We start from the raw sequence: 288,358 nt of genomic DNA, 5'->3' as shown, positions 1-288,358 counted from the left end.
AACACAACATTGCAAATCAACTATATTTTAATAAATTTTTTTTTAAAAGAAGGCAAATGAGAGGGTGGGTCGCAGCCTCATGCCCCACCTTGAGCAAGCTTCACCTGGGGTCAGCAGAGGTGACAAGCTTTTCCTGAGCTCTCAGTGGATAGGCCTCAGGTCATGGTACATACATGTACCCTCACACACACACATATCCACACTCACTCTCACACTCACACACGGGATTCTTGAGAAGCACCAGGTGAACTTTCTTTTCTCATTTTAAGTACAAACAAGTTTGCTGACGGAACAGTATCCTTCTCCTGAGTAGGAGAAAATACTGGAACACTTGGGTCTGCTAGTTCCAGACCCTAGCACTGGCTGAGGAACAGGAAAAGAGCTGGGATTCATCAGAACAGGGGTGGATCCCTTAATCATAGACGCTGCTTTCATGATGATAAGAAAACATTCCAGGAAGTTTCAAGGGAGAGAAAAGGAGTAGAAACTCTCCCCTCTCTCTCCTCTGAAAGAAGCAGCCGCGGCTCCTTGCAGAACGACAACCCTGAGGATACGGCAGTTGTCTTCAAATCTGTGACCATAAAAAATCATTATCTCTGTGAAATACAGCAATTTGGGAGATAATCAAACGGTGACCAGGGGGCAGAGCTGCCAATCTGAAGGATTATGCTCCCTCGCGCCCGCCTGCGCCTGACCTTCCTGGGAGCCAGCTGTCGGCGGCGAAGACGCCCAGCCACTCCGGGCACATTCATTAGGCTGCCTTCGGTGCAGAAGCATTTGCATAACACCCCGGCTTTCTTAATTAGTACTTCATTTCTCCCTTGACTTATTTTGTAGCTAAGTTCACGGTCTCCCCTCCTGGATTTTCTTCCCTCGCCGAGATATACCAGGAGTAAGAGCAGGTGGGCCAGGAGCAGAAGAAGGAGAATAGGACTTGCAAATGAAGAGGCTGGTAATTAGAAATTAATATTTTCAGATCCGTGTCAAGTTTCTTCGTGGAAAAACTAGGAAAGGAGATTGCTTGAGGAGAAATTTATCCTGGCAACTTCTGATTCCACTCGACACCCATGGGCTATGGAAGGGATACCCTGGGCACATTCGCTGGCCTCCTCTGCCCCCTGACTTAGAACACATCCTCTTAGGGGTAATAGTCTTTGGTATTAGATTTCCAGAATTAACATGCATTCCATCAGAGGGAGGGATCATGTCTATCCACTAATCAGCTGAGCTGGTCTCAAATTCTGATGAGCGCTTGGGTGAATCATTTCCTAGCAGCTCTCCACATTTCCAATTTCTTACTCCAACCTCTCTCTGGCTGGATTATTCTATACAGGTGAAATGAAAATAGCAGCAAATATATTTAATATACGACTATCACAATTCTCCAATATGGAGAATTCCGGTCCAAACAAAAAAAAGCTACTCTTCTGAAGCTAGGATTTATTTTACCTGATCTGAGGAGTAGAAATGCCTCAGCTTTCCCACTTGGTGGCTGTGGCCTGGGAGAATAACGGATCTTGAATTCTGCTCATGAAGAGAAGGCAAACTCTGTAACAAGCCCAGGAGACACCTGATGGCTTCCTAGAAGAAAATAGATAGTAATCATTATTAAAAGCCATGATAGGTGATAATGAACTTAGTTCTGAGATGTACAAATCACATCACTAAATATCAATAATTATTTCTAAAAAGACTCACTTATTTCAGCATCCAGTGTATTCCTTTCATTTCTTTAAAGTAAATGATTTACTCTATAAAGTAAATCATTCTATGTGCATTACAATACTCACAGGAATTTCTTTCGACCAAATATCTAATAAAACTTGATCCTTATGGAAAGCAGAATGTTGGACAGAGTGAACTAGGGTGGTAATAAAAAATCTTTGATATACACATGAACCCAAACTACTATCAGTAGTCATTAGAGAATTTACCTGATGTTTCTCAATACCAATAAAAAGATTAATTGATGAATGACACATATATAAAATAACCCAAATTTTATACTTTATTTCCATGGCTAAGAAGTCTCTAAATGAAAAGACAAAACCTAAACACCAGAGTCTTTAAGTGTGGCTGCTTAAGGGAAAAAAGTCTATCTTTAAGGCAGACTTTTTTAGTTGTTTCAGCCATTAAAAAAAATAGTAACAACCAATTGCATTTTGATTGCATTTGTGCTGAACATATTAATTTAAGTCATGACCACTTTGAAAGTTAACCCATTTTCTTTAAATATGACTTGAGTTTCCTCCTTGAGTGAATTCTGTAACTAAGCCAACATAAAGTTTATAGCTTCATTGCAAACAGTATCTTGACATTACAGAGGGAGGAACTTTAAAAAACATCTCTTGTAACCCCACATCAGCTGAATATATTTTGCAATAACTATTAAGGCACATACACACATACATACAAATAAAAATAAATTAAGTAAAAAGAAACTTTGAACATTAATTCAAGAAAGGAAACATTTCAACTCCAAACCATTATTTTGGAGAATGTTGTAAGCAGTCAAAGGACATATCTTGAAAAAAAAAAAAAACCTTATATCTCTTAAAAAATGCGATACACATTCAGAATCTTCCTGTCCAGACCACTTTTCTTAAAATGTAAAATTTATAAAGTTATAATTATGTGGATTTTTTGATTGTATATACATATATACTTGTATTTAGAATAAATGAATTTATATATAGTACAATATGCGAATGATAATTTTTATGACTAACAGATTCTCTTTAATATGTAATCATGCACACATGCATAATTTATAAGTAACATATACCTAACCACATTTTCAAATGCATTTCCGTTTTACTGGTCTTCTTTTTTTTCTTTATTTTAAACTAAAAGCAAGCCATTTTTTCACCAGGTACTTTTTCCTTTTTCTTAAAAAAAGTGAATGCAGTTACTGAACTACAATTAAAACTCTGTAAGAATTCCACTGGATAAGTTAAAAACACACAGGGCAAAGGAGAGGCCAAGAAGTTATGTTGGCAGCAATAGATATTACTCAAGAGCAATAAGAGGGGGTAAAATAGTATGTGAGGCGAACATTTGAAATGTTAAGCTTTGAAATATTTGCCCATAATGTTATTTTAACATAGTTGGTTGCACTGAATGGATGTGGGTCTCTGTCCCAAGTGATACTTCTGTGAGCATAAAGTGTCTGCAGGTGTTTGCCTCCAGGTAGGTCACTGAAAGACAATGCAAATGAGGACAATTTCCCCAGTAGCAGCAACCGTAGAAATTAACAAGCAGAAACCTGGTAGACACCGGCATGCTTCTCTATAGAAAGATAAGTTTCAGGGCATTTTAGAATTTGCCCTCCATTAACTCCTGGATTACCCCATTCCTCATGTGTGCCACCAGGTCATAAGCATAGAAACCGAATATAAGAAATTCTCAATTATCCACTTACAGATTATGCACTTTGTATTTTATTCAGGGTATATCTGACATCCCACACTGGTGGCCAGCTGCCATCACTCGTGTGTTTGCCTCTGCAGCACACTCCTCCTTGTCAACTGGCCAGCACGGAGGCACATAATTTTAATACAAGCTTCAAGTAGGCAAACCTATACCCCTCCCCCATAAATGTCATATAATACATTCCTAGTTAAAAAAAAAAAAGTTTTCTAAATTTTGTTTTAAATTATTACTACAAATAGTAGTTCACTTTGAATACATTGTCAGTACAGACAATAGAGAGGAGGTAAAAAGGAGAAAGAAAATAATTTACGTGATGAGTCAAGCTTTTTTATTTGCGTTACTCTTTTTAATTCAAGATTCCATAAGATAGGTATTAATGTCCCCATTTCACAGATTAAGAGACTAACACATTCATGGATTGAATAAGTCCCTGAAAAATCACAGAGCTGGAAAACAATGATGTCAGTACTTGATGTCAGATCTCTCTGACTCTAAAGCAATTTGATTTTTTTTCCCCACAATTAAATGTTGCCTCGGCCCTGTATGCATATGCAAAGTTTGCAAATAGTTTGGGTGATTGCAAAATGAAAGGCATCTACAAAAAGGAAGTATTCCTAATGCAGTGGAACTCATCTAATGAAATAGCTCACAGATGTAGATAATTAACACAACATATATAATAAAATCATTCAAATTTAAAAACTACCTAGAATGATATGACATGTTCACCTATAGCATGCCTGCTAGTCGAGTCCAAGCAATGCAGAGAGGAATAGAGGAGCCCTCCTGATCGTGTTTCTAGCATTCTGACCATGCTTTTCATGCAAGTTTTTCTCATAACATATACCATCGCTGGTAATAAAGTAAGAACTTGAATTCTACAACACTGATGCAAAGAAATGTCCTGCTACAGGACTGCATAGCAACCAGATGTCCACGGTGGAAGGTCTGTGAAAGACAATTAAATACAGTACTTTCCCTCCAGGGCAATATTGATCAAAGGAGTAACACATATACATGCTTCATCATTCAAATGCTAATGAATCTATAAACCTCATTATTTCTTATCTATCTTTGGGTTTCCATAGAGGTTTTTGGTGACATACCGTATTTATGCCAGTAATGTTTGCACTTTTTATATGCATCTTCTGAGCCCAGTAACAGACAGGAAATCATGAATCTAGGAAAAAATGCTATATGAATATGATCTCAGAGAATGCATTATTTGCAGGTTATGAATGGATACAAACTTTCCAACTCTCTGAAGTTTAATTTGTGTCAAACAGGATTATTACTAGCTAAAACAACAACAGACATTCACTAAGGAAATATTTATTCTGTGAATTTTGAAAATCTCAGAAGACAGATGCTCTGAAAAAGATATTATGTGTTTCATACATAGTACACAGATCTACAAACAAGGGCAACGGATCAGAGGGCTTAGGAAGAGCAGCTAATCAGCTGAGATAACAATGCAGATACAAAATAATTTCTCTGTGTCCTATTGGATATCCTTCTTTCTTCATTACACTTTTTAATGTACTTTTTTGTTGTCACTGTCATTGCTTGTTTTTAGAGAGGAAGTGTGATATGTTGGAAACACTGGAACATTTGCAATCAGAAAGATCTGGGTTCAAATCCATACTACTGCTTATTTGCAAGGTGATCTTAAACAAGTTATTAATAGTTAATCTCTGAGCTTTGGTGATTTTACCTATAAAATGGGGATAATACTTATTGTTACCAGCTATGTGATTTAATATGACTGACTCATCATTTCTGAGCTGTGGGTTTCCTCCACACAAAATGAAATTCATGACTACTTTATAGTATGTGCCAAGGATTGAATGTGATAATAGTTACACACACCTAGCACAGTACACAGTTTCCACCAGGTTCTGAGTAAATTGGCTGTCAGTACTTTATGCTAGAAATACATGCTCAGGGAGGAATACTTGTAAAACAAAAAAAAGCCCAATAATCAAAGATAATCTTTGTGTATTTTGGTGTACCACCTTCTAGCCTTTTTTCTACGTGTAGACATTTTTTGTAATTTTTAAATTTTATTACATTTCTTTTTAAAGATTTTACTTATTTATTATTTTTATTTATTTTTGGCTGTGCTGGGTCTTCATTCATGTGCGGGCTTTTTCCAGATGTAGCAAGCAAGGGCTACTCTCCAGTTGTACTGTCTGGGCTTCTCATCGCAGGGGGCTTCTCTTGGCGCAGAGCATGGGCTCCAGGACACATAGCCTCAGTAGCTGCGGTGCGTGGGCTCAGCGGTTGCTGTTTCCAGGCTCTAGAGTACAGGCTCAATGGTTGTGGTGCAAGGGTTTAGTTGCTCCAAGGCATGTGGGATCTTCCCAGATCAAGGCTCGAACTCATGTCCCTTCCATTAGCAGGTGGATTCTTTACCACTGAGCTGCCAGGGAAGCCCTATGTATACACATTTGAATGCAGTTGAGATTAGGTGCTGGCAACCCACCCCAGTATTTTTGCCAGGAAAATCCCATGGACAGAAGAGCCTGGTGGGCTACAGTGCATAGGGTCGCAAAGAGTTATGCACGACTGAAGCAATTTAGCACAAGGACAAGATCATACTATCCATAGTATTGTAGCTGCTCTGAAAACTTGTTATATAATAAATTTTTCTTCTCTCATTAATAAATTGCTTGCAGTCATCATTTTAATAGCAGTGAAATAGCATTTTGGGGTATAATACAATTTGCTTCAGTCTAGTTCCTGAGTTCATGCCTCAGAGAGGGCAGTTTGTCTTTATTTTTGGGCTTCCCTGGTGGCTCAGTTGGTAAAGAATCTATCTGCAATGCAGGAGACCTGGGTTCCATCCCTGGGTCAAGAAGATCCCCTGGAGAGGGAAATGGCAACCCACTCTAGTACTCTTGCCTGGAAAAATCCAATGACAGAGGAGCCTGGCGGGCTATAGTCCATGGGGTCACAAGAGTCAGACACAACTTAGTGACTAAACCACCGTCACAATTTGTTTAATTAAATTATGATGTTGCTGTTATAAATACTATACTATCTCATTAGCCACATAGCTGAATATTTTGTTTAATTCTATTATCTAAAGTGCTTACAGGTAGCCCTGTGCCAAGAGATACATGAAGTTGAGGGAATTGGGAAAAGAAATATAAAGAAGGATCATTTTCCCCAGCAGCAATGAAAGAAAATCAAAGGAAGACTATATTTTTACAATGAAGAGTGAAAGAAATGGGAATGCAAATGGAAAAATGCAATACAGATTTTGAGAGTTTGACAGATTTATCATTCTAAAAAGTATTAACTATAGAAACTCTGATGTCCCATGGAACCTCTACATAGTAAGATTCCTGAGGATAGATCTTCAAGTCATCATATTAGTAGCTCAAATGCTGTGATACTGCACATATTGAAGGAGAGTCTAGAGAATATTAGAAGTTTATAGACCTGAAAACTCTGCAAGGCCCTATCGTCCTTCAGAAACCCAGGACAGACCTTGCGTTGATGACCTTTCATCTTCTTTTTTTAAAATTCTACTGTAAAACCACTAATAAGCTTTCCTTGAAGAACTAGTTTAAAAATCGCAAAGAGTATTTTTTTCTGATACTGATGTAAATTAGCTAGATTCCTCTGTACAAATACCTATATTTGTTAAAATGCAAAACAAAACAGCACTGAAATTACATTTAGGTAGAAAATGTGAATGAAACAGCAAACCACCCCTTTTCATAAAATGGACCTCTTTTTTCTAAACACATATTGAACTAAACCGCTCAAAAATAAAATTTTAAAAAATTAGGAAAAGGAAAAGGAAATGGGATGCAGAGGCCAGTGAGCTTGGATCACAAGTGGGAACCTCTTATTTAAATCATCCTCTGAGCAGAACTGGGCTTCCCTAGTGGCTCAGACAGTAAAGAATCCACCTGCAATGCAGGAGACCTGGGTTTGACCCTGGGTCAGAAAGATCCACTGGAGAAGGGCATGGCAACCCACTCCAGTATTCTTGCCTGGAGAATCCCATGGACAGGGGAGCCTGGTGGGCTGGCCCATAGGGTCACAAAGTCCAACGTGACTAACAGTTTCACTTTTCTTTTTTTTTTTAACCTTTACTGAGCAGAACCGCATTTCCACTGAAGTGACAATGATGGAATGGACCATGTTCAGGATTAAATAATTCACTGCATCCATTTTTTTTTTTTAGATATTACAGGAGGATAGCATTTGACAAACCTGTGTATGTGAAAAGAAACACAAGATATCTCTTTCTCTTTCCTTCCTACTTAGTCTACAAAAGATGCTTAGAAGAGCTTTTCTGTGTCCAACAAGTTTATGGGTTTTGTCATTATGAGAAACCAGGAAAAATTTCCTTCTTTTCCAGTCTTTCCTTCCCATACATATATCCCTCCTTACTAGCCCTGGGGTTTCGTCAAAACAAAATTACCATGGAGCCTGGAGTAGGACTCAATTTTTTATTCTATTGATCTTTATATCTGGTAGTTGCAGTTGTAGCAGTAAATTTCTATTTATTGGAAGTCCCCTGGGCTTGTGGCTTGATACCAGACACCTGCGGAGGAGAGCGGGGAGACATCTCCTACTTGGAACACGTGCTTTCAGAGCTTCCAGTCTGGCAGAGATCAAAGTACAACAGGATACCCAATGGAAAGAACAAAACAAAAGAATAGAAATGTTTCATTTCTGTCTACATCTGTGGAGATATCTACAGCTTTAATGATATGATTATAATGTACATAGCATATGTGTTACAACAAGAATGACACAATATGACCCAAGGCAAATAAATCCATGTGAAACTTTATATTACAAAACTATTTTCTTTTCTGATTATAAACAGCTTACCCTTACCTATCCAAAACCCTAGACTTACAGAATGTAAGGATGGCACATAGTCAGAAGTTATTACAAATGCTAGCTTAAGTAGGCAATTATCTCACAAGTTCTGGATTTGGGCTATATTTTAACAAGCCCTCAATTTTCCAATTCTAGATATCTTGGCAACTGTGCCTTCAGTTGTCAATTGCCTGATGATTGTTTCTGTCAATTCAGAAACTTGCAGTTCAGAAACACAATTTTAAGTTCTATCACCAAACTTGAAAGTCTCACTGATACAGGAAAATTAACTTACAATTGAAAATATGTTTGATACTTACCTAAATTAAGTCTAGTTGCTTCATACATTAAATTCCCCTAGAATGAAGCACCTGTTGTATCTTTTGGCAGAATATCCCTCCTTTTCTCTCTATACACCCTCTGCCTTTGCGTCATTTTGGTGTTTTCCAGGCACTCCCACTCATTAAATCCTCTCCGTCTTTGATTACTAATGTGACTCTCAAGAGCTATTTTTATTATATGTTATTTTCTGAAACTACACTGGGGCAACCAATCTCATTTTCAGCAAAATACCTCAGACTGGGCAGAGTAAAGTCCCATAAGTGAAATAATAGGGCTTTATTTACTCTCATGTAGAGTCTTCAGATTTAACTGGCATTGAAATAACATCTGGGCAAGATTAGGTGCATGCGTGCTAAATTGCTTCAGTTGTGTCCAACTCTTTTTGACCCCATGAACTGTAGCCCACCTGGCTCCTCTGTCCATGAGATTCTCCAGGCAAGAATACTGGGGTGGGTTGCCATCCCCTACTTCAGGGGATCTCCCTGACCCAGGGATCGAACCCTCATCTCTTCTGTCTCCTACATTGGCAGGCAGGTTCTTTACCACTAGCACCACTTGGTAAGATCTTGTGCAAGATTACATCTGTTGAAAGACTCACAATTAAATAGCGATATTAATACATTCATTGATACAAATGGACACTGGGCCCATTAATACCACTGATTTCTACAATTAAGAGGAGAGTTGAGATAAAATACCTTTTTTGTAAGAGGAAGAAGAAAAATTCCTCAGAATGTATACAATTGTGGTCATAAAGCAGAAGAATTGTTCATTGTTTAGATATACATGTCTGCTCACATTTTGAGACTTGAATGAATGAGAGAGAAGGAGGAGCAGGAGGAGAGAGAGAAGCAGAGAAAGTTAGGGAGACTGAGCATTTTTTTGTTTTTTTTTTCAAATATGGGGGACTTTTTGTTATGTGATATATCTCAGAGGTTAGCATTAAACTTAGTGGTCAGTTTTCAAGACAAGCACACTTGAAGAATAACTGTGGATTAGTATGTTGAGATATATTGTTCTAAGTTTGGTCCCTCCACTAGTGAGGCTGTTTCCTTCCATCATGTCACCTGTCTGCCATGGCCTAGGAAGAGACACTCCACACTGAGTCTCATCTAGAGGACCAATTGACTCTATGACCTTCACTTCAATAAGTCACTCATTCATTGGGTCTCTCTATGCAGCCATATCCTGTTACACATTTACTATGAGAACATCCTAAAATGATTTTAGACTTGGTGGTTGTGGTTTAGTTGCTAAGTTGTATCTGACTCTTTGCAACCCTGTGGACTGTAGCCTGCCAGGCTCCTCTGTCCAGGGGATTTCCCAGGAAAGAATATAGGAGTTGGTTGCCATTTCCTTCTCCAAGCAATCTTCTCGACCTAGGATTGAACCCACATCTCCTGCTTGGCAGGTGGCTTCTTCAGCACTGAGCCACCTGGCAAGCCCTATTTTAGACTTACTAGCTTCTATAAAATAAAATAGTTTCTCTCCAAAATTTGAAATCATCCTTCATTTTAAAGAAACTGTTAATCATCAAATCAAGCCAGAATAGATATTACAAAGCAAAGAAAGCTCACATGTGGGCATTCACCAATGATTTCCTGAATACAAATAACATGCAAGATATAGTTTATAGTACTAAGCCACTTTTATCCAAATTTATCATATTCATTTTAATAACTTCCACTGCCTTACTTCCACCATTTACATCTAAATGCAAATCTTATTTTGTGATTCTGCTAAAGATCTTTTATAGAACCAAGGAAAATTACTATACAAATGCCATTACCTGGAAGTTTGAAAATCTGAGACTACAAAAGGGTTAATTAATTACATTATCTGTAGCATTACCCAAGCTACATTCTGCCTGGAAGGCATATGGATCCACTCAGCTGCTGAATTTGAAAGAGCTGTGTCCTTTTCATGCAGAAGAAAAATCATCACCAGAACCCTCTTCCACCCCCACTGTAAGCACTACATGTTTCTTTTTCACCTGATTATTGTGTTTCTAGTAAAATAATTCAAAAGAACCAACATTAAATTTCCAATCATCCTTGAAAAATCTGAGTACTGCATCATGTTTTTCAATCAATGTCTACTTACTAAGCTTCTATTATGTCCTAGACAAAGTGCTAGGCTGGCGAGATTCTCAGATGAATGAGATCTGATGCTTACACACCATATCAGATTAGGTTTATAAAAAGTTAGGCAAAAAAGAATATTGAAAAAGCATTTCAGATTTGATTTGCTAAGAATGCAGTAGAAAGTGAAAGTCACTCAGCTGTGTCCATCTGACAGGCTCCTCTATCCATGGAATTTTCCAGGCAATAATAATAGAGTGGGTAACCATTCCCTTCTCCAAGGGATCTTCCCAACCCAGGGATCACACCCGGGTGTCTCACACTGTAGGCAGATTCTTTACTGTCTGAGCAGGGAAGAATGTAGTAGAGGTGTGTAAACCATTCTCTTAGCAACTTATGCAGTCCAAATTAATTGTACAATTGTTCAGCTCATTTTAGACTTTCTTTTCTCTTCTTTCTTCCCTCTTCTAATTTCCTTCCTTCTGTAGTTCCTCTAGTTCTTTTATTTTGCCTTGTTTTTCAAAAAGACCAAGGTGTCTAAAAAGTGTGCATGGTATCATAGGAGAAAATATATGCCAACAGATAAAGAGAAATTTAGGGCAGACAATAAATTGAAATGGGCTAAAATTAGTATATCAAGTGTACACCTCAAACTCCTGTATATAAGTATGGATGGCAAGTGAGTTCTGAGTTCCCTAGTGGCCAAAGACAAAAGAAGCATAATTCAATGTTTCAGAACTATTGGCAGCATAAATTTCTCCCATTGTTAAGCTGGGGAGAACATTCTTCTTGAATCTACAAGAAGAGGACATTTGTGGAGTAATAGACAGCATTATCCACAATATCCAGCTACCTGCCAGAGTGCATTTTGTTTGGTATGAAATGCCAGAGCTTGGTTAGTCTCATATGGTTACAGAAGGACTGAAAACTCTGAAGTCTGAATCATGGACATCATAAAATTCAACCCCCTCATCTTTCCCTTTCTTTGTTTCTCTCTCTCTATGTGTATAACATCTAAGTCTCATGGTAGCCACAAAGTAAAAACCTATAGTAAACACATAAAAGATAGAGAAAGGAATTTAAGCATACCACTAAAAGTTATCAAACCACAAAGGAAGAGAACAAGAGAAGAAGAAAGGAACAAAGAGAAAGCACAAAAACAGCTAGAAAAAATTTAACAATATGGTAATAAGCACAGGCATGCCTGCTAAGTTGCTTTAATCGTGTCTGACTCTTTGTGACTCTGTGGATTGTAACTGGCCAGGCTTCTCTGTCCATAGGGCTCTCCAGGCATGATTATGGAGCGTGCTGCCATGCCCTCTTCCACAGGATCTGAACGACCTGGGATCGAACCTGTGTCTCTTATGTCTCTGCATTGGCAAACCGATTCTTTACCAGTAGTGCCACCAAGGGAGCCCCAGTAATACACACATACTTATTAATAATTACTTTAAGTGTAAATGGACTAAATTCTCCAGCTAAGACATAGAGTGGTTGAACAGATAAAAAAGTAAGACTCATCTATATGTTGTCTACAAGACACATAGACTTTAGACATAAGGCTACACACAGATTGACAGTGAACAGATGAAAAAGATATTCCAAACAAACAGAAAGCAGAAGAAAGCTGGAGTAGCTATAGTTATATCTATAACAGGTAAAATCAATTTAAATCAAAGACTGCAATAAGACACAAAGAATGGTGTTATGGAATAATAAAGGGGTCAGTCCAACAAGAGAATATAACATTTGTAAATATTTATGCACCCATTATAGGAGCACCTAACTATACAAAGCAAATATTGACAGTGCTAAGAGGAGAAATAGGCAGAAATACATTAATAGCATGGGACTTTAATGCACTACTTATATCAATGGATAGATTATCCAGACAGAAAATCAATTATAAACATCAGCCTTAAACAATATGTTAGAACAGATGAACTTAACAGGTATTTACAGAAAATTCCATCCAAAAGGAACAGAATACACATTATTTGCAAGTGCATTGCCCAACATAGATCATATATTAGGCCACAAAACAAGTCTTAATAAGTTTAAGAGGTCTAAAATCTTTGTCAAATGTCTTTTCTGACCACATGGTATGAAACTAATATCTAATCACACACACACAAAAAAACTAGAAATTCACAAGTATGTGGAAATTAAACAACATGCTATTGAACAAACAATGGGTCATAGAAGAAACAGAACTCAATAAATACCTTGATACAATCAAAATTGGAAATGTAACACACCAAAATTTATGAGATGCAGTAAAAATAGTTCTAAAGAGAAGGTCATAGCAATAAGTGCCTCCACATCAGGAAACAAGAAAAGTGTCAAATAAACAATCCAATTTTATGCCTCAAGGAACTAACAAAAGAAGCCCAAATGAAGCCCAAAGTTAATAGAAGGCACAAAATAACAAATATTAGAAAAAGAATAAATGAACTAGAGAGAAAAAAAGACAACAGTAAAAGATCAATAAAATAAAGAGCTTGTTTTCTGAAAAGACAAACAAAATTGACAAACCTTCAGTTAGACTCACCAAGAAAAAACGTAGGGGATTCAAATAAATAAAATCAGAAATGAAAGGGGAGAAATATCAAGTGATACCACAGAAACACATAGAATCATAAGAGACTTCTACTAATATTTATATGCCAATAAATTGGACAGCCTAGAAGAAATGGATAAATTCCTAGGAACACATAACCTACTGAGACTGAATCATGATGAAATAAAAATCTGAACAGATTAAATACTATCAAGGAGTTTGAATCAATAATCAAAAACCTCCCAACATACAAAAATCCAGGACCCAGTTGCTTCACTAGTGAGTTATACTAAACATTCAAAGAAGAATTGGTACCAATTTTTCCCATATTCTTCCAAAAACACAGAAGGAAAAAATTCTTCCAAGCACTTTTTATGAGACCTGTATTACCTTGACACCAAAACCAGACAAGGACACCACAAAAAGAAGAAAATTACAGGTCAGTGTCCTGAATGAATATAGATGCAAAAATCCTCAACAAAATATTAGCAAACTGAAATCAGTAATACATTAAAAGGATCACATATTAATATTATGATCAAGTGAAGTTTATTCCAGGGATGCAAGCATGGTTCAACGTTCACAAATCATTCAATGTTTATCATATATGACAAGCCTACAATTAACATCATACTCAATGGTGAAAAGGTTCAAGTTTTTCCTGTAAGATCAGGAACAAGACAAGGATGTCCACCTTTGCCACTCTTATTCAACATAGTATTGGAAACTGTACCCAGAGCAATTAGGTAAGAATATGAAATACAATGCATCTAAATTGGAAAGGAAGAATTAAAATTGTCACTATTTGCAGATGACACGATACTATACATAAAATCCTAAGGACTCCATCAAAAAACTCTAAGAACTAATAAAAAAGACAATAAAGCTTCTTGATATGAAAAACAATTCATAAAAATGTTGTGTTTCTTTATGCTAAAAACAAACCTATCATAAGGAAGAATTAAGAAACCAATCCCATTTAAAATCACATCAAAAAGAATAAAATACTTAGGAATATATTTAACTAAAGAGGTAAAAGATCTGTATATTGAAAATATGAGACATTAATTAAAGAAACTGAAGAAGACATACTAAAAATGGAAAGACATACCATGGTCATGGATTGGAAGAATTAATATTTTTGAAATGTCCATACCCCCAAAGCGATATACAAACTCAATAAAATTCCTATCAAAATTCTAATGGTATTTTTCACAAAAATAATACAAACAAATATATATGGGATCACAAAGACCCCACATAGCCAAAGCAATTCTGAGAAAGAAAAAAGCTAGAGGCATCACATTCCCTGATTTCAAACTATATTACAAAGGTATAGTATGAAAATAGTTTGACATTGGCGTAAAAGCAAACACATAGATTGATGGAACAGGATAAAGACCCTAGAAATAAACCCATGCATGTATGGTCAATTAATTTGTAGCAAAGGAACCAAGAATATACAATAAAATAGAACAATCTCTTCAATAAATGGTCTTGGTAAAATTGGACAGTCATACTCCAAAAGAATGAAACTGGATCAGTATCGTATACCATACACAAAAATTAACTAAAAACGGGATCAAAGACTTGAATGTAAGTCTTGAAACCATTAAACTCCTAGAATAAAACACAGGCACAAGCTACCCGGTGTTTGTCTTGGAGATGATTATTTGAATCTCAAACCACAAACAAAAGCAACAAAAGTGAAAATAGACAAATAGGGCTATATCAAAATAAAAAGCTTCTGCACAGCAAAGGAAACCACCAAAAAATGAAAAGAGAATCTACTGAACGGGAGAAAATAATTGCAAATCATGTATTTGATAAGAGGCTAATATCCAAAATATATAAAGAAGTTATACAACTCAAAAGAAAAAAAAGACAAGCATTCCAATTAATAAATAAGCAGAAAACCTGAACAGACATTATTCCAAGGAAGGCATACAGCTGGCCAACAGGTACATGAAAATATGTTTGACATCATCAATCATCAGGAAAATGCAAATCAAAACCACAATGAGATATCATTTCACATCTGTCAGAATGGCTATCATTAAAGATAATGATAACAAATAACAAATGTTGGGGTGGAATGGAGAAAAGGGAACCCTCATACATTGTTGGTGGCAATGTAAATTGGTGTATCCACTACGTAAAACAGTATCAGTTCAGTTCAGTTCAGTCACTCAGTCGTGTCCGACTCTTTGCGACCCCATGAACCACAGCATGCCAGGCCTCCCTGTCCATCACCAACTCCCTGAGTCCACCCAAACCCATGTCCATTGAGTCGGTGATGCCATCTGACCATCTCATCCTCTGTCATCCCCTCCTCCTCCTGCCCTCAATCTTTCCCAGCATCAGGGTCTTTTCCAATGAGTGAGCTCTTCGCATCAGGTGGCCAAAGTATAGGAGTTTCAGCTTCAACATCAGTCCTTCCAATGAACACCCAGGACTGAACTCCTTTAGGATGGACTGGTTGGATCTCCTTGCAGTCCAAGGGACTCTCAAGAGTCTTCTCCAACACCACAGTTCAAAAGTATTAATTCTTCTGCACTCAGCTTTCTTCATAGTCCAACTCTCACATCCATACATGACCACTGGAAAAACCATAGCCTTGACTAGACGGACCTTTGTTGGCAAAGTAATGTCTCTGCTTTTTAATATGCTGCCTAGAGTTTCCCAAAAGAATGAAAGTAGAAATACTATATGATCCATCAATCCACTCCTGGCTATGTATCCCAAAGAACCAAAAACACTAATTCAAAAAGATAAATGAACTTTGATGTTCATAGCAGCATTATTTACAGTAGCCAAGATATGAAAGCAAACTAAGTGTCCATTAACAGATGTATTGATAAAGAAGGTGTAGTATAGATATATAAACAATGTAATATCACTCATAAAAATGAAATTTTGCCATTTGCATCAATATGAATGTACCTAGAGGGTATTATGCCTAGTGAAATAAATCAGAGAAAGACAATACTATATATTATCATTTATATGTGGAAACTAAAAAATAAAATAAAAGCATGAATATAACAAAACAGAAACAGACTCATAGACATAAAGAACAACCTAGTGGTTTCCAGTGGGGAGAAGTAAGAGGAGGGGCAAGATAGGGGTAGGGGATTAAGAGGTGCAGACATCTATTAATAAAATAAATAAGCAACAAGGATATATAGGCAATGAGCACAGGGAAATATGGGCAATATTTTGTAATAACTTTAAATTGAAATAACATTTTTTGGTTTACAGGAATGCTTTATCAAATAATCCGCTCATGACTATTAAGTGACTATGAAACATAGATGATACGTTTGTTCCGTTTTCAGGAAGCCTAGTGTCTTTTTGAATCTCATTTGTTTCTGGTGCCTCAATAAAAGTATCTAGTCCCTTGTATGAACTAGGTTACAGTAATCAAGTCTATATAGCTGGATATGCAATGCTAAAACACCTAGATTTGGTCAGTACTGGTTATTTTCCAGATATTTAGTCTGCATAAGACCAGTTAATTAGCTGCATTGCATATTTTATTGTACTGATGAGATCTTTTGTTTCTGTATAATTGCAGTGTGTAACTTCATAGTGGGGATTCAGGCATTCTGAATATGGCTATGTAACCAAAGTACCAAAATTTTGCACAAATGGTCATTTCAAAACTGAAAAATAAATCTGCCAGTTTGGTGGAAATTTCAGTCAACCAACCTGGTGCCTTATAAATAAGGTAACTGGCCAAATGCCTGAATTTTTTCTTTATGTTTCAGAGATTTCTTTTGCTCTCGTACAAGGAGTCAAAGAGAAAGGAGGCTTCGTCTGGTGTGCACTTCAAGTCTAACCCAATAAATAATTCAGATAGAAGACATTTTCTGTGAGCATGGGTCATTTTCTGTACCCTCAAGTTGAACTTGACCTAGAGATGAATTACTTTATCACCTCTTAGGAAAACCTTACAGGCTGCTATTCCTTAATTTATAAAATGGGAAGGAGGCTCAGAGAAATTACAGCCCATCATCAAGAAAGTATTTTGAGCTTCCTTGCAGTCACTAGGCAGCATTTATTGTGAGCCCACTGTGTGCTTAGCACTGTGCAAATACAAGGTATTGGGTTAACAGATCACAACCCTTCTGGCTGCAAAATAATTTTTTAAAACCCTCTGCTCCATTAATATTCCATGCCATATAGTGAAAAAAGGTCTAAATTCTATTGCTTTTGCTTTTACAGATAATTTATGAAAAAAATGAAATATTAACTAGGAATGTGGTAGAATGGCTTTCTGTTTCGCTAGCAGATGACAAATGAACGCACACAGGCACACATTTGAATAAGGAATTATCAATCAACCTCAAACTTGACCCACAGCTGTCATCCCTATAAATTAATGTTTACCATTTTTAAGTATGTGCAGGACATCTGGAAACACACAGGCTGTGGCTGGCGAGAAATTTCCAAGAAATAGTATATCAAAAGCTAATTATAGCAACAGCGAGACCAAGTGTCATTTTGTTATGGTGAATTATAGACGGGGAGCTCTGTCACCCGCAAACTGTTATTCATAACTAAATCATAATGCTTTTAAGTTTTAATTAATCTGCTTAGCTTTAGTTGCAAGGGAGAAGCTTGCTTAACTGTTCAGCCGCCAAGGCTCTCTCTCGGGCTAGCCTGAAACTGCGTCTGAGCACCTGGGGGAGCAGAACCACATTATCAGGCTGACATTGTGTCTATTAAAGAGAATTTCTTTTAATATGCCAGAGTCTGAATATTTCTTTCTATTTCATTATCCAAAAACCAATTAATTTTCCATAAGAGCACCAAATTAATTACAAAATACTATGGAAATCAGAGATGTCTCCCCTTCTCCACCATTATGGAAATGCCAAGCCCCTTGGCAGCAATGTCTTCCAAAGGTACTAGTTTTTCTCCTTAGCTAATATTTTATGTGCAGTGTTGGAAAAATCCTTAAGAGCTGGTGTTTTTATTTATCTTTCACATGACTTCTTCCTCCCATTGCTTACCCAGCCCACTCTTTCTACTAGATCCTCCTTACCTCGTGAAGTTAGCCAGAGAAAGGAAATTTTCCCATAAAGAGACTTCCTCTTATTTATTACTACCTTCTGGGTTTTCCTCTTCCCTGACCAAGTAGACTATACCATCTTCATGGGCAGGGCCATGTTTTAAACTTACTTTATATTTACACCTTCTCCTATCTGCTCTTGATATGAACTTCTATTCTGAATCTATATTACAGATTTTGTAAGTTCTTTTCAGTTGAAAAAAATCTAATTTTAATTAGCAAAGAGGAGAAATGAAAATTTATTGGACTTGCAGTGCAACATAAATCCAAAAAGAGAGGCACTAACAGAAACTTAGATGATTTCTTCATCAAACAACCCACAGGGAAAGCAATGGCCATAACTTGTGGCTTTTTAAAAATTTTGTAAAGCAAACAAAAACTTTTCCTTCTGAGGAATTTATGATAACTTCAAGAAAAGGGGAACAGTGAAAGTAAATAGGTGTGTATATAGGACAATACTACTTGAATATATATATTTTATTGTCTCTGAAATAAAAGCACTAGCTATCTTCAAAGCATTGGAATCTTTTTCAAGTGAAAGATTAGAAGGGCTCTCTCTCTCCCAGAAGTTGCTTGAGTTGAAGCAGGTACCTGGGGTCCTGGTCTGGCAGTGCTTCCTTGAACTTCTCTTAGCCCCAGAGGTGACTCCTCCATATTCTGCCAAAAGGCCTTGGTCTCTAAAAACATTGAAAAATGACTGGGAAAGTCTTCCTGGAGTCAAAGCATACATCGTACTTTGTTTCTCTGAAGCACCAGTACAGTCATCACTGGTATCTGTGGGGTTTTGGCTCCTGGACCCCTGCAGATACCAAAATCTGCAGATGCTCAAGCCCCTTATACACAAAAATGCAGTATTTACATATAACCTGTGCACATCTTCTTGTATACTAAAAATCATCTCTAGATTACTTATGATACCTAATACAATGTAAATGCTTTGTAGATAGTTGCCAATGCACTGCAGATTCAAGTTTAGCTTTCTGGAATGTTCTAGAATTATTATTATTTTTTTCCAAATGAATCTCAGGATGTGGAACCAATCAATATGAAGGGCCGATTGTACCAGGCCTTGACCCAGCGGGCATTTAATATACATTTTATTGATTTAGCACCAGGGTCAGTGTCTTCCATCATTTTCTATCTTGAATTACTTATTTCTTAGGATACTTTTCTATATCCAGATTAACTGAAATTTAAAATACAATAAATCTTTTCCCCATGGCTTTTGTCACCATTTACCTAATTTGGCTTACAAATGGGTTTATGGTTAAAAGGCTACAGTTTATGCAACAGTAGATGATCTATAAGTAAGGGCTCTTTTAAAAACAGTTTTTGAAGACTATTTGACCTGAAAGTTGTGAAAGATGCAGGTTTGCCAACATGTCTCTTCTTCTCTAGAACTGTGGTAAGTTTCACTTTAAGTTGAGTCCCCCATGGATACTTTGTACAACCTTCAGAGTCTACAACTCTCTGGCCAAAAACTAGATTCTGCTGTTCCACTTATTAAGTAATACAGACACTTTTCCTATCTTTGCATTCTCAAGCAAGGTATGGGATTAAAGACAAAAGAGGATGTGTCCATATTTAATCCTTCAAACTCAGGAAGGCAAAAGGTTTAATTTTCTTCTATTCAGCAGGTAATTTTGTCTGGGGTTTTAATACATTATTATAGATTAGTGCAACTCCATCAAAGTGCCGACCATATCCTGACGCCTCAAAACATAATCATTTAAATCAAATTAAAGAGATTATGTAAGGTGCAACAGGATTTTTGCATACCTTATTTCTCATAAGAAAACTGAGGTATAGAGTAGGTGAGTAACTTAGGGTCACTCTTAGAGGCAGGAATCCAACCTCTGGTGTGTTGAGGCTTGCTTCATTACCAAATAGGTTTTATCCTGAAAGCTTATGTTTTTGAGATGCAAATATATGTTGTTGGTTTCTTCTCCCTGGAACTCTATTGGCAAGGATGATTACGACCTTCTGAGCTATTTTGGGATTTTATTTTCCCTCATTAGATGTTAATTTTTTCATCCCTGTCATAAAAAAAATAAATTAACAACAAGAGGAAAAAGTCCTTTGATTTGATTGTTAATACAGAAGAAAAGTTAAATGCTGGCATAATAATGACTAAAACACTGCTTAAATCTCCATCTGACTCACGGCCAACATCAGAGGACAAGTTGAAACAGCGGTGGATAAATAATTAAAACATTTGGAGACATTAGGCTCCTATTTTCCCTGAATAAAATCACATTTGTGAGACTGCGATGATAAGCTTCTAAGTGTCCTCAGCCAAGGGGTCTCTGAATTAGCCACTCCCTTCAAATCCTTCTTCCTTTAATTTAAAAGCAAATGATGGGAGCAATTTAGCTCAAACCTTGTCTTTGTGTCAGTTTGGGGCTCACAGGGAGGAATTTTTTTTTGTTTTTTTTTCCTGTGAGTCTACCAGATTGTCTCACAAGTAGAAACACAGGGATATGACTAAGTCAAGCCAGCTGCAGGGAGCAGCCTCATGCCTGTCACATCCACCTGAAGGCCATCCCTAAGCTCATTACCAACCACGTGACATGGAGGGAGGGAGGAGAGCTTGGTCAAAACTCAAATTTCAAGGGGCCACCAAATTCTAGAGCACCCTGACTTTAGTAAACAAGCCACAGATTTCAACCACATCTTGAATGTTGATTACCAGACTTATTACACAAACTAGACATAGGGAATTTAATTCAGATGACCATTATATCTACAAATGTGGGCAAGAATCCCTTAGAAGAAATGGCATAGCTTTCATAGTCAACAAGAGTCTGAAATGCAGTACTTGGGTATAATCTCAAAAACAAAAGAATGATCTCAGTTCATTTCCAAGGCAAGCCATTTAACATCACAGTAATCCAAGTCCATGCCCCAACCACTAATACTAAAGAAGCTGAAGTTGAATGGTTGTATGAAGACCTACGAGACCTTCTAGAATTAACACCAAATAAAGATGTCTTTTTCATCATAGGGGACTGGAATGTAAAAGTAGGAAGTCAAGAGATACCTGGATTAACAGGCAAGTTTGGCCTTGTGAAGCAGGGCAAAGGCTAACAGAGTTTCTTCAAGAGAATACACTGTTCATAGCAAACACTCTCTTTTGACAACACACGAGATGACTCTATGCATGGACATCACCAGATGGTCAATACCAAAATCAGACTGATTTATACTTTGCAGCCGAAGATGGAGAAATATACTACCTATACTATCAGCAAAAACAAGACTGGAGCTGACTGTGGCTCTGATCATGAGCACCTTATTGCAAAATTCACGCTTAAATTGACGAAAGTAGGGAAAACCACTAGGCCATTCAGGTATGACCTAAATCAAATCCCTTATGATTATACAGTAGAGGTAGTGAATAGATTCAAGGGATATGACCTGATGGACAGAGTACCTGAAGAACTATGAACAGAGGTTTGTAACAATGTTCAGGAAGTGGTGACCAAAACCATTCCAAAGAAAAAGAAATGCAAAAAGGCAAAGTGGTTGTCTGAGGAGGCCTTACAAATAGCTAAGCAAAGAAGAGAAACAAAAGGCAAAGAAGGGAAAGACAGACTCAACTGAATGCAGAGTTCCAGAGAATAATAAGGAGAGAGAAGAAAGCCTTAAGTGAACAATGCTAAGAAATAGAGGAAAACAATAGAATGAGAAAGACTAGAGATCTCTTCAAGACAATTAGAGATACCAAGGGAACATTTCATGCAAAGATGGGCACAATAAAGGACCTAACAGAAGCAGAAGACATTAAGAAGAGGTGGCAAGAATACACAGAAGCCTGTACAAAAAAGGTTTAATGACCCAGATAACCACAATGGTGTGGTCACTCAACTAGAGCCAGATATCCTGGAGTGTGATGTCAAGTGGTCCTTAGGAAGTATTACTATAAACAAAGCTAGTGGAGGTGATGGAATTCCAGCTGAGCTATTTCAAATCCTAAAAGATAATGCTGTGAAAGTGCTGCATGCAATATGCCAGTACATTTGGAAAACTCAGCAATGGCCATAGCACTGGAAAGGTCAGTCTTCATTTCAATCCCAAAGAAAGGTAATGTCAAAGAATGTTCAAACTACCATACAATTGTGTTTATTTTACACGCTAGCAAGATAATGCTTGAAATCCTTCAAGCTAGGCTTTAGCAATATGTGAACAAAGAACTTTCACATGTACAAGTTGGATTTAGAAAAGGCAGAGGACCAGAGATCAAATTGCCAACATCCATTAGATTATAAAGAAAGCAACAGAATTCCAGAAAAACAGCTAATTTTGCTTCCCTGACTATGCTAAAGCCTTTGACTGTGTGGATCACAACAAACTGTGGAAAATTCCTAAAGAGATGGCAGTACCAGAACACCTTACCTGCCTTCTGAGAAATCTGTATGCAGGTCAAGAAGCAACAGTTAGAACCGAACATGGAACAATGGACTGGTTCCAAATTGGGAAAGGAGTATACTGTCAGCCTGTTTATTTAACTTATATGCAGAGTATGCCATGTAAGATGCCAGGCTGGATAAAGCACAAGCTGGAATCAAGATTGCTTAGAGAAATATCAACCACCTCAGATATGCAAATGATACCACTCTAATAGCAGAAAGCAAAGAGGAACTAAAGAGCCTCTTAATGAGCATGAAAGAGGAGAGTGAAAAAGCTGGTTTAAAACTCAGCATTCAAAAAGCTAAGATCATGGCATTCAGTCCCATTATTTCATGGCAAATATAAGGGGAAAAAGTAGAGTGACGGATTTTATTTTCTTGGGCTCCAAAATTAGTGCAGACGATAACTGTAGTTATGAAATTAAAAGACACTTTCTCCTTGGAAGGAAAGTTGTGACTAACCTAGACAGCATATTAAAAAGCAGAGAATTTGCCAGCAAAGGTCTATATAGTCAAAGGTATGGTTTTTCCAGTAGTCATATACGATGTGAGAACTGAACCATAAAGAAGGCTAAGCACCAAAGATTTGATTCTTTCAAACTGTAGTGTTGGAGAATACTCTTGAGAATCCCTTGGACTGCAAGGAGAACAAACCAGTCAATCCTAAAGGAATCAACCCTGAATATTCATTGAAAGGACTGATGCTGAAGCTGAAGCTCCAATACTTTGGCCACCTTACGCAAAGAGCCAACTCACTGGAAAAGACCCTGATGCTGGAAGAGATTTAGGGCAGGAGGAGAAGGGGGTGACAGAGAATGAGATGGTTGGATGACATCACAGATTCAATGGACATGAGTTTGAGCAAACTCCAGGAGATAGTGAAGGACAGGGAAGCTTGGCATGCTGCAGTCCATGGGGTCGCAAAGAGTTGGACATGAGTTATGACTGAACAACAAAGACACGGGGAAGTTAAATCACTTCCTGAAGTCATACACCTAGAAAGTGAGGGGCTGAGCTACACCAGGTTCTCAAAGTGAATTGAGAATAATGAAAGTTGGATTATTGAGAATAATGAAAGTTTCATTATTAATAATGAAAGTTAAATAATCAAGTTTTTCTTGCCAGATAAGGAATTTTGAGGAATAAATAAAGTATCTTGCGCAAAGGCCCAGCACAGTTTCTGTTAGCAGGAAGGAAAACTAACATTTATTAAAACCCAATCTGCCTTCTTTCTTTCTCCTTCCCTCCTCCCCTTCAAACTTCTTATTCCTTGTGGCTATGCCTCCAGTGCACTTTGCAGCCTTTCTTTGGATTTTCTCTCCCCTTCTGGAGGTTCAGACTCCTGGACCACACAGGGAGTGCCAGATGCAGAGACCTCCTCATACAGTTAGGCAAAGGGAAGATGACGCTTTGCATTTTGTTTAAACTGTTCCTTTTGGCTGTCAACCTTTGATGGCCTTCTTTGCTGTGCAAAGAAATGTGCAATAAGACCTGGTTGTAACCAATAGCACAGAATCATTAATTTCCGCCTTAGACAGCCTTTACATCCCTCTTGCCATGCCTTGCCTATATGCACGGACACAGAAACGCTTTCTCTGGTCTGTCTGAACCCTGCAGTTAACCCCTAGGATACTCGGGAGAAACAAGCCTAGAGATCCCTATGCAATTCACCGTAGGTTTCTAGGCAGAGGGTCCCTCAGTGGGTCCTCTATGTTTTTTTAATTCCTGTTTGAAATCCACTTCTTAAAACTATTTAAATACATAGAAGTCCTAACAATGATCAGATTGGCTTCTTCCCTTTCAATAAACATTCTTTCTAATTGGCTTTGGACTCATTTACCATTATCTTTTGAATCAGCTCTTTAATGCAACAGTCAAAGAGTGCAATTCTTTTGCTTGTGAACTGCCTGTTCTAGGAAACAATCCTTTGTTCTTTGTGAAAATCTCACCTCCAGCTCAATATTCTGCCCATCTGAGTTTGGGGAATAGGAGACATTCACTGTTATTTACTGGTCTAATTTTACTGTTTTCTCAGACTTTTAAAATGATTTTTTTAAATCAGTAGATTATACATACCTTTTGTTAATTAATTATTAAAGTGATATAAATTTATTTTCACTCTCTCGTGGGCTTTCTTTTTTCTAAGTTTACTCTTATATTTTAAAATTACTTGTATTTTCTTTGTTTAATAAAGCAGTATCAAAAACAAGAAAGTACCAATATGCAAACAAAAGTTTTTAATCTAAGTCTTTGCCTGAAATGCCCACTTAATGTCTGCATACAAAAACATATCATTTTCCTTTTTCATTTAATACAATTTTCATGTCAATTTAGTGATTGCATAAAATTCTATTCTGTAATATCATAATTTATTTAACCTACCCCATTTAAAAATATTGTCTGATCCCTAAAACACTATAATAACAAGCAGTTCTTAACGCTAAAATTTTTCCCTTAACTGTAATTATCCTTTATGACAATCTCAGAGAAATGAGTCATCAGTTTGTGCATTTTTAGGGCTTTCCTTACAGATTTTCTAAATTATTTTTTTAGAAAAGTTATCAATTTCTACTCCCATATCCACTATGGAAGTGCCTGTTTATCTACATTCTAGGCAAAATGGGCATTATTTTTGTTTTTGCCAGGGTTATGCCACTTAAATTGCATTTTCTGAATTATTAAAGAGAATCAACAAATTTCCTGTGTTTAATTCTATTACTACTTACTAAATGATTCATAACAAAGGTGACCTCTTCTTCTGTCATCTTTCTCTCCTCAGTCCCAGAGAATTTTTAGATATGAGTTACTTCCCAAGGTGATACTCTCACCAAAGAATGTTTAAACTGCTAACTATACCAAGACCTTTGTTTTCTGCCAAGTATTTAACTTGCAAACATGATGACTATTGCTTCTTTTCTGATGTAGAAGCAGTTTTACATTTTGGCTTGCCTTTTGGGGAAACTTGCCATACCTAATCTGATGCCCTGTGATAAACTGAGCTTTCTGCTGTTCTTTCCTTCCTAATAATGTTCAAAGCCCTCCTTCTGGCTAATGCTGCTGAAAGGGTACCACCCACCCCCAGGCCCAGACCCTTCTGCACACTTAGACTTTCTCCTTACCGCAGACTAAACTAAATTCGTTTCCAACTCTGTTATTCCTTTTAGTCCTAGTTTTGGTGTTCAGATGAAGCTTGTCTTCAGGATATTTGTAGTTAAGATCAGGATTTCTCAACCTCGGATGTGTTGACACTGAGGACCAGATCATTCTTTGATATGGGTGTGCTTTGGAGGACTTTTAGCAGCACTCCAGGTCTTTACCCACTAGTCTAAGATGCTCCTAGTACCCTATCAGGTATGACAACCAAAAATGTCTCCAGATGCTGCCAAATGTCCCCGGGAGGCAAAACCACCCAGTTGACAACCGTTAGTCCAGTGGATACAGAGCTTTGAACAAGTTAACATCACCTTGGGTTATACTAAAAAAGACCTGGTGTCCTGCTAAAGGGAGGAGGCACATGTCTTACCACATAAGCTCTTGTCAGAGAACACCTGTGTCGTTGACTCTAATTCTGAGTCGCACATTTTAAGATGTGCAAATGAAACAGAGAACTTCAAAAATAGAGTAATTCAGAAATGAAAGATGGTCCATATATGGTCTGGTCAGTGGTCTAAGTTTACTTTGGTTTACTGAAGATTCAGAAAGAATCTATTTTGTGTGCCTTTATAAAGAAGAGTCAGGTAAAGATGCTGAAAGGCACACTGCAACTTAAAATAGAGAATAAGGTGCCTTAAAAGTTGGTAAATTTCTCTTTACTGCAAGTTTAAGCAGATTCAGGATTAGAGTGTTGTTGGAAGGAATCTCTGTCCTGAAAAAGATTTGAATCTTATGTCTTGCAAGATTCTTGTATTTCCAAAACCCAAAACATTTCCTTGTATTGAAATCAGACATGCAACCTCTTTTTCAGCAGCATAGAGTTTTTTGCATACATACTAATGTGCAAATATAGGCTGGGTAGCCTCACCACCACCTGTATTTTCCTGCAGGCACTATAAACATCCAAGGCTCCCTGAACAGCAAGTCTCACCCATGTTGCTAAAGGCTGGCCACAGTTCCTGACCTTACATATACTATGGCATTGTAGGAAGCACAAGGCAGCAAACTTTCAACATACTTAGAAAAGCAAGGTTCCAGAAGAAAGGTGAGTAGACAGACTAACTGGAGTTTCCAGCAGACAAATGCTGACATTAATATTAAATCTAGCTTTTACTCTTATTAGTTTCACTCCTACCCAAGTATGCACCCATGGTATCTGGGTGTATGTTTTTATATTTTTCTCTAGCTTTTTAAAAATAAATTTATATCATATTATTTCCAATGCAAGTATAAGTTCCTTGTAAATAATAACTTTTTTGTCTCTCTCTTCTGATATCTATGAAATTTTCCTTTACAGTATTTTTACTACTATTTGTGCCCATATTTATCTGTGGATAGAATCTATCACCTCCTCTGAACAATATCTCAAGCAACTAATGCTGGAGGGCACAGGATCAATCCGTTCTCTAACAGATAGTACATGCTCACCACCCTCTAACTACTCTGTCTCCAAGAGTCTTCATATCTGAAAGTGTCCATCACAGCTGAGCTGCAAGTATGTCCTCAAAAAGTACTGTTGATCCACACTGACTTCCACTCACTCTGAAATTTTCTTACCTCAACAGTGAGGTCATTCATTCCTTTTTAAAGGATCAAAAGTAGCATCAAGTTGTGAGATGAAATAGTCAGCTGGGTGATTTTATTTTTCTATTATCAGGTAGGCACAGCCCAAAATAAGGAAAACTCCATTAACTCCTGGGTCCCATTTGTTCCGTGCCTTGGCTTCTTAGTAGACTGTGAGATTACTAAGTTCAAAACTTTCTTGGTTTAATTGCACACAGTACCTAGTAGAGCATGAGGTACACACAGGCCCTTGGTGCCTTCTACCCTTCACTTCCCAAGGATGGCAACTCTATGAAAGAGATATTTTTCTCTGTGCCCAATTACCTAGGACAACTGACTCTTCAGGTGCCACATCCTTAGACGGCGTCACTGGGAGGAATGTAGACGAAAACATCAGGGCATTTTGCGCTTTCTCCACCTCTAATATTTTGAACTATAAACTGTGTCTCTCAGTTCAGTCTCTCACTGTACCTAACTCCCCTGCTCTCCCCACCTCTCCTGAGAGGCACAGTGGTTAAGATCACACACTCTGGGGTCAGATGCTGTCTGAGCTCAAATCCCAGCTCAGGTACTTATTAGTACTTTTGTGGCTGAGGCAAGTTATTCAATATCTCAATGCTTTAGAATCATCATTTTTAAAACAATTACAACAATAACAATAAAAATGTTTCCTCATGAGGTTGTCATGAGAACTAAATGATTTAATAGGTGTCATTCAGGATAGTGTCTGCCACAAAATAAGCTCTTAATAATGTTACCTCTACCTACCTCTGATGACGTACATGAGAGAATGAAAAGTAAAATGCAATGACTGGATGCTCTCTGATGCCAGTGTTCTTACAAAGAACTTTTGTCTACAGAAATAATCACCCTCCCATCTTAGGGTAATTATTATGGTGACTAGGATTTTTGTGAGGCAGCAATAAAGATCTGACTGCCTGTTTTCTCCCTTCACTACAAAGAAATATTGAGATTATCTAGGTAGATAATCTGGACGGCAGCGGCGGCGACCGTGGCAGGAGAGTGGGCAGCGGCTGGTTCTGCCCCGGCAGCGCCCCCGCGCGCAGCAGGCGGCGGCCCAGGCTTCCCCTGGCGGCGTTAGGCCTCGCGGCTGCAGTGGCCCATCCGTTGGCTGCGAGCGCGTCTGCGCCTGCGCTTGCGCGGCGGGCTTCTCTGATAGCTCAGTTGGTAAAGAATCCGCCTGCAATGCAGGAGACCCCGGAGGCCCTGGTTCCATTCCTGGGTCGGGAAGATCCCCTGGGGAAGGGATAGGCTACTCACTCCAGTATTCTTGGGCTTCCCTTGTGGCTCAGCTGATAAAGAATCCACCTGCAATGCGGGACACCTGGGTTCCATCCTTGGGTTGGCAAGATCCCCTGGAGAAGGGAAAGGCTCCCCACTCCAGTATTCTGGCCTCGAGAATTCCATGGACTATACAGTTAATGGGTCACACAGAGTTGGACACGACTGAGCGACTTTCACTTTCACCTTTTCAGGTAAGGAGGGAGAAAAATACTTGCTAATCAAATGAATAGATACGTTTAACCAAACCAACTTCGCTGCAAAATTCACGAAGAAGGGCTAAGACTTGATACCTAGATGTGCTTGATCCTGAAACCTGTGTATGGACCACTAAACACAATGGCCTTTCTTGGAATTGCTGACCTTCTCAATACACTCTTTTAAGGAGAAGGGCAAGGTAATGACAAAGGTGCCTGCTTCCTGCCTCCCATTTCTGTCTGACCTCTTTTATTTTGAGGGGAGGCAGTTCATAGGCTGTTTGTCTTTTTTTTCTTTAAGGTTGAGTTCTTCCCTTCTATCTTTTCTGGTAGAGAGCAGAGTTCCTTCCCAAGTCAATGGGGGTCGTCCTCAGACCCACCAGGAGGGGGAGGAGAAGAAGGAATGAGAACTACGAAAAGCTACCCTTAGAATGATCAAATACAATTTCAACTGAATGACCTGAACTAGCAGTTTTAAGGGGCAACTGATGAGGTTCGGTATGGAGGTTGAGAAATGCAATCATCACTGAAGGATTAAAATAAAGAGTGCAATGAACCTTCGTCCTCCTCTCCCCATGCCTCGACACCCGCCCTCCCCTTGATAAACACACAAATCTACATGGGTGCACACCATTTCAGAGGGTAATTATCCAGACTGTCTAGAACAAACAAAACAAGCACAAATGTTATGTCCATGTTTAATGAAGACTTTGGAGGGGCTCAGTGAAGTGAAACCCATTCTGCTCTGGTCACGCTTTCCCATCCCTGACCCCTCACACACGCAGCCAATAAGGGGACTCATTTGAAATTCAGAGGCTCCGAGGCTGGGATTTAATAACAAAACTGGCACCTGTCACTTTTTTCTATATATCGGCTGCACTCTACTGATTTAACCGTTAAAAACAACTCATCTGGGGGAAAATATAAAGCGACTGCCAAGGAATATTTACTCTTCAGGCCTTGCATGGCCCCTCAATAAGTCATGAGGTATGTGTTACTAATTTCAGGAAAAACACTTTCCAAGAAGTCATTCGTGTGATTTAATTTCCATTACCCCATTCTATTTTTATTTGCCTGCCTTAATCGCATGCTAACTGGGCATGCTTCTTTGCATACACAGCTATTTTTCTGTGATGAAGGGAAAACAAAACTACCAAATGCGTCCATGTATATGTATGTGCGTGTGTGTGTGTGTGTTCTTATGTTTCTGGACTGAGAAAGAATGTAAAATACAGCATAGCCAAAAATTATTTCTTGAAATGCTGATATTTAGTATCATGTGAAGGAGATATTGTTTAGCCTCATTGATGTAAACAGGCAAAATGAATGTAAAGCAAAAATCCATTTTGGAGTCTGACTTACCTAGATGTAGCTATATATTCCTGAAATAGACTAAATACAAAATAGTCCTAGAAAGGCAAGTTATTGCATTTTTTATGATCATAAGAAGTTTTTAAACGGTTCCGAATGACAGAAACAAAGACTCGCCACCTGCACCATAAAACTCTCTGCTTAGGATATAACAGAACAAGAAGAGTGGTCCCAGTATTCTCACTTTTAAGAGTATCTGTTTTCAAGATATCTCACTTTCCTAATTTGAGATCCTTCCGCAACCAATCTCCTAGCAAAACAAACTTGAAAGAAATCAGGTTGGACTTGTCCTCACTATACTCAGAAGGGTCAGTTTCTGAGCGATCTGTCATCTATACAAGCTCATATATTTTTTAAATTCTGGTCTAGCTTTCAGTCTGTGACTCCTTTAGATGTTAGAACTAATTTGCCAGTGCTAGACATTCATGAGCTAACAGGTTTATAAAACATACATGAGCCAGGATCAGGAGTAAATACAGTAGAATTGCTTCCGTAGAAAATCTGAATTGGATTATTGCCTCCCCAGAATTTCTGAATGATTCAGTTAAGAAAGCAACTTTTAGTGGTCTCTTCTATAGCAAAATTGAATAAATGTAAAGCTCAATTTATGAAATAAGTAAGGAATAATTTCACTTATGCTTCTAATCCAGACTAAGAAGTACTGTTTTGGCTTTTTTCTCCTTTCTTGACATCAACCTCTAGGTTACAATGAAAGTGATCCATTCATTGCGATATTATGCTTGACCTTTTATACCAGCACTAAGATTACAAAAATAAGAAAATTAGTTTAGAGCTTCCCAGATGGTGCTAGTGGTAAAGAACCTGCCTGTCATTGCAGGAGACGAAAGAGACACAGGTTTGATCCCTGGGTCAGGAAGATCCCCTGGAGAAGGAAATGGCAATCCACTCCAGTATCCTTGCCTGGAGAATCCCATGGACAGAGGAGCTTGTCAGGGTAGAGTCCATGGGGTCACAAAGAATAGGACGACTGAAGTGACTTAGTACAAACACACAAGCACAAGCCATTAATAATTCTTTTGTGATTTAAATACTTCACAACATTCTTTACCCATCCTTTAGATGCAGTGTTAGGAAGTGTGTTACATTTATTACATTACAGTGATAGGGAAGGGACCTGTTATGTCTTCTATACTTTATGACCAAGAAAGCAGCTTTTTTGAGTGAAGAGTTGCCTGCTTTCTAGATCAGTCTAAGCTCCTTGTTTGTGAAAAAAAGATGTTTCAGGTGAACCTTCCTACAGGTAGAGGACAGCCTTCCATCAGGGCAAGGATATATGCTCTTAAATTTTCATAACAGAATGTCAGCTGTGGCCTGCTCAAATAATATCTCAAGCATATAGATCTTTGTTTAATCAATGACCCAGAATATAGACACTTTAGGCAGTTTTCCTAAAATCCAGACTTTAATTGCCTTTGATTCTGTATTTGCTACAACCATGTTTGGAGATAACTAATCTTTAGGAAAGACAGTGTAAGTAACATGTTAACACTGTCTTCCTTTAGGATCTCCGAGATCCATACCTATATTAGTTAAATCATCAGAAAGAATGCTATTCAGCTCTATTATCTGAGGTATTGACAGAATTTCACTAACCTAAGCATAATGTTACACCTTCCTTTTTATAGAAATCGCAGAATAAAGGTCCCCGTAAGGATTATGTTGTGAGATTATAACAAGATGAGAGAAATAAACTTAGGTGCCTACCTCTTGATATGGTGCCAAAGACAGGGAGCTATGCATAACAATAGGGGTTTATTCATGGAAACGGTTATTTGTATAGATGTTATGGATATGAAGACAGGAATAGAGATAAGAGCAGAATTAGAGAGCTAGAGAGATCTATCCATCTATGACAGCAAGGGAAATAAGAAGGCATGCCATTTTGGAGCAAGAAATGTTAAAGTATTCTTGAAAGACTGAAAGATGAGATTGAGCTACTAGGAAAAAAGCAACCAGATTATCCACAAGAACATGTCTGCTGAAGTAGAGGTGGTACTGAGAATGCTTCATTCTGAGGCAACAGAGACAGGAAGTGGAAAAGAGCTCCACAGCAATCATCAGAGTCACGGTTTGAGAAAATTTATTCACAACCTCTGGGCCGCCTAGCTTTTATTCTCTTACAGCATGTCCTAAGTAGGTCCCAATACAGCATATACTCCCAGGCAAAACTGTGAGTCTGGCTACTCAGGGAAGAGAAAAAACATAAGGAGTTGGTGACACCTATAAGGGAGAGGCAATGGCACCCCACTCCAGTACTCTTGCCTGGAAAATCCCATGGATGGAGGAGCCTGGTAGGCTGCGGTCCATGGGGTCGCTAAGAGTCGGACACAACTGAGCGTCTTCACTTTCACTTTTCACTTTCATGCATTGGAGAAGGAAATGGCAACCCACTCCAGTGTTCTTGCCTGGAGAATCCCAGGGACGGGGGAGCCTGGTGGGCTGCCGTCTCTGGGGTCGCACAGAGTCGGACACGACTGAAGTGACTTAGCAGTAGCAGAAGGGAGAGGGAAACACTTTACCCAGAAGATAAGCTACAGGCACACTTGTCCTCCTCCCCAACAATCATCCAAAAGTAAAATCTTAAGTAAGAATGAACGTGTGTGAATAGTCAAAGAAACACAATGCAAACACAAAGATGACAGCAAAGAGGAAAGAATCACTAGATATTCAAGTTCAACCAACACTTCGAAAGAGAAATGCCAAACTAAATCAAGCAAAGAACTAATACTTGAGAAAAGAGACTTAACTGAAAAAACTTTTAAGTAAGTCTTAGAGAATCTCATAGGAATTAAGAAAAACTATATCATCTATTAAATAAGCACAACTACGTGTCTTGGAATAAGTGAATAAACCTCCAAATTTTAAATAGACCAAAATGTGTAGAGTAAATGGCAGAAGGGACACAATAAAGTTAGGAAGGGTTGGGAGAATAATATATGAAGAGTGTCAGAGAATTCTCCCAGAAAAATCACTGAACAACAAAGAGATAAAAAAAAATTAAATAGAAATAAACACACATTAAGACTGTGCCTAGAAGGAGGCCAACACTTATTTAAAATAGTTCTAAAGACACCAGAGAGAAGGAAAAGGGTGAAAAGATAAACTGAGAAGCAGTAGAAGAAAACTTCCCAGAGTTGAAGATAAATAAGGTGGCGTATTCAAAGATTCCATGGTGAGTAGATTCAATTTCCAAAGGGGTAGCATATAGCTATCCTATCCTAAGTTCACTTTTGTAAAATGTCACAAGCATTATTACAAAATCACAAAATGTTTTCAAAGAAAATATTGCCCACAAAGCCAAAAGAATCAGATTGGCATCAGACATTGTGTTGACAGCACTGGGTGATGGAAGACAATGAAACCATATCCTGAAAGTTCAGAGATAAAATTACTTTGACTGGGAATTTCACACCCAGTCAAGCTAGCATTCAAGTGCAAGAGCAAACATTTCTTTTAATTGAAGCACAATTAACTTAAAACACTAGCTTCACATATATAACATAATGATTGATAGTTTTATAGATTATACTTCATATAAAGTTATTATAAAATATTGCTTATATTCCCTATGCTGTACATTACATCCTTATTTCATATTTATTTTATACTAGTAGTTAGTACTTCTTAATCCCCTTCACCTATCTTGCCCCTCTCCCAATGCTCTCCACTAGTAAACACAAACAAGTGTTTACTAGTAATTGAGTCTGCTTTGTTTTTTAATATTCCTTTGTTTGTTTTATTTTTTAGATTCCAAATATAAGTGAAAACACAGTATTTGTCTTTCTCTGTCTGACATTTCACTAAGCATATCCTCCAGGACAAATTGTAAAATCAACTATAACCACAATAAATAGTAAGGGATAGAAATGAGGGAGGATTTTTTAGATACAGGACATTTACAGTTAAATCTGAATAATTATAGATGCATAACATAAAGGAATAATTTAGAATTAAAATCTCAAGTGATTGCAATACAGGAGATGCTGAGGAGGAGTGAAAATGAAAATATGCTAAGCTTTTTGTCATCTTCAGAGGAACAAAACATACTGATCATCCCCAAACAATGGCCACAAAGTTTATATGCATAGGCTAAAATTTAGCCAGAATTTTAGAAATAGAAGGAAATGAGATAAATAAAAATAATTCAATTCATTCATACAAGACTGTGTCAGGAAAGAACGAGGAAGGAAGAGAAGGGAAAAGAGTAAAGAGAGAAGGAAACACAGCCAGTAAACACACAGCAAAGATGACAAGGTCAAGTCCAAGCACAGCTGTAATCACTCTCATCTGAGCTTATTAAATTCTTCTATTAAAAGAGAAACTCAGGCTTGGTAGAAAAAAATAATAACACCATACTCCAGTGACTCGGTGGTAAAGAATCTGCCTGCAATGCAAGAGACACGGGTTCAATCCCTGGGTTGGGAAGACACCCTGGAGGAGGAAATGGCAACCCACTCCAGTATTCTTGCCAGGAAAATCCCATGGACCATGAGGTCACAAAGAGTCAGACACAACTAAAGCGACTGAGCACACACACACACATAGCTTACAGAAAGTATACACAAAACAAACTGATATAAAAACTTAAAATATAAAGGAATAAAAAGTAACTCAAAGTTAGAACACACACGAATAAGGTAAAATATCTGCACCACACACAAAGAAAAACATTTATTATCCCTAAAACATGCTAGTCAGAAGGAAGAAGAGGAGAAACCAACCAAGAGAAAGCAGGCCAAATATGTGAATAGTGTGCCTGAAAGCACTCACAAGTGAAGACAATCAGCGTCACCTGTGGTAGGGATTGTGCAAGATTTAAAATTTGGTATGACTTACACCCATAAAACTGGTAAAGTGTAAAAGTTCATAAAAGAACAGTAGCGAACAACCTAAATGTTATTCAGGTTGAGGGCTATTAAATGAATTATAGAATATCTATTCTGAGAAATCATTGTAAAAAAGTGTTGTACACCTCTACATAGTGACATGGTAAAGATCTCTAAGAAATACCTGCTAAGCCAAAAAATTATGTATTAGAAGATAGTATGATTCAACTTTTGTTAAGAAGAAGAAAAATTCTGTGTATATGTGTGTGTATGTGAATATAAATGTATGTATACATAAATAAATAGGTAAAGAACTATAAGGAAATAAACTGATTACAACATTCCTTCTGAGGAAATATACATGAACTTCTAGAATTACACGGGATAAATTATGTAAAACCATGGCTGCAGACATGTACAGCTTTCTCTCTTATTCATTTAGCAAACATTTGCTGAGCATCTCTTACATTCAGACTCTATGATGCATAAGAGTGCAAAAATAAGTCAGTTTCTACCTCCCCAAAGAAGGAAAAGGTAGATTCTCTTTGCATTCAAACAAGTTTATCAGGGTGGGGTTGTCAGGAACTGACCCTGAATGAAAACAGAGGAATGACATGATGAGGTTTAGGTGAAGTGGGTGGTGGCCTTATCCCAGTGCAAATTCTGAACCAAAACCAGCTTATCTCTTATAACAAAGACACTGACACATACAGGTGTGCACACCCACAAAGATGCAGAGCTGAAACCCTCAATTCTGTTATTTCTTTTTTCTTTTACTCATATAATCCTAAGTCAGAACACCTGGAGAACAAGGTAATGCCTTCTAACTTCTGATTATGACAAATAATCATGCACATACAATAAAATTATATTATTTTCTTTACTGGAACGTATTCTTTTGGCCTTTCCGTAATCTGATTTCCCCACTTAAAAGTCCACATATACTCTCACTGCACTGTGCTGCTTGTCGTTTGGAGAAAGGTAACCTGTAAGTGTAAGAGTCATCCAGCCTCTTATCCAGGGGTCTTGGGTATCCAGTGGTTACATCTGCAGAAGGAATAAAGCTGCACTGGTAAAGCTGCAGAGCACTTAATTTATGGCAGAAGGGAGAGCTAAAGCCATGGAGAATACAAGTGAAAATCAGAAAATAATACAGTAGAATACATACCTTCGTTTAGCTCCTAAGGCTCTAATACTGTGTTGAAGTTACATGATCTTGTATTTATACACTATTTGGGTTTAAAGTTGGTATATTATAATGAATAATTTAATAAAGCTACAGCCTAAATGCAAAGGGAGGAGGAAAAACCAAAATGTAATTACAACCTTGTGAAATGCTTTCCACAACAGCAAGAAGTCTTAAGGGCAAGTGGATTTAATAGATTCAATGACTAGCATATCATAATAATTCAAATTTTATTTTCTTTCTTCTGGTTTTCCAAGCTCAAAAATAATGCTTATTGTTTCATTAAATATTGTGAATACTGAATTCTGATGGTATAATAATATTGTAAATTTGAGTTGAAGATTTATTTTTACTATTAGTCCTTATATATATATCAGTGTATAGTTTTTCTCCAAATTAAGACCTTCCATTATCTAGAGCTGACTATGTAATAAAAGCCACTAAAAAGTAGAAATCATAAATTTAAGAAAAGCATATCATAATTACCTGGCACAGTCCAGCAACTGAGTGCTTTGGGTACTTAATTTTGTTAAGTAAGGAATTAAGCCCTGTTAGTTTCAACCTATTTGGAAAATCTTTTAAAAGTACACCCATCCGTCCTCCTTCTTAACAAGTGGAATTAAATTTCTTGCCAATTATGAGCAATATTTGTTAAATGTGCCATGGTTGGAAAAACCACAGTTGGCAAGACCAGGGCTCATTAAAAAAAATAGGAGGTTAGGATTAAAACATTAAAGTTAACATTGAATGCATATGTATGTATTTTAAAAAGAAAACAAATTCCCGAAAGTAAATGTATACCAAAAACCCTCCCAGAATTGCCAGAGAGCTCCTTTCATAAACTGCTTTCTTATGTAATTCAAGAAACATTCCTTTTTAGCAGATTCTCTCTCCTAAAAACCACACCTCTTTTAAAATGTTTCCATCCAGCTCCTAATGACTTGAAATTTTAAATCATTTACACTTTGCATTCTCCTTGATTCAGCTTTTCAAGTATCGGCAATGTCTTCTGTGACCACTTGACCTTTTCCCAAATGGTCAAAAATGCCCAAATGATGCCCAATTAGATGTACAAAAAAAGGAAATGTATTTCTGTATTTGACCTTCACTTCTATTTCGAGCCCACACAGATGGGAACTCAATTTCAGTCAGTTGGGGATTCTACCCTCTTTTTGTCTTGGAGTCATGTAAAAGTTCAAAAGCATTCTAAGGTGCATCTGATCCCTCTTATATCTTCATTAAACATGGGCTTACTCTCACACAGCCACATCTCCATTTATTATGAAGCTATCCATTTATACAGGTCCCCGTACATCCTTCCTTTTTCCAGAGCCTGTGGTCTCTTCAAGTGCTACTCTGGGATACTTGGAAAATCTTCAGCTTGGAAAGTGCAGGAAACCTTCTTCCTGATGCTCCCACACACCTAAAAACATTCTTCTGATCTGTCTACCACCCAAGGTTGGAGAATTCAGAGAAATTCTCATTCTCTAAACTCCAGGAACAGTAGTTAAGTTGGAGGTGAGTTATGTTTTAGATGCCCATGGAAAATACAAGTATGTACCAGGAAGTTGGGAGGGCTCAAGAAAGTGATCTGAACTGGGGGATATGTGTTTGCCAGCCTGCTGTTAAATCTTCTAGGTGGATGAGACTTCACAGGGAATGAAAAGAGAAGAGCAATAAACAGGAAAATGAAGAATTGTAATACAACATTGCAAGCATATCAACATATACTCAGTGCTGAGGAGTACCCCAAGAAAGACTGCACATGGGGGAGTTGTGAACATTTAAACGACCTGTCAGCTGCAATCATCTGCCTTACTTGCTAATGTTTTCATTCACCTCTTCAAACCAGTATGTAGTAAGTGCTACCATGGTTAAGGCATTTCATTGGAGTTGGGGTTACAGTGATGAATAAGGTAGATGGGGCCCCAACTTCACAGCTTATGAGCAAAGCAACCTCATGATATAAACTCTGTATTTCCTACCTGCCCTCAGACAAAGGGGTAATTATTTGTTTAAAAGTTTGTTTCTTTTCAATATGTGGATATTAAATAAGAATGAATGGAATAAATACTTGAAATACTTGTTCATTAGCAAAGCACGTGGGCTGTAATACAGAGATCTGGATTTATTTAGGTTGTCCAGAGACTTTATTATTTAGATCTATACTCTTAGCTGTCTTCTAGATGTAAAGACTGCGTTTGGACACTCACAAAGAGCCACTACTCCCTAAGTCCTGTCTAATTCCTCCACGATCAATGACTTCATCCATTTCTGTCTCATAGAATCCAAGCAATTGCAAAAATTTGGCAGAGATACTGATTTCATGAAATTGATCAGAGACATGAAGGAAAAGGGGCTTCCCAGGTGATGCTAGTGGTAAAGAATCTGCCTGCCAAGGCAAGAAATGCAAGAGACAGGGGTTTGATCCCTGGGTTAGGAAGATCCCCTTGAGAAGGAAATGGCACACCACTCCAGTATTCTTGCCTGGAAAATTCCACGGACAGAGGAGCCTGGCGGGCTACAGTCCATAGGGCCGCAAAGAGTCGGACACGATTGAGCGCACAAACACACACACACACACAAACACATACGAAGGAAAGATATAAAATGCAAGGACTTCCCTGGTGATCCAGTGGTTAAGACTCTGTTTCCGTTTTAGGGGGCATGGGTTTGACCCCTGGTAGGGAAACTGAGATCCTGCATAGCATGCTCCCCTATAAAAAAGCTGTAAAATAGAAATGTATGTTTAAATTTCTAGTTACGCTTTTATCAGCAGTTTGAAGGTATTATCCCACTGGCTCAGACGGTAAAGTCTGCCTGCAGTGTGGGAGACCTGGGTTTGATCCCTGGGTCGGGAAGATCCCCTGGAGAAGGAAATGGTAACCCACTCCAGTATTCTTGCCTGAAAAATCCCATGGATGGAGGAGCCTGGCATGCTACAGTCCATTGTGTTGCAAAGAGTTGGACACGACTGAGCGACTTCACATTCCACTGTTCTGGCTTCCATTAGTTATTATTAACAAACCAACTGTCAAATCAGTTGTCAATTAACCTGTGAAGGATAATCTACTTTGAAGGTCTACTCTTTGGTTTTTTTTGTTTGTTCTTCAGCTTACTTGTGAACTTCACTTTATGATTCATTGGACTTGAATCTGAGGATTGTCCTTCATCAATTCCTGAAAAATCTCACAATTTTCTCTTAAAATATTGCCTCTTTGTCATTCTCTTATATCTCCTGGGTGTTAGTTTGACTTTTCACCTTATTCTCCACTCATAAATCTCTCATTAGTATTTTGTATCATTTTATCTTTCTGTTCTCTTCAGTTCTACCTCTGTATAAGTAACTAGTTTTGTAGCATGATCTAATCCAGAAGTCAGCAAATTATGACCCAAACCCAGCCCACAAGCTATATTTGTATAGCTTGAGAGATAAGAAAGGTTTTCACATTTTTAAAAGGTTAGTAAAAAAAGAAGAAAACTGCGAGACAAAGGGCAATAACAGCAAAGAGAATATGAGTCAAAAAGACAAGAAAATTCTGGTTCTTTACAGAAAAAGTTTGCTGACCCATCATTTAATCTGCTATTGAAAATTTCCATGGACTATTTGATTTCTCTTACATTTTTTAATTTGGTTCTTTTTCAAATTGTCATTCTCTTTAACTCTTGCTTCTGATACATATTGTTGATTTATTTTTATATGTCTTTAATAATTTTTAATATTATATATCCTAAAATTCCAATATCTGAAGACTTTTGAGTCTGAGGTTTGATTCTACAGCTTGTCATTTCTGTTGACTCTCACTCATGCATTTATTTTTCTTTTTTCCTCATGGTTTTGTTACTCTTTCATTGTGACTTCTTAACCATTGATACACTATCTCAGGCAAATCTTTTCTGTGCTGATTTTGAAGTTATCATTTCTCAACCTTTATATGTGTGTGTGTGTATATATATATAGTATTTGTAATCCTGGGTTTATGACTCTGCTAAATATATGAGTCTGGCTTCTTGTTATAGTCCACCTTAAGGAGCATTGCAGGGGAGTATAGAAGACTGGAGGAAGGAAACAAAACCTGCCAGCCACTCTTTTCTGTGTTGTCCCAGAATGGCCACTTAGTTTGATAGCAGAGTGATTCTTCTAGCTTCTTTTCGCATTCTCAGAAATCATCTGCCCCTCTGCTCCAGAAGTATTGCTCATCAGGACAGTGCCCCCTACTCAGAAGTCTGAGTACTAGCTCTCTTGGGCCCCTTCAGAGCTCCTGAGTAAGTGGAATACCCTTTTCAGAAGTCTGAATCTCAATCTGTGTTGCCTCTTCACTAAGTTTATTGCTTCTAGTAATTCCAATATCTTCACTCTGTGCCCCCGGGGCTAGGAATGGTAGCCGATTCCTATAGTTCTTATATCTTTGTTACCTCAGTGTTTCTCTTTTGCTTTTTTCAGTCCTCCAACCCTTGTTTAGCAATTTCCTATATTAAATTCTCTCTGTTGACATATCTGTTTCTGTTCTGACCACAACATCTCTATGAATGTGTTCAGTTAATACTTGCCTACAGTAATTCCCCAATGACGAAAAGAACATAGAAGGGATAAGCTGGGCTGGGCAGTATAACTGTGCTGGATGATTTCCTCTAATGTTTGTTCTGATTAGTCAAAGAGTGTTAAAGATACAATGGCTGTTAAATAGTTTGAATATCAACCAGGCCTGTGCCTGTACACATGAGATAATCCCTTTGATATTTAGTGTTGCTGATATCTGAAACTTAATTTGTATATTCTTAATTTTCTTATCAATGCTTCTGCCAGACAAAAGCCTGCTATAGTAATGGTAAAAAGCAACCAAGAAAATTTGTGGTTCGACTTTCTTTAATTTGCTACTATATAACGCAGACCAAAGGAAGGTACTCAACCAGTTATTGTGCTGTTTACTTAATTTCAGTTTTTTTTCTTTAACCTTTCTTTCTTTCTTTTTGATTATGCCACAGGGCTTGCAGGATCTTAGTTCCCTGACCAGGGATTGAATCCAAGCACAAGGCAGTGAAAGCACTGAGTCCTAACCACTGGACCATCAGGGAATTCCCCCAATGCCAGTTGTATTATTTTATTTGAACACAAGCATCTTTTTCTGCACCAAATATTGATCCTCTTTTTCTAACTCATCAAATAAGCTCAACTCTATCCATGTCCCAGATTATTATGTTCCCTTGTGGTGTTGATGGAGCTGAAGGGAATGGTGGGAAAGCATGGTATCAGGAGTGCAGAAATGTGATTAAGATATATCTTTATGGTCATAGAAATCATGTTAAATTGAATGTATCTGGGTTTTTAAGAAGTTACTTTGTGGGTTCATATAGGCCCAGGGCTAACCTAAACTCATTTGCTCAACAAGAACCCTGTTGGAAATGTTCTGCTGCTGCTGCTGCTGCTGCTAAGTAGCTTCAGTCATGTCTGACTCTGTGCAACCCCATAGACGGCAGCCCACCAGGCTCCCACGTCCCTGGGATTCTCCAGGCAAGAACACTGGAGTGGGTTGCCATTTCCTTCCCCAATGCATGAAAGTGAAAAGTGAAAGTGAAGTCACTCAGTCATGTCCGACTCTTCACGACCCCATGGACTGCAGCCTACCAGGCTCCTCTGTCCATGGGATTTTCCAGGCAAGAGTACTGGAGTGGGTTGCCATTGCCTTCTCCGTGGAAATGTTCAGTACTGACCAAATTTATGACTTTACATTAGTCAACAGAAAATCTTCCAAAGGAAAAATGTATACAGCTTCTGTGGACTTGGTATCTACATGAACTGTGATTGCTTTTGTCCTAGATCATTTCCCAACACAATGTTTCTCACACTGACACCTGAAAGCCACCTGGAGCATGGCCACCTAAAGCAACTGTAGAAAGTGCTGCTGACTCAGATTTGATGGGAATGGGTTCCAGGAATGTGAAATAATATTTGGGAGCCATTTGATTGCTAGACGTTGATAATATCCTTGTAGTTGGATGCATAATAATGGGGGCAACATGTATGAGCATATGTCATGTATCAGTTTTAAGTATTTCACATGCTTTAAATTATTTAAATTTCAGGAAAATTCTGTTATTATCTTCATTGTAGGAAAAGAAACAGAGGCATAGCAATTACATAATTTGAATAAAACTGCACAGTTTCATAACTGGTAGAAGCAGGACTTATACTGATATAGTCTGACTCTATCACTCCACTTTACTACACTTTGCTGCCTGTGTGGTAACCCTCAAGGCTCACACAGGCAATTATTCCCCCTTCTGAAATCTCAAAGTTACAAAGAATCATCAAACTTTGAACAACAAATTTTATACATGAGAAATACAAAATCCTTAGGCCAAAAACTTCTTACTCATACCTAAAAACAAAGAAACCTACCTACACTTTCACAAAGAGTTAATAAAGAGTCCTTTATTCATGTTTCTTCAGTGAAATATTTTATATCAATCAACTAATCAATAACAGCTGAATTAAATTTACCTGGAAACATATCCAAGCTTATTTACCTTTGTCTTTCAAGGAAAACACATCTGGTATTTCTCTATGCCAAGAAAATTTGAGAAATATTTGAACTGCTCTGAATACTCAAAACAATTCCATATCTCAGTGTATCTTACAGGTGTTTAATTTGTAAGATGCAGAGAGAATACCATAGTACTGTGATAACACAGGGGTGTTTTACAATAAAAAGCAACAAGTATAGACAGAATGTTAGAGGACTAAGAGGAACATTGTTTTCAAAAAATAGAACAATTATATGTGATTCCTTTTAATACACTTGAATGTGTTTTATTGGGAGGAGACAAATGCCGTAGAAAATCACCTGTCAAACAGCTAATATCTTTTAATAGCAAATTATTAAAAGGTGCTTTATTGAATTTACAAATTGAAATTAAGTGCTTTGTTTTACTGTACTTATTTGGAGTTTCTATGATTATGGAAGTTAGCAAAATATATTAGTTAGTCAGAGTGATAATCTTTTTTTGAAAGTACTGACTCGAGATAAACTTTGTTGAGAAGATACTGGTCTATCTTTTGGTGATCAGTAAAGGGAGGAGATTATTTAAGAAGTCTTTTGATACAGCAGGATTTCATAATGAGAAATAAATAAACAAACAGTCAAGTAGAAAAAAGGTTCAAAGTGCCAACAGGGGCAGGGGAACATCATGGCTCAGAGCATATGCCATGAAGCCAGCTAGAAATGGATTTGAATCCTGCATCCATGACGGACTATGTGAACCCTGGATAGTTTTATGCGTACCTTGCAGCAGAGACTCCTTTTTATTAATGTGTGCACATTGCAGGTACTCAATAACGAACTCAGTCACTGAGTAGTGTAACTTTCACTCTATGGTACAAATTCTATTTCTGGAACATTTTCTGCAGAGAATGTCTCTTCTTCCTTCTTGACTCAAGTCTTCTCTGACCATATTCCAATCCTTCCTTCCTTATTTTTAGTTTATACCTTTTCATCTCTACCCTTGAAAAACTCCATGCTTGTACCTTTGCTATAATATCTATAAAAACATAGGGTTTTCCTTACTTTTACATTTGTTTTTCCTCAGTAAACCATAAGGTCCTCAAGGGCCCATGGTCATCTCTGCCTCAGTAGCTCTTAGCAGGGGGTCAGGCATATGGTAGGCAGTTAACTTTTGCTAAGTAAATGAACAAATGACAGAAATAAGTGAATAAATAATGACTTAATTAGGATTTGTGTCTGTTAAATTACTTCGAGGTTCAAATTGGAATGTAGAATTTGTTATAAATCACAGAAGAGGATTTGCAGGTATAAAATAATTAGTATTTTAATATTCTGCTGGTGGTAGTACAAATTATTTTAGCTACATTGGAAGTGAAATTGTTAGGAGTCTTACAATTATGCATTTCATATAAACCAAAGATTCAATTTCTTGATATGTAAACTTGAGAATCCTTGGTGCATGTACACTGAGAGACAGATGCAGCTTTTTCAATCATCATTGTTTATAATAAAAAAATCAAAATAGCATAAATAAATGAATATAGTAATAAAAGTGAAATATTTACAGAATAAAATACTAAACCATAGTATAAAGAAATGAACTAGATCAATATTATGTCAACATTAATACCAAAAACATGGTTGAGCAGCAAAAGCAAGCTAATAATTATATGTGCAGCATGAAATCATTCATAATTTTAAATACACAATATATATATTTAGTTATATAGTCTCACTGGATTCAAATATGAGTATGTAAAACAGACTAAAAAGAGTAAAAAATGTTCATCTAGCACACGTCATTATATCTAGGAATGGCAACAGAGAATCACAATGTAGGAAAAGAAAGATCAAAAAAGATTTAGTTTTCTCTTTTATCTTACAATTTAAGAACAGAATCCTTATTTTCTTACTTTCCAAAAATAAAAGAGCAAAAGAAAGAGGTGAGAGAAAACAGGAGAGAAGGGGAGAGAATGGTCTAAGTAGTTCAGTTGTCAGAAATGTTTGGGGAAGGAAAAGTGTTCTGGGGTTATTCCATATATCCCTTTACTAACAAAGGTATCCCTGATATCAGGAGTTACAAGGATCTGACACTAATAATGAGCTGAGTAGGACAAACCTCATCTTCACTGCATCTCAGTTTTCTCAGTTTCTCAGGAGGAGGTAGATGGAACCTGTACTCCAACTTCACCATCACACAGTTCAGGCCACATCTTCCTACTCACTGGTGCCCTTCATCTCTGAATGGCCAGATTAATCTCAAGGTCCAATTTAAAGCCCATTGGAAGGAAAGTACCTGTTTACCTTTGATGAAATGCAATATGTTATCCTTGCTGGGTATATTTTAGCTTCACTATTGAGTAGAGGCAAACATTAATGGTTTTGATGACAGGTGAGGAGATCCCTAGAACTTTTCAGAGCCTCCTGAAATTTCAACAATCAATATCTTTCTACTTAGCTACTTGGAAACTGGTTCCTCTCACTCTAACTGAAAGGGAAACTTCAAATGCCGGTAAGTCAAGTCATTGTCTTCATATCTTAGAAAGAACTGGGATTAAAATCTGAATCCATGACTTCTGAACTCGCAATCTTGCTTCAGTAAGATACTGCTGACAACTTTCTCTCTGACCTCTTTCATTTGCCTAGTGTATCTCTAAAAAAAAAAATAATAATAAATTCTCTGTTCGCTTTAACCCTCTTGTTATCACTAATTGATTCTAGATGCTTTACTGCCCTTATCTCCACGGCCCTGACTGCTTTAACTGATGTGGGTTGTAGCACTTCCTGGACAGCGTTGCAGTAGCCCACACCAAGCTGACATGAAACCTCAGCGAGGATTTATTAGTTTGTTTCTCCACTTTTCTTTTTCTGAGGAATTGCAGCCCCGAAAGTTCTAATAATGACTGTCCTCAAGACTGCTCTGGCTCCCTACCACCTTCTCGGAGTTTTCATATTTTCTCGTGTACTTACTCCATTTCTTAATATGCTTCCTCGGAGTTTAATTCTCCAGTACCACTGTATTCAGTTTTCTCATTTTTACTCTACTATGTACACATCATCACCTGGGCAATAGTATTCAACTTAATCTCATGTTTTCCTACTTTCAATAAAATCTTACCTGTCTATAAGCAGGAGATCTAACACAATTTCTCCTTCAATGACATTAGCTACGGTTGGTAACAGAAAGTTGCAGTTCTCCAATTCAGTAACTCCTTTGATCCTTCATGGGTCTTTAACCCAGCAGATGTCTGGGGAATCCAAGTCCCTTCGGAGTTCAACATTATGAGAGTTCAACTGACCTCACCAGCTGCTTTTCTCTCACCTACCGTTTCAATGGCCTACAGCAGATGCCCCATAACACTGTCTTTGTTTTATGGGTTTTATTTTTTTCTCTCTCTCTCTCAACCTCCTAAAACTCAGAGTACTCTACACCTCTCCAACCTCTAATATGCCTAGGCTACTTTGCAGAGCATGTGAAAATTTCAGAGAAGTTATGTCAATCACAGGGTTTCTAATATTAAACTTTGTTTTTTTTTTTTTTTGGAGGGGAGGATGTGGTGATGATGGTCAGAGGAGAAAGGCAAACCTTACCTTGTTTTCACTATTGATATGAGGCTCTTTATTCCGTATTCACCAATGTCTAGTTAGGACTTTGTTCTGTGAGCTCAGAGCTGATCTGCTTCACATCCTAAAGTCCCCCACCCCAAGCAGAAGAGGAAAAGCTCTGCTCTGCAAAGAACTGCTGAGGTTCCCACAATGCTGAATTGTTAGAAGGCATTCTCATTCCCTAATTTTCTTCAGGCAACTGAACTGGACATAAGAGAATGTTCAATTTTTGACCTATTTCTCAGGAATTACTCTATTTTTCCCAACTATGAAAATAAAAATATACTTGAGTTGCTAAATTCAAGAGATTTCAGTCCAGTGTGCTTCAATAAGAGACAACAGGAAAACCATGCATGAAATTCCTCTGTAGTCAGCATCCAAGCAAAATGCTGTGATGGAGTGAAGAAGGGCTCAGATTCTGGAATCAGAAAGATTCCAGTTTGAATCTGGTCCCTGCTTCTAATTGTGTGTGGTTTGTACGTCACATAACCGGTGTAAGCCTCAGTTTACTCCTCAGTAAATTAGTGATCATAATAGCAGTTTACTTCATAGGATTATTTTAGGGATGAAAGGAAATAATCTATTTAGAATGGTCAGCACAGTTCCTAGAACACAATAAGCCCTTTTTCCTGATTCCAAAAAATCTGCAGACATTTTATAACTGTGAAAGTGACTAGACAGAAGTCCAAATACTTTCTGGACTAGTTTTTCTATGTTATCTGTCATATTCTGCCAATGTAAGCTTATTTTAATATTAAAAATATTAATTTATGTCATCAATTATAAGAAGTTTTTGATTATCATCTTGAGATTGTCACTTTTTCCATTTATGAGGAAGATCAAGAGTTGATGGAATTTTGAAAAATGAAACAAAAAATATGTGACATCACTTAGAATTAAATCCCGCCTTAAGACAGTCTGTCACAGACTGAATTTTTACAGATTGCGATAATTCCCTGCTTAGTCATAAAGTTGAGAATTTTAGAACTGAAAGGTATCAACATCAAGTTTATTACAGTACTTCGAAGTTTCATAAAAACTTTACAGTGTGTTTTATGAATGATTCCTCCTATATCCCCATGAGGGAGTCTAGCATTACTCTCTGTATTTCAAAGGAGAGCAAACAAAGGGTGGGAATATTTGAAATGTCACAAAGCCAAGTTAGTACTATCTCTGATGAGAGATGTACTGTGTTTTCTGAATGTCCTCATTCCCAACCAGGAGGAGACTTCTACTTCACATTCCTGGAGAGAATCCACTATATGTTGCACATTCCCAGAAAGGTATACACACCACCATTTTAAGAGCACAGTCACTGAGTTTCTATGAAATTTCCTTTCAGTGACCTGGGCTAAATGCTCCATACTGAAGCCCCATGGCCCAGCTGGGTCACCGAGGATCTCACAGGGTCAGAGACCCCCAATTCCTAAATAAATGTGGGGGATTGGAGAAACCTCAGGCTCTCCTCAGCTGCAAACTTAGTGCAAATGTATTGTTAACAATAAACTCGAAGACTTCTTCTTGGGACCCAGGATGATGGAAACTTCAGGGGCAAGTAGATGCATAGGATAGGAACCAGGAAACAAAAATATTTCTTTAAGAAGCTATATTCTGTAAAGAAGCTCCTTGTTCCATAAACCTGTGTTAAAAGAAAAACTAGTCCAGAAAGTATTTGGACTTCTGTCTAGTCACTTTCACAGTTATAAAATGTCTGCAGATTTTTTGAAATCAGGACAAAGGCACTGGGTCCATACAGCAGTGAAGGTTGTTACTCTAAGACCTTCCCCTCACAGTACAACAATAATTCTCCATTGTTTCCTGTGCTACTTTTATCCTTTCACCACTTTAGTTTATTCATCTGTAATTAAAGATGATAACCATTAGGAAATTACCCAAAGAAGAAATGTGGGATTATTAATAGAGAAGTAACACATCAGCCAAATCCATGATTGTCCATTCTTCTGGCAATGGAGAATAGAGACAATATAAATAGCGGTAGACTAGAAATAGAATAGAGTTAATATGAATGACAGGCATCTGTAGTATTTTCAAGGACATTCATTTTCTCATCTCAGGCCATCAAATGTTTTCCCAGAGCTGCCAACCATTAATGAAGCAAAGGAGGTGGGCTCACACCTCACACTCTTCTTTGTCCACCCATCCATTAGACTTGTGATGCATCAAACTAGATGGCAGACAGTAAAAAGGGAAAATGCTTAAGTTATCCACATTACACATAATCAGCCCCTGATCTGTTCTCTCTGCAAAAACCAAGATGGATAGATAGATGCCAAATATCCACTGTCTCTGTGAGTTCCTTGAGGTCAGTTAAAAAGATTCAAAAGCAGAAGTGATCAAGTTTCTCACTTTCAATTCCCCATCATCCAAAGGTGTAGGGCAGGATTTCTCATCCTTGACACTCTAGGAACTTGGGGCCAAATCATTTTTGTCCTAGAAGTTGCCTGTAGTTGTCTGTTCATGGTATTCTTGGCCTCTACCCACTAGATGCCAGTAGCAAGCCCCTGAGTTGTGATAACCAAAATATCTTTAGACTACGCCCAGTATCCCAGGGGGATACTCCCAGCTGAGAACCACTGGTGTAGTGGTTATTTTTTTTCCTCATACCAATTGTAAGTGACTTTTTCCATAATCTTTCTGCTGTGAGAAAAAAATCGCAGCAAAGTTGACACAGGTTGGCTTGAGTGCTCCTCTCCTCATTTTGCTTTCTGTCTTTGTCTCCCTCTCTGGCTCCCCACACACACACACGCACACACACACACACACGCACTTCAAGTTTTTATCTTCCAAGCCTGCATGTTAAGGATGAGAAGGAGCCCATGGGTTTGTGCTGCCACATTACCTCTTAAGCCTTTTGAAACTTATAATTCAGTAGATAAAGAGTCATACGATAATGCGGTTTGCCAATCTCCTATTCAAAGCCGATAGGAGTGCTGTGCCATAATATTAGCCAAAATAAAATTTTTAAAGCCAAAAAAAAAAAAGAGCCCGACCAAATGACTCCCTCATAGAGTTAGCACTTTACAGTCCAACACGGAACATTCTTTTCTTTATGAAACATTCTTTTGTGCTGTAAAGAGAGTGTATAGAAGGATGTTTAATGTGTCGTCAAGAGGGAAATTATTAGCGTATTATATACGAGGCAGTCATACAGCAAGAGAGCTGAAGCTTGTGTTTGCCCTTAAAGGAGATGCAGTCATATAATAGAGCGCCTTAGAGCTAGGGTTTACTGTACTTTGGGAATTAATCACATAAACTATAAATTGGGTTCAACAGGCTGGCTGGGTAAATAGGCGCAGCTAATGAGGACACTATGAGATCTTATAAGAGAGCTGACTGCCGCAGGACAAATAGTCCGTGGCGCACCTGATGGAAAGCTAGAAGACATCAAAGCATAAAGGATTAGTGCTCTCACAGTGTTGAGAAATGGCCGGGGGGAGATTCACCAACTTATTACCCACATCCAAGCTAATCCTGTTATCTGCAAAATATAACTGTGTTCAGGAACTGCCACCACCTCAACTTGCAGAAGCATAATTTTGCGTTTCCCTGAACAAAAGTGCAGGAAATTTTCCTCTGACAAAGAAAAACAGAAGATGATGATGATTTTGAAAGGTTTTCTCCTTCCTCCATATTTGGCTGCATGTATGAAAACATATAGAATAGAAAAGCTTCTGTGTATCTAAGTGGTGTGGCAGGGGATGGAAAGAGAGGGAGCTGCAAAGAGAGTTTTTCCAAAACTCCTGCTTATGGGGAAATGAGTAGCAGTGGAAGAAGGGACATACCTCGTTTGCAATTAAATCTGTACTCATTTCAAACAGGCTGGATTTACCTTTGCAAAGCAGGCAGGCAAGCACTCGATTTGAAGGTAAAAAGGGGAATGAGGAAGGGCCCAGCCCCTTTGCTACCCTTCCTGCCCCTGCAGCTCGCCCAGGGTATTGATTGTTGGGGTGACACCCACCTGATCCCAACAGATGATCTCTGCAGGGGAAAGGGGCAAAACCCCTCGCTCCCAGCCAATCTGCCTTGGGGAAAGTGGCTTCCTGAGCTAGAGCTGACATTCGGTTCAGGCTTGTGTATGCAACTTAAGGGTCACACTGTGTGGAAGCAAAATGCAGTTTCTCTCCAGCCTCTTACTCATTACGGAGGCAGGGAGGAGGCTGAAGCTGGTTCAGCCACTAGCTGGCCTCCATCTCCCAGGGGCGCCCTTTCCTTCTGCTGCTCCCTTTGTCTAGCTGAGCTGATGATAGCAGGGCTTGTGGGTGAGTAGAGAGGAGAGACTCTGCCTTGCCTATTGGCAGGGCCATGCCTAGCATAGAGCCTGGCTCATGGGAGGATCTTAAATGGTTATCAAGTGAGCCTGTGGGTGCTACAGAAGTCTGTTTGACAAATTTGGCCCTATGGAAACCTAGGAAAGGGTACTGTTTTCCAGGATAAAGTTATATCAGGGCAAGTTTTGCAACAGAACTCTTCTTTTGCAGAAAATCTGAGGATCATAGTCATATGATTTGCCTGAAGAAATAACAAAAGAGAAAAGATCTTTGAAATGATGCTCACACACACACAAATGGTCTGGATATTTTCTGTCTTCATTCTAATAGACTTCTCTGTTATAATTAGAATTTCTGAGAATTAATGCGCCCACACACCCCTGCCCTTCTTGCTCTGCCCCACTTTCCTCCAAGTCCCTTTCCACTCCGCTTCTAGGTTTTCATTTCTCTGGTTTTCCTGTGTGCTCTTTGAATACCCATTCTGCCTCCCATGAAGACCTGTCTTGCTTTTTCCCTATACCTTCCGAGAGGGCTCTACTCTCTTATCTCCGCTGCAGAGTTCCCCCTTTTCCAAGATTTCCATGATCTCTCTTGGGGCTTCTCAGGTGGTGCTAGTGGTCAAGAACCCACCTGCCAGTGCAGGAGACATAAGAGATGGGTGTTCAGTCCCTAAGTTGGGAAGATCCCCTAGAGGAGGGCATGGCAAACCACTCCAGTATCTTGCCTGGAAAATTCCATGGACAGAGGAGCCTGGCAAGCTACAGTCCATGGGGTCTTAAAGAGTTGGACAGGACTGAGCACACTCACACACACATGATCTCTCTTCACTGATAATCCCCAGAGCTCTGTCACTAGCCCTGCCTTTAAGTCAAGCCTCCTACATTCACAGCAGCATCCTTCTGGACACAGCATGGAGGACATCACTTCCTCGTAAGACCCCACAGAGCCCGAATTTGAGTCATCTTCATCTCCAAGGCAGCTCCTCTTCCTACTTTGTATCTGCGGACTCAAGGATTTCTGAAACTTTCATATTCCAAACATTGTCATCGTCTTTTATTTATCCATTTCTAGCACCATAACCAATCTACTTTCCCTTCAAGTCTTGCAGAATATTCCTTAGAATGCTTGTTTCCTGCCTCATCCTGCTGCCCTTCAGCTTGATTCACCTCTCCATTCCCCTAGTTTCCTTAATGCCAGGTGATTCTCACTCCACTTTTTCATAAGGCTTCCACGACATATGTAATTCACATCCTGGCCCATTCAGAAATCTCAGGCTTTGAGTTAAATAGACCTGAATCCATTTACTGACAGGACGACCAGAGGCAAACCCCTCTGAGCCTCATTTCATCATCTATAGGGTGGGAAAACTAATCTTTGCTTCTGGACAGTGTAGAGGGTTCTAGATCTCAATACGTAGGCTAGGATCTGAGGTACTGCAGAGCCTCTAGCTCTGGAGGGGAGTTCCTCTCAAAGGAGCAGGAAGTTCCCTTCTCCCTGTTTTTCGCTTTCTCTTTTGTTGTTGTTTTTAATGAGATGTCACCTCTAATCTCAATACATCAAACCTAAATGCAATTTTAGATAATTTGGCCCCATTCTTCCTTTCCCAGCTGGCCAACAGGTAGTGTTCATTCTTGTATCCTGCTGTTTCCTGAAGTGTTCTCTCCTCTCCTCAGTTCAAGGCTACCCATTCTTCAGGAAGCAACTGAAGTTCTTCCTTCTCCCCAAAGCCTTAAGCCATCCTTCCGGGATCACTCCTCTCCTGAGCTCTTATCACTCTCACAGTCTCCACCACACATCCCAGAACCTGCATTCTGCCGGCTGCTAGGCAACCATCATGGCAAGACTGCCCTTCACTTTACAACAAGGGGAAGCTGAATATCAGAGAGGTCTAGTGACATGTACAGAGTCATGTGGCTCGTTTCTGGCAGAATCAAAAGTAAATTACTGCTACTTATCATGCAATTTTAAAATGTATTTTAACTGGGTTTTACTTACTACAATTGTATTACTCCTGATCCAAGGAAACTGTAAGAAATCTAAGGGCAAGTTACCTATGCCTCCCTATAACACCTGAAATACACACACACATACACCACCTCCCTTAGCACAGGACGCAAGGTAGGAACTCAATGAATGCTTGAAAATTAATTTGAGCTTATTATCACAAAAACATTAATCACTTCGAGACCTGTGAGCCCCTGTCACAGTATCTCTGAGTGATTTGGAAATTCCACCTCTCAAGATCTTTAAACAAAGGGAGAAAATTGTCTGGTTTAAATGAACTACTGCCTGAAGGCAGGGGATAGATTGGCTTTAGGAGTTTCATTTCATCACTATAATCCTATGATTATAAGAAAAAAGGCAGGTTGAAAAGGAGCCATAAATCACCTGTGGGCTCATGAATCCTGGCCCTGCCCACCCCCTCACACCTTACCCAACACCTTTCCTGTGGACAGTACTTATGTCACCTGCCAGCCTTGTTGCCCAGAGCATGTCTACTATATCCCAAAATCCAGGGCTCCTCAACCAAGTCTAAGGCTCAGAATAAAACTGAAAGTCACAGTGGTTAAGAGATCAGTTTGGGTTTCAAGCTTTGTGGCCTCTGGCAATTTACTTAACCTCCTGAGCCTCAGTTTCCTGCCTGGTTGCACGGGGGTAATAATCTCCAAAGATTTTATGAAGATGAACCGAAATAATACAAAATGAAGAGCCTGATAAGAACAAGTTCTGGGCATCATCAGCCATGAGTTCCTATATGTGCTCCAGAGGTGACTCACTTTGGAGCAGCTGGTCATTTCAGTTTCACCATCTCTAGAAGAGCTCTGGGGTGAGTTGGTCAAATTTATGGTGGGAAAGGTATATTCCTGTTGGTCCAACACCATCTACCCACCAGATGTCTTGGGTCCCAGACAAATAGAGGAGAGCATTCCAATTCCTGCCAGCAGCTTAGGGAAGGGCTGGGATCAGACACTAACTCTTCTGAAACATAGGCTTTCTTCTCTTCCATCTTGCAAACCTCGCAGGTTCTTCAAAGGGTTTATCCGTTCAAGTAGATCTTATTTTGAATATCAGTGATGAAGTTATACTAATGGATTTTTTTCCCCTTTCTTTTTCTTCCAGCAGAGCTACAACAAAGGCATCCGTGCTAGAGAAGCAGCCCAAATGTTCTGCCTGCTGGAGCCCTCAAGACATAATTTGAGTAAGTTTGAGGTAGTTGTAAAAGAGAGAGTGAAAGGATTGGATTGGGGGTGTAGATTGTTCGGGTTTTGGGGGGTTTTTTTGAGAAGTTTTATCATGAGAACACTTGTTTCTGTGATTAAAGCACCCTCTTCATTAATACCTTTAGTAAGAGACATTTTAATTTTATGGAGTTATTTATTTGATTTCTGGAGGATTAAAAAGCAACAACAAGCAAAGCTCTTTTCTTTTTAGGAATCATGTGATCTTTGGTGTGATGTAAAGAGCTGCCTACACCTCCTACCCATTCCACTCTTTGCTCAGGCTTGATAGTCCAGGACGAAGGAGAAAATGAGCTGTTTCTCTCCCCCAAATCATGTACTGCCTTGGGTTTAAGCCATCGATAGGATCTTACAGAGGCTGGAAGCCCCCAAGGTGGTACCCCCAGAGAATCCTGGGGCAGGATCACACTGAGCCCTCATCTTCCCACCCTTGGTCCAACCATGACCACATAGGCTTTGCCCAGAAAAGAGCTGCAGGTAGGAGTCACACCCTAGAGCTCTCCCAGACCAAGGTCCGCACATCCCTGGGAAATTCAAATCTATGGTCTTTACCAGCCATTCCAAACCCCTCAAAGTCTTGAAATTCAAGTTATCTTCAACATTTGCAGCAACCGCATTGAAGATAATAAAGATTTATCTAATATTTATTCTACTCAGTGTAATAGTCACTGTTTTATTTAAGAGCACTAGCTACCTGGATCCTACAGAAGATGTTAAATAATACACAATATATGCAGTGTATTGGGCTTCCCAGGAGGCTCAGTGGTAAAGAATCTGCGTGCCAATGCATGAGATATAAAAGATGGGGTTCAATCCCTAGGTCAGGAAGATCCCCTGGAGGAGGGCATGGCAACCCCCTCCAGTATTCTTGCCTGGAGAATCCCACAGACAGAGGAGTCTTGTGGGCTATACAGTCCATAGCGTTGCAAAGAGTCAGACACAACTGAAGAGGCGTAGCATGCACAGCACGCATGCAGCGTATTACCTTTCAACACAAAAAGAAATCTGAATTCCAGGACTGGTTCTGAGATTAGGGGATTCACAGCCTGAATTACCTTTTAGCAGAAGGCAGAGATATATGCTCTCTGTGTTGTGCTTGAAAGCTGTGACACTTCCACAGCGCTTCTCAAACTTTAATGTGACACAGATCCCTCAAAGACCTTGTTAAAATGCAGATTCTGATTCAGTAGATTTGAAGCTGGGCCTGAGATCCCTTGTTTCTAACCCGCCCAAGTGCTGCTGATGTGGGGACCAAGCTTCAAGTAGCAAAGGTCTAAAGATCTAGAAATGCTGATTCCTGAAAAAAACCCAGTGACATGAAAAAAAAAAGCAGGCATTTACTATACTACTATATCCTCTAGATGAGGGGTTACATGGTTCCGGGGTAAAGAGTGTTGCCTGGGTTCACACAGGTAGACAATGTCAGAGTCGAGTCCAGACTCAAATCTTGGCATTCTCAAATCCCACCTGACCCTCCTCCTTCCACTGTTCCACATCCTGAAGCGCTGGGAGTGGAACAGATCACAGAGGAGGAAGCAAGGGAGACTTCTTTGAGAATACTTCTCAGTGAAACTCACTTCAATTAGTCATTCATGGTATAAGAGATGGTCGATATACAAGGAGGAAGGAAGCCAGATCTGAGTCCTGGGTCTTTCACCAGCTAGCTGTGAGATATCTCTGGACCTAAGCAATCTCTAATGCACCTGGAAACTGGAGCTTTTTGTATTTTTACTCCAGCTGATCCATCAGAAAAGAACAAACCTCACCGAATTCACAATTATCATTGCCTCTCAGAAGAACTGACTGTCTTCTAGTACTTGGTATTTATCACAAGAGGCCTCGTGGTGTGGCAGGAAGAGCTTCCCAGAGACACTTGCCTGGTTTGAGTTCTTCCTCTAAAATCTAACAGACTGTACAAACACAAGCAAGATCCTTAGCTCCTCTGTGCCTCCATTTCTTTACCTGTAAAATTCTAGTACCTAACTCATGACACCTTTTCAGAGGTCTAAATTAATTAATATAAGTAAAGCATTTGGAAAATGTTTGGACCAAAATGGGCCCATTTAAAGTGTATCTCTTGAGACTTCCATTTGTTTTCAGTACCAAGACTTATTTGATGATTTGAACTTCATTATATTGAAATTCCAATGAAATACTTGATGATGATGCGATTAAGTTTCTCCCAGTAAAGAATATTCTTTTGGGAATTAAGGAGGCTAGGAGTGAATTTTTATGAGTTGTGAGCCTTATACATGCCTTTTTAAGGAAAAAAAAATGCTACTGATTTTCACCACATTGATGATGAAGATGAGAGGAGAGTATCATTCTCAGGATGGGTAGAGAAAGGGACATTTGCAGAGTTTAAGGTAGATCAGGTTATGAGCAGCTTAGGAGTCCACCGCACCCCTAATCTAACGTGTTTGTATCTGGCTATTCCAGATTTTGACAGGTTGTTATTAACACACTCACACATCCCTTGGCTTCATCTGATCAGTTACCTTCTCTTCTTAAAATCACTTTTGTGGGAGGATGAAAGGGAACACAAAATGATTGAGGTGACAGGTCCCGTGGTGCATTGAAGAACTGTGTCAGAAAATGCTGCCAAAAGCTATTTTCAACTGGGAAGGGAACACCCTTTTGCGCTTTGTAATTCATGGGTGGACCACAAGAAAGTGAAAATAGCTAATGTCTATGGAACGTTGCCACTCACACATAGCAACGGCCTTATTTACAGATACAAAAATCATTATTTCTTTCTGTTCCCTGAAGCACAACTTTCATGCTGGGGAAATTTCCTAGGATCACAAACATACAAGGCCAAATCTTCAAGATGGCTTCACTCCAACCTCCAAAGTTGGAACAACAACCTTGCGCACGCGATTCCGCCTTCTTCCCACACACAGCCCCCTCCATCCCTCCTGCTCTCAACCAAAATGTATTTGAGCAGGTACCAAAGGAACGGTTTGAATTTCAGACCCTGCTCTTGATTTGTATGCAAAATGATACCTGAATTTTTCTTGAAACCCATTTCTGTATTTAACACCCAGTCTTCTTTACTCTTGAGTATTTCCAACTTAACTTTGACCCTTATTTTATTCAAATTTGATTGCTATTTTGAGTAAGACTGCTGACTAATAAATCCGCCAAGGCAAATTTGTTGCTAACAGTACAGGACTTTGGCAAGACCTTTCTAGGCCCTTCTTATTTAGGCCTTATATTACATCATAAGAAACATTAAATTAATATCTTCAGTTCAGTCAGTTCAGTTGCACATTGTGTCCGACTCTTTGCAACCCCAAGGACTGCAGCACGCCAGGCTTCCTTGTCCTTCACCAACTTCCAGAGCTTGCTCAAACTCATGTGCATCAAGTCAGTGATGCCATCCAACCATCTCATCCTCTGTCTTCTCCTTCTCCTCCTGCCTTCAATCTTTCCCAGCATCAGGGTCTTTTCCAAGGAGTTAGATCTTTGCATCAGGTGGTCAAAGTACTGGAGTTTCAGCTTCAGCATCAGTCCTTCCAGTGAATATTCAGGACTGATTTCCTTTAGGATGGACTGGTTTGATCTCCTTGCAGTCCAAGGGACTCTCAAGAGTCTTCTCTAACACCACAGTTCAAAAGCATCAATTCTTCAGCGCTCAGCTTTCTTTATAGTCCAACTCTCACATCCATACATGCTGCTGCTGCTGCTAAGTCGCTTCAGTCGTGTCTGACTCTGTGCAACCCCAGAGACAGCAGCCCACCAGGCTCCCACGTCCCTGGGATTCTCCAGGCAAGAACAATGGAGTGGGCTGTCATTTCCTTCTTCAATGCATGAAAGTGAAAAGTGAAAGTGAAGTCGCTCAGTCGTGTCCGACTCTTAGCGACCCCATGGACTGCAGCCTACCAGGCTCCTCCATCCATGGGATTTTTCCAGCAAGAGTACTGGAGTGAGTTGCCATTGCCTTCTCTGCATCCATCATGACTACTGAAAAAATGATAGCTTTAACTAGAAAGACCTTTGTTGACAAAGTAATGCCTCTGCTTTTTAATATGCTGTCTAGGTTGGTCATAGCTTTTCTCCCAATAAGCAAGCGTCTTTTAATTTCATGGCTGCAGTCACCATCTGTAGTGATTTTGGAGCCCCCAAAAATAAAATCTCTCACTGATTCCATTGTTTCCTCATCTACTTGCCATGAAGTTATGGGACCAGATGCCATTATCTTAGTTTTCTGAATGTGGAGTTTTAAGTCAACTTTTTCACTCTCCTCTTTCACTTTCATCAAGAGGCTCTTTAGTTCTTCTTCACTTTCTGCCATAAGGGTGGTGTCATCTGTGTATCTAAAGTTATTGATATTTCTCCCTGCAATCTTGATTCCAGCTTGTGCTTTATCCAGGCCTGGCATTTTGCATGATGTACTCTGCATATAAGTTAAATAAGCAGGGTGACAATACACAGCCTTGACGTGCTCCTTTCCTGATTTGGAACCAGTCCATTGTTCCATGTTCGGTTCTAACTGTTGCTTCTTGATCTGCACACAGATTTCTCAGGAGGCAGGTCAGGTGTTCTGGTATTCCCATCTCTTTAAGAATTTTCCACAGTTTCTTCTGATCCACATAGTCAAAGGCTTTGGTATAGTCAATAAAGCAGAAGTAGATGTTTTTCTAGAACTCTCAGGCTTTTTCAATGATCCAAGCTCAGTTCAGTTCAGTCACTCAGTCGTGTCCGACTCTTTGCAACCCCATGAACCGCAGCACACAAGGCCTCCCTGTCCATCACCAACTCCCTGAATCCACCCAAACCCATGTCGATTGAGTTGGTGATGCCATCCAGCCATCTCATCCTCTGTCGACCCCTTCTCCTCCTGCCCTCAATCTTTCCCAGCATCAGAGTCTTTTCCAATGAGTCAGCTCTTCGCATGAGGTGGCCAAAGTATTGGAGTTTCAGCTTCAACATCAGTCCTTCCAATGAACACCCAGGACTGATTTCCTTTAGGATGGACTGGTTGGATCTCCTTGCAGTCCAAGGGACTCTCAAGAGGCTTCTCTAACACCACAGTTCAAAAGCATTAATTCTTTGGTGCTCAGCTTTCTTTATAGTCCAACTCTCACATCCATACATGACCACTGGAAAAAGCATAGCCTTGACTAGACAAACCTTTGTTGGCAAAGTAATGTCTCTGCTTTTTAATATGCTGTCTAGGTTGGTCATAACTTTCCTTCCAAGGAGTAAGCATCTTTTAATTTCATGGCTGCAGTCACCATCTGCAGTGATTTTGGAGCCCATAAAAATAAAGTCAGACACTGTTTCCACTGTGGGCCTTAGGAAGCATCACTACAAACAAAGCTAGTGGAGGTGATGGAATTCCAGTTGAGCTATTTCAAATCCTGAAAGATGACGCTGTGAAAGTGCTGCACTCAATATGCCAGCAAATATGGAAAACTCAGCAGTGGCCACAGGGCTGGAAAAGATCAGTTTTCATTCCAATCCCAAAGAAAGGCAATGCCCAAGAATGCTCAAACTACGGCAAATTGCATTCATCTCACACGCTAGTAAAGTAATGCTTAAAATTCTCCAAGCCAGGCTTCAGCAATACGTGAACCGTGAACTTCCAGATGTTCAAACTGGTTTTAGAAAAGGCAGAGGAACCAGAGATCAAATTGCCAACATCTGATGGGTCATTGAAAAAGCAAGAGAGTTCCAGAAAAACATGTATTTCTGCTTTATTGACTACGCCAAAGCCTTTGACTGTGTGGACCACAATAAACTGGAAAATTCTGAAAGAGATGGGAATACCAGACCATCTGACCTGCCTCTAGAGAAACCTGTATGCAGGTCAGGAAGCAACAGTTAGAACTGGACATGGAACAATAGACTGGTTCCAAATAGGAAAAGGAGTACGTCAAGGCTGTATATTGTCACCGTGCTTATTTAACTTATATGCAGAGTACATAATGAGAAACACTGGGCTGGAGGAAGCACAATGATCCAAGGGATGTTGGCAATTTGATCTCTGGTTCCTCTGCCTTTTCTAAATCCAGCTTGAACATTTGGAAGTTCACGGTTCATGTACTGTTGAAGCCTAGTTTGGAGAATTTTGAGCATTACTTTGCTAGCATGTGAGATGAGTGCAATTGCACGGTAGTTTGAACATTCTTTGGTATTGCCTTTCTTTGGAGTTGGAATGAAAACTGACCTTTTCCACTCCTGTGGCCACTGCTGAGTTTTCCAAATTTGCTGGCATATTGAGTGCAGCACTTTCACAGCATCATCTTTTAGGATTTGAAATAGCTCAACTGGCATCCCATCACCTCCACTAGCTTTGTTTGTAGTGATGCTTCCTAAGGCCCACTTGACTTTGCATTTCAGGATGTCTGGCTCTAGGTGAGTGATCACACCATCATGGTTATCTGGGTCATTAAGATCTTTTTTGTATACTTCTTCTGTATATTCTTGCCACCTTCTCTTAATATCTTCTGCTTCTGTTAGGCCCATACCATTTCTGTCTTTTATTGTGCCCATCTTTGCATGAAATGTCCTTGGTATCTCTAATTTTCTTGAAGAGATCTCTAGTCTTTCCCACTCTATTGTTTTCCTCTATTTCTTTGCATTCATCACTGAGAAAGTCTTTCTTATCTCTCCTTGCTATTCTTTGGAACTCTGCATTCAGATGGATATATCTAAAACATTAAATTAATACCCTACTTTAACTATATGGTTAGTATGCTATAAATTGTTTTAAAGGATTTTGTACATTTTCAAATTTTGTTTCATGAAGAACAAATAATTCATTTTTTTTCTTTTGTTTTAAAGATTGTTATATTGGCAGGTAACTGTGGAAGGTGTCATTAAATTAGTTAACATAATATTAGAGCTTTCAGAGACATATGATTCAGTAGTTAGCCACTTTCAGTAGCAATTCTCTCTCTCTCTCTGTTTGTTTAGCAATTAGATAGAAAAGACATCCCTAAAGCCTGCTTGCTCTCTTGATTGTTATACAAAGTACTGGCCTCAAAAACCAAGATGTACAGATTTGTAAGAGAGAAAATATTGTATACATCAGAAAGACTGCCCACCCACAGAAATGATGTTTAATATTAGTAAAGAATAGAACTGCCTTTAAAAAATGTCAGGTTCATTAATATTTTTCAAAGCATTCTATTTGAAGTCCCTCTTTCTAGATAGATTTGCTGCCCACACCAAAACCAGAAAAACTCAGCATTTGCCTCTTATGTACTGGACTTCCACATAAATTATCTTTGTAGAAAGGATTCTGTTGCTTTAAAAAAAAAAATAAAAGTGTTTTGAAAATCAGTGGGGTAAAGTTTCTTAGAGTTCATCCAGATGGGATCACACCTGGAAATTTTATCAGGGTTAACCTGTTGGTAGAGATCAGAGCTCACAAGTCAAAACAGGCTCTCAGCAGTTTTGAAGGCAAAAGGTCTTCATTCAGTATCATTAATGTAAACTTTTTGACTGATAAACTATCTACAGATGTTTCACCAAGTCCCACGCTGAGATGAGGTTTTAGGGACTTCAAATTTTAGGATAGTGACCTTAAAACCATACTGCTGAGAAAAGAGAGTCATCAATAATGAATATATAATCTTTCTAATCTAGTCTGTAGATAAAAACACCACTAAAATGTACTGGTAATGGGAAGAGAAAAGCATCATAGAGATGTAATAATTTGTAGTGTTTTACAAAACTGCTAGCGAGTGTGAAAGCTTAGGACTGAAGAGCAAGAAAAGGGTGGAACCAAGGGAGACACAGAGCATCTAGGTTTTTCTCTGAAGGTATCATTGTGGCTACATCATATAGCCCGCTGGCTGCTTCCTGAGGAGTAGGCAAACTGAAATGACCTAAAGTTTACAGGTTATATTAAAGGAAAAAGAAAAAAAAAAAAAAAGAGCACAGATTTCCTCAGGCAGAAGCTGCTCTGAAACACAGAAGCAGAAACGCAGAGGCACAGAAGGCTTGTGAAAGTCGGGGAAAGAAGGCAATGGAATATTAAAACAATGCTGTAGAAATAACAACAAGGAAAACGATCCATGAGTGAATTAAAGTTCTGATAGTAGAAACGAGTATAAATAAACATGATGTGTAGATGCACCCCACAATAAAGGTGTGTTAGTAAACTGTTAACAATAGGTTCTTGGGATGAGGATGGGGGTGGGAGCCCCGATGCGTGGTGGTTGCTGATTTCATGGTGTAGATATTCCCAATATGACTAAACATGATGTCAGGGACCTCAGAGTTGGGAAGGGATGTGAGAGATTGATTTTCATGAGCCAGGCCAATCCTGTTTCAGTGCACTACTGAATCCAACTTCCACTGTGGTCCTGGGAGCTGCCAGACACCAAGCTTTATGCTTTTACATATATCATTTAAGCCTCTGCTAACAGGTCAGTATTATTAACCAAATATAGGACTCAGAGAAGTCACTGCATGACCAGAAACACAGAAGTTCTAGGGTTGCACTGTCCAATGTGGTAGCCACTTTCCACATGTGGCTATTTAAATTTAAATTAAAGAAAATTAAAAATCCAACTCCTCAGTCACACTAGCTATATTTCAAATGTGTATGAGCTACATGGGGAGATCAGTTATCCTATTGGAGACCACAGTCGTGGAATAATTTTAACACTGCAGAAGGTTCTACTAGATGGTGCTGGCTGAATGTCTTTTAACCTAAAGTCTAGAGTCTGGGCCTAATGGTCAAAAGAGACCAGGTATCTTAAATAATAGAAAATACCTACATAACTTCTTACAACATGTTGCTTCTGAAGTAATTTCACCAATGAAGCCATCCTCCCACAGTGTTTGGCTGGAAGATTTGAATCCCTGTAGTTGTAAAGAAAAAATTTGTGCTTAAGAGGGCCAAAGGGAATTGTAGAAAATTCTTCTTAAAAAAAAAGATCAAGCATTACCCAGATTTCCCTTTTGCCCTCCACAATAAGTTCTCAAACAGCAAACAGTCATCTTTTTGAAACATAAATCTAACCATGCCTTTTCTGCTTGAGATTTAATAAGGCTTCTTATTTAATTTCAAATTAAAAACAAATTCTTTGCTTGCCTTTGCATACAAGGCCAATCTTATCTCTTATCATTCTCTCGTTCCCTCACTTGGCTCCAACGACATAGACTCTTCTCCATTTCCATGAAATTTCTAAGGAGTTACAGACTTTTGAATTCTGTGCATGTCCCCAAAGAGTCAGGGCTTTATTTTATTCACTAGAATAGGGTTAGAAAATAGTCATTGCTAAATGATTCTGACTATGAAAAGATACATGCTATAAAGATAAAAATTATATAATTAAGCCTTCTTGGAAAGGAAAAGCATAATTTTCTTTTTTTCTATTTCTGGGGGGAAAATAGAATGAAGCTAAGGAGGTTGTCAGTTATGGTCTGTATGGCACAAGTTTGAATTGTCTGAGGGCTAACTGAGTGAGCAGTTGGAACTCAGTGAAACCATTCATAGTATGCCAGGAAACGTTCAACAACCAACTCTTGGGTAGGGAGAAAGGGGCTGATGTGTAGCCCTTGCTGACTTCCATGGGCCAAAAAACTCCCACCAAAGCTAATTTCAAGACACTATGCCACAGAATGTAGAGATAGGAAAGTGAAGTGAAGTGAAAGCCGCTCAGTCATGTCCAATTCTTCGTGACCCCATGGACTATACAGTCCATGGAATTCTCCAGGCCAGAATACTGGAGTGGGTAACCTTTCCCTTCTCCAGGGGATCTTTCCAAACCCAAGAATTGAACTGGGGTCTCTTGCATTGCAGGCTGATTCTTTACCAACTGAGCTATCAGGGAAGCCCAGAGATAGGAAAAGATGCACCCAATAAGTTCTTACAAGCCAGCTCCAGTAACGACTGAATCCACAACACACACACACACACACACACACACACACACACACACTCCCATACAGAGCCTCTTAAGTCATTTCAAAGTTTGATCCATAGTTCATTTTTAATGAGCACTGCAGGTAAGTAGTTACATGCAAAAATGTGAGAACCTTTTTATACAGGTAGCAATACTGGCAGCAGCTGGTAGGTGTGTTGACACAGGAAGGATTTCCCATCAGAAATGGAAACTACAAGCTTAGTGAGGATCCCTGAAGTAGGCAAGAAGGGCTGGGAATCAGAAACATCAGCACAGCTTAGTTCCCATCAAATGTCTCTGTGGGAACTAAGGGACCACAGAGACAACTCATTTACAGAGAGACCCCATCCCAGAAACAAGGAGCTATTCGTCCTTGCAGGGGACCTCTCCTCAGGGCTCCTTTATCACAGCACCGCTTTTTCTTCAAAGCCACACCAGCACCGTGTCATGGTCCAGGCTGTCATAACTCAGTGTGTGCCTGGAACCACTTCATGTCTCTGAACCTGCATTTTCTTCTTAAAGGTAAAGTGAGAATGGGAGTCTTTGCATTGCCTACATCACAGAATAGTTGTGATGAGATGTTTTATGCAAAAGCTCTTTGAAAGGGACATAATCCCACGGAAATTGCGGGTGGCATTATTACCTGCTAAGGTGTGCTTAGATCTAAAATCCTATCAAGGTTCAACCCAAGGGCCTCTGGGCTCTGCATAAGAAGTACCTCTCAGTCCTGTTGGCTTTTGGGGCTCAGACTGACTCACCACCAGCTAAGGGTCCTGGCTTTCTGCCTGTTTATATATTTATGTGTCAATAGACATATATTCCTGGTACTTGGGTGCTCATCTACAGAAGAGGCTACTATATTTTGGATGCCAAAATTGAAGTCTTGGGGTGGTCTCTAGTCTCCTGGGATAACCTGAGCGATCAGAAGATAAACCACAAACAAAGTTTTGACTCTTGACCAAATCCAGACATTTCAGCTTTGGAACTGTGCCCATCTTCCTAGCATGTGTAAGAACAAAGGCATGGAAAATAAGAAAAGAGAAGGGCGTTTAAAAGAGAATCTCACACCTGCATCCTGATGAAAACTAGAGACAGAGTTTGTTTTACTCACTAATTAAAATCCAAGAATTGAATATGAATACAGATTTATTTTCCTTACCATATGAGAAAATTTAAGGGCATGGACCAAAGGCTGTGCTAAAAAGCTTTTGCTGGCATTATTATATTTATTCTCTATAACAACCCTGTAGGTGGTCCTCCAGGGTGGCAAATATAATAATACTAATTAACCTTTATTGATCATTTGCTTGGTATTGAGCACCAGGATAGGAGCTTTATGTGCACTCAGTTAATCCTCGCAAATTCCCTTTGAGGTAAGTTATTCTTTCTTGAAATATCAGTCAAAGGGAAGCTCAGAGAGGTTAAGTAACTCATCCGAGTGTGTACAGTTAGCAAGTGATGGAACTGGGGCTGAATCTAAAGTTTCTCTGACTCCAAAGCCAATGCTCTTAGCCCTCCCATAGGAAAGTATGGGTGTCCTGCATTAGTCTTTCTCTCTTTGTTCAGAAATGTGAATGCAAACAGCAAGTCAGAATGTTGCCTCATTGACTCTGTTCCTGAGTAGAAGTGCAAACAGAACAGGGCTCTTTGGACAGATCATCAGTTAGTATGTTGGAACTACCTGCTTAGCTTCTAAATTGAAAGTCTCCTTTCCTATGTGTCCGGCCCTGGAACCTAAAGGAGCTGGGGTGAAGGGAGGTGGTCTGTGGAACCAACTGTTCTGTGTCCACGGGCCATGCTCACATTCTCCTATGAATGGGTCAGAGACAGGATCTGCTCAAAGTCTTGGCAGCTATATGCACACCAAAGCAGAGACACATACATAAGGAAGCTGTTTATGGAAACTTAAGAACTGACACAATGATTTAGGTTTTCAGATGAATTTCTGATGTTTATCTTTATGAGGCTGTTAGTACACTGTAAACATTACTTTTGATATAATCTCCCCTATACTGCAACTGGGTGATGGCTGAATTCTGATTACAATGAAAGTATTGTGCAATGTGGCACATGATCCATGAGATAATGGCAGTGTTAACCACTGCGTTCAGGCAGGGTGTGATTAATAAGGCAGGTGGAAAACAGGATCACAGCTTTCTCCTGGGTGTAAGACACATGGTTTTGACTCCCCGGTGGCTCAGATGGTAAAGAATCTGCCTGCAATGTGGGAGACCCAGGTTTGATCCCTGGATCGGGAAGATCCCCAGGAGAAGGAAATGGCAACCCACTCCAGTATTCTTGCCTGGAGAATTCCATGGACAGAAGAAGAGCCTGGTGGGCTACAGTCCTTGGGGTCACAAAGAGTCGGACACAACTGAATAACTAACCCTTTGACGTGAGCAAACCATGAAGAAATTTGCTAAGTCAGAGTATCACCCCAAATTTAATCAACATTAATATGTTTGAGTAAAAACTTGGGAAAGTAAGGTAGTTTCCCTCTACCATATTTTTTCTGAACAATAAAAACATTCTGTGTGGTTTTGTTTGTTTGCTTGGTTTTTGTTTTTTAACTGCTCGTTTCACTATTGTATAATTCTTCCTCACGTTTCTTAAACCTCACCTACCAGAACTTGATCTCAGGTTCAGATCTCGAGATTTGGAAGAAAATAAGATCACTGGACTCAAAGATACCCTAAGTGCTTGCAAACTCAGAATTCGAGTGCCACCTTGGGTGTAGACAGGGGGTAGGGCTGTTCGGCCTCAGCAGAGGGTCAAAGGGTCGTGCACTGAGTTCTGAATCCAAAGACGAGAAGGGCCTGACCATCGTACCTCACCCTGGAGACACTAACACTTACTGCAACCTTTTGAATGTAGAGGAGGGGTTGAGATGAGGAAAAGATGGTCATGATCTTTCCTCTCTCCATCTCACTTCTAGAAACTTATCTGAGGGAAGAGGAGGAACCTTATAGATTCCTTACATTGAGTAGCCTGACCACTCAGAACTTAGAAAACTGTACTTGTTAAGTGTTTAATCCCACCTGTGGTGTGAGATATCAGTGCACTGCTGTGTGAACCACATAACCACTAGGTCCCACATGACTCCTCTATGGACTGAGAATACCAATACCCGCACTAACTCCCCTCCTGGGTGATGTAAATATGAAGTAAGGGGAGGACAGAGGAGGGTTCTGCGACTGAGGGAGTCCTGGGATGCAAACGTTCAGTTCAGTCGCTCAGTCGTGTCCGATTCTTTGCGATCCCATGAATCACAGCACACTAGGCCTCCCTGTCCATCACCAACTCCCGGAGTTTACCCAAACCCATGTCCACCGAGTCGGTGATGCAATCCAATCATCTCATCCTCTGTTGTCCCCTTCTCCTCCTGCCCCCAATCCTTCCCAACATTAGGGTCTTTTCCAATGAGTCAACTCTTCACATGAGGTGGCCAAAGTATTGGAGTTTCAGCTTCAACATCAGTCCTTCCAATGAACACCCAGGACTGATCTCCTTTAGGATGGACTGGTTGGATCTCCTTGCAGTCCAAGGGACTCTCAAGAGTCTTCTCCAACACCACAGTTCAAAAGCATCAATTCTTCGGCACTCAGCTTTCTTCACCGTCCAAATCTCACATCCATACATGACCACTGGAAAAACCATAGCCTTGACTAGACGGACCTTTGTTGGCAAAGTAATGTCTCTGCTTTTAAATATGCTTTCTAGGTTGGTCATAACTTTCCTTCCAAGGAGTAAGCGTCTTTTAATTTCATGGCTGCAATCACCATCAGCAGTGATCTTGGAGCCCCAAAAAATAAAGTCTGACACTGTTTCCACTGTTTCCCCATCTATTTCCCATGAAGTGATGGGACCAGATGCCATGATCTTAGTTTTCTGAACGTTGAGCTTTAAGCCAACTTTTTCACTCTCCTCTTTCACTCTCATCAAGGGGCTCTTTAGTTCTTCTTCACTTTCTGCCAGAAGGGTGGTATCATCTGCATATCTGAGGTTATTGATATTTCTCCCAGCAATCTTGATTCCAGCTTGTGTTTCTTCCAGCCCAGCGTTTCTCATGATGTACTCTGCATATAAGGTAAATAAGCAGGGTGACAATATACAGCCTTGACGTACTCCTTTTCCTATTTGGAACCAGTCTGTTGTTCCATGTCCAGTTCTAACTGTTGCTTCCTGACTTGCATACAGGTTTCTCAAGAGACAGGTCAGATGGTCTGGTATTCCCATCTGTTTCAGAATTTTCCAGAGTTTATTGTGATGCAAACGTTACTACCCCTCATTCCAATTCTACTCCATCCCTTCATCACCTCCAAAGTCAGCATCTGGGGGGAGTGGGGAGGATTAATGAAGGGCTGTACCCCTGCTCTCAACCAGCACCCCCAGACACCACCGCAGTCAGACGAGTTCCCACTCTGTGTAAATCACAGGGAAACTTCACAGGCTGGCATTTATATTTTTATTTCATGATTTTTTTTATAACACCCTTTGGGCTTGCTCCTTCCTGGATCTTGAATGATTAAAAGCAAACTAGGTTTAGAATTAGAGTATGTCTAATTAATTCCACCTGAACTTAAACTTCATCATCTACAACCTCTGCATCCCACTATCCTGGACAGAAGATGCTAGTGAGCTACAACTTGAGGATGGGGGGAAGTTTTCAAAGAATGAACTTGCTGAAGTCTGAGTAGGGGAATCTTAAAAGATCCTCTACCTCTGGGAGCAGCCTTAATGGCATAAAATCCCTCTGCTGCTAAAATCTCCCTGCCTTGGCAATTAGATATATGCTGTTCACCACGCAGTGCTCTAAGAATGTCTTCAAGGGAAGACCTATCACCCAAATAAACTTGCTTTCTGGGGTTCTGGGGAGTGCAAAGTGCTGGAATGTGCCTGGTGGCTGGCTTAGAAATGAGAAGAAAATATTTGGCGATGGGAAGGAGGGGAGAGCTGAACTTTTTAAGCTGAGGGGGTGAGGAGAGAGGGCCTGGGGTCCATCCTGTCTGGTGAGCAGTCAATGCACTGCAGGCCTGCTTGCAGGCCAAGTGAGGTTGGAAAGCTCTAATTAGATTAGTGATGTTTTGCTAGAAGGCAGAAAGCTTAAAACATTAACTTTTTAAACAAGTACCTCAGTTCTGAGTAAACATTATTCTTTTATTTAGTCGTATGGTCTGAGTCAGTCTATTTCCAGGACAGTGGTAATGCATGCATTTGATTCCTGAATGCAAGTATGCTTTCAATTTTACTATGCAAATCCCCTGATTCTGGAATGCTTCTGCAGGGCTTGCAACTGACTATCTGCTGCTCCCTTCTCTCCTGCTCCATGGGCTCTATTCCTGCCAGGCGCCCCCAGGCAGCTGGTGGCAGTCCTAGGTAGCCCCACTAGAGCTCCCAGTCTCATCCCTGTGGGTTGAAGGGCATTTCGTTGTCTGTGAGATTAAATCCACATTTTTCCCCAAGTCCATAAAATTAATCCAACTTTTATATTCATATTAAGAGAGTAATTCATCTTTTTTGAAAGTAGCCATCAGAAGCAACAATTGAGAAAAAGTGTGTTAGTCGTGTCCAACTCTTTGTGACCCAATGGACTGTAGCTGCCCAGGCTCCTCTGTCCACGGAATTCTCCAGGAAAGAATACTGGAGAGGGTAGCCTTACCCTTGTTCAGGGGATTTTCCCGACCCAGGGATCAAACCCGGGTCTCCTGCATTGCAGGTTGATTTTTTACAATCTGAGCCAATAAGGAAATCCAACAATTGAGAAATGGTCTTTAAATCCACACAGATTTGAGTAGAATTCTGATTATCATGCTGATTGTGTGGCTTTGGGCAAGACCCAGTTTTCACATTCATCAAATGTGAATATCTCATAATTTCCTGTTTTTTTGTGAAGACTGATTAAGATAACATACAAAACTACCAGCTCAGGGGCTGACCTTGACATACATAACCCATGGCCCACAGGTTTCCTCCTGTTCCTTTGTGCTTCAGATGAAGAGCAGGAGCTAAAACAGAAATGGGCATCAGGAATCCATCATCTCTTTTTCGTGGGAATGAAAACCTGTGGAACTCTATAGGGACTTAACTGTCCCCTTTCCAGTATCATCTCCCAAGAACTTAAGCAAACCCAAGCCAATATTCCAGCCATCCTCATCTATCCAGTTACAAATGTGCCCATACTTCCACATCTCCATACATGTGGTTCTCCCTATTCTCAACTTCCATCCCACCTTTCTTGATGCATGAAGTCCCATACTTCTGTGATATCTAATTCCATGGTTGCCTCCCTGGTAACATCTTCCATGCTTGTTTCTCCCTCTCACCAGAAGAGTCTCTCACTGCATGCGTGTGTGTGCACACACACACACACACACCAAGCCCATGCTTGGAGCACAGTGTGGGAGCCTTGGTGACCCTTTAGTCTACTGTAGTATTTTTGGGTATTCATTCCTCTCTGGGTCCTGTCAGACTATGGGTTACTCAAGGGCAGAAGTTTATATCTGAATTCCTAGAATCTCACACAGCACACATTCAATACCAAATTTATATCTATTGAATAAGTAAATGAATGAATGTCAAGACTACATAGCTCTTTAAATGAAGGGTTGAAAAGATCGTGAAAGAAAATTAACCCAGGGAAATGTTCCCTAAGAATGACACAGCCTGTGTTCCAGAGGACTCGGGTGCTTGCTGAGTACTCAGCCTAGACAACTCTGAAAGGGATAATGTTCCAGGCACCTCTCCTGAGTTCCCTCATCAGCAGTGGCCCCTCCTGTGGTCACTCCGTTCCACAGCCACCTTTACTGCTTAGTTTCCTTCTTCACACTCTTCTGAAGGGAAAGAGGGCAGCCATTTTGCCAGCCCTATCACTGAATTTGCTGGTTCAGTGAGCAATTCTAAGTAAACTGCAGCCTAGAAAGTAGAGGAGACAAGATGGAGTGTTTTCCTTCCTGCATCTTCAGAGACAAGCATGGTCCCTGTTCTTGCCAGAGCAGAAGAGAACACTGGGAAGAAACGACTCATCTTTGTGGGGTGATTCAGCCCCACCTCAGAGTATGCCTCTCCGACCAAGAGCTTCCTATGTGACACGTGTCAACGGTCACTGAGCCTCACACAGCAGAGCCGAGTTACATACTAAGGGCATTTCAGTGTGCAAAGTGTCTGGAAGAGAGTTTGAAGCAAGAGTATTTGCAGACACTCGAACAGTTAAAATAACATCCCTTCTTTTATCTTTTTCTTCACCTACTTCTGAACCAGCAGCTGACATGGGGAATGGGATGTTGGGGGAAGTGGGGTAAGCTGGATGTGAAGGAAGAATGTTTAGACTTAAACTTTCAGACCTGTCCTCCAGAGTCAGATGGCCAATTGCTCTGGCCTGTTTTCTGCCTTTGTGAGGAACTAAAGGAAAAACCTGAAAAGTGCAGAAAACTTTTACAACATCAACTGAAGTAAGTAAACTCCATTCCTCTAGAAATTCACTGGCTTTAAGTATGAATGAGGGACTGTGCCTAGAGGAATTTAATCTTTCTTAAACCTATTTATTTACAAAATCTATCATATCAGTATATCACTGAGGTTGATACAGTTCAATTTATTTTTTTAAAACATATTTATAAATGTATAGAATGTTATGATTGGATTTTGCTCTAGTTCAGTGCTTTTAACAGATTTTTGCAAATGAATAATAGTTTTCTTTCATTTCAGTTGAGGTACTGATATAGGATGCCATTGCAGTATATCAATATAGAAAAGACATTTTTAGAGTCACCTATTGTCATCATCATTTTGAAAAAGAATGACTATTTTAGCACCAAGTATTAGGACTGATATAACCTTAGAAAGAACAGGAGATCCATCATCCTATAGTGTCACAGGTATATATACTAGAATTATCTTATTTTTATTAGTCCCTCTTCTCCAGGGAACTGTTCATGGAGACATTTGTTGCATTGTAAATGAGGAAACTGAGGCTCAGAAAGTCCATTTAACACATGGTTTATTAAAGTTCAACTCTGTATAAGGCTCCACTTGGGGCAGTGCACGCATTCAGAATCTTGTAAGGTGTCGCAACCACACTGGGGTTTACGATGATGTTGGAGAAATGACCTGTGTAAAAACAACTTTACAGTAAGATGTTCTACATACCTGAAGCTCTGCTCCCTAGCAAGCTCAGCTACCAGAACATAGTGAGCAGGTAGTTTGAGCTTAAACTCATGACCTAAGCTTACAATGTGATCTATAAGCACTTTCTTGGAGCCTCATTTTAGAAGAAATCTAAAAGTCTTGGCACCCTGATATACTAGCTGCCCCCAGTAGATGAAAAGAATAAATCAGAAGAGATATTTGAGCCTGCCAGGAAGACCTCTGGAGACAAGATACAATTTGACAGCGATGAAATGTTGACAACAACGATAGTTGTCAACAAGGAGGATATAAAATCTATTGAAATTAACACAAGGCACTGGATGAAAAAGCCGAGTCTGGGGCTACTTAGCATATTAGCAATAAACTCAACATATAAACAGAGCCTGGTGGTGCCTCACAGGATGATAACCGATCGTGACTTGTAGAGCCTTATCAGGCAGTCAGCCCACTTGGTAGCCAAAGGAACAATGTATTGTCTGGGGGTCCTTAAAAACACCCATTTTCTAAAATATTTACTCTTGTGGAACATTTCCTTCCACAGCCATGTCTAATAATAGAGGTGGTCCTGGAGTGAAAAGCATTTCTTTTGCAGGGACAATAAAGAGGTCAAAAGGGGTATGAGATCTTCCTTCCAAGATACTCAGTATTCTCCTCATACAAGTGTGGGGAACCACTGTCTCTGTTTAGTGTCCTTTGTGCCGAGGTGATGAGCATGTGTGTGCACGTGTGTGTGTTCGTCTTCCATACAGTTATCTGCTTTTTCCCTCTAAAAAAACCCCACACTGGTATTTTCCTTTTCTTGGTGCTCTGGGAATGAAGAACCTGTTTTTCCCCTCAGGTGGAAGTATCTCTAAGTTTTTCTGCCCTATCTTTGTTTCTGCTCTACTTTGATGAATGATAAAATTTTAAAAAGGCTGATCTGCCTGCTGCTATTAGAAAAAAATTACAGGTATGCCACACTTGTATCCATAACTACAACATGGGCAGTAAACCTGCACTAGTCATTGAACACTCATTGTTCAATGTTTCATTGAACAAATCTCATTGTTTTGTTCATTTTGATGCCTGAGCTTGACGAAGTGGCTTTTGATTCCTAAGGGGTGGGGGAGTGACAGGAAGAGGCGGCCTTGTAGATGAAAGCCCTTTCAAGCACAAGAATGCTGAGCGGTGAGGAAGGAGGAAAAAAAGGCAGCCGGCTTGAGATTTTTAAAACGTATTTTGCCAAGGAGCCAGTGTGATGCAAATAGCATACCAGAGCATACACGTGTACACTTTTTCCAGAGACATTTACTTCAAATACTCACCACAGATGGTCTCTAATCAAGAACAGTCAGGCCAGCCCCTGCTGGTGAGGACATGACTTCCTTTGGGAGCAGAAGGTTTCTCTGCAAAGCAGGCTCCAAATCATAAACATCTGAGAGAACCTGCATCCAGAGAAGCTGCTGCCACCACCTTCATGATGACCCTCCCAGTCCCCCAAACCTCGGCCCTACAAGTGCTGTCCTGTAGTTCTGGCAACAGATCATGCCTCTGAAAGGGCCAGCCGCCACTCCAGCTCCATGGGCCATCCTCACAGACCTGCTGTGCTGGGCGAGCTGTGTCTGCAGAGCCTACAGTCAGCAGGCAACACATTTTCTAGGAGGTCCAGCTTCTGGAGAATTACCCATTTATGACTGAGAAATCAGATGGGTTCTTATAACTCGTAAAAAGTACTGACAAGAGAGGAGATGATACAAACAAGCTCATTTACAAAACAGAAATAGACTCACAGACATAGTGAGTAAATTTATCATTACCAAAGCAGAAAGGGTAGCAGGGATAAATTAGGAGACTAGGATTAACGTATACACACTACTGTATAGAAAACAGGTAACCAACAAAGACTTGCTGTATAGCACAGGAAACTATACTTGATATCTTGTAGTAATCTAAAAGTTATCAATTTTCTATGGTTATCTATTTTCTACTTGATAGAAAACAGATAACCAACAAAGTCTTACTGTATAGCACAGGGAGCAATATCTTGTAATAATCTATAAGGGCACATAATCTTAAAAATTATATACATATATCTTAACACATATATATGGAATCTAGAAAAATGCTACTGATGAACTTAGTAGAGAATGGACTTGTGGACACAGTGGGGGATGGTGAGAGTGGGACAAACTGAGAAAATAACATTGACGTATAAACGCTATAACGTGTACAATAGATAGTAGGAAGTTGCTAAATAACACAGGAAGCCCAGCCTGGTGTTCTCTGATGACCTAGAGGAGTGGGAATGGAGGGAGGGGAGGGAGACTTAGGAGGGAGGGAATATATATATATTTAATTATGACTGATTCATGTTGTGTCTGTGTGTGTATGCATATGGCTGAAACCTAAACAATGTTGTACAGCAATTTTCCACCGATTAAAAATAAATAATTTTTTAAAAAAGAAAAATATATACATATATATATGTATAGATAGATAGGTATATACATTGCTGATGTTGTTAGCATTCCGGATTTTGGCCATTGTAACAGGTGTGTAATGTTATTTCATTATTATTTTAATTTTGCATTTCTCTGATGGCATATAATGTCAGCATCATTCATATACCTCTTTGCCATTTGTATATCTTCTTTGGTGAAATATCTGTTAAAGTCTTTGGCCCATTTTTCATCAGGTTGTTGTTTTCTTACTGTTTTAAGAGTTCTTTGTATATTTTGAATAACAGTTCTTTATCACATATGTCTTCTGCAAATATTTTCTCCCAGTCTACGGTTTCTCATCTAATTTTCTTGATATTGTTTTGTGTTTTACATTTCAGTCTCTGATCCATTTTGAGTTAATTTTTTTGATAGATATAAGGTCTATGTCTAGATTAATTTTTCTATATGATATCCAATTCTGTTTTTTTTAAGGTGTATATTTTGTTCATCATGGTTTTTGGTATACATTTTTATTTCTCAAAGATTAAATAAGAATATTATTTATCTCAGTTAATGAGGTTTTTTTTTGCTGACTGCTTAAATTTTGCACTGAGGTATCAATAACGTCAGACATGCAGATGGTACCATACTTTTGGTAGAAAGTGAAGAGGAACTAAAGAGCCTCTTAATGAAAGTGCAAGAGGAGAGTGAAAAAGCTGGCTTAAAACTGAACATCCAAAAAACTAAGATCATGGCATCCGGTACCATCACTTCATGGCAAATAGATGGGAAAACAATGGAAACAGTAACAGACTTTATTTTCTTGGGCTTCAAAATCACTGCAGATGATGACTGCAGCCATGAAATTAAGAGGCACTTGCTCCTTGGAAGAAAAAGCTATGACAGTAACCTATGACCAACCCAGACAGCATATTAAAAAGCAGAGACATTACTTTGCCAACAAAGGTCCATCTAGTCAAAGCTATGTTTTTCCAGTAGTCATGTAAGGATGTGAGAGTTGGACCATAAAGAAAGCTGCGTGCCAAAGAATTGATGTTTTTGAACTGTAGTGTTGGAGAAGACTCTTGAGAGTCCCTTGGACTGCAAGGAGATCAAATCAGTCAATCCTAAAGGAAATCAGTCCTGAATATTCATTGGAAGGACTGATACTGAAGCTGAAACTCCAATACTTTGGCCACCTGATGTGAAGAACTAACTCCTTGGAAAAGACCCTGATGCTGGGAAGATTGAAGGCAGGAGGAGAAGGGGACAACAGAGGACGAGATGGTTGGATAACATCACTGACTCAATGGACATGAGTTTGAGCAAGCTTTAGGAGTTGGTGATGAACAGGGAAGCTTGGTGTGCTGCAGTCCATGGGGTTGCAAAGAGTCAGACCTAACTGAGCAACTGAACTAACTGAAGTGCCCTATTCTTGTCCTGTGTCCGGATTGAGTGAGCACAATTATCTCTTATTATAAAATCCTATCACATACTAAATACAGGGTAGCAAAAACAGCACTAGTCTTTGAGTAAGAGGCCCAGTTTTGTGAATTTAAGCAAGTCATAACTGAATCCCCCTTTCCTCACCTGAAAAATGTAGACCGAACATTGCAAAGACCAAACAAGGCCAAATGAGATACTGGGTCTGAAAGTGCTTGGAAAATGTAAAGCAGTATATATTAAAGCGTTAAGTATTCTTATATACAGGAGATGCTATACTTCCTATGATACCGTGTGTGTGCATGTGAACACTTGATAAAGCACTGATTGGTAAAATCAGCCAATTCCATCTTTTTCAAAGTAGCAGAAAGATTTGCATGCTCTGATACTAGAGCTTTCTCACCTATGTTTGGTGCAAAGGGATTAAAAGTTGGAGGGAAATTTTCACCAAGAAGTCAAGGACCAAGGCAAGATGGCCTGTTTGCTGCAGAGGACAATTATATGAGAAACAAGCTATTGAGTTTCTGAGGGGATTGGAGAGACCTCCTGAAACAGCACTGGCAATGCTAAAATTGGGAAAGTCCTGAACAAGTTGGGAGACAAATCAATCATTCTAAAAGCATGATGCCATCATTAGAAAGAACTTGGGTACCAAACATTCCTCTCTTAGCTGAGATATACCTGTTGACTTTGGGCAAGTCACTTAACTTCAGATCCTTGGTTCCTCAGAGTATAAAACTGGGAACTTGGACCTATATTCACCTAAACAGCATATATACAAAGCATGTGCTCTCATTGGGATCTGTGAGAAATGCCCTACCTCACTGAATCCTCTCAACAACTCCATGATAAAAGTAGTATTATTTTTCCCCACTGACAGATGAGAACACAGAGAATTAAGAGAGGTCAGGATTCAAGTCACACCAAGTAAATCAGCATATCATAGCCATGATGGGTACCACCTTTTGAGCTGAGGCTCAGTTCCCAGCACTACCACATGCTGGTTCTGTCACCCTGGGTAAATCCCTTAGCTTCTGGGCTTCAGCAATAAGGGCACTTCTTCATTTGCAAGAGTTTGAAAACAGTACCAGGCACAAGTTAAAGGATATACAAGTGTTTGTTAAATAAATAAAAAGAGACATCCATGCTCCTAAATGCTACAGATCTCTTCCAGCTCTTACTAGGCTAAGATTTTGTGAATGGCCATGTCCTCTTATTTTCTCCCCTCTGTACAAAGGTGGAAAACTGCTAAATGCAGAGCATTTTTGCTATAATGAAGGGCTAATAGTCTGACCTCATTTCCAAACCACATTCTCGAAGAAAACACTGCTGATTTTCATGGAGTGTCTGTGTGATTGAGGATCTTTGAAATCACTCCTGGGCATCTTTAAAAAAGAAAAGAAATCAGCCCAACATTTGTGTTGCGCCTGGACATTAAATCTGAAGACCTTTGCCAATCTGTAAGTCATTCGGAACCTTTAACATCCCTTAAGTTTAGAGTTTCTTTGTTGTGATTATATGAAGAGTTTTCAGCTCTTCAACCACCAAGAAAAAGCTATCATCTTTCATCTTTCAGTGATTTCTTTGGAGGCATTTTTTCCCACTGTGTTTCTCACCATTGTTTAACTATAACATCTAAGATAAAGGATCTGATTTTTATTTCTTATATTTATGCAGAAATTGCCAGATATCTTGTAAAATTAGCTGTTGGGCTAGTTCACATTTGCTAGTTTCTGTGTATTATATATCAGCATATTGCAGTTCATTCCATAATGTTTTACAGAGTATATACTCTGCACTAGTTGCATTTATTTAGTAATTTTCTTTGGAACAGTCAAAGCAGTCTCTAGGATAGGAACACTGAGTCTCCTAATTGGCCATTCAGAGGAAAAGAAGAAAGTCAAACAAACTCAAATTTCCATCCAACAATTTACAAAGAAGTCTGAGAAGCTGATACCATGATTCACAAGAGACAGTCAAGTTGGCTAAGTCCAGTGCATCAGTAGGATCAGCTCTCAAGACTCCTTGCCAGCTACAATCAGACATTGGCACAAGGCAGATGTCCTCATTTTGCTTAGAAGTCTCTTCTTCCATCTTGATTTGGCAAACCAACCTGAATTGCAGTGGCTTATCCAGATCTATGTACAGTTTTAAAGACTGATGCTGTTAGAAGTTTTTATTCCTACCAGTGACTGGATCATACCTTTCCCTTGCTATAGGAGGAAGAGTGATGAGCCATCACTCCTCCAGTTCCGTGGCCCAATCTAATTTCAGCGATAGTAGCTGACAATGTAATACTCATTCAGCAGCTGATTATAATTAAAAATATCAGAATAATTAAAGTCCTCAGCTTGACAAGCAGAGCCATAACTTTGCCTTCAGACATTCCTCTCTAATTAGTTAATTAATCCTAATGCAAATTATAAGCAATAATTAGTCAGCCAAGCTTGACATAAAAGTCTGCTGACTTACAGCTAAAAGGCTTTCTGGTTGCTGCTTTGTAGTTTCTAAAGGTGTCCACTCATGGTTTCTGTATCCATCCTACTTCGAACTTTCTGCCGATACATAGATACTCAAAGCAATTTGAGTTGGAGAAAACCACAGCTATAAAACCTGTATTACCACAGGCATTTTTCAGTTTGACATAATAAATTGCATGCTCAGTATCTGTACTGAATATCAATATGGGGTATATCCTATTTGGAAAAAAAATAGAATGAGAAGGTGGCAAGGAGGTGGGGACGTTTTGACCCAAAGCCTGGTTTGTGATCTGTTTCACATTCATTTTTACTAGATCACTGGTGTGCTTTTTAGCATGTGCCAAGAAGTTAAGTCATAATGAAGCATATCCGAAATTTGATATCCCTGTAATAGAAAAGCTAATATTTGATCCAGATTTTCAGTGAATTTAATCAGATCCGGAATCTGTTAAGTGAGATAATTTGAATTATCTTCTGATAAATCTAAACCTGAATACTGTATTTACTACATATCTCAGCTACTAATGAACAAAATTTCCCTCCCTCAAAACTGAGAGAGGTACAATGTCATGATCTTATGGAACATCGGGTCAGTAATTTCTGGAAACCTCAGAAAATCAAATACTCTATCACTAGCTCTTCTAAATTTTGACAGTCCAGGGGCCAAAGGAGTCTGTCCTAATGGAGTAGAAGGCAGCCCCTGAAAAATGAAGTCAGAGTAACAACAAAGCTAAAGTTAAATCAACACAGAAACGTATCCCTCAAATGCTATCTTTGGCCATCACTCCATGGCTTGGAAGGAATATTTTAGGGAGTTCCCTGGGGTTCCAGTGGTTAGGACTCTGTGTTTCTACTGCAGGGGACACAGGTTCAATCCCTGGTTGGGGAATGAAGATCCCACAAACTATGTGGTGTGGCCAAAAAAAAAAGAACATTGATTGCAAAAATGGCATGAATTATTTCTTTCCCTGTATCTATGCCTCTTGCGATGTGATTCTGTAGCCCTTCCCATTAAGAGGTTAAATTTATTTCTCAACAGCTTGAATTCAGACTTGTCTTGTGACATGATTTGCCCGGAGGAATGAGGTAGAAGGGACGGGGTGACAGTTACAAGTCTAGGCCTCACGACGTCTCATATAGCTCTGCTTGCTCCTGAAACCCTGGCTCTCCCATGAGATAAGCTAAGCAAGCCTGCTGATGGATACAAAAGAGTGTGGAATGGAGACAAATAAACTCTCCCGGGGCCCTCTTAGACCAGCTGACTCCTTAGCTGATGGCAGATAAATGAGAAAGCCCAGCAGAGATCAACCAAGCCAACCTAGATGACAGAACCACCCAACTGCCCTATAAACTCAGGAGCTAAACAAATCATAATCAGAGTAAGTGACTAAATTTGCGGTATTCTGTCTCACAGCAACAGCTAGCTGACACAAATATGCACAGAACAACTTAGTCTGCATACCCTAAAGGAGTAGCAAAAAGGACCCTAACCTTTCCATATGCATAAAATCTCCGGATGTTCTTTATGTGTTGATAAATAGTCAGTTCTCCTCTTGCTTACTGGGGGAAAAGAAAAGGAACTAATACAGACTTTCATCTCTTTCTTATTTGCTCATTCTCTCCTACAACTTCTCTAGTTTCTTTCCTTCAGCCTAAAAAATTGAGGGCTCTCTCAGCCTAAACAGAACTCTTCCCATAATTCTATCAATGTATCCCACCTCCCAATTAAAACCATGACATTTCCCCCCAATAATTGATAAGTTTTTAAAGAGAAAGTCATTATAGTCTGGCTCCTACTGCTACCAATCTACTGAAACTACTTTCAATTTAGGGTTATAAATGACTATCTAACTGTCAAATTCAAGGATAATTCTCCTTTCAAACCTTTCCTTAATATAAAATTTTTAGTAAAGTATAGCATGTATATACACATACTTTAGAAATATATAAATACATATACAGATATATGTATGTGTATTAATATATTTGCACTTATATTTATTTATATATTTGTATTTATATGTAAATATATATAAATATGTAAATATATAAATGTACAAAATGACTTCCCTGGTGGCTCAGAGGTTAAAGCGTCTGCCTCCAATGCAGGAGACCCGGGTTCGATCCCTGGGTCGGGAAGATCCCCTGGAGAAGGAAATGGCAACCCACTCCAGTATTCTTGCCTGGAGAATCCTATGGACGGAGGAGCCTGGTAGGCTATAGTCCATGGGGTCGCAAAGAGTCGGACACGACTGAGCGACTTCACTCACTCACTCAAATACAAAGTATACAAATATACAATCTAGACTAATCTAACCTCTCAATCTCAACCCCAAATCCTTTTAGCCATGTAAAGTAATGTATTCACAGATCTCAGATACTTTGAAGGAGTTATTATTCTATTATATACCATGTAACCATTACCCTGTCACATCTGTCAACCATGGATAGCCACTATTCTAATTGCTAATCTCATAGATTGGGTCTACCTGTTTGAAATTTTATATAAGTAGAAAATATTTTTGTGTCTGGCTTCTTTTGGGCAACACTGTTTGTGAGATTTATCCATAATGCTTACTTTTATTACAATATCATATTCTAATGAATGAATATACTATAACTTACTTAACCATGCCACTGCTGATGAGCATCTGAATCATTTCCAGTTCTTGGCTATCACAAAGTGTTGCTATTAATAGCCAAGCATGTCTTTTGGATCACATACAAATGCACTTCTTTTTCATCATTAGTTGAAACAGTTTCCCAAAGTGTGTGCATCAAAATTCTAGCTATATCCCACCTTTCTAGCATTTGGCATTATTTGCCCTTTCACTGATCATCATTTTGATCACTCCAGTATTTGACATTTAAGATTTCTAGAAAATTTCTCCTTCTTTGGCTTCTAGAAATTCACTCTCTCCTAAGACTCTTCAATACCTCTCTGAATATCGCTTCTCACTTTGCATTGCTGGATTCTCCTCTCTTGAATAGCACCACCCACCTTTAATTTTTCCCTTTATTCCAGTCACATCCCTTAATCATTTTTCAATGTTATTGTCTAATTTCCATAATGGTGTAATACCAAGGTCCTTCACAATTTTTTAAAAAAAATTCTTGTTCCAATCCATCTGAAGCAAAAGATGGCTGTCCATCAACTCTATTTCTGCTTCTCATGCTATACATACACTGAAATATATTTACAAGCCTCCTCACAGTTAAAAGAAGCATTTGGCTGAGTCATAGAAAGCAGAATGTGAGCAGAAGTGATGGTTGAAATTTTCGAGCTTAATACCCACTTCTCAAAGCCCTCATGCTCCATCCTTCTTTTCTTTTTCCTGTTAGAAAATCTTAAATGCCTTATGTTGAAGAGGGTGGCATCAGAAGATGGAAGGGGACCGATTCACAAGTCTGGAATCAGGGCTTGAAAGAGAACCACCTGACATACACTGGGTATGATGTGAGTGGGAAAGAGACTTTCACAATGTTGGGCCACTGAGATTTGAGGGTTGTTTGTTATAGTGGCAAACCTAATGACAAACACAGAAACTGGTAGCTTGAAGAGGGATGCTGCAACAACAAATATCTCAGATATATAATATATAAGGCAAAGAAACAGATATAGCAGACTATTGATCTATATTGTACAGTAGTAAGCTGTTTTGGTAACACTGATCCATGAAATAATACGAGAAGGAGAATACTTATTATGGACTGCCAACCCTATGTGAGGTAACTGGACGAAAACAGTGATAGTGATAGTGTGTATTGGCTGCTGTTGACTAGATTCTACAAGGTATTTCAAGAAAGAGATGAGCTCATGAGAAATCTGGCTGTGAAGAAATAGAGAACAAAATTCAAGATTTTAAAGCTTCAGAAAAACTGACTTTTTCTAGATCCCAAGAAGTACAAAAGTAAGATTGATAATGCTTTTGACTAAGGCTCCTTGATATACAGCCTTGAGCAAAGGGTTGGCCTTCCCACCGAAAGCCATACTTTCAAAGTAACCAGCATCAAATTGAAAGAAAAAGATGTATGAGAGTAAAGCAAATAAATGTCTTTGGGAATGATGTCCAGACAAGAAATTTGGGTATGATTTCTGGAATCACGGATCTGATTAGGAACAAACAGATCAGAAGTCTATCAAGTTTTTAAGGAACTACATTCCCAAAGAAACTCCTAACTTAGATCTTAAAAGTATCTCCCTGCTCAAGATTTAACATGATCCTTTTACTGCCCTCTCCCAATAAAGTATGCACGGCCCCAAGGAGGGAAGACTCTACACCACTTACTGCTTCAGATATGAACAAGGAAGATAATAAACATGGAAGATAATAAACAAGACAAAACTCCCCTAGAGCACAGGACCATGGGGGAAAATGTAAAGAAGTTCCTTCCAGAGATCTCACTGATTAACTTCTCCCCCTTTGAGGGGAAAAACTCCCAGGATCCCCAGTGCTGTTACAGACCCAGGACTACCGTACCTCTCCCTTTCCTGAAGCGTAGTTTGCTGTAGTCACACTGACGCACCTCCCAGATCCCATGGCAGAACTGAAGGGTTAAATTCCCCAGCTCCTGGAAGTATAAATCCAATTCTCAGACAGCACATTTCGATAACTGTTTCAGCTATAGCTGAGAGTTGCCTCACACTTGGTGCAAGAGCATGCCCCTATCCAGAGGTATCCAAATCCAGCAGCTGGTCAACCTAGGGTATAGGGGTCCAGGCCCTTCATCCTAACTTAGGGTGCTTCTGCAGAGCCACCCTACCTTCATCATGGGATTGGCTGAGGACTGTGCTTTCTTCCTTTCCCCTCTACATGTAGGCTCCAAAAGCACTTCCTAGGTAAATTGCTAATAGTAATCCCTATCTTAGAGTCTGCTTCTTGGAGAGATAGCCTGTGACAGACCCTATATTCCAATTAACCTGTCCCTTCTGCTCCATTTTACATTAAATGGAGATGGTGTTTGGATAATTTGCCTTTGTGGTTCTTGAATCATCATATCATAACCAGATGTCTAGAAGCTGGATGTGAAGATAGATGCAGTAGCTGATGGGACTTTGGACAGGAGGGATTAAATGGATTCCTGTTGACCAAAGGGCATGTTATGGCCAAAAATGCCAGTATTCGCCCATATGTATGGTTCCATTGAAAGGGGAGTAAAGGTTCCTAAAGGAATGTGACCAATTCTAAATTCTTTTGAGAGACAGTTTTGCTATTACCACAATATTTACTTTAAAAATGCAACTTTCTTTTGTGGCACCACCTATCAGCATTTCCTTAATCAATAAATTCAGTAAGTCAGTAATTTAACTGTTGCTTGTCTGCATGTCTTCACTGTCGCTTTCGCTGAGGTAAGGGCTAGAGGGACTGGTGTCCATTAAAGAAATAGTCACAGATGAGAAAAGGAATTTTGGGCCTTTCCATTTCAAAGAGTGGATCTGACTGTGAAAGTGATGATCCCTCCCTGCAAAAACAGAAAATGTGCCCCTTACATCTATGTGACCATAACGACCACTGAAGCCCAAATCTAAAGTGAGAGAAATCAGTCCAGTAAGAATCTCCATCTTCAGGTCAGATGACATTTCCTCTAGTACAAATTCACAATTTGTTAAATAATTAACCACTCCTTAGAGGTTCCTGCTTCCCATTTCTCCCTGCAGCATGCATTTATTCTTATCAGCCTCCTCATCCACTACTATTTATTAAGTGGCCACATTTGCATGGCACCGTACCTGCGATTTTCCATTTCTCTCCAAGGATGATTCCCTGGTTTAGAAGTTTTAATGGCTGCTCCTTTGAAAATGTCTTAAGAGGGTTTTGACTGTAATTCCTTTTCTCCTAGCTCTTATTTAATAGGTACCAATGCCAATCTTTTGCCTGGGGTATTGGGCTAGGGAGAGGAAGATTCATTAACCATGGTGAGTTACGGATTTCAATGCCCTGGCTACTTCATTTCTCATATCCAAGTAGATCATTTCCTCCCTAGTCTTCCTAAGCCCAAGGATGCATATATTGTAAGTAGCCTTAATCTGCTTCATTAGGATATTTTTTTTAAACTTTATAAGAATGATACCACCAATATTACCATATTACTTCTGGTGATGTGCAAGGCAGTATAATCTTACATTCATACTAGCTGACAGTATTAGTAGTGATTTAGGTGTGGTCGTAAGAGTAGGAAAACTATACAAATTTAAAGCTTGGAGATATCGAAATTAATCTCTTTTTCAGATATAGATCCAAGGGGGTGAAGTTCCTTGTTTAAGGTTACTCAATAGAGACAAGTGCCCCAAAAAGGCAAATCTTACATCTCCAGACTTACAGCTTGTATGCTCCCACATTTCACCCTTCTGAGTATTAAAGCAGAGTGCTTCTGATAGCAAGAAAGGCTTCAAGGTATTCAAGAGTCAGAAACAGATAGTGGCACCATCCGTAGCTGTCACAGAGCACACTATAAAAGACAACATGTATGATTAGTTCACCCTGGTACATTTCACTGGACAATTCTTCCTCTTTATTTTCAATGAATAATCTTACTTGGGCTTATGCCTTGCAATATTAACAGAAGATTTCTCCCTATGAGACCAGCCGTATCTCTTCCTCAGGGACCAGTGTCTTACAAGCCCCACAGTATTCTCCAGCTTTCAGTACCAACTAAACTCTTCTTAAGAAGGAGGGTTGTACCTATATCTGTGAAAAATAAAAACTGCTTTGGTTCCAGGACTTCTGCTTAGATCTGGCCCTGATGATAACTATAAAATATGTGCAGTTTATTTTTTTATCTCTCTCTGGCACACTGGTTGTCAAACAGAATGATCTTGCCTCCTCTTCCTAAGAGATATTTGACAACATCTAGAGGCATTCTCTGTGGTCCCAGTTGAGAGGTGTTATTGGTATCTAAAAGGTAAAGGCAAGAACACTGCTAAGTATCATAAAGTGCACAGAACAGCCCCTCCAGCAAAGACTATCCGGTCTAAAGACATACACGTGTTCAGGCTGAAGACCCTGGCTTCGAGGATTCTCACCCCTCCCAGAATCCCAGTGACCCACCATTCTTTGGGAACTAGCCTCTTTCTAGATCTCCTCTCATAATAGAGGACTTGAGAAGAACACAGAGGAAAAGAACTCTGGAGTACAAGTGAGGTTTCCTAGCTTCATAAATTTCCAAATATATGGTCTTCTACAAAGTAGGAGGAATAAATTTCTTATTATTTCATTGGTATAAAAATAATAGAGTAAGATAGTGTCTATTAAAATGCTTCATAAACTCTAAGGTGCTACACAAATACCTGGCATTGTCATGGCAAGAAGTAATTAACAAGAAAGGGATGAATTTCTCCTTGTGGGATATCAGATACCATGATAGCAGGTACTTCTGGTTAGATGCTAGTCCACCATCCCTCTAATTCCACAGTGGAAGTACAAATGCTTCACCAATGTTCAACACCAGTACTGTCTTCGCTGTTTTTGTATCCTCTGTGTACATGAATAAGTGTTCTCAGAAGGCTGGGAAGTACACATTGATTCCCATTCGAGAAATGAGGCAACTGTGATTCAGAGCATTTATGTGATTTATCTAAGACGTTCAGCTAATAAACATAAGTACTGGATCTATGATTCAAACTCATGTCTTTATCGGTAGAAGATACCATGTTCTGCTCCCCAGATGCTGAGAGCTTCCTCTACTTCTGGGTGTGTGCTGGAAACCCACATCAAAACACCTGCATCCCCAGTCACAGGTCAGAAAATAACTGTACTCTGGAAAGGGGTGACAATGGCCATGAAACCCAACCAACTCAACCCCTCTCAGGTCAGTTCCAGCCAGCACATGCTGATGGTGTGAATGAACAACAGAAATGCCTAGAGTCTCTCTCTTTTCTTGACTGCTTAAATTTCGTTCATAAAATGAAAATGAGTTCAGCAGCCATCCCTGGATTTTTGTAGTGCGAGTTGTCCCAGTTAGTGAGGTGATCAGGATGAGATTTGTGACTCTGAGGACTGGTATTTCAATTCCAAATGAATGAAGCCTGATTCAAATAAATCTTTGTTATTTCCTACCCACTGAACTCAACTCAATTACATTCAGTGACTATGTACTAAGCAACAACTGAGTGTCCAGTTCTGTGGGAAACAACAGTGGAGGGACACGATGACCCCTCTCAAGGAGGCCCCTCTACCATGTGTGGGGGGAGGGGAGACTCAGGGGGGTTAAAGAGCTCATGAGAATAAAATAAAACCCAGCTGATACCACCTACTAAACTTCACAGGATCTAGCTTATTCATCAATACATACTTTCCTTCTCTGACAGACTCACATATTCAGTGAATATGAAGGTGCTTCAGGGTACCACTCCCCACCCTCAAAGCACCACTAATTTAATGGGCACCAGTGTGTAATATGGACAAATAACATAGGGAAAGAAACTGTGCTGGCAGTTGCAAAAGGGCATTTCAAGGAGGAGATGAAGTTGACGTAGGATAGAACCTGAATTACGAGGAACATTTATATTGTCTTTTAGGAAAGTATTTTGGGGCAGAGTCTGGTGAGGTTCTAACCAAGAATGAATAATCAGCTACTCTATTGTTACTGGTTACAGGTATTTATAAAGACATCCTTGTGTGCCTTCTCTGAGATAATAATCTAAAAATAGCAAGGCATAGTTTACTATCCACATAGTGGCAATCAAAAGTGGTGAGAAAGAATTAAAATTGAAAAAGCAATCTCAAATCCCTTTGATGTACAAAAATATCTTCCTCTAGTAAAAGTAGAAGCTACTCTATCACATTGAGGTGAGAATGTATCCCTAAGGCATCCAAAAACATATGCCTTAAGAGAAATACTTAATCCTGTTGACAACAGAAACTCTGTTTCACTGTCAAAGGAGAGGAGGATGTTTTGCATGCTTTCCCTCATCTTGCATGCACGGCAACATACTCTTTTCTATCCTTAATCTAAATCTTCATTAAAACTTAGTTCTACAAGTGCTCTGAAAGTTCCAAAAAGCAGACTGAAAATAGGAAAAGAAAGCACAGTAAGAAACATATGGACATTTCCCCAAATATAATATTTATAATGCAATTATATACAAAATATAATATTTGCAGTCTGTGCATAGTCTCTACAATTTTGGTTTAGATAGTAAGCTGGTAAAACTGGCAGCCTTGGCCTACCCTAAGACCATGGATTCCCATTTTTATCTAGCCATTAGTGAGACTGACTTCATTTTTAATGGTCTGCTTTCAAAGATTAGTAATTAAATTACAGAAACATATGGCTCACTGAGAGGCACTGCCATGTATATAATGTTACACATGTAGCTTCAGTTAGGGTTCTGGTTCATTACAAATATTAGACGTTATTTTAACATAAGTATTAGTCAACTTTGCTATAGTAAGAAACAACTTCAAACCTCAGTGGTTCAGAACAAAAACACTTATTTCTGGTTTTTCTTATGAGTTAGACTGGCTCTACTTCATACCTTTTCTGGTTGAAGAAGTGGCTCTTATTTGAGATATGCCTTCTTGTGGCACCAGGAAAAGCCCCAGAAATAGCAGAAACATGAGATCCCTCTTGAAACTTCCACCTGGGTCTGGCGTTCTGGCGCTTCTCACATTCCAATAGCCCAGCAAATTATTCGGCCAACTGACAATAAGGTAAGAAAGTCAATGCTGCCGACAAGAAGACTTTTTATGGTAATAAACTGATATGTTTATTTATGCTTAACAGGGAAGGGATCAAAAAGATGGATCACTGTATATATGTACATGGTGATTCATCAATTTTTAAAAATTCCAAAATGTATTATTATTGATTTTTGTTACAGTTAACTGGAAAACTATTATATCACCTCTTGGATAAATGAATAGGCTGTGTGTTTAAAGTATGATAGAGGAAATGAAAGAGAATAGAGAGAAATTAAGAAATATATATATATATATATATATATATATAAAACCCTTGTGTCGTAGACCTGCAACGTGACTCACCAAAGTTATCTTTAATGATAATTTAATACTTTACCTTTTTTGTGTTTTGCAGTTATCAAAGGCTTGATAATTAGATTTTCTTGATGTTAGTCACCAGAAACAAGAGAAAAACTCTCCATAGTGAAGTTTAAAGCTTTCAAAGTTGCTAGTGTTCTAGTCATTTTATGTTGAAAAGAAAGTCATTTCAATATAGTCTTTAAGCACTTAATAAATGCTTGGGTTTGTATGAGCAAATACATACAAACCTCCCAATCTCCATATTTCATGGGCTTTTTCCTCTTACGGCTATTCACGGACAATTTAGATTTGCAAGTTTTAACCATTTAACTTCCTGAGAAAGGAAATTGGAACAACAAAAGCAAATGTGTCCCCAACTCACGTATGGAAGTAGTTATTTCAGGTTAATTATTATCAAGAACTGTGCAAGCCTAAGAATGCGATTAAACATTAGCCTGTGAGATATTTAACAGTGGGGTTCTACAATAAAAACAGAATATTGTTCTTTCTAGGTTTTTTTCTAAACGGTCCCAAACTACACATGCGAATGAAGCTAATGTCTAAATAATTAAATGATAATGTCATTATTATTCAGTGTAGGAATACACTTGAGAATCAAATTGAATCAGTTTTTTTTTCCCCCTTGTGGCACAATAACAATTCTTGTTCAGCCTTACCTAATATATTCCTTGGTTAAAAGAAAAGTCAGTCTGTATACTCATTGGCTTCTAGGAAAGAGAAGGAAGCCTATGTAATTGAAGGAACAGAGCAGTGAGGGGAACAAAAAGCAATAGCCCTGGGCTAAATGTGAATTAGGCTAAGAACAGCACCTCTGTACCTTGGTCCTAAACTCCTTTCTCATTTTCACCCTTTAGGCATCCAATGCCCCCCACCCCTCCCCACTGCACCTCACTCCCTAAATCTGGTCAGCTCAGGAGAACATCAGTGAGCTTCCTGTCTCAGAAGTATCTGTGTTTTCACTCAGCCTCCACTCTGCATTGAAAAGCTCCATTCCCTTTAACACTCATAAAACATTGTCGGGTTTAGTTCAAAGCACATTCCATGTATAAACTCATGTGATGTTTGCAACTCTGAGATAGATACTCTTATTACTCCTCTTTTATAAATGAGGAAACTGAGTTACCGAGCTGATGCATGACTCTCCCAAAGGTAAACCCAAGCATTCTGACCTGAGAGCCCGTATCCTTACTATTGGAGCTACAGGGGGAGGGAGATTCTTACACCCCTAAATGTGCTTCCAAATGCTTCCATTATGATTTGGTCAAACAATTTATAAATGTCATCTTGCAGCAGTAAAACCCACAGAAAGATATGATGGATTTCTCTAACAGAATCCATGAACACCCACCGGGAGAACATTGTCCAGACAAGGCATAGGGAAAGGAGTTTAGGAAGAAGTCATTACACACTCTCTGTCCAAGGACCCTTGAGTCTCTCTAATTTGTCATCCCATGGGCTGATACTAAACAGATTATTTGGCCAGGTTCTCCTATGCTTATCTATTAGTTTTGTTTCATTTGCTTTGATATCAAATTCCCATCCATGACAGTGAAATAAGGCAAATCTTGAAAGGTCCTGTTATGTATTATGATGCCTTTCTTATTTGCTGGTACCAAGACTAGTTATGGTAGGAAAACAGAATAGATGCATAGGTTTAAGGCTTAGGATTTTAAAATAAGGAAGTCCAACTAAAAATTTTACTACAAAAATTGGAGAAAAAAGCTTTTGGAATCTGTTTAAAAATAAATGTAAGCTTGTTAATAAAATACATACAAGATATGCTCAGTCATGTCTGACTCTTTGTGACACCATGGACTATATAGCCCACCAGGCTGCTCCATCCATGGAATTTTCCAGGCAAGAATACTGGAGTGAGTAGTCATTCCCTTCTCCAGGGAATTTTCCTGACCCAGGGGTCAAACCTGGATCTCCTGCATTGCAGGGCAGATTCTTTTCCATCTGAGCCACCAGGGAAGCCCTAAGATATGTATATAAAATACCAATCAAAAGATTGAAGTTTCTAGAATATTGTGAGTTCAGTTATTAAGGTCACCTTGGTCTCCTCCTCCAAAGAAACAACAAAAATCTTATAACAAAAAGAAATCATGTATTTTAGTCATAAAACAAAAGGATGACCCTGTAAAGCAACTATACTCCAATTTAAAAGAATAAAAAGCAAACAAATAAAAATTTTTTAAAGGATGAAGAAGAAATAAAAGAGGCTTATCAATAGCTATTTTAAAAAATATATCAGATATAAAAAAATGAAAATAAAAAATAAAATAACTAAAATTTAAAATTCAAAAATGGCTTTAGACATAACTGAAGAAAGAATGAGGCAACTGGAAGATAAGGCAAAATTAATTTATGAAATGTGGGAGAGAGGGCGAATTGGAAAAGAAGTTAGACATGGAATAAAGCTGTCTGACATACATGTAATTGGCAACACAGAAGGATATGAGAAACATCATGTGGCAGAGGCAGTATCTGAGGAGACAATGGAGAGAGTTCCAGACAGAAAATAGAGGCCAGTCTGTGGATTCAGGAAGCACGGGTTATCTGCATAAAATAAAATAAACCTACACCTACACACACTTTAAAACTGCAAAACACAAAAAATTCAAAGACTAAGTATTAAAGTAATTAACAACAACCAAAAAAAAGAACGAAAAATCCCACAGATTGCTTTTAAAGGGATGACAGGCTGTCCACTGTCTTTAAATGGTAAATGGTTATAGAAGTCAGTGAAAGGACAGACTTAGTGTGCTTAAAGAAATAACTGTCAACCTTGAATCCTACACCTACCAAAAATATTTTTTAAGAATGAGAAAGACTTAAAGATGATATTTTCAGATACCTCTGCCCCCTCCAAAATGACAGACCATCAACTGCAACCCATGGTAAAGGAAATTCTAAAGGATAGAAGAATATAGCAGAAGAAAATAACAGAAGTAAGCTTAAGAAGCTGTGATAACAAATAAATAGCAAAGATGGAGAAATATATGGGGGTAATTCTAAATAAATACTAAATGGAACAATAATAATGTCTTAGAGTTTTAAAATGCCAACCCAGAAGTAAAATTCATGACAATACTAACCTAAGAAGAAAGAACAATATAGAGAGATATAAGAGCAAGAGAAATATGTTTTTCTCAAAATTATTATTTTTTAAGGCAGGAGAAATTAGAATATGCTTGTAAGATACAGAAGAGGAAGTAATCAGTGGAAACGAAAATATAAAAGTTGCAGAAGACAAAAGAGATAAATGATGAAGCAAGGTAAAGGAGTCAAGAGGATCCAGGACAAAGGTGAAATGATTGTTTTTGAGTAAAAGCACAGACACATCATTTCCTAAAAAGAGGGAAAGAGAAAATCAATAGATGTGGTTTTTAATATCCATTGGATTCCCATAAAGCACATGAAATTCTCACCTGGGAGCTTTGATTTTTTTTTTTTTTCCCCTATGAATGGAAGGTGACGTCATCCTCTGGGAGGCAGTTAAATCCTGCAGAACGTAATAAAAACGTGGAATAGCTATTGCTATGAATGGAAGAGTTGGGACATAGCAAAGAATCATTGAGAACTGAGGACTCACTTGATTCTGGAAATGTAAAATTGTAGCACTGGGTCACCAAAGCCACAGGCGATGATGTTTCCTCAGAGATTCTTGCTCACTCTACAGACTAGGAGTCAATGCAGGGCTATAGATTTCTCTTGAAAGACAAAGAGAAAAAGGACAAAGAGGGAAAGAATTGAGGTACAGATGTCTCCGCCAATCAATCACTTAAAGTGACAAAATCAAGAAAATCTGATATAATGGAAGGGATTTCACACATCATATGACTGAAGGGATTTCCCAATTTCTCCTCACCTTCTTGATAATGTACAAGATTTCCCTTAACATCCAGTATAAGAAATTAAAAGCTTAAAATTAAAATTCTTAAAAAAGAAAATACATTGTTGAAATATTCATTGCTGAAATAATTACCAAGAACAAATCATGGATTCATTATCTCCTTGTGAGTGAAAGCTTTACAGATTTTGCTGTCCCACGGATTGTAGGTTCAGTTCCCAAATGTAACACATGAGTGCTAAAAGACATGCTAAGACATGCCTTAACCTATCTCAGTATTAATTCCTTCATGTATATATAACATGAGTGTTAAAAATGTATCTTATTGAACGTACATGAATAGCACAGGTAAGATAGACAATGACGAAGACATAAATACTCAACAAACAGTATCCAGTAGGTCTTAGTGTCTCTTGTTTTGACAAAGGGAATAACTCAAAAAGGAGAAACACAACACCCAAAAATGTGAGGCAGCCACCAAGAAAGAGAAATAATACAAGTTGAAGACAGACTTCACTCGAGCCACAGTTGTAGCCTGGGGCCAAACCTGTTTGCTATCTGCTGTTAAAGGTGAAAGAAAAATATGGGGTATAGAATGTGTATTGCAACTATGAACGAGATAACCTAAAAGGGTCAATTTTTGTGGAGCCTTATGACACAGGACAACTCTGGTTCATCTGCTTTCTACATATTCCTGATTTTAGCACAACTTCATTAAAAAGGCACTGCATTTCCACACATTCTCTTCAGTGCATCAGTGATGTCTTTAAAAATATGCTGAGCTCTTGTGTATCTTACTGTTGGACAATGTATTTTAATTACTGCTGCTTTTGAGGCAGCACAAAATGGCTCCTAAATTCACAAAATGTTTTCTCACCTAAGTGTCCTTGAAAAGCCCTGAAACCCACACCTCAATAAGAGTTTTCCACAGAGTGGAAGGAAGCTGCCCTTCTTCTTCTTTTTTTTTTAAGACAGAGAACCAAAGCATAACCTTGAGACCACCCCCCCAAGTAAGAGATAGAAAATGTCAGGGACTGTTGAGCACTCAGCAAATTTCCATAGTGTATCAGTGAGAAGTTATTTAGCACAGGTGTTTAATTATGATGCATTAGGGAAATGGGTAGTGCTCAATGGCCCTCAAACACGAACCTCCACCTGTGCAGAGGTCTAGCATTGGTTCATGGAGTGATAACATTGAGGGAAGCAACTGTGCTCCGATCCTGCTCAAGGGTCTTTCTTTTCTTGGTTGGTGCAACCAAGTTCACTGCCAGGAAGCCATGGGTTTTCCCCACATGAGCAGGTCCATCATGCAAGTTTATAATCTGCATCTGGGTTATCTCTCCAGGAATTAGCCTCTTCTGAAAGCAAGTGAAAAATCAGAATAATTCAACATGCCTTGCAGAGAAAAATCTCTCGAGGTACCTTCCCAGAACTCTGATTTTAGGATAAGCACAGGAAACCAATGCCTTGGCCATATGACCAGGCAAGGTCACTGTGATTCACCCTCAAAATATAGCCAGTTACCTTCAGCTAGTCTGGGTACCATTCTATAGTCAGGACTATTATGAGGCACTTTTATTGAGCACTGTCCCCAGTACTTTCTATGCATTATCTCGATTAAATCCCAGAAAGTAGGTACTATCATGATCATTATTTTAGAGATGAAAAAACTGATGTTAAGGATTATTAAAGTTATTATTACCTTGCTATGAGTTATAACCAAAGTCAATAGTTATGCTTTTATATGGGTTATCTGACTTTCCAAGACCCTGCAGAGTCATGCACAAAACTCTAAAGCCTAAAAGGGGGTTGGGTTAAAACATAATATAGTCAAAGTTTGTCTCCTGCATTCTTATGCCTACCACCCACCCAGGACACCTCAGCAATTGTTTCTTTATCTTTCAGACAGTTCCCTTCTCCTGTCCTTAATCTCCCTTCTCAAAGCACTCTCTGTAGCCACTCCAGTGATAAAGAATCTGCCTGCCAATGCAGGAGACATGGGTTCGACCCTTGGGTCAGGAAGCTCCCCTGGAGAAGGAAATGGCAACCCACTCCAATATTCTTGCCTGGGAAATCCCATGGATGGAGGAGCCTGGTGGGCTACAGTCCATGGAGTCACAAAACAGACATGACTTAGCGACTAAACAACAACAACGACCCTCTTAGGATCAGGGAAGCAGGTCTAATAAGTGAGTTTCAAGCAAAGCTATTCATTTTAGTGTGACATTAATGTTGTGTGGTCCTCTCTTTTAAGGATTCGTCAGTTAGAGACAGTGTGTATGAACTAGTAGAATAAAATAAGCAGCAAAATGATAGGGCAAAACATTAATCTTCTTGTTTTCAGAAAAGCTGAGTTCCCCTACAGACTGTGAGCTGCTAGAGAAACAAGATTATGTATAATAACTTGTTCATTAGCTCAGGGCCACGTGCCTAGCAGAAACCCTATATATACTTGTTGAACTGAATAGAACGGAAAGCATAGGCTTCACTACTTACTTTGGTATTATATAACCTTAAACAAGTCACTCTGTAGATCTCAGTTTCCTTACTTGTATGATGGGAGAGTTAGACCAGATCAGTGGTCTTCAGATGTCTTTCTTTCCCATGGAAACTCATGTTCAAATGAAATGAGTGCTAAGGACTGAATATTTGTGTTTCTCCAAAATTGGTTTGTTGAAACCCAATGCCCAAACAATAGGATTAGCAGTAGAGAATTTGAGAGGTGCTTAGGTCATGAGGGTGGAGCTCTCGGGAATGGGATTAGTATCCTTATAAGAACCCCAGAGAGCTAGCTTGCTGCTTACATCATACAAGGTTACAGCAAAATGACAGGCCTTACCAGGCACTAAATCTACTAGCACCATGATCTTGGACTTCACAGTCTCTGGAACCATGAGAAATATATATTTGTTGCTATAAAGCCACCTAGATTATAGCATTTTGTTATAGCAGCCTTAGTATAAACAAACTAAACAGATAAAAGTAAAGCAGTTTTGACTGAAAACATGGGCTCTCCCCTTCTCTTCTCTAAACAGGAGCAGAGTGTAGAAACCATTACTATTGAAAGTGAAAGTGTTAGTCGTTCAGTCTTGTCCGACTCTTTGTGACCACATGGACTGTAGCCCACCAGGCTCCTCTGTCTATGGAATTCTCCAGGCAAGAATACTGGAGTGGCAGTAACTAAGTATTATGGTGCTAAATGTTTATTAACTCTGTGCTTTGAATACCTAAAGGGAAACTACGTTTTAATATAGCTTTTTTTTTTACCAAATCAATTTAATTTTATTTTGATTTCCTGGACTATAGGCTTCAATAAATACTACTTAAGAGTTTTATCACTTAGCAGCTGGATAACCTTGGGAAGCTTTTTAACTTTTCTGAACCTCAGATGCCTCATCCTGAAAATGGGAATAGTTAATGAGGATACATAGATATAAGGGCTATAGGGGCCTATCTACTATCTTGCACAGAGTAGATGCATATATAATGATCCTATGGGAGTGAAGAGCCTTTGGGCCACAGTATAGGATTTCCACATTGCACACCAAGACAGACCAGGGGTGTGTCTGGCCCTGTAATAAACCTGGAGGTGAATTCCTAGTGCTGGGAGGATGGGGTTCCATTTCCAATGGCTACTAGTGGTCATGAGAGCTTATTTCGAAGGAACACAGTACGCTTGGATGTGGTAGCTGTAAAAACAATCAAACACAAATTTACTATTTTCTTTCTAATTCATTTTTCCCCAGCCATAATAAAGTTTAACTTCAGTGAAATTAATTACATCAGTTAAGACTCCCAGCTTTGGTCATTAGGATTTTTAAAACCTATAAAAACCAAATATTTATTTAAAGTTAACTAGTTAGATTTCTTCCTCTCCAGGATATGTATCACACTGAATATTAAGAAAGTTCATTATCACACAGTACTTCAAGATGATCATGAACTATTGAAAATTATTACTTAAGAGTAATACCCACTATTGATTTCATACCACTACTAATCAGCAGTGAGATACCTGAAAAAGCTCTGACTCAATTTGAGAATATCATAACATTTTTTGAATAGCAGCTACACTGTCAAAATTCAGCAAGCTGAATAGTTAAATGTATTCTATTACATTAATATTTTAATTTTAAAAGAAATATCACAAATATTCAAAATGATTACACGCTAGAAATCAAGACTTGATATTTTTACGTAGGGTAATGCCCCATGTAAGGTGTGAGCATTTGCCAGCAGATCTTAATGGAGGCATCTAACCATCTTCTTTATCTTTAGGGATTGAAAGAATGTAAGATTTGGTACTGGGGTCAGTGACATGCTGAAACATTTGAATTCTCCCATTTGATGAAGCATCAGTTCTTTTCCCCCCTTAAATTCTTTTATGTGACTGACAGTTTCATCCATTTTCTTCCTGAGGCTACTATTGAAATTCCTTTGTACTTGTGGAAGCAAGTTTGCTGGTTCAAGAATTTTGTTTTACCTGTGCCTCCAAGACTTGTCAACGGCAAATTAGGACAAGGAATTCTAATTTATGTTTCAAAGGCCTCGGTAGTAGTGAGAAGTATTTTTATTTACCCCTCCCCCCCTAAAAAAAAGTGTCAAGTCAAGATGATGAACCACACTACACTACTGTACAATTATTAGAAAATTCCAGGAGGAGTTGTGAAATATGAGAAGCAAGAGCAAGTGGGGATAATGCCAGCTAATCCTAATATAGACCCTAAAGAGTTCAGAGCAGCAGCTGTGTATACACAGACACACAGCTCCACATAAACACCAGTAATAGTTAAAGAGTTAAAACCATCTCTAAACTTTCTATTATTATATAATAAACCTAATCCAAATACTAGTCAAGACATTAACACATACAGTTACTTAATCCTTACTGTTTTGTTGACATGTTATAATGACTATTTTCAAGCATGCAGAAAAGTTGAATGAACTCTGCAGTGAATGTTTGTACATACAGCACTTAGAATCTATAAATAATGTTTTTCTGTATTCATACATCCACCAATTTATCCATTCATCCATCTTATTTTATGAAGCATTTCAACTCAGTACCTCTACATCTCAGAGTGGTTTTTATTTCTCTTTCATTTGGTGCTTTCCTAGCCACTAAATGATCTCATTGGTACTTTTAGCCCTTTTGTGAAGACACATTTTTTTCAGTACCAATCTGTTCACTTGAATGAAGATGTTTCACTTACAGGATCATTCTACTGGCAATATTACACAGAACATGAGAAGTGAGGGTGAAGAGGAAGAGATTTCCATCTCAGGTTCCATCCAGCACAGTGCATAAAATGTAATCTAATCACTCTGAGGTAAATCCAGCTGCTTTTATGATCATGATTTGCCTTAGACATTTCACATTTAAATTCAATGAAATTCAAGACTGACCGATCACCCCTCTCCTTAGGTGACACTAAGGAGCTGAGGCATTGGTGCAGAGAGGTGGGTGGACCTACTTCTCAATCTTGATCAGTATCTCGCCTGTGATGGAATCATCTTATCTCTGCCCTCACTATTTGAGACATAGCTGGGGGCTTAACCAGTCCCGAGAGGGTTGTCTACATCCTCTACTGTGGGAAAAAGCCCCGTGTGCCCATGGATACTTTTCTTAACTAATCTTCCTTTACACTTGGCAAGGAGCAGGGAATGAGGCACAAGAAACCCTGCATACGCTCCCATCCCCCTCGGCGGCTTCAGGAAGCTTAGCAGTTGTTCTTTGATCTCCTCACACCTAGACCGACCACACTGCCATTTCGACTCTCTGGCATCAAGCCCATGGTGGCATAGGATAGTCCTCTGCTTTTTTTGGCCTCACCTGCTGGGAGAGGCACAGTACATTTAATCTCAGATCTTCAAATTAAAAAAAATGAAAAAGTATCCTTCCCCCTCACCATACATACAGAATTTTCACACTTCACCTAATACTCTTATTTCCTTTCCAAAATTTCTAGCCCGTCCATTCCAGCCCAGAGGTTTTTATATTCACTCCCTGTGCCAGATAAAACAGGATAGCTAAGTATTCTTCCACAACTATCGCTTAATCTAAGATCCAGTCCTGCAGAGATCAGAAGCTCAGCATTATCTCACTTTGTTTCCTTTTGCATCTCAGCTATGACCTCCATTTTTACGATGCATGGAGGGCAAAGCATAATTAGAACATAGGAAAGGCAGTAGGGTTTCAGATTTAAAAGAACAAAAAACAAACAAAAACCATCACTTAATACTTCTTTTCACATCTCCACTGGGTGGGTCACTCTGTTGTCTAAACCCTTGGTTCTTAACCAGAGGAGATCATGACCCCCAGGGGACATTTAACAATGTCTGGAGACATTGTTGGTTTTCATCCAAAATGCTGGAGGAGGTGGATGCTATCGGCATTTGGTGACTAGAGCCACGGGATGCTGCTAAACAACCTACATTGCACAGGACAGCCTCCACAAGGAACTTTCCAACCTAAAATGTTGAACAGTGCCAAGGCTGAGGAACACTGGTCCAGACTGCTTCTAAAACTAAGGGGTACAAACATTCTGCTAGAAAATGGAGAAGATCTGAAAATATAATGTAAGCCATGATAACTATAGTTGACAACATTGCATTGTAATTGAAATGAGCTGAGGGTAGAACTTAAATGTTCTTATTTTTGTTTTAAAGGATAAATAAGGGGGAGGTGGATGTGTAAATCAGCAAGAAGTGGGGAATCCTTTTACAATGTATATGTATATTGAATCACCACAATGCACACTTTAAATATCTTACAATTTGAAATATCAATTATACCTCTTGAAATATCAATTATACCTCAATAAAGTTGAAAGAAATACATAAGTAAATAAAACTATGTTTCAGGGAATCCAAGAATTCTGTGGAAGGGTTATCTTAGAAGCTGAGGGAAAGGTGAGCGGCCACCTCCCACCTCCACATTATTCAGAGAATTTCATTTTGCCTTCAAACTTCCACATAAGAGATTATTTGCAAGGGAAAAGGAAGGGTTGTACAGCTACATTTTAAAATAGATGACAGTGCAAAGTTTTCCTAGTTTCTTTCACAGATCGTATTTTTTTTTTAAATGAGAAAGGGGATTGAAATAGTATTTTGCCAATTCATAATATTAGTAACATTTTAAAAGGCTCACATTCATTTTATCACTACTTCATAAGAGAAATAATTCTTTCCTAATGAAAAGGCAGAAAAATCTATAATTTCAAAATAAAGGACAGTAATTTGAATTAAAATATTTTAGCCTCAAAGAAAACTGAAATGTTGCCTATATTCTTCTGATTTTGCAGCAAATCAGTAAAAACCAGTGAAAACAGACCTGCCTCCAATGCCCAACTCAGGGGAACCTCAACTAAAGAATTCTTCAACTCAGGGATTCAATGAAATCTATTCTAACCTTTCTGCTTTTTCCTCAAAGTACCGTCCCTTTAGTCCAAAGGCAAAGATTCCTGCCTAAAATAAGAGTACAGAGTGTCGACATTGACTAGAACTTCTCAAACAAGCTTCAGCCGTTTGCATCCTGCTCTGGAGCCCTGTCCAATTCTGCCTGTTTCACAAATTGCATTACAGGGTAGTAGACAACTACTTCATGGGAAATCACAATCTTTTTGTTCAAAATGGATAGTTGTCTATACCCCCGTCTCCCTTCCTTCATCTCCAATTCAAATTCCCAAGAATTAGCACCATTACAACTCGCAGCTGGGACTAGCATAATAACCTAAGGCATGAGATTGATGAGCAAGTCAGTAAAAGAAGACACAAGAGGGAAGAGAGATGATGTTGTATCTGAATTTGTGACACAGACCAAACTGATGGAAAGTCTGATGGAAAACTCATCATGTGTATATTCTCAAGCCATGAAACAACAGACCTAGATATTTTCAAGCATTGTTCTTTCCCATCATATTCCCACCAGTAATGACTGCCAAGGGCTCATAATCAGTGGAGGTGGTGAAATTTCCTGTGGGACAAGTATAGTCTACAAAAACCAGCTCTGCGCATTCTACCACCCAAGGCATTCTGCTCCATGTACACCAAGAATGAGAGGACAGGTGGGAATCATCAGCTTCGATGATTTCTTATTTTATTTTTTTTGCTACATTTGCTTATCTAGGAAATAAATGTTATTTAGTAACATTTACTTATCTAGGGAATCAGTCCTGAATATTCATTGGAAAGACTAATGCTGAAGCTGAAACTCCAATACTTTGGCCACCTTATGTGAGGAACTGACTCACCAGAAAAGACCCTGATGCTGGGAAAGATTGAAGGTGGGAGGAGAAGGGGACAACAGAGGATGAGATGGTTGGATGGCATCACTGATCCGATGGACATGAATTTGAGTAAGCTCCGGGAGTTGGTGATGGACAGGGAAGCCTGGCGTGCTGCAGTCCATGGGGTCACAAAGAGTCAGACACGACTGAGCAACTGAACTGAACTGAACTTATCTAGAGAAGTCTCATTTGTAAATACTTAGACCATTTCATTTCCTCCCTATTAACACCAGCTTCATTCTCACCCTCATCCTCTACTATGAATGTTATGAAAATAATTTGATCAATGAACAGCTCTTAGAAAACAAACACCATTTCCCCTGGAAGGATCTCAGTGATGTCATCATATTTAACACTATTAAAATAACTTACATCATTATTATCCAATTCTAATGAATCACCTTCAAGAACATGTATGTAGATTACAAAAGTCTCACAAAATAAAAATATGCTTTTAATTTCTAAGGGCTTAAAAGTCTAAGATGTCACGTATATATAATCATGTATAACATAACCAGATCTTATCTGGCCAATGGAACACACAGGGTGAATCGTGCATATGCACACAGTTTTCTAAATCTACCATGGGCTTTCATGTTATTATTATTACTTCATCTTGTTTTGTTTTGCATGGATGTAATAATAGAGAAGAGGCGACTACAAATGAAAGTGAAGTGAAAAAGAACTAAAATGCATTGAACTTCATTTCTGGGTCATACACTATATTTAACTGTTTTTATTTGTACTCATATAGTTCTCACTACATATAGTCCTTTGAAGTAGGAAATTAATTTTGTAATATTTCTCCCATTCTACGTATGATGAAATTGAGTCTTAGATGAAAGAATACGCCCTTTGCAAGTTCACAACTTTAAACCCAAGTTAAGGCCAATTCTAAAGTCCCTGATCTTACTACTTTGACCGTGGTGAAGGGCGCACTCATTCAACAGGCATTTACAGTTGTGCCTATTATATGCCAGATGCTTAATCATGAAGTCATGGAAAAGGAACTTGGAACACAAAGAAGAGTTTTAAGATTCATTCATTCCACACATATTTATTGGGTACCTACCCTGTTCCAAACAGAGGAGATGCTCTTACTAGAAATGTTCACATGAAATAAAAGACAAATATTTGTCAACTGCTGAAAACTGCTGAATCTCACCAAACCTGTTGGTTAGTTTCCCAGAAGGACTTCTGCACTAGAGTTGATAACATGACATTTTGGGGTCTTACAGTTCCCAAAGATATATCTGCTGTTCTCAGAACTCTGCTTTTTGGGCTTATTTAGAGTTCCATGAATTTTTTTCTATAAAATTTACATATCATCTGCAAATTACTAATTTTTAAAAATTCAAGTAATTTAAATCTTTGAAACACAGGCATGCTTTTATTTCTGTTTAAGAGATATATAGGACCAACTTCACAGTAGACTGCCACAGAGGTGTTTTCTTTTTTTCCTAGAAAGAAATTTAGAGAACATTCACCAGCCCAACCCACTCATTTTAGGCACAGAGAGATGGCTTTATTTTCTGTACTCAGATGACTAGATAGTAGCAGAACCACAACAAAAACTCTAGTCTCCCAACTCCTAGGGTAGTACTATTTCCAATTCTATGTTCCTGCTCATTGGGAATTGAGTCAATTCCTCAAATAGGGAAGTATTTTCAATTTATAGCTCTAACTATGGGTATGAGAGTCACAAAATTCTCTGCCTATTCCCAGGCCCATTCTCTAATTAAACAAGTGATAAAAGATGTGACTGACGTAATGAACATCAAAAAAAGAAAAATAATGAAATAAACATTGAGGTTATGAGTTGGCTTAAGATCAGTTCCCTGGTCTTCATTATCCTTATCTGTACAAACTTGGATTTTGTCCAAATGAGCTCCAACTTTACATTTTAATTCAGCAGAGTGGTAGCTTCACAGATTTTAGGAAAAAAAATAAAAGGTAAGTCATCAAATTCAATCAAGAATGATTTAAATTTCCCATAATCACAAGGCATTATCATAGGCTGAACAAGGAATAAAATGTTTCCAAGACATAGTCCTTGATTTTTAAAAGCATTATAACCTTTTGGCAAAACATGGCAGAATTTCCTTTAGGAGAAGAATCATGTCATGTCACTCATTCACTCACTGGTCAATTGACTGAGCATCTATTACATGGAAGTACTATGTTAGGGACACTACTTGAAATGAATCTTGAAAAATAAGAAACTGTGAGGCAAATGCATTATGAGATAGGGAGAACAAATTGGACATACATAGGCAGGGAACAGAATCTGTAGGGCTTTTCTCCTGGTAACAGAAGAGTGAGAGTGCAAGAATAAAAGATGATACTTGAACCAGAGGACAAGAGAGAAGTGCCCTCAGCAGAACTAAGAAAGTGAGAAGGAACTGGTCTCTGAAAGTTGGTTCAATTGAAGAAACGTTTAGTTTTCGGAAAGGTCCGTCTAGTCAAGGCTATGGTTTTTCCAGTGGTCATGTATGGATGTGAGAGTTGGACTATAAAGAAAGCTGAGCCCCGAAGAATTGATGCTTTTGAACTGTGGTGTTGCAGAAGACTCTTGAGAGTCCCTTGGACTGCAAGGAGATCCAACCAGTCCATCCTAAAGAGATCAGTCCTGGGTGTTCATTGGAAGGACTGATGCTGAAGCTGAAACTCCAATACTTTGCCCACCTGATGTGAATAGTTGACTCATTGGAAAAGACCCTGATGCTAGGAAAGATTGAGGGCAGGAGGAGGAGGGGAAGACAGAGGATGAGATGGTTGGATGGCATCACTGACTCAATGGACATGAGTTTGGGTAAGCTCTGGGAGTTGGTGATGGGCAGGGAGGCCTGGCATGCTGCGGTCCACGAGGTCTCAAAGAGTCGGACACAACTGAGCGACTGAACTGAACTAGGACACCTAACTAGGACTGTGAAACAAGCAAATAAAAATGTGGACTATAAAAAGATGGCAGGGCAACAGACACAAGTGTGATTAGAGATGATGGATGATAGATGATTCCCCAAAAAGAGATAAGAGAAATTGAGAGAAAAGAAAGAGACTTATTCTTTAGAAAAACCAGTATTTGGGGAGGTGAAAGAATAGAGTCCTCTGAAAGAAGCAGTGAGAAGAAGCAGGTCAAAGGTGTAACTTTGAAGAGGAAGGAGAGAATTTCAAGGAAGAGGAGATAAACAGTTGGGTTGCAGCTATTAAACAGGTCAGGGATTTTATGGTGGCCATGAAAGAATGGCAACCCATGAACTCCAGGCTTGGCAGAGAGGCAAATAAAAGTAGCATAGGTAAGATGGAGGAGAGAAGCTGGAGCTGCAGGAAAGTTAAACTTATCACAAGCACTTTTATTTAGCATCTGAAGGTCTATGAAGCAAATTTCTTCAAATTATTAGGCTATCTACCTAAAAACATCATTTATAAACAACATTAACATCACATATTAGGTCTAAACTTATTAATCAATTCATTCATTAATCAATTCACTCATACATCCACCACTCAAACAAGCACAAAGACAGGTAAGAGGAATACAAAACAAAATGATCTATGCTCTCTCTTCAAGAAGCAGTCAAGCTGAGTCATAAATACAAATGAAGAGCCCCAAAGTATGCAGCTGCCATAGCACAATCGCAGGGGACAAAGGAAGCTCAAAGAACACACAAGAATTCCCTCCAGCTCCAGGTTTAGGGCTTAACAGTGCCATCAACACTGAAAAATGTTGGTTCATCCACTGTGCAGTGAAAATCAGAGTAGGTTCTATCAAGAAAAGGTTATTAGTCCCACTGTTTACGTGCCAAATAGCCACTGGTAAACTCAGACAAATGGAAGATAAAGAACTTGAATAAAAGAAATGGAGGCAATATATAACTCAAAGCACTGAGGAACCAAACTAATTTTTTTTCTTTTCATCAAAAACCTTCTTGCTTATCTGCAGTGAGTGACTAACACAGAAAGTGTAAGGGTTTTGTGTGACTGTAGATTGGACTCAGACGATCTTTCTTCAGAGTCTTACAAGAAGGTGTGGTCAACCAGATAAGGCCCAATACAGCTCAAGCATGGAAACCATATGACTTCTCCATCTGGGCACAGCACAAGCTAAGGATAGAAGCTGTGATCACTCTTTCTGCAAAGCAGAAACAAGGCAAGCTTGCTAATGTCATCCTGATTCACCAAGTGCAGACAAGACTGCTCTCCTTTCAGCAAAACTGCTGAACTGTGTGGTCGAGGCTGGATGATTTCTGCACAAAAGAAATCACACACAGATCTTCATCACACACAGATCTGAAGCAGCAGAAGAGTCTGTGAGCCTACAACAGATGTGTCTGTGGAAGCATCCTCTCCCAGAGGCTTGAGTGGAGGCACAGACCAGCCCAGCATGGGCCACTTTGATGAAAGAAACCAGCAAATCAACTTACAGACCTTGACTCAGCCCTTCCAGATCTGGTGTTCACAAGGCTGTGAAACAGAAAGGACCAATATTCAATTATCGATCATCATATAGAAATCACACCTCTCTCAGCATTCCTCAGGCTGCAAGTCATCTGCAATTATCACCGTCCTGGCCAATTAGCACTGACAAAAAGCCACAACATTCCAGTACTACACTGTTCACAGAACTTACAGGCACCTACCTCCTGCCAGGGAATGACTTCTGTGGTGTACAGACAATGAGGGTGTCCATGTTCCTCTTCCCTGGGGTGAAAGGTGGCTCTGGAAAAAGGAAGGCAAAACCAGAAATGATTCACGCCAGGAAGGATCTTCCTCCTTAAGTGAGGGTCTGGCTTCCCACACCATCCGCTGAAGAGGGTGACTAGCTAGGAAAAAGTCCCTATGTTCCCATGCCCATTAAACGCAAGTATGGGCTGGTACACACACACACACACAACTGAGCTTCACTTTGTGAAACTTCTGGCAAAGAACTCTAAGTGAGTGTTTATGTCCAACAGCCATTATGCCTTGAAACCCACAATTTTTATTGTTACAAAGAACTTTTGAGGGTTTATCTGCTTGAACTACATACTTCATTAAAGGGGTGAAGAAACTGGGACTCAGAGACATATTGAACACGACACAGAAATCAAGGATCTGAAAGATGATGTTTACCTGGCTCTGTTTATTCTGAAAAAAACAAAATCTTGACATTGATATTATCAAACTAATGAAGTCAAGGGGAAGATTGGCGGGAAATGACTGGCCTCACACTCTTCAATAAGAGAGCTACAAACTTCCTAACCAGATTTAATACAGTGTAAGGGCAGTGAGCTCTAAGCCAGGAAGAGGTGATGCCTGGGGTGTGGACTGTGATGCCCATTACTTGCTGTAGGGTCTTCAGTACATATTTCAGGTGGTGAGTCACCTCTGTATTTTAGCCTTCAGAAAGGGCTTTCTATGGTTATCATCAAAAAGACAAGTGATAACAAGTGCTGGGGAAGATGAAGAGAAAAGGAACCCTGTGCACTGCTGGAGGAATTGTAAAGTTGGTGCAGCCACTGTGGAAAACAATATGGACATTCCTCAAAAGATTAAAAATAGAACTACCATGAGATCCAGCAATTCTACTCCTGGAAATATGTCTGAAGGAAACAAAAATGCTGTGTCAAAGAGATGTTTGCACCCCATGTTGAAAGCAGTGTTATTTACAAAGGTCAAGATATGGAAACAATCCATGTTCATCAATGGGTGAATGGTGGGGAGAAGATATGATTTTATATATATATATATATATATATGTATGTATACAATAATATTTTTCTTTAATACACATGTTTCTAGGGAGTTGTCTTTTTGTAATCTACTCCCAGTTTTGCAAAATTATCAATTTTAGTGTCTTCTTATCAAGAAGCACAAATTTATATCCAGGATCACAATCCCAATTTTCTCTTTCCTCTCACCCATAAATATAATATAAATTAGGCAGAGCCTAGACTGGAGTTTTCTGGTAGATGGGAAAAGCCTAGATTCCACTTTTATTCTGAGTTCAGCTTCTACTTAACTATGACTCAAATCTGTTATTTTGATATTGCTATAAAGGGGCCCACAGCTTTTCAGCAATAGCTATGTTTTAGAACTTTTTAAAAGGGAAATAAAGAGAGAGAAAAAAAATACTCTAACAATATTAAGTGTATTAAAAGCAGGGATGAGCAACGGCTTTGAAATGAGCTCAGTGTGTCTGTTCTTGTATCCAGGGAATAAATATACATGCTCTACTCTGCACTAAACTTTCGATTTAATAAGTCAAATAAGTCAGGATATCAGGACACCTGTCACCTGCCAGAGGATACATCCAATTCAAAAGCTGCTTTAAAAGAAGGATGTTCAGTTTCTAGCCATTCATTCCCATTATTTTATTTTATAAAATATTCTCTTCTATCCCATATAAGAAATCAGTAAGAAATATATATTCTCAAGAATCTTACCTAAATTTGCATTTACTAGCTGGCTTATACAAGAGCACACTTCAGGCCTTCCACCAACTTCAATACCAAATAATGGGCTACCAAGTTTAGTTCATGTATTTGAAGGATTACTATTGGAGAACTCTGATTTAGTTGCATTTTTCACAAAAGAAACAAACAGAATAATTACAACATTCCACTTTTATATAAAAATTCAAACTATTCCCAACCAGCTTTGCTTTGTTCATTATAAGCTAACATATTTGACTTATTATTGCTTTTTCATTTCATCCCAATAGTTCAAAAAATGCATAAAAGCATTTTATATCTTAACATGTGAAAAACTTATATCCAAAGAATACCAAAGAAATTTAGGAGGAAATGTGTTTGAATATTAATCTGCTATTCTATGCACTATATGAACACATCTATACATCTATATGATACATCTGCTTTTGGAAATTAAATGTATATATTTCGTGTCTTAAATCACACACAGAAAAATGTAAACATGTTTAAAATAGTTTTTCCAGGACAATTAAATGATAACAAATTAATCATATCAGAATCACTTTCACTTTCAATCATATTAGAAAGAGTCATCACTGGAGTTATTTTTTATTTCTTTTCTTTTTCTGGATCTAGGATGAAAGTGAAAGTGAAAGTCACTCAGTTGTGTCCGACTCTTTGCGATTGCATGGACTATACAGTCCCTGGAATTCTCTAGGCCAGAACACTGGAGTGGGTAGCCTTTCCCTTCTCCAGCGGATCTTCTCAACCCAGGGATCGAACTGGGGTCTCCTGCATTGCAGACACATTCTTTACCAACTGAGCTATCAGGAAAGCTCTAGGATATCCATTTCTAAATTTCATTGGTTCTGCCTCCCATTTTGGGGTCACAGTTCTCTTGTAAATTCAGAACTTCTTGGCATCTGCCTCAACATCTAATAAAGGGTACTGAGGTCTAGGCATGACCCCAGAGTGATTTCAGAAAGATGAAGTTGGTCTTCAGTGGTGGTACAGATGCTGGATCAGAAAGTTGGGCACCTCCATCAGTGTTAACTCTGGCTCAGACATGTCATCCTCCAACTAATATAGTCCTGGTCATTTTCTGTTTCCTCTCTCTCTCCTTCTCTCTCTCTCTCTTTTTCTTTGACTGTATCAAATCAGATAAGAAAATAAGAAACTTCCAATTCAATCAAGAACACTTGAAAGGAAACATTTTCAGGCTATATATGATGACAGATCTTAACAGCCCCATTGCTCAGTGATCAGTCACTTTGATGTTAGCAAAGAAAAGGCAGGAAAAGAGAAAAGAATCTAGGAATGTGAACTGAAACATGAAAATAAGCCTGAATTTTCCTTCTACTATTTTCCCTCCTCTTTAATAGCTCATTCATTTTTGTGTTAAAATATATATAACATAAAATTTGCCACTTTAACCAGTGGTAAACTGACAGTTCTGAGGCATTAAGTACGTTCACGATGTTGTACAATCATTACCACCATTCATCTCCAGAATTTTTTCGTCTTGCAAAACTGAAACTCTGTACCCATTAAACAATACCTCTACCTTTCAATTTTCATTTTCTTAGTGGCCAACATATGTCAGTCAGTCAACCTTTTTAGCATTTGCTATCTATTTATCTGACAATGAAGGAACTTGATGCTTTTGCCCTCAGAGAGATGACACTGAAGACAGAAGATGGACCAAGACACTGCTTCACAAGGTCACTCACTGAGCACACCTGCCACTTAGGCAGGTGACACAAAGTAGGAGACTGAAAATTATGGTTCAGAGTTCCTGCTGGTAATATATGCTGCATAGCTCTTATTTGGGGAAATGTGTATTTTTTTATGGAGAAGATCATGGCAGCCCACTCCAGTATTCTTGCCCGGAGAATCCCATGAACAGAGGAGCCTGATGGGCTACAGTTCATGGGGTCGCAAAGAGTCGGACATGACTGAAGCGACTTAGCCCACGCATGCATGTATTTTTTTAAATGATAGGTTCCTTCAAAGAGAACAAATTGTTGTTGTTATTCTAATGTGTTCATCCATCTTTATTTTACAAATCCTCTGGGCTAATTTTAAGCCAACTGAGATAGGCACTGCCTATACTGACGAACATGTTCCTGGAACATGTTGAACCATAAAATCATGTTGGCTACTGTGAATAGAGGTGGGGTTGGAAGTGAGAATCCCTGTGTCCTTGGGTCTGTGTATGGGCCCCGTGCCCTGCAGCTTTCGATATCTGTCATATCAAGAGATGACAAATAGCACTTCCACACTTCTAAACTCAGCCTAAGAGGTTAAAATACAATTGGCCCTTATTAACAAACATTGCATTGCTCTGAAAATTGGTTGCATCACTCACGAACACACACCTCTTATTCACCTTTCTGTCTTGGGAGGTCATTGCAAAAATACAGTCCAATTTTTCTTTCTTTAAATGGGAACCAGGTGCTGTTGTTGGTCTTTTAATTGTTGTTCTCATTCTATGGCACCAAAGAGAAAGAGACATGCTGATATATTCCAAATTGACTATTTGTGTTCTCTCTGCTAGTGATCATTAATTTCAGTCGGACAGTTATTCATGTAGCAATTTGCCACCATGATGACTGAGGAAAAATATTGAAGTGCTAGGCTTTTAAAATGGTAATATGTGGAAAGAGATATAATTCTCTTGAAAAACATATTCCTCAAGTTTTATATTTCTTCTCTGGTGATATGAACCATAAAATCATGCTAGCTAGTCCAGACTGTTTTTTATTGAACTCTTGGATGGGGATAACAAGGATGGAATCTTTTAAAAGCTAATTTGGAATACAAATATTTGGGCTTTAGCTATAGCACATCTATAAATATATCTAGAATTTAGGAAGATAACACCAATGGAAACGCATATTTCTTTGGTTCAATTTTCTCATGGAAAATGGCATAGATGGCACTTTAAATAGCTGCTACTGCCTCATGAAATTCTTCAAGAAATGATCTCTTTGAAAGGATTTTGTTCAGTGCACTATTTCTGCTGGTGCTTTGAGACTGTTACTGAATTTATATGGAAATGAAAGATAGAGACAGCAGTGCAAAACCAGTGTTTTGCCAACTTGCCTTTGCTCAGCCTCATATAAAGCCATGAGATTGACCTCATTAAGATAGATCTCTCACTGGCTTCTTTCTGGGCCTTCTCCCCAGCCTAAATAACACTGGAACTATCCAGGTCTGAGTCCCTAGACAGTATCTTAATGAACATGGATCACAGAAACAGAAGGATCTGGACCCCATGGCATGAAGCAATACTGCAGAGGAGTTAAGGTGACCCAAGAGGACCAAAGGGACACCTCTGATTAAGATGGATTTTATCAGATTTTGCTATCTCTTTGCAACTAGTCCATTTCTTAGGACACTTAACTGCACTTAATTCAGGCCTTGAAACAATCATCTATCTATGCTGGAAGAAAAAATCTTTGAAAAATCTTTTTAAGAAAGAATCTTTTTAAGATTTTTTTGATGTGAACCATTTTTAAAATCTTTATTGAGTTTGTTACAATATTGCTTCTGTTTTACGTTGTGGTTTTTTGGCCACAAGGCATGTGGGAATCTTAGCTTCCCAATCAGGGCTTAAATCTGCACCCTTTGCACTGGAAGGCAAAGTCTTAACCACTGGACCTCCAGGGAAGTCCCTATTGTAGAGAATCTTAAAATCAAGAAATAGCTTAGAGAAAAGATACAGTACAACATCTCTTATCTTAGAGAGGAAGAAACTGAGACCTAGAATGTTTGGCTACGTATTTGAGCAAAAGCTCACCCTGTGTGCTGATTCCCCATCTATGGAGTTTTTCCTATAAGTCATTTATACAATTATGCCATGTGTTTGGTGCTTCTCCACAGAAAGCCAATACTTTTTAAATATAATAGAGACTAGAAAATCTTTTGATACATATAGGTACAAACTACATCCTCAATTCGTTGTTTTAATTCGTTTAAACCATCTTTTACCATCTGTACATTAGCTTCTCCCCAACAAGCAAATCTATAAAATGAAATTCCTCCATCTCATTCTGTCAAATTGAACCACACATTAATTGAAAGCTTAAAGAATTATTGTAATCACTTACTATTTTCCTTTAATGATTTTCAAATTTTGAGATGAAGCCAAATACCTTTCTCAGAACAAAAACATAGAGTAATTTACAAGTGATAGATATTTGGCAAGATTTGCAGGTAAAATAGTTTTTGTAAATGTACATATTTGGGGAAGCTCTCTCAGGGTTTACTTAAAGACATCACACTTAAAAGAAAGCTTGAAGCAAAATCATGTTCATAAAAATTAACTGCTCTCTTAGCTAAGGTACAAGACCTGAATTCATGTTTCAAAATGCTTTTTTCATAGCTGATGCTGTCAGAATTGGCTAAAATTTTACAGTACATTTTTGTAATGATACAATCATAAAATTTAAAGGGTCATCAAAAGGTCTAATTTTTACTTCTTTACTCAGTTTCTCTGTTCCAAAGATAGTTTCTCAGTTAAGAGATAGCACTACCTATAAAAAAGCAAGGCACTGACCTGTTGTTATATCTATGCTCACTGCTAAGTCGCTTCAGTCATGTCCGACTCTGTGTGTGACCCCACAGACGGCAGCCTACCAGGCTCCCACATCCCTGGGATTCTCCAGGCAAGAACACTGGAGTGGGTTGCCATTTCCTTCTCCAATGCAGGAAAGTGAAAAGTGAAAGTGAATTCGCTCAGTCATGCCCGACTTAGCGACCCCATGGACTGTAGCCTGCCAGGCTCCTCCATCCATGGGATTTTCCAGACAAGAGTACTGGAGTGGGGTGCCATTGCCTTCTCCGTCTATGCTCACTAAAGGGACATTATTACAAAGAAAATTTTTTTTTTCTGGAATTTATAATGGCATCTGGTATTCCCAGAAATAGCCTAAATTTGTAAGACTTTTCCCTCTGTTCCAAAAATAGTTACATTGTGTTACCAAGAGGTCATTTCTGTGTCTCACCCATCAACCTGTTTAAAGATAGTTACATTTTATTTTAGCATCTGCTATGTTTCACCACAGTGCTGAGCACTCACTTGATCCAGCTGTAACCCAAGTCATCCCTCTGAGGAGTAAGTTGTTATTCACTGCCACTGTACAGTTAGGAAACGGAAGCATGTGGGGCTTAGCTGACTTGCCCAAAGTCTCACTGCTACCCATGGGTAGAACTACAGTCTGAACCTGCTTCTACCCACACCTTACATTCTTCACTCTTCCCTTCTCCACAGTCTCCCCAGCAGATACATAGCCTGGAGGAAATAAGAAATAATACACTGTGGTGATAAGAAGGATATTAGGACCTAGAGAGCCTGCAGAGACAGAGCGTGTGGCCTCAGGGAAGCTTGATGATTTCTAACATATTCTGCCGATAGCAGTCCTTGGCCAGTGCCTGATTATTTTGGAAGACTTTTGTTTTCTGTAACATCTAAATCTATCTATCAAGAAGCATGTATCAAAAGCACACTATGTAAAAAGCCCTGTAGGAAGGGTTGCCAGATAAAATACAGCATAAGCAGGTTCACATCCAAATATTTCGATGAGACATACTTATACTAAAAAGTTCTTCATTGTTTATCTGAAATTTACATTTAACTGGGAACCCTGCTTTTTGTTTCATTTCATTTTTGTTAAATCTGGCAACCTTGCCAGTAGGAGATATATGCAGTTGCTTTGGTTCATTTTCCTTTTAACTGCCCCTCTCCTTCTTGGTGAGACAACCCGTAAACACATGAAGTGAATGTTAGTCACTCAGTCGTGTCTGCTCTGCAACCCGATGGGCTGTAGTCCGCCAGGCTCCTCTGTCCGTGTTATTCTCCAGGCAAGAATACTGGAGTGGGTATCCATTCCTTTCTCCAAGGGAACTTCCAGATCCAGGGATCAAACCCGAGTCTCCCACTTTACAGTCTGAGCCACCAAGGAAGCCACATGAAAAGGAAGTCAATAATTCAATGTGATATTTGATAGCTGCCACATGACTACTGCTTATATTAGATTTATCTTGAAGCGGTTCAAAACTCTTCTCAGAAATGATTTTGAGAACATACAGCCCTCTCTGCCCAGATGTCTTTTCAGGCTGAAGTTCCTGAAGTCGTTGTCCTTTTTCACACTGATTCATTCTTTTCTTTTAGTCAGTTTAGAGTCAGGGACCCAGAAGAGAGGGGATGGTGTACTCAGAAGAGGAAGTGAAGGAGAGTGCAATAAGATGTGGGCAGAGCTAAGAGAAACTAGCAAGGAACAGTGAAGTCCATGAAAGCTAGCAACCTTGGGAAACACTCCAAGGCAGGAGGTGGAGCCAGTACTGTATTTAATGAGAGCTTAGCTATACTGCAGCCATGAAATTAAAAGATGCTTGCTTCTTGGAAGAAAAGCTATGACTAACCTAGATAGCATAGTGAAAAACAGAGACATTACTTTGCCAACAAAGGTCCATCTAGTCAAAGCTATGGTTTTTCCAGTAGTCATGTATGAATGTGAAAGTTGAATTATAAAGAAAGCTGAGTGATGAAGAATTGATGCTTTTGAATTGTGGTGTTGAAGAAGACTCTTGAGAGTCCCTTGGACAGCAAGGAGATCAGTCCTGAATATTCACTGGAAGGACTGATGCTGACGCTGAAACTCCTGATGTGAAGAACTGACTCATTTGAAAAGACCCTGATGCTCAGAAAGATTGAAGGCAGGAGGAGAAGGGGAAGACAGGAGATAAGATGGTTGGATCGCATCACCGACTTAACGGGAATGAGTTTGAGTAAGCTCTGGAAGTTGGTTATGGACAGGGAAGCCTAGCATGCTGCAGTCTTGCTGTTGCTGCTGCTAAGTTGCATCAGTTGTGTCCGACTCTGTGTGACCCCATAGACGGCAGCCCAACAGGCTCCTCTGTCCCTGAGATTCTCCAGGCAAGAGTACTGGAGTGGGTTGCCATTGCCTTCTCCGATGCTGCAGTCCATGGGGTCGCAAAGAGTCAGACATGACTGAGTGATTGAACTGACTGACTGACTAGCTATAGAAAGGGCTTCCCTTGTAGCTCAGCTGGTAAAGAATCCACCTGCAATGCGGGAGACCTGGGTTCGATCCCTGGGTTGGAAAGATCCCCTGGAGAAGGGAAAGGCTACCCACTCCAGTATTCTGACCTAGAGAATTCCATGGAGTCCCAAAGAGTCAGACATGACTGAGTGACATTCACTTTCACTTTTCTTAGATGTAGGAAAAAACTAAGTCAAAAGCTGGTGAGAAATGCAGCCAATAACAAAATGTAGTCCAGAAGGGCAGGAACCAGGGGAATAAATACCTTGACTTCCCTCACTCTGCACCCTCCTGATGCCGCCCATTGACCAAACCCAAGTAGAAGCCAGGATGCAAGAGAAGGTTGCAGTGATTCCACAGAAGTCAGCGTCAGCTTCCAAGTGCACAGAGCACAGGGAGAAGAAGGATGAAAAAGATCCGAAGGGTTCAGAGCACAGGGAGAAGGATAGAGATCTGAAGGGCACAAAGAGAGACTATCCAGCACATTCCATGGAATCATTAAATTTTTTGCACTTTATAAGCATATTGTATACCTGTGTAACATCTGTTGCACCTTGTAATATTTTATTATTATTATTAATTTTTTTCCTCTAAGTGGTGCTTCCCAAGGTGGTTCTAACTATTGCTTCTTGACCTGCATACAGGTTTCTCAGGAGACAGGTAAGGTGGTCTGGTATTCCCATCTCTTAAAGAATTTTCCACAGTCTGTTGTGATCCACACAGTCAAAGGCTTTAGTGTAGTCAATGAAGCAGATGTTGATTCTTTTGAAATTCCCTTGCTTTTTATGTGATCCAAAGAATGCTGGCAATTTGATCTCTGGTTTTGCTGCCTTTTCTAAACCCAGCTTTGTATATCTGGAAGTTCTTGGCTCAAGTGGTAAAGAATCGTGCAGTGGTAAAGAATCCACCTGCCAATGTAGGAGATGCAGGAGATGTGGGTTCAATCCCTGGATGGGGAAGATCCTCAGGAGTAGGGGAATGGCAATCCACTCCAGTATTCTTGTCTGGAAAATCCCACAGGAGAGCCTGGTGGGGCTACAGTCCATGGGGTTGCAAAGAGTTGGACACGACTGAGTGACTGAGCACACATCTTTCCCTTAAACTGATGAGTAACCTACATGTGATTTTGACCATTTCAAGTCTGCCATTACCATAAAGGCAAGGATGGCAAAAGGCAGCCTGGCAAGTCCTGGGAGCCAGTGTCAAAGGAGAAAAACAGAGAAAGAGATGGAATTGCTTTTCTTTGGGATGAAAGAAGGGTTTGTCTGGTGGGAAGCCCACTGAAAGGACAGTAAGGGGAACAAAGCAGGGTCATCTCCTTATGGGAGAATCTACAGAAATGGGCCTTTCCACCTCTTGCCCACTTCCCTGGGAGGCAGCAACTCATTTGAGATGGGTTGTGGTGTCACACCAATAAAAGCATAAATGCCTTCTCTGATTTTTGTCAGTTTATGACTATGTCCAACACAAACAGATCACATTGCATTTCACAAACTTATTTACTCACAAAACGTATTCCACATACTTTCTTTTTCCATTGAGCCTCTCATAATGTTCGTGCCCCATAGAGCAAGAGAGACATCTAGGAAATAAACATGAATATTGTCCTGAATATTTGAAACTACCCTAAAATCACTTGAGGCTTCTTTTTTTTTCACTTGAAGCTTCTTAACTGCTACATATATGCAAAGATACGTTACATGTTAGAGAAATTAGTGATGTGCCTCTTAATGCCCCCTTAAAAAGGATCATCTGCCTCCTACAGCAGCACTCCATGGACACAGGGATGCAGTACTTGTTAATTAACATTTATTCAAGTCCTCTTAACTAATGTGTATCAGATGGGTATCTCATCACAGAAGCTGACCAAAGCTTCTACTTGAATATAATCAGATTGCTGAATAGTAAGTTGATTTCTAAAGCAATTACATTTAATTTTGACAAGCATGTGCTATTTTATATGTACTTAACTGAATAATTAAAAGCAGGCATTAGGATACATGCTTCAACCCATAAGAGAAGTCTGTGTGTATGTGTGCATGCATGCGTGTGTGCACACGCACTCAGTCACTTTAAAGGGGGGCCTGTTAATAATATTTTTTGTATTTCTACAACACATAGTTTATTGACTTTCCCAGCATACAACATATTTATGGTAACAGCAAAATGTAGTTGCCAAGAGCCAAGATGCTGGAGTCAGATAGACTTTATTTGCAATTTAGCCACAAGTTACTTCCCTTTAGTTTTCTCCTTGTGGAGGAGCCTCTAAGATGGTCCTCAGTGATTTCTGCCCGAGTGGTATTCACGCCCTGGCAGAATCCCCATCTTCTTGAGTGGGGGTTCTATTGAACAGAATATATGTGAAGCAATGAGAGTTCACCCTGATATTAGCTCACAATCTCCATCTTGTAGGTTCTCATCGTATTCTTTCTCCATCAAGTTGTCACGGGATTAAATGATATAAAGCACAAAAAATTCTCCTCTCGAAAGGAAGGCATCCTCTGAATGTTAGTTTATTAGAAATTTCATGGGATAAAATAATAACCAATACATTGCAAATAAGAGCTTTCAGTCTAATAAGGAGCATCAGTTCAGTTCAGTAGCTCAGTCATCTCCAACTCTTTTCGATCCCATGGACTGCAGCATGCCAGGCTTCCCTGTCCATAACCAACTTCCGGAGCCTGCTCAAACTCATGTCCAACAAGTCGGTGATGCCATCCAACCATCTCATCCTCTGTCGTCCCCTTTTCCTCCCGCCTTCAATCTTTCCCAACATCAGGGTCTTTTCAAATGAGTCAGTTCTTTGCATCAGTTCAGTTCAGTTCAGTCACTCAGTTGTGTCCAACTCTTCACAACCCCATGGACTGCAGCATGCCAGGATTCCCTGTCCATCACCAACTCCTGGAGCCTACTCAAACTCATATCCATCGAGTCAGTGATGCCATCCAACTATCTCATCCTCTGTTGTCCCCTTCTCCACCCACCTTAATCTTTCCCAGCATCAAGGTCTTTTCCAATGAGTCAGTTCTTCGCATCAGGTAGCAAAAGTACTGGAGTTTCAACTTCAGCATCAATCCTTCCAATGAATATTCAGGACTGATTTCCTTTAGGATAGACTGGTTGGATCTCCTTGCAGTGCAAGGAACTCTCAAGAGTCTTCTCCAACACTACAGTTTAAAAGCATCAATTTTTCAGTGCTCAGCTTTCTTTATAATCCAACTCTCACATGTATACATGACCACTGGAAAAACCATAGCCTTGACTAGAAGGACCTTTGTTGGCAAAGTAACGTCTCTGCTTTTTAATATGCTATCTAGGTTGATCACAGCTTTCCTTCCAAGGAGTAAGTGTCTTTTAATTTCAGGGCTGCAGTCACCATCTGCAGTGATTTCGGAGCCCCCTAAAATAAAGTCTGTTACTGTTTCCATTGTTTCCCCATCTATTTGTCATGAAGTGATTGGACCAGATGCCATGATCTTAGTTTTCTGAATGTTGAGTTTTAAGCCAAATTTATCACTCTCCTCTTTCACTTTCATCAAGAGGCTCTTTAGTTCCTCTTCACTTTCTGCCATAAGGGTGGTGTCATCTGCATATCTGAGGTCATAACTTTTCTTCCAAGGAGCATGGGGCATGTAAAAATTGAACTATAAATACTATGAGGTAGCAATGAAATAGTAAGACTATATAAAAATGCTTTTGGAGAATAGAGAAAGGAGCAATAAAGTCTGTGATAGAAAACTTTCAGTGATTCCTTCTCCAGGGGATCTTCCCAACCCAGGGATCCAAACTCAGGTCTCCCGCATTGCAGGCAGTCTTTACCATCTGAGCCACCAGGGAATCCCCTGCACAAATTAGCCAATTACATAAAAAAGCACATAAGAGCTAATAAATTATATGCAAAAATGGGAATAAATTTTATGGTAATGAGATTGTAGACATTTTCATTTTTCAAAATATTTTTATAGTTGTATGTAATTTTTTCAAAAATAAACGTCATGTGAAAGCCAAGAAAAAAGTTCTAAAACCACTCTTAAAATATTCCTGTCTGAACATCATTCTAATTAATTTATCAAAGTCTTATACCTATCTTACATTTAGTTTATTTCCCACACCTTAGATGTTTGAGAAAATGAATGGTTGTATAAATGTCTCTGTTACTCTAGACTTTGCAAAGGCAGACTTCAGAATGAGAGTAAGTGTGTAAGAATTTTATTAGGGGAAGTGTTTTGTGAAAGGAAATAGGAAGAGCGTCTGAAAAGGTCAGGGGAGCCATCAGGCTGTGAGTGAAGCAGAAGGAGAGACCCTGGAGTTGAAGTGACCCGGATGGCCCTGCAGTCTCAGAAAGGTGGGCAAAAGCCTGGGCACTTCCTGCAGGCAAAGGCAGCTGACAGAGACATCCAGTGTCCTCCAGGAACCCTCATATCCCTGCAGCACTCTGACCTCGCAGGAGCAGCCCGTGGGCAGTGTGGCCTTGGGGCACACATGGCTCTAGATTTCAAAGCTCAGCATCTGGGGCCCTTGGTCAATTACCTCACTCTTAATAAGAAGACTGCCAGGCACATTCTCCAGGCTGCCATGGTGCCCAGTCATGATTTAAAGAAAGTTATCTGTGCAACATTATTTCAGCATCAGTCTGTCCATCCTGAATGTTTCATAATTACTAGAAGGTAATAACGAAATGCTGAAAAGTTTCAAAAGTGTTTAAAGTCAAGAGATAAGAGTCTAAATGAGACATACTATTTGGAACTAACAGATCTATCACTTAACCAGCTCCAGCTACAGTATAAACTGGCAGGCAGTTGCTAAGTAGCTCATCTAGGCCATGTCTTAAACTGAGTATCTACCCAGTAGGTTCTATCTGGCATGCTCTACAAACTAGTGAGCCGTAATGTTTAAATGATGAGTCAAAGGATCTTACCCCAACGACCCCAGAGACTGTAGAATAGGTGTCAAGTAGTTCAAGATCCAATTTCTGTTTCTACGACTTGCTGAACAGCCTTAGGGAATGAATGTTTTCTCTCAGCCTCAGCATTCATAGGAAAACTGCAAAAACTATTCCTACTTCATCTTCATCGTTATAAGGTTTAGTGACAAAATATTCTTAAACACTTAGAACTATCTTAGCACATGTTAGCACTCAACAAGTATTAACCTCCTCTTCATACACACACACACACACACACACACACACACACACACACACACTTTCATCAGGGCAACTGAATTTTTGGCTCACTGTGGTTGGGATAAATACAATCTCCTCAGCATCTCCTTTACATCACATTTCTTCAAAATCCATTTGAACGACTCTGTCTCCCATTTGTCCCAGCCCAAGTTTCTTGCTCCAATCAAGCTGATCTCTTTGGGGACTAATCCTACTGTATTCAGTTGCAACACTGTAACTGCTGCACTCTGTTCTTCCTTCCACTCTGCTTTCCCAAATCATACTCTCATGTTAACTTTTTATGGAGCCATGTATCTCTCACTTCTCTGAGCTTCTACAGCTCCTTGTAAGAACTATTAAAACCCAGAGTGGATTCTGAATTGTCTTATTTAATGAATAGGTTCTTCTTACCTTCCAGTTGACCCTATGTGCATGCCATAGAGCTATAGGCTCTGATATATCTCTACATGTGACAGTGATTTAAATGTATGGAAAGAATTCAATTTCTCCTGGCAATAATCAGCTTACCTGTTGCAGAGGCATGTTTATGAACAGGAGTAATCAGAAGTGATCTCTGAAATAATGTTCTAAACATTACTGTAGTGCTACTATAAATTTAGAAGAAATTAACACAACACTTATAAAGGTGAAAATGAATAAATATGCTTTCAGTGGTTTCAATGGGACAATAGAAATGCAAATCTCACAACCACTGATCCAATACAAGTATCTCATACTACAGTTTTATTCCAGAACCCAGTAAGAATCCATTCAGTCTTTAGACACCTAAAAGAATTAACATCTGAAAACAAACACTGCTTAGCAGACATGCATGTCCAATTAGGACTCATTCAAGACCTCGTGTAAAACAAATGATCTAGACCCAACAACAGCTTATATACTTCTAAATTCAAATGAGCACTCTCAAATGGTCTTATATATTTAAAAGAGCATACTGTCCAATGGAATATTACTTAGCTATAAAAAGGAATGAAATTGGGTCATCTACAAAGATTTAAATGGGCCTAGAAACTGTTATACACAGTGAAGTCAGAAAGAGAAAAACAAATATCATATATTATATATTAATGCATATATGTGGAGTCTAGAAAAATGGTACAGATGAACCTATTTGCAGAGCAGAAATAGTGACACAGATGTAGAGAACAAACATGTGGACACCAAGAGGGGAAAGAGAGGGTGGGATGAATTAGGAGATTGGGATTGACATATGCACACTACTCAGATAACTAATGATAATAGACTGTGTAGCACAGGGTACTCTATTCAGTTCTCTGTGGTGACCTAAATGGGAAGGAAATCATAAAAGAGGGGATCTATGTATACATATAGACGATTCACTGTGCTACAAAGCAGAAACTAACACAGCATTGTAAAGAAATTATACTCCAATAAAAATTTAAAAAAATAAAAAGAACATACTGTCCAAGGGAAATTATGTACAGAAAAGAGAAAATATAGCAGGAGAGTCCACTGGCCACATTGGTACCGATCAATAAATGTTGAAATGGGGGTATGACATTTCATTTTATTATAGGTGTTCACTGCAAGGGTCTTGGCTGAGGAAGTATATGGAGCAAGAGCTACACCCTAGAGGGAAGGGGCTTTACCTCTGTAACTAGGGATTTACTCTATGTCCCTTCATTAACTCATAAGATAAAGAAAAGCTTGTTTCCATCAATCAGTGAAGGAAATACTGAAGGAAGAGATGGGTGACTGGCACAATAGGTGTAATGACAGCACTGGGAAGATGAGAAGTGGGGAGGGGGTACCTTTGCCTAAGACAAGCCCCTCTAGGGGGAAGGGAGGAGAGTGTGCCTGAGGAAAGAGCTGGACAAGAGAGGTCTGAAACCCCATGGTGGAAAACCTTCAAACTGCTGTTAAGAAGATAACCGCTGGGGCTTTTACAAAGATGAAAAGTAGTGTCCGGATGCTGCTTTAAGTTCCTGAGCAAAAGATACTGTATAGACAAATAAGCAGACTATGAAATCCAAATTCAGCATCTCAGGGGGAGTTGTCTAAGCAGCAAGACTTTCCATGCCCTACCAGTTTTCCTTCAGAATCTGTTTCACTTGTCCTAGAATTTCAAAAAGAGAACAGCTCATGATATTGAATGCCCCTGCAGGTTGGCTGTCTTTTCTCTGGCCTTCATTATCCGGGCAAAGCAAAGGAGAAGTTGCAAACACAGGAGCTGTTTCTTAAGGAGGGGAGCTTAGGAGAGGAGCACGGAGGAGGGAGCAAGGAAAGTCCTTCCAACGGCCATTCTGTTTCGCTTTCCACACCAAGACGTTTTTTTTTTTTTTTTCATCATTTATCCCAACTGACAAGTACAAGCACTGTGGGCCCTAAGTGAATGTGAACATTGTCACAAGGAATTGGGCTAACGGGAGGCATGTGCGGCTCTGTTGCCACCACGGTCTGGTGGGGGCCCAGCCGCCGACCTGGCGGGAGGCTGGTGGGCAGACGCCCCCCGCGGACTCAGCCTCACATACTGTGTGCATCACAAACAACCATGAAAACAGTCACAATGAATCAGCAGTGCTGCAGAGAGGCTCCTTGGAACCTTCACATTCGATTTCCATCTAGCTGACATCCGCAGGTTGTAGTCAGCGGCACGATTAAGCCGAGATTCGGGACCAACCTGAGAGTCCCCCAGGCCGGTGGGGACCGCACTGGCTGGGCCGAGGCACTGGTTTGAATGGTGTTTAAAAGAGAGCTCAAGGATAGTCCAGACGGTGTCTGCAAAGGGGTAAGAGCTTCCGTTTTAAGAGGTAGGTGTGTACAGTGCCTGCTTTCTCACCTCTCCAACAAAAAACAGTTGCTAGAAGGAGTCTGGGAGCTTCCAGAATGAGAGAGATCCATTCAGCGAGGAATTCCAATACAAATACCAGTTGAGAAAACAAGCTAATCCATCTTGACAACGCGTTGTCACTGCGGAGTTGCAAAAAGGAATTACACATAAATACGACTTTAAAAATTAGAGGCCCCACAATTTAGCAGCTTAAGTTTGCTTCAAAGGGATGGCAGGGGAGCAGCAGCGCCTTTCAGCTGACAGCTTGGAATTTGTTGGTTCTCCGCTGGGCACAGGTACTGGTCTGACGGTAACACGAGCTTTCCAACTTGTTTCAAGCTGAAGTATTATGAAAAGGTAAATTATGTTTTGTATTCATGACTGAAAGCATTTTACTTTAAAGCCAGTGCGGCTGACGCTGTCAAGGTAGAGATTCAAGTTTTATGTACAATGCCTGCAGCCCAGCCGATGTGAGTGAGGCAACATGACAGCCTGTAATAAGTAATTTTTATACAGTTACATTTATCACTCAAGTAGGCTCGGCAATATTAAACACAGACCTTAAAATACTGCCAAGGAGGAAGACAGGGGCTGGAGGCCATGGGGCCTTTCCCCACTCTGAGAGCAAGTGTGGTTGTAGATTTGGGTTCTTTTAAATTTTTTTCCAGCGTGAATTCCTGTTAATGTGGCACTTTTTAAGATATGCGTCCAAATGCTTTCCAACTGTTAATATATCACTAAGAGGTTAAGAATGAAATAACCCCATTTGGCCCAAAGGATGTTATTTCAGGCTTAAATGAATTAGATATTGCTACCATTTTCAGGTGGAAATCAATGGCCTCAATTAACAAATTTCCACCAACCCAAATATTTACAAAATGGAAGCCTCCGAGTCTTCAATTTCTGTTGCATTATTCCTTTGCTTCCCCTAAAGCTGTTCCCTTTGCATTCTTCATTAGCATTTCATTTTTGCTAAAGCCACGAGGCCAGCTATGTCTCTGCAATGGCATGAGACTTTCATGCCTTCAAAGCTGACAAGTTGGATATTCTTTCTCTAGGATTTTCTATGTAGTGGAATCTTGCTTTTTATCGGTTGTTCACATATGCTTACAGTTGGGGAGACAGGAATTTATCTAATTGCTCTACCTGTAAAATATATATATGTAAGTATATATATGTATATATATGTATATATATATATATATATATATATATATATATATATGAATCAGGAAAAATATATTTAACCAAGGTGTGTATGTATATATGTATGTGTATATGTATTATATATGCTAATCTATGTAAATAAAACAGGATCAGTATATATATATATATATATATACATATATATATATATATATATTTATATATAGGTGTGTGTAAGTTAGTACTTCTCAGATTAAATGTATGTGTCCAAAAAAGTATAATTTAATACAGTATGCCATTCAGGAGTTTTAAGCACATTTATGCATTTTTACTCATGTAATCCTCCTATTATCTTCATAAGGTCAGTAGTATTTTTTAACTCACGAATCTATTACATAAAAAAATTAAAGTATAGCAAGGTTAAGCAATTTTTGAAAGTCACACATTCACACCAGGTATGATGAATTCTGGCAGTCTGACTTTAGCATTGGCAGTATAATCACTATGCTAAACTGCCTTTAAAAACAAAATGTAAAGGGGAAAGAGGCTCTAGTAAAGTAAATGTATGTGTTCATTCCTTTCAGCTGAATTAGGCAGAGGAAACTTCATTCATTGAGAGAAACTACATTTGCATCAATTTGTACTTATCCATCAGAATATGGGAGGTGCTTTTTTAAAGCACTGACTTTTCTTTTCGGTTGCCTATAAAGAAAGCAAATTTAAAAAGAAAAGTACCTTTTCCCCAAACCCTAGCTGAAACAAGTTAAAGTGAGTTAGTTTGGATTCATTTGAACTCTGAAGCCAAAATTCCATTGACTTGTGCAGCCAGGGTTCAACCAGTCTTCCAGGGTGGCTCCCAATCATGCAATTGTTCCACAAACACACATATTGGATGCCTTATATACCAGGCACTGCGCTAGGACCCAGAGGAAAATGGCAGGAACAAGACTGAACATAATTCGACTCAAATAGAATTTATAGTACAGTGTTGTTGGCCCAATGTGTTTTATGACTATATTGGATAATGAAGACACAGAGATAAAACAAGAATGGTTCCTGCCACGTGGAAACCAACATCTACAACTGGGAGGCAGATACAAAAATAAATAAGCACTTGGAGTGCTAAAATTGTGATGAGCCAACTCTTTGGGAAAGACCTTGATCCTGGAAAAGATTGAAGGCAAAAGGAGAAGGGGGAGGCAGAGAATGAGATGGTTAGATAGTATCACCAACTCAATGGACATGAATTGGAGCAAACTCTGGGAGATAGTGGAGGACAGGAAAGCCTGGAGTGCTACATTCCGTGGGGTCTCAAGGAGTCAGACAGGATTTTGCTACTGAACAACAGTGTTAAAATTGCTCTGTCAAGTGTATGTACAGTGGACCACAAGATTAAAGAAACTTACTTTTATTGAGTATTGGGGCCATTTGTCTCTTATCCTCCAACTCCAAAGCAATCTGTCATCCAAAATCACAAATATATATTTGAAAGATATAAATAGTTATATTTTTCTTGTTTGAGCTCATTCAACCAAGATGATGGAAGTTAAACAATTTATTAGTTTGAATTCTTAAATATCTCAAACATAAATTTCACTGCCATTCATGGAAATTATACCTACCATCTTTAGGCCACCTCTGTACATATTGGAAGGAAAAAAAAAAAGACATGGACTCTGGAAACTTTTGAATGACAGCTAGAACTACCGTTCCTCTACATACAGGGAGACTGGATCAAAGAAGTCAAGTCTCCATTCTGATTTTATCTAATCCAGAAAGAACTTTTGGAAACAAAGCTAATGCGTGAATCAGTTTTTTCCTGATGTTTGTGCAGAGATAGGGAAGAAATTCACCCAGATGGTTTTATCTGAACGTTGTCTATGAGCTCAGCCTGCTTGGATATTTAATGTGACTCCAATAGCTCTGGAGCAGTGACTCACAACCTGGGTGATTCTGCCTCCCAGGGGTCTTCGGCAATGCCAGGAGACATTGGTTGTCAAACTTGGGGGGTTGCTACTGGCCTTCAATGGGCAGTGGCCCAGACTTACTGATAAACAGCCTAAAATGCTCAGGACAGCCCCCACAACAAAGAATTCTATGGCCTGAATATCAATAGTGTCAAGTTTGAGAAACCCTCCTCTACAGACAGAACAGATCTGGAAATAATTTGGATTCCTACTATCTCCAAACAGAGCATGTAGACAAGTGCTGCTGACCACCAAGGGCTTCAGCTCAAGTGCTGTCACATGGCCTCTCTCGGACCTCCGGGGAGGGCTGCAAGAAAGTGGTCAGAGAGCAGGAAATGGCTTCTAATTAGTAGTGTCCTCACAGGATACAACTGCAAAAGACAATTTCCTGTCCCCTTATTTGATGGGAAGATTAATCTCTTACCGAATTCCAGATGAGGAAGATTTTCAAAAGTTTCAAATAGCAAGAGTGTAGCCGTAGAGAAGGCAATTATGTGCAATTTGTACAGTGTTTGACAATCAAAATGTAAATCCGATGAGTTTATTGCAGTAAATGCATATGGCATGTTTACCTTAAAGAGCATCAGGCTGTAGAAATTCTAATGGATTCCGAGAGTTGGGAAGAATTATCTTTTCATATTGCAATTTTTATCTGTGAGATGAAAAGAGAAAATAAGACAAGAAATTTACTCCTAGGGAACTATTATCTGTGAGGGCTTTTTTTTTTCCCCCTGATAAGGAGCTATATAGGTATGGGGCTTTGAAGAGATGGCGATTTGATAACTTCAGTGTTCTAGGCAGACTTATCTGCACAGAAACAATTAATTTTGTTGCATCCACAGTGTTCTGTACAACATCTAAAATGCGATCAGCTCCTCAACAAACGTTCTTTCCCTGTCATATAATAATGTATATACCTAATACACTGTTTGATTTTGGTCTTCATTTTCTGGGTCAGAAAAGCTAAGCCTTTGCTAAGTTTCATGGCAAAACAAAATTCCAGCTTTAGTCTCTCCTTACATGTACACCAGCCAGCTCGGTTTGGCAGGGTAGGCATTCAACAAACAGCATGTTCTTTTTATCCTTTCCCTCCTTTTCCCATGAGCTACAGAAAGCTTTTCTTCTTCTCTCTTGTTGAAACTTCCAGATCCAAAATAAAAAAACTGGGATACTTATATAATGGGATGCTGCTGCTGCTGCTGCTAAGTCTCTTCAGTCGTGTCCGACTCTGTGCGACCCCATAGACGGCTGCCCACCAGGCTCCACCGTCCCTGGGATTCTCCAGGCAAGAACACTGGAGTGGGGTGCGATTGCCTTCTCCTATATAATGGGGTAGCCTACAGTAAATATATTCTGATTCAAATACCAACCTCCTGGAAGCATATTAGATGATTGTGGTTTTGCAATAAGATGGCAGAATAAAAATTCAGAATACCAAGCAATACTGATTTTGTTGCCTCTTTCTCTCTAAAACCTTAGAGCCTACTCACCCAGACTCAAGTAAGAACACACAGCAGCATTGAGCCTACTTCTAATTCAATCAACCCTTCTCCTGAAATTATCAGCTAGATGCCTTTATCATCCTTACTGGAGAGTCCACCCTAGTGCATGCATATGAGACAGAAGGACTGTTCATGGCTGGCTGGCAATGCGTGCCCCTTGAAACAGTGCTGGCAGCACCTGACCAGATCACTTCACTGTCACATGGCTACTCACCTGATGAAGCTTAGTCCAGCTGCTATTCATGCCATACAACTTCCAGCTCATACCACAGCTGCAGTGAAATGTGATGCTGTGAGCTGGTCAAAGCACCTGGAAGCCAAATTCTACTCTAGGGAGCATCTAAATTTCACTTTGTGTCATTTAAGTGACTAATAGTAGTTATTATTCTGAGGAAACTTTTTCCAGGTGAAATAGCTGTTGAGAGGTTTTGCTGTGATCAGAAAAGATCACAGAATTAGGCTAATGTTAAATATGAAGTGCGTAGTGCTGCTAATGATGGGAATTGTGAATTCTCATCATTTTTAAAAGCTTTTGTAGGAGGAAAACTTGTGACTATTATATCTCACTCTTTTTCATTATGGATAACCAAGTTCCCTGGTTTGAAATTCTTTGCACTTTCCAATATCTCCTATAGTATGGCTAACACTTATAAACAGAAAACCAGGGTTTATCTGTGGAGTTTATTGTATTAATACAGCTTTTGTGGAGGACAATTTGGCAATATCTATAAAAAAAAACACACCATGGCAACCTAATTTTTAGTTGTGTATCCTATAAATAGACTTGCTTACATACAAAATGACAAAAAAAAAAAAACAACAAAAAACCCTGCAAAGAGGTTATTTGTTTGCAGAATAGGAAACAATCCAAGTGTTCACCAATAATGAATGATTAAATAAACTACAATACACCACACAACAGAATGGGATACTATGCAGCTGTGTAAAAGACAAAGAAAGCTATGTTAATATGGGAAGATATTCAGATCTCTATGACATATTGTTAAGAGGGGAAAAGCAAGATATAGACAAAATATGTACTGTATGCAATCTTTGTGTAAAAAAGGAAATTCACAAGAATCTATATATGTATTTTCTTTTATATACTAGAACTATATATAAGAACCTAACATAAGTGATTATCTATAAAAAGCAGTGGGGACAAGAGCAGTTATGTGAGCAACCTTCTTCACGAATATTTGATTATATTTTTTTCTTCTTAGACCACATGACTACACTACTGAGTTAAAAACAAATACAAGCATTTTGAAAAATAAAAAAATATAAAAGTAATTTCCATGAAGCAAAAACAGATTTATCATTTGTTTTAGAAAGGTTGTTTGCTACCTATATAAAAATCATTCACAGGAAATATAATCTGAGACTTCTGGCTCAGAAGGAGCTTAGATGTTGCTATTCCATCATATCAACAAGCAAAAAGCTGAAAAAAAAAACTGAACATATCAACAACTCTCCTTAGATCCACAAGAGAGAAAGGTGATAGAGAAAACAATTGTCCCCAGAACTGACAAGTGGATACAGAGAATCATAATCCACAAGAGCAGAAAGTTCTGCAGGAACCAGTACCAGTACAGGGATAGGAAGATCTGAAGGTGTAATTGACAAGTTGCTAGAGGTTCAGTGTAAATAACTCTGAGAGTTAAACACTCCGGGCACTAAGTCATTGGGGTGGGGGGCGGGGGCAGATTTTCATGAGTTTTACCTCCTAAAGCTCTACCAGATTTTCACAGTGAATAGCCAAGAAAAATCAACTTGTGCATCTGGCAAGGAGAGGGGGAAAGGAGTCATTTTGAGGTGCACTAGCACATTCTGTCCTTCTTAACAAGGTTTATCTTCAAGCGAAGCTATTTAACCAGAACCTAACCTGCTGGGGTTCTATCAGAGCCTAACTAACTCAGGGGAAAGGAAATAGCCAGCTCTGGAACATCGAGCCTTCCACATGGAAGAAAGGAAATACCAAATTCCAGCCCACTCTAGCCATCCTGTTCTACCCAAGGAAAGGAAAAAATCTGAAAAGTTCATGTGAAGTTCATAGTCCAGAGGCAAAGGTTCACTTAAAGGTCAAGACCTAATCATAAGTCTATAGAATATTTGCCTTCACCTCATATCTCATACCACAGTCCTAAAGGCCTATTTTCAGCAGTTTTTTTTTTAACTCGGTACCCTGTATCCAGCAGTCAAGAAAAAATTACAAGACATACTAAAAGATAAAAAATGACATTTTGAGAGGAAACATCAGATCCGTATTTTAAAACAACTATGAGTAAGATAGTAAGGGCTCTAATGGATAAAGCAGATAACACGCAAGAACAGATGAGCAATGTAAGAAGAGGGATACACGTGCCAAGAAAGAACCGAAAAGAAAGTCTCAAGATCAAAAGCACTGCAGCAGAAATGAAGAATGTCTTTGACAGACTTATCAGTTAACTGAACATGGCTGAGGAAAGAATCTCTGAACTTGCAGATATCTCAAAAACCAAAAAGCAAAGAGAAAAAGACATTAAAAAAAAAAAAAACCAGGATAGAATAAGAACTGAGGAACAACTACAAAAGGTGTAACATATGGGTAGTGAGAATATCTAAAGAAGAGAGAGAAGTAAGAGAGAAAGAAACAGAAGAAATAATGAAACAATGAAGTCTTGAGATTTTCCCCCAAATCAATGTCAGAAAACAAGCCACAGATCTAGAGAAGCTCAGAGAACAATAATCAGGATAAATGCAAAAAAAAAAAAAAATGTTTTCAATAACAGATACTGTTCTTAAGCATATCATTTTAAACCACAGAAATTAAAAAATAAAGAAAAACTCCTGAAAGAAGCCAGAGAGAAAAACACCTTACCTCTAGCAAAACAAAGATAAGAATCGCTTCCAACTTCTCAGAAATCACGCAAGCAAGGAAAAAGTAGAGTGAAATACTTAGTACTAAAAGAAAAAAAAATAACCCCAACCTAGAGTTCTGTACTCTGTAAGATTATCCTTCAAAAATGAAGGAGAAAACAAGACTTTCTCTGACGAACAAAACTTGAGAGAATCAGTTGTTAGTAGACCTGCCTTACAAGAAACTTTAAAGTCACAAAAGGCAGAAAAAGAGTGAAAGACAAAAATAAGAACAAAAAACAAAGCAGCAAATAAAAAATTGTAACAAATATGGTGTTGTTGTTCAGTCACTAAGTCGTGTTCAACTCTTTGCAACCCCATGGACTGCAGCATGCCAGGCTTCCCTGTCCTTCACTGTCTCCTGCACTTTGCTCAAATTCATGTCCATTGAGTTGGTAAGGCCATCCAACAATCTCATCCTTTGTCGCCCTCTTCTCCTCCTGTCTTCAATCTTTCCCAGCATCAGAGTCTTTTCCGATGAGTCAGCTCTTCCCATCAGGTGGCCAAAGTACTGGAGCTTCAGCTTCAGCATCAGTCCTTCCAATGAATATTCAGGGTTGAGTTCCTTTAGGATTGACTAGTTTGATCTCTCTTGAGAGTCCCTTGGACAAATGGTAGACATTAATCCAACTATATCAGTAATCACTTTGAATATCAATGATCTAAAAGCACCCATAGAAAGTCAGAGATTGTCAAAGTGGATCAGAAACACTACCCAACTATATGCTCTCTACAAGAAGTCCACAGATCTATAGATTAAAAATAAAGGGATAGAGAAAGATATTCCACACCAATATTAATCAAAAGAAAGCAGGAGCAGCTAAATTAATCCCAGACAGACCAGATGTTAGAGCCAGAAAGGTTATCAGGGATAAAAAGGGAGCATTTTATAACAATAAAGGGATCAATTCTCCAAGAAGATATAACAATCCTTAATATGTATGTTTTTAGCAATAGAGTGTCAAAATATGTGAGGCAAAAATTGATAGAACTGCAAGGAGAAATAGATGAATCCATTATTACAGCTGGAGACTTCAAAACCTTCTATCAAAAATGGACAGATACAGCAGGTAGAAAATCAATAAGGACATAGTTCAGTTCAATAACACAATCAATCAATTTAATACAATGGACATCTCTAGACTACTCTGTCCAACAACAGAAGAATATATATTCTTTGCAAGCTCACATGGAAAATTCATCAAAATAGATCACATTTTGATGAATGTGATCTATTTTGATGAATACACGGCCATAAAATACATGTTAACAAATTTAAATGAATAAAAATTATACAATATCAGATTTAAAAGCACGATGCAATTAAACTAAAAACCAGTAAAAGATAGTTACGAAATTCCAAAATACTAGAGGATTAAACAACACATTTCTAAATAATACATGAATCAACAAGAATCAACAACAACAACAATAATCTCAAGAGGGAGTAAAAGAAAATCTTGAACTAAGTAAAAATGAAAAAACATTTTTTTAAAAAATTGTGATTTGCCCTATAAACAGTGGTTAGAGGGACATTGACAGCACTGAATGCATACATTAGAAAAGAATACAGATCAAAAGTCAATCATCTAAGCTTTCACTTTAGGAAACTAGAAAAAAAGAGCAAACTGAGTCCAAAATAAGCAGAAAAAAAGAGTAATAAAAAGTTAAAGCAGAAATCAATGAAATTGAAAACAGGAAACCAACAGAGAAAATCAGCAAAACTAAAAGTTAACTCTTAGAAAAGGTAAATAAAATCCATAAATCTCTGACCAGGCTAGCTAAGAAAATAAGAAAGAGGACACAGATGACTTAATATCAGAAATTAAAAAGAGAACATCATTATAAACCCCATGGACATTAAATGGAAAAGCAAGGAATATTGAACAACTCTATATCCACAAATTTGATAACGTAGATGAAATGGACCAGTTTCTTTAAGGACACAATTTGCCAAAACTCAGAGAAGAAAAATTAGACAATTTGAATCGGCTGTCCTACATCTACTAAAGAAACTGAGTCATTAATTAATAACCTTCCAAAAACAGAAAGCGCCAGGTCTAGATAGGATTACTAGTGAATTCTAACAAACATTTAACATGTTATACCAGTTCTCCATGACCTTTTTCAAAAGACAGAAGCAGAGGGAATACTTTCCAACTCATTTTATGAAGCCAACATTATCCTCATACCAAAAGCAAACAAGGACATTTCAAAAAAAAGAACACAACAAAACAATATCTCTTGTGAACATATATGCAAAAGTTCTGAACAAAACATTTAAAAATCAATAAATGTAATCCATCACATTAACAGGCTAAAAAAGAACAAACACATAATCATATCAATAGATGAAGAAAAGCATCTAACAAACTCCAATACCTGTTTATGATGAAAATGCTCATGAGTTAGGGATGGAGGGCAACTTCTTCAACTTGATAGAGACTATCTACAAAAAGCGTACAGTTAACATTATACTTAATGGTGAGAAACTCAGTTTTCCTGCTAAGATCAAGTACAAGGCAATGATGTCCCATAACAGCACTCCTTTACAACATCATAGTAAAAGTTCTAACTAATGCAATAAGACAAGAGAAAGAAATCAAAGATATACAGATTGTGATGGAAGAAATACAATTCTCTTTGTTCACAGATGACATGAATATCTACGATGAAAATCCAAAAGAATGGACAAAAAAACTCCTTGACCTAATGAGCAATTAGGATACAGGGTTAACACACGCAAGTCAACCACTTTCTTTTACCCCAGCAATGAACAAGTAGAATTTGAAATTAAAGCTTTAATACCATTTATATTAGCACTTCCAAAATATGAAATATTTAGGTATAACACTAATGAAATATGTATGAGATCTTTATGAAGAAAACTACAAAACTCTGATGAAATATCAAAGAACTAAGTAAGTGAAGAAAGAATGCATGTTCTTTGATAGTAGACTTAATATTGTCAAGATATCAGTTCTTCCCAACTTAATCTATAGATTCAATGAAATTCCAATAAAAATCTTTGTAAGTTATTTTGAAGATATTGACAAACTGACTCTAAATTAACATTGAGAGACAAAAGACCCAAAATAACACAATAATGAAGAAGAATAAATTTGGAGTACTGACACAACCCAACTAACTATGCAGTCACCCTAATCAAGATACTGTGGTTTTGATAAAAAAAATAGAAATAGAACATTGGAACACAGAGAGAGCCTAGGAATAGACCCACATAAATGTAGTCAACTGATCTTTTACAAAGGAGTAAAGCAAATAGAATGGAGCAAAGATAGTTTTTTTTTCAAAAAATGAACCTAAGACAACTGGGCAGTCACATGCAGAAAATAAATCTAGACACAGACCTTTTGCCCTTCACAGAAATTAATGCAAAATAGATCACAGACTAAATATAAAATGTGAAACTATAAAGCTACCAGAGGATAACATAGGAAAAAATTCAGCAGACCATAGGTTTGCTGATGAATTTTTGGATACAACATAAAAATCATAATCCATCAAAGAATTGATAAGCTGGACTTCATAAAATTAAAAATTCCTCTCTGTGAAATACACGGTCAAGAGAATGAAAGGCTAGTATAAAATATTTGCAAAAGGCACATCTGATAAACTAATGTCATCTAAAATATACAAATAAATGTTAAAACCCAACAAAGAGAAACAAACAACCTGATTTGAAAATTAACCAAAGGTTTTAACAGTCACCTTATCAAAGAAAACATAAAGATAGTAAATATGCATATGAATGCTCCATATCATATGTCATCATGGAAATGCAAATTAAAACAACAGTGAGATACCACTGGATACCTATTAGAATGGCCAAAATCAGGAACACTGACAACACTAAACACAGACAAAGATGTGGAACAACACAAACCATTCACTGCTGGCAGGAATGTAAACTGGTGTAGCCATTTCGGAAGACAGTATCACAAATTTCTTACAAAAGTTTCTCACAAGTTTCCTACAAAATCTAAACATACTCTTACTATACAATCCAACAATTGTACTCCTTGCTATTTTCCAAAAGGATATGAAAATTTCTGTCCACACCAAAACTTACACACAGATATTTATAGCAGCTTTATTAATCATTGTCAAAACTTGGAAGCACCCAAGATGTCCTTCAATAGGTTAACAGATAAATAAACATCCAGACTATAAAATATTATTCAATACTAAAAAGAAATGAGCTATGAAGCCATGAGAAGACATGGAGGAAACTTAAATCCACATTGCTAAATGAAAAATGTCAGTCTGAAATCATACCTATTGTTTGATTTCAAATATATGACATTCTGGGAAGGGCAAAACTATGAAGACAGCAAAAAACATCTGTGGTTGCTAGGGGTTAGTGGGGAGAGAGATAAGGATGGATGGGCAAACATAGAGGATTTTTAGGGCTGTGAAAATACTTTGTATGATACCATAATGATGAATACATGTCATTATACATTTGTCCAAATCTAAAGGATGTACTAGACCAAGAGTGAACCCTAATGTAGATTATGGACTCTTAGTAATAATGATGTGTCAATGTAGATTCATCAGTCGTAACAAATATACTACTCTGGTGGGGGATGTTGATCATAGGGAAGGCTATTCATGTGTGGGTACAAGGAATAAAGGGAAATCAATATAGCTTTCATGCAATTTTGCTGTGAACCTGAAAGTGCTCTGAAAAACTGTCTTTTTAAAAAAATTACTCACATTAAAGCTCAATGCTTAACTGCACTACTATTCTCAAATTAAACTTATAATTTAAGACAACTTATGCCTTCAACTTCTCTGTTTCTCAGTTCCTCCAGCCTTATACACACATACTACTATCCCTAATAATAGAATTTTAGCCACGTTGGTAAGGCGGTTCTGGGCTTTTTCAGATGGCTAGCCCACACCACTCCCCATGATCTCAGCTCTCATACCTCTAGAAAATAATGGGGAAACCACTTGAGAAATATTTAACTTCCAGAGAGTCAGGTTATCTACAAATCTTGATTTTGTGTCTATAACCATTTTCCTTCTCCTCTTGTATATTCTCTTTGCTTTACTCTGACATAAATGAAAGTTGTGAGGCTTAAGATATACCTAGGTTTGAAAACCAATGTGTGGCTCTGACCTTGGACATAAACCAGATTCTCCCTCTGCCTGGAGAACAGTTTCTCCATCTATAAAGTGGGAATAAGAGGCACCAGAGGATGCTTAGGACAGTGCAATGCCTGGCATATAATAAGCTTAAGGTTACTTGACCTGTTCTCTGACTCTTTTCGTCTCTTTTTTCATGAATACTGAATTGGTTATATGATATCTAGAATTAGCACCCATTAAAATACATTGCTGCTTTTCCATTTCTAAACAGTCAAACAATCATTATATCAATATATGAGGTCCCACGTAGTCAGTGCTCTGCTTGGTGCCCTTCAGATGAGATCAGTTTGTTTTAAACCCTTTCACTATCCATCACTATCTTGTATATTTGTGCATTTCACCTCCCTTGCAGCTCTGAAGTTCTAGGACATCCCCAGGAAATTCACCTGGGATCAAACTCAAAGGTCAGCTCCCGGAATCTGCCTTAGTTCAGGAAAGTCACAGAGAACTTCCCTCATAGCTCAGTTGGTAAAGAATCTGCATGCAATGCAGGAGACCTGGGTTCGATTCCTGGGTTGGGAAGATCCCCTGGAGAAGGAAATGGCAACCTACTCCAGTATTCTTGCCTAGAGAATCCCATGGACAGAGGAATCTGGCAGAGGAAACCATCCATGAGTTTGCAAGAGTCGGACACGACTTAGTGACAAACAGAAAGCCAGGTGAGCTAGGCATGGTGCTCAAGATGGTTTCAGTTCAAGCCAGAGGCAATAAAACTCTACCACTGTAGTTCATGAACACTTATTGGACGGAAAGTGTACTGCACCATGGCTACCTGGGAGGGGGCAGAATCAGGAAATCTTAAATTGTCTACATTGCCCCAAGCCAGTTTTGAATCTTCCAAGGAAACTGAATGCCAAGACTGCCTCGCTCCTTTTTTCCCTACATTCCTACCATCTGTGCCACCTCTTCTGAAGGCCCTCTAATCTCTCAAAGTTGCTTTGACCCTCAAGAAGCAGATGAAAATATGGAATGACAAAACGGCCATGAAGCACTCAAGTCAGAATGAGGAATGATGTGAGGATATTTTCTGTTGTCAGACCAAGCAGTGTACTGGGCAATGGATACGTTTCTTCTAAGCTAAAACAACTCAGTCAGAAACATAACCAAAGTAATCTCACTTACCATTTTAATCCAGTTACTTCAGTCATTCAAACAATAAAATTATCTCAGCTGTGGTGAAATCTAATTGATGTTATGGCAGTTACGCCTTAAACACCCTTCTCAATAAGTCATAGAAACCGGGACTCTGTATTCCCCTCAGTAGTCAAACTTTTAAAGCCTAATTGTTGCCTTTAAACCATACTAAAATAAGGGGCCAGTAATAAATATGTCTTATTTCTGGTTCAGCCAACTACATGCCTTAACCAGGTAAACTGCTTGGCACCAGTCTTCCCAACTTTAAAAAAAAAAAAAAAATGTTGTTAAAACATTAAGGACAGAATAATTATGATAATTGAGATAATAACAATGAACTTGATTCTCCCTCTGCTTTGAGGAATAACTATACATCAGCCCCTGTTTTCCTACCCAGTGGACAATGGCTAACTTATAAACTTGGCCACACCAGCTTCAGTTATCAGACCTCAATTTCTGCTTTAAGAATAGACAAAAATCAGATCCAATAATAAGTACAAGTGTTATGGGAGAAATCAATGTTTGTTAATGCTTTCAGATCTTGATTGAAAACTGCCTAGGGGAGAACATTTTTTAATAATTATGTTTGCATTCTGTTCACATAAATTCACTCAATTTTCAATGTGGTTGAGGTTCGGCTTTCTCTGAAGTTTTTTCTATCACGTTCTACCTTGAGAAAAATCTTGTGGGAGCATGTTTAGGGTGTCATTTTGTTATTATTAGTTTTTCTTTTTGCAAAGTAGGTTTTGAGAAATTCTTCTTTCCTAGAAGATAAAAATTTGTAACTGAACAGTAGTTGACAGCATTCTGTTAAAACTATATGCCCTGTCTCCAGACAAGGTAGATTTAGGCAGCTGCAGTTGACATCCCTGAAAATGGGAACAGACAACAGAATGAAAACACAGATAGTTGTGGGCAGGAACTGTTATAATGAACTCAGCCAACTGTCCAATTCATAATTTTTTTAAAGAACCAAATCTTACTAAATGCCAACAGAGCTTTCATTTCAAATCTGTTGTTTAAATTTTGTGTGCAAATTATGGAGATGCACTTGTTTCCAAACTATTGAAACAGATTTTGGAGCTATGTTGCTTGAAGTGACTGCAGTGCAGAAACATCTCTTTTCAATTAGCTCTGAAACCTCTTTCAACAGCCTTTCATAAATAGGCCAACATCAATGGCATGCTCGGATTCAGCGCAGATCTCTAATGGAAATGCACAATGGGCCTTGCGCCATGCCTGCAGGGGCAAACATCTTCCATTTCAGACAGATCCAATGAGAAGTTTTGCCAGCTATTCTGGGTCTCTCACTTTTTGGTCTAAGGTTTAGCTCATCGCTAATCAATGCCTGTGCTTTTTAATTACATTGTATAGTCAGTAATGATTTGTCACTCATTGAACCTGGGCGGTCTTCTGAGCTATCATGGATGTAAACAACTGCAAAGGCAAGGTAACCTTAACTGCCAGGACTCCACATGGGAAAAGAGAGACATTTCCCTGAGAAAAGGCAATGCTGAGTTTGGAAGAAAGAAAAGAAAGGTAATACCCTTATATTTAAGTTGCACTAAGTAATAGAGGCCTATCGTTTCACTGTCCAGAATCCTAGACTGGAAACACTTGCCCACTAAATGGTCTATATAACTCTTGTATCTTCTGTAGCACTTATCAGTGACCTGAGTTATCCTGGACAATCAGTAGATATTAATAGATTGATAAAGACAAGTCTTCTTTCTTATCTTTTTTTTTTAATATTGATATTCCCTCTGGTAGTCAGAAGAGAAATTCTGAAAATGACTTTATGTTCCAATAACTAGCAATGCAGTGATGAATGGTACTTGAGATTAAAAATATTAGTTTTCAATGAAAGACCAACTAACTCACAATCTGAGGTTATAGTCAATATATTTATCATTGGTTAAGAACAGACAGATAATAATCAGTAAGGACAAATATTTAACCAGTCAGAATAATGCTGTTCCAGCCCTACCCAGAAAACAGATCAGTCTGAAAATATCTAACTACTATTTTCATTTTTCTCTATACTTTAAAGTCTTTCTCTCTGTCAAAATATACTGTAATATAGATGCTAGACTACAGCTGTAAGAGTAAGTTACTGGGAAATTAAAGCTCTGTGTTCATTTGGATGCTGTACCTCAAATAGACTTAATCCCATTGCTCCTGATGCTAGCAATAAGAAGATTCTCTAGTGATATGTTAATATAATGGGTAAGAGAAACCAGACACTGGTATGCTACTCCTAACATAAAATTAATAAGTAAAGGTATGATTTATTTTACAGAAGATAAATTAATAGATAATTATTCCATTTGCAAAATATATATCCAGTATGCTCTTAGAATCCCTTTGAGTAGCAAGAATCACTAGTGCCTTTAAAATATGCTACTTTGGTAAAACACTATAGGCATTCTCATTAAAACTGGGAAGAAAGACAACAAAGCCTATTAGCTCACCTCATCTGAAAGCTTTAGCCAATACAATAAAGTAGGAAAAAGAAGTAATAAGTATAATATTCAGAAAGGAGAAAACATTTCATTATTTGTCTATGATTGCTTATGAAAAATATGTATGATTATTTATGAAGGACCAATTTAAAGATCTAATAAAAGGTCATAGTAAAGTATTAACAGAATACAAAGATTTTTCACTTAAAAGAAATTACACTTTAGAAAACGTAATTGGAAATTCACATTGAATATGAAAATTCACCATACTGAAAAATATGTAGTATTAGAATTAAGCAGTAATATATTTGTCAAAGCCCTAAATTAAGAAAACTGGAACATAAGAGAAGATCAGATTAATGAAAAAATGATTAATACTTCAATTTTAAAAAGACATAATATTGGAAGATATCAACTCTTCATTAATGTAGCCTACAAACTTAATTCTGTTTGAAATTGCAATATGGTTTTTACAACAAAGAAAATACATCTAAAGTTCATTAAGAAGAAAAAGCTAGGGAAAATTTATTAAGAATTTTTCATCAGTCAAATAATTTTAAAAGACTTCAACCAAATATTAAATTAATTGACAAAAGTACAATACTTCTAATACTATGGTAGTGACACAGGAATTAAATAACAGAAAAATTGAGCCTCATAGAATGTTAAGAAACAGTCTGTTATATATTCAGTTATTTAAAAGCATTTCAAATCAATAAAGGAAAACAAATTCTTCCAAAAATTATATTCACACAAGTTGTTTCCATATCTTGGCAATATAAATAATGATGCTATGAACACTGGGGTACATATATCTTTTGAACTTAGTGTTTTCATTTTCTTTGGGTAAATACCCAGCATTGGTAGTTCTATTTTTAATTTTCTGAGGAATCTCCACACTATTTTCCATTGAGGCTGCACCAGTTTACAAACCCACCAACAGTTCACAAGGATTCCCTTTTCTACACATCATCACCAACACTTGTTATTTGTTGTCTTTTTGACAATAGCCATCTTATGAGTGTAAGGTGATAGTTCGTTGCGGTTTTGATTTGCATTTCCCTGATGATTTTAGCACTTTTTCCTGTGCCTCTTGGCACATTTTTTCATCTATCTGTGTGTCTTCTTTGGAAAAGTGTTTATTCAGTTCTTCTGCCCAGTTTTTCATCAGATTTTTTTTTATATTGATCTGTATGAATTCTTTATATATTTTGGATATTAATCATATATATGGTTTGCAAATATCTTCTCCCATTCAGTAGGCAGCCTTTTCATTTTGTTGATAGTTTCCTTTTCTGTGCAAAAGCTTTTTAGTTTGATGGAGTCCCATTTTGTTTATTTTTGCTTTTGTTTCCCTGCCTGAGGAGACAGATCCAAAAAGATATTTCTAAGACTGATGTCAAAGACATTCTTCATTCTTTTAAAAAAAAATCAAATATATTTAATTATTGCAATATAGTACACCTGGATTTGAATTACTACAGTTATAAAACCTATAGAATTTCTAAGGCAATTAAATGTGATAGTTGGCCAAGATGCCTACCAGGTAAAAACAGCAAGGACTGAAGAAGTGCTAAACTAATTATACAAGAGCCTCTGGAAGTTACAACTCTATAACGTCTTGATATTATAGTATACAAATTATGAAGTTCAATTTTTATAATCTAAAGGAAAGTCTGAAGATTGTGGCCTCTCCCAAATTAAAAAATTCCAGCAAATACAACAATCCTTATCTAATCCCCTTAAAAATGCCATATGTCATTTTTTTTCAAAAGCAAGTACAGTTGTATTTGTAAAACAGGCAGTAATAGGTAGCCATTCCCTTCTCCAGAGGATCTTCCTGACCCAGGGATCAAACTCGGGTCCCCTGCATTGCAGGCAGATTCTTTGTCATCTGAGCCACCAATGGAGCCCAATTCCATGTCACCTATTCTTTTAATCAAATCAAAATTTAGATCTAGTGGGTCAGCTGAGATCAAAACATAGGCTGTGTATGATTAGCATATCAATTAGCTAAAATTATGTCTCAGAATGACCACAGCTAATAAGTATAATGGTAGTTTCCTCCCAAAGAATATTTAAAAATATGCTCTGCTTTTCCCATTATTATCTTTTATTGGCCTTCTTGCTCTTTGCATGTTTCAAAGAAAGTTACAAAATGAGCTGATTTCCACATATAATTTGGCCTCCTTATCATCAAATTCTCCCACTAGGGCCTTCGAGGCACTGCTTCAGGAGCTCTGGACGTCAATCCTCTCTAGAACAAATTAATGATACTGGCTGGGGCATGCCTGGGCATCAGTTTCCTTATCTGAAAAATGACAGTTGCAAACTGAATGATTTCTAATATTCCTTCTGGTTTTATGTCTCATCAGCCTCAAAATGAGTGAGTGTTCAGTATAATTAACTGACAGAAATCAGTTTTTAAATAACCTCATTAAATCGCTGAACTGAGGCACCTTATTTCTTAGCTTGGAGGAGCATTACAGCCTTGGGAAAATGTATTAGTCAACTACTGTTCTTCTAATACTGCATAACAAACAAATCCCAAACTCAGTGGCTTAAACAGTTATTTACACAGGTCTGCAGTTGGCTGGGACAGCTCTGCCTCAGCCTGTGAAAGGTGCGGATGCTGACCTGTACTTGGGCTCCTGACCCGAGGCAACTGGGGAGGCTGGTCTGTGTGTCTCATCCTGAGGTTCAAGTTGAAGGGGAGCAAATACCCAGCACGTGTTCTATTCATATGAAGCTCAGAAACTCCCAAAGGGGGCAGGTGGAAAGACTGATCCCTCCTAAGACCTTAGTTCAAAACTGTTGATTGTCACTTCCATCTTCTCCATGGGTCAAAGCTGATCCATGGCTAAGCTTAACATGATTAAGGCAGAAAAGGGACTTCTTCCACTGAAGTGGGGAGTGGGGAAGGGAGTAAGTATTTATGAAAAAAAAAAATTCTAATCTTCCACCACATACAATTACAGACAGCCCAAAGAGGAAGGAACTCATGGATGCAATTTTCTAGGTGACTTAATTCAGGGCATAATTATCATTCACTTACTCAGCAAACATTTTAGAGAACTTTCTATGTGCCAGGCACTATGCTAGAAACACTAACACTTGGTGGTAGATTAGATGATGAGGATACAGAAAAATAAAGAAAGAAGGAAAGAAGGTAACTCCTAGATTTTAAGCTTATGTTAGCTGAATGATGGTAGCAGTTGCTGAAATAGGGAAGGCTTGGGGAGAAGCAGGTTTGGGGGTTGGGATTCATAGGGTCCGTTTTGAACTTTGACACATGCACTGGTCTTCACGCTTTACAATGTGCTTTCACATATGTCATGTCCTGTCAATTTTCATCTTGACAAGACAGGATGGGTAATAGGCCATTTTAGTTTTCTAGTGCTGCCTGAACAAATTAGCACAAACTCAGCAACCTGAAACTACACAAATTGATTATCTCCCAATTGCCTTGGGTCAGGAGCCCAAGTACAAGTTAGCTGGGTCCTCTGCTCAGGTCACATAGGCTGAAATCAAGCTGCACATCCTCATCTGAGGCTTGAGGTTCTCTTCTAAATATTCATTTCCTTGCAAGTGAAGGACACAGATCTTTGTTGTCTTGCTGCCCATTAGTCAGGCTCATTTTCAGCTTTTAGAAGCCACTTTCCCCCTCACAACACAGGTCACGTGTTTGCTTTCTTCCTTCAAGCTGGCAGAAACCTGTCTCTCTGACTTATTCTCACACCAGCTAAGAAAACTCTCTGCTTTTAAAGGATATGTGATTAGATTAGGTCCACACAGTCATCTCCATATTACAAGCTCAACTGACTTGGGACTTTCATTCCATCTTAAAAATCTTTTCACAGCAGTACCTAAATTTGTGTTTGGCTAAATAAGCAGAGGACAGGACTCTTGAGAGAATCGTCTTAGAATTCTGTCTACTCCATAAACCCACTTTGCAGAAGACACAACTGAACCTTGGTTGAATCAACCACCATCAGAAAACCTGTCCTGGGGTGAGGCGTCTATCTGACCTTGATCTTGCAGTTCAGTCCAGGATGCCTTTTCCCATGGCCGGCCTCCTCCCTTTCTCCAGGAACATTTCCTGCAACACAGTGACTACTTCCTTCCCTTGAAGCCCTGAACTATAAACAAGACAGCACCCTACAAAATTATAATTCCATTATTATTTACATCTTCATGTGTCATATCTCACATAGCACTTAACCACCTGCTGTAGGAATTAACAAGTGCAAGGAGTTTTGTTCTGTATATTTAGAGAATCATGGTTGTGTGTACATCTGATGTTAGCAATTACTATAGAAAGTTTTCATGACCATAAAAAAGACCAGCATGCTGTTAAACCAGCATATTAATGTGGTGCTGATGTTAATAATATTACCTTAGGAAAAGGAGTTCCATTATCAATAGTGCCTGAGAAACACTGAATTAAACAAAATGAATACAGTAAAGTGGGAGCTTTTAAGGCATTTAACATGTTAATGTGCATTATGGAGCAACAAAAGGGAGATATAATATGCTAACTTGATACTGAGCACTTTTCTATCAAGCATCTTGATGTGCCAGCATTCCACAAAACACACTGAGTTAGGTGAGGCCCTGCTACTTCCCTTCCACCCATCACAGTCAAGAAGTGCCCCTGACATCTCTAACTTTTGTGGTCATGTTAGAGGTAGGATGGGTAAGCCCATTCTACCCTAAGAACTTCTCTGTTCTCAAAATAGCCAGTAATAAGGCACTGCAGCCTGTCTGATGGTGTCCATTAATAGGTGTGCCTTAAAGAACCAAAGAGAAAATGTATCAAAACTGAAACTCTTTTTTTAAGGTTTTACAGAATACATTTCGGACTGAATCTGGACAGAACATAAGGTCTAAAATGTGTCCTTTACATGAATGAGGAAAAAAATATATTGGAAGGGGCAGAAAAAGGCCTCCAGCAAAGACATAAATTTTCACGTCAGGGGACCTAAGAGGGATATCAAAGTGAATATTAAATTCATCCAAGATAACTAACCTAAAAGACCTAGACATCAAATCTGACATCAGTTCCCCAAAACTTGGTGATAAATCTATGGCTAGACATAAGAAAGACGACATGCCTCACTCAGCATGCCTGGCAGTTTCCAAAGTGCTTAGAGGATACCTGGGAATATATCGCAGGTGACCCCAGATGTACACTAAATGGTGGGCAACTCTCTTCATTTGGATTTTCAAATTAAGAGACACAGACATAACATTATTTTCCTGATCCAAACAGAGGAACTGAGAAAAAAACAACAAAAAAGACAACTTACTCCTTCACTGATTAATATTTCTCCAAGCATCTGCATCTTTCTCCAGTACTCTTTCAACCTCTCTTATTTGTCGTCAAGAAACAATGCTGATGGCCTGGTGTGGGTTCTGCAGAGAAGAAACCCCACAGACCCACATAATGTTTCCTGGAGCTCATGGCAAGGGCTCAACTAAGAAATTACTGGAAAATTATCACCAAATGACCAATTCACTGCCATTGTCATTGGACAGAGCAGCATGTCCCACTGCTTACATGCCAGTCCTAGAGCTTCGCTAAGACCAACACAGAGATTGTAAGTCTCTTAATTACTAATCCTTACCAAATAGGAACTCTGTAGTAGGAACTCCGTAGTGGGGAAAATGGGGAGATGCTGAGCTGAGTTTTCTTTAGGTAAGAACACATGCTTGTGCTGGCCCATTTCCTTTTCCATGTTCTCTCCCATTCTTCAGCTCCTGTCAAAAGGGGCCATCATCTTCCTCCCCAGAGCTCAGTTATTTCACTGCTCAGGGGGGACACTAAACACCAACAGCTCAAACAAACATCTCTCGTGTTCTGCGCACTCTTTTCACCAAACACACTGTGATCAATCTGGAGATAGTTACCTTGAATATCAGCTCTAGAAATGGGCACAGGAAAAGTGGGCCCTCTCATATTTTCAAGGAGAGAGATCAAGGAAGTAGTATATTAGTGTTCGGGAAGGTAACCAAATTCTCTGATATACTCCTAGTAGGAAGTCATCCTGATCAGAAGTTCTATATATTCTTTGCGTTTTTTTTTTTTTTATCACATATTCAGTGAGCATTTTATCAAGCACATGATGATACAAGGGCTTCCCAGGTGGCTGAGTGGTAAAAAACAAAATCTGCCTGCAATGCAGGAGCTTCAGGAGATGCGGATTCAATCCTTGGGTCGGGAAGATCCCCTGGAGGAGGGCATGGCAACCCACTTCAGTATTCTTGTGTGGAGAATCCCAAGGACAGAGGAGCCTGGTGGACTGCAGTCCATAGGGTTGCAAAGAGTTAGACACTACTGAAGCAACTTAGCATGCACGCATGCATGATACATACAAATACTGCCCTAAAAGCTGAAAATGCAATGGTAAAGGCCAACAGGACCACATGAAGAAGTTCAGTTTCATGGAGAAACAGAGAAGCACTTACAGTATAGATTTATTACAGTTAAAATAGTAACTCAAAGTGCTGTGGGTTCACAGAGGCCAGACAGCTAGACCAGAAGGAAGGCATGGTCCAAGTAGACAAAGGAGGGGATGTCTGAACTGAGTTTGGAAGGCTCAGTAGGAGCACAAACTCTCATTTATTTACTTAAAGAAAACTCAGCTCAGCATCTCCCCACTTTCCCCACTACAGAGTTCCTACTACCCACCTTGCTCCAGAAAAAAATTTAAAGGAAATTTCAAAGACCAAAAGATTACAAATGCAAAATAAGTTGTATTTTTTTTTAAGTTGGGTGGGAGAGAGTAAACACAAAAGAGGAGGCGAACCAGTGGGCCTAGAGATGGAAGTTGCTGTTGCTGTTTAGTCGCTAAGTCATGTCAGACTCTTGTGATCCCACAGACTGTAGCCCACAAGGTTCCTCTGTCCATGGGATTTCTCAGGCAAGAATACTGGAGTGGGTTGCCATTTCCTTCTCCAGGGGATCTTCCCGACCCAGGGATCGAACTCATATCTCCTGCATTGCAGGCAGACTCTTTACTGCTGAGCCACCTGGGAAGCCCTGGGGTAAAGTTAAATGCATGCTACTAGATGTCTGTGCATTTGTGAAATGAGAACTCCAAGTGTGGTTCCAAGCCTTGCAGCAACCAAGTCAAAAAGAATTTATAGATAAGACATCAAACAGAGAGAAAAAATAAAAATAAGGGCCAACATTTCTCTGGTTATGCATTTGCAAGACAAAGAAGCAAAAGGTAAGTGAGCAATTTCCAGAGGTTTGAAGTGTCTTTTGGATATATAAAATGAGAACAGGTGAAGAGGTAGGGGTGTCTGAGCACAAAGATGCTTTTATGCCATATTAAATGGGGTTTTTAGAGGCTTTTCAGAGGGATAGACATGGACAGTTTTTTGTGTTTTGTTTTTTTTTTTTTTTTTGAGGAAGATGGGCAGTTATCCAGGTGAGAGTTGATGAGGACTTTTAGGCAACGGCCATGGAGCTATATAAAAGGGGATGGATTCAATGATATTAAGGAGGTAGAATTGACAGGAGTCTAGATGGAGTCAGGGGGAGGGGGCAGACAGGTACCGTGAACCTCTAACATTTGGATTTTGTGTTTTCCATCTGTACAATGGGAATTTGATCTAGCCTCACATCTACTTTTCGTAGAGTATAAAGTCTAATAAGAACTAATTTATCTGGAACTTTCCTCCAGTAGAGGAAGAAGGTGGAGAAAATTTGAGAACAAATTGTTTTTCTTGAGCTAAAGCACTGTGGTGGCACAGTGGTAAAGAATCCACTTGCCAATGCAGGAGATGCAAGAGATGTGGGTTCAATTCCTGGGTCAGGAAGATCCCCTAGAGTAGGAAATGGCAACCCACTCCAGTATCCTTGCCTGGGAAATCCCATGGACAGAGGAACCTGGTGAACTACAGTCTATGGGGTCACAAAGAGTCAGACATGACTGAGTGACTGAGCTTGAGCTTAAAAGCAATGTGGTTTGTGGAGGGGTTCACAACTTTGAACAGCTGGGAAAGCAAGAGGAGCACCCCTGTAATAGAAGAGATGGGGGAGGTGATGCAAAAACAGAGGGCAGGATGAATTCCAAAGTGTATTTTAGATGGTTTGAACATTTGCCTAAGATTCACCCAATGGAGATGACAGTCATATGCAGCCCATTCTATAATTTGGTAGTAGGGCATTTCAAACACCCAATGCTCTGAAAATGATATCTCTGGTTACCGCTTTTTTTTTTTAACTCTTAATAATTTTGGTACATCGGGCAACTGTTTCTTTTTACTATTTTTTTATGTTTAAAATATTTTAGATTTTATTTTTTCTAGGTCTACTTCTCAGTTCTTAATTTTGAATTAGATTTTAGTAGATGACTTCTTTTATAATCTTTTTTTTCTTTTATAACCTTAAACTCAAAAAATAGAGAAGTTAAGTTAGAGGCAACTGTGGTATAATAATAAATATGATAATTGCTAACATTTACTGAGCACCTGTTCAACCCACTCCAGTACTCTTGCCTGGAAAATCCCATGGACAGAGGAGCCTGGTAGGCTGCAGTCCGTGGGGTCATGATAATTGCTAACATTTACTGAGCACCTGTTCAACCCACTCCAGTACTCTTGCCTGGAAAATCCCATGGACAGAGGAGCCTGGTAGGCTGCAGTCCGTGGGGTCACTAACAGTCGGACACGACTTCACTTTCACTTTCACTTTTCACTTTCATGCATTGGAGAAGGAAATAGCAACCCACTCCAGTGTCCTTGCCTGGAGAATCCCAGGGACGGCGGAGCCTGGAGGGCTGCTGTCTATGGGGTCGCACACAGTCGGACACGACTGAAGTGACTTAGCAGCAGCAACTGAGCACCTATTAGATGGCAGAGATTTCCTAAAAGTTTCACATTAGTAATTAATCTTCACAACAACTCTATCAGGCAATGACTTTAATAGCACCATTTTATAGACAAGAAAACTAAAGCACAGAAAGGCCAACCCTCTTCATTTTTCACCAAAATCATATCTATACGGGAGGAATTTCACCATAAAAAGTTAGCATCCTGTTTCTCAATAAATACATGCTGAATGAATGAATGTCACTGACATCTTATCCTTAATTATAACAAATGATAATATTAATAATGTATTCCATTTGCTTTCATAGCCTGTCCTCAAAAGGACCCTGTGAGATAAGTGGGCAGAGGAAACTGAGGGAACATAAAGGAGACAAAATAAACGAACAGAACAAATATTCTGATGCCACTCTGTGCTCTTCCTAAAACCTAAGTCATTTTTCCTAAAGATATTAGTCCATCCTAAAGGATATCAGTCCTGGGAGTTCATTGGAAGGACTGATGTTGAAGCTGAAACTCCAATATTTTGGTCACCTGATATGAAGAGCTGACTCATTTGAAAAGACCCTGATGCTGGGAAAGATTGAGGGCAGAAGGGGAAGGGGATGACAGAGGATGAGATGGTTGGATGGCATCACTCAATGGACATGACTCAATGGACATGAGTTTGGGTAAACTCCGGGAGTTGGTAATGGACAGGGAGGCCTGGTGTGCTGCAGTTCATGGGGTCACAAAGAGTTGGACACGATTAAGCGACTGAAATGAACTGAACTGAACTGAAAGATATTAACTCCTACTTCTGGTGTCTTTCTACTTTATCCTAATACCTTAATAGCTATTAAGTGGCCCCAACCAATACAAATGGTTTTCATTTCCTATTAACCAATACAGAGTGTATAGCTAGATATTCTAACTTACAAAAATAATAACATTAATTTCCTTGACTATACACAAACCTCCACCAAAAACATCTCCAGGAAAGGAATTATGAAAGTATGCAAAGATTGAAACTTAAAGACAAACCACTAGAGAAGTATTTGATGATAATACCTCAATTCTCAATAATATTGCCATTATGAGTGACCTTACTGCTGCCATGTATATCTAGGAGTAGAAATCGGAGCATCCACTATGGAGAGAAAGTGGACAACATCTATCAAAATCACAACACGCATACCCACTGACCCAGCAGTGCCGCATCTTAACTTATTCCTAAAGTTCTCTCACATGGGACTAAAAATATTTAGACACAGATATCACTGCAGTACTGTTTTGAAGAGAAAATGTTAACAGTAAACTAACAATAGAGGGTAGATTAAATTAACTATAATACATCCAAAAATTGGGGGGGGGTGGGGAAGGAAAAGAAAAAGGGATGGATCTAGATGGCAGAGTAAGAGGACATGGAGCTTACCTCTGCCCATGAACACATCAGAGATACATCTAGCTGTGGAATAATTCTCACTGCAAACTAACTGGAAACTGTCATAAAGATTCCTATACAACCAAGGTGATAAGAAAGATCCCCACGGAACCTGGCAGGAAGTGAAGAGAAGAAATCCAGCTGGGACCTTTTCCCCAGAGAGGGGACTCAGAGGGAAAAAGGAGAATACAGGGGCACAGTTCAGCCCTGGGAAGTGAGCAGTTTGAGCCACATCTTGGTGCCCCAGTCCTGGGGCTTGACACAAGGAATATGAGCCCCCCTGGCTGGCTGGACGGCTGCTAAGACTAACAGGAGGGCTGTGAGGAGCTTGGGCTCCACTGGGGAGACGTGCGTGCACACTGGCTTGCTCCCAAGTCAGGGCGTAGAGGGTAGAGGTAGGACTGCTCCCGTGGCCGCCTGGTTACCCATGACTGCTCTGTGCACACCCCAGCCTGAGCTGAGAGAACACGTTGGCCCCACTTACTTCACATCGCAGCTCTGCACTGGACCGAGGGCTGTGACATCTGGGGAGACCACTCAGCCATGAGACACAGGTGATTCAAACCTGGGGCAGCATCCGAGGGGGCAGAGGGCACCCATGGCTGGTGCTTATTCAGGCAGCACATCAGAAGCAGCCCCGATGCCTGACAGCATCCAGACTGCCACAGCCCAGGCCCGAATACATGCAGAGAGCACACACCAGCCCTGGCTGCCCTGTGGCCCGGCTCCATAACAGGGCAGTGGCAGTGAGGGTGGGGGCTGTGATTGGCTGTGAGACACGAAGGAGTCTTGGACCCGAGGCTGCTTCTGAGCCGGACAGGCAGGGCCATTGCTGCTGCTCACACAGCAGCAGATCAGAGGTAGCAAGAGTCTCTGCCATGAGCCGGGAGCCCCCACGGGCTCCTTTTCCTCCAGCACTGCTCCCTCTGGGGCAAAGGGTCCAGTGCTTGCAGAAGGGAGAACACACATTTAAAAGGAACAGAGCCAGTTTGCATTCAAAATTCAGGACTTCCACTCCAGCAATGTGCCATCCGACTTCACCCCTGATAAGACAGAAGCTTTCAAAGAAGACATACAGATGGCCAACAGGTACATGGAGAGATGTCAGTATCACTAACTATTAGAAAGGGCAAATGTTATGAGCATGTGGAGAAAAGGAACTCTCCTACAGTGTTGGTGGGAATACAAATTGGTGTTATCACTACAGAGAACAGTATGGAGATTCTTCCGAAAATTAAAAATGACACTACCATATGATCCGATAATTCCACTCCTGGGTATATATCTTTAAAAAGAACAAAGATATTAAATAAAAAGTGCTATATGCAGCTCAATATTGTGGCAGCATTATTTACAACAGTCAAGATATGAAAGCAACCTAAGTTTCTAGCAACAGATGAATAGATAAAAAAGATGTGGTATATATACACACAGGGCTTCCCTGATAGCTCAGTTGGTAAAGAATTGGCCTGCAATGCAGGAAACCCCAGTTTGATTCCTGGGTTGGGAAGATCTGCTGGAGAAGGGATAGGATACCCACTCCAGTATTCTTGGGCTTCCCTTGTGGCTCAGCTGGTAAAGAATCCACATGCAATGCAGGAGACCTGGGTTCAATCCCTGGGTTGGGAAGATCCCCTGGAGAAGGGAAAGGCTACCAACTCCAGTATTCTGGCCTGCAGAATTCAATGGACTGTATAGTCCATGATGTCATAAAGAGTTGGACTGGGTGACTTTCACTTTCACTATATATACATATACCATTGTATACATGGAATGGAATGGAATATTACTCAGCCCCCCAAAAAATGAAAAGAATGAAATTCTGCCATTTGCAACCATGTAGATTGACCTAAAGAGTATTATGTTTAGTGAAATAAGTCAGACAGATAAAGACAAATACTATATGTTATCACGTATATGTAGAATCTAAAAGTAAAACAGAGAAATACATATGACAAAACAGAAACAGGTTCACAGATATAGAAAACAAACTAGTGGACCAATGAGGAGAGAGGAGTGGGGAGGGTCAAGATGGAGTATTGGATTGACATACAAACTATTATGCATAAAATAGATAAGCAACAAGGACATATTGTACAGCACAGAGAAATATAGCCATTACTTTGCAATAACTTTAGAGTATAATCTATAAAAATACTGAATTATTATGCTGTATACCTGAAATCAATATACTAGTGTAAATCAACTATATTTCTATTTTTTTAAATAATAGAACAAAATCAAAAGAAAAGAGAAGGTTAAGGCAATTTTATATGTACTAAGTTAAAACCTGCTTCCAAGACTAAAAATAAAAGCAACATGTAGAACCATAAGCACTGTATGTGACCAGTCTTTTGCTAAGTAAAAGAAGGAAGATGGGAGGATGAAGAAAAATATAGACGAGGAAGACGAAAGAAAAGAGGAGAGATATATAAATGATTGTATATGAATAAAGAACTCTGGGAGGATACATAAGAAATTAATGGCAGGGGCTGCCTTTGGGAAAGGGTATTGAGTGGTTAGACTCAGACTTATTTGTTATCGATTTGGGTTGTCCGAACAAGTTGCCAAAATGAAATCAGAAGTATAAGAGATTTATTGGGGGAAAACATCTGCGAATTATGAAAGAATAGGAAGTTAGGAGTGGGCAGGGAGAGTCTCCAGACTGCATGCAATGTGGGTTTGACACCTGAGAAAGGAGGGAAGAAAACAGGAAGAATGGGGTGAGGGGGAGCCCTGAGTGCAGCTCTGAGAAAGTTGAGCCAGGCCAGTGGGCCCCTTCAGGGCAGCCAATGTCTGCTGGATGACTAAATACATCAGGCACAAACAGCCTGGCTCCAAAACCCTCTTCATGTTCAGTGTAGTCACACCGAGGCTTCTCATGAACACAGGGACAGATTCTGAAACTGTGGCAGCTGCAGGCTGTGAGTTAACTACACTCCTCACAGCAGCTCTGAGAGGGAGCTCTGAGTGGCATGCTGCCATTGTTGCCAAAATACCCTCTTATAAACAGTTATTTTCATCTTCCAGGCATATGATAATAATTGTATGTGGAATGATTTTATAAGGATGCTATTGAATAATGCTTAATGATGTGAAAAAATATACATGTAATATTATCAAGCTGCTGAAAGATTTTAAAATAATTTATATAGTGTGAGCTCACTCAGTCTTTTCAAAAATCACATGCTATATATAAATGTATATATGACGATACATATCAATGCATAATCCCCAAAAGATTGAGTATATGCTATAGCATATTAACAATGATTATAGCTAAATATTGAAAACAAGTTATTTTTATCATTTTCTTTGTGCTCTCATACACACAGATACACATGTATATATACATATATATCTTAATTTTATAGTATAGATGTGCATTTGGGGGATTTGATTTGTTTTTGGTGAAACACCACCAAACAGGGCAAAAATCGTCTGGCTAATCCAAATGCACTTCTTCCTTATTTTTTGATGACTCAGGGAACTCCAGAAGTAGGGACCAATTATGTCCTAAGGACAGGCTCTGTGCTCCCTTCCTAGTTCACAGTGAATCAGACAAGCAAATCAATTAAACAAAGACTGTGGTGCCCAGAGCTACAGACCCTACTCAAGTTGTTCTGTGTCTACACAAGGCTCACTTATAACTGATGAACTTCACAGTACAAGATGGACGTGAACTTGTTTCTAAAGGCTGGGCAGAGAAGCACTGGAATTCAGAAAGAGGTTATGGAGATGGGCCTCCCCAGTACCACGCCCACAACACTCCCCCCAGTGTCTGCAGACACAGTTTATGTGTAATGTCAGCTCCAGCAGAACTTAAAGTCTATCACAGAAGAACTGTGGGTATGCACATCTTTTGCCATCGGTTCGTGTGTGAGTTCAAGACCAAGGAGCTGGCTTTATCTATTGGTTTGATCTCTGCATTGCCAAGCACAGTACCTTGTGAGGATATTAATATAAATGTTGACACTTACTCATCATTTTCAAGCACCAGACTGTGCTAGGAATCAATATACAACATCTCATTTAATCTTCACAACAACTCAGGAAATATGAAGACTAACCCTCCCATTTATGTATAAGGCACCAGAGGCCAAGGAAGTTTAACTAAAACTTGCCTAAAATCACACAGCAAGGAAATGATAAAGCTAGCATTACACCCATATTCTAAACTATGTTAGTACTTAATCATTTGCAATTAACTACCCAAGTAATACAGCTCATTGGAAGGACTGATGCTGAAGCTGAAGCTCCAATACTTTGGCCATCTTATGTGAAGAACTGACTCATTTGAAAAGACCCTGATGCTCAGAAAGATTGAAGGCAGGAAGAGAAGGGGATGACAGAGGATGAGATGGTTGGATGGCATCACCAACTCAATGGACATGAGTTTGAGTAAACTCTGGGAGTTGGTGATGGACAACTCCATCACTCTGGGAGGCCTGGCGTGCTGCAGTCCATGAGGTCACAAAGAGTCAGACATGACTGAGCAACTGAACTGAATTGAACTGAATACAGCTCATGAGTCAGCTGATGATGGCTGGTAAGCCAAATATGGCCTACTGCCATTTTTTATGGCCCACAAGCTAAGAATGGCTTTTACATCTTCAAATGACTGCGGAGAAATATTTTTTAAAGAAAATTAATACTTTGTGACACATGAGAATTATACGAAATTCAAACTTCAGTGTGTTTTATTGGAACACAGCCTAACTCACCATTTACTTAGTGTCTATGATGGTTTTCATGTGCTAACAGCAGAGCCTCCATACAGCCTGAAAAGCCTAAAATACTTACTATACAGCCTTTTACAGAAAAGCTTGCAGACTGCAGTGATGGAGAAAAGCTTGATGCCAGTGTTTCCTCAGAATCACCCAGACTGCTTTTTTATAAGCTGGACTCAGAGAGCTCAGACCTGCCAAGTCAGACTCCCTAAGGGTGAGGGCTATGAATCTATGTTTTTAAAACGTCTACCAGGTGATCGAAATGGACAGCCAAGTTTGGGAACCACCACCAGGAAGTACTTCGGCTGTGGGCAGTTACTCCTCAGGATCTTTCCACTCCCACTTAGTAAAAAGGGGTGGGTGGAGTGAAGACTGCCTCTTGGGGGTCCAGAACAAAGCACTCTCCTTCCCTGACTCCACAGAAGCTGGGCAAGGTGAAAGCCCTCTGAAATCAACAGGATTAAGGCAAGCCCCTTTTCTCTGCTTACACAGAAATGGCTCTGTTGAAGGACCTACTTATCAAGTTCAACAGTAATGTTTGCAACTTGCTTGTCGCAACCTGCTTGCAATGCAGGAGACCCGGATTCAATTCCTGGGTCAGGAAGATCCCCTGGAGAAGGGAATGGCAACCCACTCCAGTATTCTTGCCTGGAGAATTCCATGGACAGAGAAGCCTGGCAGGCTACAGTCCATGGGATCGCAAAGAGTTGGACATGACTGTGAGACTAACTTTCACTGGCTTGTCACTTTCTGCAGATGAGCTGCTTCTGTCTAGAACAGAGCAGCTGACAGACTGAAACAGCACTCAGTCCTCTCCCACCATTAGCAGAAGCACAACACTTCTGCTTCACACCCATGACCTGCTTCACGCCCAGCGTCTTTGAATGAAGATTCCAGCGTCTGCTCCTCGCATGAATAGGAGCTTCCACATCTAACCCCACATTGAAAGTAAGCCCTTGTTTCTATATCCAAGAGCTGCTTTCTAGCCTTCACCATCCTCTGGAATTCCTTGCATCCATCCTCCTTCCTAATTCTAAACATCCTCTCTCTCCCAGGATTTCTGCCCACATAGCTCCGGGTTTTCCTCTCACTTCTCTTCCTACCCGTCATCGTCATGTCTGCTCAGCCTCCCCTGAAGGTCCTCATCCTCTGTTTAAATGATAATGTCCCCCAGGTTCCACAATGGGAACTTTTCCCAGTAGACTTTCTGGATGATCTCTGACTTCAACTCTCACCTGAAGTTTTTAAAATCTTTTTCTCCAGCTTCCGTTTTACTCCTGAGTGGCAGCGGCTGTGGGGCAGGGGTGGAGAGTAGGGGCTTGGGGTTCAAAAGCCAGGACAATCCTGTTCTGCTACTTACTCATTGTGAACCTTAAGCAAGTCGCTTAACCTCTGTGCCTCTGTTTCCTCTTCTGTAAGATTAGAATAAGCAATAGTTTGCACATCGTACAATAGCTGTGGGAACCATGTGAGTTTTGCAATGGCTCTCAGTGAAGGGTGACTTTACACCCACCTCTCATGGGATATCTGGCAATGTCTGGAGACATTTCTGGTTTTAACAAGCAGGTGGGTGCTACCGACATTCAGTAGGGAGAGTCCAGGGAAGCTGCCAAACACCCTACAATACACAAGACAGTCCCTATGATGATGAGTTGTCTGGCTCAAAATGTCAATTGTGCTGGAAATAAGAAAGCCCAGTTTACAGATAGAAATTTCTTTAGAAAATGACCTGGGACCATGGACACATTAGTCATCACTGTTGTTATATCAGACTGTAGCAGCCAACTCTAGTTGAAAGTTCAAGAGCAACTCAAACTCAGCACAGACAAAACTGAACTCGCTGTTCTCTGCACTGGGGGCACCTCCTGCTGGGGCCCCTTCTCTGCACCTGACACGACCCACCCACCCAGGTGGGAATCATCCTTAATTCTTTCTTCCCTCTTGCCTGCTCCTAACTGGCCACAAGGTTCTGTAGACCTTGCCGGTGTACATGGTTGTGGAAATGTACATGGCACAAAGGTAGGGGTGAAACACAGAACACTTTCTACTAACCAAGCTGTAACTACTGATACAGCTATGCCCCTGGAGACAAGAGACCCATTTTATAAAGCCATATAGGTGTGCCTTGAAGTCTGGTATCTTCAGCACCACACACAAGCCTTTGAAGGTGTGGCCTCAGCACCTCTGCAAGCTCATCTGTAGCCACCCATCCACCCTATACTCTGAGCTCCAGTCAAAATGACCCCTGATTCTTTCACATGTGCCATGCTTTCCCTGTATCTAAGCCTCTGTTCACAGGGTAGCTCAGTCATCTCCAATGTCTAGGTGGTGTCCTGCCTCTAGGAGTTGCTCAATAAATATTTTGGAGATGAATAAATGTACATACCTGAATGTATTCCTCTGATGATCTTGATAATTGTAGTAAAATAATAATGGCAGCAACATATATTGGATTCTTACTTTTCCAAATAGCATATTAAGTGTTTTTCATCTGTTTACTCATTTAGTCATCACCACATTACATGGCACTGTTTTTTACAAATTGTGGCATAGACATATTAGTTACTAGCCTGCATTCAAACAGCTAGTGAAACCATATACAAGCCTCAGTGCCCTTGTCCTTTGAAGTAAAAAGTTTCTGCTTGAGACTCCCAGGAACCCATTGAATCTCAAAAGGCTAGCTCAGGAGTTATTGATTAGGAAATGGGAAGATGTAAAAACAAAGTATAACTGTTGGACTGGAAAACTGATAACAATTTAGACTATAAATCTGACGCCTAGCGGAGTCACCAAACTCACAGATATAAGATAAAGGCCTGACACACATTCCTAAGTTGTTTTATAGGAAGCAGAGCCCCTCCAGGTGAAAACTGCTGACCTTAGAGACTGGTTGAAACCAGAAGGTTGATGATGCTTAAAACTTTACCTTGATTTCAACCAATCTAAGAAATGTCCATGAGCTGATCGTGTACCCTACAGTCCCCTCCCTCACAGTGTCTTTAAAAACCCTTCCCTGAAAGCAGGGAAATTGGGTCCTTTGAGCATGAGCTGTCTGTTCTCCTTGCTTGGTGCTCTGCAATAAGTGCTGTACTTGCCTTCACCACAGCCTGGTGTCAGTAGATTGGCTTTACTGCATGCAGACGGGCAGACCCAAGTTAGGTTCGATAACACTAGTAAGCAGAGAAGCAGAATATAAACTCTCCAGGTTCATCCCTCTCAGAGCCACTCTTCTAATCAATGTACTAATGTATTATATTGCCTCTCATGAATGGCAAAAATTCTGGAAAATTAGAAATCTGTGGATTTGAGAGTAACAAGAGACCAATATTCCAGTCCAAGTGTAGGCCCAGTTTCCTGGGTGTTTGGGGCAAATCATTTTAAATCAGTGCACTTTGTAAAAGTAAAGAAGAAAATAAGAAGTCTTATTTCCTCTCAGAAAGAATTCAAGCTTTCCTTTACGTGGTCAGTTGGCCTGGCCACACACAACTGATGTGGACAGCTGTGGAGCTATGGCTGGCAGATGAGAGGACTGAAAAATGTAGCAAAACATCAAGAGTGTAGTCTTTTCCCAAAAAAGGGAGAGCATCATCACTGTAAGTACAAGCAACTTTCAGACTGGACAAGGGCCAACTAAACGCCATGTATCTGGAGGAAATGTCATCTAAAACCTGGGGGACTGGAATCCAATGCCACCATCTTACTTCAAAAGAAGAGGATGTTTAAATACAAAACTCCAAGGGTGGAATGAATAACTCAAGTTAAACCTTCCTGCATGGGAGTTGGGAGAAGGCCAGAAAGGAAAAGAAACAGCCGAAAATGATAAACTGTGCTCACTTTGCAGTTTTGCTTAGGGCCTTTAAGGCAGAAACTATCTGTATGCCTCAGAAAGGGGCTGGGACAGGGAGCAGAGGGTGAGGAGTGAAACCCAGTCTCATAGACAACCTGGTGGGGCTCCAGCCCTGTGTCTGGGAAGCAAGCTAACAGTATACTTCTATTTATTTCCTTCCCAAATCCATCAGCAGTACAAGATCTGCCCTGACTTGTGCTTTTCAACTGGAATGATGATTTATTTCTGCTGATTGGTTACCCACCTTCTCTTGCCCTTGTCTCAACAGCCAAGGGAAATAAGGGACAGCATTGTGCCAGGCCCTGTGCCCTTGTGTATACTGGTCTGCTGGCCCTGCAAACTCCATCTGTGGCTTCCTGGTGAAACAGATATGAAACCTACATGCAACTTCAACACCATGGATGGAACAGAAACTAATCAAACTCATCCATCTTGGAAAATTGCCCTGGAGTTATCACTCCTAACTATCTTCCTCCACCCCAAAGTTTTTTCCTTCTCCTGCAGTGGCCCCACAAATAAATGACATGAGACTTATACTTAAGCACCTGTGGTGACTGGGTGAACTGTTAATTATGAAATTTGGATATACCATCTGGGTTAACATTTGGCTGAGGACAGCTGAAGCTCTCAGTGCTTCTGAGAAAAACTATGAATATTTTTTCTATTAATTATCATACTATTTTCCCCAGCTGGTATTGCCTTGTCTCTCCCCTCTGTCTTTCAAATCCTAGCACTCTTCCAAGGTCCCACCAAGTATGTTCGCTCTGACTTCCCAGCCCACATTATGAATCCCAGTCACATTTACAGTTAGTTTCTAAGAGTTTACCTCTTAGGTGACTTTTAATTGTTTCACATGTATTAGTTCAGGCTTCTGAATGAGGGGCCATGTAGTACCTTATATTCCTTTTCCTTGCTCAATATGTAGAGTACACTGAATAAACGCTCCTCTAGCATGAATTTCACATATATTTCAGGACATTAACACCACTGCATGATCGATCTCTTGAAGGCAAAACTAGAACCTTTTACTCTTTGCAAGTATCCGCATACCAATCACATTGTCTGACCTCTCCAGTAGGCATTCAACCATTTGAAAAATAATAAATAGATAAATGCTCCAAAGACCTAGATTGTGTTTTTCAGCTGGATTATGCAACACTACAGCCAAAAGGACCTTTAAAATCATCTAGTTGAAAAAAAATTTTTTATTATTTTTATAGGAATAGAGACTGAGCACCAAGGAGGCCAGGTGGTTTTCCAGAGCAAGCAGCCAGTGAGTAGTAGTACAAAGACCAGAAGTTGCTACGTGGGGCCAAGAAATAAGGTCTTCCTTTTTTCTGTTCTGTGCTCCATCCGAGGAAGCACCCACACCTCTGTTCTACTGTGACACTTGGGCATGTCATTCTGGGCTTCCTGATCCCCAAGGGACCTGTCCCTTGACCAGCTAATCACAATTACACACACAGACTTAACCATAGATTATTGGATCTTTGAATTATGATTATGATTTTCCTCCAGAATCTAGAGGCAGAATGTCTACCTAAGACCCAAGGGCATCCTTTCAGAAATTACCCAAAAGTTGGGCTTGGTTGTATATTTGTTTCTACCAAACTGTAATTGTTTCTTTGGTCTTTGATTTTTCTCAGACATCATTATGCAGTTACCATTACACTTTTAGCCTGAAGAGCTGGCCACACAACACTCCTCAGAACAGCTGCCAAGTTTGCCAGTGGTGCTATTTCCTCGGCTGAGGCGAGCAGGGTAACATTTCTCTTTTTCAGGAACCAGAATTCCTCTTTTTTTTTTTTTTTTTTTTTAAAGCTTGAGGTAAAAGGCTTTCCTCACATTTAAATGAATGCTGAAACCTTCCCCCTTCAGCCAGAATGCTGTCACATTCGCAGGACCAGCCATTTCCATCAGAGCTCCAGTTACCAGAAACAGGGAGGTTAACCGAGTGCTGCCTTGTGTGGATGCCCAGTGAGGTCACTCAGACATGACAAATATCTGACTTAACCCCTTGCTTTTTGATGCCGCGCTTCCAGGTGCTTTGGAGCTTTGACCTACAGTGGTGCATTAACTGCAAAAACTGGTCTCAAAGGATATTGCTTGACTTTGAGTCTTTCATCAGCTCTGAGTGAAACAGGAGTGACTAGAGGTGTTCTCAAGAAAGAGGCAACAACCCTAAATACCTCCACAAACCTCTCTAATGATCTAAGCCTTCCAACAGGACTGGTCCTTGGCAAAGTTGCATTGCTCACCTCGCCATGATAGGCATCCCCCTACTTTTGGGGCTCCCTCCACCTGGGGCACCCAGACTATTGGCCTCAAGGACATCCGTGGTTCCTCAGTGTGCTGTTTCCCATAGTGCTCTCCACTGAGAAGCACCAGAACGCTGAACCTGGCTGCCCCTTCCTCACGCCCTAAACCCAATGTTGTCTGTCATCCCCCAAGGGCCCTAATTTCTGATAAAACTAACCACACACGTTATGTAATTTTCTTAGCCTCTCTGGACCTCAAATTCATCATTTATAAAAAGAAGAAAGTGAGCTGAATTCTCCCAAAGACCCTGTCTGCTCTAATATTGAGTCTCCCCTTGAACTGTGGTAAGAGTTGGGCTGGGGGCTGGGAGCTGGTTAATATAACCCCCAAGCTGTACTTGCTCTGGGTACACAACTGCATTTTAATCTTAGAAACGATGTCTTTCTGTGACTTTGATGAGGGCAGTTTCAGGCTCTGTGGCAGATCAGTGACAGAGATATTTCTGACCAAATATACTTTTAAGCATCATTTTCAGAGACACCATGAAGAGACAGAAAGTACCCAGATTCGATGTCTCAAAAACCTGAATTTGAATGCAACCCAGCCACGTGTAAGTGGAGTAACCTTGAGCAATTTGCTTTAGCTCATTGAAAGTCAATTTGCTTAACTGTAAAATATCTTAATACTTTTCTTAGAGAGGTGTTATTGTTTCTGTTGTTGTAATGAAAAATAAAATAAGAAAACATATGAAGTACCTAAACAGTACCTGGCATATAAAACATGTTCGGCAAATGTTAATCCCTTTTTTCCTTCTTGCTCTACCCAAATTTACCTTTCATGTGTAAAAACTCCAAATTAATCCAAATCCAAAATGCGAACCTTTTCGTTTTCTAGGATGAGACATAAATTATTAACATAGCACCAATAAATCCACCACTGCTGAAAGAAAGCTAACTGAAAATGACTTTTCAGGGACATACAAGTCAATCCTTCTACACCTACTTGTCTTTCATTATTTCGAGGGTCTGGTTCTACGTATCCATCTCTTTGGGAGGTCAAATTAGCTAGCCAGATCCACAAGCGTGCTTAATCTGCGACTATCTAAACATGAAACTAAAAAATGTCCTCTTCCTTAATTCTAATAGGAAAAAAAAACAAAGCAAGGTTTCTTAAACAAGGATAGAGTCTGCCTTTCCCAGCTAGCATCCAACCAAGGCCTAGAAGATAAATATTGCCTCATATTTTCAGGAAGAAGTCCAAAGCCACCTCTCTCCTTCCTCCCCTGTAGGCATTTCCTTTTCTCATTATCTTTCTTACAGGGAAATTGGAGTGCACAGCCCCATGAGTCATTGCTTGATCAAACATGGCTCCAGCTGCGAGAAGATACTCAGCAAGGACATGGTTGAACTGCACTGGCCTCAGAGGCCGAGACACCTTTGGAACTAGGGTTACAGGCCTTCAAGCCCGGAGTGGCAAACTGGGATAAATGAGCACTAGGACACCCTGTCATCGCAACAGAGGAGGGAGCTGCCAGAAACCAGTGATAGGGGCAGTGCCATTCTGATGCGTGCAGAGGCCAAGGTGCCTGTACACCAGGACCTGGCCGTGGAAGCAGGGCATGCCCTCTTATATGCCCTGCCCCTACCCACCCCAGAGTCTCCTTTCTCACTGATCTCTCCATCCATCTCTAAACTTTAATTCCTTAACACTCCCCAAGGTAGATGGGAGGGGGAGAAAAATACTTGAACATCTCAACCAATTTAAATATGAATGAATAATCTTTATTAACCCAACTAGTGGAATTTAAGACAGTGGGACAATATGAAAATTTAGTGAGGAATAATATATTCTGAGAAAATGGTCTCTTAATGGCCTTTGTCCCCCTGTGTCAACAGCCAGATTCACCTATGTAGTCTCAGAGCCAGAACTGCCTGAAATGCTCTGGGGGCAAAAGATGAAGAGTAGGTGGGTTGTAGTTAGAGGAACTCTGGTCTCAAGTGGCAGTAGGGTCATTCTGAAGATCTACACGATACAATCAACTTTAGAAGATATTATTTTGTTAGGACAGCATGAAGTATGGGCCACAAGTTTGTCAGAAAAGAAGTTCGAACATTTCTAAGAGTTAAATAATCTAGGAAGACTGGCTGCATCAAACTTCATGTGGGCACATGCCCTAAGTTTTTCCATGAGTGGTGATCTCTAAACCTTATATATTAACCAAATACTCAGACCTTGTAGTAGGAGATTTAGAAAATAAGGAACTATATCAGAAATAAAACCAGTATAGGCTCAAATTTGTGTCTGTGTGTATATGTGTGTGTATTTATATACATTTACATATGTGTGCATATATACATGCTTATGTGTGCATATGTGGCATATATATAGAGAGGTAGATAAACAGATCTAGATATAGATAGATATGCGACACTACTGACAAAAAAAAATCAATAACAACTTGTAAACATAATTTCTGACACTGAAGTAATTCTCCCTGAGCTAGGATTAAACCCTACTTACCACCATTGTTAGCCTTGCAGTCCCAAAGCACTGTTATCCATTTCTTATTTCTTATAAAGAGATAATCTGAAGCCTTGTTTTTACATTCCCATACAGCTCTGATTCACTGTTCTCTCAAGCTGTTCAGAATAATTTGATAATTAGAATGCACGTGATACAGTTAGTTGCCTTTTCACCCTTTCCCCAAAGGTATTCACACTTTACCAGGTGAAGGCCAAGATTTTGTTTGTTTTGTTTTGTTTTTTCAAGTTGGTGGTCTGAGTACAAGTGAAATAGAGATGTTTGTCTCCTCTCCCTGCAGGGTTGCAGTTAAACAGTTAAATTGATGATAAAAGATAAAAGTTTCCTTTAAAAGGGAATCATCTCTAACAGTGGAGTGGGGAGAAAAGTGAGATGGGGGCAGAGAGAGAAACTCCACAAATTCCCTGAAGATGAATAGAATATGGAAGCATGTTTTGCACAAAAACAGGTGAAAGCTATGGCCTAGAAAACCTGCCAAAAGAGGCTGTAGAGAAGTGATCCCTTCAGAGTTTTAGGAAAAGTCATTTAATATTTTGAATGCATTATTCTCTATTTCTTCAAATTATCAATCAAATGTAATATTAAAATAAAGACTTTTCAATAACAAAAAAAACTTTATCTCCTGCATGTCCTTTTTGAGGAAGTAATTTGAAGACCCATCACAACAAAGTGTGAAATCCAAGAAAGGAAACGCCTTGAGCTACAGCAATCTCTGGGAATGACTTAAAAGTCCAAAAAAAATGAACCAGAGGTTGACAGCAGTGTAGCCAACCCATCAAGCAATCGCTCCAAATTAGAACAGATAATCTGTGGGCTCCACAGCTAACTTTTCAAGCAAGAGAAAGGAATGGACCCCATTCGATAGATGAAATGAGCAAGACACTGCAAGGTCATAACAAGATGGTACAGGAAGCTACATTTTTTCTTCTAATAATCAGAAATCCCATAAAAGAAATTATTCAAAAAGCTATTTAAAAGAAAACTGTTTAAAAAACTATAGTCTAAATAGGAAACAAACTAAAATGTGACATGATTGGAGAAGTTAAAGGAATGTAAGTAAAAGAGATTCATTTGACCTAACACTAGAATCCTGATCAGTCCAGGGGCATGAAGGGGGATGGGAGCCTTGGCATTTCTTTAATGTACAGTGAACAGTGTTTACACAAGCACAATGATGTAAATGCTTTCTTCATGGACTTCAGCTTTGAGAACTGTGTGTTAGTTGCTCAGTTGTGTCTGACCCTTTGCGACCCCATGGATTGTAACCCACTCCTCTGTCCATAGAATTCTCCAGGCAAGAATACTACAGTGGGTAGCCATTCCCTTCTCCAGGGGATCTTCCAGACCCAGTGGTCTAACTCAGGTTTCCTGCGTTGTAGGCAGATTCTTTACCATCTGAGCCACCAGGGAATCCCATTCCTGTGAGAATTGTACACATTGATAAAGTAGGAGTCTCTGAGAGAAAAAAATCTTCTTTTTAAGTAGAATGGGCCTTCTGAGCAACTGTCTCTCAATAAAGGGATATTTTCCCCTGGATCACCAGACTTTTTCCTAAATTAGTTGCCATCTTTGGATCTTAAATGAAAAGCAAAAAGAAGCAACTTTTTTTTTTTTTTAGTGCAATAGTTTGAATTTAGGTATAAAATGCAATTTAGTGTTACTGGTTGAAAGAATGGCTAAGTTACTTGTGAGTGGTCACCTTAGCCAGTGAAAGAGTGTCACCTCCATGGGACTCCCAAATGGTCCCAAAAAGCAGAGAGCCTTTGTCCTCCCTTTTGGGTGGCATGATGTTACAGCCCAAGCCCTCCATGCCAGTGTAAATACACCTCTTGGATTTGGCTGGCAGAACTGTAGTGATCACATTCTCTGTGGTCCCAACAGCTCCAGAAATAACCCTCAGCCAACCCTTTTCCAGAATGTGTCAGGCTCTGCCTGGACTAATAATAAGAGAAAGCTCTCTTTCCTTCTCCCTGGCTTCAAGGGTGGTACCAGTGGCACACTGGGTGAGTCCAGGTGGTGCTAGGGGTAAAGAATCCTCCTGCCAATGCAAGTTAGACTTTAGAGACACGGGTTCGATCATTGAGTTGGGAAGATCTGCTGGAGGAGGGCATAACAACCCACTCCAGCCCCTATGATACATTTCTGCTGTAACAGTCTATTATTGTGTAAGGATGAATCTAAATTCCACTCCTGGAACTTGAAAATTAGTTTTTAACTTGACTAACAGAGCTTGGAAGAATTAATTATAATGACTCAATAGAAGGTAAATATTACCACCCTAACCCAAGGATATTTAAACAATTGTTGGCAGAGTTTTGTGAGGGCTGGGGGATGCATGAGAGGTCAGGTGGATGGCAAAGCCACTAATACCCTCCTGTGACCAGTGGAGGGTCAAGACTCTCTCTGATCTACACATGACCGGCTGTTTGCCAGCACACACTTGGAAGAGAGCACCTACCCCAGTGAACATGATGGCGTGCCAGGGACAGAGGGAGGCCAGGGCGATGAGAAGTCTTTTGTGGCTGAAACAGCAAATGCCTTACTCTTGGAAGTGACTCAATTCAATCCTAACTCTACGATTCACTGGATGTGTGACTTGCGTAGTAACTTTAGCTTTCTGAGCCTCCTTTTCCTCCTCTATGAAATGGGAATAATTGTATCCATACCTCCTGAGACAATACCAAGTTCCTAGCATCTCTCTAGAAGGCTCTCATACATGTTGGGCTTCCCAGGTGGCTCAGTGATAAAGAATCCACCTGCCAATACAGAAGCTGTAGGAAATGTGAGTTCGATCCCTGGGTCAAGAAGATCCCCTGGAGTAGGAAATGGCTACCCACTCCAGTATTCTTGCCAGATAATCCCATGGGCAGAGGAGCCTGGTGGGCTACAATCCATGGGGTCGCAAAGAGTCAGACATGACTTAGCACCTGAGCACAAGCACAAGCTTACATGTTAGCTACTTTTCTTCACTGCAGATATTTCACACATTACACATTCACCTCAAAACCCATGCTGAAGAACAGAAGAAGTACTTTATAAACCCTCTTAGTAGTTCTACCAGAGAATAGCATATGGGGTGCCAGGCCACTGACTTCCTCTTTCAGTGGTCACCTCACATTTCCCTCCTAACAGGGCCTTCTGAGGGCCTTCTGGACATGCTCAGGATAAAGTGAGCCCATCACATTGGAAATTGTGCAGTCCAGTAAGATATACTGAGTCAATCCTGCCTCTCCACCACTTTGCTCATGGCCCCCCTGCCCTGCTTGAGCTCTGGAGTTGGCTGTGGCAGCAACAGCATTTCATCAGTTTCTATAAAGCACTGGAGCCCAGGGCCTTTCAAACACTCTCTCCTCTTCGGACTTAGAAGCCCCACCTTCAAACATGTTTCCCATCGTGTCTACCTTGTTACAGTTAGGTTGAAAGAGTCTTCCGCTGGTCAGTCTCCTCCTCTGCCAGTGCAGTTTTTAGAAAAAATTCGGAATGTTTTTCTCCTTTACTGAAGATCTCTTAAACTCATCCTTTTATTTTTGTTTCTTTTTCTTTAAATGTCACGGCCAAGAAGCACTTCCTGGTAGTTTATCATGGAAAACTCAGATCATCCGTCCATTTAATGTCATTTCACTTTACTATCTGTACCAGTTAACAAGGTTCAGTGAGAACACACTAGAGCAGTGACTACCAGGCCAGCTGGCTGCACGCTCCTGCCAGCCAGATAGCACGTGGGGGATGTAACGAGGAACAGTGCTCTTCCCTATGAGTAAGTCTAACCTCCCAGAAACAGCAAACAGGTTCCAACCGTAAAGCTGAGATCCGAAAATAAATTAACCATGTTTGTTTATGTAAACAATCCAAAGATTCCAGGGTCCCACCATGTGGGATACAAAATCAAGTCACATAAACATATCTAGTTTGTCTTAATTAAACCTGCACAACAGTAGATGATAGCCCTGGTGCTTAACCAGACCCTCAGTGCTCACCAGTTACTACTTGAAGAGAAACAGCTTTCCACTCACCAGTACCCACTTCACAACTATTTTCCTCATGGATAATTGGTTAGAATTCAGGATGATAAATACTTTACTTGTTATATGTATATCATCTAAATAAAGGGGGCAAAGGAGGCAGTCATGCTACCTGAGGGGCAAGGGAGGCACATTTGGGTAACATCATACCCTGCACTCAGACTGGCTTCTCTCATCTCACTCTGCTCTGCATCCTGTTGCTGAGTCTAGCTTGGTATACTGTGCTTTGTATCCTTTCTTGGATGTCTGTATGTCTTTGGACTGCATCACTGATCCCATCCATGATCTTAACAGGACACTTCTCAGCGCCACGGGCCTGATAGAACACATGAAACCTAGGTGAGGGTAAGGTCACTCGCATCCGAGTCTGTCGTCCCTTTTGACTCAGGAGGGACACCCTGCTACATGAATAGAGATGCACTAGAGTTATGTAAGTCATCTTTTATGTCAAGGGCTGGACACATGATCAAAGCCAAGCCAATTAGACACCTCACTCTCAAAACAGGACTTTGATCTTAAGCAGCATGAAGCAAGAACATAAGAAAATGGTCAATGTTCATCTCTTTCGCTTCAGTTCCCAGAAAAGACTGCCTAGTGCTTCCTGCCATGGCTGCCCTGATTATTGACTTTTATTCAAGCTTGCTTCTCCAACCTTCTAGCAATTTTCTGAGTTACCAATGTCCTTTGAATAAGTTCCTTTTTTTGCTTCAGTTCAGTTCAGTTCAGTCGCTCAGTCGTGTCCGACTCTTTGCGACCCCATGATTTTTCTGCTTAAATTAGCTAAATGAAGTTTCTCTTGCTAACCAATGACAAATCCTAACTGATACAATATGTGTGAATTAAAGTCTTTTTGAAAAGCACTAAAAAAAACCCAAAACTTGAAATACTAGAAAGCCATATTTTGTTTCTTGGGTCAGTAGAGTCAGTAATATAAAAATATAATTTCTCCTTAATTATTACATCCAATGTAATTCATGTTAAAATTCCAAAGGGAAATTAATTTTGATCCTTGATAAAATAGTTAAAAATTTCATCTGGAAAGATAAACATGTTGTTACAGCAAAGAAAATTCTCTAATACAAAATTAATAGAAAACTACTTCTATCAGATATTAAATTATATAGAAGTTAAATTGTTAACTTCTCTGGGATGTCAAATTGTAAGAAACTAAGCATTGCTAAAACAGCATGCTGGTGATGCAGAAATGGAATAAAGATAACAGAATAAATAGAAATTTAGAGCTAAATCCAAGCATATATAGGGATGTAGTATATTATAAAATGGGCATTTCAAATTTAGGAGTGAGAGAGACCTACGGATTCTAAGTAGTATTTAGAAATTGATTAGCATTTATATTTAGTAAAAGTTGTATCCCTACTTCACTCCTTATTCTAAAATAAACTCCAAATGGTTCACATAGAGTATGAATTAATATTTTATAATAAACCATAAAATTATTGAGTATGATTTAAATACCTAAAGGTTAACACTCAAAGTTTAACAAATAAACCATGAAAGTGCTAGAGTAAAACATAAGGGGATAAAAATGTAAAAGAAAGAAAAATCAAAGTAGTCTTGGAATAAAACAACTATTTTTATAACAGTATGCAAGGTCTATCTAGAAAATACATCCCTATAAGAGGTGGGGGAAAAAAACCAACTTGAAACAAACTCAGTGCCTTCTACTAAGTATTTAGTAACTATATTATGGTCTCTCTGTTCATTGAAATACCCTGTGCTCCTTTAAATGAATATCACAGACCTATATGACAGTGCTCATCTCAAGCTCTACTTCGAGCTTGGGGCTTCTCCCAGTCATTCACTGCCAGGCTGGAAGAGCTCTTAAAAATCAAGGACTAAATAGAAGCCTCAGAAATACTTTACATGGAGATAAGGAGGTATAATAAATAGATCTGGATCAGGACAAGTCATCCCTCCCACCCTCTTCCATGACTCCACAACATGAATGTAAGAAAGAGCTGAGGTCAGGTGTGGACAGAGGTCAAGGAGTCAAGGATCAGAATCCTGTGATGAACAGGAATGTAGAGGAAGGCAATTCATTCTCAAGGTCAACCCTCCCTTCCAGGTTAAGAGAATAGGCAGGGAATAGCCCAGAGTCCTCAACAGTAATAAAGTATTAACTAGAGTATTCACAGAGGCAAAACTCTGTCGACAAAGGTCCATATAGTCAAAGCTAAGGTTTTTCCAGTAGTCATATATGGATGTGAGAGTTGGACCATAAAGAAGGCTGAGAGCCCAAGAATTGATACTTTCAAACTGGGGTGCTGGAGAAGACTTTTGAGAGTCCCCTGGACAGCAAGGAGATCAAACCAGTCAATCCTAAAGGAAATCAGGCCTGAATATTCATTGGAAGGACTGAAGCTGAAGCTCCAGTACTTGGAAGGACAGGGAAGCCTGGCATGTTGCAGTCCATGGGGTTTTAAAGAGTTGGACACAACTGAGCAACTGAACGACAACAAGAGTATTCACTGGGTGGCAGGTGTCTGGGATCAAGCATAAAGGTTAGCAAGGTGGGGGAACTTAGAGATTCCAAATCCTACTTAGGTTTCCTTTCCCAGAGACGTGAAAAGACCCGCAGCAGGATCCTTGGCCCAATTTATCTGTTTTCCTATGAAGTGAAGTGAAGTGAAGTGCAAGCCGCTCAGTCGTGTCCGACTCTTTGTGACCCCATTAACTATATAGTCCATGGAGTTCTCCAGGCCAGACTACTGGAGTGGGGAGCCTTTCCCTTCTCCAGGGGATGTTCCCAACCCAAGGGTCGAACCCAGGTCTCCTGCATTGCAGGCAGATTCTTTACCAGCTGAGCCACAAGGGAAGCCCATTTTCCTATGAGCCTTGCTTAATTGTAGCCAAGCTAGCAAACGCACCATCACCAGCACTAATATCTTTAAGTTCTACTGGATTATCAGCAGTCTCGAGACAAACTTCTTCATAGATGTATCAAGGAAATGGATATCTACTGGGAAACTCTAACAACTAAAGTGACCTTCAAGTTTAATGAAACCAAATTCTGATCATTCCAATGAGAGGTGACTTCTCTCCTCTCACCAGCTTTCCCTTCCCTTCCTATCCCACTGCTTTGATTATAAATTTCTTAAGACAATTTATATTTTTCATAAGCTATGAGTGAAATATTTTAGTTTTCCTAGTGTAAATTCTTTATAGAAATGATCATTTTTACCCACCAATTACCAACTTAGTAGAAAAAGCACTTCCATCAAGTCTTTGCTCAACTGCCAATTTCTCAATGAAGTCTGCTGCTTTACTGTTTCCATAACACTTACAACCTTAATAATACAGTGCTTATTTGTATACCTTTTTCTGGGCTTCTCAGGTGGTGCTAGTGGTAAATTCCCCACCTACCAAAGGAGGAGACACAAGAGACTCGAGTTCAATCCCTGGGTTGGGAAAATCCCCTGGAGGAAGGCATGGTAACCCACTCCAGTATTCTTGACTGGAGAATCCCATGGACAGAGGAGCCTGGAGGCCTACACCCCATAGGGTCGCAAAGAGTCTGATACGACTGTAGCTACTTAGCACACAGGCACATATACCTTATTCATCATTTCTGTCTGTCTCTCTCTCTCACACACATACATATAAAGCATGATGAGAACAGGGAGATTTGCTTGCTTTGTTCACTCTTGTTTCCCTAGAATCCAAAATAGTATCTGCCCAATAGTAAGTGCTCAATGTGTTAGTTGCAATACACGCTATCACCTTGAAAATGGAATTCAAGATAGGATGAAAAATCCATGACCCTTATCCGTCAGCCTATTTATCTGAAAAAATACTGCCTGGCAGCTATTACAGGATCCTTCCTTCATTCACGATGTATACTGCTTCTAGCTTACCTGTAGGAGGATCAGAAAAATTACAGAAGAGAGACCATGAACATCCCTATTATTGTCAGACGGCATGTACAGTTAAGAGAATACTTCTCACTGGAACCTTTACGATCAAATGATGGTGAAAGTGAAAGTATTAGTCACTCAGTTGTGTCTGACTCTTTGCAATCCCACGGACTGTAGCCTACTAGGCTCCCCTGTCCATGGGATTGTCCAGGCAAGAATACTGGAGTGGGTTGCTAGTCCCTTCTCCAGGGGATCTTCCCAACCCAGGGATTCAACCCAGGTCTCCCACATAGCACTCAGATTCTTTACCATCTGAGCTACCAAGTGTCCCCTCAAATGATGGGGTGGTACCCAAAAAAAGTTGGAGAAACATAATCACCTCACCAGGGATAATAGCTGGTGGTGATGACCCTTCTATGCTTTGGGGAAACCACGGTGTAAACAAGAAGGATCTTCTGTGTACTGGTTGGTATGGTGATGTGGTATCTATCTTTAAACACACAGGAAGATCACTAGCGTGTCAGCCCTGTTGACTTATATATATTTCACTTGTGATAACACTTTGAAGTTTATTAAGTTTTCCCAAACAATCTCAGGCCTTATATATAATTTAAGGAAATAAACCCCATCGATCTGGTGTCCAATGCAAGTTTTAGTAACATGTTAAAAATGCAAGTAGCTCCCTTGGAAGCTAGTAGCAAGTAGCTCCCTGCATTTACTAAAAAACGAAAATCCCTGAAATTTGAAATTTGACCGTCCATTTCCAGTTTCAGTGTGGTATGTTATTAAAGAATCACAACAGAGTTTCAGAAATAATCAAGAGGCAAATAAGGCCAATCCATGTAGAAAATTCATTCTGATGAGTAAGGACAAGGGCAGAGAAAGGAATCTGAACCACTGTGATGCTGCTTTTCCACAGCACACATATTTGACCAAGATTGTTTCATAAAAGCTCACAAGTCTAGATTTTACCTGGAAATTTGACCCTGCAAATCCCTGCAAATTCCCTGGGGTTTGGGGAGAGAGGTGTCCTAATTCTCTCTATTATTCAGCTTATGCCACCTCAGTGACACTGAAGCTCCCGTAAATTACTCACTGCTTTTATTTTACCCCTGCTGGGCTCCTTGTGAGCCTTCTTGGGTTGGTTATACTCTGAAATATGGAGCATTAATGACCTTTTAGAAAGTGCCAACACATGTCAGAAGGTAGCTACTTGTTTGGCTTGCCATAAAAAAAAAAAGGGGTGTTAATAGGCTCCAGAGGGGGCTTCAAGCCTTTATTAACTGACTGCTATCTTGCAGGGGGATTCAAAGTGGTCAGCCCTTAATTTGGAGAAAGGCAACACTGGAGAACAAGGGAAAGAAGGCCCTACTGGGGTCCTTTTAGAATTCGAATTAGATGTGTGACCTCGTAAAGCCTGATTAACTATTGTGTTTTCATCTCCCCCTGTTGACAATTGGTTTGTTAAGTGGCTTCTCTTAATAGCGACAAGACTGTCACTGAGATGGTGCTGTGGGAAGCCAGGCTTTGCAGTTGCCAGGAGGCGACAGATCCTTCCCAGCCAATTTCAGCTCATATGTAGAATTATTTGAAAATAGAAACCAAAACCAGGAGGTATTTTTGGTTCTTTTAATAGCCCCATCTCTGCCATTTCTATGGTTATTATACAAAAAATTTTAGAGAATTTTGATGACAAAGATAATAAGATACTGGATTTTTTTTTTCTTTCTACCTCTCAGAATAGTATTGCAGATAATGTCTGGCCTGATTAACAATTAACTCTAAATAGCTAAGCCACCACATTAGTTCAGCAGCAATACAGGTGAATTGGCCCTACCTCCCCACATAACTGTTTGGAAATGGCGTATCGGATATTCAATAGGCCTTGCCAGCATGTGCCTTCACTCGGGGATAATTTGTGGAAAAAATATGCCCTTCCTCCTTCCACTCATTCTCATCACCCCATCCTCTCAACTTCACCTACTGATGCACTGAATACTGAACGAGGCTTTTCCACTAACATTCTGAAAGTTTACTTGGAAGTTGTTTCACCACTTTGATTCCAGTTGGAACTGGAACCTGAAGCATTAAAACACCCTGGGAAAAGCTAGTCTCCTGCTGTGTCTGGTTGAGACTGGAAGCAGTAACATTAGACATCTTGCCAGAGAGCCTTTTCTCACGACATTTGTAACCCAACTTTGTGATGCCTAAGTACAGAAGAGGGGGACCTGGCTATAGGAAGGAAACGTGGTACTCCCCCCCCCAAGTCTCAGGGTGAACTGTGACAAGCTGGAGTGGCACCGGCATTTGGTCCCTCTTCTAGAGGCACAACTTCACACACAGGTGAAGTGAGGATAAAAGGGACGTTAAGGTGGCCTTGCAGAGGGAAAGGAAATATAAAGGGCCTCAGGGAGGCTAGAAGGGAGGTAGGTGCAGGTGCTAAACCAACTAGGCAATGGCAATAGGGAAGGGGGCATTCTGTCTTGTTGTTCTAGGTTGGTTGAACACTTAATTGCTTCACTTCAGTACCAGCTTAAGGGGAAGAAGGAAGTAAGGCCTGCTGAGGGACCTAGAGCAGGTTACTTGGCCTCTCTGAACTTCACTTTCCTGAAAAGACAAATAAAATGTATGTAAAGCTAAAGTAAGTAAACTACATGAAATATTTAGCCTAAAGTCTGGCACATGGTATGGCTTCAGTAAATAGCTATTGCTTTAAATAACAATAATACTGCTGTATAGGCAGAGTAATGGCTCTCCAGGTCCTAATACATGGACTGTGTGAATGCCGCCTAATAAAGGCTTTGCAGGTATGATCAAAGATCTTAAAATGGGAAGTTCATCCTGGATTATTCAGGTGAACCTTAACTGCAAAAACAAGTGCCTTCTTAAGAAGACAGGGAGCAACATTTGACACAGAAGAAAAGGCCATGTGATGACAGAAGCAGACTGGAGTTATATGACCATAAGTTGAGGAATGCTGGCAGGCCCTGGAAGCTGGAAGAGGCAAGGAGCAAATATTCCCCTGCAATCTTCAAAGGGAGTACAACCCTGCTGAGCACTTGATTTTGGCCCAATAATACTGATTTCAGACTTCTAAGGCTTCCAAAACTGTGAGAGAATAAACTTCTGAGGCTATAAGCCAGCAAGTTTCTGGTAATTTGTTACAGCAGCCATAGGAATCTAAGTTGCATTGGAATATTTGCAGTGTTCTCACCAATGAGACCACCCAAGTATCAGAAGGGGAGCAGATATGGGAAATGATTGGCTGGACTAGATAATTAATACTTGGAGGAATGGTGGTTATCTCCACAGAGTAATTCGATGCATTCCTATTTCAAGGACCCCAGCCAACAGTTATCAACTATAAGGCCTGATATGTTCAACTATTTTAATTCCCTGCGAATTTCAAGTTTCAAAAGTCATCTGAAAACCTGCATATAATTCAGAGAAGAATGTTAACACTTTAGCTTTATGTCTTAAAATATTCATTCCACCAAATATCTATTACTCATACTAAAGACTGAAGATAAAAGGCAAAATAGGACTACATTTCTCAATCAAAGAACACCTAATTAGTTAGAAAATGCCACTTAAAGACTAACACATTAATGCTTAGCTATTATGGTAAAGATGATATGTTGTTCCCCAATAGTTGTTGTCTTCTCATATGGTAACAGAATTTTCAGCTGAATCCATAGACCTCCAGCTAAAAACTGTATCTCACACCCTTACAGCAAGGTGCCCATGATATTCAATTATGAGCAGAAGAAATTACGCTGTGAGGAGAAACAGAGTGTACAACCTCCACTTCCTGCCATTAGAGGGAGAGGGCATTTCCTTGGTGCTCCAGCAATTAAGACTCTGAGCTCCCAATGCAGGGGGTCTGGGTCTGATCCCTGTTCAGGGCACTACATGCCAAAGGATCCCTGTTCAGATCTCACACGGCAAAATTAAGAGTGCACAACGCCACCATGAAGATTGAAGACCCTACCTGCTCTGACTGTGATCCAGCATAGCCAAACAAATAAATTTGTTTTTAAATCTATAAAAGAAAAAGAGGGGGGATGTGCTGTTGTCCCTTTTCTCTCCTCTGAACCTCTGACTTTAATATAAACACACTGATGAGAGACCTTAGTGAAGCTGGCAAGGGTAAAAAACACATAATAAATAGATGGAAGAGGTCTAGCTCCAGGACCCTTTGGAGCCACCATAGCATCCCTGGATTATTTGTGTTCAGATTTACATGAAATAGAGGAACGAAAAGCAACTTTTATCTTGTTTAAAACACTATTATTCTGGTCTTTTTACAGTGACCAAATCTAGATCCAAACAAATAAAGCTATAAATTATCAATGATTCAAATTGATACCTGTGCAAACAGGTGTTTAATAAAATAAAAACTAGGCCTACCTGTGAATTAATAACACCAAACTAGAAGCTATTTACTTGCAATTATAATGCTGCATCATAGCAGCGTGGACTGGATTGCTTGGAAGATGGAGAGAAGCATCAGGAAGGAAGTGCCAGGCAGTCCAAGGAAGAACAGAAACCAAAATCTGTGAGGTCTCAAAAGCTTTATGGCCTGTGATGTTAAAGGACATCAGAAGAATCAGAAAGGTGTCCTGGAATGTGCACAAGACTTGAGACCAGGCCTGTAACCTTGAACAAATCAATCAGTTTCTCTGAGCCTCAGTGATCTTATCTGTAAAATGGAGAAAATATAATCTACACTGCCCAGCACACAGGAAGAAGGGCAAATGGTAAAGCCTTGCATAAGCTGTTACTGATGGCAGGCATCTAAAGCTGGGAGCTTAGGAGCTGGATTTTTCCCTGAGTTATGTTTTTTGTTTGACCTTCACATTGTTTCAACATTTTTAATTTGTTGCCAACATTTGAAATCAAGAGATTTCACATACAAGTAGATTCTCTCTCTGGAGAAATCTAAGTGTTGGACAACACTGGGTCTTCACTGCTGCCTTGCATAAATCAGCCTATACTGAGCATTTATTTACTCATTTCTTCAACTGATATTTATCCATGAAGGACCATGGGGCAGGCACTGTTCTAGGCACTAAATGGACAGGAGTAAAAAGAAGTAGAGGCTACTCCCTCACAGAGCCTGCTTTCTGCGGAGGACTCAACTACTGTGACCCAGCCGGTTACACTCACTCATGCTCCCTGCCTGGTCTCTGTTGACTTGGTTGTGGGTGACACCCGATTACTTCCAGGCAAATGCTTCCTGGAGTGAGAAGAGGTAGAGAGGTTGCAGAATTTTGTGCTTGGTTTAGAATTTCAAAACCTGATGCAATGGGGTGGGTAGACAAAGTGAAGAAGAAAATTAAGGAATTTGCCCCCAAACGATATGATCTCAACCAAATAACCCTCAGAATTAGACGTGATAGGTCACTCTTCTACTCTCTCATCCACTCATGTGAGAGCAAACATTCACTAAATGCTAGGCCTGTGCCAGACTCTGTACCAAGAGATAAGATACAAAGATACATAAACAAATAAACATCCCAGGGTACTGACAATTCAGTCACCCTCCAAAGCCTGAGAAATGCCACAATCAGCCTTAAAGTATTCCAACCCAAGGAGACTCTCCGCCATAATCACTGGCATGCCATCAGTTCTAAAAAATATAAATTTTTTTTATCCACTAATGACAATATCTGATTTTTTTCTCTGTGTATTTTAAGTGCTTTATATTAAATCATTTTATTTGAATAACAACGTAATGTAGTAAGCACTATTTTATTCCCATTTTACAGATGTCACCTAAACGTATACTGTTCAATCCTGGGAACACTTTTTACCTTTTTAAGATCTGGAGTCTGTTCTCCATGGTCTAGTTACTTGGTCTGACTAAGACAGTTTGTTGTCTGTTTAAATGTCATATCTCACAAGAAAAGTACTGGTGAAAAGTCACTTTAGTTTCTTCTCTACTTAACCATTCTCTGCCTTGAGTGGTTTTATTACCAGAAGCACTAAAATTAGTTCAGTGAAACAATAATGATATTATAAAAGTAGCTCTTGTTCATTGCAAGTGTATAACTGCTAGGTACTTACGTTTTATCTCACTGCTGCCTCCCTTCTCAGACAAAGGAGGAAACTGATGTTTGGAGAGATGAGCAATTTTCCCAGTTCACATGGCTGATGAGAGCCAGGGCTCAAATATAAACCAAGACTTCAAGCCCGGAGCTCTTTATATTTATTTCCACATGACATATCCTGAAGGGACTGTAAAGGCAAAATGGTTTTTAAAAATTGAGGCAGAGATCTCCAAACTTTTCGTGAGCCTGAAGATTTTCAGGCATAGGACAGGGCTTGACTAGGAGGAGGGTGGGGGTGGGAGAGGGGGATACTGGAGGAGAAGTGGGTTTTCCAAGAGGTGCCACGCCACAGGTAACAGTTAGAGCATCCTAAACAGGGGCATGGCATCATCTACCGGTCAGTGATCTGCCTGACATAACTTCAGGATCTACCAGTAGAAACTGATGTACCCTTGATCTGAAAAGGATAATTTTTAAATGGCTTTGGTTTTAAGGTCGGTTTATCTCATGTGGTCATTTTCACCTAATTAAATCATATTCTGTTCAAAATTACATAGAAATAGCTAAAATGACCTTAGGGGAAACAGGTTCTTCTGGTTGAAAAATCAAATTTAGCCACCAATACACTCAATTCAATGAAAAATGAAAACAAGAAACCAGCCTCCCTGGTTACGTTGCATATATTCTAATGTGCCAGGGGTATTGGATGCATTAGCACAAGATATCTTGTATGCTTCAGATGTAAACCCATGTCTTAAAAATAAACAGAATCAAGTAATAAATGGCAAATGGTCACTGTTAATCTCTGAATCTGATTTTTAAAGCCTGGCACTACTTGGAAGATCAATAATGCATATAATGTTAGAAAAACACAGTGGTTGATTCATAGATGCCCTTCCTTTAAAGAGGTCCAGTGCTTTCAATATGTGTCTCTTTTGCCACAACCTTTTAAAAGAGAGAAAAGGGAAAGGAAGTAAAAGAAAGAACAAGAAGGAAATCAAAGACAGAGGCTGGGAAAGGAAGCAGTACGTGGGGATATTTTTGCTCTCAGCTATGGGCAAGTGCCACACTTTCTCCTGATAACCTTGACCTGCTTTTCTTGGCTCTGCAGCAGCAGCTGTGTCACATTGGCTCAGCATCCGCTTATCAATCTCACTGTGCGGACCTGACTCCCGCGTCCAGTGTCCTTAGGATGAAGGATATCACAGCGACCGGGTTGACTGAGCAGCTGCAGAACATAGGAAACAATCAGTTCTTAGGGGGAGGAGGGCAGGGCAAGGGTCGGAGAGATGACCAGAACATGATTTCTTTATTGCCCAGTGATCACAAGTGGAAAGAATATTGTTGGGCAGCGCATGGGGCAGGCTGTTCTAAAGTTGCAGAATTAATGGCTTGTTGAATCTTAAAAAGAAAAATGTCACGCCACCATCCTTCAGAAAACATGGAAGAGCCTGTCAGTCCTTTGAGGGCACTGCTAACTTGACATTATGCATAACAGTCATATCTCTAAACCAAAAATAGGTGGGGGGGTGGGGAACATAAGAAATAAGAAGAGACTATGAAGCAAAGCTATTGAAAGTATGGTTCTCTCATCAGGCTCCTGGGGTTCAAATCCTGGCTCCACCACTGACCCAGTCAGTCAGGTAGCCTTCAGTAGCCCTGGACAAGCTACTGAAGTTCAACTGTGCCCTTTGCTTCTGCAGAGGATTAGATGAGATAATGAATAGAAAGCTACAGAGCCTTGCCTCTAGCGCACACCAGTAAACATGTAGTCGGAGAAATGACTGTGTACTTATGGAAACAAAATAACATTAACAGCTAAGACAAACTGTTTGAAACTGGACCTGTTCTCCAAAGAAGTTTGGATTGTATGGTTTATCTAGTATAAACTCAACCACGATGAGGTTTGGTAAGTGACTGCTGCCGATCAAAGCATTTCTTGTGATCTGGGCCCTTCAAAATGGCCTAGCCTGAAGCATCCTCCACTAGTCACTGAGTTCACGAATATTTATTGAGTATGGCTTAATGTGACCCCAGGGTTTAGAAACTGTTCTAGCTCCTGGAACTCAACAGTAAACAAAAGTCATAATGTCCCTCTCTCAAAGAGTTACATGCTAGTCACAGAAACAGAAATAAATGCAAATGCAAAAATTCAAAAAATACAGAGTCAGGAAGTGATAACTACTGTGAAGAGAAAGCATGAAAGAGGATACTGAGGGACAGAGCTGCAGTTACCAGTTCACCTACTCATATATCTCTGAAGAGGGAACACTTGTGTAGAGACTAGAAGGAAGTGAAAGAGGGTGAGATGCAAATATCCTGGGACAATTCTAAGCAAAGGGATGAGCAATATCAAAGGCTAAAGTGAAATGGTAAAGAATCTGCCTGCAATGCCGGAGACTTGGGTTCAATCCCTGGGTCAGGAAGATCGCCTGGAGAAGGGCATGGCAACCCACTCCAGTATTCTTGCCTGGAGAATTCCATGGACAGAGAGGCCTGGTGGGCTACAGTCCATGAGACTGAAGAGAGTCAGACACGACTGAGCGACAAACACACACACAAAGTCCCATATGCTTGGTGACCTTAGGAAGAGCAGTCAGTGTAGCCAGAAGGAGGGAGGGAGAGAAGGGGGAAAATGCAATCAGAACTGACCAGTGGCCTAATGTGGAGATAACCAGAATCACCACGGGGAATCTAAAATACCTAAAAACATGCTGAGAAGTTTTTGGTTTTGTTTTTAACATAAATTTATTTATTTTAATTGGAGGCTAATTACTTTACAATATTGTAGTGGTTTTGTCATACATTGACATTAGGAAACTTTGAGCAGAGAAGTGGCACAATCTGACTTACCTTTAATTTTACTTTAGTTTTTATTGAGGTATAGTTGATTTACAGTATTATATATGTTTCATATGTACAGTGTTGTTGCTGTTCACCTGCTAAGTCGTGTCTGACTCTTTGCTACTCCATGGACTGCAGCATGCCAGGACTTCCTGTCCTTCACTGTCTCCCAGAGTTTGCTCAGATTCATATCCATTGAGTCGGTGATGCTATCCAATCATCTCATCCTCTGTCATCCCCTTCTCCTCCTGCCTTCAATCTTTCCCAGCATCAGGATATTTTCCAATGAGTCAGCTCTTCACATCAGGTGGCCAAAGTATTGGCACTTCAGCATCAGTCCTTCCAAAGAATATTCAGGGCTGATTTCTTATAGGATTGACTGATTTGATCTCCTTGCTGTCCAAGGGACTCTCAAGAGTGTTCTCCAACACCGCAGTTCGAAAGCATCAATTCTTCAACACTCAGCTTTCTTTATGGTCCAACTCTCACATCTGTACACGGCTACTGGAAAAACCATAGCTTTGACTAGATGGACCTTTGTCAGTAAAGTAATGTCTCTTCTTTTTAATATGCTGTCTAGATTTGTCATAGCTTTTCTTCCAAGGAGCAAGCCTCTTCTAATTTCATGGTTGCAGTCACTGTTTGCAGTGATTTGGGAGCCAAGAAAAGAAAATCTGTCACTGTTTCCACTTTTTTCCCCATCTATTTGCCATGAACTGATGGGACCAGATCCCATGCTCTTAGTTTAGTTGACTTCGAGTATCATATGTTTCAGGTGTACAATGTAGTGATTCACAATTTTTAAAGGTTATACTCCATTTACAGTTAGTATAAAATATTGGCTATATTCCACATGCTATACAATAATATATCCTTGTAGCTTATTTATTTTACACATAGCAGTTTGTACATCTTAATTCCTTAACCCTCTCTTACCCCTTGTCCTTCCCTCTTTCCACTGGTAACCACTGGTTTGTTCTCTGTATCTGTAAGTCTGTTTCTTTTTTGTTATATTAAAAGGACCCCTCTTGGTAGCTGTGGAAAAATAGATTATAGAAAGTAAAATGGGGTCAAGCAAACCAGTTAGGAGTCTTCTGTAAGAAAACAGATGAAAGAAGAGTGGTTTATGATAGAATGAATGGTGAGAAGGGGTCAAATTTGGGATGTATTTTGAAAGTAGGGCAAACACAACCAACTGATAGTAATAGTTTAGATAAAAGAGTCGATATTGACTCTAAGGTTTTTAGCTAAAGTTAGCTGTGTGGGTGACTGATATTGTCACACTGAGAAAACTTGAAAAGAGTTTGGTTTTGAGATGGAGGGGAAGTGAAACCTTGGACTAAGCTAAATTTGAAATGTCTGTTAAATATTCTGATAAATGTCTAGTAAATAAGATAAATGAAATGAGTTCAGGAGAGAGATCAGGTCAAAAGATATCTATTGAGGACTCATTAGCATATAGATGGTATTTAAAGTGGAACGGAATGTGATCACCAAAAAAGTGAGTCCAGCTGGAGAAAAACGTCCTCACGTTTCAGGCTGAGTGGAGCAGGAGCTAACAAAGATGAGGAAGATTGCTTAGTTAGCACAAAAAGTTCAGTAGAAAGAGGCTGAAGTTAGGCACCCAGGGACCCAAACCTTAATCACAGCTGTATCAAAGGTGGAGATGAAGGTCTCTTCATATCCACTTCAGAACCTATGAAATAGGAGGATCATCTGTGCCTGCCCCACCCTTACCACTAATGGGAAGCACACAACATCTCTTCTGTGAGAAGTCACCAAGAAAATGCCATGGTGCTGCAGCAGGCAAAGAGACAAAAGGTGTGAGCCTAAGACATATCACACCCTTATAGGAGGAGGAAGGGCCAATTCCAGCCTGTATCTCCAGCCTCCAGCCCCAAATTCCTCTTTCTCATCTCCTAAGTAATGTCAACTCTATGCTACAAAGGATTACACTCCGAGGAGCAATTAATTATGAGTCAAAACAGAGTCAAAGAAGAGAGCAAAGAAAAAAATACTGGGGAGATTTAGAGAACAAAGGAAATGGGAAATATTCTTAACTTATCTTTCTTACTGGTTAGGAATAGAAGAAGGAAAGAAAAGAGAATACAGTCTTGGCTGTATGCCATTTCCATGAAGGGAGGCAGCATGCAGAACCCTTTGAGGAAGATCAATGCTCAGGATCCTGGTGAGTAGGAAGCTATGCAGTGGAGTCCCTGATTAGTTAATTCAAAGGGCTGATATGCAGGCATTCAATCCTGGGAAGAAAGAAGTTTGATCTGTGTTCCAAACTGGCAGTGAAAAATTAATTCACTTTAGAGATTGTTTCTGAGTAGAGAAAAGGGATGAGGCGGTTGAAAAAAAGTAAATGGTAAAACTCTCCAGAATTCTAGCTTCCCTTCATGTTTTCAGTAATGAAACAATGAGCAGAACAGAGGGTATGAACTGGTTTAAGTATGTTCCAATGTATGAGCATGCCATTAAAAAGCAGACATCAATTAGTTATCTTCTCTTCTACTTAAATGTTTCATTTAGAACAGACAGTTTTAGGGACTAGACAAAGAGAGGAGATACATATGTATATATAGAGAGATCAAACACATGCTAACTATTTTTAATATTTGATTTTATTGCTTCATTTTAAAAATAAGCCTTTAATATCAGTCTCAAGTCCATTTTGTCCTCATGTCCAGCCCTAAGCCTCTAGCAATAATCACTGTTGTTCTGTCTTCAGATTAATATAAATGTTATTGCATTGTGTCTACCATTCTGCTACTCACTTTTTTTCATTAAACATTGTTTTTCGAGGTATATGCACATTGACATAAGGGGTTTATTTCATACCTTAAATTCTTTTTCAGTTATTCATGCATTCTCACCCTATCTCATGTAATTCTCCCAAGTGTGTTGGATAAAATACAGCAATATTCACTTCACAGATGACAGGATTTAAGACTGCCCAGCTGGTAGGCACAGAACCTTCTGTCTCCATGGTCAATGCTCCCTCACTTTACCAACAGTTTCCAAATTTTGTTATTAACAGCAAACCCATTGCTTTCCAAAGCAAGCCTTACATAGAATCCCAGTTATGTAAGAAGTGTTCACATTGGTGCCATAAGCAGAGGTCCCCCACTGTGCCCCTCGGCCTTCCCTATGTCCTGAAGTGGCTCTCTGGGCAGCCCAATGGACCTGTAGGCCTCTGCTGCACCTGGTCTGGGAGCCTATGTACTAGGGCAGCTGTCTTCCTGCAAGCAGTGTGCAGTCTGGACAAAAGTTATAAACAGATCAACAAGCCCACAGCGATTTGGTCCATGAGAACACACTTACTGGGATGCCACCTGTGCAAGACAGAATCACAGGCAAAAGAAAGTTGGCAAAGCTCATCCTGTATTGTAAGACCCAGAGTGAAAGCTGTTTGTCTCCTGGAATTACAGCTCAGCAAAAGATTTCAGGAAGATAGGAATCCCCTATTGTAGTGAGAAATCAGAAACGCTGGAGATGGGTGAGAGGACCAGTGAGCAAACATCAAGGAAAAGGTGGTGCTTGCAGAGGAAAGAAGAGAGTATAAACTCATCAAAAGAGACAATTCAGTTCCTAGGAGGAAATAAAGGGAGGGGGGATCCAGAGAAATTAATGGAGAAGATAAAAATAAAGGCAGAGAAAAGCATATCCATGAAACATGGAGCCAATGTCTTAGAAGGGAAAATCAATGAGAAGGAAGTTTCCTTTGTTTTGTTTTTCAAATAGAATGAGTCTGGAAAAGGAAGACCCCAAGACTAAGTAAATTTCTCAAAAATACAAGGATAACACAATGCAAAGGTGGATATATAATAAAAATAACTTAAAGCTCAAGATGGCACTCTGGATGAAACAATGATTTAATTTGAGATCAAGAAACAAGATTAAGGATCGAAAGTGACACATGGCATACAAATAGATGTGGCATAAGTCCTGCAGAAAAGAAGGATGGTGTTGAAAATTGGTGTCAACAGACTCTCATGGCTGGACAGTTCAGGACAAGAATAAGAAAGCAGTAAGAGTCACAATTTTAAGAATGTATATCAAAAATAGCAATCAAACATGTTTTTTAGACATAAGATAATTCCTGGTCTATTTAATCAGGAAAATGATAAGTAAATATTCATCCAGTTCACATCCTGCTGCTAATCTTAAAGCATTTATTTAAAGCAAGACCACTTTTAATGAAAAGACCATTTATTAGGAAGAACTGAGCACACACTAGGAAAAGAATTACATAGAATTTACTCTAGTTAAATATAACTGTACTAATGGTGCTCAACAATATTTGTGAATAATGCATGACTGTAAATACAAATCCACCCTCAAGAAATTATTCCTGAGAAGTTTTTTGTTAGTTGTTTGTCAAGTATTAAGGTATGACTTTCAGGCTTGTTCCTTCCTGTTCCATGCACGTCTCATTCATTCCAGATATCAATGGTGATAGATGGACAGCAATGAGCTCTATAACTGCTCAATGATTCAGGTGTCCTCTTTTAGCTACAGAAGTTTATCAGCTGCATTTCTACTGCTCTTTCCATTTCTCTGTATATTTCTATTGTTAGCATGAAAGTTCATGCTATATATAAAGTACAGAAGACATGCCATCCATTCAAATTTCCTCTGTTAATTCCTTCTGTACTAGAGCACCATAGTTAGAAGAACACTACTGACTTCATGACTTAGGGTAGGAAAAATAATATCTCCAAGATGGAATACAGGAGACTCAAATGCCTTTCCTCCATGGTTATTTCCTATCTCTTACTCTAAATGCCAGTCTTACAAAAACTTTATTACCCTGGATATGAGCTCAGCCTAGAAAACTAAACTGAGATAACAAGAAACTGTTTTATGACTGTTTGTTGTGAACTATACCAACAGTCTGAAAAAATAATAACTTGGAAAAAATGGGTCAGTTACAATAAATAAGATTTATTTATAATAAAATTTTAGGGCTTGTATAATATAAAATGAAAGATACCCTCTCTGTTAATCATGCTATGGTAATAGCTAATATTACTTTCTCAAAATCCCTGAATTACTGAATAAATAAAAAAGGATAAACCAAGTCCTGTTTAGACTAAGAAAAAAATTCCAACTATGATAAGAAGAATGATAGTAGAAAAAGAAGCCTTCCTCTCAAGATGTCAGGGAAGTGGTAATATGCTAAAATATAATATAAAGAAAATATCCATTGGAAGGACACAAGGTGAAGGTTATACCAAACAAAAGAGACTTTCCAAGCTACAGAAGTGTTTGATGAACCAGAGCAAATAGAAATAGTATAAGCAAATGAGAGAAAGCATAAATAGAAGAGAGGGATTGAGAAAATCATATACAGACAAAGTGAGGTAGATAAGATGTACAGAGAACCTAAATATAGGACTCTCTATACTAAAAAAAAAAAAAGGAAACAAGAGATGGTAATAATACAAAAAAGACTATTAAAGGTTGGACAAAAAGAAAAACTATTAAGATGATGGTATTCATTATGAAACTACCCAAAGAGCAAGAAAAAATATTGTAGATCAGAGAACATATGTTTACTGAGAAAATTGTCAAATGGTGAAGAACAAACATGCTAAGTAGAGCTTTTCACTTAAAAAGAAATAATAAAGTTATTAAATATATATACTTGAGTCAACTGACCTGGAATTGTAGCACCATAGCTAGTAAAAAGGGGGCAGAAATGAGAAATAATGAGGTGACAAAATAAAGATAAATAAGAAACAGAAATAAAAATTTACTGATTCAGAGGTCAGCAAAACAGCAGTGTTTTTAATAAAAAATCTCATCAGTCAGGATGGGATCAGATGATGAATTGCACTCAGCATCTTATGCGTCAGAGGTCTTTGGAAGATTAGGGTGGCAGTACCCCTTTTCATATATTCTCACCATGAAATCTCTGCACTGAGCTGTATCTGCACCCATTTACTCTGCCTTCTGTTAGGATGGATTATAATCATTACATTTATTCTGTGGTTTTCTCTGAAACCACCCTTTTTATAAGACAGATCTAGATCTGACCCCAACCTACCTGTACATTGCTCTGGCATCATCGGATCATCCCTCACAAGACACAAACATGTTCTACTATCTTTTGTTTTAAAAAAAACTCCCTGAACTTCACAACCATCCTATAAATCTCCTCTTTACAGAAAAAAGTCCTTTACAATGTTCTGTCCATCTTCTCTTCCCAGTCTCTCCTGACCAATTCTACTAAGGTTTCTTTTCCCAGTGCTCTATGGGAACATCTCTGTCAGTGACACTAACAGCTTCCATGTGGTCCAATTCAATAGTTATTTCTTGGCATTCATCTTATTTATCATTATTTCATTTGATATCCTTGATTACTCCCTGAATCTTAAATACTTTCTTCTCTTGGCTTTTGGAACATTTTCTTTCAATTCTATTTCTACTTACTTACCATTCTTTCTCAGTCTCCTTTGCTAGTTTTTCCTATCTTCCTAACCTCTAGATTAAATGTTTGAGGGCCCAGGTACTCATTCTTCTGACCTCTTTGTTCTCTGTGCCTAGATGATCGATTCATTTTCATGTCTAAAAAGATCAAATATCTCCAAATTTATACTTCCATGCTTGAGCTGAACACTCATACAACTAACTTGCTACCTGGACATGAGTATCTCAAATTTAACTTATAAAAACCTGAACTTCTCCACGCACCCAATGTCATCAACCTTTTTCTCCTTGTTCTTAAACATTTGTATCATCGTTGACATTGTTCCTTGAGCAGGTCCTGTTGGCTTTACCTTCAAAGTATACCTGCAGACACTTCTCCCTGCCTTTGTAGCTACTACCGCCCCAGACCAAGACACCATCACCTCTCACCTGTGTCACCAAGATATTCTCCTAACAGTTCTCCCTACTTCTCCCTTAATCTCAGTCATCTATTATCCATACAGTATTGATGATACTTTTTAAACAAGTCAGGCTATGTCACTAATTTCCTCAAAACACTCCAATCTCATTCACTATAAAATCCAAAGTTCTACTCATTGCTCAAAATCTGTCCCCTGCTTACTGTCTGGCCTCTCTTCCTGTCTTCCTTTCCCTTACTCAATACTGTCCTGCCATACCAGCCTCTTGGTTCTTCCTAGGACCCCTCCAGTCCACTCCCACCTTAGGGTCTTTGCACCTGCTCTTCATTCTGCCTGGACCACCATCCCCCCACAGCCACATGATCAGTGAAAAGTGAAAGTTTAGTCGCTCAGTCGTGTCCGACTCTTTGCAACCCCATGGACTGTAGCCCACCAGGCTCCTCCATCCATGGGATTTTCCAGGCAAGAATACTGGAGTGGGTTGCTATTTCCTCTTAGTGGATCTTCCTGACCCAGGGATCAAACCCAGGTCTCCTGCACTGCAGGCAGACTTTTTATTGTCTGAGCCACAAAGGAAGCCACATTATCAGTACCCTTTCATTTTCTTCAGGTCTCTGCTCCGGTGTCATCAGAGAGACTTTCCTTCATCACCTTAAAAATACAGCATTTCTTTCACTTCCTACTGTCCCTACTCTACTCTACAGTCTCCATTGCACTCGTCACTTCACACTTTTCTGTTCATTGTCTTTTCTGTCTAAAAGTGCGAGCTCTATGAAAGCTGGAATTCCATCTGTTCTATGCATTGCTACCATTCATTTTACCATTAACAGAGTCTAACCCAGAGTCAGTAAGCATTTGTTGAATCAACCTCATGAAAAGAGAGAAGGCCTGGAGATATTGATTTTAGCCTTAAATATGTGAGCACAACAAGGGAGAAGAAGTTTACAGAGAAGAAGGCTGAGGATAAAAACATTAAAACCTTTGAGAGGGTGCAAAAAATAGAGTAACTAGAATACAGCAAAGCTATGTTACACTTATCTTCCATGTCATGCTTCTATGCTAAACTACATACCAAAACCAACATTCTCCTAGGAGAGGAGGTGGCACCTATTAACATAATTGTGTGGGGAGGAAGAGTCATGGGAATATCCAATCTTTCTGTATATACCACATGGTATATACAGTGGGAGTCAGCTCACCAAAACTACAAGAGAGAAGGCAGGGAGTGGAGTAAGGCTAGTTTCAAAGAAAGCACTTGTGTGCTTTGTTAAAAAGAAAGATCTGAGCAGGGAAACCATTTATACTCTTAGGGGTAAAGAATCTTTACAAAAGCATAAGACTATTGTCAGAGTCTGAAGAAGAGGTGCTCAGAAGATAAAGTATATTTATGGAGATTTTTTAAAGGGGGGAAACAAATGCAAAAAGAAATCATGAAAACTTGAGAAGTCTGAGTTTATGAGACATTTTGTTGGCTCTGATGGTCGAAGAGGAACAGCAAATGTATATTTACATTATGTAAACAAATTTTATTTTTACAAATCCCTGCAGGTCTAATGAGAAGTACCTCAAATCAATGTTGCCCCGAAAATTTGGTATGAAGCCTTCTGATGACCATTTTATACCTCCAATCCCATTAGTATGATGCATTTTCAAATTCTTTATCCTGATAAATCCAACACTGTATTACTATTAAACAAAATTTAGTTCCAACTCAAATTTCCTTCAGATGTATTTACTGACTGTTTAAATTCCCCATCCAGGATCTGCTGACAGTAAAAAGTTAGGAAAGAAGGCATCACTCATTCAAAGCAACAGTTTCCAGGGATTTAGAATAAGAGGAATTTGGGGACAGGGGCTAACGTGATTTAGAAGCTAAAATGTTAACAAACTTCTGCCATCCAATGAGGGTTAGTCATGAAATGAATTAGGAAAGTCTTCCTGTACAGTGAAAACCATGAAACTGGCAAAAAATCATTTTTAAAGAACTGGGAGGCAAGCTGGGAGGAAAATCATTTGAACTCTGGCATCAGGAGGGAAGCAAAAAAAAAATTACAGTCAGAGCTGAATTCACTCCAGTAATACTCTGTATATTCTTCCTAATTCATGTGGTGAAACAGGGCAAAGGCTGGACCCGGTTCATCGTCACACCACCTAAGTGTGGAGACAGCCATTGAAGATGAGAGTCCAGCACTGGGATTCCTCCCCGAGTGCTGACTGCAAAGAGTGTGCAAGTCATACACACGCAGGCCTTTCCATAACACATCTAGGCAAAGAGCTCCTATTCTCTCCCTGAAGTATTTATTTGTAAACATTTTGCAAAATCTTAGACATGTCTATGTATATACACAGCAGAGCTGAATTAACCGAGGGCTGGGATCTTTCTTCACTTAAGCATATCATTGTAGTTTTACCTACACCTGGAAATTCTGGTTTTGCAGGCTGCTCCTGGGATGATCAAATATGTCAGTATGTCCACCTGGATCTTGGAATCATCCACAGAGACTACTATATAACTGAATTTTTATGTATTTCCAAGTGGATGATAAAATTCCACCTTTCCTTCCTCCCTTCCCTTTCAAAGAAATACATTTTTTAAAGGAATGTTTCCTCAGGAAGACAATGGCAAGGAAAGGGAAAGAAGTTAAACTAGTTTATCTGATTTTCTACTAAACAAAGCTGGGCTCTTGTGAGTTTCAGGGCAAAATGAAGAGTAGTGATTATGTGTGTGTTTTAGTTATCCACGCTATTCCTATTCCTTGTTATGGATAAGGCTTAGTTGATGATTTACTGAACAAAATGGGGGATATAAGAAAATGAGTTTATTCAAATTAATTTCTGTGAGTTCTCATCCTTTGATCTAGTGGCTTGCCTACCTCCTGAAGCAAAATTTAGCAAATCTCTCCCTGAAATGATTCAACATCAGAATGAGGGTAAGGCTTCTGCCAAGCCTGATATATGTATGCCATTCCCACACAATTTCCTGAAAACAGACCGAATTCTCATGAGACCAAGACATTCCATAGCTAAAGAATACTCCCTCGTGTGATGAATTTGGCATCCCTCTCACACTGAAGTACCCCCAGAGACTTTAAGACCTCGTGGAACACAGCCTAGAGAGCTGTGAGGAGCAAAGACATGTTCAATATCTATGACCAAAATGAACGTTTGATGGGTAAAGGTCTCATGTTTCATTCCTCGGATCACACCTTGGCAGGCCCCGTGTCAGCTACTTAGGAAAGGCTGGACCACTTCCTCTCAAAAGCTATTTATCCAAAAGTTGTCTTCTGCTTAAGACTCAACTGCACTGCATGCCAACAGGGTAACACCTGCCTGACTGTGGTTTTGATCAGTTTGTTAAACGGGGACTTTTCTTTCCCATCTCATAATAACTATGGAGAGAGCTGGGGAGTAGTTTAATATAGAGTTACTCTTTAGAATCATGCTGGAGGCTGGTCAAAAATATCATTCCTAGTACCTAGACTTACTTCATCAGAATCTCTGAGCAAGAGGGGAGCCTTGGAATTTGGGTATTTACCCCTCACCTAAGGAGACACTGATGACCAGCCAAGTCCAGGGAAGCCCAGGCAAACAGGAAGCCTGTGGAACGTCAGTGGGGAGAGGCTGCCCTTCATCTCTCCCTCTGCAGCTGTGGCCTCCCTCCGTGCCTACTCTCTGGCCCTTGAAACAGTGACAAGGCCAATTGCCTCCTCTCTTCCCATCTCACTGGGATGTTGTATAGGCCACAGAAAGTGAAAGTGTTAGTCACTCAGTAGTGTTTGACTCTTTGCCACCCCATGGACTGTAGCCCGCCAGGCTCCTCTGTTCATGGGATTTTCCAGGCAAGAATACTGGAGTGGGTTGCCTTGCCCTTCTCCAGTGGATCTTTCCAACCCAGGGATCAAACCTGGGTCTCCCACATTGCAGGCAGATTCTTTACCATCTGAGCCACCAGAGAAGCCCCATAGGCCACGGAAACACTGACCTTAATGCTCTGGCCTGTGGATGGACTGGAGAGGACCAAGGTGTGCTCTTTCTGTCCTTCTGGCAGGGCTGGGGGTTTGCCTCATTTGCCTGCATACCATGCCCAGCTGTGTGCAGCCACCCTGCTCCCGCCTTCCTGGAGTGGCTGGCACAGCTGGGGGCAGAGGGTGAGCAAGGATGAGTGGATCCAGCAAATCCATGGACAAGCTGATGATGCAGACTTGCTTGGCCTGAACACCCTTGACCCCCATCCTTCCTCTCAAGTTACCCCTGCTGAGAAAATACTCATGCTTAAGAAATCAAGAATATGGTATCCCCAGCAATCCAGAGTGATTTCGGGGATAAGCTCTGCCTTTTCAAAAAAACATGGTTAAAAAAAAGAGAATGAGACAGTCAAGACAATTTTTTTTTTTTCTGGTCTGCATTTTTGAGATGTGGTTTGTTATTTTAGAAAGCAAAAGTTGGTCAAATGAAAATAAATAATGAATGCTTTCTGTCTTGAATCTTCATGGCTGATAGAAAAGTTATCTCAGGATGAGTGAGGTCCCTCACTTCATCCAAGTCCACTTTATATTTTAGACAGCTCCTGTGTGAGTATCTGAATATTCACGACATGGGGATGTGGCATTTTAACTTTTTACCTGTTCCTACCATAGTATCTGCCCCAGGGCTGGGCACATAGTAAGAGCTCTACAATACATAGTAAGAATCTCAACAATAATAATCCTTGAGATTTCTTCAGAGGAAGAAATAAGTCAAATGGACCTTGTTAATCATGCCACTATACGCTGGAAACTGGAGAAGACTGTTTAAATACCGAGAAACCAGATGCCACCTGACCCTTGCATTTTCTTGGGCTCTTGGACAAGACCCAGAGGGCCATGCTGCTGCCATGGATATATTCTCTAATGGAGTATTTATACCTCACGGACTCCAGCCAGCTAGGAGAATATTTATGCGGCCATAAAAAACTTGAACAGAAAGCTGTTTGGCTCTAATAGTTTCAGGTATTTCTACACATCTCTGCTCACCATGTGTCATGTTGAATTATACTGTGTCCCGAGCGCGACAGCAGCAACCCATAAGGGGACTTACAGAATGGAATGGCCTGACGGAAGAACTGGAGGAGACGGAGAGGATGGCGGGGGAGGGAGGAAAAAGAAGGGCCTTTAAAAAGAAATACTTCCTTTGTATCTGGTTGTCTGATCTCTAGATTCAGAGGAAAATGAAGGATGTAAAGAGGAATTTACGTGGCCTCACCTGTGACTCTGAGTCAGGACTGCCATACTTATAGGTAGCACAGTGCAGTGGGTCAGAGCACAAATTCCTGAGTCCCTTGAACCCCTGAGTGCAAATCCCAGCTTCTCTGCCTAGTAGCTCTGAGAGCCTGAAAAGTTACTTGACCTCTCTCTGCCTCAGTTTTCTATCTGTAAATGGTGATGATAATAATAGTACTACATCATGGAAGTTAATATCAAAATTAAATGAATTAATACTTTAAGCACTTAGAACTATATCTGACACAGAGTAAGTGCTATGTAAGTGAGGCATATGTGTGTATATACATTCATATATTTGCACGCACACACATGTATATTTTATATGTATACATACCTTTTTAAAATCAAGCCCCCACTGTATGCCCAGAATTGAATATTGCAGCAGGGGGTACTAGTTTGGAATCTGATTTTGGTAGGTGTCATTCAAACTATAAATGAATATTCTTCAGAGAAAAATGCTCTTTCTGAGCTTGGCTATCTAATTTCTCTTGAGAAAAATAAAAATGACAAAGGTATCCAACTTTTACTAATAGATATTTGAGAATATGTTATATGTGGGTCACTATAAATGTGCACTTTACCAGGATTCTCTGATTTCTGATTCACAACAACTCTGTGAGGTTGGAAGAAATGTATTCAGTGCACAAATAAGACACCTGAAGATAGAAATGTTACGTAACTTGTCCAAGGTCACACAGCTGGTGAATGATAAAGCTGAGATCTAGACCAAGTTTATCTGACTCTAAACTCAGGGCCCTTCATCTCTCCTTATAAGCCTTCAAATATGTGTTAAAATTAATAGAGTTACAATTCTGCTCTAGTTCAAAGACTAGTCTTTTCTACTGTGTAGTTTAGATCTTAGCTGCTGGAGTGCATGCATCATGCCAGGCACAAGCTGCAGGCAGCATTCTAAAGGAAAAAATCCCCTCCCCTCTGACAGGCAAACATTTCTCCAGGAAAACCGAGCCTACCATGGGTGAAATGTCCAGTGTGCACCAGACATTTTTAAGTACTTTGTGCTGAGATGCTTTGGAATGTTTACTATGGGCTTCCTTTACCACTTCCTTTAGTGGTAAAGAATCCGCCTGCCAATGCAAGAGATATCGGTTCAATCCCTGACCTGGGAAGATCCCACATGCTGTGGAGTCACAAGCATTGAGCCTGTGCTCTAGAGCTCAGGAGTCACTGCAACTACTGAAGCCTGCAAGCCCTAGGGCCCGTGCTCTGCAACAAGAGAGGGCACCCACAATGAGAAGCCCACTCACCACAACTAGAGAAAACTCAAGCACAGCCACAAAGACCCAGCACAGCCCAAAGTAAATAAGTAAATAAAATGATTAAAAAAAAAAGAAAAGAAGACCCGACATAGCCAAATAAATAAACAAATATTTTTTAAAAGATAAAGAATGTTTACTGCACTGGTCACTGTGATAAGCATTTTACAAGGATGGACTAATTTCAGCCTCACAACAACTTTATGAGGTTGGAACACCTATCTCTAGTCCATGACAGATACTAATAACAGGTAATAGTATTATTGCTATTTCCAGGCTACATTAAAGGAAACTGAGACACACAGCTGCTTAGAAATGTATTCAAGTAACAGTGGAGCCAGTATTTGAACACAGCAGTGTAACTCCAGAATCTATGTTCTGAATGATCACGTTTTTCCACAAGATATTACCAAACAGCAAAGCCAGCACTCCAGACTGAAAATACCGCTGAAGCCGTAAGTTTAAATAAAGCAGGGACTTGGTCAGAAAGAGGACAGAAAATTCAAGAAGGAAGAATCCTTTGGTAATTCATGAGCAGGGTCATCAGTTCTTTGCATCTTTATTTGTGCTTCTGGCTTAGGTGGCAAGGAGGACAATAAAAAGCTTTCACAGAATACAAGGGAAAAAGTCTAAGTTTGTCTTGCTGGAGTTCATAAACTTTGAACTTGTCATTCAATGTGAGTCTGAGAAGCAGCCAGGAAAGAATAAAAGCACTATTTCTAGCTGTTATTATGATAGTGCTTTCAGATTGATTAAGCACTTAATGTTGCACATGCTCTCAACACTGCACATGACCTAAAGTAGAAACAGAGCTACATTTAGGGAGCTTCTGTTGCACAAGCTTTCTGGGTGAATCTCCCATTTATACTTTGACCTCTGCAGCCTCTCTCCTCCACTTCTTCCTTTCCCCTTCCTGCAAAAAGTTATCTATACTCCTTAAAATGACTTGCATGTCATCAGATTTTAAAAACTTAAATTCCAGGTTTCCAAGTTCATTGTGCAAAGGACCTTACCCCTTCCACTCAGCTGCCCCCAGAACATGCCCATCTTGACCCTCAAGAGAATGTTCTTTCCCTTTCATAGCCCAGAACAAAGGCAGGGGTTGCTTAAGCAGTAACATAAGAGCATTTAGGAAAACAACTCTACTAACTAGAGAACATCTTGTTTAGCACTTAACACTACACGATGAAGACTTTATCCTGGAGTTTGCTGGGTCTACTTTCTGTCCCATTTCCATCTGTTATTTGCCAGTGATACTGACAGCAACTCAGATGTCTAAGTGCTCATCCAGGGCTCCTAGATTACAGTCCGTCTGTTAGCCCATGAGTTTTGATCAGTCACTAACAGACACCATTTCTTTGATGCCTACAAAAGAGTTTCATGGGTTGATCATATGCAACATGCAAAGCAAAGCTCCATTTTTCAAAAAAAAAAAAGGAAGTAAATTGCCCTATCTCTCCCCTCCAGTAGCATCTGGGGATTCATGTTCCCCAGTACTGTGTCACTATGACCCCTCCCGAAAATATACTATATCTAAATTATATTTCCTTTATGTAGTGTTTACTTGTGTATAGATTTATAGATCTATACATTTATCTATAGATCATTATGTAAGATACACACAAAGAGAACTGGAAGACTAGTCATGAAAATGTTTACCGTGTGTTGTTCAATGTGGTTATTTTTAGATGTGGGATTATGGGGATTATGTGGGATTATGAATGACTTTTAAAGTTCATTCTGTATAACAGTATTTTCCAAATTTTCTACTTATCTCTTATACAACAAATTAAAAATCCTTTTACAATGTAAATTAAATACCCAGTCTCTCATATATTTCAAAGAAAGGTATAAAAATTAACAGAGAAATTAAGACATTTCCCCAGGTCAATTCACAACCTTGATATATTAGAAAGCCAGGTCAAAAGTAGTTTAGTCTTGGTTTAATCCAACCACTTCCTGCTCTTTCCCTATCAGTGTACATATCTCTTGAGAAGTGCATCTAGCTGTGCTGTTCCATAGGTAAACACTGGTCACATGTAGTATTTAACTTTAAATTTTATTAAGAAAGTGCAAGTGAAAGTCACTCAGTCCTGTCTGACTCTTTGTGACCCCATGGACTATACAGTTCATGGAATTCCCCAGGCCAGAATACTGAAGTGGGTAGCTGTTCCCTTTTTCCCAACCCAGGGATTGAACCCAGGTCTCCTGCATTGTAGGCAGATTCTTTACCAGCTAAGCCACCAGGGAAGCCCTAAATTTTATTTAAACATAATTCAAATTCAAATTCTTCAGTCACACAAGCTACATTTCAAGTTTTCAAGAACCCCATGTGACTAATGACTAACAATTGGATGGCAGAGAAACAGAAAATTCCATCACTGCAGAAAGATTTATTTGCACTGACCTAGTCCCTGTAAACCATGAGCGAACCTGCAGAGCGAAGGCCTTCACACGTTCATGGGAAATAGGACAACAGGACTCTACTTACTCTTATTTCTGCCTCACACTGCATCTGGTTCAGAGAGAATGACTAGGAGTGTCCTCAAAGGACTACATGACTAGTACAGGGTTGGGCCAAAGACCCCAATCGGAAGAGTCTCTGGGAGTCATATAACCTGAGTAAGCAATGGGAGTTATGGATGTCACAGTGGAAGCAGAGGGTAACAGCCAATGCCGGAGGGCAAATGGTCTCCTGAGCGGTTCAGACACTTGTCAGAGGTGCACAACAGTGGGCGCCTATCTCTACCCATGTCTCCGCACGCAAACATTATTTTGCAAGCATCAGGAATAGCACACGGCGATGCACTTAAGCACCAGACACATAAACATCCTCAGTGGTTGCTACACCACACATTTAAGAAAAGTATAGCTCTCTGAGCTTAAAGGAGACCACACTTTGAATTTAGTAACATCAGCATCAACTGGAAACTTCTCAGAAATGCAGAATATCATGCCCTACTCCAGACCTACTGAGTCAGAAACTCACTTTAATAAGCTCCCCCAGGTGATTTGTGTGCACATTGAAGACTGAAGGTCACTGATTTCTCTCCTCACTCTACTTTCAATTTCCAGAATGTAATGGGGACAGATATTTCAACCAAACTTTGTGCACTATCCAGACGTGGAAAATACCATGGAGTTTAAGAAACTCTTATTGATAACTGAAAACCTGAGAACTGGCTTTCAAAATAGAGAATCCAGTGCACTTTAAATGTGTTGTCAAAAATACACTTAAGAAATCACGTGAGCATTTTACTGTTTCCCTTTGGTTTAAAATACAAAAAGTAGAGATTATCACATAGTAATACTAATAGACAAATAATAAGCCATGCAAGATTCCTTTGTTCCTTACATTGCTTTCTATGTGGGGAATCATTTTTAAAAGCTTTTATTGGATAGCTTGAACAGAATCATGCCCTAATTATAGTCTTCCTTTTATTTGCCACTGAGAGGAAATGCACCAGATGAAGCTGTTTGAGACTCTATGGTTTGTTCGGCTGTATTAAATGTTTCTAACTGCTGACTTTTATCGTTCTTAACAAGTCAAGACCAGACTGAATGTCTTTGAGGATAATTGTTTTTATTCATTTCCCTTCTGTATTGCTAAAATGGAGGCGGTATGTAAATTAGGGAAAGAGATTCAGATTCAGAACTGCCCCAGACCTCTGCTAGTACTCAGAAGGAGGCAAAGCCAAATCTCTAGGTAGATCACTGCATGGCTCTGTGATCAGGGGGTCCTCCTGCAAAATGGACAGAATGTCTTCATTCTTTAACGTGGCCTCCGTGCCACTATTAACCTGACTCGTGCACAGAATCCACTTTTTTTAAATCCATGCTGATTATATCAGTGCTCCCAACATGATGTTCTTATCCATGTCCTTGACAATGCAATGAGTAGGCTTATGTCATGGAAATTACTGAAGGTTGGGGCTCAGACTTTCTGGATTCTGGTCTCAATTCTACCATGTATTTGCCGTGTGACCGTAGTATAACGAAATAAAGCCATCGTTCTCAAATCAAAGTGATTCCTCCCCCCTGAACATCTGGAAATGTCTGGAGACATATTTGATTGTCACAACTTAGAGGTGCTACTGGTATTCTAGTGCATAATGGTGCTAAAATCTATAATGCACAAGGTAGTCCCCACAACAAAGAACTATCTGGCTTAAAATGCCAATAGTGCAAGGTAGAGAAACCCCGGACATAAAGAATCTACAATTGTGGCCACCATTCAGCACTGATGCAGTCAAACAAAAACCACAGCTTACAAAAATGCCATAAACTCTGACCTACAGAATCCTCAAGTGGATAAACATGGATCCCCTGGTTCTTACTTCATGCTCAGGACTGTTTCAGGTTCTACAGAGAAACACAAAAGTGTAAGGCATGGCCTTTTGCTTATTCCTTCAGAAACTGTAAATTAGAATAAAGCATCAAGGTCTAATAGGATAATTCCTCATTGATCCATTCCAGTAATTTTTTGCTGCCTCTCGACGTGGTGCCCAGTCTAATTACAGGATGACTCCCCATCCCCCTGGGATGCCACTTTTCATTCTCATTCACTTCCTTGTTCTGAAGGAACAGCAATTTCCCACTGAATGGTTATTAGCCTTTTTCCCTTTAAGAGACTAAGAAGGAAGAAAAGCCCACAGGATAATTTTAAAAGTTGTTGCTCCAGTTTTTCTCCAACTTTAGAAATCTCTGTTGGCTTTTAATTAAGAACTTGCATTTAGACTGTGAGATGAACCAGATTTGAAGGACTGTTTTTTTCTCTCCTATAATGAAATGGCACTCGTTTCCCTAGGAGGGGTTTTCCCCAGATTCTCATTGTTCTACTAAAGATGATTTACATGGGCATCTGTGGAGATAGCTGACTCTCTGATTGGAGAGGGGGGCCAGGGTAGACACACGGTGGCTTCCCTCTGAGAAACTAGGAAATAAACACCCTCGGGATGCTGAGCTGAAATCCTCACAAACTCCAGTGTGGAATGGCTTGGAGGTGGGGTCAGTCAGAATCCCAAAGAGTGGCAGCAGGGGCTCTATGATATAAGTTCCAGAAATCTGCTGTGAATGTGACTGAATCCAGCAGCTGTCTCAGACACCTACAATGCGCATGTCAGCCTACTTCCTCTCCTCATTCAGCCTTGAGGATCAGGCCTATTCAGAAGGACTCAACTGCTACGATTAGCCACACACCCAACTCTTGGGCACCTGTGTCCAGGCTTTTAGATCCAAATTCTTTTCTCTGAGCCATTTGGCTAAGTATCAAGGTAAAATGATGATTTCCTTTATAGAATTTAATAGAAGGAAGTACTGTATTATGAGGACAAGATATCTGAATATTTCTAAAATATCTCCCTCAAAGCTATTTATTAATTACAAAAGGAAAAGAGTGGATAAACCTGACAGACATTACTTTAACAAAGTCAAGGTCAGCGTCACCAATAATAAGACACATCAATATCTTGTGCTCTTCCTGTGATGAACAGGGAAGGGCACTGCTTTCTTCCAGTGGTATTCTTGACCACAAGCATTTAACCTGAGTTTACGCAAGAGTCACAACACATCAGACAAATTCAAACTCAGGGAACTTCTATGAAATAATCAATACTCTTCAAAAGTGTCAAGTTCGTGGAAGACAAAGGAAGACTGAGGAACTCTCACAGATCAGAGGAGACAAAGAAACTATGACTACCTCTAACACAACATGGAATCCAGGACAGGATCCCAGACCAGAGAAAAAGGACATTGTGGGAAAGTAGTGAAACGTAAACAAGGTCTGTAGATAAGCTAAGAGCTTTGTATCCTACCACTGTTACTCTCCTAGTTTTCTTAACTGTCCTATGGTTATAGGATTATAATATTAATACGAAGAGAGGCAGCATGAAGGGTATACAAGAACTCTGTACTTTTTTGCAGCTTTTCTCTAAGCATAAAATTATTTCAAAACAAAAATTTTAAAGTAATAGAAAACTGCCTACAAATAATCTTGGATCAATATAAGCAAAGGAGAGGCATAAGTTAATTGTCTGCTTTATTAACCGACTCAGTGGACATGAATTTGAGCCCGCTCCTGGAGATAGTGGAGGACAGAGGAGCCTAGCATGCTGCAGTCCCTGGAGGAGCCAAAAGTTGCATACAACTTAGCGACTGAGCAACAACAACAAACAAATTAGACTTTCTAGAAAGGTAGAAAATAACAATAATGTAAATACACACACACACACACACACACACACACACAAATATATTGTGTAGAATGAGACTTATCCGTGCTGGAGTAACCAAAAGCGATGCAGAAATTTACTTCTAAGTCAGAACACTGAGATTTTAAACTTTAATCTCAGAATGAAACAGCCCACTGAGAAACTCTCCTTCTAAATCCAAGTAGGTTTTTTTTCTTTTTTTTTTTTTCTCAAACAAGCCCTTTGCCTCTATGATCACAAGCTAATGCAGAAAAATCTTATATAAGGCAAAGCCCAGAGAAGGGTCCAGTGTCCTGAAGGCTTCAGGAAGGCTCCCACATTCTGCCTACCCAATATCTCACAACTGCCAAGACACATATACCCACCCTGTCTAGAAGATCATTGTTTAGATACGATTACAAACAAACTGTGTTCTTGTTGGCAGTAAACTCCTTTTATTCCAAATAAGATATTATGGGGAACTACAGTAAGTTGACAACTAAAACCATAGTAAGCAGAACAAAGAAAAACCATAAACAATCACAACTAAGATATCAAACCATATATTGAGTACTTACTCTATATGCCAGACACTGTTCTAAGCCCCTCTACATATATTACCTCAATTCATCCCCCAAATAACCCTCTTTGATGGGTCTTATTAACAGACCCACATTACAGATGAGGAAACTGAAGCCAGGAAATATAACGCCTCCCATACCACGTATATTTCTTGTCAGGTATATTGAATTTAGTTACATACAATAAAATCCAGTCTTTATAGGTGCATAACAATATAAACTATAAGTCCAACTCTCAAAAAGTTTCCTCAGCCCCTTTTGCAGTTGACCCCTCTCCCACTCTAGACTCTGGCAACCACTGATCCATTTTCTTTTCCTACACTTTTGCCTCTCCTATAATGAATTAATGAAATAATACAATATGGAACTTTTTATTATCTGATTCCTTTTACTTAGCATAAAGCTTTTGAGATTTATAGAGGTTGTTGCATTTATTAGTTGCTCATTTCTTTAAATTGCTGAGTACTATTCCATTGTATGAATTAATCACCACTTGCTTATATAGTTTATGTCCCACTGATGGACAATTGAGTCATTTTCAATTTGAGGTTACTATAAATGACACTGTTATCAACATTTGCATATATGTCTTTTTGTGGACATATGTATACGCTTTAATTCCTCTTGCCTATATACCTACCCTAAGAGTGAGACTCCTGGGTCTTATGGTAATTGTATGTGTAACTATAAGAAACTGACAGGCCTGCAACGCCATACTGAATGAAGGGACGCAATGAAGGCAGGCCTGAGCCGCTGCCTAGGCCATGACCCGGGGTAGAGCTCACTTGCCAGAAGAATATGAAAAAGCTGAGTGACTGGGCTAAGGGAAAGCGCCGAGATGCGGGCTTCCTGCTGCCATTGGCAAGCAGAGGGACTCAGAGATCATGTAGCAGAAGCAGAAAAAGGCAAATGAGAAGAAGGAGGAACCCAAGTTGTGGCTTCATGTCCAGCCCTCTTGCCCTCTGCCTGTGTGCCTGGAGCCAGTCCCACCATATGGGTGCTTTCTCCTGGAGAGCTCACAGACCCCAGTATCTATGGCAGCCCCTTTGCCCTGAGTCTGCAGGGGTCCCTTTTGTGGTCTCTTCCCCTCAGGTACCCTCTCTCTCCCTGGGTCACACCTGGGGGTGAGGGGGTTACCCTTTCTCAGTGATTTTCATCCTTGTGGGGCTCACCCCAAAGTATTAAAAGTAGCTTTCTAACTCAAAAAGAAACTGACACATTATTTTCCAAAATGGCCATACTTTTTCACATTCCCACCAGCAATATATGAGATTTCCAGTTGCTCTACATCCTTGTCAGAGCTTGGGACCCATATTAGCTGTATGGGTATGCTGCTGCTGCTGCTGCTAAGTCGCTTCAGTCGTGTCCGACTCTGTGCGACCCCACAGATGGCAGCCCACCAGGCTCCCCCGTCCCTGGGATTCTCCAGGCAAGAATACTGGAGTGGGTTGCCATTTTCTTCTCCAATACATGAAAGTGAAAAGTGAAAGTGAAGTCACTCAGTCGTGTCTGACTCTCAGCGACTCTATGGCTTACCAGGCTCCTCCATCCATGGGATTTTCCAGGCAAGAGTATTGGAGTGGGGTGCCATTGCCTTCTCCATGTATAGGTATGAGATACCCATTAAAGTATCTCAACTTCAGTGGGTTTTAATTTGTGTTTTAGAAAAGGCAGAGAAACCAGAGATCAAATTGCCAACAACTGCTGGATCATCAAAAAAGCAAGAGAGTTCCAGAAAAACATCTATTTCTGCTTTATTGACTATGCCAAAGCCTTTGACTGTGTGGATCACAATAAACTGTGGAAAATTCTGAAAGAGATGGGAATACCAGACCATCTGACCTGTCTCTTGAGAAACCTGTATGCAGGTCAGGAAGCAACAGTTAGAATTGGACATGGAACAACAGACTGGTTCCAAATAGGAAAAGGAGTATGTCAAGGCTGTATATTGTCACCCTGCTTATTTAACGTACATGCAGAGTACATCATGAGAAGCGATGGGCTGGAAGAAACACGAGCTGGAATCAAGATTGCTGGGAGAAATATCAATAACCTCAGATATGCAGATGACACCACCCTTATGGCAGAAAGTGAAGAAGAACTAAAGAGCCTCTTGATGAAAGTGAAAGAGGAGAGTGAAAAAGTTGGCTTAAAGCTCAATGTTAGAAAACTAAGATCATGGCATCTGGTCCCATCACTTCATGGCAAATAGATGGGGAAACAGTGGAAACAGTGTCAGACTTTATTTTGGGAGGCTCCAAAATCACTGCTGATGGTGATTGCAGCCATGAAATTAAAAGACGCTTACTCCTTGGAAGGAAGGTTATGACCAACCTAGAAAGCATATTTAAAAGCAGAGACATTACTTTGCCAACAAAGGTCGCCTAGTCAAGGCTATGGTTTTTCCAGTGGTCATGTATGGATGTGAGAGTTGGATGGCGAAGAAAGCTGAGCGCCGAAGAATTGATGCTTTTGAACTGTGGTGTTGGAGAAGACTCTTGAGAGTCCCTTGGATAGCAAGGAGATCCAACCAGTCCATCCTAAAGGAGATCAGTCCTGGGTGTTCATTGGAAGGACTGATGTTGAAGCTGAAACTCCAATACTTTGGCCACCTGATGCGAAGAGTTGACTCATTTGAAAAGACCCTGATGCTGGGAAGGATTGGGGGCAGGAGGAGAAGGGGATGACAGAGGATGAGATGGTTGGATGGCATCACCGACTCGATGAACATGGGTTTGGGTAAACTCCAGGAGCTGGTGATGGACAGGAAGGCCTGGCGTGCTGCGATTCATGGGGTCACAAAGAGTCGGACACGACTGAGCAACTGAACTGAACTGAACTGAATTTGTGTTTCCCTGATAACTATGATGTTGGGCATATTTTTGTGTGTTTATTCACCATTCATATATTTTCTCTTGTGAATCATCTGTCAATTTTTTTATCAACTAGTTTATCATCTTATTATTGAGTTGCAAGTGTTCTTTATATATTCTGGATACAAATCCCTTATCAGATACGTTTTGGAAATATTTTCTTCCACTTTATGACTTACCTCTTTACTGAAAGTATCTTTTAAAGGGAAGAATTTTTAAATTTGAACAAAGTCTGCTTATCAATTTTCTTTTATGTTTCTTGGTGTTTTTTGTTCTACCTAAGAAATCTTTATTTAACCCAAGGTCACAAAGATCTTCCCTTACACTTGCTTCTAGGTATTTTAAAGTTTCAATTCTTACTTTTAACTCTATGTCTCAATTCCATTTAATTTTTATGTGTGGTGTAAGGGCATAGTTGAGGTTCTCTTTTTGTTATATAGCTATACAGTTATTGCAGAGCCACTTGTTGAAAAGACTGTTCTTTCCACCATTTCATTATCTTTAAGTATTTTATTTTTATACTATTGTAAGTGAATTGTGAATTTCAATTTCCAATTGTTTAAAGCTTATGTAGACAAAACTTCAGTTTGAAAATAGACTGAAGCCTACCAAAAAAGCACTAGATTTTTTTTTTTAAAAAAAGAAATTTTAGCAAAACTCTAGTCTATTTTCCAAACTTCAACTAATCCTTTTTAAAGTCATTAGAAGTTTTAATTATAAAAGTAATACATGTTAATTACAACAGGTCAAAAATAGCAAAAAGTGAATAAAGAAAATATTCATAATCTTTTTCCATCTCACCTTTAATCCTTCTCTGAAGTAACCAGTTGTTAACACATATTTCTTATGCTTCCACATTCAAGCAAATAGTTTTCAGTGCCTGGGTGTAGGCTGATGTTGTCAATAGTAAGAGAAAATGCCAAATTAACCTTTTCTGTATGTAAAAAAAAATAGATTTTTAAAAAATCTGCCCTCTAAATAACCCTGAATTTCTTAAAATTTCCTCTATTAAAAACTATCAACATATTGCAATATAACCAAAATACAGAATAATAGAATGCACAGTACAAATATGATGAAGTCATCCAGATACCATTTATATAACCACTTCAGCTCTCTAATCACTGTAAAGACTTAGAGCAAAAAGTACTTTCTGACCCAATTTAGCATTCAGCACTTTGTTCTTTGGACAGCCAGTCTCTCAAACATCAGTTTTTGCTCATGGCTTACAAACCACTCTTATAAATTTGCTTCTTTCAAGACCATAGGAGATTAGAAGCAGCAAATTAAAAGTCAGGAAAGGAAATATAGAGAGTAAGAGCAAAAGTAAGAGTAATATCAAAAACAACTAAAGAGAACAAGTATAATCACTCTAAGTCATTTTACCCCAAAACCAGTTGGCATATATCAATTCATAATGTCTACATTCACCAGTTTGGAAATGGAAGGGACCTTGAAATTTATCTAATTCAATGTGTTTATTGACAATGAAGTAAATCAAGACCTAAAGAGATTAACTGAGGTGTGGCTCAATTGACGTGGTCTGTCTCTGTCTCTCTCTTACACCCTCCTCCCCCTACACACACCTACTTACTGATTAAGGTGGATTGAGAACCTTAGTCCTACCTCACTACTCTAGCAATTGAGTTTGAATGACCCATAGAAGATTACCTTTTTTGAAGTATATTTCTGTATCTTAAGCAAGGGATCTGATAATTTATTTTTGAAAAAGAAGCCTTCAATTTGGGCAAAATTTTAAATAGCTTTGTGTTTATGAAGAAAGACATGCTGTTGAACATCTCATTTTGCAGCAGAGTTATGTAAATTACAAATGATGGTGTGTTTATCCCTATGCACAACTACATATGTCTGTGTATTTGTGTATATGTGTTAGGAAGCACCAAAATTATTAAAGCTCTCAACAGTAATTTTGTGCATCTTTGCCCAAATCCACATTAGAGACATCTCACAGATAGCTTGAAATCAGCCATGGTGGAAATATTTACACCACAAAAATCAGATTTTGCCACAAATCAGAACTTTTTCCCCAGAAAGCTGGTTGTGAACCATTTATCAATATACTACTTGATAAAACTATACATACATTCCTTGAAAGAAAATGTAGCCTTGACAACTACATTTCAAGTTATTGAAAGCATGCAAGGTAAAGATTCTATTTTCAGTTGTTTACTGTTGATGCTTTAAGAACTTTATTTGTTTCCATAAATATTTAAATTGGTTGGTTATTTTTAGTTTTGAGAAGAAATCAAGGCCTTTTTCTATTACTGACATCTTACTATATAGTTAATAAGATAAGCAGGAAGAGGAAAATATATATTAGCTGTTCAGATTTGCCAAGCAGTACTTCAGTATGACGTGAGCAGAAAACCAAGGTCCTAGCTCTATGGCTTGTTGTGTGATGAGACATAAAGCTTATGACAGCCATATCTCATATTCCATATGCAGTCCTAAAGAGCTGAAAACAATTTTTAATGTTTTCTTACTAACTTGAAAGGTCTCATGCTATAGAAACAGAATAAAAATATAGTACCACATGACAAGAGCCCAGAAGTTTCAGACCTAACTTCATGAAGTATATATAATATTTACAAGTCCTATATATATTATTGCCAATTACTTTTGCTCTTACAAAATCCTTAAATAAATGTGGTTCTCTTGTGAGTGACTTCAGTCAGATTTTTCATGGTTAAAAAGGGGCTCTTTGACATAGTTGCTGGTGTATTGCTGGTGTATTATATGTGATAATCAGATAGTTCCCCCAGCTCTCATATATCCACCTTATAAAATGGAATACAAGTCTTACTAAATCTTTATTAAAAGAGACCAAAGGTCAGTTGGCATAATACCAGTGAGAGTTTTAAAACTGATAATATAAAGTGGTTTGGTTTTACATACCTCGACTATATATGCAGGCACTACCCTTTTCTGAAAACAGCTTTATCAAGATGTAGTTCACATAGTGTACATACACTTCATTTATTTCAAGTGTACAATTTCGTAGCTTTTAGTTATTCACAGAGTTGTGTACTCATCACCACAATTGGTCTTAGAACATTTTTCATTACCCTCTCAAAACACTCTATACTTCCTAGTGATCACCTTCTGGTCCTCTAATCTCACTATTAGATGGGGCAACCACTAATTAACTTTCTTATTCTATACATGTGCATATTCTGTATATTTAATATAAATGGAATCATACAATAGGTGGTGCACTGTGATTGGCTTCTTTCATTCAACGTAAGAGTTTCAAGGTTCATCCATGGTATAGCATGTATCAGTGCTACACTTCTTTATACAGAAGAAGAGTATTCCATTTTATAGATATATCATGTTTGTTTATACACTCATCAGTCAATGGACATTATGTTGTTTCTACTTTTTTAGTTATTATGAATAAAACTACTATGAATATTCTCTAGAAGTTTTTTTGTGGACATATGTTTTCACATTTCTTTGGGCACATACTTAGGAATAGAACTTCTGGGTCATATGATAACTGTTTAACCATTTGCAGAGCTACCAGAATGTTTTCTAAAGCAGCTGCACGCCGTTATATTCCCATCTCAGGCAACATTCTTTACCCAGCCTATGCCTAGGAAAATGTATACTACAGAATCCCACTTAAACAATCCAGTCAATTAATATTTTCATTCCTTTATTCTGTCCGTTTACATGTAAGTTTCTTATGAGTGAAGGTGTTAACAGAATATAGGCAAGTCAGCTACCACGCAACTAGTATGACTATTCTATTCTAGTGCTTTTGGCTTGCTGGTCTTTGAAATACTTGATTTTTTTTGTTAGGTTCTTCTTTTTTCTAATTAACTTATTTATTTTAATTGGAGGCTAATTACTTTACAGTATTGTAGTGGTTTTGCCATACATTTTTAAAGCACTTCTTAAATTACAATTAAATTTTTTGGTGGTAAGTTACTACAAAGTTAGATGTTACTAAGAGAAACACATACAGAATGACTACAGCCAATGGACCTCATTTTAATGGGTTTCAGCCTGAACGCATTTGAAGGGCAAAAAACGCTTGTTCCAGTTATTTATAGGTCCACAGCCAATTAAACCTTCATAATGTTAGGCTCTTCTGATCTATTTTCAGTGAATGAATCTGAAAAGGTCATACTTTAAGAGATAGACCAACAAATCAAAACTCACACTAGACAGAATTCCTTTGATACACCAACATTCTCTACTTCTGTTTTGGAAAAAGTCAGAGTTACAGTTATGACAATGTGTCTCTGTGAAGTGGCAGCATCTCACATCATCTTGCTAGTCCATTCAATTATTTACTTTCCCCACATACACGTACCACTAATAGCAATTATTCAGGGGCAAATTAGAAGAACAAGTGACCAAAAAATAAATTCCAAAAGAGTCTACAGAAAAAGAAAACTTTTATTTTCTCTTGAAAAAGCCAGATTTGTCTATTAATATTTGCTTTCTTCAAATACCTCAGGGCCATAGGGAACGGTTAGTTTACAGACAGTAAACCTGGACCCCCTAGGACTCCACTGAGGCCACTTTATAACTGTATTTGTCTCCATCTGTCTTACCCTCCCTAGTAGACTGAAGCTCCGTGAGCGCTTGGTTTTCTCTTCTTATAACCTTCCCAAATTGACTTGCATCCAATGAGAGTTTCATAAGTGATTTATAAATAAAATAATTGATATGGTCAAGAGGAATATGATAATACCACAAACATAAGTCCTTTTTAGTTTGCATCAAGGGTGACATTGCTGCCCAACTGAAAGGTGTTCTTAGTACAGTACACCAATCTTGCTTCCATTGGAAGCTCACCTCACGTCTCTGAAATTGTGTCACCTTCAGATGAGGTCACCTTCACATCAGCCCCACACAGCACTGCCAAATTATGATACTGAAGCAAGATACGAGGAGCATAGGCACCACTGAATTGACAGGAGGCAATTTGAGTGGCATCAAAGCAAAGCCTTCATGTATCATTTATTCAACTTCTTGACACCAACATAATTACATATTAAAATTTCTGGCAATGTTTCAGTGGCCAGGAATGTTTAAAACAAAAATATATCTCTTCCTGTTTGGAAACCTGTCTCTTACAAGAGTTGGATGAAAACAGGCCACAGAAGCACTTTTCCTAAAGCCTTAGCTTGCCATAAAGTGCCACTTTCAGTAGATTCTCTCTAAGCTAACAGAATCCTTGAACAATGCAGAGAGGTAAGGAATCAAACCCAATACTGATCTTCCTAATTAATTTCAGAAGCATTCTTTGTACCTGCCTTCAATATGGTTTGAACATGAAACTCCTATACAATGATTCCTACCACATGTATGGTAAAGCTCCTCACGAATACATACTAATCACCATGATATGGGCCCTAGGCAAGGATGCTATCTTTACCTCTAGTAGGCAGATAAATTCCTTGTTTCAGCGGTGGGTATCTGAAAGGGGCTTTCCTGGTGGCTCAGATGGTAAAGGATCCACCTGTAGTGCAGGAAACCAAGGTTCAATCCTCTAGAAAGATCCTCTGGAGATGGGAATGGCTACTCAACTCCAATATTCTTGCCTGGAGAATTCCATGGACAGAGGCATCTGGTGGGCGATAGTCCATGGGGTCGCAAAGATTCGGACACAACTGAGTGACAAACATATGAGACCTGAATGAAAGGCACTTCCTACTGAGCTGCCATTGGATTATAAGAATTTTCAAATTCCCTAAGAAATACAGTAGAAATGTAAATGATAGGTAGTGAAATAGTGAGAGCATAGCCTCTGGAGTCAGGAAGACTGTATTCAAATCTCAGTTCTTTTACAAATGATATGGTCTTAATTTTAATTCCATCTGAGTCTCAGTTTCTTTATTTGTGAAATATAATTACCATCCCCTGTGTTGGGAGTGGTATTGAGCAATAAATGAGCTACGCCATTAAGTACCTGGCACAAAACATGTAACAGATTCAATGTCCATACTCTTCCCTTCCCCTTCCCTGCTTATAATATTAAGGGCCATAGTTCATAAAATCAATGTTTGCATTAAGAGGATTATACAAGGGACTGTAGCAACTCTACAAAATTGCTGACATAAATGGTTTCATTTACCCATGAAGTTGAGTATAAACAGGAACTAAAGTAAAAACCGTAAAATCACCTAAATCTCCCACACATTCCCCAAGTACATTTAAGTTTTCTAATCTCTTTGTAGTAAAACAAGAAAAAAGTCAAATGTCTTCCATTTATATTACTGACAGTCCTAATGTCCCTTCACAACTAGAGACTTTGATTAAGGCTCCACATCTGCAGGATTTGTAGTGCAACCACCACCCCCCTATATATGTTGCACTGAAGATAGATTTTACGGAATTCTTTTCTATTTGAAAAGAGTAAACTCTTGGAGGAGCCTTGCCCATCTTCCTTGGGTACAGTACCAGGACCTGAGTTCAACTTGAAGAAGTCTCTGCTTGCCAAAGCTGCTTTCAGTCTCCATCTTTTTTCCTCCTTTCCTCATGCCCTCCCTGTCCCTTTCTCTGGTCCAAAATTGATAGGCACCAGGGTCCTAAGGCTCATTTTTATTACATTATCTCTCTCCTCTTGGCCACAGCATCACCAAGTGTTCTAGTATGACAGCCCAGGGTTCTCACGTTGTCGTCATTCTCCAAACAGACCTCTGATGGTCTCCTATCCAGTATTTTGCACTCTTTGAATCCTCTAGAAACCAGGATACTTGAAAGCATAGGTACAGAATAGCAAGCTAGAAATAGTATTCAAAGTTGTCATGTGATACTGAATGAAGCAGTCTCTGAGGGTGGGAGAAGGTGCTTGAAAAAGAGACATTAAGGAAATGTCAGCCTAAGAGGTTTTAGAACATATAACTCTCAAGACAGATGTATGTTTCCATAATGAAGAGTATGCTATACATGATAGGAGGAGAACTACTGACACACTGATTAAGGAGACCAGAGGACAATCAAAGTGACAAAATGCAGCATATAAAATTATATTCTATCTTGAAAAGCATTATTAATTGCATATATTTTTAAGACACCTCATATTTTAGGCCTAACCACCATTGAGCTTCAGAAATTATATGTAAATCATTAAATGTTTCAGATTAATTTCTATAAATATTGCTGGACTAGAGTATGTATGTAAACTCTCTAAAAACCTTGTTCCCATGACAGATTCATCTGTGGTATACTGTCTGATTACAACTTTAAAAGTATAAAGGAAGATGGTATATAACTCGGTATATATTTCATGAGCCATTAAAAATTGAGATGACTAATGGCTTGATTACATAAGTTAATTAATAAATTTCCATATTTATTTAAATTTATCTACTAGAATTATATATTTATTTACTGTCTCTGCATATATTCTTAGAATATGAAATAGGAATGTAAATGAAACAATACAAATAAACACAACTATCTTTAAATGCGCTAAGTCACCAAAAGGAATGCATCCAAAGCTTGCTAAGCATTTAATGCAGTTCTGTTTTGATATTCAATGGTACTTATATGTGACACTGGAATCTTCTTTGATTCTGTTTTGCATAAAGGAAAAAAAATCACCTTGAACACAAGATTAAGTCATAAACTTGAAGAGACCATACACAGAGTTGCAAGTACCCTACTGCTAATTTCTCATCTAAAACTACCAGCTTTTTCCATCACTCTGTCTCATTCTTGCTCATCAGTTTCTTAAGTGACCAGAAGACCATGCATCATGAACACCAAACACACAGAGAGAAAATATTCTTTTTTTTTCTTTTTGAAAGGGGAGAGTGAGTTTTTATTCTTTAACCAAAGGGGGAAAAAAGGGAAAAAAGAAACCCTCAAAAATCTGTTTTTATTACTATAACACATAACATAAAGCACAGGGGATATCTGAGCCCTGAACTATCTAGAAATTAGCCATATTGCTTTGTTCTTCTCTCTTTACCTTGGGATGTATGTCTTTTTCTGCTCTCCCCTCTCCCATTCCACATTAATTCTCCAGCAGCTCATTACATATGGCTGTGTCAGTCAGAGCCTTCATTTCCAATAATTTCCCAACCAGAAGACATGCTTCATGTTTTAACTGGAGCATAGCTAATGATGCAGATGAAATCCGGGCCTGGTAACATTTGATCTGGCCCCAGACAAGAGGAGCAAGGTGGCATCAGCCTCCTCTGATAGAGTCTGAAGCCAAGGAGTGGCACCAGTATACAAGTGACATGCATATCACATGTATCAAAGTGGAAGCTCAATCTGTAAGGCAATAAGACTCTCTCACATCCCAGCATGGGTGCTGGCCCTGAGCTGCAGTTCCAGTAATTGACATAGTTGCCCAATGCTACAAAACAAACTCAGAAACTATTCTCATTAGACATCCCCCTGCTTTGCGACTCTGTTATTGTAAAACCCAAACACTGAGCCCCATACCAGCGTGGCTCTGTTTTTAATTAGTTCTGATGGCATTGGGCTGTAAGCCAAAGAAAAAATGAACTTCCTGTGACTGAGGCTTGCTGCTCAGTATGTTGCTTCCTTCTAAAAGAGATTGTTTTCACAACATTTTATGAAAAGGACTACTGACAGAAATAATATAAGTTTTTACTGCTTTTGATATTTTTTTCAGGCTTATAAAAGGCACTGAAAAGTCAGAGGATTTGTAAAGTTACAATGCCATTATTTGGTCTTTTGTGTGACCCAGTTGACTTGTCTTTTGATTAAAGACATCCTACCCGATTAATTTTTTTTAATGGAGAAAACACAGGCTTCTGTTAAAATTTTAAGACCATGAATGTTTTAGTGTTTCCACTAAATTAATTCGGTGATATATTTTTTACTGCCTGGGTCACTGCTGGCATGGTGTTAGAATTGAGATGCTGGGAAGGTCACCTCCTGAATACAAGGAAGGAAAAGGGCTGATGGGAACTTCAGACAGATAAAGAACAATTTAGATAAATGCTAAAATCTTACACAAAATGAACCTCTACTGGCCACTGATTTTTTGTTCTCTATAAGATTTTGAAAATCCTTCCCATAGAGGGAATTTCCTAATTTATGACTCTCCTCCCCAAGTTACAAGCTAGATATTTGTTTTCCAGATTCCTTTGTAATTTGTCATGACATATGACTTAGGGTCTGCCGATTAGACACACTCAAACACAACTTCAAGACAGCTAAATGAGGAAGAAGATAGCACATGGAACTTACTCTGCCACATGAAGGCATCGCATTCAAGAGCAGCAGTAGCCCAGGTTCCAGCTGTGGCACCCACATTCCCACCACTGCTAACGGCTCCCCATGCCATGCAGCGTGCACAGACAGCAGTCACAGGGTCTCCACTAAATCAGGGCAGCAGTGGGACTGGGTATGCTTTGGGGGTGCAAAGCTTTCGAGTTTGACTCCTCCGCTCTCCTGGAGATTCTGTGAGCTGGCCAATTGCCTTTAACTAATCACATCTCTACTTCCATTAGCTAGAGAGAATTTCTTTGTAAACAAATAGAATCTCCTATACAACGATTCTGGATGCTATGCGTCCAGTAAAAAAGTAATAAGATGTATTTAAGATTGTTCTGAGAGCAATATGGATTAAAGGGGGGAAGCGTAGAAGCTGGAACATTAATGGAGAGACCATTACAGTTGTTGGTACAAGAAATGATGGTAGAAATGAAGGTTTACGTCCACCCCAAACCACATACGGAATGTCCACAGCAGCATTAATCATAATAGACATAAGCTAGAAACAAGCCACAGGCCCATTAACAGTAGACAAACTACAGGACATTCACCCAGTGGGGGGTGGGGGAAGTAATAAGATGGTACTGAGCAGTGGTTAAGAAACCAGTCTTTGTAATTAGTTGATCATGGTTTGGAGTCCTAGCTCTGCCCCTTAAGAGCTGTGTGAACCTGGGACAATTGCTTTGAGCATCTGTTCACCTGACGAGTGAGAATGATTATTCCTTACTCATAAGGTTCTTCAGAGAATTTAGAAAAATACGGTAGCTATTATTATTATTTTATTACTGTCATCATCATCATCACTAATGGAGGCATTTAGAAGACCTTTCCAAGTCCTTTGAGGTATGGTTATAGAGTCTACTTTAAATAAACAGGTGTTTACTTTCCTTGGGTGCAGGCTTAGAAGATCCCTGGATTATAGAGTTGGATGACATCAAGGATTATCCTAGTCCTCCTCATGCCTCTCAAAGGGTAATTATCTATAGTTTTCTATAAAAGGCCAGAGAATGAGATGCCACTGATGATTTTTCACTTATAGCTTACTCAAACCTACAAGTGTTTGCCAACCAAACCAAAATAATTCCTGCCACACTTACGCATCTATTCCTTTTGAACACATCTAGTAGCCTGACAAAGTTCTAGACATCCTTCAAAATCTACTGTAAACATCACCTCCTTGCTGAAGCCTTTTCCTATCTCCCTTAATCAGATAGGAACTTACTTTCTTTGAATACGGATACCATTGCCTCTAGTGGCAGTTAATACATTCGTGCTTTTGTGAAGCTTAGTTGTATGCATGATGTAACTCCCCTCACTGGTATAAACTAAGCTCCTTAAGATGAAAATTCATCTCTGCATCTCCTATAGCCCCTAGCAAGGTGCTCTGCACATGCTATTCCTGTATATCATACTGTAATCTACACTACTACAATGCTTGCTCTCCACTGTATAAGTATACTAGAGGCTCCCTGAAAGTACAGACTTTTTAATTCACCCTTATACCTTCTTTGGTGCATGTAATGTGTTTGTTGAATTGAATTTAAAAGTATTAGGCTAAAATTTTTTTTATGTATTTCCTCCTTTTATTAGAGTTTTTTATTCCCTTTCAGTCAGTTCTTCTTTGAACCTCTAAGAGTCTACAGCATTTATATCACCCCAGCAAGACTTGAGGAAAGTAAATTCTTTGTCATCATTACTGACCAACCTTATTATTGCTTTTACATAATCTTTGCAAACTGCTCATAAAGTATTTTCATTACACCTTATGTTTCAGGCCAGCTATTACTGTTTCCTCTCCCGAACACCCACATCTGGACAGCTGTTGTATAAAATGTGTGACATGCTGCTGTAATTCCTGCAACCTACCATGGAAAGTCATATTCATCTGTAATGGACTACACTTCCAGTCCCCCTCCAAGCTTCCAAGTCTCTCAACTAGAAGGTGGTGGTGAAATATGCACATTCTCTTGGTCCCATTTTATCCTCTTACCCCCATCCTTTAACCTCCTTAGAGATCCTTACAAGGATAGTCTAGATTTATTGTTATTCTTTAGTCTCCTTAAACCTCTCTCTTTTTTCCCCACTATTAAACCTATCTCTTTTTGATATCCTCCAGGACCTCACCAAAATGATACATGAATTTTTTTTAAGTTTCTAGAATGAAGCCTTCCCTTTTCCTTCCTATGCAAGAGTGATTCCTCTTCTACAATTGGACAACAGATGCATGTGTCCTGTCCTCAGATGTGCTCCCTTTCTCTAATCCAACGCAGGATACAGTCCTAAAGAAGATGTTCGAACACTTGCACAATTACCCCAAGACACGTCATACTTCCAATTTGGGAGAGCAATAAATGGCAAAGAGCAGCTCAAAACTCCTTCTCCTCCCATCCATCTTTGCCCAAGAATTGGGTCCATAAGTGAATTCATCAGTCCCTGGAAACTTCCTCTTATTTTTTCCTTTGACATGTTCTCTCCTTGGATTATTTCCTTAGCAATGTGATTGGTATCGAGGGTCTCTGGGTCTTCCCTGGTGGCTCAGTGTAATGCAGGAGACATGGGTTCAATCCCTGAGTCGGAAAGATTCCCTAGAGAAAGAAATGGTAACCCACTCCAGTAATCTTACCTGGAAAATACCATGGACAGAGAAGCCTGTTGGGCTATAGGCCACGGGGGTCACAAAAAGTCTGACACAACTGAGTGACTAAGCAAGAGCAACAACATAGAGAGTCTCAAGCCTGCTAACTGATACGAATACACTCCATACCCCAACCATGCCTCTTCGTGTGTGGAGACCTCTTACTGTGTCTTATTGCTTAAAAGTTTTCTATTAAACAAGTGATATTAACATTTTTCAGATGACAGATCTCTTTGAGAATTTGATGAGAGAATTATCTCGTCAGAACAAAATACATGAGGACACACATAAATGCATATAAATGATATCAAGGGGTAAAGAGACCTACTACAGCCTCTCCATAGACCCCACAAATTGTAATCCCAGTTAAAAACCCTGCTGGAGTAGAAAAGGGTTTTTTTTTAATAAAAGCATATTAAATTATCCACATCCCTTGAAGCAATCTAAGAGGCCACCACAAATCATATCAAGATGATAATGGGAACACAGGAGAGAAAATTCACTTTTGGGAATGAGACACACAGTGAAAGAGAGAAGCTGTATCTCTCTCTTCTTTTAGAATATCAAGATGTTACCTGTTGGCTTAATGTAATGCTGTCAGAAGGCCAACCATCTGAGGAGTAAATCTAATACATATTTCATCCAAGAGTTATTATTCCAATTATACTGATATAAGGCGAGCAGGATTTTGTCTGTCATCTATCTACATATCCATCCATCCATTATCCTTCCATCCTTCCATCTATCCATCCATCTATATAATGTTACCACCAAAAATTCAATCTTTGCTCCAAAAACTGTTACCAATTTATTTTGAGATTGTCACCCAAAATCATCTGTCCTATTTATTATTTCAAGTTGAAAAATAATAAATATTAGATATGTCTCAAAAAAGCAAAAAAATTAGCAAGGTTTTTAAAAAGTGTAAACTTCTTAAACATTTTTATATGGGGAAATTCACAAGCAGCCATTTTTGTTTAGTTGCTCAGTAACAACCTTTTGAAGACAAGGTAAAATATTATCTAGTAAGCCATCGTGAGGGCTTCCCCAGTGGCTCAGTGGTAAAAAAAAAAAAAAAAACCCGCCTGCCAACGCAGGAGACGCCGGTTCGATCCCTGGGGTTGGGAAGATCCCCTGGAGTAGGAAATGACAACCCACTCCAGTTTCTTGCCTGGAAAATTCCATGGCCACAGGAGCCTGGCGGGCTATGGTTCATAGGGTCAGAAAGAGCTGGACACAACTGAAGTGACTTAACACGCACACAAGCCATCATGAGGAGGAGTACTGCCTTCTTTGGCTTCATTCTTCCCCACAAAGGGACCAGCTATTCACTTGCCATCTGTCACCTTCTTTTGGGGTGTTTTGTTTTGTTTTTTTTTTTGAGTCTATGTATCTATTTGTTTCTTTTTGGCTGAGCTAGGTCTGCAATGCTTTGGGCAGACTTTCTCTAGTTGCCTGAGTAGGGGCTACTCTGCATTGCAATATACAGGCTTCTCATTGTGGTAGTTTCTTTTGTTGCAGAGCACAGGCTCTAGGCATGTGGGCTTCAGTAGTTGCAGCATCCGGGCTTAGTAGTTATGGTGCATGGACTTAGTTGCTCTGCAGCATGTGGAATCTTTCTGGGCCAGGGATCAAACACGTCCCCTGCATTGGCAGGCAGATTCTTATCCATTGTACCACTAAGAAAGTCCCATCTGTCCCCTTTTAAACATGTTAGTATGGCCTTGCCTAGAGATGCTGGTATGTGTGATACTTTTACAGATATTAGAAATTTTACTTGTAAATTTCCCTGGGTAGCCAAGCCTCCACAAGAATTTACCACATTATTCCAACTGGGTTATCAGACTCAAATACATCAAGTAAGTCCGCAAAAACAATCAGACCCTCTCTGACCTATACCCTCTCCCAATATTCCTCAGACCTTACCTCCTACTGTCCCTCCCTTGGACAAGCCAAGTCATGTTTTACTGTCACTACATTAGACTCATTCTTGGAATTCATTTGCTGTTCTCTCTGCCAGAAATACTATTTCCTTACTTCCTTCAGATCTTTGCTCAAATGTCACCTTCTCACTGAGGCCTTCTCTGATTTATTTTTCTCAATAGCACTTGTCAATCATCTAACATAACACACATTTTACTTACATTTTCATTTTTCACCTATCCGATCCTGACTTACCTAGATAGAATGTAAGCTCTATCAAAATACATAAAAATCTATACATATTTTGCCCACACTTTTGCATTGCTATATACTCAGATTTACAACAGTATCTGACATGTAATTGATTCTCAGTAAAAACCCTCATAATTATGGTATCTCATGCCAATGGTAACTTTTACTCAATGTTTGATACAGATAGAAACTAAGACTTTCTCCCAATTTGAAATATTATTCTCAAATGTATATATACAGTTATTTTTAAATAACTGAAATACACTGAACATGCAACAAATGTCTCAAACTAAATAAAAGTGGCAAGGCAGGAGGACACAGTGGTTGGTGGGTCAAAGTCATTTTTCTAACATATTGATTCTCCAGAGCACAAAAGTTATATAGTATGGAATTTAGGTTAGTAGATTAAGTGAAATAACTAATGGGTTCTCATTCCTATAGGGTTAAATTAGATCAGGATGCACTCCATACTGCGATGCTCACAGAGCAGGTAGGAGGATTTTGCCAATGCCCAAGCTGGGTCACCACTTCTCCCAATTGTGATCAAGTTATCAATCACTCAAGGAAACTCACAAAGTCCCTTTGCCCAGATCAACAGTTTGAATAGAAGACAAGGGTTGGGCAAAGTTCTACCAATGAGAAAACTCTGTCAAGGAGTGGAAGGAACTCAAGAATCACTAATCTGGTCTATGACATCTTGCAACAGAGTAGCTAAGACCTAATGTTGAGATACAAGTACACATGGCTCTAAAGTTTCCAAAACATTGCAGCCATGAATCATGTTTGGCCTGGTGGTGAAAGGTATGACTATAGGACTAAAAGTTGCTGCCTCAACTTCTGGCAGCTCTCAAGAAAATGCAGTAGTTGCAGCAGAGGTGGAGCAAACAGTTGCGGATCAAAGCACTTAGTCATCTAAAGCATGTCAGAAGACACTTAACAAAAGATCCAAAACTATCTGCCAGGTGTGCCATTATCACAGCTCAGATTCACTAGCTAGGACACTAGGGATGTGCCTCAGTATGTCACTGAGCAGCACAGCCTCAGAACCCAAAGGGTATGTGGTAGCTCATGCCTTTGTCAGATCCAACCAACCACACTGCCTGGACATGTTAAAGTTCAGCCAACCCAGTCACAGCACAGTCAGTTTTGGCACTTTGGCTGTCAGAGCACGCTCATTTCCACCAATGAATTCAAATCCAGCAATGAGAGTCTGATCAGCACTAGACGCTAAACCACTAGGTACCATCTCTATAACCTTCTAGATGGCACAGAAAAGATCATGAATGGATACTACTGGATGTCCACATGCTTTCATTTCCACAATGAGAGAAGTGTGTCCAGGTAGCCCAAGAGAAAAGACATCAGACTGATATGTGGTTTTGTCAAAGAAGAAATGTGATCCGTAGTCTAGGGCCCTCAGAAATTTACAGTCTGTCTTTGTTCCATATTATGTTTTCCAGATCTGTGCCAAGTACTTAGTAGGCTGCATCCAAGTCAATTACCATCTCTGATTATGATTAAATAGGCCCAAAGCACTGATTAAGGTCTCTTCCTATATTGCCCACCAAGCTTGCTGAGTTTCTCTTGTCAATATTCTCATTTACCTTTCATGGCTCCATCCTAATTGGACATCATTTAGATTCAATAATGATTCTTCATATTATGGTGGTGATCTTTGCCCAAGTAATATAAACAAAAATATATTCCACTAGAAAAAAGAGAGGGAGTATGTGGGTGTTTGAAACCTAAGGATACATCTGAATTCTACAATCCCAGAATGAGCTGATCAGATGAAGTTCATAAAAATCAAGTAGCAGTCTCCCGTAATAATGTATTTTACTGTTTATAAGAAAAATCAAATCATTTGCATTTTTTTTTCAGCAAATGATCTGCATACTGCCATTCTGTAGACACATGGCAGTAGTTAGGCATTATATCTGTTCCAGTCTAATATCTGAAGTTAGACATTATATCTGTTCCAGTGAGTTCAGCTAAATCATGATAACAAGCATAGTTATTGGGCTAAAAGACATTAACAGCCACAGTGTTCCATTTCCATCAGGGGGTAAAAACTGTTCTATTTTTACTTCTAATAGATGGGAATTTAACTATAATAAAACTAGTAAGAAATATTTCTAAATGATGATGCTAATAGTAAACATGGCATATAAATAATTATTCTAGAATAAATAAAAAAAGAGACACATAAAATGTTCTTTTCTTCATTTTCTTCCTAGAACAAAAAATTATAAACCATAGTGTAGCTTTTAAAATGAATTCAGGTGAAGAATCAAGACAATAATTAAGCCAGTTCTCCAGATTATTAAGAGGTCAAATCAACTCTGTTCCTAGTCACAATATCTTTGATGGGTTAAAAGCGGACCTTTGCTTTGATTTCAGTTCAAAAATTTTATCATTCTCATGTGACAGGAAAAGGTACTAATCCATGAATTACATAGAAATTCTCACCAATAAATGTATATACCAATATCAAGTAAAACTTGGATTCATACAGTAAATCCACTATTGGTTACATAAGATCACCAACATTCACTTACATGCCAAAAGCAAATCAATCTTATTTTGCTCTTGAATTAAATGAAAAAGCAGTAACATTCTACTTGTCATGTGGTTCCTTATGTCATAATCACTATCTTGATATATTTATTGCAACAAGAATTTGAGAATCTTTTTGGTCTGGAATGGCCAAGGGTTTTTTTTTTTTCTGTTTTTGGGACCTGCTTACTTTGTTCAATCTCAGATACTGAGACTGTGGAATTATTCAGAGTATCTTCCTATAAATCCAGGTAGACCCCAAATGATTCCATATTGTTTTAGCATGGATAAAAAATGCTTTCATTCTTATATATTTTTCATATGGAACAATTAAATTTAGAGATGACTAACCAGAGTCTACACGGACCACAGTATGAAGAAGTCAACTGAAAACAGGACTGTGTGCTGAGAATGAATCAAATTCAGTTGGGAGATGAAAGAATTGACTATGGTTCTGCCCTTCCTATTTTCTGACTTTGTGAAAAAAAACTTAAATGATTAATGGAAATCAAGTATATTAAGCTGAAGTTGATACACTGATAGGGTGAGAGAGGAATCTTTGCAGACAGATAAGTAATCTACATAGAAAATGAGACCATTAAAGTAAAAGGAAGGGTTTGTTTTAATTATTTGCATGATTAATTTTTAACTTCTGTGCACTTTAATTTTTGTAAAGAAACCTAGCTTTAGGCTGGGTTCAAATGATTTCTTTAAAAGTATGACTGTGGCAATGTGGATTCACATTTAGGGGCTATGTTAACAAACAATTAAGGTCAGAAAACCAACCAATCAACAAATACTGAGGTACACTGTGTGCTTACTCCCTACTGGGGGGTACAGAGAGAAACTCAAAAATATGGAACATGGTCTCATCCTTCAAGTATGCAAAAAATAACTAGGGACCAGGAGCTAAGAGACAAAGAGAGGCAGTGTCACAGGATAAAGCAATCAGGTCCTCAGCCAAACACAGGGGTTTGGATTCCAACTCTGCCCTGCAATCTCTAATGCCTTAGATTGATAACCCATTTGTGTACTTGTATCTCAATGGCATGAAAACAGGATCTACCTCTTGGGGGATCTGTATGGATTAAAAGATTGTGTCGAAAAAGGTGTACAGTCTGTACCTGTGGAATAATTGAACAAATTAATAAAATTTTGTACACAGTTTTTAAAATACAGTAGCCAAAGATATAAGAAGTCTGACTTCTAGCTCAGTCTCTGATATTAGTTCCTTGTGGGAGGTTGAACCAGTTACCGATTTTGTGGATTTCAAACTCCTCCTGCTTTAAAAAAAAAAAAAAAATGGTTTAAGCTAAATGATCCCAAAACAATACTATAGCTTGGTTACAAAAAAAACTTATAATTTACACATTTTTCGATGAATAGAGAAAAAAGGGATCCGTGAGGACTAGAGTGACGGAAGTGATATTCAGGAAGTAAAGGTGATCTGCCTGAGGAAGTTGGGGAGAAGTGAATCGGTGGAGAAGGGGTAGAAAAACCTATGAGAAGACTCTGAGAAGGAAAGGAGTGGGGCACATTAGAGGGGCTGGAAAGAGGGACTTCTGATACACTTGGAAGCTTCACACAAGGGAGCAGGAGGAAGTGGTTTTTACATGAAAGACGCAGCCTATGTGTATAGAGGTTAAAAGAAAGGCAAAGGAATTCCCTTGCAAACCCATAAGAACTCAGATTACCTAAACACTTTCTGAAAAAAGAAAGATAACGTGGAAGCAGCGATTAAGGAAGATTAATTTGGTAAAGTTATGCACAATGAAGTGGAGGAAGTAAAGATAATGAATTCAATTATTCTTTCCAAAACTGACTATTAATACTGCTCAGAAATAAATGGAATGGCTGTTCTGGTCACCTCAGAACAAGTTTCATTAGTCTATGGCTAAAATTCAGATTTTGGCCATATGTAATATTTTTCCTGTGTCATATTGCTAGCTAAGCAATTCATAAAATCTTGTGATGTTTAAAAATTAAATACAGCTATATGTGTATTTTGATTCATTTTTAGATCAAGCTACCCACTCCAGTATTCTTGCTTGGAGAATTCAATTCCATGGTCAGAGGAGCATGGAGGGCTACAGTCCATGGGGTCGCAAAGAATCAGGCACAATTGAGTGATTAACAATTACTAACACTTCAGATAAAGCACCACATAGTAGATACAAGCAACATGTAAAAATACTATTGTTCTGTCTACATTTGTGGCCCCAAAAATAAATGCAGTGTGGAATAAATTAAAACCTTATAGATTTATAGAACCTGAGATCTCTGGATAATCTCAATTTTGCTACATGATATTCAAGCATGTATAATGAAATCATCTTGAAACATTTTTAAACTGTCAGTTAGCACAGGAGAATAAGAAGGCAGATGTTAGAGATCAAAAAACCCAATGTTCAACTGTGCTCACTCGTGTTTCTATTCGCTTCAGGTTAACATAGTAAGATTTAACAATTCCCCAGAAAAGTTAGACTATCTTAGTAATAGAACCAAATGATTCATTTGCTCTTGGTCACTTAGAAGAAAAAGAAGTTTGAGCAGTTTTCAGCAATGTGGTCATCCTCCAATCTTCATATTTTGAGAACGGAATGAATAAATTTGTAGATATAGGACTAATTGAATACAATTCAATAAATATTTTTATACACTAGCATGAGCAAAGAGGAGTGATGAGGGAGAGGAAAAAATACATAGACACTTAACCAAAAGAAGATAAGCAATAGAAAATAAGCACAGAAAAAGGTGTCCAATATCATTATTAATTAGGAAAATACACCATAATGAGGCATGTTACCTATCTATTAGAGTAACTAAAATTTTTTAAATTGATTATACTAAGTTTTAGCAAATAAATAAAGGAACTGGAACTCATATATATAAGATATAAATGTAAAATAATCACAACCACTTAGGAAAACATTTTAGCATTTTGTTAAAAAGTTAAACATACACCTACTCTATAATCCAACTATTTTAAGAATTTATCCAAGAGAAATTAAAGCACAGGTCCATACAAACACTTGTACATGATAGCAATTTTGTAACAGTCTAAACTTAAAACAACCAAATACCCATCAAGAGGTGAAGGGATAAAGTAACTGCAGCATATGCAAACAGTGGGCTCAGCAATTAAAAATAATGACCAATATTGGTACACACTGCAACACGAATGACTTTCAATTATGCTAAATGAAAAAAAAAAAAAAAGCCAGACAAAAATGAGTACCTACTGATGACTCCATTCATATAACTTTTTTAGAAATACAAAGTGACGTAATAGTGAGACAAATGTGGTTTCCTGGGTAGGTGGGAATAGAGAAGGGTGAGAAAGAGAGGATACAAAAGAACACAAGGTAACTTTTGGAAGTGATAACTGTTTTCATTATCTTGTTCGGGGCAATGGTTTCGTGAGTATCTCTATGTGTCAAAATTTACTGAATTGTAAAACTTAAATATGTGCAGTTTACTGTCTGTCAATTATATCTCATTAATGTTGCCTTTTTTTTTTTTTTTTATAAATTTATTTATTTTACTTGGGGGCTAATTACTTTACAATATTGTAATAGTTTTTGCCATACATTGACAAGAATCAGCCATGGGTTTACATGTGTTCCCCTTCCCGAACCCCCCACCCACCTCCCTCCCCCTCCCATCCCTCTGGATCATCCCACTGCCCCGGCCCCGAGCCCTTGTCACATGCATCGAACATGGAATGGTGCTCTGTTTCACATATGACAATACACATGTCTCAATGCCATTCTCCCAGAACGTCCCACCCTCACCTTCTCCCTCAGAGTCCATAAAATTGTTCCATGCATCTGTGTCTCTCATTCTGTCCCGCATATAGGGTTATCGTTACCATCTTTCAGATTCCATATATATGCATTAGTATACTGTATTGTTGTTTTTCTTTCTGGCTTACTTCACTCTGTATAATGGGCTCCAGTTTCATCCATCTCAGTAGAACTGGTTCAAATGTATTTTTTTTAATGGCTGAGTAATATTCCATTGTGTATATGTACCACAGCTTCCTTATCCATTCATCTGCTGATGGACATCTAGGTTGCTTCCATGTCCTGGCTATTGTAAACAGTGCTGCGATGAACATTGGGGTACACGCGTCTCTTTCAATTCTGGTTTCCTCGGTGTATATGCCCAGCAGTGGGATTGCTGGGTCATATGGCAGTTCTATTCCCAGTTTTTTAAGGAATCTCCACACTGTTCTCCATAGTGGCTGTACTAGTTTGCATTCCCACCAACAGTGTAAGAGGGTTCCCTTTTCTCCACACCCTCTCCAGCATTTATTGCTTGTAGACTTTTGGATAGTAGCCATTCTGACTGGTGTGAAATGATACCTCATTGTGGTTTTGATTTGCATTTCTCTAATAATGAGTGATGTTGAGCATCTTTTCATGTGTTTGTTAGCCATCTGTATGTCTTCTTTGGAGAAATGTCTGTTTAGTTCTTTGGCCCATTTTTTGATTGGGTCATTTATTTTTCGGGAATTCAGCTGCAGAAGTTGCTTGTATATTTTTGAGATTAATTGTTTGTCTGTTGCTTCATTTGCTATTATTTTCTCCCATTCTGAAGGCTGTCTTTTCACCTTGTTTATAGTTTCCTTTGTTGTGCAAAAGCTTTTAATTTTAATTAGGTCCCATTTGTTTATTTTTGCTTTTATTTCCAATATTCTGGGAGGTGGGTCATGGAGGATCCTGCTGTGATTTATGTCGGAGAGTGTTTTGCCTATGTTTTCCTCTAGGAGTTTTATTGTTTCTGGTCTTACGTTTAGATCTTTAATCCATTTTGAGTTTATTTTTGTGTACGGTGTTAGGAAGTGTTCTAGTTTCATTCTTTTACAAGTGGTTGACCAGTTTTCCCAGCACCACTTGTTAAAGAGGTTGTCTTTTCTCCATTGTATATTCTTGCCTCCTTTGTCGAAGATAAGGTGTCCATATGTGCGTGGGTTTATCTCTGGGCTTTCTATTTTGTTCCATTGATCTATATTTCTATCTTTGTGCCAGTACCATACTGTCTTGATGACTGTGGCTTTGTAGTAGAGTCTGAAGTCAGGCAGGTTGATTCCTCCAGTTCCATTCTTCTTCCTCAAGATTGCTTTGGCTATTCGAGGTTTCTTATATTTCCATACAAATTGTGAGATGATTTGTTCTAGTTCTGTGAAAAATACCATTGGTAGCTTGATAGGGATTGCATTGAATCTGTAGATTGCTTTGGGTAGAATACTCATTTTCACTATATTAATTCTTCCAATCCATGAACACGGTATATTTCTCCATCTGTTTGTGTCCTCTTTGATTTCTTTCATCAGTGTTTTATAGTTTTCTATATATAAGTCTTTTGTTTCTTTAGGTAGATATATTCCTAAGTATTTTATTCTTTTTGATGCAATGGTGAATGGTATTTAATGTTGCCTTTTGACTTCAAATACCATTCTGTTCTCCACTATCCCTCAACAGCTGGCATGCAGGTATACAATTCAATAAGTGTTTACTGACCCTCGTATTCACCTGATCCTGAAACTGGCATTAAGAATACAAAAAAGAAAAAACTGTGAGCTGCTAGAAATCTTATTTCAAAATAAATTTACATGTAAATCACATGGTAGGCATTGTTACACCCCTATTATCTGGTTCCACTCTGTGCCCCTGCCCTTGTTTCTCTTTAATGCTCTAATTAGGTTTTCTAGATTCTTGGATACTTTTTGAATCCTCTCTAAATGAGGATGAGATATAAATAAATATAAATAATTATATAAATGACTAACATGATATTTGCCCTCAAGGAATTTGCAGCAAAGGATAGTCAGTCCTTGACTTCGGGTACTGCACAGCCTCATGGAGAGGGGACATATGGACACTAATAATTATGCTATAAGATTTGATTTCTGAATACCATAAAGGTGCTAATACATTTAAAATATATACAAGTTTTACAGGAAGGAGCACTAGAGAGGGAATGTTTAATTCCGATAAGGCCAAAAGGAGTTCACAGAGAAGAGAAAGCTTTCAATTGGGCTTTGAAGACTGTGTTGGTTTTTAATGGGCAGAAGTGGAAGAACACTCTAGGCAGAGAAACATCATAAACAAAGGAGTGAGTGTGAGAAAGGTCAGCACATATTCTTCAGCTAAAGAGTAGTCTAATGAGATGAGACAGACACCCAAAACTGACCCCAGCTGATTGGTATTTGGCGAATTATTTAACCTCCCCAAGTTCCAGTGCCCTCAACTCTGAAGTGGGAATAATTACACTATTATATCCACCTAAAGAGACTCTTAAAAGGGCTAAAAGAGAAATAATGAACATAAAACACTCAGCACTGTGCTTGGCATATGTCAGATGCTTACAAAACCAGCAGCATTCACTATTAGTATGAGGCTGGAGTCCAGAGGAGCAGGGGGAAAGAGAAAATTTCATCTCATTTATATTTTTACAGTGACAAGTTGTTGCCCCAAGTAGCTTCCTGAAGACATACATTCAATTAGCACAATGACATCATTCTTTCTAAAATAAATTTCTGATTTCACCTGGTCAGCTAAAAAATTATTTAAAATGTGGGGGGCAGGGAGGGGAAGCACAGATGGCAATTTCATGCTTGATAATTCAGTCCTTCCCATTCAAGTTGAAAAAATAAAACAGACTTTATGGATTCTTCCTGCAGCCATGTGTCTTTGGCTACAAAAAAAAAAAAAAAATAATAATAATAATAGTTTCGTCAGAATTTAAATTTTTATCATTTTAAGGAATTCTTTTCTAGGTTACTTAGAAATCATGTTCCTGAAAAAGATTATCTGGTTGAAAGGTCACATTTTCAGGTCAATAATACAATAAACAAAAATGCCTTGAACCAATTAACCATTTGCATCTTGCTGCAATAAAACTTTGTGATTTCGTTTACAGACGTCTCAGACAGAGAAGATGACCATGCCTCCCAAAACCAATTAAACATACAATTGTTGAAAATTAAACATACTACAATATTGTAAAGTAATTAGCCTCCAACTAAAATAAATAAATTTAAAAAAAAAAAAAAGAAAATTAAACATACAATGAAAACGGCCACAACAAAAACTTAACAGGCATTCATCTGTTCAGTGTGATGAGTTACTGCTGCTGCTAAGTTGTTTCAGTGGTGTCCAACTCTGTGCGACCCCATAGACAGCAGCCCACCAGGCTCCCCCGTCCCTGGGATTCTCCAGGCAAGAATACTGGAGTGGGTTGCCATTTCCTTCTCCAGTGCATGAAAGTGAAAAGTGAAAGTGAAGTCACTCAGTCATGTCTGACTCTTCGCGACCCCATGGACTGCAGCCTACCAGGCTCCTCCGTCCATAAGATTGTCCGGGCAAGAGTACTGGAGTGGGGTGCCATTGCCTTCTCTGTGATGAGTTACAATCCAGCCTGAAAGCAAGGAGATTGAGTGGACTGAAAAAAACTCATGGATGTATTTGCTCAGATAAGGCTAACTACACACCTAGTAAGGCACTGGTATGCTCTTAAATATTTACATGTTTACAGACTTAGAAGTTACTGTAACCATATTAATGTATCTTTTCCTCCATTTTTTTTTCCTCCCAGTTCTATCCTTACATTTCTTCTATTCCTTGTCCATATGATCTCTGGAAGCCCTACTGATCAAATATTTTAGGAGAGACCAGAGACCAGTCAGTTCTAGCAGAAGGAAGTTTTTCTTAAGAGAGCAATGATATAAATCCTTTTAATACTTGAAAAAAGGTACTTGACATTTGAGAAATTTATAGATGGACTTGAAGACTTGGAGATATCGAGAAGGAAATAAACATGTAAGAAGGTGTGTTAATAATCTAGGAAACTGATTATCACGATCAGCTTTAAAATACCCAGAACAGCCCATGAGAAAATAAAGAAATCATTCTAAAGCTAAGTAAAGACCTTCTTTTCAATGGCATTTGTTTTCCAAAATGGAACATTGATAGAGGTAGACACAGATGTAGATACATACACAGACAAAGGTTTTTTTTTAATTTACTATCCCAGAAGTTTATGAAATCTCTCTGGGACTTCTCATACTGGCAGATAAGCTGAGAGCTCGAAAAACTTAGCTGAAGAAAATTCATATATTACCCTTTAATATACAGGATCTTTATTTCACTAAAAACGTGTGAGTGAAATGTTGGTTCCACTTAACAATAAATAAAAACACAAGCAAACATATGTTTCCCCTAAGAGAGTTGGGGTAAGCAGAAGGATCAAACAATTTTTTATTTTATTAAATAATATTTAGCAATTAATACGTACCATGAATAGTTACAGGCATTTTATAAATACTATCATTTAACCTTTGAGGCTTCCCTGGTGGTCTAGTGGTTAAGAATCTGCCTGCCAATGCAGGGGACACAGGTTTGATCCTTGGTTCAGGAAGATCACACATGACGCGGAGCAACTAAGCCCATGCACCACAACTACTGAATCAGTAGAGCCCGTGAGCTGTCTACTAAGCTCACGTGCCACAACTGCTGAAGCCCACGTGCTTAGAGCCCCTGCTTGGCAACAAGAGAAGCCTCAGCAATGAGAAACCCAAGAAGCATAATAAAGAGTAGCTGCCACTCACCACTGCTAGAGAAAGCCAGTACACAGCAACGAAGACCCAGCACAGCCAAAAATAAACGAATAAACAAATCTTTAAAAAATTAATTAATCTTTAAGACAACCCAAGATTAAGATTCTGCCAGTGTATCCGATTAACTGAGAAAACTGAGATACAGATGTGTTACAAGACTTACCCAAACTCCCATAGCTACTAAGTGGCAGATCTGAGCTTCCTATCCAGACTGCTTGGCTCCAATATCCACCCTTGTAATCACTACATTGCATACTTTTTTTCTTGGAGGAGCTTCTTTTTGGAGATGAGTTTAATCTGTGAACATTTCTGGTTTTCCTACAGAGCCTTAAGAGAAATTTTACTTGTGTGGCAGAGACCATTCTATAGGCAAGAGTAGTATTTTACTGGAGAATTTCCCTAGAAACCAGTTTAACATGCCTTTTTAATGCTAATTCCTTCAGAATGACTGAGGAATTAAAATCCCACACTTCTCTTTAGAGCTTCAAATACATGATTTCATTAATCTTATAGGAATTCCTTGGTTGTCCATTGGTTAGGACTCAGGGCTTTCACTGTCTTAAACATGGGTTCAATCCTTGGTCAGGGAACTAAGTTTCCACAAGCAAGCCACCAGAAAAAAAAAAAATACAAAAATTTCTGGGAGCCAAGAGATAGATGGAAACAGAGACACAGGGGTAGGCTGTTCAAGGACTTCATGACACACAGATCCCTTTACAGACAGATCCTAGAAAGGGCAATGTGACATCAGAGTAACTGAGTGAACATGGAAGTCAGTGTCTTCTTTTCTTCATCCATCCTGTTCTAAGAAAGGAAGCCTGGTACAGTTTATGATTTTTTGCACAAGAGATGTCCTGTGGCAGAAGAATCATCTGTGACAAGGACATGACAGCAAGAAAGAAGAAAAAGAAGCTTTCTCAAAGAAAGCAGGCCCAGACATCACAATGACTAACTGTGGACTAGGTAGTGTTGAATGTAATTGGCTCCTTCTTCATAAAGATCATAAGGCATCCTCGAAATGACTGCCCTATTTAGTTTTTCCATAATAGATTGGAAAATACGACTCCAACACCCAGGAAGACTTGGTCTCTAATTTCTTAGGTTTCTTCTTCGATAGACTTTAAGCTTTGTAGAAAGTATCAACAGTACTTGAGAATTTCCCAAAGTGCTTTCTTTCTTTCCTATCTTTTTTTTTTTGCTTTTTTTTTTTTTTAAATTTTACAATATTGTATTTGTTTTGCCAAACATTGACATGAATCCACCATGGGTGTACATGTTTTCCCCTTCCAGAACCCCCCTTCCACCCCCTTCCCATCCCAGCCCTCCGCGTCATCCCGGTGCACCAGCCCCGAGCACCCTGCTTCATGCATTGAACCTGGACTGGCGATTTGTTTTACATATGATAATTTACATGCTTCCATGCCATTCTCCCACATCATCCCACCCTTGCCCTCTCCCATAGAGTCCATAATACTGTTCTATTTATCTGTGTCTCTTTTGATGTCTCGCATACAGGGTTATCTTTACTGATTGACTAAATACCATATATATGTGAGAAATGCAAATCAAAACCACAATAAGGTACCATTTCACGCCCGTCAGAATGGCTGCTATCCAAAAGACTACAAGCCACAAATGCTGGAGAGGGTGTGAAGAAAAGGGAACCCTCTTACACTGTTGGTGGGAATGCAAACTAGTACTGCCACTATGGAAAACAGTGTGGAGATTCCTCAAGAAACTGGAAATAGAATTGCCATATGACCCAGCAATCCCACTGCTGGGCATACACACTGAGGAAACCAGAATTGAAAACGACACGTGTACCCTAGTGTTCATCGCAGCACTGTTTATAATAGCCAGGACATGGAAACAGCCTAGATGCCCATCAGCAGACGAATGGATAAGGAAGCTGTGGTACATATACACAATGGAATATTACTCTTTCCTATCTTTTAAGGCAAAAGAACAACATAAGAGTGTCGTTTGGGTGCATGTCTGTAGATTTACATTGTCATCCTCACTTTTAAGACATCAAAAATAAATTGACCACTGAAAACAAAAGCCACCCACTCCAGTGTTCTTGCCTGGAGAATCTCAGGGACGGGGGAGCCTGGTGGGCTGCCATCTACGGGATCGCACAGAGTCAGACACAACTGAAGCAACTTAGCAGCAGCACCAGCAAAAACAAAAGCCAAGCAAAATTGGGCACATGAGGTTCCATCAAGTACCATCACATTTTGGGGTGAAGGTGAAGGTTAGCACTCCCTCCTGATTGCTTATCTTTGCATGAATACCCCTATCTGAATAAGAGGATAGTGCTTACTCAGAATACCACTTCAGACACTAGCATCGAGGTATCTACATAAAGCTTGAGTCGAAGTTGTTGCCTTAGGCTTACTATTCCTAATTGTACTGTTTCATTGCTCTGCTTGGCTCAGTAAGCTGATGCATTAATTGTGTAACAGAATAGAAAAGGAAATATAAAAACATGTTAGTTTAAGCAGTGGCTTCTTAGCTTCCTTCTATGAACATCTCCAGGGCTAGAAGTCAGCTGAAATGAGTGACAAATTTAACCAGATATCCAGTGAGTGGGGGAAGGCTTTCTCCTAGTTTCATTCATCCAGTTTGGTCATTACATAGCAAAAACTGCAATGTGGTAACCCTTTTCAGGTTTGTAGTCACATTAGGGCCTTTGTTTCATTTTGTTTATAGATTTAGTTGGAAGCAGCATTCAAAAGTTTGGAAACTACCAAATTATCTACCCAGTGAGAAGTCTTAGAATAAATTGAATCCCATATTTTCAGGATAAAACTGATAACTTCCTAAAAAGTCAACAAGGTTCTTGAAGAGTTGCAGCAACAGTATGTGGGCTCAGCCTTCCAATGTTCAGGCAGCTATAGACATACAGGGATGGTGATGGTAACAGTGGCAATGATAGGCTTCTGGATCCTAGGTTTCAGTGAGTTAATTGACTTCTGATTCACCTGGAAGCCTCTTGAATCCCTACACTTGTAAGTGTGGCAAAGGCAGCAGCTCTCCTGGCAGGCCATTTTGGTAGTCTTATTCTCTGAGGCTTTATAGGAGATCCAGCCTAGTGCTTGCTCTCTAGCCCTTCCAAAAACTTTAAGCATATAACTAACCTGTATTAAATACATTACTATTTAAAATACCCAAAATGGTTTTTGTTTAAAGCATTAAATCCTAGTGGATGCCAACCTCAAAATAACCCTGTGGGGTTCTATTATACTGTTTTACATATGACAAAACTGAAGAACTTAACAGTTAAGTCAAAAATGATATGAAAAGATGGGCCACAGACCAGTAGGAAATATCTTCAAAATACATGTATAATAAATGAGGTGTATCCAAAATATGCAAAGAACCTTTAAAACTCAATAATAAGAAAACAAACCACTCAAATAAAATATGGGGAAAATACTGGAGCACACACCTCCCCAAAGAAGATATACAGATAGCAAATCAGTTTACAAAAGATGTTCAAGAGTATATGTCATCAGGGAATTACAAAATAAAACAGAAGTGAGATACTACTATACACATATTAGCATAGTTAAAATCCAAAATGGCTCATGGGTCTAGGGGTATGATTCTCGCTTAGGGTGTGAGAAGTTCCAGGTTCAAATCCTAGACAAGACAAGCTCTTGTGGGCTTCCCTGGTAGCTCAGACAGTAAAGAATCCATGTGCAATGCAACAGACCTGGGTCCAATCCCTGGGTTGGGAAGATTCCCTGGAGAAGAAAATGGCAACCCACTCCAGTATTCTTACCTGGAGAATTCCATGGACAGAGGAGCCTGGTGGGCTACAGTCCACGGGCTCACAGAGTCAGACTAAGACTTACTTACTTAAAATCCAAAATACTGGCAACACGAAATGCTGTAAGGATGCAGAACAATAAGAACTCTTATTCACTGCTGGTGGGAATGCAAAATGGTACAGCCACTTTAATTTTTTATGTATTTATTTATTTATTGGGCTGCACTGGACCTTAATTGTAGCACTTAATTGTAGCAACTAAATGATTTTTAGTTGTGACATGTGGGATGTGGGATCTAGTCCCCTATAGGGATCCCTATATTGGGGGTATGGAGTCTTAGCCACTGGACCACCAAGGAAGTCCTGTACAGCCACTTTAAAAGACAGTATTGTGTTTCTAACAAAACTAAACATACTCTTACCATCTGATCCAGCAATCCATGCTCTAGATACTTACCCAAAGTTGCTGAAAGCATGTCCACGCAAAAACTTGTACACATATATTTGTGGCAGCTTAGTTCATAACTGCCAAAATTAGAATCAACCAAGATGTCCTTTAGCAGGTCAATGGATAAATAAACTGTGGTATAACGAGACAATGGAGCATTACTGGGTAATAAAAATGATCTATCAAGCCATTAAAAGGCATGGAGAAAACATAAACACATAGTGCTAAGTGGAAAAAAAAAAATCAGTCTGAAAAGGGATTCCAAGTACATGACATTCTGTAAAAGGGAAAACCATTGAAGTGGTTAAAAGATCAGTAGCTGTCAGGGGTTCAGGGGAAGAAAGGGATAGAGTTGGAACAACATGGGGGATTTTTAGGGCAGTGAAATTATTCTTTACGATACTATAATGGTAGATACGGGACATTATGCATTTGTTAAAATCCATGGCACTGTACAATACAAAGAGTGACCCCTACTATAAACTATGGATTTCAACTAACAATACATCAATATTGATTCATTAATTATAACAAATGTATTACAATAATGTAAGATGTTGACAGAAAAAAATACACGAAGGCAAAATATATGGACCTGTCTGTATTTTCTGCCCAAATTTTCTGCAAACCTAAAGCTATTCTAAAAAAATTACCCTGTTAATTATTTTAAATTATTTGAAAGGCCATCTATGAAAAATCCATAGCTATTGATATAATCATACCAAATGGTGAAAAGGTGAATGCTTTTCTCCTGAGATCTGGAGCAAGACAAGGATGGCTATTGTTACTACTCCTATTCAACACTGTACTGGAAATTCTAGCCAGTGTAATCAGGCAGGAAAAAGAAATAAAACGAATCCAAATTGGAAAGGAAGAAGTAAAACAGTCACTATTTTCAAAAGATATGATCTTGAATATATAAAAGTCTAAGGAATCCACCAAAATATATTAGAACTAAAAAACGAGCTCAATAATATTGCACAACTATATATGGAATTTAGAAAAATGGCACTGATGATCCTACATGCAGAGCAACAAAGGAGACACAAGTGTAAAGAACAGACTTTTGAACTCAGTTGGAGAAGGCGAGGGTGGGATGATATGAGAAAATAGCATTGAAACATGTACATTACCATATGTAAAATAGATGACCAGTGCAAGTTCAATGCGTGAAGCAGGGCACTCAAAGCCGGTGCTCTGGGACAACCCAAAGGGGTAGGGTGGGAAGGGGTAGATGTGGGAGGGGAGATTCAGGAGAGGGGAGACACATGAATACCTGTGGCCGATTAATGTTGATGTATGACAAAAATCATCACAACATTGTAAAGTAATTATCCTCCAATTAAAATTAATTAATTTTTTAAAAAAAGATTGCAAGACACAAGACAAACATACAAAACTCAATTATATTTCTACACACTAGTAATGAGAAATTTTAAATTTAAGAAAGGTATTATATTCATTACAAGTGCATCACAAGGAATAATATATTAGAAATAAATTTAGGAAAAGGAGTATAAGACTGGTACTTTGAAAATTATAAAACTTCATTAAAAGAATGTTTAAAAGACCCAAGTAAGTGGTAGGTCACTCCATGTTCATACACTGAAAGATTTAAGATTAAGATGGCAACACTCTTCAAATTGGCCTACAGATTCAACACAATCTCTACCAAAATTCAGGTACCTTTTTTGCATATTTGACCATAAACTTCAAGTAGAAATGCAAGGGACATAGGAGAACCAAAACAATATTTAAAAAGAAGAACAAGTTGGAAAACTTACAGTTTCTGATTTAAAAACATACTACACAACAAGAGTGGTCAAATAAATGTGGCACTGGTCTAAGAATAAACACAGATTAAATGAATAGAATAAAGAGTTCACAAGTATACACTTAGATTTACAATAGATTTTTCCACAAGGTTGCCAAAACAATTCGATGGGGAAAGAATTTTTTCAAGAAATTGAGAGACTCAGTTCGTAGGCAGGTTGATAAGAAGTCCAGGGTCCCCAAGGAGGAGAAAGGGATCTGAGCCTCTCAAAGTGGAGATAGGGGTCTGGAATTCTCAAGGAGGAGGAAAGGAAAAACATCTTTTTTTTTCTCTACATTCCTTAGTCTTAGTCACATAAAAAGTTTTTTTCTTTAAGCCAGGAACTGATGATTACACAACAAACAACTCAGTTTAAACTCTGTACTAAGGATTATAGGCTTCCCTCATAGCTCAGCTGGTAAATCATCTGCCTGCAATGCAGGAGACTTGGGTTTGATTCTTGGGTTGGGAAGATCCCCTGGAGAAGGAAATGGCAACCCACTCCAGTATTCCTACCTGCAGAATCCCATGGACAGAGGAACCTGGCAGGCTACCGTCCATGGATCACACGAGTCAGACAGGACTTAGCGACTAAACCACTATCAAGGATTGTATAACAACAGTGTATCCTGCTTGAGGACAGTTTCTCCTTCCTGAAAAACCTTCTGGCTAATCCTGTTATCTTAAAATGTAAATTATGGGGGTGGGTCTAGTAAGATCTTTACAACCTTGAGACATTCTTTTGATTTATTGTAATAACTAATTTTAAAAGTATATAACAAAATCTTACTGTACTGACTTCTCAAGATGTAAGTGTGATCTTAAACTCTAAAGTTCAGAGTAACAATGGCTCCATCTTTAAAGCTGCTGGAACTCAAGGGGTGTTGAAAGCTCTAGGATAGAATATCACTTAAACTGTTCCTGGAGACCTCAATCTTCAGAAAAAGTTAAAAAGGCTAATAACATTATTAAGAAGTATCTGCCTAAGTTAACTCAAGAAACTCATGACAATTGGCTTAAAGTTTTACCCATAGCTTTAATGATGGCTCAGATTGCCCCTAAAAAGGAAGGACTACCCCCTTTGAATGTATCTGTGGAAGACCCTTGTTATGCACAGACCCTGAAACCTTAGAAATAACTAACTATGTGACTCAGCTTTCAGCCTTTTCAACAGACATTACTGGGAGGTTAACTGCTGACCCAGCCTTTGAGTCAAATAAGCCGGTGTTTGAGCCAGGAACTGAGATGGGCCTGAGAATCTCTGTGGGCTTGCTTCTGCTGACTCCAAAAGTCCTGAGTCTGTCGTTTGACCCTCAAGACAACGCCTTCCTGTCCTGGGCTCATCCGTACACTACATTTCACAATCAACATAACTGCTGGGTCTGCAGAGCGCTCCCCCTCCTCATCAATTGCAGACTTCTCATGGTGGGTTTCTCCACTTCAAGAAATAGACTTCCTTCAACTCTGTGATGACATCTAGCATTCCTAAGATGGACTGATATAACATATTGTACCTTAACTTGACATAGTGTGGCTTTTAATTTCATTTTAATTTGGTTTAATGACTATTTTGTCTTACATCTGTAACTGTATAATGGGGTTTGTGTCTAAATGTCTGAAAGCTTTTAAGTTACAAATGGTTGTCCAGGATCCTGTGAGTGCCACAACCTCCTCCAACAATTATTTGGGGCCCATGGATCAGAGACCCTCAATATGAGGTTTAGGAGAATATGTTGTCTCAACAATTTAGGGACGATGCCCTTCAACAGCAGGAAGTAGTTATGGGATGAAAATGATACTCCTTTCCCTTGGCAACATAATTCTCCTAAAAGAAAAGGGGGGAATGAGAGAGTCAATTCCTAGGCAGGTTGATAAGAAGTCTGGAGTCCCCAAGGAGGAGAAAGGGGTCTGGGGCTCTCGAAGTGGAGATAGGGGTCTGGAATTCTCAAGGAAGCTGCTGCTGCTGCTGCTAAGTCGTGTCAGTCGTGTCTGACTCTGTGCAACCCCATAGACGGCAGCCCACCAGGCTCCCCCGTCCTTGGGATTCTCCAGGCAAGAGTACTGGAGTGGGTTGCCATTTCCTTCTCCAGGGCATGAAAGTGAAAAGTGAAAGTGGAGTAGCTCAGTCGTGTCCGACTCAGTGACCCCATGGACTGCAGCCTGCCAGGCTCCTCCGTTCATGGGATTTTCCAGGCAAGAGTACTGGAGTGGGGTGCCATTGCCTTCTCAAGGAAGAGGAAAGGACAAACATCTTTTTTTTCTCTACATTCCTTAGTCTTAGTCACATAAAACATTTTTTTCTTTAAGCCCAGAACTGATAATTACACAACAAACAACTCAGTTTAAACTCTGTACTAAGGATTATATAACCACAATGTATCCTGCTTGAGGACAGTTTCTCCTTCCTGAAAACCTTCTGGCTAATCCTGTTATCTTAAAATGTAAATTATGGGGATGGGTCTAGTAAGATCTTTACAACCTTGAGACATTCTTTTGATTTATTGTAATAACTAATTTTAAAAGTATACAACCCCCTTGCTAACACTAGTGAGGAGGGCATCCTCTGTCCCCCTCTGATGTCTGTGTCAGAAGCTTTCTCTGTCCCTTTTTATACTTTAATAAAACTCTGCTCTTGAGTGATTAAGCCTGGTCCCTGGTCCAAAAGCTAAATCTTCTTCTTCAGAGATCACGAATCTCACATTGATCACCATAAGCTATCAAAATGATATTGAGATACCAGCAATCCATATGCAAATCATAAAGTTAGACCCTTTCTCACTCAAGATACGAAACTGAACTCAAAATATATGGTAGTCTTCTTAAATGTTAGAGCTAAAACTATAATATCTATATCTGTTTCCTATGGCTAATGCAACAAATTACCATAAGTTTGGTGGCTTATTAAAACAAAAATTTATTATCTTACCATTGTAGAGGCAAGAAACCCAAATCTGGAAGTCGATAGAGGTCCTCTTGAGTTTTTGGCTAAGTATTGATCTGTGTACCTGTGAGAGGCCAAGAAAAGAATCACCAGAAAATAGTATGCGTAGAGCTCACAATAGGCTGGGGAGAGTTAACATGACTACTATAGAGAAAAGACTTCCTACAGCCAATGGTCATCAATTAGAGCCACCAGAGGGACACTATTTTAGTAGGTTAAATTAGCCTTATAGTAAAAGCTCCTTTGGACCCACCCTAATAAAAGTTAAAAACTAACTTTAAGATTTATTTTTGTAACTTTTTAAACAGAGGAAACAACATATTCCTTGGGGAAATATTAGGGATTTAGTAGACAAACCCTGGGTAAAATTATTATGATGGCACCTAGAACTGATAGACCTGCCTAGGAGAGAAATACAGGCATTGCCCAGCACCATGGAGGACAGCTACTTTCTGAGACTCAGCAGACAATACTGTCAGAGGAAAGTATGAAGCATAACTTTGAGAATAACCATTTTTTTAAAAAACAGAGGTTACATAGATAAGAAAATTATCAGAAAAATGTATTATAAAAGTTACAACACGTAAGTTAAATATGTTCAAAAAGGTAGAGGGAGTTATGAATATGATGAAGAGAGTAATGCAAGATATTAAGAAAAGAACCAAATGGCACTTGAAGAGGTGAAAAATACAATATCTGAAAGGAAAAATACCCTGGAAGGGATTATTCATCTCACTAAATGCTGCAGAAATCAGTGCTCTTCAATACATAAAACCTGAAAGTATTCAAAAACAAAGATCAACAGAGCAAAAATTAACAAATAAGTGAGGTAGGAGGAGAGAAAATATGAGCAGAGCATCAGTGAACTGAAGTATAATGACAAATGGCCTAACATACATGCAGGGATGTAAAGTACCAGAAGAGAGTGAAAAATAATAATAATTGAAGAAAATTTTCCAAATTTACCAAAACTGTAAATCTACAGATCTAAACTTCAACAAACCTTGAAAGTGAAAGTGTTAGTCACTCAGTCATGTCTGACTCTTTGTGACTCCATGGACTACATAGCCTGCGGGACTCCTCTGTCCATGGAATTCTCCAGGCAAGTATACTGGAGTGGGTTGCCATTCCCTTCTCCAGGGGATTTTCCCGACCCAGGGATCAAACTGGGGTCTCCTGCATTGCAGGCAGATCCTTTACCATCTGAGGCAGCATGGAAGCCCTCAACAAACCTTAAGCAGAATAAACCCAAAGAAAGCTACACCAAATCTCCTCATGATCAATATGTTGAACATCAGTGATAAATAGAAAATATAAGAGCAATCAGAGAAAAAAAGACACGTTGGGTCTAAGGAGAAATCACAAAGAGAAGTTTTAAATGTTTTAAAGCAAATAAAAACACATTGTATAAAATTCTGTAGTACACAGTTAAAGCAGAGTTAAATTGAAAGTGATAGTTTTAAATGCTTACATTAGCAAAGAGGGGCCTCAAATAACTGATATTAAGAAAAATCAAAAGTTAAATCCAAATTAAATGAAGGAATCCAGATGTAGAGGGGCTTCCCTGGTGGCTCAGATGGTACAGAATCTGCCTGCGATGCAGTAGGCCCAGCTTCGATCACTGGGCTGGGGAGATCCCCTGGAGAAGGGAAGGGCAACCCACTCCAGTATTCTTGCCTGGAGAATCCCATACACAGAGGAGCCTGGCAAGCTACAATCCGTGGGGTCCCAAAGAGTCAGACACAAGGGAGCAACGAAGTACACACTTGCATATTCAGATGTAGAAAACAAATTTACAGTTACCAGGGGATGGAGACAATACAATACAATAGGGATGCAATACAGGGATAAATTGGGAGATTGGGATTGACATATACACACTACTATATATAAAATACATAATTAATAAAGACCTATTGTATTATGGGGAAATAATGGAAACAGTGGCTGACTTTATTTTGGGGGGCTCCAAAATCACTGCAGATGGTGTCTGCAGCCATGAAATTAAAAGACGCTTACTCCTTGGAAGGAAAGTTATGACCAACCTAAACAGCATATTAAAAAGCAGAGACATTACTTTGACAACAAAGGTCCGTCTAGTCAAGGCTATGGTTTTTCCAGTAGTCATGTATGGATGTGAGAGTTGGACTATAAAGAAAGCTGAGCGCTGAAGAATTGATGCTTTTGAACTGTGGTGTTGGAGAAGACTCTTGAGAATCCCCTGGACTGCAAGGAGATCCTACCAGTCCATCCTAAAGGAGATCAGTCTTGAGTGTTCATTGGAAGGATTGATGTTGAAGCTGAAACTCCAATACTTTGGCCACCTGATGTGAAGAACTGACTCATTTGAAAAGATCCTGATGCTGGGAAAGATTGAGGGCAGGAGAAGGGGACGACAGAGGATGAGATGATTGGATGGCATCACCGACTCGATGGACATGAGTTTGGGTAAACTCCGGGAGTTGGTGATGCACAGGGAGGCCTGGCGTGCTGTGGTCCATGGGGCCACAAAGAGTTGGACACGACTGAGCAACTGAACTGAACTGATTGTATAGCAAAGGGAACTCTACTCAGTATTCTGTAATGACCTATATGGGAAAAGAATCTTTAAAAAAGTGGATATATGTATATGTATAACTGATCCACTTTGCTGTATACTTTAAACTAAAACAACATTGTAAATCAACTATATTCTAATAAAAATTTTTAAAAAATAAATAAGTGAAGGAAGAAAATAATAAAGATAAAAGGAGCGGAAAAAACAAAATAGCAAAAAGGAAATTTTTAAGACGAATTATACCCAAAATCTGTTTTTTTGAAAAAATCCATAAATTTTATAGATATCTAGCCAGATTAACCAGAAAGAAAAGAGAGAAAACACAATTACCAATAACAGAAATTAAAGTGGTAGCATCACTACATGTTCCACAGATATTAAAATAATAATAAAGGATTATTATGAACAACTTTATGCTAAAAGAATTAACGATTCAGATGAAATAAAAATTCCATGGAAGATACAAAGTACCAAAACCCATCCCAGAAGAAACAGACAACATGAAAAGCTTTCTTTTTGAGAGAAAGCAAAAGATTGTGTATAGTAAGTAGAACCTCTCAGTCTGATCTCATGTATTTTATTTAGGCCCCAAATCAAGTGGCCCAGCACTAACCCTGAATTCCAAGCTCAAGGGCTTAAGCGAATTGAATTGGAAGCAATTAAAGCCATTTAAATTCAGATTAAGATGACCATATCCTTGTAACTGTAGAACTGCAAACCCAATGACTCTTTTCAAGATTGCCAAATTCTCTCCCTTTCCCCTGTTCTGCACACTTTTCAGAAACATTCAGATAAGACCATAAACCAAAGTCAATTGAAGAAGTAGCAAATTAATATGATTTCAAGGACTCAGACTATACATGTGGGTCCTTTAATAGGAGGCAAAAATGTTTTAAAAGAAAATTATTAGAGATGAAGTTAAGAATGCATATGTCCCTAGAGGTAGGATAGACATTAACAGATTTTCAATAAGACTTAAATGATTACTTTGAATATCATTTTCCAAAGAACTATTTTTGGTAAGGGTGAGATTAAATGTCTGAAGAAGCAAAAGGATGGCAACAAAACGAGAAACCAGTATGGACATGGGAAGTTGGTGCTGAAAGCTATTTCATTTATATCAGTTTGACAAATGTTAGTTTTAGCACTTTGCAGGTTTCTGGCTAACAACTGCAACACTCTGATCATCTCAAGGGCCGGAAATTACTTACTATTAGGTGAGTCTTCAGGGTAACAACTTCACATATACCTTTTTCCTCTTATTCATCTCAATCTTGTAGAATTCTGTTTCTAAAGCTGGCTGTGTTATTTCCTTAAAATTATTTTGTACTTGTTTCAGAATCTAGTTCTTTTTCCTTATTTGGGAATTTAAAGGCAAATGGATACAATACAACCCAAAATAAACTTTTTGGTTCTTTCAACAGGATTGGACATGTGATATCATTTTTTAAAAAAACTGAAAATGAAACAAAAGTTTCACGCATTATTTTTCCTAGGTGCAGTAGGAGATCTATTTTCACCATCGTGAAACATTTGCTTCTGAAAATTCAGATATTTAATTAAAAATGATAGTGCCCTCAATTAACTTTGGCAGTTTATATGGAGTCAAAGACATACGTGGCATTTTTTTAAGTTTATAACAATGTAAACAAAATTCTGCCAAAATCGTTAAACTATTTAGTTAGACATGATGTAAATCTCCCTTAAGTAATTCACTACCTAGGTCATATATAAAGACAGACTTTGCTTATGCCCCTTTTATAGGAGACTAATAGGAGGCCATTATCCTCTTGGAGTGGAAGATTTACGCACAAACCCTCCTTTAGTATTAATAGGTGTCCATGTAAATCACCAGGCACCAATAGCTGAAAAGACCGCCCCCATCTATTGGGTAATTGGCTATTTCAGTGAAAAAATTATTTTGGGAGAAGAAATAAAGTTGTGTTTTTAATGTAATTATCTTCGGTTACAACTACATTAAAATGACTTAGTAAAGAATAATGGGTGACCTGACACTTCATTTGGCTCTTTCCCCTCCTACTTTCTAAGTTAATCATAAGCATAACAATAAGACAGCGAGCATATAGGTAGATTAGAGTGACTGCTTTTGAAAAGACAGGAAAGTGCATTACATGATATGTAAGCACACTGACATAGATCATTAAATAAACAGAATGGAGTCACAATAAAAGAGCATTGTTCCTTTCATATGGCAAATGTTTGCTACACTTGTACCTTAGCCTAGCATAGGATTTGCTTAACATTTTAATTGTATTATTTTAAGAAGTACAATGTCTTCCAAATGTTCTATTACTCTGCATATTTTTTTTAGTTCTGTATTGCTGTTCACGCATATGGGCTTCTCAGGGTCCCTGGCACAATTTTATGTACCTCCAAATATCATGTGCAGATGGTTACATTTTAGTTTTTCATTCTGCACATATAAGAACTTTCATGTGCTTAATGTAAAGCAAGGCTTAGCATGTCAAGCTGTCTTGTGTGACAAATAGTTGTATATAAATAAATTCACCGGATACACTCTAAACCAAAACAGAACTGTTTAACTTCTCAGAAATAGAGTACCAGAAATCCAGGAGTCTTTCCTATATTTGGCAGATGACTTTGTAAGACTCAGGTTCACTACCGGCAAAATAAGTTATATCTTCATGGTTTAGACAGACAAATACCACATAATCTCTGCTCAGATTTAAAATGCATGCCTGTGTAACATACATTTGCAAATCTGTCTTCTAAATGTTCTGCTACAGATCAGATGCCTTGTTATTGAGAAATCAAACAGTTCTTTAAATAGAGGTTGAAAATGAGGCAGAAGCTAATTTTTGCAGTACAAAACTAATTGTGTGTTTTATTTTCATTTAACAGATTAAATATAGTTCTACCCTTTGCTTTGATTCCTCTTCTGTTTCTTACAAATGCGACAGTGTCAGAGTACACGCAGGGATTCCACTTAATTAAAAAGACAGAGTCACAAAAAGAGAGAGAGAAGAAAAGGGAACAATAAAAAACAAAATAATTTATAGGGTTCTAGTTATTGGCATTTAACAAAAGACATTTCTGGGGAATTGTTAGGGAGCTATTCTATAGTTCTCACAGTAGATGCTACATATTCTTGCATTATTTTTACATTTGTTTTTATTTTAAAATCAAACATATAGAAGAGAGCTTATAAAAAAAAAAAGGAACCAGAAAAGAGCAGAAATGGATGACTGCCTCTTTGTGACATATTTTCTCCCTCAGCCTTGCATATTTGCATTAAAGTGATTGTGAATAATGTACATTTGACCAGCGCTGTCTGCAGAACTAATGCCTATTAAAGGGATGGGAAGTAGCATATGTTGTGCCTAGGGCAGAGAAAGCCCAATCACCCCCACTGTGAGAGTCTCCAACTAAAACGCAGGACAGCCTGGGATTTATCCTAAATGAACCCAGCAGGGAGAAACAGGACACACTCCCTCGGTCCACATTTAAGCTTCTGAACTAAGATTTTTAGTTTGCTTCCCAAAATAACCCATAATCTCTATCACTCCATTCAGAGAGCGAATAGAATTATTTTCCTCCTTTGGCTTATGTACCCCTCCTACAAAATTTTAAAGGAAACCATTAGGACAGGAAATCGGACACAAGTCATCAGTTGTTAGAGAATCAGAATGTATGTATTCTCTTTATTGCCATTTTAGCAACTCTTTCCTCTGCTTGAGCTATTCTCCGGCATTATTGGATAAAACACAGTTTTGCCAGTAACTGCAAAATGTTTTGGGTTTGTGGTTTCACTTCTATGTTCTTGCACGCCACTAGAAATGCTCTGCTGTTTAAACACTTCGCAAGGTTTCTCAGTCCCATGACATAATCTTCCTGGGACCTCTAACATCAGGTTCGGATTCAAACTCATTTTCCTTCTACCTGTGTTCACTTAACAGCTGAAAAATAGCAACTATAAGCATGTATAAGAATAATAAAAATCGGCTGAACTAGTGAAATACAAGTTGCCAAATTGCCGTATTTAGATGGGTAGGATTGCCTTTTGCCTCATTAGTTGCAGTATTAAAGAGAGAGAGAGAGAAGGACAAAAAAAATACATATTTAGATCACCCATTCAGTATATATGTAACCTGAAAGGGAGGGGGATGGTAAAAATAAAATACAACCAGAAAACTTAGTAAGTAGTATCACAGCATGATATGAAAGAGTGTGTGCAATGCTGAAAATAACTGAGTTGATATGATTTAGCTTATCTTTTCTCCTACTCTCTTAGTGTTTAATTCCTATTCAAATTACTGTGACAGTACTGTTATGTTTCAGAATGGAAGAAAGCTCCAAACCATTGATTTTAGTTTATTGGCCTACTCCTTGGGGTGGGGGTTGGGGGGGTGACGAGGAATGGCGTGCTTTCAGAGCCTATAAGAACTTCATTCTTCGAATTGTTAGCTATTATGGAGGGTTAGACACTCTCAGGGAAATTAAGTTGTGGGTGTTTAATTTTATTTCTTTGGGTTCATAGCCTGAGTTTGCAGATCAAAGATCTCTCTCACCCCACCACTGATTTGGCCCTCCGGATTTACTGGAGGCCCGTGACGGTTGATTTCCACGAGCTGGCCACCTTCATTTTTCCATCATTTCTGTCTTCTCTAGTGTCGCCCCGCAAGGTTCCCTCCTAGTGTGCAATCACAAGGCTCCTGAGAATAACCAAACCCACCTTGAATAAATTTCAGTTTGGGTCGTGATTCAATGACTTAGATTTAGAAGACATTAACCACCTATTAAGATTATGGAGCAGCTTCAATCTGCTCTGTAGTATTATAAAGCACCTATACATTGTGGAGAGGGAAGTTAATGGAGAGGAAACCTGCAAAACATACGATCAGAAAAAGCAACACAAAAATGACCTGACATTAGTCTTAGCAGCCCCTCAAAATACCAACTGTTTGATTAATTAATTGAAACAGATAACTTTTCATCTTATGCTGCTACTGCTGCTAAGTCGCTTCAGTCGTGTCCGACTCTGTGCGACCCCATAGACGGCAGCCCACCAGGCTCCTCCATCCCCGGGATTCTCCAGGCAAGAATACTGGAGTGGGTTGCCATTTCCTTCTCCAGTGCATGAAAGGGAAAAATGAAAGTGAAGTCGCTCAGCCGTGTCCGACTCTTAGTGACCCCATGGACTGTAGCCTACCAGGCTCCTCCATCCATGGGGTTTTCCAGGCAAGAGTACTGGAGTGGGGTGCCATTATCTTATACATCATCATTATTTATGTTAATCTTATTCCTGGCCACTATTAAACTAGGGCCTGGGGTTGGGGGGAATTGCAATATATGTATTCGTTATTTCAACAAATATTCATGAGGCACACACTATGTGTTGACATCCGATGAAGTTAGAGGCCTCTGTTTCCACTGAACTTCAAGCTAGTACTGGGGCAGACAGTTTAAAATACTTTGTGATCATGCTATGAAAAACCAAGTAACGTGAGGTTCTATGGGGTGCAAAGTAGAGGATGCCCCCAAAAAGGTATAAAATGTAATATTTTTTAGAAGAGCTTTTCAACTTATCATATATGCAGACTGCTTTGCTATCTTGCTTGCATGAAGGCTGCCTCTGCTGTTATGGTTTTACCAATAATCATATAGTTTATTCCTTTCTTAGCCACTTAGAGCTCAATATTGCAAGTAACTTGGGAGCTGGTGAGCTGTTCTCTAGAGAAGGCTTCACAGCGGACACCCTCCTTCTGATACTCTCAGGGGCTATGGTCATCACACAGTTTGCTGCTGGGGCCAGTTGAAGTTTGGGTTGTGATGTATTACATGTGTCATCATGTGCCCCCAAAAGCCCCTTCTCTTTCAGCATCACTTGATTGCAGCACAAGGTCTAAAAACCCATGAATTTTACTGTCTTCTCAGAGCCGCCTTCTATAACACTGCAACCTGTGCAAAATTACAGCTAATAAGTCATATCAAAAAGGATAAAAATCATAGATCAACTGGCTTGCTTCCAGATTCCATGGAGAATCAAGTATTTTAAGCAGTGCCCTTTGTGAGCAGAATGAAGTCTGTGTATGGCTCAGTCAGGAGCCCTGGGTTCCAGTTGCGCTGCTGCTACAGATTCAAGGCAAGCCTGAGTCCCCTCTGGAACACAATTCTCTCATTTTTAGATGGAGGAGGCATGGACTAGGAGATGTCCTAACATAAATGTCAATGCCAATACTCTATAAATGAATTTTTAAAGAAACTAAATGAAGTTTTTGTTCTTTTAATTTTAAAACCTATCTATCCAAAGTCCTTAAATAACATTTTTAGATAGAACCCAAATGTATCATTCTAACATATACAAATGCATGAGAAATAGCATACACTCCACATTCCTGAAATAAAAATTCTGAAACCCATGTCAAGGGGAAGGATAGGGGGAAGAGATAGTTAGGGAGTTTGGGATGGACGGGTACACACTACTATATTTAAAATGGATAGCCAAACAAGGAGCTACTGTATAACACAGAGAACTCTGCTCAGTGTTAAGTGGAAGCCTGGATGGGAAAGGAGTTTGGGGGAGAATGGATACATGTATATGTGTGACTGAATCCCTTCGCGTGCACCTGAAACTACCACAACATCGTTAATCAGCTATATCCCAATACAAAATAAAAAGTTTAAAAAAAATCTGAAGCTCAAAGACATTAAGTGGTTTTACTAAGACTATATAGTAATAGCAGAGGAATAGAGAATCAAATCCCCATACTCTCAAATTTTAAATACAAAACCAAACTATTCCATAGGAAAAAGAAATTTATTATTTTAATAATTTTTTTCTGATTCAGTTAATAATCTGATCCTCGGTATGACTAAGTAAAATACTAACTATATTTGGCTCTCTGATAGATAAAGTCATTTTATTGGAAAAAATGTATAGTTAAAGGAATTAGATGTTCATTAGAGAGCCAAATGGACTACACAAAAGGCACAGATTGAAGCTCCAATGTCTGTATTTTATGGTGACAGTCACCTCTGGCAGGCAGGAAAGCTGGGCAGAGGTATTCTGTATTTGCTCCTCTCTCTTTCCCCCTGAATACTGACTATGTAGACATCATCTATGTCTGCACGCTTGGAAGTTTCCATGAACTGATTGCCAAAGAAACGGCATATCTTCCTAAAGATGAATAGGTAGATACTTAACTTGGAGGGGCTCTAGCCCTTAATGAAACACTGGGAAAGGTCAGAATTATTTTAAATGTCATGACTTGATGACAGAATCCAAAGCTCCCCAACCTTAGATTCCAAAGAGGTAACACAGGTAATCTGACAGTTTTAACATTCCTTGCCTCCATCGTGCTTTCTGCACATTTTCAAAGTCCATACAATCAGTTAAAATCTGCACTAGGACCAGACCTCTGATAAAAGCTGTAAAAGCTTGTATATAGGAAATGAGGGTTAGATACAATATATTTCATGATATTCTGCTCAGATATCAACTCAGTCCTTTTATAGTTATTTTTTCCCTGAGTTAGAATTCAGTCATCTAGAAAAAGTGACAGCCCAGCATTTAGAAGTTCAGATTTTTAAACCATATTTTCAGTGGTAATTATCATGTCACTTATGTCAAATGTAACCACCCTGTAACTAGTTCAAGACTCAGAGACTATTTTTTTTTTTTTAAAGTGGTCACAAGTTATCAGAGACTATTTTATCTTTTGTGATGCTGTCCTGTGCTTTTGATCTTGCCAAATCCCCACCTCCTAATCTGTACTAAGATTAAAGCTTGGGACTGGTCACTGTGATATTTCCCTGCAAGCAGAGACAGTCAAACAATAAATTCAAAAGAATAAACTCTCTCCATTCCAAATTTTCTCAGGCAAAGAAATAAGACATACAAGTAACAAAATACATTAATTCTCTTATGTTGATAATATATGGGGTCTTCATTTGAAGCATAATTCTATTGTCATTTCCAGAAGAGAAAATAAATGGAATTTTGAAGTTTACTTATATTGAAGGATTTCTTTTTCAACAAGGTCTCACTTTTAGGAACAGAAAAATGTATGTAATTACTTAACAAATATTATATAGCGGCTTATTATGTGCTGGATACTATTCTAAATGCTTTGTAAAATTTAACATAATTCATCCTCATAATAACCCTATGTTGTTCTATGATTATTCCCCATCTTATAGGAAGGAGACTAAGAAACAGAGGTTAAGTAACTTTCTGAAGGTCAACTAGCCAATACATGGAGGAACTGGGATTCAAACTCAGGCAACTTGGCCCCAGAATGTATGTTCTCAACTCTCAACAAGATGATTTAAATACTGTTGTTGTTCAGTTGCTCAGTCATGTCTGACTCTTTGCGACACCATGGACTGCAACACACCAGGCTTCCCTGTCCTTCACCATCTCCCAGAGCTTGCTTAAACTCATGTTCATTGAGTCGGTGATGCCATCCAACCATCTCATATTCTGTTGTTCCCTTTTCCTTCCGCCTTCAATCTTTCCCAGCATCAGGATTTTTTCTAATGAGTCCACTCTTCTCATCAGGTGGTCAAAGTATTGGAGCTTCAGCTTCAGTATCAGTCCTTCCAATGAATATTCAGGATTGATTTCCTTTAGGATTGACTGGTCTGATCTCCTTGCTGTCCAAGGGACTCTCAAGAGTCTTCTTCAACACCACTGTTCAAAAGCATCAAATATCATGAAGAATGTAAAGACTGAAAGCATTCCATTTCTAATGAAAATTGAAAGCATCACGATTTATTGAACCTGAAGTCATCAGCTCTGGAGCCAGGCTTTCTCATGATACTTTTCAAATATTTGAGAGAATATTAGGAGAAAAGCCCTATTGTTTCTCCAAAATCATTTCAGTCTTTCTCTCAACCTTTACTAAGTACTCATGCAACTTTTGCAAGCTGATTTTTGAAACCAGAGAATAATGGGAGAAGATGATTTTCTAGGAAGAGGAAATGGGGGAGCTATTCTTATTATTTGACATCTCAATTCACATGGCTGCCATGAGGAAAAGCAAGAGACCAACATGAGTTGAAAGAGTTCTGCTCAGCACAAACTAAATCCTAATTTCACCATTCTGGGATTCTGTACTATTTGATCATGCTGAGCTTTAAGTTTTCTTTTATAAAATATGGTTAAAATACCTACCTCACAGCATTGTAATTAGCCCCCAACTAAAGTAAATAAATTTATAAAAAAAAAACCAAAACAAAAAACAAACAAACAAAAAAAATACCTACCTCACAGCATTGTAGCATAGACTAAATGGAATACTATGTAAAGTGCTTAGCAAAGTTCCTGGCACTAATAAGTCCTGTATAAAAACTCAAACTATCTCCTCCTACTGTATAAATTATGGGTTTCTGTGTAAACATGTGAAGGAGAATTATTAAGCTTTGAAAGATGCAGTTGAAGAAAATAAGCATTCAATTATTCAGTAAATATTTTCAAACACCTACTATGTTCCAGGCACAATTATTATTTCAAATAAATTACATTGGAATTCCAGATGGTTGAAAAGTCCCATGGGTATTTGTTTCAAAGTCTAATTTCATTAGAAACAAATGTGTAAATGGATGATTCCTCCAACTCTAATCACTAGTTCTTTGAAAGAACACACTATTTAGTTTGACAAGAACAGAATATTCTGTGATTATCTGTTTATCCCTACACTTTGTACCAAACTCATTTTTGAGTAGCCACACAGCTGAAAAGAGGTATAACACTTGGTCTCAAGTAGCAGCTACAAAGCATGAAGAAGTAATGGGCCAATGAGGACTTGATGCCTTCGAATCCCTGGTCACACTAGGTAAACTGTCCCTAAAGATTAACATCAACCACCACTAAACCCCCTTGTAACACACGCTGTCCAATCTGATCTTTGGCATTAAGACAGTGACTTTCAGGATGGGTCTATTTTGCTAAAAACTCAAGAATATTTATCTCCTTTTTAAAATGATCCAGGTTCATTACTTGAGTTTCTAATACAATTATTAATGAGCTTTCCACTCCACAAAGGAGAATAAAGCAAATAAACCCAGACGTGAGAGCTATTTCTTCTAGTTCTCTGATCTGCCCCTCAAGTAGGAGGCAGCTGTTGCCCACATCAGCTACCTGTGCGGAAAAAAAGACACTTTGGTTCTTCTCAGGCTGTGAATTCTTAGATTCCCAGCCAGCGACTGTTTACAGAGCCTAAACTATTAAGAGCTCAGTCCTTCACCTCATTGGCTTTCCACTTCCCTCTTTTTTCTGACCGCAAGCCAAAAGATAGAGCTCCCTTGTGGATTCTCAACAGGCACTGGCATCATCACTCCTCAAGCAGCTACTAGGCACCTCGTACGTAGGAGAATGCTACAACGATGCCACAGACAAAAGGCTAAATTCCACTTTGCAGATAAGACTCAGATAAAGCTTCTAATAACAACACAAGAAGTACATAATTAAGGACCACTGCACAACCATGCTGCCTAGCCCCTGGTTCGACACTGGGCCCTTCCAAAGTCCCTCTCAGTCAGAGATCTCAAAGAGTGCTCCCCAGTGGCGCACCATGGCTAACGAGTTCTCATTACATCATCACTAACAGTTGCTCCTCACAAGTGATGATGTTTTGCAACCCTTTATATTCTATCCAAAGTTCTTTAATAATATAATCTCTCTCAGAGTTGGCCCAGGGTTTCCGATGTCGTCATTTAAACTCCAAAATGAACACTTTAGAATTTGTTCCCTCTGCTAAATCTGTCAGTAATTCACAGATTCCTTGTACTGGAGCATCTAAGACACTCTCCATGGAGCATCTTTTTAAAAGAAATGGGGAGCACCAGAATGTAAAGTCAATACAAACTTCATAGGTCTTTAAGATTTTTAAAAGGGATTTTTTAGAGCAATGGATTTATTCTTTATGATATTGTAATGGTGGATCCATGTCATTATATATCTGTCAAAATCCACAGAATGTACACACAATGAGTGAACCTTAAAGTTAATATTATCTCACTGACTGTAACAAATGTACCACACTAATTCAAGTTGTTAATAGGGGATACTGTGGCAGGGGGGAGGGAGGGGTTAGTGCAGGGGTGTGTATAGGAACTCTGTGCTTTCTGCTCAGTTTTTCTCTAAATTTAAAACTTCTCTAAAAAATAGTCTATTAACAATTTGTTTTAAGTTTTTACCATCAAAACTCACTAATCAGAACTTCATATTCCTTTCATCCCCATCTGAAATGTCTGAAAAAGTAGACATCCCCTGAGATTTTCCTAATTAGTCTTTTTAGTCCTTTAAATAAAGTGGTTCCAACAGGAGCCCTTCTTACAGTTTGCACTGAAATGTCTGTCTGCTATTATACTGCTTGTATTAAAGAGGCAAAGTATCACTAACTGAGAAGTAAGTGATACTGTGAATGGGGCAGTGAGCTCATAAATGTTATTGATGTGCAGAGTCTAGCTGGAGCTCTTCCATTCCAGAAAATGCCTTCAGTTCAACAGCATTGGTATCTGTTCTCTGCTGTTAAAATGAAATTCTCATTTTATTTTTCTGTGTTTATAAAAGTAATTCACGTTCAAGGTAGAATATTTGGAAAATATAGAAAAGCTTTTTTTAATAGTCCAAATTCTGATGCATTTCATTCTAGAATTTCTTCCTATGCATTTTAATATACTAGCAATATTTTAAATATTTTAGTATATCTGTGAACATGATTGGCAGAGTTGTGGTGATGTTTTAACTACAATAATCTAAATAAATTTCTTAAAACTCCATTTTTCCTAATTTTGTCTCCAGTTTCTCTGAAACTGCCTCCAGCTTTCACCTATGAGTAAAACAGCACCAGACAAATTATAGGATAGTCTGTAATTTAAAAGCCTTTTGCAAATATTACAGCTCTCCAGGACTGCTAAAGTCAACTTCTCAGCAATATATAGTATACAGCTAAAACCACATTTGTATTATAATAAATTGGCTTCCTGTATCAGTGGGAAAATTTGTTTAACGACTAGAACATTTCTTCTTTTAGTATATAAAAGCAGCTTGGACTAGAGTACACTTTTGGACCACATCATTATTTTGTTATTAGTTGTTACCATATATCTTAGTCCTTTAACAAAGGATCAAAGCAGCATATAAAATATGATACAGTGAAAAAGTTTTTAACAGCCAAAGGTATTATGCTGCAGCAGCTGAAATGGAAATGCAGCAGAATCACCACATGCCAACATGTATCCATCAGACTCCAGAACAACTCCTATACAACTGCCTGTGCTACAGGCCACTGGTGAGGATCCAGCCAGGAGCAAGGATTTCCCCAGCAAGGCCAATTTTCACTATGGTGGAGTCCTAAAAACCAAAGTTCATGAATGTACAAAGAAACAAAAGAATCTAACAATCAAAAATGTTAAAGAATATAAAAATCCAGGGAAGACATAAAAAGCTGTGGATTATGTCCACAAGCCAAAGCATTCCCCTCTGAATGCCCTCTGTCTGCAGAATATTCCCTGAGAAGGCTATTACTTGAGAATATGCTCCTTCCTCAAGGAGTCTCTGGTAAAGGGATGAATGGAATCTGACCCTGTGTTTGCCTTTCTCTCTCATTAGTATTGGTAAAAGGAGACTGGATGGTCCTGGGCTCAGACGTGTGGTGTGGTGTGAGCTCAATGAAGTGGTGAAGAGGCAGAGAAAGACTTAGTTCTAGCCCTACTATCACATGACCACAGAAGGTGATGTAAACTCTTTGAGTCTCCATTTCTTTATTTTCAAAGTATGTGTTCTGCCCCATTTTTCTCCATCCCTCTCCTTCAACTGCCTTCGCTTTTCTTCAAGCCTGTGAACTACTCAGTAGTTCCCACAAAGCACCATGATCCACTTTTTGATTTTGCATCTACTATTCCCACTGCCAGAAATGCTCTCCATACCCTTTCTGCTCCTCCTCATCCATTTAGCTAATTTCTACTTATGATCCATGTCTCAGATTAGACATCATTTGCCCAGGAAGGCATATCTGGGTGATACCTCTGAGGTATCCCCACTGAAATATTCCCTGTACTAAAACTCCATCTCATCACCGAAAATGAGCACTCAAAATCAGCACTCATCTCTGCTGAAAATGTCTATGAACTTGGCACTGACTAAGGACTCAAAAAAAAAAAGGCAGTGGAAAGAAAAAGAAAGGGGAAGAAAAGGGAAGGGAGTGGGGAGAAAGGTGCAAGGAGCAAGGAAGGCAAGGGCAATCAAGGGAAAGAAAAACTGCCCTTTTCTCTTCACAGGATTGTCATAAGGACCAAATGAGATGATGTCTGTGAAAACACTGTAAATACTTTGTGTATCAGTATATTTATTAAATGAGACATTTTCTGTTCTCTAGGAATTTGGATATTTCTCCTGAGGCTCAAAGCTGAAGACAACAGATGACCTAACTGACCATGAATCATTCATTGAAATATATATTTGCACTAAATTTGTATCTACTCTCCTTCCTGTGAAGCACTATTCAACACTCGGGATCCATATGTGGACAACCAAAGACCATGGCCCTTGTCGAGCTTCCGATCGTAGGAAGAAGACAGACAAGAAAAACAAACATGACAAATTGGAAAATTGCCTAACATATTAAACAGGATAAGAGTATTGGGAAAAAGAAAAGAAGAAAATGAAACCAGCATTAAGACTAAATAGGAGTAACTGCAGGTTTGTAATTTTAAAGCTATGATCAGGGTGGTCTTCATTGGGAAAATGGCCTTTGAGAAAAAAGCCTGAAAAATAAGAGAATTAACCTATGGATGACTGGAAGGAAGATCATCACAGGTGGAGAAAACAGCTCATGCAAAGATCCTAAGGAGGCTACCTGCGTGTCATTATTAAAGAAAGCCAAGGAGGGGCTGGGGCTGGATCAGGGGGCTAAAGGCTTATAGGAATAGGAGATGAAGTCCAAGGGGCAAGGGGAGGGGGCCAGTCATGTAATAGTTTGCAAGCCACTGTAAGAATGTTGCCTTTTACAGTAAATCCCCCACATACAAATGAGTTTGTTCTGAAAGCATGTTCCTATGTCTAATTTGTTCATAAGTCCAACAGAGTTAAGCCTAGGTACTCAACTAACACAATCAGCTATATAGTACTGTACTGTAACAGGTTTATGATACTTTTTACACAAACAATACACTAAAAAACAAACACAAAAATGCAAAACTTTTTTCAGGCATAGAGAACAGACTTAGTAGGACAAGGGTGAGGGAGAAGAGGGAGATGGAAAGATAAATGGAGAGAGTAGCAAGGATGCATATACACTAACATATGTAAATAGATGTGCTGTGCTGTGCTTAGTTGCTCAGTCATGTCCAACTCTGAGACCCCATGTACTGTAGCTAGCCATGCTCCTCAGTCCATGAAGATTCTCCAGGCAAGAATACTGGAGTGGGTTACCATGCCCTTCTCCAGAGATGCAAATAGATAGCCAATGGGAATTTGCTGTATGACTCAGGGAACTCAAACTGGGGCTCTGTAATAATCTAGAGGGGTGAGACTGGGCAGGAGGTGGGAGGGAGATTCAAGAGGCAGAGGACATATGTACACCTATGGTTAATTCATGTTGATGTATGATGGAAATCAAACCAATATTGTAAACCAATCATCAATCAGTTAAAAATAATAAATATTTTTAAAAATAAAACATTTTTAATCTTACATACAGTACCTTAAAAAGTACAGTAGTAGAGTATAGCAGCTGACATACAGGGGCCAGCATCAAACAAACAGGCAAGAAAAGTTACTGACTGGAGAAAGGAGAGGAGGGGGGAGATGGTAGAGGTGAAGGATCATTGGCAATGGGAGACAGAAGCCAAGCTGCCATTTCATTCAGGCCTGACGTTGGTAGAACACATGTTCACATCTTTGAAAGTTCGCAACGTGAAGGTCTGTAGGTAGGGCACTGACTGTGAAACAGAGAACCACTGCAGGACTTAGAACAAAGAAGTATCACTATCTGACTTATATTTCAAAAGTGCCACTCTGACGCTGTACTGAAAATAGACCCTGAGAGGCAAGAATAGATACAGGCAGCCAGAGGAGGCCACTGCAGGAATCCAGGTAAAAGACGGCAGTGTGTTGGACCAAAGTCACAGCACTAGTGTTGGTAAGCGGGGTTAGATTCTAAACATATTTGGAGGTTGGAGCTAACAAGATTTCCTGCTCTTCTCAGAGTCTTTGATGCTGCTAAAAGTCAAAGACCCAAGACATCTTGAAAGGACTCTGCCCAGGAAGGCTACCTGGCAGACTACAGAAGCACCTAGCTAGAGGACGAGAGGTCAGTCTTACAATGGCACCTACACAATGTTCCCAAAGGGGACTCTTGAAAGAACCCATGGGCCCCTGTTGGAGAGTGACTGTATCAGACTCTTGAAGTGACAGAGGGTGTCCAGCAGCCAAGAGATTCTATAGCCACAGGACTCATGAACTAAAAGGCATCTGCCCCTCGCCTATCATCCCTTCCGTCATCTCCACAGAAGTCAGAAAAAGTGTAAGGAATGGGGAAAGACAAATGGATAAACAAGGTGGAACAACAGTAGAAGGAAACAATTTCTGGATCGGTCCTGAATTGGAAGGCAGTCTTGTAGGTCTGAGCTCTTAACCTGTCCAATCTGATGCTATCTCTGGGTTGTCTCAGAAGTGAATTGAATCTATTTGAATTCTCCAACACCTTGCTGGTGTCTGAAATTGTTGGGGGGTGGGGAACCCTTCTCCCTGAAGAAACTGGTCTTAGAACTTACTTAATGGAATTCTGTTGTAGCAGCCTGAGCTGACTAAGGCAGGCATCAACCACAGGCATCTATTAAATAGAGAATGTGACTTTCTAGCTGTGTGACCGGGGGTATTATTTACTTTCTCTGTTCTGAAGTTTTCTCATTTGTAAAGTAGGAACAGTAATGGTACCCACTGGACAGATTAAAATAATTAGCACATGAAAGTGCTTAGTAGTAATTATTATGGCTCATGGTAATTATTGAGAGCAATTGTGGTAGTTTGAGCATTCTTTGGCATTGCCTTTCTTTGGGATTAGAATGAAAACTGACCTTTTCCAGTCCTGTGGCCACTGCTGAGTTTTCCAAATTTGCTGGCATACTGAGTGCAGCACTTTCACAGCATCATCTTTCAGGATTTGAAATAGCTCAACTGGAATTCCATCACCTCCACTAGCTTTGTTCGTAGTGATGCTTTCTAAGGCCCACTTGACTTCACATTCCAGGATGTCTGGCTCTAGGTGAGTGATCACACCATCGTGATTATCTGGGTCATGAAGATCTTTTTTGTACAGTTCTTCTGTGTATTCTTGCCACCTCTTCTTAATATCTTCTGCTTCTGTCAGGTCCATGTCATTTCTTTCCTTCATCAAGCCCATCTTTGCATGAAACGTTCCCTTGGTATCTCTAATTTTCTTGAAGAGATCCCTAGTCTTTCTCAATCTGTTGTTTTCCTCTATTTCTTTGCATTGATCACTGAGGAAGGCTTTCTTATCTCTCCTTGCTATTCTTTGGAACTCTGCATTCAGATGGGAATATCTTTCCTTTCCTCCTTTGCTTTTTGCTTCTCTTCTTTTCACAGCTATTTGTAAGGCCTCCTCAGACAGCCGTTTTGCTTTTTTGCATTTCTTTTCCACGGGGAGGGTCTTGATCCCTGTCTTCTGTACAATGTCATGAACCTCTGTCCATAGTTCATCAGGCACTCTGTCTATCAGATCTAGTCCCTTAAATCTATTTCTCACATCCACTGTATAATCGTAAGGGATTTGATTTAGGTCATATCTGAATGATCTAGTGGTTTTCCCTACTTTCTTCAATTTAAGTCTGAATTTGGCAATAAGGAGTTCATGATCTGAACCGTGAACTTCCAGATGTTCAAGCTGGTTTTAGAAAAGGCAGAGGAACCAGAGATCAAATTGCCAACATCTGCTGGATCATGGAAAAGGCAAGAGAGTTCCAGAAAAACATCTATTTCTGCTTTATTGACTATGCCAAAGCCTTTGTGTGGATCACAATAAACTGTGGAAAATTCTGAAAGAGATGGGAATACCAGATCATCTGACCTGTCTCTTGAGAAACCTGTATGCAGGTCAGGAAGCAACAGTTAGAACTGGACATGGAACAACAGACTGGTTCCAAATAGGAAAAGGAGTATATCAAGGCTGTATATTGTCACCCTGCTTATTTAACTTATATACAGAGTACATCAAGAGAAATGCTGGGCTGAATGAAGCACAAGCTGGAATCAAGATTGCCAGGAGACATATCAATAACCTCAGATATGCAGATGACACCACCATTATGGCAGAAAGTGAAGAGGAACTAAAAAGCCTCTTGATGAAAGTGAAAGAGGAGAGTGAAAAAGTTGGCTTAAAGCTCAACATTCAGAAAACTAAGATCATGGCATCTGGTCCCATCACTTCATGGCAAATAGATGGGAAACAGTGGAAACAGTGTCAGACTTTATTTTGGAGGGCTCCAAAATCACTGCAGATGGTGTCTGCAGCTATGAAATTAAAAGACGCTTACTCCTTGGAAGGAAAGTTATGATCAACCTAGATAGCATATTAAAAAGCAGAGACATTACTTTGCCAGCAAAGGTCCATCTAGTCAAGGCTATGGTTTTTCCAGTAGTCATGTATGGATTTGAGAGTTGGACTGTGAAGAAAGCTGAGTGCCGAAGAATTGATGCTTTTGAAATGTGATTTTGGAGAAGACTCTTGAGAGTCCCTTGGACTTCAAGGAGATCCAACCAGTCCATCCTAAAGGAGATCAGTCCTGGTTGTTCATTGGAAGGAATGATGTTGAAGCTGAAATTCCAATACTTTGGCCACCTGATGCGAAGAGTTGACTCATTTGAAAAGACCTGATGCTGGGAAAGATTGAGGGCAGGAGGAGAAGGGGACAACAGAAGATGAGATGGCTGGATGGCATCACCAACTCGATGGACATGAGTTTGCGTAAACTCCGGGAGTTGGTGATGGACAGGGAGGCCTGGCGTGCTGCGATTCATGGGGTTGCAGAGTCAGGCACGACTGAGCGACTGAACTGGACTGAACTGAACTGAATTATTGAGTATGTGTTAGTTGTTATCAGTCTTAATATATTATGTATATAGACAACTTGTTTAGTAAACCTGGTTGAATTGATAAGGGTATGAATAGAAAATGCTTTCACCCCTTCCACCATTGTTTTCAAACATGCCGTGATAAAGGCCATCAGCTTTTCCACCCATTAGTAGTGGTCCTGGTTATGAGATTACTGTCACTGCCTCACAATGCTTGTGTTCAAGGAACTTATTTTACTCAATAATGATCCCAAAGTGCAAAAGTGGTGATTCCGGCAATTTAGATATGCCAAAGAGAAGCCCCAAAGTGCTTCCCTTAAGTGAAAAGGTGAAAGTTCTCTACTTAATAAGGAAAGAAAAAAAAAGTATGCTGCTCTATGGTGGAAACTAATCTTCTATCCATGAAATTGTGAAGAAGGAAAAGGAAATTCATGCTAGTTTTGCTGTCACACCTCGACGTTACAGCCAGAGTGCATGGTAAGTACTTAGTTAAGATGAAAAAGGCATGAAATTTATAAAAAGAGAGAGACCACATTCACATAATTTTTATTACAATAAATTGTTATAATTGTTCTACTTTGTTGTTCTACTTTATTATTAGTTATTGTTGTGCCTAATTTAAATTAAACTTCATCAGAGGTACAAATGTACAGGGAAAAATATAGTGTATGTTTCAGATATCTACTAGCAGTCTTGGAACATATCTCATATGGATAAGGGGGAAGTACTACATATATCTATATGTATTTGGTCATCTAACATTTAGATGACCAAATGATCAAATATATATTTCTTACAAATCACAATACTGGCACTATAGACAGGGTGGTTTATGAACAGCAGAAATTTATTTCTCATGGTCCTTAAGGCTGGAAGTCCAAGATCATGACAGACTCAGTTCATGGTAAGAAACCAGTTTCTGGTTTGCAAGTTGCCTTCTTCTGGCCACCTTCACATAGTAGAGGAGACAAGGGAGTTCTCTAGGCTCTCTTTTATAAAGGCACTAATCCCATTCACGAGGGCTCCACCCTCATGACCTAATCACCTCCCAAAGTCACCACCTCCAAATACAGGTGGAGGGAGGGAACATTTTCATTCTATAGCAACGCCTCCAGTATATTTGTTTTTTGTCTGTTTTCATTTGAATGACTTTAAACTAGGTACAACTTTTCAGGTCAACATAGTCCCATCACTCCTGACTGCCTTACATGCCTGCCCACTTCATAATTTACATTACCTACCAAGTTCATGGACTTCCCTTGTGGCTCAGAAGCCAAAGACTCTGCCCACAATGTGTGAGACCGAGGTTCAATCCTTGGGTTGAGAAGATCCTCTGGAGAAGAGAATGGCAACCCACTTGATTCCTGGGTTGGGAAGATCCACTGGAGAAGGGTTAGGCTACCACTCCAGTATTCTGGCCTGGAGAATTCCATGGACTGTATAGTCCATGGGGTCGCAAAGAGTCAGACATGACTGAGCAACTTTCACTTTCACCAGTATTCTTGAGTGGAGAATCCCATGGAAAGAGGAGCCTAGCAGGCTACGGTCCATGGGGTCACAAAGACAGACACGACTGAGTGACTAACAGTTTCACTTTCACCAAGTTCATAGAGACTTGAGCCTGCAATTCCTGCCAATCAATCTAATTTCATTCCTGTCCCTGACCCTCGTCTTTTAACCAATGACTATATCCATCTTTCTCAATCTGGTAAATTCTCATAGCCTCTTTTCTAGGTCCATTGCCATATTCAAATCTAGCTCAAGACCTAGCTTGAAGCCTTCTCAGGTTAACTTCAGTAAACAATAGTTTTTCACATCCTTTGTATTCCAATGGCACTTGCTAGTTGTGGATTATCCGCTTGCTCAGATGCTTCATTAAAGTATACCCTGTCTCTCCTTCCCAAACAAAGTCTAAGTGTAGTGTGATTGCTTTTTTGATATGTCGGCTTTGCTAGTCTACAGTCCCCAGTTATCCAATCAAATGCTGATTATGCAAAGGGATTTTACAGATGTATTTGGCATCCCTAATTGACTGAGTTTAAGTAAAGAAAGTATGCTGGAAAATCTGTTAAGAAATGGGCCTGAGTTAACCATTTGGGAGGCCTGAAAATAAGAGTTAAAGATTCAGAGACAGAGAGTAATTGAATCTGCCTGTGGACTCAGCTCTAGCCTATGCCCACTGAGTACCACCCTGACCATAATCTTCCCTTCTTGACTGCCTCCCCTGCAGATTTTGAACTTGCTTAAGTCAACCTTCACAATCATGCAGGCCAATTGTTTATGTTACACACACACACACACACACACACACACACACAAACATTCATCCTACCAATTCTAGTTCTCTGCATGAACCCTGATACACACAGAAAGTGGAAAGAACTATCTCTTCTTTTTTAAACTCACACCATAGGTAACATACAAACACATATACACTTAAACTCCTTTTTGGGAACCCAGTTGATACCACTGAATAAACCTAACACATTAAAATTGTGACAAACTATCATATGCACAGAGAAATATGCAAGATAAACTGGATAAACAAATGCTGAGTAATAGAAAAAATTATAGGAGTAAGACAGTAAATCACAGACCACATGGGAAAAAAAAATTTTAATAAAGTCACTGAGTAAGACTTGAAAATAGACTGGTACGATAAGGGGCTTCCCTGGTGGCTCAGATGGTAAAGAATCTGCCTGCAATGCAGGAGCCCCGGGCTCAATTCCCAGGTCAGAAAGATCCTCTGGAAAAGGGAATGGCTACCCACTCCAGTATTTGTGCCTGGAGAACTCCATGGACAGAGGAGCTTGGCAAGCTACAGTCCATGGGGTCACAAAGAGTCAGACACGACTGAATGACTAACACATTCACCTTCATTCTAGTAGTGATACCAATTTGAAGAGGCCTTACAAATAGCTGAGAAGAGAAATGAAAGGCAAAGGAGAAAAAGAAAGATATACCCATTTGACTGCAGAGTTCCAAAGAATAGCAAGGAGAGCTAGGAAAGCCTTCCTAAGTGAACAATTCAAAGAAATTCTGAATATTCACTGGAAGGACTGATGCTGAAGCTAAAGCTCTGATACTTTGGCCACCTGATGGGAAGAGCCGACTCAATGGAAAAGACCCTGATGCTGGGAAAGATTGAAGGCAGGAGGAGAAGGGGACAACAGAGGGCAGATGGTTGGATGGCATCACAGACCCAGTGGGGATGAATTTAAGCAAGCTCCAGTAGATAGTGAAGGACAGGGAAGCCTGGCATAGTGAAGGACAGGGAAGCCTGGCGTGCTGCAGTCCAGAGGGGTCACAAAGAGTCAGACACGACTGAGCAACTGAACAACAACAAAATCAATAGGGAATGAAATGAGAAAAATATGTATATCCATGTTATTTATTTGAAAATTTTTAAATAATTAAAATGCAACAAAACACATATTTTATCTAAGTCCCTGACTTTATAGTTCATTCCACCCAGCTGTCATTGTGATGGCAATAATTGATGTTTACCATTTTAATATTAAAGTTTTTTCACTAACAGTATTAGATATAAACGACTTTGATTTGTGATTTTCCCCCAACACTGTTCTTTTAGAATGCATGACATGATTATTTATGAAATGGGAATTGAAAACTCCCTTAATATCCATAAGCATGTATTTATGCAGTCCTTAAAATTTAGAGTTATGTAGGTTGCCTAAGCACTAAATTCGAACATACAAATATAAGCAATTACATATATATGGTAATGGTTCCATAAATGAAGGAATTGCAAGGAGCAGGGAAGGAACAGTGAGTACAGAAGTTCAAAGTTACAACTTTCTGGATATCTCACCATCTACAGAGTATAGACATCTTTTAAATATTCCAAAGCTTCCAGTTAGCCAGGCAACGACTCAGAATTGGCATACATCATCACTAAAACCAGAGGATATGCTTTTGGTTTGAAAATTCATTTCTTGTGTCAGTTAAAATTCAGAAACACATTTGCTACTACATGCCAAACTCATTCTACAGCACCACTATTATTTAAAATTATTTTAATCAAAAGAAAGTGTGTGCATCAAGCTTAACTTTTTACCAAGTTCAGTTCAGTCGTTCAGTCGTGTCTGACTCTTTGTGACCCCATGGACTACAGCGTGCCAGGCTTCCCTGTCCTTCGCCAGCTCCCAGGTTACTCAAACTCATGTCCATAGAGTTGGTGATGCCATCCAACCATCTCATCCTCTATCATCCCCTTCTCCTCCTGCCTTCGATCTTTCCCAGCATCAGAGTCTTTCCAAATGAATCAGTTCTTCACGTCAAGTGGCCAAAGTATTGGAATTTCAGCTTCAGCATCAGTCCTTACAATGAATATTCAGGTCTGATTTCCTTTAGGATGGACTGGTTGGATCTCCTTGAAGTCCAAGGAACTCTCAAGAGTCTTCTCCAACACTACAGTTCAAAAGCATCAATTCTTTTTTTTTTTTTTGTAAATTAATTCATTTATTTTAATTGGAGGCTAATTACAATATTGTAGTGGTTTTTGCCATACATTCACATGAATCAGCTATGGGTGTACATGTGTCCCCCATCCTGAACCCCCTTCCCACCAAAAGCATCAATTCTTCAGTGCTCAGCTTTCTTTATAGTCCAACTCTCACATCATTGCATGACTACTGGAAAAACCATAGCTTTGACTAGACGGACCTTTGTTGGCAAAGTAATGTCTCTGCTTTTTAATATGCTGTCTAGGTTGGTCTTAGCTTTTCTTCCAAGGAGCAAGCATCTTTTAATTTCATGGCTGCAGTCACCATCTGCAGTGATTTTGGAGCCCAAAAAAATAAAGTCTGTTGCTGTTTCCATTGTTTCCCCATCTATTTGCCATGAAGTAACAGGACCGGATTCCATGATGTTAGTTTTCTGAATGTTGAGCTTTAAGCCAACTTTTTCACTCTCCTCTTTCACTTTCATCAAGAGGCTCTTTAGTTCTTCTTCACTTTCTGCCATAAGGATGGTGTCATCTGCATATCTGAGGTTATTGATATGTCTCCTGGCAATCTTGATTTCAGCTTGTGCTTCATCCAGCCCAGCGTTTCTCATGATGTACTCTGTATATAAGTTAAATAAGCAGGGTGACAATATACAGCCTTGATGTTTGCTGGCATACTGAGTGAAGCACTTCACCAAGTTATAAACCCTGAATGCAAGATATTGTAGAATGGAAATATTGATACTCCACCAAGGAAATAAGAGGCAGTCTTATATGATTTTAGGAGCTAGAGAAAGAGCTCCTGACCTAAAATATTAAATTTAAGGTCAAATTTGACTTAGCAAACATGTGATAAGTGTCTATTATTTACCAGATGCTGAGTTGACAAACATGAATAAACATCGTTGTTGCCCTCAAGGCAATCACTGTGTAATGGAAACAACAGCCACGAAACATGTGATAAGTATAGTAATAGAGATCTATACAGAGGATTATAGGACCAGAAAAAAAGGGTTTCCTAACCTTCTGGAAAGGACAGGAGTATCTAGGATGACTTCCTAATGAGGTTACCCCTAAGCTGAGTCTCAGAAGATGAGCTGAGATAACCAAGTAAAGAGCAGAGATAACAGCCTTACAAAGGGGGCCTCCAGAGTACAGCAATGAGTAGAACTGGCATGCTCGTTTTAGGTTACCATCCATTACTAAGGGTTGTTGGAGCCTAAGGATCGAGAATAGGAGGGTCAAAGGGTAATAATACCAATACACTGATTTAAGCCCATAGTGGACTATACATCTGATGAATAACAAAGGCTTTCTAGACTGAGTAGCTGTACTTGGCTTCTGAGAGTGTAGAGAAAGGGAAAACCCATACCAAAAAGAAGCTTAAGACATTAAAGACAAACACTGCTCCTTTGTAATTTTGGTTAGGCATATCCTAAGCAGTTGTAGAGACAGATAAACAACTTCCCCACTAACATCAAAAAACCCCATCCACAGATGGTTAAGCTTGCCTACAACATAAACAACGAAGCCACAAACACACTCAGACAATCTCAAAAATATTGGCAATGTTATGATTAATCAAAACATTATTTTGACAGCTGTATTCATTCTCATTACAGAAAAAATGTCCAAGGTGTATAACATCTCACATAGTCTTAAGACTTTATAATGACACATATCTCCCTAGAAATTAGATTTGCTAATTGTTTTCTACGTAAACAAACAAAAACAATGACAATGCACGTAACAAGTAATGCTTGCCTCCAAGAAACCTTAACTATTACATTATGTCTAATAGCCTGGGAATTAGCCCAGACAGGACATAATGACATGACAGTCTTTATAAAAGATGCCATTGGAGATCAAAACTATGCCTGATAACTAAAAATGTGTGATAGTTTTACTCTTACTTATCTGCTAACTATCCTCTAGATACGTGGGTTTTGCATACGGATTTGATTATCATAAGGAAAATATGCAATATAAGTGAGCACTATAGCCTTACATTTAAGAGGTAAAGGCCTTGGGAATCAGCCAGACCCGGATTAAAATCCGTTTTCAGTCTCTAATAGCCCTGCAACCTAAGGAGATGTCCTGAACTTCCGTAAACCTGGAAGATAATGAAAGAGAGACATTGCACAAGGCCCCTCAAAAGCCCCGGCAGGATGAAGCCCACTTCAGCCCTGGGTAACCAAACTAGAATGCATTCTACTGCACTCTTGGGGCTTCCCTTGTGGCTCAGCTGGTAAAGAATCCACCTGCAATGTGGGAGATTTGGGTTCGATCCCCGGGTTGGGAAGATCCCCTGGAGAAGGGAACAGCTACCCACTCCAGTATTCTGGCCTGGAGAATTCTATGGACTGTATGGTCCATGGGGGTCGCAAAGAGTCGGACACAACTGAGCCACTTTCACTGCATTCTTGAGTTCGCTCTCCCTGTTCCCTTTATTGGTGTTCCCCAGTGGCTTAGAGATAAAGAATCCTGCTGCAATGCAGGAGCCGCAGGAGATGTGGTTCCATCCCTGGGTTGGGAAGACCCCCTGGAGAAGGGCCTGGCAAACCACTCCAGTATCCTTGCCTGAAGAATCCCATGAATAGAGGAGCCTGGGGGGCTAGTCATGGGGTCGCAAAGAGTCGGACACAACTGAAGCGACTTAGCCCGCAAAGTACACACGTTCCCTATATTAAACCCTTCCCCTGAACTATAACAGATCCCTACAACGAAAATGCCCGAACAAAAGACCGCCACCCAAACGCCACCCAAACATCTGTCGCAGGCTCTGCTCTCAGGGGAACCCAGGACAGTACCCTAAGGTGACTAAAGCTTAGCTTAGTGACCTTAACTGTAAGAGTGAAGTCAGAAGTTTACAGCTTCTCACCAAATCAGACAGTTTCCCGAGGAAACATGGTCATTCTTAGACTGGCTGGAAAGGAGAGCACAACTCTGGATTAGAGACTTCTTATTCCTTTCAGGATATTTGTTTTCCTCCAGACATTCCGTAGGGGCCAGGAAGAGCCTCTTCCAGCAGCACCTCCAGGTATTCTCATCCCCCGCCGCTCCCCACGAGGGGTGTTAGAGAAACACGCAGCCTCTCCCACGCATGCGCGCCCCTCAAAGTACACGGGCAATTACTGCTCCACAGGCAAATCCGGATCCAAGGGGTAGGGAGCTAGAGGGCACACACTGCTCTCTCACCTCCCAGCTGCACACGGTTGGATCATGATCGGTTCCATAACGCACCCTTTGGCTTTTCTGTCTTCCTGATTTCTCACCTCCCAGTCCCCCGCTCCTTTTCCTTGGGTTCGCTTCCCCAGATAATGACCCCAGTCAAGTCCTTTCTCAGTCTCTTTAAGGGAGAGCTAGGCTAAGGAAATGTCTGTCAGCGGATTGGAGGACAGCAAACACACCCTGGGAGCAAGTTGAGGCCTCGGGCTGTCCTGGGGGAGATGGGGGGGGAGTTGGCCTGTTGGTTGGAGCCCTAAATGGACAGGCCCATGAAGTGTCATTATTTCTTTAAAATATATAGCAAAAAGCCACATATAGCAAAAATCACAAATTCATTTCAAGCACAGCATAGGAACCATATTCAAACAGTTTATAATCGAATTATGTCAGCCAGATTTATACTGAAGGCCTCCAGTCTTCAGCTATGTTAGGGGCAATCTGTTGACCAAAGTAAAAAAGTCCCATCATAGGTAGCGTTAATTTGGAAAACACTTGCCTGCCTCAGTGAGATGTCATCCCTCCCACCAATCACCACATCAAATCCCTACCCAGAGGCCTGTGTTTAAAAGGAGGAAACAAGAAACATAAAATTTAAAAAGAAATGGTACCAATATAATTCTATAGTTATTATAGTTTGTATATAGTTTTATGTATTTATAGTTATTAATATAAAAATGAAAGAATAATAAAATCTTTAATTAAACAAGTTAGACAACAGAGTGAAGTTTAAATACAGAAAAAGTACAAAAAAGGATATATAGTTTAGCAGGTAGTGGGTTCTATGTTAACCCTCCAAACCATTCATTGAAGGCCACTTGGAAAGAGTAACCTTGCTGTATAACCAACAAGAGTTGAGTTAGTTAACACTCCTCAGAACAGAGATCTGTGGCCTGAGTAGGAAAAGAGGCAGATGCTAATAGAAACAACACAGGTGGGAGACATTAGGGGTCCTGCCCATTAAGTCGGGAGTACCACACTTCAGAGCCAAATATAGCTGCATTGCTTACACACTACCAGAGTCAACTCCTGTAGAGGGAGCACAATTCTGTTAATGTGAGTACAGCTCTTATTCAGGGGGAAGGAGGGATGGAGTAGGGGGAACTTGCTAAACTACCAATGATTTGAATTCTGTAATTTGCCAGGCATTGTGCCAAGTGATTTATGCTGCCTACTCACTAAACTGTTCAGAATATTTCTATTAAGTAAATATTATAAACCCATTTTGCAGATAAGAAAGCTGAAGCATGCGTTTCATACACTTTTCTCCAAGATCTCACAATTAGTAAGTGGTAGAGCCAGACACGCCTCTCTGACTCCAGAGTCACTGTTCTTTTACACTACCCAATGCTGCTCATCTTTCTTTTTGTGTGAGTCAGAACAAATTATTGCCAAACTTTTAATCTACAGTTTTCATTTCCGGAGAAGTACAGTTTTTTCTCTACAAGATGCCTTAAGTGTTATATGTAACATCTAGCTAGCTTAGGAACAGAAGAACAATTCTTGTTGGTTCCAATACTGACACCTACGTTAAGAAATGTAGGCTGTCTTTCTGAACTGAATTACGCAGAAATTGTCTAGAATAGGCCTGACTTATTGACTTTTGAATATAAAAAATTTAGAATTAAAGAATTACAATTTTTAATTTTATAAATTAAAGAAACTCTTTGAAGAGGAGTTAATAGCCAGGGCTATTGAGAAAGCAATACAGAGAAAAGAGAAAAAGCAAACACAGAAAAGAGAAGGGCCACTTCCAGAGAGAAACTAAGCAGGGAAGGACATTAAAGCGCCAAGTCTTCAACGCTTCTGACTCTAAGACCACTCTCCAGAGGATAATAGGGAGAACTCCGGCCACATCTCTTTAGAGCCCACTTTGCATCTTACTGCTCAGCTTCTTCCCTTTCTAAAAATGTCTCAGCTTCTCTTTGAAATACGTGATGTCAAGATGCTATTCTGTCTTTTCTCTTGCCTTTTCTCTGAAAAGCAGTCCATAATTACTCCCTTTACCACCACCCATAAACCCCTAGAATGTCTGCATGTATAATATATCATGCATGTGTTCAACAGAATATGGTTTTTTCTGCAGATAGAAAGTCTTGGAAACATGACAAAGTCTTCAAGTTTCTATAACAGAATTTTAAGTACAGTATCTTTTTTTCTACATTTAACATCGACCCCAGGCATCCTTCTGTGGCTTTAAAGTCTACAAAATTATTATTCAATTTACATTTTTAGGGTTACATGAATGCAGTTCCTTGCAGGCATTGTGGTTGGCTTGTCCTGAGCTACTCAAGTTGCTTTATCCCCATTTCTCTTGCAAACTTAGTCAAGATTTTAAAAGTCATTTTGATTAGAATTGGGGATGTCATGTTTCTTGGAGTGCCTCGTCCTGGTCTGGAGTTTAAGAATGTGCACTGTCACCAGCATCACTGACAGAAGCCACTCTGCTTAGGGTGTTGACCACTTGGGAAAGCTCTAGGTAGAGGAGAATTTATCACAATAGAAATATAGTATGAAAAGTGAAAGTGTTAGCCTCTCAGTAGTGTCTGACTCTTTGTGACCCCATGGATTGTGACCCACCAGTCTCCTCTGTCCATGGAATTCTCCAGGCAAGAATACTGGAGTGGGTAGCCATTCCCTTCTCCAGGGAATCTTCCTGACCCAGGGATCAAACCTGGGTCTCCTGCATTGCAGGTAGATTCTTTACCACCTGAGCCATCAGGGAATATAGCATGATGTTATTTGCAAAAAAATATATTACCAGATAAATACCCACCGTGGCTATCAGGGTGGGTTAGCACCATATGCCATTTAAAGAAAGAAACCCACTTTGTAATAGGAAAATTATTTTTATATCTCTAATCTCACCTGCTGTATTTCCCTTCCATTCTGCTGATAATTTCATACACTTTTATGAAGAGCAATTCCAGACTCCATTATTGTTTCAAGCTCTGACACTCTTGTAGAAAATGAAAAACTGCCATAACCTTCCCGCCTGCTCATAAAGACCTTGAAGAGGTGGATCAGACCAGAGAATCTTCTGACTTAGGGTAAATTTTTTATTCTTTTACATAAATCCCCCAGGCAGGAATAAGGAAGAAGTATTTCAAACCCAATTCCAAATATTTCACTTGGAATCGCTCCCTGAGAAGAATGGAGCAGCTGCCAATTAGCATATCTGTAGATCTTCTGAACAAACTCAGTAATATTTTCATTAATACGTTGACAGAACAGAGCCCCCAGCTGTCACCTGGGTACATACCCCAACAGGAGAACTAAAAAGTTAAATCAAATAAAGAAGGTCAGATGATTATTATTTCTTAAAATGCCTTTGTAAGGCATAGAGAGGCAGGGTGCACAGTCCAAACGGTAGAACCCAGCTCTCGCATTTTATAGGTGAAGAAACTAAGGCCTGAGGAAGTTAGTAGAGCTTTACCAGGTCAAGTAGCTACTTAGTGACAGAGCCAGCACTGATGCCCAAGTATCTTGACCACTAATCTAGTGTTCTTCTCACACTGACAAAAAGATTTCTAATGTGCTGTTTACCTATTTTCATAGCTTAGAGAGATAACACAGCAGTTTGTTCTGGTTTTTTCAAAAGCTTAATTATACCTAGTAATCACATATCATGGCTCCTTCTGACATTCACTGAAACAACTGTTATGTTGTGCTCAGCGTGTGTACTCAGTCGTGTCTGACTCTTTGCGACCCTGTGGACTCTAGCCCACCACGTTCCTCTGTCCATGGAAATTTCCAGGTAAAAATACTGGAGTGGGTTGCCATTTCCTACTCCAGGGGATCTTCCCAACTCAGAGATCAAACCTAGGTCTCCTGTGTCTCCCGCATTGGCAGGCAGATTCTATACCACTGTGCCCCCTGGTAAGCCCCCATAAAATAAACATGTTTTGGTCCCATTTCCTTTTTCATTTTTATCCAAAATATGTTATTAGGATGGTTTTCTACTCGTGATTCAGGGTACTTTTAGTGTCTTTTACCCTAGCTAGTCATAAAATGGTCCTCTCTGGAGTTGCCCAGGGCACAGTGAGTGGCCATGGCTCCCTCCTTCCAGAATGCCCATGACAACAGGGAGAAACCAACAAACCAGAGTATTCACCTGGCTCTCTCAGGCACCCTCAGAAACAGTACCAGCTTTCAATCTGGTATTCCTAGGACATCTGAAACTTGAGTTGAGATCAGAATAAGCCAGTAACCAGGGGTGATCTTCCTGAGCCCCTTACATGAGCCAAGGAGTTAGGCGCAAGCTGATGAGATACAATGTCTGAGGTACAATCTACCCATATTAGGAAACACTGATTTGGGCCCCAGGTTAAAAAGTAAAGGGATTTCACAGAGAGTGTCTTAGCTCAGTCAGCTACAGCCAAAAATATGGACTGTATGGCTTTATAAACAACAGAAATTTAGTTCTGGAGGCTAGAAATTCAAATTGGGTGCCAGCATGGTCAGGTTCTGGTGAGATTCTTTTTGTGTTTCAGACTCCCGGCTTCTCCTTATATTCTCAGACAGCAGAGAGGGGAAGCAAGTTCTCTTTATATGTGTGATGAGTATAAGCATAAAGGAACTAATTCCATTCATAATGTCTCTACCCTCACAATCCCATTTAATCCAAATACCTGTCAAAGACTTCACTTCCTAATAATATCATTAGGGGTGTGGATAGAGTTCCAATATATGGATTTAGAAAGCAGAGATACACAAATGTTCAGTCCATAGAGGGAATGTTCACTCAGTTATGCATAATACAATATGAAAGTTAAAATGCTTCTAATGAACCTCACCTTATTAGTCACTTAAGTTCTTTAGGGAAAAAGGAAAATCTCAGGAATTAAATTATCAGTTTCAGGAAAAGAATGTAGTATTTCTTACTACAGTTCTTTTGGGTTTCAGTAGATTTCTGTTCGCCCTCTGCACTTCAGTTTTAAAACATGGCCAGATACATCATTATTAGCAACTTCAATCGTATGAAATTATCCATCTTCTGCTCCAATTTTAAATGCTCTTACATGTCAGCATAGACAGAACTTTTTATCAATAGACGTTTTCCTTTCTTTTTTTTAAATGCATTTGTACCTCTAGGACAGAATCTCTAATATATTCTATGAATCCCATAGAAAAGTAATAAAATTAAAATACGATATGGCCATTACCAAATCTAGAGAAAGGAAATGACATTGCACAAAATTTCAACCATGTGACCATGATGTGCATTTTCAGATTTAAAAAAACTGTATCTGTGAATTCTAATAGTTTCCAAATTACCCTTTGATGACAGACTTCAGAGACTGAATCAATTGGGTTTTAGTGGGAGTAGGTACTGAGATGCTGTGTTAACAGGAACAGTAAAGTGGTCCCTTCTTTTAACAACATCCTTTCCTTTTAACTTAGTGCCAAATAAACACAACTCCTGGAATGAAGATTTAATAGGGGAAAAAAAGGGAAAATTTCTCAACAAATAATAGCAGCAGCACTTAAAGCACATGAGGAATTAAGATACATCTCTGCCACCAGATTAGTAATGAATAAATAGGGCCCACTAATTTTTATTGTGCTTGCAGTAAAACAGACCACACAGGCCTTCTCTTCTGGAATCTGTAAGTAGTGCTTTAAAATCCTTACATGACTTCAGCACCTGTAACGACTTAGGATGTTCAGGGATGTCTAAAGGAAAAGGTAGTCAGCATTTTTTTACACACACACAGTTAAAAAAATAATTTCCTGACTGTTAGCTACTGTGACTCAGAGGACAACTTCAGGCCCAAACATCAGGGGCATTATTTCCTACTTACCTATTATCTATATTCGCCCTATTTTTTTTAATGTGACTCATCAATTACCCAAATATAAACTCATCCTCTAGCCCTAATGATTGATATAAATGTTCCCCATCCATGATAACATAATTTACAGTACTAGCTCCTTTCATCTATGATTCTACATGGGTTTTTGACTGGTACTAAGATCCCACATCACTTTAATTTTTCATAGTGAATTCATTTCAAGAGCCGCACCCCGGGAACCCCTCACATGACATCTCATTTTCAGGACAATCTATAAACACTTTGACAATCTGTAAGCCAACCTGATAGCAGGCTATGTTTATAGAGACCCCAAGGACCTGCTGCTGCTGAAGGGAGAATCACTCTCACTGTGTTGCTGCCCCCACATTTGTGACAGTTCCTGCTAAGGGCTGTGCTCTGACTGATGCTGGCACAGAGCTAACTCAGATATAGCAGAAATCGCTCAGGTGGAAGCTTCAATAGTTGCACCTCCATTAGTTGTCTGAGAGCAAGGCAGGGCTCAGAATGTTTATAGAGAGGCAGAAACATTCCACATTCCTCTTTTCTAATCCCCAAATTCCCATTGTCATTGTACTACCCAGATGCGCCCTGTGTTATGGCAGAAATTTGACAGTAAAAAAATTTCAGGAAAGCCCCACGGATTCTGTGCATTTGCCACCTTTTATTTCCTATAGCTCAATTCTAAACCTGCTAGTTTTAAAAACAGGCCTGTCTTTAAAGATTATGGCTTGGATCTAGAACCTATGCCATGGGAAAACTCACTGAAAGCACTTGGAAGTGCGGGTATATGACATTTTCAAGCGGGCATGAAACAGTTAAATAGTAAAAGCCTGTCAAGGGAGCCAGTGAACAGCTTTTAACCAAAGGCTGCTGATGTCATGGGGGGTCGTTGATAGCAAAACACAGGAAGTAACAATAAAGTAAATGACTTCTGAGTAGTGGGGGAGACTTTTTTTTAAATAGTGCTCAGCCTGAAGTTTGTTCTATTTCCCACTCTTACATCCAAGAGAATTTTCAAAACCTTTCCACTACTATTGCAAAGAAAACACATTTATTTCCAGTCAGCTATAGAATAACTAAATAAATACCAAATGAGAAGCTAATCATATGTTCAGGATTAACATGAATCCATACAGTAGGAGATGAGCTTCCCTTGTGGCTCAGCTGGTAAAGAATCTGCCTGCAATGCGGAAGACCTGGGTTCAATCCCTGGGTTGGGAAGAGCCCCTGGAGAAGGGAAAGGCTACCCACTCCAGTATTCTGGCCTGGAGAATTCCATGAACTGTATAGCCCATGGGGTCGCAGAATCCGACATGACTGAGCAACTTTCACTTTCACTATACAATACGAGATAGGAAGCAAACAGCTAAAGCCATGAAAATCAGTAGATGAGGAGTTTGCACTTCAAATGCTAAACTTTGTTGTAGAGGAGCTAAGAATTCTCCATAATTCATGTATCAATTCTGACACAAATAAGTGACCAAGCCTATATGGGCCACTGTAACATGGAATGCATTAACACAGGGCATGGATCAGTGTGACACCAGGTGATAACAGAAAAAAAAAAAAAAACAAGTGACCAGACACGAACCAGGGCAGTTTGGTGTTTTTCAGGAGTACAGAGCACTTCTCATGCATATTATCCTTAGATTTAGGTTTATCTGATGTTTCCTTGTGACCAAAATCAGATTATGCATTTTTTGCAAGATATCAAAGTCCATAGTGACAACACGACATTTTCTTATTCTCAGGGTATCACAACAGGAGGCCCATGCCCCCCAGTTAAGACAGTTAAGGCTAGGTTTCTCCACTGATGTATTAAGAGGCTCCCTGACTTCCTCTACTAATTTTCAGTTCAATAGCAATTCCATCCCATTGTCACAGGCACAAAGGATATTTATAAATATTGGGTTAACCAAAAAGTTTGTTCAGGTTTTTCCATAAGACATTACAGAAGATCCCAAAGAACTTTTTGGCCAACCCAGTACTTCCCTTATATCCAAACAGGAAATAAGTTGAAATCATCCTTTATACTTGATTGAATATCATCCATACTATATAGTTTTCTACTTGTACATTGTCTTTAAATTTTTTAATTTGTAGTAGAGAATTGAAAAATTGTCTGATGGCAAGGAAATTTCTGGCATCAAAAAATCAAGTAGAAGAGACCTTAAAAGGGGAGGAACCCTTTTCTTTTCTCAAAGTCTTATTAAATGTCTGGCCAACTCTAAACATATTATAGTAACTTAAATATCAGGCTTTCCATGAGAAAGAACAGTGGTATTATTACCATCTCACTGGTCCATTCCTGAATCCAGTCTTTCCTTTTTTTCTTATTTCTGTCCTGACATCTTGCTTTTCTATTTATCCTTATATTCCCTTAATTTCTTCTTTCTGTGGATAATCATTTAATCTACCATTTGTCCTCCCGTGCACAAAGCCCTGATGATTAGAAAACACCGATATTTCTCAAAAATCAGAGCCCTCTCTTTCTCTTTGTACCACTGCCCTTGACCTGGACATATCTCTCCTTAGGTACTAGATGATAAGAAACACACACATACACACTGAAAATTCATCTAATTCATTCTTTCATTATTCACTTATTCTATTGTAGTTGAATTGATAAGTGCGATTTTCTGTTGTAATTTAAAGGACGCTGGTGTGGCAGTCTTGAAGAAGACTACCAGAGAATCCACTGAAAATCTCTTCATTTCTTGTCAATGGACAAAGCCTATTCACTCTCACCGACTTCTGTGCAGCCAACTCTGTGCAGTTTGTAATATTTCAGACAACTTGCTGTGGAGAGTTAAATGAAACACAAGATAAACTGTAAAAACCTAAATAAATATAAACTACTACTTTCATTATACTTTTCCACAAAAAGCTTTCCTTTGAATTTGCTTAAGTCACCAGTCTAACACATGTGTTATGCAATGGTTTTGAGGATACCAGTTAGAAGAAAAAGACATAGTCTCTCAACAGGAATGATAAAACTTCAAGACAGAAAAGAACATGAGATTTCCCCTACATATATCCTGAGAGTCCTATATATGAAAATGAGAGTTGGTTGTAAAGACTCAGTGATCTAGTCAAAGGAGAAGAGGAAGAAGGAAAAGAAGATCATTTGGTACTTCCATATTTATGTCTATCTTCCTATCTGTCTATCTGAGATGAGGAAAGAAAGAGCAAGAGAGGAAAAGAGAAAGACGGAGATTGAAAGAGAGAAAGAGTGCACTTCTAGGCTTCACTTATCAAATCTCTCTCTCAAAAAAAAAAGAAAGAAAGAAAAGAAGAAGAGAAGAAGGAAGAGGAAGAATACCATGAAACAGAATATCCCTGGATTTGGCAGGTCTGACTAAGTTAAACACTCTGAGAATTTCTCACTGGTGGACCTGATTCTAACGCTATTTCTACAGGATACCTGATGACCAGTGTCTACTGATGAAGGTTAATAGTTAAGTTGCTTTTTCTTCCCTAAACAAAGAGGCAAATGCATTGCCTGTGCTGTGGTTTCCTTAATACCACTCTTGTGCGGGTATTCTCTCAGAAAGGAAGGGAAATGGCGTGTGGATATTGAATAAAAAGAGATGGTAGGTTCCAAACAGCCTCCAAAAGACAAGACCGTCCCTGCACCCTGCATGGGATGGGATGAAACTGTGTTTTGTCCAAAATTAAAAAGCCTGACCTGCGGGTCCTCAAAAGAGAAAAAGATTTCCTATGAAGGTGACATCTGGACTCCCTCCTTGCTTCTGCTACTACCGCTGTTTTTACCACCATTTTCTATACTCCCATTTCTTTGCTGCAACTGTCAAAAGTTAAGTTTGAAAATATTCTATGCAGCCCTCTTGTACTAAATTCAGGTGAGGGGGAAGTTTATGATTTCTCCAGTGGACGTATTTTTAAAGGGTTTAAAGGCTCCACCATTTCTTCCAGAAATTTTAATAAGCATATAGAAATAGCCAGCTGGCTAATCCTGGGAATATCCCTTCTCCCTGTTCATTTTATAGAAAGATCCTGTGGTCAGGAAATATAAAGCTTTCAACACATTGACCACAGCTAGGATTATAGCTTCATATGGTAGAGCTTTTTCCCACTGTCTTTTTCTGGGTGTTGGCAATATCCAGCCATTCTTTCATGGGTGTCGAAGCCACCTTCACCCTTCACTCACCAGGGAGAACTTCAAGATTGACTGCACTAATGAGGGAGTCTGGAATTGAGACATTACATGTAAATCCATCAGTGTGATTAAACTTAGCATGCACACTGTGTATGCTCGGTATTTTCAAAGAGCCTGGCTATTAAATGGCTTCATATTTTTATACCTTTTGGCACCCTCATAAAAGGACTTAAGGAAACAGAATTTTTCCTCCACTGCTACAGATGAACTAAGGCAAATCTATGCTAAGAAGCTATAAAATAATTTGAAACGTCTCAGGTTCATTGGTAAATCAAGTTGGTAGCTCTGCAGAATATTTTCACATGTATAAAAATACATATATTAATAAAGTTATAAGTATATATAAAAGCAGCTATATGGTGCAAAACTTGTTAAGTTTGCAAGTAAAGTAAAACCTCATTAATTCAGATTCACTTAAATCAGAATTTCTGGCCTGACAAAGGTCTGGCTGTGCAGAAGTTTTCTTTACCATATCAATAGAGAAAAGACGTGCTGAACAAATGGCCAGTGTAAACTACAGATTACAGGGAGAGTACATAAAGTGTGTAAGAGAATACACTGTCTTTAGTGCTCTTGAGCACTTGAGGATACCCATTTGCATACAAATAATTGATAGTATAGTTATAAAGCTATCTTATGCATCAGTACTCTAAGAATTTCTAAAATGATTCTTTAATTATTGCAGGTCCACTTCTTCTTTATACTTGAAAGAGGTAAAGCTGCATCCTTTTAAAATATTCTATAGTTCAAACCTCTCACAAATATATGCACCTCTTTGTTCAGTCGATATAAGTTAGTATGTGTTGAAATATATATCATGCTGTTATACATTAATATGCTAGCCTTGTTGTTTTTGCATTTCAAGAACTGTAACAAAACAGTATTTGCATATTTCGGTGGTTCCTGCAGATACATCATCACATTAAGTGTGGCAGTATGGAATAATAGAAAGAGAATGGATCTTATCTGTTCTCTGATTACCTGTAAGGAGAGCTTCAGTCTCAATCTGAGCCTAGGTTTCTCACCTGGTAGAATCAAGAGCAGAGAAGGCAATGGCAACCCACTCCAGTACTCTTGCCTGGCAAATCCCATGGACAGAGGAGCCTGGTAGGCTACAGTCCATGGGGTTGCTAAGAGTCGGACACGACTCAGCAACTTCACTTTCACTTTTCCCTTTCATGCACTGGAGAAGGAAATGGCAACCCACTCCAGTATTCTTGCCTGGAGAATCCCAGGGAAGGGGGAGCCTGGTGGGCTGCCGTCTCTGGGGTCGCACAGAGTCGGACACGACTGAAGCGACTTAGCAGCAGCAGCAGAATCAAGAGAAGTGCCTTTGCACTCATTTTACATCTCAAATTTGTTGCAAGAATCAAATTAAATGATGTTACTTAAGTCAATGAAAATACTTCAGAAGGTAAAATGCAAATGTTATAACTATTTTAGCTATATAAAGGATACTTTGATTTAGAAGGAAATGTTGATGAGGTGTACCATATTAAGATATCCAGATATAAACTTCAAATTCATTATTACCTGAAAAATATACTATGTCCTAGCTTCAGGTGAAGCCAGAGTAAAGGAAATTGGAACAATCTATAAACACATGGGCTTTGCTGGTGGCTCAGCTGGTAAAGAGTCTGCCTGCCAAAGCAGGAGATGCAAGAGACTCTGGTTTGATCCCTGGGTTAGGAAGATCCCCTAGAGAAGGAAATGGAAACCCACTCCAGTATTCTTGCCTGGAAAATTTCATGCACAGAGGAGTCTGGTGGGCTACAGTCCATGGGGTTGCAGAGCTGGACAGAATTGAGCATGTGCATGCAGTCATAAACACATACTCGTTCTATTTACCATCTTGCTCGCTGGCTCACCATCTAGAGTGCATCAGCAGGGATTGAAACCACAAGCTCTTTTAGCAAGGCATCATCTTTCTCTGTCATGAGCTTCAATCACATTCATACTGAGTTATGTTAACTTACTGGCTCACAGGTAAAGAATCCTCCAGACAATGCAGGAGATGTAGGTTCAGTCCCTGGGTCAGGAAGATCCCCTGGAGAAGGAAATGGCTACCCAATCCAGTATTCTTGCCTGGAGAATACCATGGATAGAGGAGGCTACAGTCTATGGGGTCACAAAAGAGTCGGACACAGCTTAGCAACTAAATAATAACAGAAACACTCACTCTTATTTAAAATAAGTGAGCAACCTGGTCTACCATGTTAGGAGGGGGAAACTAGGGAGTTCTTTATCTGATGATCCTGACCCTCCAATCCCAACTACTAAATTGGAGGAATAATTTTCACCCTCTTTTTGAAACTAATACAAAAAATTGTGATGCCAGAAGAGTATCTGTTGTAAGGGATCTGCTTTTAAAATACTGTACTTCAGTCCTATGGAATCAGAATTTGTTAAGGCTTCTTCTTCGAAACTACTGAAAGATATGTAGAAAAACAATTTGATGCTATTATCTAAACTAAAAACCAAAGTCCTAAGAACTTCTGTAGAGGAAAGGGCACTTTGGAACTAAAGTTCTAATGGCAGTTCTGCCAGGAGCTACATGCATGAAACTGAACAAGCCATTCTCTAAGCATCTATAAAATGAAGTGGTCAGGCTGATGACGTTAAAAGGAACGTTAACATGTTAACATTCTGCCCTTCTTTAAATTCAACATATTAACAATAGTTTCCAAATCCATCTAAGTCAGGCAAGAGAATATCCTGAGGTAAGGAAAAGCCAAGTCTCCCCTAGTGCTTTCAACCTTTATTTACAGATTTTGACATTAAAAATCATTTGAGGTTTGATCTCACCACCCCCACATTTGGACAGGTTCTTTTATGTGGACAGGTTTATACTTAAGTGGACAGATTTTTCACTTAAGTATCTTAATACCAAGGCAGTTCTACCCTGACCAAGTTCTGAAGAATCCTGGAGATGATATCTATATTAACTTTTATGAGTATAAGTAGCCCATATAGACTTCATTGGTCCTTAGAAACTGCTTCCTACACAGCTATTATTCATCTAAATGAAAGAGTCATAGCTCATGTGCTTTATTTCCCTGTGGAAAGTAGGCTATTTGGGCAGTAGAAGGCAACATACAAGAAGGAGTACTGTTATCGTTACTGTTTTCTGTCTCATCATACTTACTCAGGGACTATAATGCAATGAATAAAAAAGACGCATGATAGAGGGACAGGACAGGTCAGTTCTGAAGATAGTCATATGTGCCAATAAAAAGTAAAAATAAATAAAAACATAAAAAGTCATACTTTCAGACCCACTACCAGTGAATCCAACAAGTATATTCAATACAACTGTGCATTTATAAATCTCACAGAGCTAGAAAGAATTCATGACCTTCCTTGCCTGTGTAAACTCAAAAAAGGTGTTTCTGGGGAACATAAACTTTCCCTTCACACCCATATATTTCATAGACCTTTCTCTCATATTAATGAGGTTTTAGATATTACCTACAGGATCTCTAAAACCCTTGCTATATGTACTTTTGTGGCCAGGTGCTTATAGAGCCAAAAGCTTGTCAAGGAACCAATTGGATAGAAAGGAAACTCAACATGCATTTGATCAGCATCATGAATTATCTTATTAAACCAACCCAGGGTATGAATGATGGCAGGTCCAAAGAAGAATTAAAATCACCCACCTCTTCCCTATAGCTGAGAAGGGCCACAAAGGACCTAACTGATTATGAGGTTAGAAATTATGTTTTCAACTTCCCATCTGGAGGCATGTTTGTTTCTTGCTGTGTGAGTTTGCTCCTGAGTTCTTCAATGGTCTGTTTTGAAAGGGTGCGACTGACTGAAACAAATGCCTCTGTCTTCAGGACTTAAAAAAAAAAAAAAATCATTGAAAACAATGTAGGGATATAAATGTCTGTGCCCACAGCCAAGATAAAAAATGCAAAGTCTGGGCCACCTTGCCTTTAATTTTCTAACTGCTGTTTTGTAAGGCTGTGTCATGCTTCTCAGTTCAAACACGCTTTGGCTCTTTATTATTCATGGACCTTTTTCCCAGTCAGTGGTGTTGAATAATAAAACAGCCCAGGATCAAATGGGCCAATTCTCCACGCCTGACACCAACTGCTACTGTTCGCTGGGCTCTGCCAAGCGTTGCCTCTGATAATGAGTGGGATTTGGTTAAACAGTAAATTAATGAATAATGAAATATCCAGGTTGATCAGTTAGAGAGCACGCTTGCTTTGCCCTGGGCTAAACGCTTGGGGCAGAAATTACTCTCAAACGGCACTTGCCTGGCTGCTGGTCTGGATAACTATTTTACAGCCTATTGCTTGACAGAATGCTGGGGAGGGGGAACCAGTGGGGGAGAGGAAAGGAAGAAGGACAGAGTTATTAAGAGCAAAAAAAAGGAGAGAGAGAGAGGAAGAATAACCTAGTTATCACCTTGTAGGTTTCTAAACTGCATGTGTGAGAACAAAGTCACAAATATGATCTGGAGAAGTCTGAGTTCCAAAATTCCCAACACATGTTCAACATCAAGGAGAAATAATGAATGAAAACAGTCTTCCATATGTGCCTGTGCACATATGAGATTAAACACAGAATGATTCCACTGAAGATGCATGTTCCTGTGTACATGTTAGTGTGAGGACATGCAGAGAAGCCGCTCAGTGTCTACTTGATAGAAAAACTCTACCCTTATTTTAAGGTTACATGCTCTGATTCTTAGACGTACCCCCTTGTACAAATTCTAGAATATTAAAAATAGGACTTTTCCAAAGAACTCCCTTAGGAAAAAAGTTTCATTTCAACTGAGCTTTCATAGGTGTGTAGTTTATCACTTTTCAACTTTAACTTCACCCAAGAGTCTTAAATTGTTATGTTGTTTTATGCATGCATTAGTAATATGTTTTTCTCATTCAAGATCAGCTATTTGTCCTTTATAAGAAACAAGCTTTGGATCATGAAAAACCCACAGCAGAGTGCCAAGAGGACACCATGGACGGAGAAAATGTGTGATTTCACTAGACATTTGTTCTGGAGATAACTTTCTCTAGCTGGTCATCTCTGGAGTATCTCATTCTTTCAGAACTTGAGCCCCTTTCAAATGGCCTCAAGATGGGTGGACTTTGAAGTTTTACACAGTAGAAGCTGAAATACTTTTCAATAAACTGATTAACATGTGGTGGGTGTTGGTGTTTCGTCAAGTTGTTTGGGTTGGGCTTGAATTTAGTTTGTTCTTAGGTGCAAGAGAGAAAAGGGCCTTCACAAGAGTGAGGGGGCAGTGAGGACGTGTTCAGGAACCTCATTAACTTATTAACCGTTGTCAGCGCTAGAAGCAAACTCAGAGTAAGGCTAGGGACAGAGAGATGGACATTGTCTTCTTCTGGTGCATAGGTGACAAATGATGGGACTATAAGAAAAGACTGCCCCCGGCCTCATCAAGAAAACACCAGTATGAACTACCTATAGCTTAAGTGTACATCATTACTACTCTCAACTCCTCAGGCCCTACAAAGCAGAAAGGCCGAGTGACCGCTGCTTCCCTAGTTTCATCCCTAGAGCAGTATCATGAACAAAGTTTTTACCTCTCTACACCAGAACTCAAACCCCCTCCCTCAAGAAAAAATAAAATACTCTAATTGTCTTTATTACTTTCAGACACTGGCCACCAAACACAGATGTTCACTATTGAGAATTAAAGGAAGGGTAAAGGTCACAGGGACTCAGATCAACTTGATCCCTCTTTGGATTATTTGACCCCATTGTCTGAAATGGCTCTTATCTTCGAAAAATAAAAGAATATTTAGACTTCACATAAAAGCGAATGAAATCATTCAGTGGGTCTATTTTGTTGGTATGGCTCAGGCCTGTGCTCTCCTCTCTGTCCTAAAAACAGCAAAAGGGAAAATGTGTGAAAACAACCCAAACCAGAGTCAACTGGGCTTCTGTCTCAAATCTTGGTTATTTCCTCTGTTTAGGAATCTCTGGCCAAAAAAAGTTTCTTGAAAGTCCCTAAAACTTAAAAAACAAAAGCAAACAAAAACGACTACAGGAAAAAAAAATAAAAAGGAAACTTTTTCTGGGTTCCTTAACTCATGGGACTTCAGTGCAAAAGAAAATTCACATTGGTAAATGCTGTTTTGTTGTGACTGTTTTTGTAGTCCTACTATTAGGGGACTTTCCATATTGTGATATAGTGTGTATGGGGCAGTAGGGTATAGGTGTGTGTGTGTAACTACAACCCCCCCGCCCCCAGGTCTCACATGTCGTTTCTAATAGAATTATTTATCAATGAAGATAATAAACACAGAAAATTCAAACTGGTCCAAGATTGATACTTTGTTCTCAAAATTAGCACTACCACCTTTTGACACAGGGGCGGTAAAGAGGATGTTGGCTAGTGGAGCACCAAGATTTGGTTTTACACTTGTTTTCTTCACATTGACTGGCATTTTCTCAATCATTCTGTTCAACCTCTCTCCCCTCCCGCCCAACCCTCATGGGCGGTCAGTTTAGCAGTAAAATCTACTGCTGTGTAGAAGCTATCTAGAATCCTATTTCTTTCGACACTCAGATTATAGTCGCATTCACTGCCCACCCGAACAGACACCGGCCTTCCAGCTCACCAGGTTTTTCCAAGCTGCCTGGCCTCAACTGGCACTTCTGGACGCCAGGTTCTAGTATTCAGGACCTGATGGTTCACACGGGGAGTGCTAGAACTCATTGGGTTGACTCGATCCGATCCTCCACCTCATTCTATGTAGTGTCTGATTTGGGTCCAAGTTTTCCCCCCAAAGTCTTGCATGCACCTCTTCCACACCACCATGCTCCACTGCTCATGTGCTGGCTTCTTTTCTGCAGTCATTTGATAAAGGTCTGTACAGGAAGGGACATGTGACTGTTACAGAGGGCAGACTCTGACCTCCCCAGAATATCCTACGCATACACGCCACGGTCGTGCCCTCCTTCCAGTAAAACGCGTGGGCTAATGACATCTGACAGCCACATCCTCTAAACGTTCGCAAATACGTCCGCGGACAGGCACGTTTCCGACGTTAACTGGTGGTCGAGTCACAGATGACTGCCAAGGCTGCCCTCCGTGTGGCCTGGGCAAGTCACGCTTTGCCAAGTCCATTGGCTATTATGCGGCTTTTTAAAATTTTTAAAGAGCATTTTTATGCAGAGGCCTCTCCTGGCAGCAAGTGTGACGCCTATTTGGGTCTGGACGCCTCTCGCTGAGTCAGCTCCAGAAGGCAGCAGCCCTTCTGAGAGAAGAGAAAAAGCAAAAAGCAGCGCGGTGGGCAGGAACAAATAGGTTCCCGAACAAGAAGGCCAGAAATCGCGGCCTGATCTTGCTAGTTTGGAACCAGCCTAAAATGTGTTGAACTTGTGTGACAAAACGGCTCTCTCAATCTCAGCATAAATAGTCTGAAAAAAGAAAAAAGGGTTGCCAACACTGTGGCGGTTCAAGAACTTGACCCCAAGGGCGCTCAGCAGAAAGCCTGACGGGCAGACTGCAACCTGGGCGGTAGTTGGGCGACGAGATACACCCGCCGCGGGGAGGGCCGCGGCGCGTGCGTGCGTGCGCGTGCGTAGGCGTACCGCGTGCGTGCTCGTTGACGCTCGGCCCTGCCACTAGGAGAGCGTGCCTAGACGCGGGCCGCGGCGCCGCGTGCTTGCGCTCAACTTGGGCAGCGGCGGCGCACGCGCGGTACGTGCGCACGCTGTCTAGGCTCGGGGTGTGAATATCGGAGCGCGGGCGCCCAGTTTCCGCATTGCTGTCCGCGGCTGCGTCCTGGAAATGTGGGATAAAGGCGGTGGGAGAGCGCCGGCCTGTGACCTGGGGGAGGGGCACGGAGAGACCCGAGCCAAGAAAGTGGACCCGGGGAGACGATTGACTGACCTCCTCCTCTGGAAGCTCTGAGATTATTTATGAGGCCTGATTTAAAAGTAGTGGCTGCCAGGGAAGTGAAAAAGGAGCTCACCCCAAGCTATAAGAGAAGTTATAGTCGCGAGAATGCTGTTTATGACAGTATAAATCAATGTGGAGCTTGTGATGGGAAATAACGGAGAACGTGAATTTGGGATAGACTCAAGGAAACAAAGTCACGAAGGAAAAATGAGTTTTCTCCCTCCGTGTTCTGCCCTCGCGCAATTCCTTTCCAAGGAGCCCACGATTCCTGCCCGGAAGCTGGGGCGGGGAGAGCCCACTCCATGGCGAAGTGTCTTCCCCAAGCTGAAACGAGGCTCGTTGGAGGGCAAAGGAATACATGTAAATAAACAACGTAGAAGATTTATGGGAAGGAGTTCAATCTTATAGGACTGTATTTATAGAGCCAGCGCTGGCTCACTTATAAATAGATTAATGGGAAGCTAAAATTAATGGACTTGTGAGCTGCACGTTTAATTTCTGAGGCTTCGACATAACAGGTAACCGCCTTCGAAGTCCAGGCGTGGAAGGCAGCCTTCGTTGGGAGTCATGAGCGCCCCCAAGAAGATTACACGTCCCATCCACCCGGTATATCTCTGGTGGCTTTAAGCTCTGGTGCCTGGGGTCCCTGGGTAAGGACCCCATGGGACTTTTATTTGCAAATGAAGAAAAAGAATGTGGCCGCATAAAAAAATAATCGGGTCTTCTTCCTCCTAGCATTATTTTTAATGGGCCTGTAAGCCGCTAATGCGGGTGGGCGAGCAGGCTGACTTCCGGGCCGCTGAAAGCCTCGCACCAGGGCTGGCTGCCTCTAGGCAGGCTGGGGCGGCAGAGACACCTTCTTCAAGGTCGCCCAGGGCCCCCGTAGGACCCTTGATCAGGGTCCACGGCCTAGCGGTTCCAGTTGCCCTTCTTTCCTTACTACTTCCGCGGCTTGGTTAAGGCAGTAACAAAAGCACCGGCTGAGGAGCTGTAGCTAGCAGCCCAGGGCCATTTTTATTAGGCAAGGCTCTCTGGCTACCTACCTCTTTCCTTCCCTTTCGTCCAGTTCTTTCCACACATTCAGGCCCCTCAGGACCTTGAGTTTTGCCTAGTAAAGGTGACTCTTATGGTGGTGAAAAGAGAGGGTGATTTGGAATTTACCTATAGAATAATAGATGGCAGGTCTGTTTCTCCAGAGCTGGTGTTAACCCTTCAGTAGATAAGTTTGCTGTAGGATATGGAAATTACTCATCACCGCCTTTGTGTAATCCCAGTGGTAACCAACCCTTAGACTGGCCAAGAAAGCAAAAGAAAACGAAACTCAACACATCTGAGCCAGAGACAAAGGCATATACCTATTTTCTTTCTAGATAAATGCATTGCAGGCCCTCTTAATCACACTTCTGTTTTTTTATTCCTTCTACTTTCCTCTTTCTTGATTCAGTCATTTATAGTTCAAGCCATGATAATCCCCCTTTTTTGATTAGTAAGGAAGCCAAGAAATGGAAAATCTCACAGAAAGCAGATTCCATTGTCCCTTCTGTCTTTCCCTATAGGGAAGTCCAAGTGGGAATGAGTCACCTGAAAAACAGAAAATTGATATAGAAGGCGTATTATTAATTACCTGAGTACCAACTATATGCGAAGTACTCTCCTAATCTGGGTTTACCAGTTATCTAGATTTAACTTTGCTAGTTATTCTTATATATATATATAGATAGATAGATAGATAGATAGATATAGATATATATACATGTTGCTGTTTCTGCTTTTTATAATTAAACTAGACAATGTTGGAAAGGAACTTTACAGGTAAAGACTTTGAGGTCCAGAGGGAAACAGTGACTGGTTGAAAGTGTGCAACAGCTTGGACAAATTTACTTTCCTAGCCTCAGGGAAGACACCAAGCTTTGGGTTAAAATACAGATTGAGAAGATGTTTGATCACTGCAGCCCATTAGGGTTGGGCTGTAGCCCATTAACCCAAATGAGAAATGCTTTGGCTTCTCTGGGCATCCTCTGAGCCTAAAGTAGGAAACCTGTTTCCTCCTCTGGTCAAGGGAGCTTTTCCTCATTTGTTTACAGAGGGCCTTGCACTGCTGGTGAGGTCAGAGTGGGGTTCAGTCCTGAAATGAGCCAGTTAACTCCTCCAGATCCCAGGGTGTAAGGCGCAGGAGCCCTGGTCTGGTGGGCTTCTCTCTTGCACCATCTCCTTCAAAGAACATCATGCCAGAATGCCATCTCACTAGCAACAAGAGGGGAGCACCTTCTTTGACTTGGACCCAGAGATCCATAATGCCTGGGACACAGAGTCTTTTAGTTATCTAGGAAGTAAATAATTTGACAACCTCATTTTTTAAAAGGGCAAAATAAGCCAAGAGATGCTATTAACATGAACTTTTATTGCAAATTCGGTGAGAAATAGGAGAGAATAGTGTCAATTTGGAATTTTAAAAAGTCAAAAACACCTTCTAGTGAGAACAAAAGTGTCCATTTTTCTGAGAAGCAAAATTTATTGTATTTATTGTAAGGAAAACACTGCCTGTGTTTATATGATGGAGTGGGGGACAAAAAGGAAACCTCCTTGGCTATACTCTTCTTGTCTGTAGAATTAAACAGTATGTTCAAGAAACTGAAGATGAAAACACAACAAAAACACAACAATCTTTTTATTCATGTAAATCAGATCAACACTGGACAATAAACCAATTTCTACCCATTACCATAACAGCTTGTCTATAAAGAACAGAAAAGTTCAGAGAGGATTCTACCTAGGGTCAAGCGGTTTTTTTTTTTTTACCACCCATTCACAGAGGTATAGATTCACAGATAAATAATCCCAAACTACTTGCTCGCCATATTTACACATTCCCATTAAATTAAGCATAAATAAATATATACAAACTTAACATGGATACCCTCCAGAGCTCTTCTCGTGAAGAGTCAATAGATTGATATTTCTCGATTGTGTGTCAAAAACAATGTTAGTGAGTTAGAGACCAACTCAACAGAGGAGTCGATTTTGGCATTTCAAGAATAGTGTTCATTCTACTTTTTAAAAGAAAACAAAATGAATTTTGTTATTTTTTTTTTAACCCTATAATTTAACATACATCGGCACAGGAGGGGAAACACTGTTTGGGCTCTTGAGGCAACATCAGATGGTTTAAGGTTATTTCCTTTCCACATAATGTATTATGCATACAGAATATCAGATGTGATGACAAGTTGTCTATAAACACGCTAAGTAGGAATGAGTTGCCCTTTTAGCTAAGGCTTTGTACCAGAGGAACAGCATGTAGGTAAGTTGGGGGTTTCAGGTTTTCCATTCGAACAAAGTTTTCATAGGATATAAAATAATTGCTTGAGAGAAGGTGGTTTCCTTGGCCAAAGAAAATAAAACAGCCATGTCTTTGAAACTTTGAAAGTGGAGAAAGCTAAGGATGCGGTGCCAGAGAGAAGGAAAGAAAATGCAAGCTGATTGCGAGTGAGAAAGTTACCTTCCCAGTTTGGGAGAGAAGTTAATGATCACTTGGATGATGAAATCCTCACCCAGAACAGCCCTTCTTTTCTCTCTCTCTCTCTCTCTCTCTCTCTCTCTCTCTCTCTCTCTCTCTCTCTCTCTTCTTTTCCCAGGGGAGCCACCATACATATAAGAGGAGGCAGGATTGGACAGACGATGGTCAGAAGACCTTTAGAACCTCCAAAGGAACTTACAGAGTGGAAAGTGTGAAGGCAGCGCTGCCATATCCCGACTCTTCCTTCCTACCTTTAGCTCTTACTTTGGGACCGGGCACTTAAGAGGTTTAGATACAGTGTCTTAAGAGGGCAGGGGTGCGGGGGAGAGCTGCGACTCACCTGTTTAGTTTGAAAACAAGGCTCAAAGGGGCTTGTTTTAAACGTTTCCCTTGACTTAAAAGGCAAACTCTTGTGTTAATCCCACTGTTTATTGATTTATGGGCCCAAGGAAACCAAATCTTTTAATAACTCAATTATCAGATAAACGTAGCGGGCCTAACGAAAGCAAGGGGGCGGGAGTCGTACATGAAAGGAGAAATGAGGGAGGAAAAGAGGGCAGTGGGCTCTCTCCACGTGTGTGTGGGATGGGGTGAGGGGTTGCGGGAAAGGGATGCCAAGGGCTCTGTTCAGCCCGGGCGGGAGGAACGCCCACGGAGAGCGGCGAAGGGCGACGAAGGAGGCTGCGTAGCCCAGTAAGACAATTCCTACCCATGACCCGCCTTTAGGAGCCTGAGGGTGGAGAGTTTTCGTCCTGGCAAAGGCGGGGGAAGCTTCCGATCCCCTGGACATTTCTAGGCCACTTGCCCTCGGGGAGCAGGCGCCCCGGGCGGACGTTGACAGCTAGGGGGCTCGGGCAGCACTGAGACCCCTCTAGCCTGCAGCCCGCGGGGCGCCGCCCCATTACCTACTGGAGCACGGGGCTTTCTCGGTCGCCTTAGCCCTTAGGGTGAGACCGAGAGCGGGAAGGGCCCGCGCGGCCCGCGCCCCCTCCAGCGGCTGATTCTATGTCCTCAACACGACTGGGCGCGAGTGGCCCCCACGCTCTCGGGACCTGCACAGTAAGAGCAAGGCGCATCCATCGCGTCTCTCGCACGTCACACGCGTGGGGCGCGTTGCCCTGCAAGGAAAGGAGACGATGGTTTTCAGTGCGGTTTCTCCTTTCTGCCTTTGGCAATCAGAATATGTTTTATGCAAGCAGCCAGGCCCTCGGACAAAGGTGCAGGCTTCTAAGCTAGGAAGAGATGGAGCATCTACACGCTCCATGAAGTCTAGTTCCCGGCCTTTGTACTCTTATCAACTCATCTATGACTGGGCCCTGCACATCCAGAGGTCCTCAAAGGAGCTGACAGTGGATGGGCTGGGGTCTGAAATCAACCGTTGCTTGGGCCTGCCTGGTGACCTGAAACCAGGTCCCTAACTCCCTCCCCCATAAACATGTCAGCGCAAAACTTTCAGCAGGTTCCTAAGTCCCACCCTTCAACCTTCCCCCTCCCCAGGCCAAGGCCCCAGGGGCGCCGGCCTAAGAGTCCCAGTGGGTCCTAACTGTAAATCCTGCAGAACAGACCTATGGAGTGTTACCTTCAAGAGATGCTGCAAAGGTCCTAATGCCTACTTGGTTTAAAGAGATGCGTTCATTCACACTATATTTTAGAGATCTATCTCACCCACTTATACCCCTGGGGATTTCCCACTGCTTTGGGGACGGTGGGAACAATGGATTTCAGATCTTATTTCATAATAATGCTCAGGTGAAGCCCAAGAAAGGAGCTGGGCTGCCAAAAGTGAGAAATATTAAGTGCATGAAACTTTATCCACTGGGAATAGCCCCAGTGTATCCAGACAGTAACATTCAAAGCTGAAATACATCTCCTTTCACTTTGCATTATTTTACCGTTATTGTCAAAACAAGTGCACGTCGGGGGGGGGGAGGCCCCATTTATAAAGCATCTTGTAAGAAAGCAATTGCTGCTGAAGCACAGGAGCTTGCACCACCCTTCTTCCCAGGACCACTCAACCACTTGCAAAGCTACTGCTTTTCTCAAAATTGCCAAAGAGCCCAAGGAAATGGAATCCATTTTAAAGGCAAGTCAATAATGTTAAAATATTGGGCTTCAAGAACCCTTACTCCTCTCCCCTAAAATTCATTTAGCAGCTCCCCACTCCTCCGGAATTCCGTGTTGAGGTATCTGTTAACAACTAGACTCAAAGCTGCTTCAATCTCTTATTGGCCATTTTCTAAATTATTCCCTTTGAGCTTCTTTAAAGAAGTGAACCTGCAGAATTCTGACACACAGGCTTTGATTAAAAAGGGATCGGATTTTTTTTTTTTTCTCTGTACCTTATAGATTGTGTAGGAAGCCCAAGTCCTCTTTGAAGAAGCTCATAAACCATGCGGGCAAAGCTTTGGAAAACAGAAGAGAATGAAATGGTACATACCCCTCCGAAGGAATTACATACTAATCAACGTATTCATATTGTGTTTTGGTTTTACTATTGTTCTTAAAATTGGTAGATGACACAAATAGGATAACAAATGCAAGATGCTCTGTAGGCAGATGCCGGCAAGGCTGGGAACTAGTAAGGTTTCTGAAAGCAACTGATGATGCGTCTGAATCAACTTATTGGTCCGGATTTTCCTCGGCCGCGGGAGCCTCCGCTCAGCCGGCCGGCCCCAGAGCTGCAGCCACCGCCTGCGTCCCCGAGGGCCT

At 39.5% G+C, this 288,358-nt stretch overlaps 4 long non-coding RNA genes and 1 other non-coding gene across 7 annotated transcripts in view; 3 read left to right on the top strand and 2 right to left on the bottom strand.

Moving 5' to 3' along the window:
• Window positions 1–28,530, bottom strand: part of LOC145518735 (uncharacterized) — a 270,910-nt gene extending 242,380 nt beyond the window's left edge. For 2 of the 3 annotated variants that reach the window (XR_014063235.1, XR_014063234.1), the window contains exons 1-3: window positions 28,234–28,530; window positions 18,932–19,017; window positions 1,450–1,581 (exon numbers count right to left, since the gene is read on the bottom strand). This is a non-coding gene — a long non-coding RNA (uncharacterized LOC145518735). The remainder of the gene's footprint in view (window positions 1–1,449; window positions 1,582–18,931; window positions 19,018–28,233) is intronic. The other variant, XR_014063236.1, reaches the window with a different exon arrangement.
• A 35-nt stretch (window positions 28,531–28,565) lies between these two features.
• On the top strand, window positions 28,566–39,849 carry LOC145518738 (uncharacterized). Its single transcript, XR_014063239.1, has 3 exons — window positions 28,566–28,961; window positions 37,699–37,886; window positions 38,007–39,849. It is a non-coding gene; the product is annotated as an uncharacterized LOC145518738 (long non-coding RNA).
• Window positions 39,850–73,288: 33,439 nt separating this feature from the next.
• LOC145518736 (uncharacterized) lies at window positions 73,289–281,777 on the bottom strand. Its single transcript, XR_014063237.1, has 7 exons — window positions 280,847–281,777; window positions 235,905–235,983; window positions 125,649–125,728; window positions 105,148–105,226; window positions 87,841–88,004; window positions 84,684–84,812; window positions 73,289–73,731 (listed from the first exon to the last, which is right to left on the bottom strand). It is a non-coding gene; the product is annotated as an uncharacterized LOC145518736 (long non-coding RNA).
• On the top strand, window positions 80,430–80,501 carry TRNAW-CCA (transfer RNA tryptophan (anticodon CCA)). The gene has a single exon. It is a non-coding gene; the product is annotated as a tRNA-Trp (tRNA).
• LOC145518737 (uncharacterized) lies at window positions 164,081–213,325 on the top strand. Its single transcript, XR_014063238.1, has 5 exons — window positions 164,081–164,151; window positions 180,764–180,870; window positions 211,852–211,925; window positions 212,728–212,895; window positions 213,105–213,325. It is a non-coding gene; the product is annotated as an uncharacterized LOC145518737 (long non-coding RNA).
• Window positions 281,778–288,358: the final 6,581 nt, after the last annotated feature.

Source organism: Giraffa tippelskirchi, chromosome 8 (genome assembly GCF_054371585.1).
Source record: "Giraffa tippelskirchi isolate mGirTip1 chromosome 8, T2T-mGirTip1v1.2.pri, whole genome shotgun sequence".
In the NCBI taxonomy this organism is placed as follows: domain Eukaryota; kingdom Metazoa; phylum Chordata; class Mammalia; order Artiodactyla; family Giraffidae; genus Giraffa; species Giraffa tippelskirchi.
The sequence above is the reverse complement of the archived record's forward strand: the minus strand, read 5'-3'. Positions and strand labels throughout refer to the sequence as shown.